Source organism: Scyliorhinus torazame, chromosome X (genome assembly GCF_047496885.1).
Source record: "Scyliorhinus torazame isolate Kashiwa2021f chromosome X, sScyTor2.1, whole genome shotgun sequence".
Classification (NCBI taxonomy): Eukaryota; Metazoa; Chordata; class Chondrichthyes; order Carcharhiniformes; family Scyliorhinidae; genus Scyliorhinus; species Scyliorhinus torazame.
Genome location: NC_092738.1, coordinates 41,971,119 through 42,248,504, shown reverse-complemented (window position 1 = coordinate 42,248,504; position 277,386 = coordinate 41,971,119).

The window sequence follows — 277,386 nt, the reverse complement described above, 5'->3', positions numbered from 1 at the left end:
GAGCGAAACGAGACGAAGGAGGGTGAAAGAGAGCGAAACGAGACGAAGGAGGGTGAAAGAGAGCGAAAGGAGTCGAAGGAGGGTGAAAGAGAGTGGAACGAGACGAAGGAGGATGAAAGAGACCGAAACGAGGCGAAGGAGGGTGAAAGAGAGCGAAACGAGATGAAGGTGGGTGAATGAGATCGAAACAAGACAAAGGAGGGTGAAAGAGACCGAAACGAGACGAAGGAGGGTGAAAGAGAGTGAAAAGAGACGAAGGAGGGTGAAAGAGAGCGAAACGAGAAGAAGAAGGGTGAAAGAGAGCGACACGAAATGAAGGAGGGTGAAAGAGAGCGAAAAGAGACAAAGGAGGGTGAAAGAGGGCGAAACGAGACGAAGGCAAGTGGAACAGAGTGAAACAAGATGAAGGAGGGTGAAAGAGAGCGAAACGAGACGAAGGAGGGTGAAAGAGAGCGAAACGAGACGAAGGAGGGTGAAAGAGAGCGAAACGAGATGAAGGAGGGTGAAAGAGAGCGAAACGAGACGAAGAAAGTGAAAGAGAGCGGAACGAGACGAAGGAGGGTGAAAGAGACCGAAGCGAGACGAAGACGTGTGAAAGAGAGCGAAACAAGATGAAGGAGGGTGAAAGAGAGCGAAAAGAGAAGAAGGAGGGTGAAAGAGAGTGAAACGAGACGAAGGAGTGTCAAAGAGAGCGACACGAGACGAAGGAGGGTGAAAGAGAGCGAAACGAGACGAAGGAGGGTGAAAGAGAGCGAAAGGAGTCGAAGGAGGGTGAAAGAGAGCGGAACGAGACGAAGGAGGATGAAAGAGACCGAAAGGAGGCGAAGGAGGGTGAAAGAGAGCGAAACAAGATGAAGGTGGGTGAAAGAGATCGAAACAAGACAAAGGAGGGTGAAAGAGACCGAAACGAGACGAAGGAGTGTGAAAGAGAGTGAAAAGAGACGAAGGAGGGTGAAAGAGAGCGAAATGAGAAGAAGAAGGGTGAAAGAGAGCGAAACGAGATGAAGGAGGGTGAAAGAGAGCGAAAAGAGACAAAGGAAGGTGAAAAAGAGCGAAACGAGACGAAGGCAGGTGGAACAGAGTGAAACAAGACGAAGAAGGGTGAAAGAGAGCGAAACGAGATGAAGGAGGGTTAAAGAGAGCGAAACGAAGCTAAGGAGGATGAAAGAGAGCGAAATGAGATGAAGGAGGGTGAAAGAGACTGAAAAGAGACAAGGAGGGTGAAAGAGGGCGAAACGAGACGAAGGCGAGTGAACAGAGCGAAACAAGACGAAGGAGGGTGAAAGAGAGTGAAAAGAGACGAAGGAGGGTGAAAGAGAGCGAAACGAGAAGATGAAGGGTGAAAGAGAGCGAAACGAGACGAAGGAGGGTGAAAGAGAGCGAAACGAGATGAAGGAGGGTGAAAGAGGGCGAAACGAGACGAAGGAGTGTGAAAGAGAGTGAAAAGAGACGAAGGAGGGTGAAAGAGAGCGAAGCGAGATGAAGCAGGGTGTAAGAGAGCGAAAAGAGACAAAGGAAGGTGAAAGAGGGCGAAACGAGACGAAGGCAGGTGGAACAGAGTGAAACAAGACGAAGAAGGGTGAAAGAGAGCGAAACGAGACGAAGGAGGGTGAAAGAGAGCAAAACGAGACGAAGGAGAGTGAAACAGAGCGAAACGAGACTAAGGAGGATGAAAGAGAGCGAAACGAGATGAAGGAGGGTGAAAGAGAGTGAAAAGAGACAAAGGAGGGTGAAAGAGGGCAAAACGAGACGAAGGCGAGCGGAACAGAGTGAAACAAAATGAAGGAGGGTGAAAGAGAGCGAAACAAGACGAAGGAGGGTGAAAGAGAGCAAAACGAGACGAAGGAGTGTGAAACAGAGCGAAACGAGATGAAGGAAGATGAAAGAGAGCTAAACGAGACGAAGGAGGGTGAAAGAGTGCGAAACGAGAAGAAGGAGGGTGAAAGAGAGCGAAACGAGACGAAGGAGGGTGAAAGAGAGCGAAACGAGATGAAGGAGGGTCAAAGAGAGCGAAACGAGACGAAGGAGGGTGAAAGAGAGCGAAGCGAGACGAAGGAGGGTGAAAGAGAGCGAAACAAGACGAACGAGGGTGAAAGAGAGCGAAACGAGAGGAAGGAGGGGAAAGAGAGCGAAACGAGACGAAGGAGGGTGAAAGAGAGCGAAACGAAACGAAGAAAGTGAAAGTGAGCGAAACGAGACGAAGGAGGGTGAAAGAGAGCGAAAGGAGACGAAGGAGGGTGAAAGAGAGCGAAACGAGACGAACGAGGGTGAAAGAGAGCGAAAGGAGTCGAAGGAGGGTGAAAGAGAGCGGAACGAGACGAAGGAGGGTGAAAGAGACCGAAACGAGACGAAGGCGGGTGAAAGAGAGCGAAACGAGATGAAGGAGGGTAAAAGAGAGCGAAACGAGATGAAGGAGTGTCAAAGAGAGCGAAACGAGACGAAGGAGGGTGAAAGAGAGCGAAACGAGATGAAGGAGAGTGAAAGAGAGCGAATAGAAACAAAGGAGGCTGAAAGAGGGCGAAACGAGACGAAGGCGGGTGGAACAGAGCGAAACAAGACGAAGGAGGGTGAAAGAGAGCTAAACGAGATGAAGGAGTGTCAAAGAGAGCGAAACGAGACGAAGGAGGGTGAAAGAGAGCGAAACGAGATGAAGGAGTGTCAAAGAGAGCGAAACGAGACGAAGGAGGGTGAAAGAGAGCGAAACAAGATGAAGGAGGGTGAAAGAGAGCGAAACGAGATAAAGGAGGGTGAAAGAGAGCGAAACGAGAAGAAGAAAGTGAAAGAGAGCGGAACGAGACGAAGGAGGGTGAAAGAGACCGAAACGAGACGAAGACGTGTGAAAGAGACCGAAACGAGATGAAGGAGGGTGAAAGAGAGCGAAACGAGAAGAAGGAGGGTGAAAGAGAGTGAAACGAGACGAAGGAGGGTGAAAGAGAGCGAAACGAGATGAAGGAGTGTCAAAGAGAGCGAAACGAGGCGAAGGAGGGTGAAAGAGAGCGCAACGAGACGAAGGAGGGCGAAAGAGATCGAAACAAGACAAAGGAGGGTGAAAGAGACCGAAACGAGACAAAGGAGGGTGAAAGAGGGCGAAACGAGACGAAGGCATTTGGAACAGAGTGAATCAAGACGAAGGAGGGTGAAAGAGAGCGAAACGAGACGAAGGAGGGTGAAAGAGAGCAAAACGAGACGAAGGAGAGTGAAACAGAGCGAAACGAGACTAAGGAGGATGAAAGAGAGCGAAATGAGATGAAGGAGGGTGAAAGAGACTGAAAAGAGACAAAGGAGAGTGAAAGAGGGCGAAACGAGACGAAGGCGAGAGGAACAGAGCGAAACAAGACGAAGGAGGGTGAAAGAGAGTGAAAAGAGACGAAGGAGGGTGAAAGAGAGCGAAACGAGAAGAAGAAGGGTGAAAGAGAGCGAAACGAGACGAAGGAGGGTGAAAGAGAGCGAAACGAGATGAAGGAGGGTGAAAGAGAGCGAAACGAGACGAAGGAGGGTGAAAGAGAGCGAAACGAGACGAAGGAGGGTGAAAGAGAGCGAAAGGAGTCGAAGGAGGGTGAAAGAGAGTGGAACGAGACGAAGGAGGATGAAAGAGACCGAAACGAGGCGAAGGAGGGTGAAAGAGAGCGAAACGAGATGAAGGTGGGTGAATGAGATCGAAACAAGACAAAGGAGGGTGAAAGAGACCGAAACGAGACGAAGGAGGGTGAAAGAGAGTGAAAAGAGACGAAGGAGGGTGAAAGAGAGCGAAACGAGAAGAAGAAGGGTGAAAGAGAGCGACACGAAATGAAGGAGGGTGAAAGAGAGCGAAAAGAGACAAAGGAGGGTGAAAGAGGGCGAAACGAGACGAAGGCAAGTGGAACAGAGTGAAACAAGATGAAGGAGGGTGAAAGAGAGCGAAACGAGACGAAGGAGGGTGAAAGAGAGCGAAACGAGACGAAGGAGGGTGAAAGAGAGCGAAACGAGATGAAGGAGGGTGAAAGAGAGCGAAACGAGACGAAGAAAGTGAAAGAGAGCGGAACGAGACGAAGGAGGGTGAAAGAGACCGAAGCGAGACGAAGACGTGTGAAAGAGAGCGAAACAAGATGAAGGAGGGTGAAAGAGAGCGAAAAGAGAAGAAGGAGGGTGAAAGAGAGTGAAACGAGACGAAGGAGTGTCAAAGAGAGCGACACGAGACGAAGGAGGGTGAAAGAGAGCGAAACGAGACGAAGGAGGGTGAAAGAGAGCGAAAGGAGTCGAAGGAGGGTGAAAGAGAGCGGAACGAGACGAAGGAGGATGAAAGAGACCGAAAGGAGGCGAAGGAGGGTGAAAGAGAGCGAAACAAGATGAAGGTGGGTGAAAGAGATCGAAACAAGACAAAGGAGGGTGAAAGAGACCGAAACGAGACGAAGGAGTGTGAAAGAGAGTGAAAAGAGACGAAGGAGGGTGAAAGAGAGCGAAATGAGAAGAAGAAGGGTGAAAGAGAGCGAAACGAGATGAAGGAGGGTGAAAGAGAGCGAAAAGAGACAAAGGAAGGTGAAAAAGAGCGAAACGAGACGAAGGCAGGTGGAACAGAGTGAAACAAGACGAAGAAGGGTGAAAGAGAGCGAAACGAGATGAAGGAGGGTGAAAGAGAGCGAAACGAAGCTAAGGAGGATGAAAGAGAGCGAAATGAGATGAAGGAGGGTGAAAGAGACTGAAAAGAGACAAGGAGGGTGAAAGAGGGCGAAACGAGACGAAGGCGAGTGAACAGAGCGAAACAAGACGAAGGAGGGTGAAAGAGAGTGAAAAGAGACGAAGGAGGGTGAAAGAGAGCGAAACGAGAAGATGAAGGGTGAAAGAGAGCGAAACGAGACGAAGGAGGGTGAAAGAGAGCGAAACGAGATGAAGGAGGGTGAAAGAGGGCGAAACGAGACGAAGGAGTGTGAAAGAGAGTGAAAAGAGACGAAGGAGGGTGAAAGAGAGCGAAGCGAGATGAAGCAGGGTGTAAGAGAGCGAAAAGAGACAAAGGAAGGTGAAAGAGGGCGAAACGAGACGAAGGCAGGTGGAACAGAGTGAAACAAGACGAAGAAGGGTGAAAGAGAGCGAAACGAGACGAAGGAGGGTGAAAGAGAGCAAAACGAGACGAAGGAGAGTGAAACAGAGCGAAACGAGACTAAGGAGGATGAAAGAGAGCGAAACGAGATGAAGGAGGGTGAAAGAGAGTGAAAAGAGACAAAGGAGGGTGAAAGAGGGCAAAACGAGACGAAGGCGAGCGGAACAGAGTGAAACAAAATGAAGGAGGGTGAAAGAGAGCGAAACAAGACGAAGGAGGGTGAAAGAGAGCAAAACGAGACGAAGGAGTGTGAAACAGAGCGAAACGAGATGAAGGAGGATGAAAGAGAGCTAAACGAGACGAAGGAGGGTGAAAGAGTGCGAAACGAGAAGAAGGAGGGTGAAAGAGAGCGAAACGAGACGAAGGAGGGTGAAAGAGAGCGAAACGAGATGAAGGAGGGTCAAAGAGAGCGAAACGAGACGAAGGAGGGTGAAAGAGAGCGAAGCGAGACGAAGGAGGGTGAAAGAGAGCGAAACAAGACGAACGAGGGTGAAAGAGAGCGAAACGAGAGGAAGGAGGGGAAAGAGAGCGAAACGAGACGAAGGAGGGTGAAAGAGAGCGAAACGAAACGAAGAAAGTGAAAGTGAGCGAAACGAGACGAAGGAGGGTGAAAGAGAGCGAAAGGAGACGAAGGAGGGTGAAAGAGAGCGAAACGAGACGAACGAGGGTGAAAGAGAGCGAAAGGAGTCGAAGGAGGGTGAAAGAGAGCGGAACGAGACGAAGGAGGGTGAAAGAGACCGAAACGAGACGAAGGCGGGTGAAAGAGAGCGAAACGAGATGAAGGAGGGTAAAAGAGAGCGAAACGAGATGAAGGAGTGTCAAAGAGAGCGAAACGAGACGAAGGAGGGTGAAAGAGAGCGAAACGAGATGAAGGAGAGTGAAAGAGAGCGAATAGAAACAAAGGAGGCTGAAAGAGGGCGAAACGAGACGAAGGCGGGTGGAACAGAGCGAAACAAGACGAAGGAGGGTGAAAGAGAGCTAAACGAGATGAAGGAGTGTCAAAGAGAGCGAAACGAGACGAAGGAGGGTGAAAGAGAGCGAAACGAGATGAAGGAGGGTGAAAGAGAGCGAAACGAGATGAAGGAGGGTGAAAGAGAGCGAAACGAGAAGAAGGAGGGTGAAAGAGAGTGAAACGAGACGAAGGAGGGTGAAAGAGAGCGAAACGAGATGAAGGAGTGTCAAAGAGAGCGAAACGAGGCGAAGGAGGGTGAAAGAGAGCGAAACGAGACGAAGGAGGGCGAAAGAGATCGAAACAAGACAAAGGAGGGTGAAAGAGACCGAAACGAGACAAAGGAGGGTGAAAGAGGGCGAAACGAGACGAAGGCATTTGGAACAGAGTGAATCAAGACGAAGGAGGGTGAAAGAGAGCGAAACGAGACGAAGGAGGGTGAAAGAGAGCAAAACGAGACGAAGGAGAGTGAAACAGAGCGAAACGAGACTAAGGAGGATGAAAGAGAGCGAAATGAGATGAAGGAGGGTGAAAGAGACTGAAAAGAGACAAAGGAGAGTGAAAGAGGGCGAAACGAGACGAAGGCGAGAGGAACAGAGCGAAACAAGACGAAGGAGGGTGAAAGAGAGTGAAAAGAGACGAAGGAGGGTGAAAGAGAGCGAAACGAGAAGAAGAAGGGTGAAAGAGAGCGAAACGAGACGAAGGAGGGTGAAAGAGAGCGAAACGAGATGAAGGAGGGTGAAAGAGAGCGAAACGAGACGAAGGAGGGTGAAAGAGAGCGAAACGAGACGAAGGAGGGTGAAAGAGAGCGAAAGGAGTCGAAGGAGGGTGAAAGAGAGTGGAACGAGACGAAGGAGGATGAAAGAGACCGAAACGAGGCGAAGGAGGGTGAAAGAGAGCGAAACGAGATGAAGGTGGGTGAATGAGATCGAAACAAGACAAAGGAGGGTGAAAGAGACCGAAACGAGTCGAAGGAGGGTGAAAGAGAGTGAAAAGAGACGAAGGAGGGTGAAAGAGAGCGAAACGAGAAGAAGAAGGGTGAAAGAGAGCGACACGAAATGAAGGAGGGTGAAAGAGAGCGAAAAGAGACAAAGGAGGGTGAAAGAGGGCGAAACGAGACGAAGGCAAGTGGAACAGAGTGAAACAAGATGAAGGAGGGTGAAAGAGAGCGAAACGAGACGAAGGAGGGTGAAAGAGAGCGAAACGAGACGAAGGAGGGTGAAAGAGAGCGAAACGAGATGAAGGAGGGTGAAAGAGAGCGAAACGAGACGAAGAAAGTGAAAGAGAGCGGAACGAGACGAAGGAGGGTGAAAGAGACCGAAGCGAGACGAAGACGTGTGAAAGAGAGCGAAACAAGATGAAGGAGGGTGAAAGAGAGCGAAAAGAGAAGAAGGAGGGTGAAAGAGAGTGAAACGAGACGAAGGAGTGTCAAAGAGAGCGACACGAGACGAAGGAGGGTGAAAGAGAGCGAAACGAGACGAAGGAGGGTGAAAGAGAGCGAAAGGAGTCGAAGGAGGGTGAAAGAGAGCGGAACGAGACGAAGGAGGATGAAAGAGACCGAAAGGAGGCGAAGGAGGGTGAAAGAGAGCGAAACAAGATGAAGGTGGGTGAAAGAGATCGAAACAAGACAAAGGAGGGTGAAAGAGACCGAAACGAGACGAAGGAGTGTGAAAGAGAGTGAAAAGAGACGAAGGAGGGTGAAAGAGAGCGAAATGAGAAGAAGAAGGGTGAAAGAGAGCGAAACGAGATGAAGGAGGGTGAAAGAGAGCGAAAAGAGACAAAGGAAGGTGAAAAAGAGCGAAACGAGACGAAGGCAGGTGGAACAGAGTGAAACAAGACGAAGAAGGGTGAAAGAGAGCGAAACGAGATGAAGGAGGGTGAAAGAGAGCGAAACGAAGCTAAGGAGGATGAAAGAGAGCGAAATGAGATGAAGGAGGGTGAAAGAGACTGAAAAGAGACAAGGAGGGTGAAAGAGGGCGAAACGAGACGAAGGCGAGTGAACAGAGCGAAACAAGACGAAGGAGGGTGAAAGAGAGTGAAAAGAGACGAAGGAGGGTGAAAGAGAGCGAAACGAGAAGACGAAGGGTGAAAGAGAGCGAAACGAGACGAAGGAGGGTGAAAGAGAGCGAAACGAGATGAAGGAGGGTGAAAGAGGGCGAAACGAGACGAAGGAGTGTGAAAGAGAGTGAAAAGAGACGAAGGAGGGTGAAAGAGAGCGAAGCGAGATGAAGCAGGGTGTAAGAGAGCGAAAAGAGACAAAGGAAGGTGAAAGAGGGCGAAACGAGACGAAGGCAGGTGGAACAGAGTGAAACAAGACGAAGAAGGGTGAAAGAGAGCGAAACGAGACGAAGGAGGGTGAAAGAGAGCAAAACGAGACGAAGGAGAGTGAAACAGAGCGAAACGAGACTAAGGAGGATGAAAGAGAGCGAAACGAGATGAAGGAGGGTGAAAGAGAGTGAAAAGAGACAAAGGAGGGTGAAAGAGGGCAAAACGAGACGAAGGCGAGCGGAACAGAGTGAAACAAGATGAAGGAGGGTGAAAGAGAGCGAAACAAGACGAAGGAGGGTGAAAGAGAGCAAAACGAGACGAAGGAGTGTGAAACAGAGCGAAACGAGATGAAGGAGGATGAAAGAGAGCTAAACGAGACGAAGGAGGGTGAAAGAGTGCGAAACGAGAAGAAGGAGGGTGAAAGAGAGCGAAACGAGACGAAGGAGGGTGAAAGAGAGCGAAACGAGATGAAGGAGGGTCAAAGAGAGCGAAACGAGACGAAGGAGGGTGAAAGAGAGCGAAGCGAGACGAAGGAGGGTGAAAGAGAGCGAAACAAGACGAACGAGGGTGAAAGAGAGCGAAACGAGAGGAAGGAGGGGAAAGAGAGCGAAACGAGACGAAGGAGGGTGAAAGAGAGCGAAACGAAACGAAGAAAGTGAAAGTGAGCGAAACGAGACGAAGGAGGGTGAAAGAGAGCGAAAGGAGACGAAGGAGGGTGAAAGAGAGCGAAACGAGACGAACGAGGGTGAAAGAGAGCGAAAGGAGTCGAAGGAGGGTGAAAGAGAGCGGAACGAGACGAAGGAGGGTGAAAGAGACCGAAACGAGACGAAGGCGGGTGAAAGAGAGCGAAACGAGATGAAGGAGGGTAAAAGAGAGCGAAATGAGATGAAGGAGTGTCAAAGAGAGCGAAACGAGACGAAGGAGGGTGAAAGAGAGCGAAACGAGATGAAGGAGAGTGAAAGAGAGCGAATAGAAACAAAGGAGGCTGAAAGAGGGCGAAACGAGACGAAGGCGGGTGGAACAGAGCGAAACAAGACGAAGGAGGGTGAAAGAGAGCTAAACGAGATGAAGGAGTGTCAAAGAGAGCGAAACGAGACGAAGGAGGGTGAAAGAGAGCGAAACGAGATGAAGGAGGGTGAAAGAGAGCAAAACGAGACAAAGGAGTGGGAAACAGAGCGAAACGAGACGAAGGAGGATGAAAGAGAGCGAAACGAGATGAAGGAGGGTGAAAGAGAGCAAAACGAGACGAAGGAGGGTGAAAGAGAGTGAAACGAGAAGAAGGAGGGTGAAAGAGAGCGAAACGAGACGAAGGAGGGTGAAAGAGAGCGAAACGAGATGAAAGAGGGTGAAAGAGAGCGAAAAGAGACAAAGGAAGGTGAAAAAGAGCGAAACGAGACGAAGGCAGGTGGAACAGAGTGAAACAAGACGAAGAAGGGTGAAAGAGAGCGAAACGAGATGAAGGAGGGTGAAAGAGAGCGAAACGAAGCTAAGGAGGATGAAAGAGAGCGAAATGAGATGAAGGAGGGTGAAAGAGACTGAAAAGAGACAAGGAGGGTGAAAGAGGGCGAAACGAGACGAAGGCGAGTGAACAGAGCGAAACAAGATGAAGGAGGGTGAAAGAGAGTGAAAAGAGACGAAGGAGGGTGAAAGAGAGCGAAACGAGAAGACGAAGGGTGAAAGAGAGCGAAACGAGACGAAGGAGGGTGAAAGAGAGCGAAACGAGATGAAGGAGGGTGAAAGAGGGCGAAACGAGACGAAGGAGTGTGAAAGAGAGTGAAAAGAGACGAAGGAGGGTGAAAGAGAGCGAAACGAGATGAAGCAGGGTGAAAGAGAGCGAAAAGAGACAAAGGAAGGTGAAAGAGGGCGAAACGAGACGAAGGCAGGTGGAACAGAGTGAAACAAGACGAAGAAGGGTGAAAGAGAGCGAAACGAGACGAAGGAGGGTGAAAGAGAGCAAAACGAGACGAAGGAGAGTGAAACAGAGCGAAACGAGACTAAGGAGGATGAAAGAGAGCGAAACGAGATGAAGGAGGGTGAAAGAGAGTGAAAAGAGACAAAGGAGGGTGAAAGAGGGCGAAACGAGACGAAGGCGAGTGGAACAGAGTGAAACAAGATGAAGGAGGGTGAAAGAGAGCGAAACGAGACGAAGGAGGGTGAAAGAGAGCAAAACGAGACGAAGGAGTGTGAAACAGAGCGAAACGAGATGAAGGAGGATGAAAGAGAGCTAAACGAGACGAAGGAGTGTGAAAGAGAGCGAAACGAGAAGAAGGAGGGTGAAAGAGAGTGAAACGAGACGAAGGAGGGTGAAAGAGAGCGAAACGAGATGAAGGAGGGTCAAAGAGAGCGAAACGAGACGAAGGAGGGTGAAAGAGAGCGAAGCGAGACGAAGGAGGGTGAAAGAGAGCGAAACGAGAGGAACGAGGGTGAAAGAGAGCGAAACGAGAGGAAGGAGGGGAAAGAGAGCGAAACGAGACGAAGGAGGGTGAAAGAGAGCGAAACGAAACGAAGAAAGTGAAAGTGAGCGAAACGAGACGAAGGAGGGTGAAAGAGAGCGAAAGGAGACGAAGGAGGGTGAAAGAGAGCGAAACGAGACGAACGAGGGTGAAAGAGAGCGAAAGGAGTCGAAGGAGGGTGAAAGAGAGCGGAACGAGACGAAGGAGGGTGAAAGAGACCGAAACGAGACGAAGGCGGGTGAAAGAGAGCGAAACGAGATGAAGGAGGGTAAAAGAGAGCGAAACGAGATGAAGGAGTGTCAAAGAGAGCGAAACGAGACGAAGGAGGGTGAAAGAGAGCGAAACGAGATGAAGGAGAGTGAAAGAGAGCGAATAGAAACAAAGGAGGGTGAAAGAGGGCGAAACGAGACGAAGGCGGGTGGAACAGAGCGAAACAAGACGAAGGAGGGTGAAAGAGAGCGAAACGAGATGAAGGAGTGTCAAAGAGAGCGAAACGAGACGAAGGAGGGTGAAAGAGAGCGAAACGAGATGAAGGAGAGTGAAAGAGAGCGAATAGAAACAAAGGAGGGTGAAAGAGGGCGAAACGAGACGAAGGCGGGTGGAACAGAGCGAAACAAGACGAAGGAGGGTGAAAGAGAGCGAAACGAGATGAAGGAGGGTGAAAGAGAGCAAAACGAGACGAAGGAGTGTGAAACAGAGCGAAACGAGACGAAGGAGGATGAAAGAGAGCGAAACGAGATGAAGGAGGGTGAAAGAGAGTGAAAAGAGACAAAGGAGGGTGAAAGAGGGCGAAACGAGATGAACGCGGGTGGAACAGAGCGAAACAAGACGAAGGAGGGTGAAAGAGAGCGAAACGAGATGAAAGAGGGTGAAAGAGAGCGAGACGAAGGAGGGTTAAAGACAGCGAAACAAGATGAAGGAGGGTGAAAGAGAGCGAAACGAGATAAAGGAGGGTGAAAGAGAGCGAAACGAGAAGAAGAAAGTGAAAGAGAGCGGAACGAGACGAAGGAGGGTGAAAGAGACCGAAACGAGACGAAGACGTGTGAAAGAGACCGAAACGAGATGAAGGAGGGTGAAAGAGAGCGAAACGAGAAGAAGGAGGGTGAAAGAGAGTGAAACGAGACGAAGGAGGGTGAAAGAGAGCGAAACGAGATGAAGGAGTGTCAAAGAGAGCGAAACGAGGCGAAGGAGGGTGAAAGAGAGCGAAACGAGACGAAGGAGGGTGAAAGAGATCGAAACAAGACAAAGGAGGGTGAAAGAGACCGAAACGAGACAAAGGAGGGTGAAAGAGGGCGAAACGAGACGAAGGCATTTGGAACAGAGTGAATCAAGACGAAGGAGGGTGAAAGAGAGCGAAACGAGACGAAGGAGGGTGAAAGAGAGCAAAACGAGACGAAGGAGAGTGAAACAGAGCGAAACGAGACTAAGGAGGATGAAAGAGAGCGAAATGAGATGAAGGAGGGTGAAAGAGACTGAAAAGAGACAAAGGAGAGTGAAAGAGGGCGAAACGAGACGAAGGCGAGTGGAACAGAGCGAAACAAGACCAAGGAGGGTGAAAGAGAGTGAAAAGAGACGAAGGAGGGTGAAAGAGAGCGAAACGAGAAGAAGAAGGGTGAAAGAGAGCGAAACGAGACGAAGGAGGGTGAAAGAGAGCGAAACGAGATGAAGGAGGGTGAAAGAGAGCGAAACGAGACGAAGAAGGGTGAAAGAGAGCGAAACGAGACGAAGGAGGGTGAAAGAGAGCGAAAGGAGTCGAAGGAGGGTGAAAGAGAGTGGAACGAGACGAAGGAGGGTGAAAGAGACCGAAACGAGACAAAGGAGGGTGAAAGAGGGCGAAACGAGACGAAGGCATTTGGAACAGAGTGAATCAAGACGAAGGAGGGTGAAAGAGAGCGAAACGAGACGAAGGAGGGTGAAAGAGAGCAAAACGAGACGAAGGAGAGTGAAACAGTGCGAAACGAGACTAAGGAGGATGAAAGAGAGCGAAATGAGATGAACGAGGGTGAAAGAGACTGAAAAGAGACAAAGGAGAGTGAAAGAGGGCGAAACGAGACGAAGGCGAGTGGAACAGAGCGAAACAAGACGAAGGAGGGTGAAAGAGAGTGAAAAGAGACGAAGGAGGGTGAAAGAGAGCGAAACGAGAAGAAGAAGGGTGAAAGAGAGCGAAACGAGACGAAGGAGGGTGAAAGAGAGCGAAACGAGATGAAGGAGGGTGAAAGAGAGCGAAACGAGACGAAGGAGGGTGAAAGAGAGCGAAACGAGACGAAGGAGGGTGAAAGAGAGCGAAAGGAGTCGAAGGAGGGTGAAAGAGAGTGGAACGAGACGAAGGAGGATGAAAGAGACCGAAACGAGTCGAAGGAGGGTGAAAGAGAGCGAAACGAGATGAAGGTGGGTGAATGAGATCGAAACAAGACAAAGGAGGGTGAAAGAGACCGAAACGAGACGAAGGAGGGTGAAAGAGAGTGAAAAGAGACGAAGGAGGGTGAAAGAGAGCGAAACGAGAAGAAGGAGGGTGAAAGAGAGCGAAAAGAGACAAAGGAGGGTGAAAGAGAGCGAAACGAGATGAAGGAGGGTGAAAGAGAGCGAAACGAGATGAAGAAAGTGAAAGAGAGCGGAACGAGACGAAGGAGGGTGAAAGAGACCGAAGCGAGATGAAGACGTGTGAAAGAGAGCGAAACAAGATGAAGGAGGGTGAAAGAGAGCGAAAAGAGAAGAAGGAGGGTGAAAGAGAGTGAAACGAGACGAAGGAGGGTGAAAGAGAGCGAAACGAGATGAAGGAGTGTGAAAGAGAGCGAAACGAGACGAAGGAGGGTGAAAGAGAGCGAAACGAGATGAAGGAGGGTGAAAGAGAGCGAAACGAGACGATGAAAGTGAAAGAGAGCGGAACGAGACGAAGGAGGGTGAAAGAGACCGAAACGAGACGAAGACGTGTGAAAGAGAGCGAAACGAGATGAAGGAGAGTGAAAGAGAGTGAAACGAGACGAAGGAGGGTGAAAGAGAGCGAAATGAGATGAAGGAGTGTCAAAGAGAGCGACACGAGACGAAGGAGGGTGAAAGAGAGCGAAACGAGACGAAGGAGGGTGAAAGAGAGCGAAAGGAGTCGAAGGAGGGTGAAAGAGAGCGGAACGAGACGAAGGAGGATGAAAGAGACCGAAACGAGGCGAAGGAGGGTGAAAGAGAGCGAAACGAGACGAAGGAGTGTGAATGAGAGTGAAAAGAGACGAAGGAGGGTGAAAGAGAGCGAAACGAGAAGAAGAAGGGTGAAAGAGAGCGAAACGAGATGAAGGAGGGTGAAAGAGAGCGAAAAGAGACAAAGGAGAGTGAAAGAGGGCGAAACGAGACGAAGGCGAGTGGAACAGAGCGAAACAAGACGAAGGAGGGTGAAAGAGAGTGAAAAGAGACGAAGGAGGGTGAAAGAGAGCGAAACGAGAAGAAGAAGGGTGAAAGAGAGCGAAACGAGACGAAGGAGGGTGAAAGAGAGCAAAACGAGATGAAGGAGGGTGAAAGAGAGCGAAACGAGACGAAGGAGGGTGAAAGAGAGCGAAACGAGACGAAGGAGGGTGAAAGAGAGCGAATGGAGTCGCACGAGGGTGAAAGAGAGTGGAACGAGACGAAGGAGGATGAAAGAGACCGAAACGAGGCGAAGGAGGGTGAAAGAGAGCGAAACGAGATGAAGGTGGGTGAATGAGATCGAAACAAGTCAAAGGAGGGTGAAAGAGAGCGAAAAGAGACGAAGGAGGGTGAAAGAGAGCGAAACGAGAAGAAGAAGGGTGAAAGAGAGCGAAACGAGATGAAGGAGGGTGAAAGAGAGCGAAAAGAGACAAAGGAAGGTGAAAGAGGGCGAAACGAGACGAAGGCAGGTGGAACAGAGTGAAACAAGACGAAGAAGGGTGAAAGAGAGCAAAACGAGATGAAGAAGGGTGAAAGAGAGCGAAACGAGACTAAGGAGGATGAAAGAGAGCGAAATGAGATGAAGGAGAGTGAAAGAGACTGAAAAGAGACAAAGGAGGGTGAAAGAGGGCGAAACGAGACGAAGGCGAGTGGAACAGAGCGAAACAAGACGAAGGAGGGTGAAAGAGAGTGAAAAGAGATGAAGGAGGGTGAAAGAGAGCGAAACGAGAAGAAGAAGGGTGAAAGAGAGTGAATGGAGTCGCACGAGGGTGAAAGAGAGTGGAACGAGACGAAGGAGGATGAAAGAGACCGAAACGAGGCGAAGGAGGGTGAAAGAGAGCGAAACGAGATGAAGGTGGGTGAATGAGATCGAAACAAGTCAAAGGAGGGTGAAAGAGAGCGAAAGGAGACGAAGGAGGGTGAAAGATAGCGGAACGAGACGAAGGAGTGTGAATGAGAGTGAAAAGAGACGAAGGAGGGTGAAAGAGAGCGAAAGGAGAAGAAGAAGGGTGAAAGAGAGCGAAACGAGATGAAGGAGGGTGAAAGAGAGCGAAAAGAGACAATGGAAGGTGAAAGAGGGCGAAACGAGACGAAGGCAGGTGGAACAGAGTGAAACAAGACGAAGAAGGGTGAAAGAGAGCGAAACGAGACGAAGGAGGGTGAAAGAGAGCAAAACGAGACGAAGGAGAGTGAAACAGAGCGAAACGAGACTAAGGAGGATGAAAGAGAGCGAAACGAGATGAAGGAGGGTGAAAGAGAGTGAAAAGAGACAAAGGAGGGTGAAAGAGGGCGAAACGAGACGAAGGCGAGTGGAACAGAGCGAAAGAAGACGAAGGAGGGTGAAAGAGAGCGAAACGAGACGAAGGAGGGTGAAAGAGAACAAAACGAGACGAAGGAGTGTGAAACAGAGCGAAACGAGATGAAGGAGGATGAAAGAGAGCTAAACGAGACGAAGGAGGGTGAAAGAGAGCGAAACGAGAAGAAGGAGGGTGAAAGAGAGCGAAACGAGACGAAGGAGGGTGAAAGAGAGCGAAACGAGATGAAGGAGGGTCAAAGAGAGCGAAACGAGACGAAGGAGGGTGAAAGAGAGCGAAGCGAGACGAAGGAGGGTGAAAGAGAGCGAAACGAGACGAACGAGGGTGAAAGAGAGCGAAACGAGACGAAGGAGGGGAAAGAGAGCGAAACGAGACGAAGGAGGGTGAAAGAGAGCGAAACGAGACGAAGAAAGTGAAAGTGAGCGAAACGAGACGAAGGAGGGTGAAAGAGAGCGAAAGGAGACGAAGGAGGGTGAAAGAGAGCGAAACGAGACGAAGGAGGGTGAAAGAGAGCGAAAGGAGTCGACGGAGGGTGAAAGAGAGCGAAACGAGAAGAAGAAGGGTGAAAGAGAGCGAAAAGAGACAAAGGAAGGTGAAAGAGGGCGAAACGAGATGAAGGAGGGTAAAAGAGAGCGAAACGAGATGAAGGAGAGTGAAAGAGAGCGAATAGAGACAAAGGAGGGTGAAAGAGGGTGAAACGAGACGAAGGCGGGTGGAACAGAGCGAAACAAGACGAAGGAGGGTGAAAGAGAGCGAAACGAGATGAAGGAGGGTGAAAGAGAGCAAAACGAGACGAAGGAGTGTGAAACAGAGCGAAACGAGACGAAGGAGGATGAAAGAGAGCGAAACGAGATGAAGTAGGGTGAAAGAGAGTGAAAAGAGACAAAGGAGGGTGAAAGAGGGCGAAACGAGACGAAGGCGGGTGGAACAGAGCGAAACAAGACGAAGGAGGGTGAAAGAGAGCGAAACAAGACGAAGGAGGGTGAAAGAGAGTGAAACGAGAAGAAGGAGTGTGAAAGAGAGCGAAACGAGACGAAGGAGTGTGAAAGAGAGCAAAACGAGATGAAGGAGGGTGAAAGAGAGCGAAACGAGACGAAGGAGGGTTAAAGAGAGCGAAACGAGACGAAGGAGGGTGAAAGAGAGCGAAACGAGATGAAGGAGGGTGAAAGAGAGCGAAACGAGACGAAGACGTGTGAAAGAGAGCGAAACGAGATGAAGGAGGGTGAAAGAGAGCGAAACGAGAAGAAGGAGGGTGAAAGAGAGTGAGACGAGACGAAGGAGGGTGAAAGAGAGCGAAACGAGATGAAGGAGTGTCAAAGAGAGCGAAACGAGGCGAAGGAGGGTGAAAGAGAGCGAAACGAGACGAAGGAGGGTGAAAGAGAGCGAAAGGAGTCGAAGGAGGGTGAAAGAGAGCGGAACGAGATGAAGGAGGATGAAAGAGACCGAAACGAGGCAAAGGAGGGTGAAAGAGATCGAAACGAGATGAAGGTGGGTGAAAGAGATCGAAACAAGACAAAGGAGGGTGAAAGAAAACCGAAACGAGACGAAGGAGGGTGAAAGAGAGTGAAAAGAGACGAAGGAGGGTGAAAGAGAGCGAAACGAGATGAAGGAGTGTCAAAGAGTGCGAAAAGAGACAAAGGAGGGTGAAAGAGGGCGAAACGAGATGAAGGCATTTGGAACAGAGTGAAACAAGACGAAGGAGGGTGAAAGAGAGCGAAACGAGACGAAGGAGGGTGAAAGAGAGCAAAACGAGACGAAGGAGAGTGAAACAGAGCGAAACGAGACTAAGGAGGATGAAAGAGAGCAAAATGAGATGAAGGAGGGTGAAAGAGACTGAAAAGAGACAAAGGAGGGTGAAAGAGAGCGAAACAAGAAGAAGAAGGGTGAAAGAGAGCGAAACGAGACGAAGGAGGGTGAAAGAGAGCGAAACGAGATGAAGGAGGGTGAAAGAGAGCGAAACGAGACGAAGGAGGGTGAAAGAGAGCGAAACGAGACGAAGGAGGGTGAAAGAGAGCGAAACGAGATGAAGGAGGGTGAAAGAGAGCGAAACGAGATGAAGAAAGTGAAAGAGAGCGGAACGAGACGAAGGAGGGTGAAAGAGACCGAAACGAGACGAAGGCGTGTGAAAGAGAGCGAAACGAGATGAAGGAGGGCGAAAGAGAGCGAAACGAGAAGAAGGAGGGTGAAAGAGGGTGAAACGAGACGAAGGAGGGTGAAAGAGAGCAAAACGAGATGAAGGAGTGTCAAAGAGAGCGAAACGAGACGAAGGAGGGTGAAAGAGAGCGAAACGAGACGAAGGAGGGTGAAAGAGAGCGAAAGGAGTCGAAGGAGGGTGAAAGAGAGCGGAACGAGACGAAGGAGGATGAAAGAGACCGAAACGAGGCGAAGGAGGGTGAAAGAGAGCGAAACGAGATGAAGGTGGGTGAATGAGATCGAAACAAGACAAAGGAGGGTGAAAGAGACCGAATCGAGACGAAGGAGGGTGAAAGAGAGTGAAAAGAGACGAAGGAGGGTGAAAGAGACCGAAACGAGAAGAAGAAGTGTGAAAGAGAGCGACACGAGATGAAGGAGGGTGAAAGAGAGCGAAAAGAGACAAAGGAGGGTGAAAGAGGGCGAAACGAGACGAAGGCAGGTGGAACAGAGTGAAACAAGACGAAGGAGGGTGAAAGAGAGCGAAATGAGACGAAGGAGGGTGAAAGAGAGCAAAACGAGACGAAGGAGAGTGAAACAGAGCGAAACGAGACTCAGGAGGATGAAAGAGAGCGAAATGAGATGAAGGAGGGTGAGAGACTGAAAAGAGACAAAGGAGTGTGAAAGAGGGCGAAACGAGACGAAGGCGAGTGGAACAGAGCAAAACAAGACGAAGGAGGGTGAAAGAGACCGAAACGAGACGAAGGCGGGTGAAAGAGAGCGAAACGAGATGATGGAGGGTAAAAGAGAGCGAAACGAGATGAAGGAGAGTCAAAGAGAGCGAAACGAGGCGAAGGAGGGTGAAAGAGAGCGAAACGAGACGAAGGAGGGTGAAAGAGAGCGAAACAAGAAGAAGAAGGGTGAAAGAGAGCGAAACGAGACGAAGGAGGGTGAAAAAGAGCGAAACGAGATGAAGGAGGGTGAAAGAGAGCGAAACGAGACGAAGGAGGGTGAAAGAGAGCGAAACGAGACGAAGGAGGGTGAAAGAGAGCGAAACGAGATGAAGGAGGGTGAAAGAGAGCGAAACGAGATGAAGAAAGTGAAAGAGAGCGGAACGAGACGAAGGAGGGTGAAAGAGACCGAAACGAGACGAAGGCGTGTGAAAGAGAGCGAAACGAGATGAAGGAGGGCGAAAGAGAGCGAAACGAGAAGAAGGAGGGTGAAAGAGGGTGAAACGAGACGAAGGAGGGTGAAAGAGAGCAAAACGAGATGAAGGAGTGTCAAAGAGAGCGAAACGGGACGAAGGAGGGTGAAAGAGAGCGAAACGAGACGAAGGAGGGTGAAAGAGAGCGAAAGGAGTCGAAGGAGGGTGAAAGAGAGCGGAACGAGACGAAGGAGGATGAAAGAGACCGAAACGAGGCGAAGGAGGGTGAAAGAGAGCGAAACGAGATGAAGGTGGGTGAATGAGATCGAAACAAGACAAAGGAGGGTGAAAGAGACCGAATCGAGACGAAGGAGGGTGAAAGAGAGTGAAAAGAGACGAAGGAGGGTGAAAGAGACCGAAACGAGAAGAAGAAGTGTGAAAGAGAGCGACACGAGATGAAGGAGGGTGAAAGAGAGCGAAAAGAGACAAAGGAGGGTGAAAGAGGGCGAAACGAGACGAAGGCAGGTGGAACAGAGTGAAACAAGACGAAGGAGGGTGAAAGAGAGCGAAATGAGACGAAGGAGGGTGAAAGAGAGCAAAACGAGACGAAGGAGAGTGAAACAGAGCGAAACGAGACTAAGGAGGATGAAAGAGAGCGAAATGAGATGAAGGAGGGTGAGAGACTGAAAAGAGACAAAGGAGTGTGAAAGAGGGCGAAACGAGACGAAGGCGAGTGGAACAGAGCGAAACAAGACGAAGGAGGGTGAAAGAGACCGAAACGAGACGAAGGCGGGTGAAAGAGAGCGAAACGAGATGATGGAGGGTAAAAGAGAGCGAAACGAGATGAAGGAGAGTCAAAGAGAGCGAAACGAGGCGAAGGAGGGTGAAAGAGAGCGAAACGAGACGAAGGAGGGTGAAAGAGAGCGAAAGGAGTCGAAGGAGGGTGAAAGAGAGCGGAACGAGACGAAGGAGGAGGAAAGAGACCGAAACGAGGCGAAGGAAGGTGAAAGAGAGCGAAACGAGATGAAGGTGGGTGAAAGAGATCGAAACAAGACAAAGGAGGGTGAAAGAGACCTAAACGAGACGAAGGAGGGTGAAAGAGAGTGAAAAGAGACGAAGGAGGGTGAAAGAGAGCGAAACGAGAAGAAGAAGGGTGAAAGAGAGCGACACGAGATGAAGGAGGGTGAAAGAGAGCGAAAAGAGACAAAGGAGGGTGAAAGAGGGCGAAACGAGACGAAGGCATTTGGAACAGAGTGAAACAAGACGAAGGAGGGTGAAAGAGAGCGAAATGAGACGAAGGAGGGTGAAAAAGTACAAAACGAGACGAAGGAGAGTGAAACAGAGCGAAACGAGACTAAGGAGGATGAAAGAGAGCGAAATGAGATGAAGGAGGGTGAGAGACTGAAAAGAGACAAAGGAGTGTGAAAGAGGGCGAAACGAGACGAAGGCGAGTGGAACAGAGCGAAACAAGACGAAGGAGGGTGAAAGAGACCGAAACGAGACGAATGCGGGTGAAAGAGAGCGAAACGAGATGATGGAGGGTAAAAGAGAGCGAAACGAGATGAAGGAGAGTCAAAGAGAGCGAAACGAGGCGAAGGAGGGTGAAAGAGAGCGAAACGAGACGAAGGAGGGTGAAAGAGAGCGAAAGGAGTCGAAGGAGGGTGAAAGAGAGCGGAACGAGACGAAGGAGGAGGAAAGAGACCGAAACGAGGCGAAGGAGGGTGAAAGAGAGCGAAACGAGATGAAGGTGGGTGAAAGAGATCGAAACAAGACAAAGGAGGGTGAAAGAGACCTAAACGAGACGAAGGAGGGTGAAAGAGAGTGAAAAGAGACGAAGGAGGGTGAAAGAGAGCGAAACGAGAAGAAGAAGGGTGAAAGAGAGCGACACGAGATGAAGGAGGGTGAAAGAGAGCGAAAAGAGACAAAGGAGGGTGAAAGAGGGCGAAACGAGACGAAGGCATTTGGAACAGAGTGAAACAAGACGAAGGAGGGTGAAAGAGAGCGAAACAAGACGAAGGTGGGTGAAAGAGAGCAAAACGAGACGTAGGAGAGTGAAACAGAGCGAAACGAGATGAAGAAAGTGAAAGTGAGCGAAACGAGACGAAGGAGGGTGAAAGAGAGCGAAAGGAGACGAAGGAGGGTGAAAGAGAGCGAAACGAGACGAAGGAGGGTGAAAGAGAGCGAAAGGAGTCGACGGAGGGTGAAAGAGAGCGGAACGAGACGAAGGAGGGTGAAAGAGACCGAAACGAGACGAAGGCGGGTGAAAGAGAGCGAAACGAGATGAAGGAGGGTAAAAGAGAGCGAAACGAGACGAAGGAGGGTGAAAGGGAGCGAAACGAGATGAAGGAGAGTGAAAGAGAGCGAATAGAGACAAAGGAGGGTGAAAGAGGGTGAAACGAGACGAAGGCGGGTGGAACAGAGCGAAACAAGACGAAGGAGGGTGAAAGAGAGCGAAACGAGATGAAGGAGGGTGAAAGAGAGCAAAACGAGACGAAGGAGTGTGAAACAGAGCGAAACGAGACGAAGGAGGATGAAAGAGAGGGAAACGAGATGAAGGAGGGTGAAAGAGAGTGAAAAGAGACAAAGGAGGGTGAAAGTGGGCGAAACGAGACGAAGGCGGGTGGAACAGAGCGAAACAAGACGAAGGAGGGTGAAAGAGAGCGAAACAAGACGAAGGAGGGTGAAAGAGAGCGAAACGAGAAGAAGGAGGGTGAAAGAGAGCGAAACGAGACGAAGGAGTGTGAAAGAGAGCGAAACGAGATGAAGGAGGGTGAAAGAGAGCGAAACGAGACGAAGGAGGGTTAAAGAGAGCGAAACGAGACGAAGGAGGGTGAAAGAGAGCGAAACGAGATGAAGGAGGGTGAAAGAGAGCGAAACGAGACGAAGAAAGTGAAAGAGAGCGGAACGAGGTGAAGGAGGGTGAAAGAGACCGAAACGAGACGAAGACGTGTGAAAGAGAGCGAAACGAGATGAAGGAGGGTGAAAGAGAGCGAAACGAGAAGAAGGAGGGTGAAAGAGAGTGAAACGAGACGAAGGAGGGTGAAAGAGAGCGAAACGAGATGAAGGAGTGTCAAAGAGAGCGAAACGAGACGAAGGAGGGTGAAAGAGAGCGAAACGAGACGAAGGAGGGTGAAAGAGAGCGAAAGGAGTCGAAGGAGGGTGAAAGAGAGCGGAACGAGACGAAGGAGGATGAAAGAGACCGAGACGAGGCGAAGGAGGGTGAAAGAGAGCGAAACGAGATGAAGGTGGGTGAATGAGATCGAAACAAGACAAAGGAGGGTGAAAGAGACCGAAACGAGACGAAGGAGGGTGAAAGAGAGTGAAAAGAGACGAAGGAGGGTGAAAGAGAGCGAAACGAGAAGAAGAAGGGTGAAAGAGAGCGACACGAGATGAAGGAGGGTGAAAGAGAGCGAAAAGAGACAAAGGAGGGTGAAAGAGGGCGAAACGAGACGAAGGCAGGTGGAACAGAGTGAAACAAGACGAAGGAGGGTGAAAGGGAGCGAAATGAGACGAAGGAGTGTGAAACAGAGCGAAACGAGATGAAGGAGGATGAAAGAGAGCTAAACGAGACGAAGGAGGGTGAAAGAGAGCGAAACGAGAAGAAGGAGGGTGAAAGAGAGCGAAACGAGACGAAGGAGGGTGAAAGAGAGCGAAACGAGATGAAGGAGGGTCAAAGAGAGCGAAACGAGACGAAGGAGGGTGAAAGAGAGCGAAGCGAGACGAAGGAGGGTGAAAGAGAGCGAAACGAGACGAACGAGGGTGAAAGAGAGCGAAACGAGACGAAGGAGGGGAAAGAGAGCGAAACGAGACGAAGGAGGGTGAAAGAGAGCGAAACGAGACGAAGAAAGTGAAAGTGAGCGAAACGAGACGAAGGAGGGTGAAAGAGAGCGAAAGGAGACGAAGGAGGGTGAAAGAGAGCGAAACGAGACGAAGGAGGGTGAAAGAGAGCGAAAGGAGTCGACGGAGGGTGAAAGAGAGCGAAACGAGAAGAAGAAGGGTGAAAGAGAGCGAAAAGAGACAAAGGAAGGTGAAAGAGGGCGAAACGAGATGAAGGAGGGTAAAAGAGAGCGAAACGAGATGAAGGAGAGTGAAAGAGAGCGAATAGAGACAAAGGAGGGTGAAAGAGGGTGAAACGAGACGAAGGCGGGTGGAACAGAGCGAAACAAGACGAAGGAGGGTGAAAGAGAGCGAAACGAGATGAAGGAGGGTGAAAGAGAGCAAAACGAGACGAAGGAGTGTGAAACAGAGCGAAACGAGACGAAGGAGGATGAAAGAGAGCGAAACGAGATGAAGTAGGGTGAAAGAGAGTGAAAAGAGACAAAGGAGGGTGAAAGAGGGCGAAACGAGACGAAGGCGGGTGGAACAGAGCGAAACAAGACGAAGGAGGGTGAAAGAGAGCGAAACAAGACGAAGGAGGGTGAAAGAGAGTGAAACGAGAAGAAGGAGTGTGAAAGAGAGCGAAACGAGACGAAGGAGTGTGAAAGAGAGCAAAACGAGATGAAGGAGGGTGAAAGAGAGCGAAACGAGACGAAGGAGGGTTAAAGAGAGCGAAACGAGACGAAGGAGGGTGAAAGAGAGCGAAACGAGATGAAGGAGGGTGAAAGAGAGCGAAACGAGACGAAGACGTGTGAAAGAGAGCGAAACGAGATGAAGGAGGGTGAAAGAGAGCGAAACGAGAAGAAGGAGGGTGAAAGAGAGTGAGACGAGACGAAGGAGGGTAAAAGAGAGCGAAACGAGATGAAGGAGTGTCAAAGAGAGCGAAACGAGGCGAAGGAGGGTGAAAGAGAGCGAAACGAGACGAAGGAGGGTGAAAGAGAGCGAAAGGAGTCGAAGGAGGGTGAAAGAGAGCGGAACGAGATGAAGGAGGATGAAAGAGACCGAAACGAGGCAAAGGAGGGTGAAAGAGATCGAAACGAGATGAAGGTGGGTGAAAGAGATCGAAACAAGACAAAGGAGGGTGAAAGAAAACCGAAACGAGACGAAGGAGGGTGAAAGAGAGTGAAAAGAGACGAAGGAGGGTGAAAGAGAGCGAAACGAGATGAAGGAGTGTCAAAGAGTGCGAAAAGAGACAAAGGAGGGTGAAAGAGGGCGAAACGAGATGAAGGAATTTGGAACAGAGTGAAACAAGACGAAGGAGGGTGAAAGAGAGCGAAACGAGACGAAGGAGGGTGAAAGAGAGCAAAACGAGACGAAGGAGAGTGAAACAGAGCGAAACGAGACTAAGGAGGATGAAAGAGAGCAAAATGAGATGAAGGAGGGTGAAAGAGACTGAAAAGAGACAAAGGAGGGTGAAAGAGAGCGAAACAAGAAGAAGAAGGGTGAAAGAGAGCGAAACGAGACGAAGGAGGGTGAAAGAGAGCGAAACGAGATGAAGGAGGGTGAAAGAGAGCGAAACGAGACGAAGGAGGGTGAAAGAGAGCGAAACGAGACGAAGGAGGGTGAAAGAGAGCGAAACGAGATGAAGGAGGGTGAAAGAGAGCGAAACGAGATGAAGAAAGTGAAAGAGAGCGGAACGAGACGAAGGAGGGTGAAAGAGACCGAAACGAGACGAAGGCGTGTGAAAGAGAGCGAAACGAGATGAAGGAGGGCGAAAGAGAGCGAAACGAGAAGAAGGAGGGTGAAAGAGGGTGAAACGAGACGAAGGAGGGTGAAAGAGAGCAAAACGAGATGAAGGAGTGTCAAAGAGAGCGAAACGAGACGAAGGAGGGTGAAAGAGAGCGAAACGAGACGAAGGAGGGTGAAAGAGAGCGAAAGGAGTCGAAGGAGGGTGAAAGAGAGCGGAACGAGACGAAGGAGGATGAAAGAGACCGAAACGAGGCGAAGGAGGGTGAAAGAGAGCGAAACGAGATGAAGGTGGGTGAATGAGATCGAAACAAGATAAAGGAGGGTGAAAGAGACCGAATCGAGACGAAGGAGGGTGAAAGAGAGTGAAAAGAGACGAAGGAGGGTGAAAGAGACCGAAACGAGAAGAAGAAGTGTGAAAGAGAGCGACACGAGATGAAGGAGGGTGAAAGAGAGCGAAAAGAGACAAAGGAGGGTGAAAGAGGGCGAAACGAGACGAAGGCAGGTGGAACAGAGTGAAACAAGACGAAGGAGGGTGAAAGAGAGCGAAATGAGACGAAGGAGGGTGAAAGAGAGCAAAACGAGACGAAGGAGAGTGAAACAGAGCGAAACGAGACTCAGGAGGATGAAAGAGAGCGAAATGAGATGAAGGAGGGTGAGAGACTGAAAAGAGACAAAGGAGTGTGAAAGAGGGCGAAACGAGACGAAGGCGAGTGGAACAGAGCAAAACAAGACGAAGGAGGGTGAAAGAGACCGAAACGAGACGAAGGCGGGTGAAAGAGAGCGAAACGAGATGATGGAGGGTAAAAGAGAGCGAAACGAGATGAAGGAGAGTCAAAGAGAGCGAAACGAGGCGAAGGAGGGTGAAAGAGAGCGAAACGAGACGAAGGAGGGTGAAAGAGAGCGAAACAAGAAGAAGAAGGGTGAAAGAGAGCGAAACGAGACGAAGGAGGGTGAAAAAGAGCGAAACGAGATGAAGGAGGGTGAAAGAGAGCGAAACGAGACGAAGGAGGGTGAAAGAGAGCGAAACGAGACGAAGGAGGGTGAAAGAGAGCGAAACGAGATGAAGGAGGGTGAAAGAGAGCGAAACGAGATGAAGAAAGTGAAAGAGAGCGGAACGAGACGAAGGAGGGTGAAAGAGACCGAAACGAGACGAAGGCGTGTGAAAGAGAGCGAAACGAGATGAAGGAGGGCGAAAGAGAGCGAAACGAGAAGAAGGAGGGTGAAAGAGGGTGAAACGAGACGAAGGAGGGTGAAAGAGAGCAAAACGAGATGAAGGAGTGTCAAAGAGAGCGAAACGAGACGAAGGAGGGTGAAAGAGAGCGAAACGAGACGAAGGAGGGTGAAAGAGAGCGAAAGGAGTCGAAGGAGGGTGAAAGAGAGCGGAACGAGACGAAGGAGGATGAAAGAGACCGAAACGAGGCGAAGGAGGGTGAAAGAGAGCGAAACGAGATGAAGGTGGGTGAATGAGATCGAAACAAGACAAAGGAGGGTGAAAGAGACCGAATCGAGACGAAGGAGGGTGAAAGAGAGTGAAAAGAGACGAAGGAGGGTGAAAGAGACCGAAACGAGAAGAAGAAGTGTGAAAGAGAGCGACACGAGATGAAGGAGGGTGAAAGAGAGCGAAAAGAGACAAAGGAGGGTGAAAGAGGGCGAAACGAGACGAAGGCAGGTGGAACAGAGTGAAACAAGACGAAGGAGGGTGAAAGAGAGCGAAATGAGACGAAGGAGGGTGAAAGAGAGCAAAACGAGACGAAGGAGAGTGAAACAGAGCGAAACGAGACTAAGGAGGATGAAAGAGAGCGAAATGAGATGAAGGAGGGTGAGAGACTGAAAAGAGACAAAGGAGTGTGAAAGAGGGCGAAACGAGACGAAGGCGAGTGGAACAGAGCGAAACAAGACGAAGGAGGGTGAAAGAGACCGAAACGAGACGAAGGCGGGTGAAAGAGAGCGAAACGAGATGATGGAGGGTAAAAGAGAGCGAAACGAGATGAAGGAGAGTCAAAGAGAGCGAAACGAGGCGAAGGAGGGTGAAAGAGAGCGAAACGAGACGAAGGAGGGTGAAAGAGAGCGAAAGGAGTCGAAGGAGGGTGAAAGAGAGCGGAACGAGACGAAGGAGGAGGAAAGAGACCGAAACGAGGCGAAGGAAGGTGAAAGAGAGCGAAACGAGATGAAGGTGGGTGAAAGAGATCGAAACAAGACAAAGGAGGGTGAAAGAGACCTAAACGAGACGAAGGAGGGTGAAAGAGAGTGAAAAGAGACGAAGGAGGGTGAAAGAGAGCGAAACGAGAAGAAGAAGGGTGAAAGAGAGCGACACGAGATGAAGGAGGGTGAAAGAGAGCGAAAAGAGACAAAGGAGGGTGAAAGAGGGCGAAACGAGACGAAGGCATTTGGAACAGAGTGAAACAAGACGAAGGAGGGTGAAAGAGAGCGAAATGAGACGAAGGAGGGTGAAAAAGTACAAAACGAGACGAAGGAGAGTGAAACAGAGCGAAACGAGACTAAGGAGGATGAAAGAGAGCGAAATGAGATGAAGGAGGGTGAGAGACTGAAAAGAGACAAAGGAGTGTGAAAGAGGGCGAAACGAGACGAAGGCGAGTGGAACAGAGCGAAACAAGACGAAGGAGGGTGAAAGAGACCGAAACGAGACGAATGCGGGTGAAAGAGAGCGAAACGAGATGATGGAGGGTAAAAGAGAGCGAAACGAGATGAAGGAGAGTCAAAGAGAGCGAAACGAGGCGAAGGAGGGTGAAAGAGAGCGAAACGAGACGAAGGAGGGTGAAAGAGAGCGAAAGGAGTCGAAGGAGGGTGAAAGAGAGCGGAACGAGACGAAGGAGGAGGAAAGAGACCGAAACGAGGCGAAGGAGGGTGAAAGAGAGCGAAACGAGATGAAGGTGGGTGAAAGAGATCGAAACAAGACAAAGGAGGGTGAAAGAGACCTAAACGAGACGAAGGAGGGTGAAAGAGAGTGAAAAGAGACGAAGGAGGGTGAAAGAGAGCGAAACGAGAAGAAGAAGGGTGAAAGAGAGCGACACGAGATGAAGGAGGGTGAAAGAGAGCGAAAAGAGACAAAGGAGGGTGAAAGAGGGCGAAACGAGACGAAGGCATTTGGAACAGAGTGAAACAAGACGAAGGAGGGTGAAAGAGAGCGAAACAAGACGAAGGTGGGTGAAAGAGAGCAAAACGAGACGTAGGAGAGTGAAACAGAGCGAAACGAGATGAAGAAAGTGAAAGTGAGCGAAACGAGACGAAGGAGGGTGAAAGAGAGCGAAAGGAGACGAAGGAGGGTGAAAGAGAGCGAAACGAGACGAAGGAGGGTGAAAGAGAGCGAAAGGAGTCGACGGAGGGTGAAAGAGAGCGGAACGAGACGAAGGAGGGTGAAAGAGACCGAAACGAGACGAAGGCGGGTGAAAGAGAGCGAAACGAGATGAAGGAGGGTAAAAGAGAGCGAAACGAGACGAAGGAGGGTGAAAGGGAGCGAAACGAGATGAAGGAGAGTGAAAGAGAGCGAATAGAGACAAAGGAGGGTGAAAGAGGGTGAAACGAGACGAAGGCGGGTGGAACAGAGCGAAACAAGACGAAGGAGGGTGAAAGAGAGCGAAACGAGATGAAGGAGGGTGAAAGAGAGCAAAACGAGACGAAGGAGTGTGAAACAGAGCGAAACGAGACGAAGGAGGATGAAAGAGAGGGAAACGAGATGAAGGAGGGTGAAAGAGAGTGAAAAGAGACAAAGGAGGGTGAAAGTGGGCGAAACGAGACGAAGGCGGGTGGAACAGAGCGAAACAAGACGAAGGAGGGTGAAAGAGAGCGAAACAAGACGAAGGAGGGTGAAAGAGAGCGAAACGAGAAGAAGGAGGGTGAAAGAGAGCGAAACGAGACGAAGGAGTGTGAAAGAGAGCGAAACGAGATGAAGGAGGGTGAAAGAGAGCGAAACGAGACGAAGGAGGGTTAAAGAGAGCGAAACGAGACGAAGGAGGGTGAAAGAGAGCGAAACGAGATGAAGGAGGGTGAAAGAGAGCGAAACGAGACGAAGAAAGTGAAAGAGAGCGGAACGAGGTGAAGGAGGGTGAAAGAGACCGAAACGAGACGAAGACGTGTGAAAGAGAGCGAAACGAGATGAAGGAGGGTGAAAGAGAGCGAAACGAGAAGAAGGAGGGTGAAAGAGAGTGAAACGAGACGAAGGAGGGTGAAAGAGAGCGAAACGAGATGAAGGAGTGTCAAAGAGAGCGAAACGAGACGAAGGAGGGTGAAAGAGAGCGAAACGAGACGAAGGAGGGTGAAAGAGAGCGAAAGGAGTCGAAGGAGGGTGAAAGAGAGCGGAACGAGACGAAGGAGGATGAAAGAGACCGAGACGAGGCGAAGGAGGGTGAAAGAGAGCGAAACGAGATGAAGGTGGGTGAATGAGATCGAAACAAGACAAAGGAGGGTGAAAGAGACCGAAACGAGACGAAGGAGGGTGAAAGAGAGTGAAAAGAGACGAAGGAGGGTGAAAGAGAGCGAAACGAGAAGAAGAAGGGTGAAAGAGAGCGACACGAGATGAAGGAGGGTGAAAGAGAGCGAAAAGAGACAAAGGAGGGTGAAAGAGGGCGAAACGAGACGAAGGCAGGTGGAACAGAGTGAAACAAGACGAAGGAGGGTGAAAGGGAGCGAAATGAGACGAAGGAGGGTGAAAGAGAGCAAAACGAGACGAAGGAGAGTGAAACAGAGCGAAACGAGACTAAGGAGGATGAAAGAGAGCGAAATGAGATGAAGGAGGGTGAGAGACTGAAAAGAGACAAAGGAGTGTGAAAGAGGGCGAAACGAGACGAAGGCGAGTGGAACAGAGCGAAACAAGACGAAGGACGGTGAAAGAGACCGAAACGAGACGAAGGCGGGTGAAAGAGAGCGAAACTAGATGATGGAGGGTAAAAGAGAGCGAAACGAGATGAAGGAGAGTCAAAGAGAGCGAAACGAGGCGAAGGAGGGTGAAAGAGAGCGAAACGAGACGAAGGAGGGTGAAAGAGAGCGAAAGGAGTCGAAGGAGGGTGAAAGAGAGCGGAACGAGACGAAGGAGGAGGAAAGAGACCGAAACGAGGTGAAGGAGGGTGAAAGAGAGCGAAACGAGATGAAGGTGGGTGAAAGAGATCGAAACAAGACAAAGGAGGGTGAAAGAGACCGAAACGAGACGAAGGAGGGTGAAAGAGAGTGAAAAGAGACGAAGGAGGGTGAAAGAGAGCGAAACGAGAAGAAGAAGGGTGAAAGAGAGCGACACGAGATGAAGGAGGGTGAAAGAGAGCGAAAAGAGACAAAGGAGGGTGAAAGAGGGCGAAACGAGACGAAGGCATTTGGAACAGAGTGAAACAAGACGAAGGAGGGTGAAAGAGAGCGAAACGAGATGAAGGAGGGTGAAAGAGAGCGAAACGAGACGAAGGAGGGTGAAAGAGAGCGAAACGAGACGAAGGAGGGTGAAAGAGAGCGAATCGAGATGAAGGAGGGTGAAAGAGAGCGAAACAAGACGAAGAAAGTGAAAGAGAGCGGAACGAGGCGAAGGAGGGTGAAAGAGACCGAAACGAGACGAAGACGTGTGAAAGAGAGCAAAATTAGATGAAGGAGGGCGAAAGAGAGCGAAACGAGAAGAAGGAGGGTGAAAGAGAGTGAAACGAGACAAAGGAGGGTGAAAGAGAGCAAAACGAGATGAAGGAGTGTCAAAGAGAGCGAAACGAGACGAAGGTGGGTGAATGAGAGCGAAACGAGACGAAGGAGGGTGAAAGAGAGCGAAAGGAGTCGAAGGAGGGTGAAAGAGAGCGGAACGAGACGAAGGAGGATGAAAGAGACCGAAACGAGGCGAAGGTGGGTGAAAGAGAGCGAAACGAGATGAAGTTGGGTGAATGAGATCGAAACAAGACAAAGGAGGGTGAAGGAGACCGAAACGAGACGAAGGAGGGTGAAAGAGAGTGAAAAGAGACGAAGGAGGGTGAAAGAGAGCGAAACGAGAAGAAGAAGGGTGAAAGAGAGCGACACGAGATGAAGGAGGGTGAAAGAGAGCGAACAGAGACAAAGGAGGGTGAAAGAGGGTGAAACGAGACGAAGGCAGGTGGAACAGAGTGAAACAAGACGAAGGAGGGTGAAAGAGAGCGAAATGAGACGAAGGAGGGTGAAAGAGAGCAAAACGAGACGAAGGAGAGTGAAACAGAGCGAAAGGAGACGAACGAGGATGAAAGAGAGCGTAACGAGATGAAGGAGGGTGAAAGAGAGCGAAACGAGACGAAGGAGGGTGAAAGAGAGCGAAACGAGACGAAGGAGGGTGAAAGAAAGCGAAACGAGATGAAGGAGGGTGAAAGAGAGCGAAACGAGACGAAGAAAGTGAAAGAGAGCGGAACGAGACGAAGGGGGGCGAAAGAGACCGAAACGAGACGAAGACGTGTGAAAGAGAGCGAAACGAGATGAAGGAGGGTGAAAGAGAGCGAAACGAGAAGAAGGAGGGTGAAAGAGAGTGAAACGAGATGAAGGAGGGTGAAAGAGACTGAAAAGAGACAAAGGAGGGTGAAAGAGGGCGAAACGAGACGAAGGCGAGTGGAACAGAACAAAACAAGACGAAGGAGGGTGAAAGAGACCGAAACGAGACGAAGGCGGGTGAAAGAGAGCGAAAGGAGATGATGGAGGGTGAAAGAGAGCGAAACGAGATGAAGGAGAGTCAAAGAGAGCGAAACGAGATGAAGGAGTGTGAAAGAGAGCGAAACGAGATGAAGGAGAGTGAAAGAGAGCGAATAGAGACAAAGGAGGGTGAAAGAGGGCGAAACGAGACGAAGGCGGGTGGAACAGAGCGAAACAAGACGAAGGAGGGTGAAAGAGAGCGAAACGAGACGAAGAAGGGTGAAAGAGAGCAAAACGAGACGAAGGAGTGTGAAACAGAGTGAAACGAGACGAACGAGGATGAAAGAGAGCGAAACGAGATGAAGGAGGGTGAAAGAGAGTGAAAAGAGACAAAGGAGGGTGAAAGAGGGCGAAACGAGACGAAGGCGGGTGGAACAGAGTGAAACAAGACGAAGGAGGGTGAAAGAGAGCGAAACGAGACGAAGGAGGGTGAAAGAGAGCGAAATGAGAAGAAGGAGGGTGAAAGAGAGCGAAACGAGACGAAGGAGGGTGAAAGAGAGCGAAACGAGATGAAGGAGGGTGAAAGAGAGCGAAACGAGACGAAGGAGGGTGAAAGAGAGCGAAACGAGACGAAGGAGGGTGAAAGAAAGCGAAATGAGATGAAGGAGGGTGAAAGAGAGCGAAACGAGATGAAGGAGGGTGAAAGAGAGCGAAACGAGAAGAAGGAGGGTGAAAGAGAGTGAAACGAGACGAAGGAGGGTGAAAGAGAGCGAAACGAGATGAAGGAGTGTCAAAGAGAGCGAAACGAGACGAAGGAGGGTGAAAGAGAGCGAAACGAGACAAAGGAGGGTGAAAGAGAGCGAAAGGAGTCGAAGGAGGGTGAAAGAGAGCGGAACGAGACGAAGGAGGATGAAAGAGACCGAAACGAGGCGAAGGAGGGTGAAAGAGAGCGAAACGAGATGAAGGTGGGTGAAAGAGATCGAAACAAGACAAAGGAGGGTGAAAGAGAGCGAAACGAGACGAAGGAGGGTGAAAGAGAGTGAAAAGAGACGAAGGAGGGTGAAAGAGAGCGAAACGAGAAGAAGAAGGGTGAAAGAGAGCGACACGAGATGAAGGAGGGTGAAAGAGAGCGAAAAGAGACAAAGGAGGGTGAAAGAGAGCGAAATGAGATGAAGGAGGGTGAAAGAGACTGAAAAGAGACAAAGGAGGTTGAAAGAGGGCGAAACGAGACGAAGGCGTGTGGAACAGAGCGAAACAAGACGAAGGAGGGTGAAAGAGACCGAAACGAGATGAAGGCGGGTGAAAGAGAGTGAAACGAGACGAAGGAGGGTGAAAGAGAGCGAAACGAGATGAAGGAGAGTGAACCAGAGCGAATAGAGACAAAGGAGGGTGAAAGAGGGCGAAACGAGACGAAGGTTGGTGGAACAGAGCGAAACAAGACGAAGGAGGGTGAAAGAGAGCAAAACGAGACGAAGGAGGGTGAAAGAGAGCAAAACGAGACGAAGGAGTGTGAAACAGAGCGAAACGAGACGAACGAGGATGAAAGAGAGCGAAACGAGATGAAGGAGTGTGAAAGAGAGTGAAAAGAGACAAAGGAGGGGGAAAGAGGGCGAAACGAGACGAAGGCGGGTGGAACAGAGCGGAACAAGACGAAGGAGGGTGAAAGAGAGCGAAATGAGACGAAGGAGGGTGAAAGAGAGCGAAACGAGAAGAAGGAGGGTGAAAGAGAGCGAAACAAGACGAAGGAGGGTGAAAGAGAGCGAAACGAGATGAAGGAGGGTGAAAGTGAGCGAAACGAGACGAAGGAGGGTGAAAGAGAGCGAAACGAGACGAAGGAGGGTGAAAGAGAGCGAAACGAGATGAAGGAGGGTGCAAGAGAGCGAAACGAGAGGAAGAAAGTGAAAGAGAGCGGAACGAGACGAAGGAGAGCGAAAGAGACCGAAAAGAGACGAAGACGTGTGAAAGAGAGCGAAACGAGATGAAGGAGGGTGAAAGAGAGCGATACGAGAAGAAGGAGGGTGAAAGAGAGTGAAACGAGACGAAGGAGGGTGAAAGAGAGCGAAACGAGATGAAGGAGTGTCAATGAGAGTGAAACGAGACGAAGGAGGGTGAAAGAGAGCGAAACGAGACGAAGGAGGATGAAAGAGAGCGAAAGGAGTCGAAGGAGGGTGAAAGAGAGCGGATCGAGACGAAGGAGGATGAAAGAGACCGAAACGAGGCGAAGGAGGGTGAAAGAGAGCGAAACGAGATGAAGGTGGGTGAAAGAGATCGAAACAAGACAAAGGAGGGTGAAAGAGAGCAAAACGAGACGAAGGAGGGTGAAAGAGAGCGAAACGAGATGAAGGAGGGTGAAAGAGAGCGAAACGAGACGAAGGAGGGTGAAAGAGAGCGAAACGAGACGAAGGAGGGTGAAAGAGAGCGAATCGAGATGAAGGAGGGTGTAAGAGAGCGAAACGAGACAAAGAAAGTGAAAGAGAGCGGAACGAGACGAAGGAGGGTGAAAGAGACCGAAACGAGACGAAGACGTGTGAAAGAGAGCGAAATGAGATGAAGGAGCGCGAAAGAGAGCGAAACGAGAAGGAGGGTGAAAGAGAGTGAAACGAGACAAAGGAGGGTGAAAGAGAGCAAAACGAGATGAAGGAGTGTCAAAGAGAGCGAAACGAGACGAAGGAGGGTGAAAGAGAGCGAAACGAGACGAAGGAGGGTGAAAGAGAGCGAAAGGAGTCGAAGGAGGGTGAAAGACAGCGGAACGAGACGAAGGAGGATGAAAGAGACCGAAACGAGGCGAAGGTGGGTGAAAGAGAGCGAAACGAGATGAAGTTGGGTGAATGAGATCGAAACAAGACAAAGGAGGGTGAAAGAGACCGTAACGAGACGAAGGAGGGTGAAAGAGAGTGAAAAGAGACGAAGGAGGGTGAAAGAGAGCGAAACGAGAAGAAGAAGGGTGAAAGAGAGCGACACGAGATGAAGGAGGGTGAAAGAGAGCGAACAGAGACAAAGGAGGGTGAAAGAGGGCGAAACGAGATGAAAGCGAGTGGAACAGAGCAAAACAAGACGAAGGAGGGTGAAAGAGACAGAAACGAGACGAAGGCGGGTGAAAGAGAGCGAAACGAGATGATGGAGGGTGAAAGAGAGCGAAACGAGATGAAGGAGAGTCAAAGAGAGCGAAACGAGATGAAGGAGGGTGAAAGAGAGCGAAACGAGATGAAGGAGAGGGAAAGAGAGCGAATAGAGACAAAGGAGGGTGAAAGAGGGCGAAACGAGACGTAGGCGGGTGGAACAGAGCGAAACAAGACGAAGGAGGGTGAAAGAGAGCGAAACGAGACGAAGGAGGGTGAAAGAGAGCAAAACGAGACGAAGGAGTGTGAAACAGAGCGAAACGAGACGTACGAGGATGAAAGAGAGCGAAACGAGATGAAGGAGGGTGAAAGAGAGTGAAAAGAGACAAAGGAGGGTGAAAGAGGGCGAAACGAGACGAAGGCGGGTGGAACAGAGTGAAACAAGATGAAGGAGGGTGAAAGAGAGCGAAACGAGACGAAGGAGGGTGAAAGAGAGCGAAACGAGAAGAAGGAGGGTGAAAGAGAGCGAAACGAGACGAAGGAATGTGAAAGAGAGCGAAACGAGATGAAGGAGGGTGAAAGAGAGCGAAACGAGACGAAGGAGGGTGAAAGAGAGTGAAACGAGACGAAGGAGGGTGAAAGAAAGCGAAACGAGATGAAGGAGGGTGAAAGAGAGCGAAACGAGACGAAGAAAGTGAAAGAGAGCGGAACGAGACGAAGGAGGGCGAAAGAGACCGAAACGAGACGAAGACGTGTGAAAGAGAGCGAAACGAGATGAAGGAGGGTGAAAGAGAGCGAAACGAGAAGAAGGAGGGCGAAAGAGAGTGAAACGAGACGAAGGAGGGTGAAAGAGAGCGAAACGAGATGAAGGAGTGTCAATGAGAGCGAAACGAGACGAAGGAGGGTGAAAGAGAGCGAAACGAGACGAAGGAGGGTGAAAGAGAGCGAAAGGAATCGAAGGAGGGTGAAAGAGAGCGGAACGAGACGAAGGAGGATGAAAGAGACTGAAACGAGGCGAAGGAGGGTGAAAGAGAGCGAAAGGAGATGAAGGTGGGTGAAAGAGATCGAAACAAGACAAAGGAGGGTGAAAGACACCGAAACGAGACGAAGGAGGGTGAAAGAGAGTGGAAAGAGACGAAGGAGGGTGAAAGAGAGCGAAACGAGAAGAAGAAGGGTGGAAGAGAGCGACACGAGATGAAGGAGGGTGAAAGGGAGCGAAAAGAGACAAAGGAGGGTGAAAGAGGGCGAAACGAGACGAAGGCGAGTGGAACAGAGCGAAACAAGACGAAGGAGGGTGAAAGAGACCGAAACGAGACGAAAGCGGGTGAAAGAGAGTGAAATGAGATGATGGAGGATAAAAGAGAGCGAAACGAGATGAAGGAGAGTCAAAGAGAGCGAAACGAGACGAAGGAGGGTGAAAGAGAGCTAAACGAGATGAAGGAGAGTGAAAGAGAGCGAATAGAGACAAAGGAGGGTGAAAGAGGGCGAAACGAGACGAAGGTTGGTGGAACAGAGCGAAACAAGACGAAGGAGGGTGAAAGAGAGCAAAACGAGACGAAGGAGGGTGAAAGAGAGCAAAACGAGACGAAGGAGTGTGAAACAGAGCGAAACGAGACGAACAAGGATGAAAGATAGCGAAACGAGATGAAGGAGTGTGAAAGAGAGTGAAAAGAGACAAAGGAGGGTGAAAGAGGGCGAAACGAGACGAAGGCGGGTGGAACAGAGCGGAACAAGACGAAGGAGGGTGAAAGAGAGCGAAATGAGACGAAGGAGCGTGAAAGAGAGCGAAACGAGAAGAAGGAGGGTGAAAGAGAGCGAAACGAGACGAAGGAGGGTGAAAGAGAGCGAAACGAGATGAAGGAGGGTGAAAGAGAGCGAAACGAGATGAAGGAGGGTGAAAGAGAGCGAAACGAGATGAAGGAGGGTGAAAGAGAGCGAAACGAGATGAAGGAGGGTGAAAGAGAGCGAAACGAGACGAAGAAAGTGAAAGAGAGCGGAACGAGACGAAGGAGAGCGAAAGAGACCGAAACGAGACGAAGACGTGTGAACGAGAGCGAAACGAGATGAAGGAGGGTGAAAGAGAGCGAAACGAGAAGAAGGAGGGTGAAAGAGAGTGAAACGAGACGAAGGAGGGTGAAAGAGAGCGAAACGAGACGAAGGAGGGTGAAAGAGAGCGAAAGGAGTCGAAGGAGGTTGAAAGAGAGCGGAACGAGACGAAGAAAGTGAAAGAGAGCGGAACGAGACGAAGGAGAGCGAAAGAGACCGAAACGAGACGAAGACGTGTGAAAGAGAGCGAAACGAGATGAAGGAGGGTGAAAGAGAGCGAAACGAGAAGAAGGAGGGTGAAAAAGAGTGAAACGAGACGAAGGAGGGTGAAAGAGAGCGAAACGAGATGAAGGAGTGTCAATGAGAGCGAAACGAGACGAAGGAGGGTGAAAGAGAGCGAAACGAGACGAAGGAGGGTGAAAGAGAGCGAAAGGAGTCGAAGGAGGGTGAAAGAGAGCGGAACGAGACAAAGATGGATGAAAGAGACCGAAACGAGATGAAGGAGAGTGAAAGAGAGCGAATAGAGACAAAGGAGGGTGAAAGAGGGCGAAACGAGACGAAGGTTGGTGGAACAGAGCGAAACAAGACGAAGGAGGGTGAAAGAGAGCAAAACGAGACGAAGGAGGGTGAAAGAGAGCAAAACGAGACGAAGGAGTGTGAAACAGAGCGAAACGAGACGAACGAGGATGAAAGAGAGCGAAACGAGATGAATGAGTGTGAAAGAGAGTGAAAAGAGACAAAGGAGGGTGAAAGAGGGCGAAACGAGACGAAGGCGGGTGGAACAGAGCGGAACAAGATGAAGGAGGGTGAAAGAGAGCGAAATGAGACGAAGGAGGGTGAAAGAGAGCGAAACGAGAAGAAGGAGGGTGAAAGAGAGCGAAACGAGACGAAGGAGGGTGAAAGAGAGCGAAACGAGATGAAGGAGGGTGAAAGAGAGCGAAACGAGACGAAGGAGGGTGAAAGAGAGCGAAACGAGACGAAGGAGGGTGAAAGAGAGCGAAACCAGATGAAGGGGGGTGAAAGAGAGCGAAACGAGACGAAGAAAGTGAAAGAGAGCGGAACGAGACGAAGGAGAGCGAAAGAGACCGAAACGAGACGAAGACGTGTGAAAGAGAGCGAAACGAGATGAAGGAGGGTGAAAGAGAGCGAAACGAGAAGAAGGAGGGTGAAAGAGAGTGAAACGAGACGAAGGAGGGTGAAAGAGAGCGAAACGAGATGAAGGAGTGTCAATGAGAGCGAAACGAGATGAAGGAGGGTGAAAGAGAGCGAAACGAGACGAAGGAGGGTGAAAGAGAGCGAAAGGAGTCGAAGGTGGGTGAAAGAGAGCGGAACGAGACGAAGGAGGATGAAAGAGACCGAAACGAGGCGAAGGAGGGTGAAAGAGAGCGAAACGAGATGAAGGTGGGTGAAAGAGATCGAAACAAGTCAAAGGAGGGTGAAAGAGACCGAAACGAGACGAAGGAGGGTGAAAGAGAGTGAAAAGAGACGAAGGAGGGTGAAAGAGAGCGAAACGAGAAGAAGAAGGGTGAAAGAGGGCGAAACGAGATGAAGGAGGGTGAAAGAGAGCGAAAAGAGACAAAGGAGGGTGAAAGAGGGCGAAACGAGACGAAGGCAGGTGGAACAGAGTGAAACAAGACGAAGGAGGGTGAAAGAGAGCGAAACGAGACGAAGGAGGGTGAAAGAGAGCAAAACGAGACGAAGGAGAGTGAAACAGAGCGAAACGAGACTAAGGAGGATGAAAGAGAGCGAAACGAGATGAAGGAGGGTGAAAGAGAGTGAAAAGAGACAAAGGAGGGTGAAAGAGGGCGAAACGAGACGAAGGCGAGTGGAACAGAGCGAAACAAGACGAAGGAGGGTGAAAGAGAGCGAAACGAGACAAAGGAGGGTGAAAGAGAGCGAAACGAGACAAAGGAGGGTGAAAGAGAGCAAAACGAGACGAAGGAGTGTGAAACAGAGCGAAACGAGACGAAGGAGGATGAAAGAGAGCTAAACGAGACGAAGGAGGGTGAAAGAAAGCAAAACGAGAAGAAGGAGGGTGAAAGAGAGCGAAACGAGACGAAGGAGGGTGAAAGAGAGCGAAACGAGATGAAGGAGGGTCAAAGAGAGCGAAACGAGACGAAGGAGGGTGAAAGAGAGCGAAGCGAGACGAAGGAGGGTGAAAGAGAGCGAAACAAGACGAACGAGGGTGAAAGAGAGCAAAACGAGACGAAGGAGGGGAAAGAGAGCGAAACGAGACGAAGGAGGGTGAAAGAGAGCGAAACGAGACGAAGAAAGTGAAAGTGAGCGAAACGAGACGAAGGAGGGTGAAAGAGAGTGAAACGAGACGAAGGAGGGTGAAAGAGAGCGAAAGGAGTCAAAGGAGGGTGAAAGAGAGCGGAACGAGATGAAGGAGTGTCAAAGAGAGCGAAACGAGACGAAGGAGGGTGAAAGACAGCGAAACGAGACGAAGGAGGGTGAAAGAGAGCGAAAGGAGTCGAAGGAGGGTGAAAGAGAGCGAAGCGAGATGAAGGTGGGTGAAAGAGATCGAAACAAGACAAAGGAGGGTGAAAGAGACCGAAACGAGACGAAGGAGGGTGAAAGAGAGTGAAAAGAGACGAAGGAGGGTGAAAGAGAGCGAAACGAGAAGAAGAAGGGTGAAAGAGAGCGAAACGAGATGATGGAGGGTGAAAGAGAGCGAAAAGAGACAAAGGAGGGTGAAAGAGGGCGAAACGAGACAAAGGCAGGTGGAACAGAGTGAAACAAGACGAAGGAGGGTGAAAGAGAGCGAAACGAGACGAAGGAGGGTGAAAGAGAGCAAAACGAGACGAAGGAGAGTGAAACAGAGCGAAACGAGACTAAGGAGGATGAAAGAGAGCGAAACGAGATGAAGGAGGGTGAAAGAGAGTGAAAAGAGTCAAAGGAGGGTGAAAGCGGCGCAACGAGACGAAGGCGAGTGGAACAGAGCGAAACAAGACGAAGGAGGGTGAAAGAGAGCGAAACGCGACGAAGGAGGGTGAAAGACAGCAAAACGAGACGAAGGAGGGTGAAAGAGAGTGAAAAGAGACGAAGGAGGGTGAAAGAGAGCGAAACGAGGAGAAGAAGGGTGAAAGAGAGCGAAAGGAGATGAAGGAGGGTGAAAGAGAGCGAAAAGAGACAAAGGAGGGTGAAAGAGGGCGAAACGAGACGAAGGCAGGTGGAACAGAGTGAAACAAGACGAAGGAGGGTGAAAGAGAGCGAAACGAGACGAAGGAGGGTGAAAGAGAGCAAAACGAGATGAAGGAGAGTGAAACACAGAGAAACGAGACTAAGGAGGATGAAAGAGAGCGAAACGAGATGAAGGAGGGTGAAAGAGAGTGAAAAGAGACAAAGGAGGGTGAAAGAGGGCGAAACGAGACGAAGGCGAGTGGAACAGAGTGAAACAAGACGAAGGAGGGTGAAAGAGAGCGAAACGAGACAAAGGAGGGTGAAAGAGAGCGAAACGAGACAAAGGAGGGTGAAAGAGAGCAAAACGAGACGAAGGAGTGTGAAACAGAGCGAAACGAGACGAAGGAGTGTGAAACAGAGCGAAACGAGACGAACGAGGATGAAAGAGAGCGAAACGAGATGAATGAGTGTGAAAGAGAGTGAAAAGAGACAAAGGAGGGTGAAAGAGGGCGAAACGAGACGAAGGCGGGTGGAACAGAGCGGAACAAGACGAAGGAGGGTGAAAGAGAGCGAAATGAGACGAAGGAGGGTGAAAGAGAGCGAAACGAGAAGAAGGAGGGTGAAAGAGAGCGAAACGAGATGAAGGAGGGTGAAAGAGAGCGAAACGAGATGAAGGAGGGTGAAAGAGAGCGAAACGAGACGAAGGAGGGTGAAAGAGAGCGAAACGAGACGAAGGAGGGTGAAAGAGAGCGAAACGAGATGAAGGGGGGTGAAAGAGAGCGAAACGAGACGAAGAAAGTGAAAGAGAGCGGAACGAGACGAAGGAGAGCGAAAGAGACCGAAACGAGACGAAGACGTGTGAAAGAGAGCGAAACGAGATGAAGGAGGGTGAAAGAGAGCGAAACGAGAAGAAGGAGGGTGAAAGAGAGTGAAACGAGATGAAGGAGGGTGAAAGAGAGCGAAACGAGATGAAGGAGTGTCAATGAGAGCGAAACGAGATGAAGGAGGGTGAAAGAGAGCGAAACGAGACGAAGGAGGGTGAAAGAGAGCGAAAGGAGTCGAAGGTGGGTGAAAGAGAGCGGAACGAGACGAAGGAGGATGAAAGAGACCGAAACGAGGCGAAGGAGGGTGAAAGAGAGCGAAACGAGATGAAGGTGGGTGAAAGAGATCGAAACAAGTCAAAGGAGGGTGAAAGAGACCGAAACGAGACGAAGGAGGGTGAAAGAGAGTGAAAAGAGACGAAGGAGGGTGAAAGAGAGCGAAACGAGAAGAAGAAGGGTGAAAGAGGGCGAAACGAGATGAAGGAGGGTGAAAGAGAGCGAAAAGAGACAAAGGAGGGTGAAAGAGGGCGAAACGAGACGAAGGCAGGTGGAACAGAGTGAAACAAGACGAAGGAGGGTGAAAGAGAGCGAAACGAGACGAAGGAGGGTGAAAGAGAGCAAAACGAGACGAAGGAGAGTGAAACAGAGCGAAACGAGACTAAGGAGGATGAAAGAGAGCGAAACGAGATGAAGGAGGGTGAAAGAGAGTGAAAAGAGACAAAGGAGGGTGAAAGAGGGCGAAACGAGACGAAGGCGAGTGGAACAGAGCGAAACAAGACGAAGGAGGGTGAAAGAGAGCGAAACGAGACAAAGGAGGGTGAAAGAGAGCGAAACGAGACAAAGGAGGGTGAAAGAGAGCAAAACGAGACGAAGGAGTGTGAAACAGAGCGAAACGAGACGAAGGAGGATGAAAGAGAGCTAAACGAGACGAAGGAGGGTGAAAGAAAGCAAAACGAGAAGAAGGAGGGTGAAAGAGAGCGAAACGAGACGAAGGAGGGTGAAAGAGAGCGAAACGAGATGAAGGAGGGTCAAAGAGAGCGAAACGAGACGAAGGAGGGTGAAAGAGAGCGAAGCGAGACGAAGGAGGGTGAAAGAGAGCGAAACAAGACGAACGAGGGTGAAAGAGAGCAAAACGAGACGAAGGAGGGGAAAGAGAGCGAAACGAGACGAAGGAGGGTGAAAGAGAGCGAAACGAGACGAAGAAAGTGAAAGTGAGCGAAACGAGACGAAGGAGGGTGAAAGAGAGTGAAACGAGACGAAGGAGGGTGAAAGAGAGCGAAAGGAGTCAAAGGAGGGTGAAAGAGAGCGGAACGAGATGAAGGAGTGTCAAAGAGAGCGAAACGAGACGAAGGAGGGTGAAAGACAGCGAAACGAGACGAAGGAGGGTGAAAGAGAGCGAAAGGAGTCGAAGGAGGGTGAAAGAGAGCGAAGCGAGATGAAGGTGGGTGAAAGAGATCGAAACAAGACAAAGGAGGGTGAAAGAGACCGAAACGAGACGAAGGAGGGTGAAAGAGAGTGAAAAGAGACGAAGGAGGGTGAAAGAGAGCGAAACGAGAAGAAGAAGGGTGAAAGAGAGCGAAACGAGATGATGGAGGGTGAAAGAGAGCGAAAAGAGACAAAGGAGGGTGAAAGAGGGCGAAACGAGACAAAGGCAGGTGGAACAGAGTGAAACAAGACGAAGGAGGGTGAAAGAGAGCGAAACGAGACGAAGGAGGGTGAAAGAGAGCAAAACGAGACGAAGGAGAGTGAAACAGAGCGAAACGAGACTAAGGAGGATGAAAGAGAGCGAAACGAGATGAAGGAGGGTGAAAGAGAGTGAAAAGAGTCAAAGGAGGGTGAAAGCGGCGCAACGAGACGAAGGCGAGTGGAACAGAGCGAAACAAGACGAAGGAGGGTGAAAGAGAGCGAAACGCGACGAAGGAGGGTGAAAGACAGCAAAACGAGACGAAGGAGGGTGAAAGAGAGTGAAAAGAGACGAAGGAGGGTGAAAGAGAGCGAAACGAGGAGAAGAAGGGTGAAAGAGAGCGAAAGGAGATGAAGGAGGGTGAAAGAGAGCGAAAAGAGACAAAGGAGGGTGAAAGAGGGCGAAACGAGACGAAGGCAGGTGGAACAGAGTGAAACAAGACGAAGGAGGGTGAAAGAGAGCGAAACGAGACGAAGGAGGGTGAAAGAGAGCAAAACGAGATGAAGGAGAGTGAAACACAGAGAAACGAGACTAAGGAGGATGAAAGAGAGCGAAACGAGATGAAGGAGGGTGAAAGAGAGTGAAAAGAGACAAAGGAGGGTGAAAGAGGGCGAAACGAGACGAAGGCGAGTGGAACAGAGTGAAACAAGACGAAGGAGGGTGAAAGAGAGCGAAACGAGACAAAGGAGGGTGAAAGAGAGCGAAACGAGACAAAGGAGGGTGAAAGAGAGCAAAACGAGACGAAGGAGTGTGAAACAGAGCGAAACGAGACGAAGGAGGATGAAAGAGAGCTAAACGAGACGAAGGAGGGTGAAAGAGAGCGAAACGAGAAGAAGGAGGGTGAAAGAGAGCGAAACGAGACGAAGGAGGGTGAAAGAGAGCGGAACGAGATGAAGGAGGGTCAAAGAGAGCGAAACGAGACGAAGGAGGGTGAAAGAGAGCGAAGCGAGACGAAGGAGGGTGAAAGAGAGCGAAACGAGACGAACGAGGGTGAAAGAGAGCAAAACGAGATGAAGGAGGGGAAAGAGAGCGAAACGAGACGAAGGAGGGTGAAAGTGAGCGAAACGAGACGAAGAAAGTGAAAGTGAGCGAAACGAGACGAAGGAGGGTGAAAGAGAGCGAAAGGAGACGATGGAGGGTGAAAGAGAGTGAAACGAGACGAAGGAGGGTGAAAGAGAGCGAAAGGAGTCGAAGGAGGGTGAAAGAGAGCGGAACGAGACGAAGGAGGGTGAAAGAGACCGAAACGAGACGAAGGCGGGTGAAAGAGAGCGAAACGAGATGAAGGAGGGTAAAAGAGAGCGAAACGAGATGAAGGAGTGTCAAAGAGAGCGAAACGAGATGAAGGAGGTTGAAAGACAGCGAAACGAGACGAAGGAGGGTGAAAGAGAGCGAAAGGAGTCGAAGGAGGGTGAAAGAGAGCGAAAGGAGTCGAAGGAGGGTGAAAGAGAGCAAAACGAGAGGAAAGAGGGTGAAAGAGAACGAAACGAGACGAAGGAGGGTGAAAGAGACCGAAACGAGACGAAGGAGGGTGAAAGAGAGTGAAAGGAGACGAAGGAGGGTGAAAGAGAGCGAAACGAGAAGAAGAAGGGTGAAAGAGAGCGAAACGAGATGATGGAGGGTGAAAGAGAGCGAAAAGAGACAAAGGAGGGTGAAAGAGGGCGAAACGAGACGCAGGCAGGTGGAACAGAGTGAAACAAGACGAAGGAGGGTGAAAGAGAGCGAAACGAGACGAAGGAGGGTGAAAGAGAGCAAAACGAGACGAAGGAGAGTGTAACAGAGCGAAACGAGACTAAGGAGGATGAAAGAGAGCGAAACGAGATGAAGGAGGGTGAAAGAGAGTGAAAAGAGTCAAAGGAGGGTGAAAGCGGCGAAACGAGACGAAGGCGAGTGGAACAGAGCGAAACAAGGCGAAGGAGGGTGAAAGAGAGCGAAACGCGACGAAGGAGGGTGAAAGACAGCAAAACGAGACGAAGGAGTGTGAAACAGAGCGAAACGAGACGAAGGAAGATGAAAGAGAGCTAAACGAGACAAAGGAGGGTGAAAGAGAGCGAAACGAGAAGCAGGAGGGTGAAAGAGAGCGAAACGAGAAGCAGGAGGGTGAAAGAGAGCGAAACGAGACGAAGGAGGGTGAAAGACAGCGAAACGAGACGAAGGAGGGTGAAAGAGAGCGAAAGGAGTCGAAGGAGGGTGAAAGAGAGCGAAAGGAGTCGAAGGAGGGTGAAAGAGAGCAAAACGAGAGGAAGGAGAGTGAAAGAGAACGAAACGAGACGAAGGAGGGTGAAAGGGAGCAAAACGAGATGAAGGAGGGTGAAAGAGAGCGAAGCGAGATGAAGGTGGGTGAAAGAGATCGAAACAAGACAAAGGAGGGTGAAAGAGACCGAAACGAGACGAAGGAGGGTGAAAGAGAGTGAAAAGAGACGAAGGAGGGTGAAAGAGAGCGAAACGAGAAGAAGAAGGGTGAAAGAGAGCGAAACGAGATGATGGAGGGTGAAAGAGAGCGAAAAGAGACAAACGAGGGTGAAAGAGGGCGAAACGAGACGAAGGCAGGTGGAACAGAGTGAAACAAGACGAAGGAGGGTGAAAGAGAGCGAAACGAGACGAAGGAGGGTGAAAGAGAGCAAAACGAGACGAAGGAGAGTGAAACAGAGCGAAACGAGACTAAGGAGGATGAAAGAGAGCGAAACGAGATGAAGGAGGGTGAAAGAGAGTGAAAAGAGACAAAGGAGGGTGAAAGAGGGCGAAACGAGACGAAGGCGAGTGGAACAGAGTGAAACAAGACGAAGGAGGGTGAAAGAGAGCGAAACGAGACAAAGGAGGGTGAAAGAGAGCGAAACGAGACAAAGGAGGGTGAAAGAGAGCAAAACGAGACGAAGGAGTGTGAAACAGAGCGAAACGAGACGAAGGAGGATGAAAGAGAGCTAAACGAGACGAAGGAGGGTGAAAGAGAGCGAAACGAGAAGAAGGAGGGTGAAAGAGAGCGAAACGAGACGAAGGAGGGTGAAAGAGAGCGGAACGAGATGAAGGAGGGTCAAAGAGAGCGAAACGAGACGAAGGAGGGTGAAAGAGAGCGAAGCGAGACGAAGGAGGGTGAAAGAGAGCGAAACGAGACGAACGAGGGTGAAAGAGAGCAAAACGAGATGAAGGAGGGGAAAGAGAGCGAAACGAGACGAAGGAGGGTGAAAGTGAGCGAAACGAGACGAAGAAAGTGAAAGTGAGCGAAACGAGACGAAGGAGGGTGAAAGAGAGCGAAAGGAGACGAAGGAGGGTGAAAGAGAGTGAAACGAGACGAAGGAGGGTGAAAGAGAGCGAAAGGAGTCGAAGGAGGGTGAAAGAGAGCGGAACGAGACGAAGGAGGGTGAAAGAGACCGAAACGAGACGAAGGCGGGTGAAAGAGAGCGAAACGAGATGAAGGAGGGTGAAAGAGAGCGAAAAGAGACAAACGAGGGTGAAAGAGGGCGAAACGAGACGAAGGCAGGTGGAACAGAGTGAAACAAGACGAAGGAGGGTGAAAGAGAGCGAAACGAGACGAAGGAGGGTGAAAGAGAGCGAAACGAGACAAAGGAGGGTGAAAGAGAGCAAAACGAGACGAAGGAGTGTGAAACAGAGCGAAACGAGACGAAGGAGGATGAAAGAGAGCTAAACGAGACGAAGGAGGGTGAAAGAGAGCGAAACGAGAAGAAGGAGGGTGAAAGAGAGCGAAACGAGACGAAGGAGGGTGAAAGAGAGCGGAACGAGATGAAGGAGGGTCAAAGAGAGCGAAACGAGACGAAGGAGGGTGAAAGAGAGCGAAGCGAGACGAAGGAGGGTGAAAGAGAGCGAAACGAGACGAACGAGGGTGAAAGAGAGCAAAACGAGATGAAGGAGGGGAAAGAGAGCGAAACGAGACGAAGGAGGGTGAAAGTGAGCGAAACGAGACGAAGAAAGTGAAAGTGAGCGAAACGAGACGAAGGAGGGTGAAAGAGAGCGAAAGGAGACGAAGGAGGGTGAAAGAGAGTGAAACGAGACGAAGGAGGGTGAAAGAGAGCGAAAGGAGTCGAAGGAGGGTGAAAGAGAGCGGAACGAGACGAAGGAGGGTGAAAGAGACCGAAACGAGACGAAGGCGGGTGAAAGAGAGCGAAACGAGATGAAGGAGGGTAAAAGAGAGCGAAACGAGATGAAGGAGTGTCAAAGAGAGCGAAACGAGATGAAGGAGGTTGAAAGACAGCGAAACGAGACGAAGGAGGGTGAAAGAGAGCGAAAGGAGTCGAAGGAGGGTGAAAGAGAGCGAAAGGAGTCGAAGGAGGGTGAAAGAGAGCAAAACGAGAGGAAAGAGGGTGAAAGAGAACGAAACGAGACGAAGGAGGGTGAAAGAGACCGAAACGAGACGAAGGAGGGTGAAACAGAGTGAAAGGAGACGAAGGAGGGTGAAAGAGAGCGAAACGAGAAGAAGAAGGGTGAAAGAGAGCGAAACGAGATGATGGAGGGTGAAAGAGAGCGAAAAGAGACAAAGGAGGGTGAAAGAGGGCGAAACGAGACGCAGGCAGGTGGAACAGAGTGAAACAAGACGAAGGATGGTGAAAGAGAGCGAAACGAGACGAAGGAGGGTGAAAGAGAGCAAAACGAGACGAAGGAGAGTGTAACAGAGCGAAACGAGACTAAGGAGGATGAAAGAGAGCGAAACGAGATGAAGGAGGGTGAAAGAGAGTGAAAAGAGTCAAAGGAGGGTGAAAGCGGCGAAACGAGACGAAGGCGAGTGGAACAGAGCGAAACAAGGCGAAGGAGGGTGAAAGAGAGCGAAACGCGACGAAGGAGGGTGAAAGACAGCAAAACGAGACGAAGGAGTGTGAAACAGAGCGAAACGAGACGAAGGAAGATGAAAGAGAGCTAAACGAGACAAAGGAGGGTGAAAGAGAGCGAAACGAGAAGCAGGAGGGTGAAAGAGAGCGAAACGAGAAGCAGGAGGGTGAAAGAGAGCGAAACGAGACGAAGGAGGGTGAAAGACAGCGAAACGAGACGAAGGAGGGTGAAAGAGAGCGAAAGGAGTCGAAGGAGGGTGAAAGAGAGCGAAAGGAGTCGAAGGAGGGTGAAAGAGAGCAAAACGAGAGGAAGGAGAGTGAAAGAGAACGAAACGAGACGAAGGAGGGTGAAAGGGAGCAAAACGAGATGAAGGAGGGTGAAAGAGAGCGAAGCGAGATGAAGGTGGGTGAAAGAGATCGAAACAAGACAAAGGAGGGTGAAAGAGACCGAAACGAGACGAAGGAGGGTGAAAGAGAGTGAAAAGAGACGAAGGAGGGTGAAAGAGAGCGAAACGAGAAGAAGAAGGGTGAAAGAGAGCGAAACGAGATGATGGAGGGTGAAAGAGAGCGAAAAGAGACAAACGAGGGTGAAAGAGGGCGAAACGAGACGAAGGCAGGTGGAACAGAGTGAAACAAGACGAAGGAGGGTGAAAGAGAGCGAAACGAGACGAAGGAGGGTGAAAGAGAGCAAAACGAGACGAAGGAGAGTGAAACAGAGCGAAACGAGACTAAGGAGGATGAAAGAGAGCGAAACGAGATGAAGGAGGGTGAAAGAGAGTGAAAAGAGACAAAGGAGGGTGAAAGAGGGCGAAACGAGATGAAGGCAGGTGGAACAGAGTGAAACAAGACGAAGGAGGGTGAAAGAGAGCGAAACGAGACGAAGGAGGGTGAAAGAGAGCAAAACGAGATGAAGGAGAGTGAAACACAGCGAAACGAGACTAAGGAGGATGAAAGAGAGCGAAACGAGATGAAGGAGGGTGAAAGAGAGTGAAAAGAGACAAAGGAGGGTGAAAGAGGGCGAAACGAGACGAAAGCGAGTGGAACAGAGTGAAACAAGACGAAGGAGGATGAAAGAGAGCGAAACGAGACAAAGGAGGGTGAAAGAGAGCGAAACGAGACAAAGGAGGGTGAAAGAGAGCAAAACGAGACGAAGGAGTGTGAAACAGAGCGAAACGAGACGAAGGAGGATGAAAGAGAGCTAAACGAGACGAAGGAGGGTGAAAGAGAGCGAAACGAGAAGAAGGAGGGTGAAAGAGAGCGAAACGAGACGAAGGAGGGTGAAAGAGAGCGAAACGAGATGAAGGAGGGTCAAAGAGAGCGAAACGAGACGAACGAGGGTGAAAGAGAGCGAAGCAAGACGAAGGAGGGTGAAAGAGAGCGAAACGAGACGAACGCGGGTGAAAGAGAGCAAAACGAGACGAAGGAGGGGAAAGAGAGCGAAACGAGACGAAGGAGGGTGAAAGTGAGCGAAACGAGACGAAGAAAGTGAAAGTGAGCGAAACGAGACGAAGGAGGGTGAAAGAGAGCGAAAGGAGACGAAGGAGGGTGAAAGAGAGTGAAACGAGATGAAGGAGGGTGAAAGAGAGCGAAAGGAGTCGAAGGAGGGTGAAAGAGAGCGGAACGAGACGAAGGAGGGTGAAAGAGACCGAAACGAGACGAAGGCGGGTGAAAGAGAGCGAAACGAGATGAAGGAGGGTAAAAGAGAGCGAAACGAGATGAAGGAGTGTCAAAGAGAGCGAAACGAGATGAAGGAGGTTGAAAGACAGCGAAACGAGATGAAGGAGGGTGAAAGAGAGCGAAAGGAGTCGAAGGAGGGTGAAAGAGAGCGGAAGGAGTCGAAGGAGGGTGAAAGAGAGCAAAACGAGAGGAAGGAGGGTGAAAGAGAACGAAACGAGACGAAGGAGGGTGAAAGAGACCGAAACGAGACGAAGGAGGGTGAAAGAGAGTGAAAAGAGACGAAGGAGGGTGAAAGAGAGCGAAACGAGAAGAAGAAGGGTGAAAGAGAGCGAAACGAGATGATGGAGGGTGAAAGAGAGCGAAAAGAGACAAAGGAGGGTGAAAGAGGGCGAAACGAGACGCAGGCAGGTGGAACAGTGTGAAACAAGAAGAAGGAGGGTGAAAGAGAGCGAAACGAGACGAAGGAGGGTGAAAGAGAGCAAAACGAGACGAAGGAGAGTGTAACAGAGCGAAACGAGACTAAGGAGGATGAAAGAGAGCGAAACGAGATGAAGGAGGGTGAAAGAGAGTGAAAAGAGTCAAAGGAGGGTGAAAGCGGCGAAACGAGACGAAGGCGAGTGGAACAGAGCGAAACAAGGCGAAGGAGGGTGAAAGAGAGCGAAACGCGACGAAGGAGGGTGAAAGACAGCAAAACGAGACGAAGGAGTGTGAAACAGAGCGAAACGAGACGAAGGAAGATGAAAGAGAGCTAAACGAGACAAAGGAGGGTGAAAGAGAGCGAAACGAGAAGCAGGAGGGTGAAAGAGAGCGAAACGAGAAGCAGGAGGGTGAAAGAGAGCGAAACGAGACGAAGGAGGGTGAAAGAGAGCGAAACGAGATGAAGGAGGGTCAAAGAGAGCGAAACGAGACGAAGGAGGGTGAAAGAGAGCGAAACGAGACGAAGGAGGGTGAAAGAGAGCGAAACGAGACGAACGAGGGTGAAAGAGAGCGAAACGAGACGAAGGAGGGTGAAAGAGAGCGAAACGAGACGAAGGAGGGTGAAAGAGAGCGAAACGAAGAAAGTGAAAGTGAGCGAAACGAGACGAAGGAGGGTGAAAGAGAGCGAAAGGAGACGAAGGAGTGTGAAAGAGAGCGAAACGAGGCGAAGGAGGGTGAAAGAGAGCGAAAGGAGTCGAAGGAGGGTGAAAGAGAGCGAAACGAGATGAAGGAGTGTCAAAGAGAGCGAAACGAGACGAAGGAGGGTGAAAGAGTGCGAGACGAGACGAAGGAGGGTGAAAGAGAGCGAGAGGAGTCGAAGGAGGGTGAAAGAGAGCGAAACGAGATGAAGGAGGGTGAAAGAGAGCGAAACGAGATGAAGGAGTGTCAAAGAGAGCGAAACGAGACGAAGGAGGGTGAAAGAGAGCGAAACGAGACGAAGGAGGGTGAAAGAGAGCGAAAGGAGTCGAAGGAGGGTGAAGGAGAGCGAAACGAAATGAAGGAGGGTGGAAGAGAGCGAAACGAGACCAAAGAGGGTGAAAGAGAGAGAAACGAGATGAAGGAAGGTGAAAAAGAGTGAAACGAGACAAAGGAGGGTGAATGGGAGCGAAACGAGATGAAGGAGGATGAAAGAGAGCTAAACGAGACGAAGGAGGGTGAAAGAAAGCAAAACGAGAAGAAGGAGGGTGAAAGAGAGCGAAACGAGACGAAGGAGGGTGAAAGAGAGCGAAACGAGATGAAGGAGGGTCAAAGAGAGCGAAACGAGACGAAGGAGGGTGAAAGAGAGCGAAGCGAGACGAAGGAGGGTGAAAGAGAGCGAAACGAGACGAAGGAGGGTGAAAGAGAGCGAAATGAGACGAAGAAAGTGAAAGAGAGCGGAACGAGACGAAGACGTGTGAAAGAGAGCGAAACGAGATGAAGGAGGGTGAAAGAGAGCAAAACGAGACGAAGGAGGGGAAAGAGAGCGAAACGAGACGAAGGAGGGTGAAAGAGAGCGAAACGAGACGAAGAAAGTGAAAGTGAGCGAAACGAGACGAAGGAGGGTGAAAGAGAGTGAAACGAGACGAAGGAGGGTGAAAGAGAGCTAAAGGAGTCAAAGGAGGGTGAAAGAGAGCGGAACGAGACGAAGGAGGGTGAAAGAGACCGAAACGAGACGAAGGCGGGTGAAAGAGAGCGAAACGAGATGAAGGAGGGTAAAAGAGAGCGAAACGAGATGAAAGAGTGTCAAAGAGAGCGAAACGAGACGAAGGAGGGTGAAAGACAGCGAAACGAGACGAAGGAGGGTGAAAGAGAGCGAAAGGAGTCGAAGGAGGGTGAAAGAGAGCGAAAGGAGTCGAAGGAGGGTGAAAGAGAGCAAAACGAGAGGAAGGAGAGTGAAAGAGAACGAAACGAGACGAAGGAGGGTGAAAGGGAGCAAAACGAGATGAAGGAGGGGGAAAGCGAGAGAAACGAGATGTAGGAGGGTGAAAGAGAGCGGAACGAGACGAAGGAGGATGAAAGAGACCGAAACGAGGCGAAGGAGGGTGAAAGAGAGCGAAGCGAGATGAAGGTGGGTGAAAGAGATCGAAACAAGACAAAGGAGGGTGAAAGAGACCGAAACGAGACGAAGGAGGGTGAAAGAGAGTGAAAAGAGACGAAGGAGGGTGAAAGAGAGCGAAACGAGAAGAAGAAGGGTGAAAGAGAGCGAAACGAGATGATGGAGGGTGAAAGAGAGCGACAAGAGACAAAGGAGGGTGAAAGAGGGCGAAACGAGACGAAGGCAGGTGGAACAGAGTGAAACAAGACGAAGGAGGGTGAAAGAGAGCGAAACGAGACGAAGGAGGGTGAAAGAGAGCAAAACGAGACGAAGGAGAGTGAAACAGAGCGAAACGAGACTAAGGAGGATGAAAGAGAGCGAAACGAGATGAAGGAGGGTGAAAGAGAGTGAAAAGAGTCAAAGGAGGGTGAAAGCGGCGAAACGAGACGAAGGCGAGTGGAACAGAGCGAAACAAGACGAAGGAGGGTGAAAGAGAGCGAAACGCGACGAAGGAGGGTGAAAGACAGCAAAACGAGACGAAGGAGGGTGAAAGAGAGTGAAAAGAGACGAAGGAGGGTGAAAGAGAGCGAAACAAGAAGAAGAAGGGTGAAAGAGAGCGAAACGAGATGAAGGAGGGTGAAAGAGAGTGAAAAGAGACAAAGGAGGGTGAAAGAGGGCGAAACGAGATGAAGGCAGGTGGAACAGAGTGAAACAAGACGAAGGAGGGTGAAAGAGAGCGAAACGAGACGAAGGAGGGTGAAAGAGAGCAAAACGAGACGAAGGAGAGTGAAACAGAGCGAAACGAGACTAAGGAGGATGAAAGAGAGCGAAACGAGATGAAGGAGGGTGAAAGAGAGTGAAAAGAGTCAAAGGAGGGTGAAAGCGGCGAAACGAGACGAAGGCGAGTGGAACAGAGCGAAACAAGACGAAGGAGGGTGAAAGAGAGCGAAACGCGACGAAGGAGGGTGAAAGACAGCAAAACGAGACGAAGGAGGGTGAAAGAGAGTGAAAAGAGACGAAGGAGGGTGAAAGAGAGCGAAACAAGAAGAAGAAGGGTGAAAGAGAGCGAAACGAGATGAAGGAGGGTGAAAGAGAGCGAAAAGAGACAAAGGAGGGTGAAAGAGGGCGAAACGAGACGAAGGCAGGTGGAACAGAGTGAAACAAGACGAAGGAGGGTGAAAGAGAGCGAAACGAGACGAAGGAGGGTGAAAGAGAGCAAAACGAGATGAAGGAGAGTGAAACACAGCGAAACGAGACTAAGGAGGATGAAAGAGAGCGAAACGAGATGAAGGAGGGTGAAAGAGAGTGAAAAGAGACAAAGGAGGGTGAAAGAGGGCGAAACGAGACGAAGGCGAGTGGAACAGAGTGAAACAAGATGAAGGAGGGTTAAAGAGAGCGAAACGAGACAAAGGAGGGTGAAAGAGAGCGAAACGAGACAAAGGAGGGTGAAAGAGAGCAAAACGAGACGAAGGAGTGTGAAACAGAGCGAAACGAGACGAAGGAGGATGAAAGAGAGCTAAACGAGACGAAGGAGGGTGAAAGAGAGCGAAACGAGAAGAAGGAGGGTGAAAGAGAGCGAAACGAGACGAAGGAGGGTGAAAGAGAGCGAAACGAGATGAAGGAGGGTCAAAGAGAGCGAAACGAGACGAAGGAGGGTGAAAGAGAGCGAAGCGAGACGAAGGAGGGTGAAAGAGAGCGAAACGAGACGACCGAGGGTGAAAGAGAGCAAAACGAGACGAAGGAGGGGAAAGAGAGCAAAACGAGACGAAGGAGGGTGAAAGTGAGCGAAACGAGACGAAGAAAGTGAAAGTGAGCGAAACGAGACGAAGGAGGGTGAAAGAGAGCGAAAGGAGACGAAGGAGGGTGAAAGAGAGTGAAACGAGACGAAGGAGGGTGAAAGAGACCGAAACGAGACGAAGGCGGGTGAAAGAGAGCGAAACGAGATGAAGGAGTGTCAAAGAGAGCGAAACGAGACGAAGGAGGTTGAAAGACAGCGAAACAAGACGAAGGAGGGTGAAAGAGAGCGAAAGGAGTCGAAGGAGGGTGAAAGAGAGCGAAAGGAGTCGAAGGAGGGTGAAAGAGAGCAAAACGAGAGGAAGGAGGGTGAAAGAGAACGAAACGAGACGAAGGAGGGTGAAAGAGATCGAAACAAGACAAAGGAGGGTGAAAGAGACCGAAACGAGACGAAGGAGGGTGAAAGAGAGTGAAAAGAGACGAAGGAGGGTGAAAGAGAGCGAAACGAGAAGAAGAAGGGTGAAAGAGAGCGAAACGAGATGATGGAGGGTGAAAGAGAGCGAAAAGAGACAAAGGAGGGTGAAAGAGGGCGAAACGAGACGCAGGCAGGTGGAACAGAGTGAAACAAGATGAAGGAGGGTGAAAGAGAGCGAAACGAGACGAAGGAGGGTGAAAGAGAGCAAAACGAGACGAAGGAGAGTGTAACAGAGCGAAACGAGACTAAGGAGGATGAAAGAGAGCGAAACGAGATGAAGGAGGGTGAAAGAGAATGAAAAGAGTGAAAGGAGGGTGAAAGCGGCGAAACGAGACGAAGGCGAGTGGAACAGAGCGAAACAAGGCGAAGGAGGGTGAAAGAGAGCGAAACGCGACGAAGGAGGGTGAAAGACAGCAAAACGAGACGAAGGAGTGTGAAACAGAGCGAAACGAGACGAAGGAAGATGAAAGAGAGCTAAACGAGACAAAGGAGGGTGAAAGAGAGCGAAACGAGAAGCAGGAGGGTGAAAGAGAGCGAAACGAGAAGCAGGAAGGTGAAAGAGAGCGAAACGAGACGAAGGAGGGTGAAAGAGAGCGAAACGAGATGAAGGAGGGTCAAAGAGAGCGAAACGAGACGAAGGAGGGTGAAAGATAGCGAAACGAGACGAAGGAGGGTGAAAGAGAGCGAAACGAAGAAAGTGAAAGTGAGCGAAACGAGACGAAGGAGGGTGAAAGAGAGCGAAAGGAGACGAAGGAGGGTGAAAGAGAGCGAAACGAGACGAAGGAGGGTGAAAGAGAGCGAAAGGAGTCGAAGGAGGGTGAAAGAGAGCGAAACGAGATGAAGGAGTCTCAAAGAGAGCGAAACGAGACGAAGGAGGGTGAAAGAGAGCGAGACGAGACGAAGGAGGGTGAAAGGGAGCGAGAGGAGTCGAAGGAGGGTGAAAGAGAGCGAAACGAGATGAAGGAGGGTGAAAGAGAGCGAAACGAGATGAAGGAGTGTCAAAGAGAGCGAAACGAGACGAAGGAGGGTGAAAGAGAGCGAAACGAGACGAAGGAGGGTGAAAGAGAGCGAAAGGAGTCGAAGGAGGGTGAAGGAGAGCGAAACGAAATGAAGGAGGGTGGAAGAGAGCGAAACGAGACCAAAGAGGGTGAAAGAGAGAGAAACGAGATGAAGGAAGGTGAAAAAGAGTGAAACGAGACAAAGGAGGGTGAATGGGAGCGAAACGAGATGAAGGAGGGTGAAAGAGTGCAAAACGAGACGAAGGAGGGTGAAAGAGAGCGAAAGGAGTCGAAGGAGGGTGAAAGAGAGCGGAACGAGACGAAGGAGGGTGAAACAGACCGAAACGAGACGAAGGAGGGTGAAAGAGAGCGAAACGAGATGAAGGAGGGTGAAAGAGAGCGAAACGAGAAGAAGGAGGGTGAAAGAGAGTGAAACGAGACGAAGGAGGGTGAAAGAGAGGAAAACGAGATGAAGGAGTGTCAAAGAGAGCGAAACGAGACGAAGGAGGGTGAAAGAGAGCGAAACGAGATGAAGGAGGATGAAAGAGAGCGAAAGGAGTCGTAGGAGGGTGAAAGAGAATGGAACGAGACGAAGGAGGATGAAAGAGACCGAAACGAGGCGAAGGTGGGTGAAAGAGAGCGAAACGAGATGAAGGTGGGTGAATGAGAGAGAAACAAGACAAAGGAGGGTGAAAGAGACCGAAACGAGACGAAGCAGGGTGAAAGAGAGTGAAACGAGACGAAGGAGGCTGAAAGAGAGCGAAACGAGAAGAAGGAGGGTGAAAGAGAGCAAAACGAGATGAAGGAAGGTGAAAGAGAGCGTAACGAAATGAAGGTGGGTGGAAGAGAGCGAAACGAAACGAACAAGGGTAAAAGAGAGTGAAACGAGACGAAGGAAGGTGAAAGAGAGCGAAACGAGACCAAAGAGGATGAAAGAGAGAGAAACGAGACGAAGGAAGGTGAAAGAGAGTGAAACGAGACAAAGGAGGGTGAAAAGGAGCGAAACAAGATGAAGGAGGGTGAAAGAGAGTGAAACGAGACGAAGGAGGGTGAAAGAGAGCGAAACGAGAAGAAGGAGGGTGAAAGAGGGCGAAACGAGACGAAGGCGGGTGGAACAGAGCGAAACAAGACGAAGGAGCGTGAAAGAGAGCGACACGAGACGATGGAGGGTGAAAGAGAGCAAAACGAGACAAAGGAGTGTGAAAGAGAGTGAAACGAGACGATGGAGGGTGAAAGAGAGCGAAACGAGAGGAAGGAGGGTGAAAGAGAGCGAAACGAGACGAAGGAGGCTGAAAGGCAGCAAAACGAGATGAAGGAGGGTGAAAGAGAGCGAAAAGAGACAAAGGAGGGTGAAAGAGGGCGAAACGAGACGCAGGAGTGTGAAACAGAGCGAAACGAGACGAAGGAGGATGAAAGAGAGCTAAACGAGACGAAGGAGGGTCAAAGAGAGCGAAACGAGATGAAGAAGGGTCAAAGAGGGCGAAACGAGATGAAGGAGGGTGAAAAAGGGCGAAGCGAGACGAAGGAGCATAAAAGAGAGCGAAACGAGATGAAGGAGGGTGAAGGAGGGCGAAACGAGACGAAGGATGGTGAAAGAAAGCGAAACGAGATGAAGGAGTGTGAAAGAGAGTGAAACGAGACGAAGGAGGGTGAAAGAGGGTGAAACGAGATGAAGGCGGGTGGAACAGAGCGAAACAAGACGAAGGAGGGCGAAAGTGAGCGAAACGAGACGAAGGAGGGTGAAAGAGAGCAAAACGAGACGAAGGTGTGTGAAAGAGAGCGGAACGAGATGATGGAGGGTGAAAGAGAGCGAAACGAGAGGAAGGAGGGTGAAAGAGAGTGAAACGAGACGAAGGAGGGTGAAAGGGAGCGAAACGAGATGAAGGAGGATGAAAGAGAGCGAAACGAGATGAAGGAGGGTGAAAGAGAGCGAAAAGAGACAAAGGAGGATGAAAGAGGGCGAAACGAGACAAAGGCGGCTGGAACAGAGCGAAACGAGACGAAGGAGGGTGAAAGTGAGCGAAACGAGACGCAGGAGGGTGAAAGAGAGCAAAACGAGGCGAAGGAGTGTGAAACAGAGCGAAACGAGACGAAGGAGGATGAAAGAGAGCGAAACGAGACGAAGGAGGGTGAAAGAGAGCGAAACGAGAAGAAGGAGGTTGAAAGAGAGCGAAACGAGACGAAGGAGGGTGAAAGAGAGCGAAACAAGATGAAGGAGGGTCAATGAGAGCGAAACGAGACGAAAGAGGGTGAAAGAGAGCGAAACGAGACGAAGGAGGGTGAAAGAGAGCGAAACGAGATGAAGGAGGGTGAAAGAGAGCGAAACGATACGATGGAGGGTGCAAGAGAGCGAAATGAGACAAAGGAGGGAGAAAGAGAGCGAAACGAGACAAAGAAAGTGAAAGTGAGCGAAACGAGATGAAGGAGGATGAAAGAGAGCGAAAGGAGATGAAGGAGGGTGAAAGAGAGCGAAACGAGACGAAGGAGGGTGAAAGAGAGCGAAAGGAGTCGAAGGAGGGTGAAAGAGAGCTGAACGAGACGAAGGAGGGTGAAAGAGACCGAAACGAGACGAAGGCTGGTGAAAGAGAGCAGAACGAGATGAAGGAGGGTGAAAGAGACCGAAACGAGACGAAGGAGGGTGAAAGAGAGTGAAACGAGACGAGGGAGGCTGAAAGAGAGCGAAACGAGAAGAAGGAGGGTGAAAGAGAGCAAAACGAGATGAAGGAGGGTGAAAGAGAGCGTAACGAAATGAAGGAGGGTGGAAGAGAGCGAAACGAGATGAATGAGGGTAAAAGATAGTGAAACGAGACGAAGGAAGGTGAAAGAGAGCGAAACGAGACCAAAGAGGATGAAAGAGAGAGAAAGGAGACGAAGGAAGGTGAAAGTGAGTGAAACGAGACAAAGGAGGGTGAAAGGGAGCGAAACAAGATGAAGGAGGGTGAAAGAGAGCGAAACGAGAGGAAGGAGGGTGAAAGAGAGCGAAACGAGAAGAAGGAGGGTGAAAGAGAGCGAAACGAGACGAAGGAGGCTGAAAGAGAGCGAAACGAGCGGAAGGAGGGTGAAAGGGAGCGAAACGAGACGAAGTAGGGTGAAAGGGAGCAAAACGAGATGAAGGAGGGTGAAAGAGAGCGAAAAGAGACAAAGGAGGGTGAAAGAGGGCGAAACGAGACGAAGGAGTGTGAAACAGAGCGAAACGAGACGAAGGAGGATGAAAGAGAGCTAAACGAGGCGAAGGAGTGTGAAACAGAGCGAAACGAGACGAAGGAGGATGAAAGAGAGCTAAACGAGACGAAGGAGGGTGAAAGAGAGCGAAACGAGAAGAAGGAGTTTGAAAGAGAGCGAAACGAGACGAAGGAGGGTGAAAGAGAGCGAAACAAGATGAAGGAGGGTCAATGAGAGCGAAACGAGACGAAAGAGGGTGAAAGAGAGCGAAACGAGACGAAGGAGGGTGAAAGAGAGCGAAACGAGATGAAGGAGGGTGAAAGAGAGCGAAACGAGAAGAAGGAGGGTGAAAGAGAGCGAAACGAGACGAAGGAGGGTGAAAAAGGGCGAAGCGAGACGAAGGAGCATAAATGAGCGCGAAACGAGACGAAGGAGGGTGAAAGAGGGCGAAACGAGACGAAGGCGGGTGGAACAGAGCGAAACAAGACGAAGGAGGGTGAAAGTGAGCGAAACGCGACGAAGGAGGGTGAAAGAGAGCAAAACAAGACGAAGGTGTGTGAAAGAGAGCGAAACGAGACGATGGAGGGTGAAAGAGAGCGAAACAAGACAAAGGAGGGTGAAAGAGACCGAAACGAGACGAAGGAGGGTGAAAGAGAGTGAAACGAGACGAAGGAGGCTGAAAGAGAGCGAAACGAGAAGAAGGAGGGTGAAAGAGAGCAAAACGAGATGAAGGAGGGTGAAAGAGAGCGTAACGAAATGAAGGAGGGTGGAAGAGAGCGAAACGAGGTGAATGAGGGTAAAAGATAGTGAAACGAGACGAAGGAAGGTGAAAGAGAGCGAAACGAGACCAAAGAGGATGAAAGAGAGAGAAACGAGACGAAGGAAGGTGAAAGTGAGTGAAACGAGACAAAGGAGGGTGAAAGGGAGCGAAACAAGATGAAGGAGGGTGAAAGAGAGCGAAACGAGACGAAGGAGGGTGAAAGAGAGCGAAACGAGAAGAAGGAGGGTGAAAGAGGGCGAAACGAGACGAAGGCGGGTGGAACTGAGCGAAACAAGACGAAGGAGCGTGAAAGAGAACGAAACGAGACGAAGGAGGGTGAAAGAGAGCAAAACGAGACGAAGGAGTGTGAAAGAGAGCGAAACGAGACGATGGAGGGTGAAAGAGAGCGAAACGAGAGGAAGGAGGGTGAAAGAGAGCGAAACGAGACGAAGGAGGCTGAAAGAGAGCGAAACGAGCGGAAGGAGGGTGAAAGAGAGCGAAACGAGACGAAGTAGGGTGAAAGGGAGCAAAACGAGATGAAGGGGGGTGAAAGAGAGCGAAAAGAGACAAAGGAGGGTGAAAGAGGGCGAAACGAGACGAAGGAGTGTGAAACAGAGCGAAACGAGACGAAGGAGGATGAAAGAGAGCTAAACGAGACGAAGGAGGGTCAAAGAGAGCGAAACGAGAGGAAGGAGGGTGAAAGAGAGCGAAACGAGACGAAGGAGGATGAAAGAGAGCTAAACGAGGCGAAGGAGTGTGAAACAGAGCGAAACGAGACGAAGGAGGATGAAAGAGAGCTAAACGAGACGAAGGAGGGTGAAAGAGAGCGAAACGAGAAGAAGGAGTTTGAAAGAGAGCGAAACGAGACGAAGGAGGGTGAAAGAGAGCGAAACAAGATGAAGGAGGGTCAATGAGAGCGAAACGAGACGAAAGAGGGTGAAAGAGAGCGAAACGAGACGAAGGAGGGTGAAAGAGAGCGAAACGAGATGAAGGAGGGTGAAAGAGAACGAAACGAGAAGAAGGAGGGTGAAAGAGAGCGAAACGAGACGAAGGAGGGTGAAAAAGGGCGAAGCGAGACGAAGGAGCATAAATGAGCGCGAAACGAGACGAAGGAGGGTGAAAGAGGGCGAAACGAGACGAAGGCGGGTGGAACAGAGCGAAACAAGACGAAGGAGGGTGAAAGTGAGCGAAACGCGACGAAGGAGGGTGAAAGAGAGCAAAACAAGACGAAGGTGTGTGAAAGAGAGCGAAACGAGACGATGGAGGGTGAAAGAGAGCGAAACAAGACAAAGGAGGGTGAAAGAGACCGAAACGAGACGAAGGAGGGTGAAAGAGAGTGAAACGAGACGAAGGAGGCTGAAAGAGAGCGAAACGAGAAGAAGGAGGGTGAAAGAGAGCAAAACGAGATGAAGGAGGGTGAAAGAGAGCGTAACGAAATGAAGGAGGGTGGAAGAGAGCGAAACGAGATGAATGAGGGTAAAAGATAGTGAAACGAGACGAAGGAAGGTGAAAGAGAGCGAAACGAGACCAAAGAGGATGAAAGAGAGAGAAACGAGACGAAGGAAGGTGAAAGTGAGTGAAACGAGACAAAGGAGGGTGAAAGGGAGCGAAACAAGATGAAGGAGGGTGAAAGAGAGCGAAACGAGACGAAGGAGGGTGAAAGAGAGCGAAACGAGAAGAAGGAGGGTGAAAGAGGGCGAAACGAGACGAAGGCGGGTGGAATTGAGCGAAACAAGACGAAGGAGCGTGAAAGAGAACGAAACGAGACGAAGGAGGGTGAAAGAGAGCAAAACGAGACGAAGGAGTGTGAAAGAGAGCGAAACGAGACGATGGAGGGTGAAAGAGAGCGAAACGAGAGGAAGGAGGGTGAAAGAGAGCGAAACGAGACGAAGGAGGCTGAAAGAGAGCGAAACGAGCGGAAGGAGGGTGAAAGAGAGCGAAACGAGACGAAGTAGGGTGAAAGGGAGCAAAACGAGATGAAGGGGGGTGAAAGAGAGCGAAAAGAGACAAAGGAGGGTGAAAGAGGGCGAAACGAGACGAAGGAGTGTGAAACAGAGCAAAACGAGACGAAGGAGGATGAAAGAGAGCTAAACGAGACGAAGGAGGGTCAAAGAGAGCGAAACGAGAGGAAGGAGGGTGAAAGAGAGCGAAACGAGACGAAGTAGGGTGAAAGGGAGCAAAACGAGATGAAGGAGGGTGAAAGAGAGCGAAAAGAGACAAAGGAGGGTGAAAGAGGGCGAAACGAGACGAAGGAGTGTGAAACAGAGCGAAACGAGACGAAGGAGGCTGAAAGAGAGCGAAACGAGAGGAAGCAGGGTGAAAGAGAGCGAAACGAGACGAAGTAGGGTGAAAGGGAGCAAAACGAGATGAAGGAGGGTGAAAGAGAGCGAAAAGAGACAAAGGAGGGTGAAAGAGGGCGAAACGAGACGAAGGAGTGTGAAACAGAGCGAAACGAGACGAAGGAGGATGAAAGAGAGCTAAACGAGGCGAAGGAGTGTGAAACAGAGCGAAACGAGACGAAGGAGGATGAAAGAGAGCTAAACGAGACGAAGGAGGGTGAAAGAGAGCGAAACGAGAAGAAGGAGTTTGAAAGAGAGCGAAACGAGACGAAGGAGGGTGAAAGAGAGCGAAACAAGATGAAGGAGGGTCAATGAGAGCGAAACGAGACGAAAGAGGGTGAAAGAGAGCGAAACGAGACGAAGGAGGGTGAAAGAGAGCGAAACGAGATGAAGGAGGGTGAAAGAGAGCGAAACGAGAAGAAGGAGGGTGAAAGAGAGCGAAACGAGACGAAGGAGGGTGAAAAAGGGCGAAGCGAGACGAAGGAGCATAAATGAGCGCGAAACGAGACGAAGGAGGGTGAAAGAGGGCGAAACGAGACGAAGGCGGGTGGAACAGAGCGAAACAAGACGAAGGAGGGTGAAAGTGAGCGAAACGCGACGAAGGAGGGTGAAAGAGAGCAAAACAAGACGAAGGTGTGTGAAAGAGAGCGAAACGAGACGATGGAGGGTGAAAGAGAGCGAAACAAGACAAAGGAGGGTGAAAGAGACCGAAACGAGACGAAGGAGGGTGAAAGAGAGTGAAACGAGACGAAGGAGGCTGAAAGAGAGCGAAACGAGAAGAAGGAGGGTGAAAGAGAGGAAAACGAGATGAAGGAGGGTGAAAGAGAGCGTAACGAAATGAAGGAGGGTGGAAGAGAGCGAAACGAGATGAATGAGGGTAAAAGATAGTGAAACGAGACGAAGGAAGGTGAAAGAGAGCGAAACGAGACCAAAGAGGATGAAAGAGAGAGAAACGAGACGAAGGAAGGTGAAAGTGAGTGAAACGAGACAAAGGAGGGTGAAAGGGAGCGAAACAAGATGAAGGAGGGTGAAAGAGAGCGAAACGAGACGAAGGAGGGTGAAAGAGAGCGAAACGAGAAGAAGGAGGGTGAAAGAGGGCGAAACGAGACGAAGGCGGGTGGAATTGAGCGAAACAAGACGAAGGAGCGTGAAAGAGAACGAAACGAGACGAAGGAGGGTGAAAGAGAGCAAAACGAGACGAAGGAGTGTGAAAGAGAGCGAAACGAGACGATGGAGGGTGAAAGAGAGCGAAACGAGAGGAAGGAGGGTGAAAGAGAGCGAAACGAGACGAAGGAGGCTGAAAGAGAGCGAAACGAGCGGAAGGAGGGTGAAAGAGAGCGAAACGAGACGAAGTAGGGTGAAAGGGAGCAAAACGAGATGAAGGGGGGTGAAAGAGAGCGAAAAGAGACAAAGGAGGGTGAAAGAGGGCGAAACGAGACGAAGGAGTGTGAAACAGAGCGAAACGAGACGAAGGAGGATGAAAGAGAGCTAAACGAGACGAAGGAGGGTCAAAGAGAGCGAAACGAGAGGAAGGAGGGTGAAAGAGAGCGAAACGAGACGAAGTAGGGTGAAAGGGAGCAAAACGAGATGAAGGAGGGTGAAAGAGAGCGAAAAGAGACAAAGGAGGGTGAAAGAGGGCGAAACGAGACGAAGGAGTGTGAAACAGAGCGAAACGAGACGAAGGAGGCTGAAAGAGAGCGAAACGAGAGGAAGCAGGGTGAAAGAGAGCGAAACGAGACGAAGTAGGGTGAAAGGGAGCAAAACGAGATGAAGGAGGGTGAAAGAGAGCGAAAAGAGACAAAGGAGGGTGAAAGAGGGCGAAACAAGATGAAGGAGGGTGAAAGAGAGCGAAACGAGACGAAGGAGGGTGAAAGAGAGCGAAACGAGAAGAAGGAGGGTGAAAGAGGTCGAAACGAGACGAAGGCGGGTGGAACTGAGCGAAACAAGACGAAGGAGCGTGAAAGAGAACGAAACGAGACGAAGGAGGGTGAAAGAGAGCAAAACGAGACGAAGGAGTGTGAAAGAGAGCGAAACGAGACGATGGAGGGTGAAAGAGAGCGAAACGAGAGGAAGGAGGGTGAAAGAGAGCGAAACGAGACGAAGGAGGCTGAAAGAGAGCGAAACGAGCGGAAGGAGGGTGAAAGAGAGCGAAACGAGACGAAGTAGGGTGAAAGGGAGCAAAACGAGATGAAGGGGGGTGAAAGAGAGCGAAAAGAGACAAAGGAGGGTGAAAGAGGGCGAAACGAGACGAAGGAGTGTGAAACAGAGCGAAACGAGACGAAGGAGGATGAAAGAGAGCTAAACGAGACGAAGGAGGGTCAAAGAGAGCGAAACGAGAGGAAGGAGGGTGAAAGAGAGCGAAACGAGACGAAGGAGGATGAAAGAGAGCTAAACGAGGCGAAGGAGTGTGAAACAGAGCGAAACGAGACGAAGGAGGATGAAAGAGAGCTAAACGAGACGAAGGAGGGTGAAAGAGAGCGAAACGAGAAGAAGGAGTTTGAAAGAGAGCGAAACGAGACGAAGGAGGGTGAAAGAGAGCGAAACAAGATGAAGGAGGGTCAATGAGAGCGAAACGAGACGAAAGAGGGTGAAAGAGAGCGAAACGAGACGAAGGAGGGTGAAAGAGAGCGAAACGAGATGAAGGAGGGTGAAAGAGAGCGAAACGAGAAGAAGGAGGGTGAAAGAGAGCGAAACGAGACGAAGGAGGGTGAAAAAGGGCGAAGCGAGACGAAGGAGCATAAATGAGCGCGAAACGAGACGAAGGAGGGTGAAAGAGGGCGAAACGAGACGAAGGCGGGTGGAACAGAGCGAAACAAGACGAAGGAGGGTGAAAGTGAGCGAAACGCGACGAAGGAGGGTGAAAGAGAGCAAAACAAGACGAAGGTGTGTGAAAGAGAGCGAAACGAGACGATGGAGGGTGAAAGAGAGCGAAACAAGACAAAGGAGGGTGAAAGAGACCGAAACGAGACGAAGGAGGGTGAAAGAGAGTGAAACGAGACGAAGGAGGCTGAAAGAGAGCGAAACGAGAAGAAGGAGGGTGAAAGAGAGCAAAACGAGATGAAGGAGGGTGAAAGAGAGCGTAACGAAATGAAGGAGGGTGGAAGAGAGCGAAACGAGATGAATGAGGGTAAAAGATAGTGAAACGAGACGAAGGAAGGTGAAAGAGAGCGAAACGAGACCAAAGAGGATGAAAGAGAGAGAAACGAGACGAAGGAAGGTGAAAGTGAGTGAAACGAGACAAAGGAGGGTGAAAGGGAGCGAAACAAGATGAAGGAGGGTGAAAGAGAGCGAAACGAGACGAAGGAGGGTGAAAGAGAGCGAAACGAGAAGAAGGAGGGTGAAAGAGGGCGAAACGAGACGAAGGCGGGTGGAATTGAGCGAAACAAGACGAAGGAGCGTGAAAGAGAACGAAACGAGACGAAGGAGGGTGAAAGAGAGCAAAACGAGACGAAGGAGTGTGAAAGAGAGCGAAACGAGACGATGGAGGGTGAAAGAGAGCGAAACGAGAGGAAGGAGGGTGAAAGAGAGCGAAACGAGACGAAGGAGGCTGAAAGAGAGCGAAACGAGCGTAAGGAAGGTGAAAGAGAGCGAAACGAGACGAAGTAGGGTGAAAGGGAGCAAAACGAGATGAAGGGGGGTGAAAGAGAGCGAAAAGAGACAAAGGAGGGTGAAAGAGGGCGAAACGAGACGAAGGAGTGTGAAACAGAGCGAAACGAGACGAAGGAGGATGAAAGAGAGCTAAACGAGACGAAGGAGGGTCAAAGAGAGCGAAACGAGAGGAAGGAGGGTGAAAGAGAGCGAAACGAGACGAAGTAGGGTGAAAGGGAGCAAAACGAGATGAAGGAGGGTGAAAGAGAGCGAAAAGAGACAAAGGAGGGTGAAAGAGGGCGAAACGAGACGAAGGAGTGTGAAACAGAGCGAAACGAGACGAAGGAGGCTGAAAGAGAGCGAAACGAGAGGAAGCAGGGTGAAAGAGAGCGAAACGAGACGAAGTAGGGTGAAAGGGAGCAAAACGAGATGAAGGAGGGTGAAAGAGAGCGAAAAGAGACAAAGGAGGGTGAAAGAGGGCGAAACGAGACGAAGGAGTGTGAAACAGAGCGAAACGAGACGAAGGAGGATGAAAGAGAGCTAAACGAGGCGAAGGAGTGTGAAACAGAGCGAAACGAGACGAAGGAGGATGAAAGAGAGCTAAACGAGACGAAGGAGGGTGAAAGAGAGCGAAACGAGAAGAAGGAGTTTGAAAGAGAGCGAAACGAGACGAAGGAGGGTGAAAGAGAGCGAAACAAGATGAAGGAGGGTCAATGAGAGCGAAACGAGACGAAAGAGGGTGAAAGAGAGCGAAACGAGACGAAGGAGGGTGAAAGAGAGCGAAACGAGATGAAGGAGGGTGAAAGAGAGCGAAACGAGAAGAAGGAGGGTGAAAGAGAGCGAAACGAGACGAAGGAGGGTGAAAAAGGGCGAAGCGAGACGAAGGAGCATAAATGAGCGCGAAACGAGACGAAGGAGGGTGAAAGAGGGCGAAACGAGACGAAGGCGGGTGGAACAGAGCGAAACAAGACGAAGGAGGGTGAAAGTGAGCGAAACGCGACGAAGGAGGGTGAAAGAGAGCAAAACAAGACGAAGGTGTGTGAAAGAGAGCGAAACGAGACGATGGAGGGTGAAAGAGAGCGAAACAAGACAAAGGAGGGTGAAAGAGACCGAAACGAGACGAAGGAGGGTGAAAGAGAGTGAAACGAGACGAAGGAGGCTGAAAGAGAGCGAAACGAGAAGAAGGAGGGTGAAAGAGAGCAAAACGAGATGAAGGAGGGTGAAAGAGAGCGTAACGAAATGAAGGAGGGTGGAAGAGAGCGAAACGAGATGAATGAGGGTAAAAGATAGTGAAACGAGACGAAGGAAGGTGAAAGAGAGCGAAACGAGACCAAAGAGGATGAAAGAGAGAGAAACGAGACGAAGGAAGGTGAAAGTGAGTGAAACGAGACAAAGGAGGGTGAAAGGGAGCGAAACAAGATGAAGGAGGGTGAAAGAGAGCGAAACGAGACGAAGGAGGGTGAAAGAGAGCGAAACGAGAAGAAGGAGGGTGAAAGAGGGCGAAACGAGACGAAGGCGGGTGGAATTGAGCGAAACAAGACGAAGGAGCGTGAAAGAGAACGAAACGAGACGAAGGAGGGTGAAAGAGAGCAAAACGAGACGAAGGAGTGTGAAAGAGAGCGAAACGAGACGATGGAGGGTGAAAGAGAGCGAAACGAGAGGAAGGAGGGTGAAAGAGAGCGAAACGAGACGAAGGAGGCTGAAAGAGAGCGAAACGAGCGGAAGGAGGGTGAAAGAGAGCGAAACGAGACGAAGTAGGGTGAAAGGGAGCAAAACGAGATGAAGGGGGGTGAAAGAGAGCGAAAAGAGACAAAGGAGGGTGAAAGAGGGCGAAACGAGACGAAGGAGTGTGAAACAGAGCGAAACGAGACGAAGGAGGATGAAAGAGAGCTAAACGAGACGAAGGAGGGTCAAAGAGAGCGAAACGAGAGGAAGGAGGGTGAAAGAGAGCGAAACGAGACGAAGTAGGGTGAAAGGGAGCAAAACGAGATGAAGGAGGGTGAAAGAGAGCGAAAAGAGACAAAGGAGGGTGAAAGAGGGCGAAACGAGACGAAGGAGTGTGAAACAGAGCGAAACGAGACGAAGGAGGCTGAAAGAGAGCGAAACGAGAGGAAGCAGGGTGAAAGAGAGCGAAACGAGACGAAGTAGGGTGAAAGGGAGCAAAACGAGATGAAGGAGGGTGAAAGAGAGCGAAAAGAGACAAAGGAGGGTGAAAGAGGGCGAAACGAGACGAAGGAGTGTGAAACAGAGCGAAACGAGACGAAGGAGGGTCAAAGAGAGCGAAACGAGATGAAGGAGGGTCAAAGAGAGCGAAACGAGATGAAGGAGGGTCAAAGAGGGCGAAACGAGATGAAGGAGGGTGAAAGAGGGCGAAACGAGACGAAGGATGGTGAAAGAAAGCGAAACGAGATGAAGGAGTGTGAAAGAGAGCAAAACGAGACGAAGGTGTGTGAAAGAGAGCGAAACGAGATGAAGGAAGGTGAAAGAGAGTGAAAAGAGACAAAGGAGGGTGAAAGAGGGCGAAACGAGACGAAGGCGAGTGGAACAGAGCAAAACAAGACGAAGGAGGGGAAAGAGAGCAAAGCGAGACGAAGCAGGGTGAAAGAGAGCGAAACGAGACGAACGAGGGTGAAAGAGAGCGAAACGAGACGAAGGAGGGGAAAGAGAGCGAAACGAGACGAAGGAGGGTGAAAGAGAGCGAAAGGAGACGAAGAAAGTGAAAGTGAGCGAAAGGAGACGAAGGAGGGTGAAAGAGAGCGAAAGGAGACGAAGGAGGGTGAAAGAGAGCGAAACGAGACGAAGGAGGGTGAAAGAGAGCGAAAGGAGTCGAAGGAGGGTGAAAGAGAGCGGAACGAGACGAAGGAGGGTGAAAGAGACCGAAACGAGACGAAGGCGGGAGAAAGGCAGCGAAACGTGATGAAGGAGGGTAAAAGAGAGCGAAACGAGATGAAGGAGTGTCAAAGAGAGCGAAACGAGACGAAGGAGGGTGAAAGAGAGCGAAAGGAGACGAAGGAGGGTGAAAGAGAGCGAAACGAGACGAAGGAGGGTGAAAGAGAGCGAAAGGAGTCGAAGGAGGGTGAATGAGAGCGGAACGAGACGAAGGAGAGTGAAAGAGAACGAAACGAGACGAAGGCGGGTGAAAGAGAGCGAAACGAGATGAAGGAGGGTAAAAGAGAGCGAAACGAGATGAAGGAGTGTCAAAGAGATCGAAACAAGATGAAGGAGGGTGAAAGAGAGCGAAACGAGATGAAGGAGGGTGAAAGAGAGCGAAAGGAGTCGAAGGAGGGTGAAAGAGAGCGAAACGAGAGGAAGGAGGGTGAAAGAGAGCGAAACGAGACGAAGGAGGGTGAAAGGGAGCAAAACGAGATGAAGGAGGGGAAAGCGAGAGAAACGAGATGTAGGAGGGTGAAAGAGAGCGAAAAGAGACAAAGGAGGGTGAAAGAGGGCGAAACGAGACGAAGGCGGGTGGAACAGAGCGAAACAAGACGAAGGAGGGTGAAAGAGAGCGAAACGAGACGAAGAAAGTGAAAGAGAGCGGAACGAGACGAAGGAGGGTGAAAGAGACCGAAACAAGACGAAGACGGGTGAAAGCGAGCGAAACGAGATGAAGGAGGGTGAAAGAGAGCGAAATGAGAAGAAGGAGGGTGAAAGAGAGCGAAACGAGACGAAGGAGGATGAAAGAGACCGAAACGAGGCGAAGGAGGGTGAAAGAGGGCGAAACGAGACGAAGGCTGGTGGAACAGAGTGAAACAAGACGAAGTAGGGTGAAAGAGAGCGAAACGAGACGAAGGAGGGTGAAAGAGAGCAAAACGAGACGAAGGAGTGTGAAACAGAGCGAAACGAGATGAAAGAGGATGAAAGAGAGCGAAACGAGACGAAGGAGGGTCAAAGAGAGCGAAACGAGATGAAGGAGGGTCAAAGAGAGCGAAACGAGACGAAGGAGGGTGAAAGAGAGCGAAGCGAGACGAAGGAGGGTGAAAGAGAGCGAAACGAGACGAACGAGGGTGAAAGAGAGCGAAACGAGACTAAGGAGGGGAAAGAGAGCCAAACGAGACGAAGGAGGGTGAAAGAGAGCGAAAGGAGACAAAGAAAGTGAAAGTGAGCGAAAGGAGACGAAGGAGGGTGAAAGAGAGCGAAAGGAGACGAAGGAGGGTGAAAGAGAGCGAAACGAGACGAAGGAGGGTGAAAGAGAGCGAAAGGAGTCGAAGGAGGGTGAAAGAGACCGAAACGAGACGAAGGCGGGTGAAAGACAGCAAAACGTGATGAAGAAGGGTAAAAGAGAGCGAAACGAGATGAAGGAGTGTCAAAGATAGCGAAACGAGACGAAGGAGGGTGAAAGAGAGCGAAAGGAGACGAAGGAGGGTGAAAGAGAGCGAAACGAGACGAAGGAGGGTGAAAGAGAGCGAAAGGAGTCGAAGGAGGGTGAAAGAGAGCGGAACGAGACGAAGGAGGGTGAAAGAGACCGAAACGAGACGAAGGCGGGTGAAAGAGAGCGAAACGAGATGAAGGAGGGTAAAAGAGAGCGAAACGAGATGAAGGAGTGTCAAAGAGATCGAAACAAGATGAAGGAGGGTGAAAGAGAGCGAAACGAGATGAAGGAGGGTGAAAGAGAGCGAAAGGAGTCGAAGGAGGGTGAAAGAGAGCGAAACGAGAGGAAGGAGGGTGAAAGAGAGCGAAACGGGACGAAGGAGGGTGAAAGGGAGCGAAACGAGATGAAGGAGGATGAAAGAGAGAGAAACGAGATGAATGAGGGTGAAAGAGAGCGAAAAGAGACAAAGGAGGATGAAAGAGGGCGAAACGAGACAAAGGCGGCTGGAACAGAGCGAAACGAGACAAAGGAGGGTGAAAGTGAGCGAAACGAGACGCAGGAGGGTGAAAGAGAGCAAAACGAGGCGAAGGAGTGTGAAACAGAGCGAAACGAGACGAAGGAGGATGAAAGAGAGCTAAACGAGACGAAGGAGGGTGAAACAGAGCGAAACGAGAAGAAGGAGGTTGAAAGAGAGCGAAACGAGACGAAGGAGGGTGAAATAGAGCGAAACAAGATGAAGGAGGGTCAATGAGAGCGAAACGAGACGAAAGAGGGTGAAAGAGAGCGAAACGAGACGAAGAAGGGTGAAAGAGAGCGAAACGAGATGAAGGAGGGTGAAAGAGAGCGAAACGATACGATGGAGGGTGCAAGAGAGCGAAAAGAGACAAAGGAGGGAGAAAGAGAGCGAAACGAGACAAAGAAAGTGAAAGTGAGCAAAACGAGATGAAGGAGGGTGAATGAGAGCGAAAGGAGACGAAGGAGGGTGAAAGAGAGCGAAATGAGACGAAGGAGGGTGAAAGAGAGCGAAAGGAGTCGAAGGAGGGTGAAAGAGAGCTGAACGAGACGAAGGAGGGTGAAAGAGACCGAAACGAGACGAAGGCTGGTGAGAGAGAGCAGAACGAGATGAAGGAGGGTGAAAGAGAGCGAAACGAGAATAAGGAGGGTGAAAGAGAGCGAAACGAGACGAAGGAGGGTGAAAAAGGGCGAAGCGAGACGAAGGAGCATAAATGAGCGCGAAACGAGACGAAGGAGGGTGAAAGAGGGCGAAACGAGACGAAGGCGGGTGGAACAGAGCGAAACAAGACGAAGGAGGGTGAAAGTGAGCGAAACGCGACGAAGGAGGGTGAAAGAGAGCGAAACAAGGCAAAGGAGGGTGAAAGAGAGCGAAACGAGAAGAAGGAGGGTGAAAGAGAGCAAAACGAGATGAAGGAGGGTGAAAGAGAGCGTAACGAAATGAAGGAGGGTGGAAGAGAGCGAAACGAGATGAATGAGGGTAAAAGATAGTGAAACGAGACGAAGGAAGGTGAAAGAGAGCGAAACGAGACCAAAGAGGATGAAAGAGAGAGAAACGAGACGAAGGAAGGTGAAAGTGAGTGAAACGAGACAAAGGAGGGTGAAAGGGAGCGAAACAAGATGAAGGAGGGTGAAAGAGAGCGAAACGAGACGAAGGAGGGTGAAAGAGAGCGAAACGAGAAGAAGGAGGGTGAAAGAGGGCGAAACGAGACGAAGGCGGGTGGAATTGAGCGAAACAAGACGAAGGAGCGTGAAAGAGAACGAAACGAGACGAAGGAGGGTGAAAGAGAGCAAAACGAGACGAAGGAGTGTGAAAGAGAGCGAAACGAGATGAAGGAGGGTAAAAGAGAGTGAAACGAGATGAAGGAGTGTCAAAGAGATCGAAACAAGATGAAGGAGGGTGAAAGAGAGCGAAACGAGATGAAGGAGGGTGAAAGAGAGCGAAAGGAGTCGAAGGAGGGTGAAAGAGAGCGAAACGAGAGGAAGGAGGGTGAAAGAGAGCGAAACGGGACGAAGGAGGGTGAAAGGGAGCGAAACGAGATGAAGGAGGATGAAAGAGAGAGAAACGAGATGAATGAGGGTGAAAGAGAGCGAAAAGAGACAAAGGAGGATGAAAGAGGGCGAAACGAGACAAAGGCGGCTGGAACAGAGCGAAACGAGACGAAGGAGGGTGAAAGTGAGCGAAACGAGACGCAGGAGGGTGAAAGAGAGCAAAACGAGGCGAAGGAGTGTGAAACAGAGCGAAACGAGACGAAGGAGGATGAAAGAGAGCTAAACGAGACGAAGGAGGGTGAAACAGAGCGAAACGAGAAGAAGGAGGTTGAAAGAGAGCGAAACGAGACGAAGGAGGGTGAAATAGAGCGAAACAAGATGAAGGAGGGTCAATGAGAGCGAAACGAGACGAAAGAGGGTGAAAGAGAGCGAAACGAGACGAAGAAGGGTGAAAGAGAGCGAAACGAGATGAAGGAGGGTGAAAGAGAGCGAAACGATACGATGGAGGGTGCAAGAGAGCGAAAAGAGACAAAGGAGGGAGAAAGAGAGCGAAACGAGACAAAGAAAGTGAAAGTGAGCGAAACGAGATGAAGGAGGGTGAATGAGAGCGAAAGGAGACGAAGGAGGGCGAAAGAGAGCGAAATGAGACGAAGGAGGGTGAAAGAGAGCGAAAGGAGTCGAAGGAGGGTGAAAGAGAGCTGAACGAGACGAAGGAGGGTGAAAGAGACCGAAACGAGACGAAGGCTGGTGAGAGAGAGCAGAACGAGATGAAGGAGGGTGAAAGAGAGCGAAACGAGAATAAGGAGGGTGAAAGAGAGCGAAACGAGACGAAGGAGGGTGAAAAAGGGCGAAGCGAGACGAAGGAGCATAAATGAGCGCGAAACGAGACGAAGGAGGGTGAAAGAGGGCGAAACGAGACGAAGGCGGGTGGAACAGAGCGAAACAAGACGAAGGAGGGTGAAAGTGAGCGAAACGCGACGAAGGAGGGTGAAAGAGAGCGAAACAAGGCAAAGGAGGGTGAAAGAGAGCGAAACGAGAAGAAGGAGGGTGAAAGAGAGCAAAACGAGATGAAGGAGGGTGAAAGAGAGCGTAACGAAATGAAGGAGGGTGGAAGAGAGCGAAACGAGATGAATGAGGGTAAAAGATAGTGAAACGAGACGAAGGAAGGTGAAAGAGAGCGAAACGAGACCAAAGAGGATGAAAGAGAGAGAAACGAGACGAAGGAAGGTGAAAGTGAGTGAAACGAGACAAAGGAGGGTGAAAGGGAGCGAAACAAGATGAAGGAGGGTGAAAGAGAGCGAAACGAGACGAAGGAGGGTGAAAGAGAGCGAAACGAGAAGAAGGAGGGTGAAAGAGGGCGAAACGAGACGAAGGCGGGTGGAATTGAGCGAAACAAGACGAAGGAGCGTGAAAGAGAACGAAACGAGACGAAGGAGGGTGAAAGAGAGCAAAACGAGACGAAGGAGTGTGAAAGAGAGCGAAACGAGACGATGGAGGGTGAAAGAGAGCGAAACGAGAGGAAGGAGGGTGAAAGAGAGCGAAACGAGACGAAGGAGGCTGAAAGAGAGCGAAACGAGAGGAAGGAGGGTGAAAGAGAGCGAAACGAGGCGAAGTAGGGTGAAAGGGAGCAAAACGAGATGAAGGAGGGTGAAAGAGAGCGAAAAGAGACAAAGGAGGGTGAAAGAGGGCGAAACGAGACGAAGGAGTGTGAAACAGAGCGAAACGAGACGAAGGAGGATGAAAGAGAGCTAAACGAGACGAAGGAGGGTCAAAGAGAGCGAAACGAGAGGAAGGAGGGTGAAAGAGAGCGAAACGAGACGAAGTAGGGTGAAAGGGAGCAAAACGAGATGATGGAGGGTGAAAGAGAGCGAAACGAGACGAAGGAGTGTGAAACAGAGCGAAACGAGACGAAGGAGGATGAAAGAGAGCTAAACGAGACGAAGGAGGGTCAAAGAGAGCGAAACGAGAGGAAGGAGGGTGAAAGAGAGCGAAACGAGACGAAGTAGGGTGAAAGGGAGCAAAACGAGATGAAGGAGGGTGAAAGAGAGCGAAAAGAGACAAAGGAGGGTGAAAGAGGGCGAAACGAGACGAAGGAGTGTGAAACAGAGCGAAACGAGACGAAGGAGGCTGAAAGAGAGCGAAACAAGAGGAAGGAGGGTGAAAGAGAGCGAAACGAGACGAAGTAGGGTGAAAGGGAGCAAAACGAGATGAAGGAGGGTGAAAGAGATATAAAGAGACAAAGGAGGGTGAAAGAGGGCGAAACGAGACGAAGCAGTGTGAAACAGAGCGAAACGAGACGATGGAGGATGAAAGAGAGCTAAACGAGACGAAGGAGGGTCAAAGAGAGCGAAACGAGATGAAGGAGGGTCAAAGAGGGCGAAACGAGATGAAGGAGGGTGAAAGAGGGCGAAACGAGACGAAGGATGGTGAAAGAAAGCGAAACGAGATGAAGGAGTGTGAAAGAGGGCGAAACGAGACGAAGCCGGGTGGAACAGAGCAAAACAAGACGAAGGAGGGTGATAGTGAGCGAAACGAGACGAAGGAGGGTGAAAGAGAGCAAAACGAGACGAAGGAGTGTGAAACAGAGCGAAACGAGACGAAAGAGGATGAAAGAGAGCGAAACGAGACGAAGGAGGGTCAAAGAGAGCGAAACGAGATGAAGGAGGGTCAAAGAGAGCGAAACGAGATGAAGGAGGGTGAAAGAGAGCGAAGCGAGACGAAGGAGGGTGAAAGAGAGCGAAACGAGACGAACGAGGGTGAAAGAGAGCGAAACGAGACTAAGGAGGGGAAAGAGAGCGAGACGAGACGAAGGAGGGTGAAAGAGAGCGAAAGGAGACGAAGAAAGTGAAAGTGAGCGAAAGGAGACGAAGGAAGGTGAAAGAGAGCGAAACGAGAACAAAGAGGATGAAAGAGAGAGAAACGAGACGAAGGAAGGTGAAAGAGAGCGAAAGGAGTCGAAGGAGGGTGAAAGAGAGCGGAACGAGACGAAGGAGGGTGAAAGAGACCGAAACGAGACGAAGGCGGGTGAAAGACAGCGAAACGTGATGAAGGAGGGTAAAAGAGAGCGAAACGAGATGAAGGAGTGTCAAAGAGAGCGAAACGAGACGAAGGAGGGTGAAAGAGAGCGAAAGGAGACGAAGGAGGGTGAAAGAGAGCGAAACGAGACGAAGGAGGGTGAAAGAGAGCGAAAGGAGTCGAAGGAGGGTGAAAGAGAGCGGAACGAGACGAAGGAGGGTGAAAGAGACCGAAACGAGACGAAGGCGGGTGAAAGAGAGCGAAACGAGATGAAGGAGGGTAAAAGAGAGCGAAACGTGATGAAGGAGTGTCAAAGAGATCAAAACAAGATGAAGGAGGGTGAAAGAGAGCGAAACGAGACGAAGGAGGGTGAAAGAGAGCGAAAGGAGTCGAAGGAGGGTGAAAGAGAGCGAAACGAGAGGAAGGAGGGTGAAAGAGAGCGAAACGAGACGAAGGAGGGTGAAAGGGAGCAAAACGAGATGAAGGAGGGGAAAGCGAGAGAAACGAGATGTAGGAGGGTGAAAGAGAGCGAAAAGAGACAAAGGAGGGTGAAAGAGGGCGAAACGAGACGAAGGCGGGTGGAACAGAGCGAAACAAGACGAAGGAGGGTGAAAGAGAGCGAAATAGATGAAGAAAGCGAAAGAGAGCGGAACGAGATGAAGGAGGGTGAAAGAGACCGAAACAAGACGAAGACGGGTGAAAGAGAGCGAAACGAGATGAAGGAGGGTGAAAGAGAGCGAAACGAGAAGAAGGAGGGTGAGAGAGAGTGAAATGAGACGAAGGAGGGTGAAAGAGAGCGAAACGAGATGAAGGAGTGTCAAAGAGAGCGAAACGATACGAAGGAGGGTGAAAGAGAGCGAAACGAGACGAAGGAGGATGAAAGAGACCGAAACGAGGCGAAGGAGGGTGAAAGAGGGCGAAACGAGACGAAGGCAGGTGGAACAGAGTGAAACAAGACGAAGGAGGGCGAAAGAGAGCGAAACGAGACGAAGGAGGGTGAAAGAGAGCAAAATGAGACGAAGGAGTGTGAAACAGAGCGAAACGAGGCTAAGGAGGATGAAAGAGAGCGAAACGAGATGAAGGAGGGTGAAAGAGAGTGAAAAGAGACAAAGGAGGGTGAAAGAGGGCGAAACGAGACGAAGGCGAGTGGAATAGAGCGAAACAAGACGAAGGAGGGTGAAAGAGAGCGAAACGAGACGAAGGAGGGTGAAAGAGAGCTAAACGAGACGAAGGAGGGTGAAAGAGAGCGAAACGAGAAGAAGGAGGGTGAAAGAGAGCGAAACGAGTTGAAGGAGGGTGAAAGAGAGCGAAACTAGACGAAGGAGGGTGAAACAGAGCGAAACTAGTGTAAAAGAGAGCGAAACGAGACGAAGGAGGGGAAAGAGAGCGAAACGAGACGAAGGAGGGTGAAAGAGAGCGAAACGAGACGAAGAAAGTGAAAGTGAGCGAAAGGAGACGCAGGAGGGTGAAAGAGAGCGAAAGGAGACGAAGGAGGGTGAAATAGAGGGAAACGAGACGAAGGAGGGTGAAAGAGAGCGAATGGAGTCGAAGGAGGGTGAAAGAGAGCGGAACGAGACGCAGGAGGGTGAAAGAGACCGAAACGAGACAAAGGCGGGTGAAAGAGAGCGAAACGAGATGAAGGAGGGTAAAAGGGAGCGAAACGAGATGAAGGAGTGTCAAAGAGAGCGAAACGAGACGAAGGAGGGTGAAAGAGAGCGAAACGAAATGAAGGAGGGTGGAAGAGAGTGAAACGAGACGAAGGAAGGTGAAAGAGAGTGAAACGAGACCAAAGAGGGTGAAAGAGAGAGAAACGAGACGAAGGAAGGTGAAAGAGAGTGAAACGAGACAAAGGAGGGTGAAAGGGAGCGAAACGAGATGAAGGAGGGTGAAAGAGTGCGGAACGAGACGAAGGAGGGTGAAAGAGAGCGAAAGGAGTCGAAGGAGGGTGAAAGAGAGCGGAACGAGACAAAGGAGGGTGAAAGAGACCGAAACGAAACGAAGGAGGGTGAAAGAGAGCGAAACGAGATGAAGGAGGGTGAAAGAGAGCGAAACGAGACGAAGGAGGGTGAAAGAGAGCGAAACGAGACGAAGGAAGGTGAAAGAGAGTGAAACGAGACCAAAGAGGGTGAAAGAGAGAGAAACGAGACGAAGGAAGGTGAAAGAGAGTGAAACGAGACAAAGGAGGGTGAAAGGGAGCGAAACGAGATGAAGGAGGGTGAAAGAGTGCGAAACGAGATGAAGGAGGGTGAAAGAGAGCGAAACGAAATGAAGGAGGGTGGAAGAGAGCGAAACGAGACGAAGGAGGGTGAAAGAGAGTGAAAGGAGTCGAAGGAGGGTGAAAGAGAGCGGAACGAGACGAAGGAGGGGGAAAGAGACCGAAACGAAACGAAGGAGGGTGAAAGAGAGCGAAACGAGATGAAGGAAGGTGAAAGAGAGCGAAACGAGACGAAGGAGGGTGAAAGAGAGCGAAACGAGATGAAGGAGGGTGAAAGCGAGCGGAACGAGACGAAGGAGGGTGAAAGAGAGCGAAACGAGATGAAGGAGGGTGAAAGAGAGCGAAACGAGAAGAAGGAGGGTGAAAGAGAGCAAAACGAGATGAAGGAGTGTCAAAGAGAGCGAAACGAGACGAAGGAGGGTGAAAGAGAGCGAAACGAGATGAAGGAGGATGAAAGAGAGCGAAAGGAGTCGAAGGAGGGTGAAAGAGAATGGAACGGGACGAAGGAGGATGAAGGACACCGAAACGAGGCGAAGGAGGGTGAAAGAGAGCGAAACGAGATGAAGGTGGGTGAAAGAGAGAGAAACAAGACAAAGGAGGGTGAAAGAGACCGAAACGAGACGATGGAGGGTGAAAGAGAGTGAAACGAGACGAAGGAGGGTGAAAGAGAGCGAAACGAGAAGAAGGAGGGTGAAAGAGAGCAAAACGAGATGAAGGAGGGTGAAAGAGAGCGTAACGAAATGAAGGAGGGTGGAAGAGAGCGAAACGAGACGAATGAGAATCAAAAAGAGAGTGAAACAAGACGAAGGAAGGTGAAAGAGAGCGAAACGAGAACAAAGAGGATGAAAGAGAGAGAAACGAGACGAAGGAAGGTGAAAGAGAGTGAAACGAGACAAAGGAGGGTGAAAGGGAGCGAAACAAGATGAAGGAGGGTGAAAGAGAGCGATACGAGACGAAGGAGGGTGAAAGAGAGTGAAACGAGAAGAAGGAGGGTGAAAGAGGGCGAAACGAGACGAAGGCGGGTGGAACAGAGCGAAACAAGACGAAGGAGCGTGAAAGAGAGCGAAACGAGACGAAGGAGGGTGAAAGAGAGCAAAACGAGACGAAGGAGTGTGAAAGAGAGCGAAACGAGACGATGGAGGGTGAAGGAGAGCGAAACGAGAGGAAGGAGGGTGAAAGAGAGCGAAACGAGACGAAGGAGGCTGAAAGAGAGCGAAACGAGAGAAAGGAGGGTGAAAGAGAGCGAAACGAGACGAAGGAGGGTGAAAGGGAGCAAAACGAGATGAAGGAGGGTGAAAGAGAGTGAAAAGAGACAAAGGAGGGTGAAAGAGGGCGAAACGAGACGAAGGAGTGTGAAACAGAGCGAAACGAGACGAAGGAGGATGAAAGAGAGCTAAACGAGACGTAGGAGGGTCAAAGAGAGCGAAACGAGATGAAGGAGGGTCAAAGAGGGCGAAACGAGATGAAGGAGGGTGAAAAAGGGCGAAGCGAGACGAAGGAGCATAAAAGAGAGCGAAACGAGATGAAGGAGGGTGAAAGAGGGCGAAACGAGACGAAGGACGGTGAAAGAAATCAAAACGAGACGAAGGAGTGTGAAAGAGAGTGAAACGGGACGAAGGAGGGTGAAAGAGGGCGAAACGAGACGAAGGCGGGTGGAACAGAGCAAAACAAGACGAAGGAGGGTGAAAGTGAGCGAAACGAGACGAAGGAGGGTGAAAGAGAGCAAAACGAGACGAAGGTGTGTGAAAGAGAGCGAAACGAGACGATGGAGGGTGAAAGAGAGCGAAACGAGAGGAAGGAGGGTGAAAGAGAGAGAAACGAGACAAAGGAGGGTGAAAGAGGGCGAAACGAGACAAAGGCGGCTGGAACAGAGCGAAACAAGATGAAGGAGGGTGAAAGTGAGCAAAACGAGACGAAGGAGGGTGAAAGAGAGCAAAACGAGACGAAGGAGTGTGAAACAGAGCGAAACGAGACGAAGGAGGATGAAAGAGAGCTAAACGCGACGAAGGAGGGTGAAAGAGAGCGAAGCGAGAAGAAGGAGGGTGAAAGAGAGCGAAACGAGATGAAGGAGGGTGAAAGAGAGCGAAACGAGATGAAGGTGGGTGAAAGAGAGCAAAACGAAATGAAGGAGGGTGGAAGAGAGCGAAACGAGACGAAGGAGGGTGAAAGAGAGTGAAACGAGATGAAGGAAGTTGAAAGAGAGCGAAACGAGACCAAAGAGGGTGAAAGAGAGAGAAACGAGACGAAGGAAGGTGAAAGAGAGTGAAACGCGACAAAGGAGGGTGAAAGGGAGCGAATAGAGATGAAGGAGGGTGAAAGAGTGCGAAACGAGACGAAGGAGGGTGAAAGAGAGCGAAACGAGACGAAGGAGGGTGAAAGAGGGCGAAACGAGACGAAGGTGGGTGGAACAGAGCGAAACAAGACGAAGGAGGATGAAAGAGAGCGAAACGAGATGAAGGGGGGTGAAAGAGAGCAAAACGAGACGAAGTTGTGTTAAAGAGAGCGAAACGAGACGATGGAGGGTGAAAGAGAGCGAAACGAGAGGAAGGAGGGTGAAAGAGAGCAAAACGAGACGAAGGAGGGTGAAAGACAGCGAAACGAGAGGAAGGAGTGTGAAAGAGAGTGAAACGAGACGAAGGAGGGTGAAAGGGAGCAAAACGAGAAGAAGGAGGGTGAAAGAGAGCGAAACGAGACGAAGGAGGGTGAAAGAGAGCGAAACGAGACGAAGGAGGGTGAAAGAGAGCGAAACGAGACGAAGACAGGTGAAAGAGAGCGAAACGAGACGAAGGAGGGTGAAAGAGAGCGAAACGAGAAGAAGGAGGGTGAAAGAGAGCGAAACGAGACGAAGGAGGGTGAAAGAGAGCGAAAGGAGTCGAAGGAGGGTGAAAGAGAGTGGACCGAGACGAAGGAGGGTGAAAGAGACCGAAACGAGACGAAGGAGGGTGAAAGAGACCGAAACGAGACGAAGGAGGGTGAAAGAGAGCGAAACGAGACGAAGGAGGGTGAAAGAGAGCGAAACGAGATGAATGTGGGTGAAAGAGATCGAAACAAGACAAAGGAAGGTGAAAGAGACCGAAACGAGACGAAGGAGGGTGAAAGAGAGTGAAACGAGACGAAGGAGGGTGAAAGAGAGCGAAACGAGAAGAAGGAGGGTGAAGGAGAGCGAAACGAGACGAAGGAGGGTGAAAGAGACCGAAGCGAGGTGAAGGAGGTTGAAAGAGAGCGAAACGAGATGAAGGTGGGTGAAAGAGATCGAAACAAGACGAAGGAGGGTAAAAGAGACCGAAACGAGACGAAGGAGGGTGGAAGAGAGTGAAACGAGACGAAGGAGGGTGAAAGAGAGAGAAATGAGAAGGAGGGTGAATGAGGGCGAAACGAGACGAAGGAGGGTGAAAGAGAGCGAAACGAGACGAAGGAGGGTGAAAGGGAGCAAAACGAGATGAAGCAGGGTGAAAGAGAGCGAGACGAGATGAAGGAGAGTGAAAGAGAGCGAAAAGAGACTAAGGAGGGTGAAAGAGGGCGAAACGAGACGAAGGCGGGTGGAACAGAGTGAAACAAGACGAAGGAGGATGAAAGAGAGCGAAACGAGACGAAGGAGGGTGTAAGAGACCGAAACGAGGCGAAGGAGGGTGAAAGAGAGCGAAACGAGATGAAGGTGGGTGAAAGAGATCGAAACAAGACAAAGGAGGGTAAAAGAGACCGAAACGAGACGAAGGAGGGTGGAAGAGAGCGAAATGAGGAGAAGGAGGGTGAATGAGAGCGAAACGAGACGAAGGAGGGTGGAAGAGAGCGAATCGAGACGAAGGAGGGTGAAAGAGAGTGTAAAACGAGACGAAGGTAGGTGAAAGAGAGCGAAACGAGACCAAAAAGGGTGAAAGAGAGAGAAACGAGACGAAGGAAGGTGAAAGAGAGTGAAACGAGACAAAGGAGGGTGAAAGGGAGCGAATAGAGATGAAGGAGGGTGAAAGAGTGCGAAACGAGACGAAGGAGGGTGAAAGAGAGCGAAACGAGACGCAGGAGGGTGAAAGAGGGCGAAACGAGACGGAGGTGGGTGGAACAGAGCGAAACAAGACGAAGGAGGATGAAAGAGAGCGAAACGAGATGAAGGGGGGTGAAAGAGAGCAAAACCAGACGAAGGAGTGTTAAAGAGAGCGAAACGAGACGATGGAGGGTAAAAGAGAGCGAAACGAGACGAAGGAGGGTGAAAGAGAGCGAAACGAGACTAAGGAGGGTGAAATACAGCGAAACGAGAGGAAGGAGGGTGAAAGAGAGCGAAACGAGACGAAGGAGGGTGAAAGGGAGCAAAACGAGATGAAGCAGGGTGAAAGAGAGCGAGACGAGATGAAGGAGGGTGAAAGAGAGCGAAAAGGGACTAAGGAGGGTGAAAGAGATCGAAACAAGACAAAGGAGGGTGAAACAGACCGAAACGAGACGAAGGAGGGTGAAAGAGAGTGAAACGAGACGAAGGAGGGTGAAAGAGAGCGAAACGAGAAGAAGGAGGGGGAAAGAGAGCGAACCGAGACGAAGGAGGGTGAAAGAGACCGAAACGAGGCGAAGGAGGGTGAAAGAGAGCGAAACGAGATGTAGGTGGGTGAAAGAGAGCAAAACGAAATGAAGGAGGGTGGAAGAGAGCGAAACGAGACGAAGGAGGGTGAAAGAGAGTGAAACGAGACGAAGGAAGTTGAAAGAGAGCGAAACGAGACCAAAGAGGGTGAAAGAGAGAGAAACGAGACGAAGGAATGTGAAAGAGAGTGAAACGAGACAAAGGAGGGTGAAAGGGAGCGAATAGAGATGAAGGAGGGTGAAAGAGTGCGAAACGAGACGAAGGAGGGTGAAAGAGAGCGAAACAAGACGAAGGAGGATGAAAGAGAGCGAAACGAGACGAAGGAGGGTGAAAGAGAGCAAAACGAGACGAAGGAGTGTGAAAGAGAGCGAAACGAGACGATGGAGGGTGAAGGAGAGCGAAACGAGAGGAAGGAGGGTGAAAGAGAGCGAAACGAGACGAAGGAGGCTGAAAGAGAGCGAAACGAGAGGAAGGAGGGTGAAAGAGAGCGAAACGAGACGAAGGAGGGTGAAAGGGAGCAAAACGAGATGAAGGAGGGTGAAAGAGAGTGAAAAGAGACAAAGGAGGGTGAAAGAGGGCGAAACGAGACGAAGGAGTGTGAAACAGAGCGAAACGAGACGAAGGAGGATGAAAGAGAGTTAAACGAGACGTAGGAGGGTCAAAGAGAGCGAAACGAGATGAAGGAGGGTCAAAGAGGGCGAAACGAGATGAAGGAGGGTGAAAAAGGGCGAAGCGAGACGAAGGAGCATAAAAGAGAGCGAAACGAGATGAAGGAGGGTGAAAGAGGGCGAAACGAGACGAAGGACGGTGAAAGAAAGCAAAACGAGACGAAGGAGTGTGAAAGAGAGTGAAACGGGACGAAGGAGGGTGAAAGAGGGCGAAACGAGACGAAGGCGGGTGGAACAGAGCAAAACAAGACGAAGGAGGGTGAAAGTGAGCGAAACGAGACGAAGGAGGGTGAAAGAGAGCAAAACGAGACGAAGGTGTGTGAAAGAGAGCGAAACGAGACGATGGAGGGTGAAAGAGAGCGAAACGAGAGGAAGGAGGGTGAAAGAGAGAGAAACGAGACAAAGGAGGGTGAAAGAGGGCGAAACGAGACAAAGGCGGCTGGAACAGAGCGAAACAAGATGAAGGAGGGTGAAAGTGAGCAAAACGAGACGAAGGAGGGTGAAAGAGAGCAAAACGAGACGAAGGAGTGTGAAACAGAGCGAAACGAGACGAAGGAGGATGAAAGAGAGCTAAACGCGACGAAGGAGGGTGAAAGAGAGCGAAGCGAGAAGAAGGAGGGTGAAAGAGAGCGAAACGAGATGAAAGAGGGTGAAAGAGAGCGAAACGAGATGAAGGTGGGTGAAAGAGAGCAAAACGAAATGAAGGAGGGTGGAAGAGAGCGAAACGAGACGAAGGAGGGTGAAAGAGAGTGAAACGAGATGAAGGAAGTTGAAAGAGAGCGAAACGAGACCAAAGAGGGTGAAAGAGAGAGAAACGAGACGAAGGAAGGTGAAAGAGAGTGAAACGCGACAAAGGAGGGTGAAAGGGAGCGAATAGAGATGAAGGAGGGTGAAAGAGTGCGAAACGAGACGAAGGAGGGTGAAAGAGAGCGAAACGAGACGAAGGAGGGTGAAAGAGGGCGAAACGAGACGAAGGTGGGTGGAACAGAGCGAAACAAGACGAAGGAGGATGAAAGAGAGCGAAACGAGATGAAGGGGGGTGAAAGAGAGCAAAACGAGACGAAGTTGTGTTAAAGAGAGCGAAACGAGACGATGGAGGGTGAAAGAGAGCGAAACGAGAGGAAGGAGGGTGAAAGAGAGCAAAACGAGACGAAGGAGGGTGAAAGACAGCGAAACGAGAGGAAGGAGTGTGAAAGAGCGTGAAACGAGACGAAGGAGGGTGAAAGGGAGCAAAACGAGAAGAAGGAGGGTGAAAGAGAGCGAAACGAGACGAAGGAGGGTGAAAGAGAGCGAAACGAGACGAAGGAGGGTGAAAGAGAGCGAAACGAGACGAAGACAGGTGAAAGAGAGCGAAACGAGACGAAGGAGGGTGAAAGAGAGCGAAACGAGAAGAAGGAGGGTGAAAGAGAGCGAAACGAGACGAAGGAGGGTGAAAGAGAGCGAAAGGAGTCGAAGGAGGGTGAAAGAGAGTGGACCGAGACGAAGGAGGGTGAAAGAGACCGAAACGAGACGAAGGAGGGTGAAAGAGACCGAAACGAGACGAAGGAGGGTGAAAGAGAGCGAAACGAGACGAAGGAGGGTGAAAGGGAGCGAAACGAGATGAATTGGGGTGAAAGAGAGCAAAACGAGACGAAGGAGTGTTAAAGAGCGCGAAACGAGACGATGGAGGGTGAAAGAGAGCGAAACGAGAGGAAGGAGGGTGAAAGAGAGCGAAACGAGAAGAAGGAGGGTGAAGGAGAGCGAAACATGACGAAGGAGGGTGGAAGAGACCGAAGCGAGGTGAAGGAGGTTGAAAGAGAGCGAAACGAGATGAAGGTGGGTGAAAGAGATCGAAACAAGACGAAGGAGGGTAAAAGAGACCGAAACGAGACGAAGGAGGGTGGAAGAGAGTGAAACGAGACGAAGGAGGGTGAAAGAGAGATAAATGAGAAGGAGGGTGAATGAGGGCGAAACGAGACGAAGGAGGGTGTAATAGAGCGAAACGAGACGAAGGAGGGTGAAAGGGAGCAAAACGAGATGAAGCAGGGTGAAAGAGAGCGAGACGAGATGAAGGAGGGTGAAAGAGAGCGAAAATAGACTAAGGAGGGTGAAAGAGGGCGAAACGAGACGAAGGCGGGTGGAACAGAGCGAAACAAGACGAAGGAGAATGAAAGAGAGCGAAACGAGACGAAGGAGGGTGAAAGAGACCGAAACGAGGCGAAGGAGGGTGAAAGAGAGCGAAACGAGATGAAGGTGGGTGAAAGAGATCGAAACAAGACAAAGGAGGGTAAAAGAGACCGAAACGAGACGAAGGAGGGTGGAAGAGAGTGAAACGAGACGAAGGAGGGGGAAAGAGAGCGAAATGAGGAGAAGGAGGGTGAATGAGAGCGAAACGAGACGAAGGAGGGTGGAAGAGAGCGAATCGAGACGAAGGAGGGTGAAAGAGAGTGTAAAACGAGACGAAGGAAGGTGAAAGAGAGCGAAACGAGACCAAAAAGGGTGAAAGAGAGAGAAACGAGACGAAGGAAGGTGAAAGAGAGTGAAACGAGACAAAGGAGGGTGAAAGGGAGCGAATAGAGATGAAGGAGGGTGAAAGAGTGCGAAACGAGACGAAGGAGGGTGAAAGAGAGCGAAACGAGACGCAGGAGGGTGAAAGAGGGCGAAACGAGACGGAGGTGGGTGGAACAGAGCGAAACAAGACGAAGGAGGCTGAAAGAGAGCGAAACGAGATGAAGGGGGGTGAAAGAGAGCAAAACCAGACGAAGGAGTGTTAAAGAGAGCGAAACGAGACGATGGAGGGTGAAAGAGAGCGAAACGAGACGAAGGAGGGTGAAAGAGAGCGAAACGAGACTAAGGAGGGTGAAATACAGCGAAACGAGAGGAAGGAGGGTGAAAGAGAGCGAAACGAGACGAAGGAGGGTGAAAGGGAGCAAAACGAGATGAAGCAGGGTGAAAGAGAGCGAGACGAGATGAAGGAGGGTGAAAGAGAGCGAAAAGGGACTAAGGAGGGTGAAAGAGATCGAAACAAGACAAAGGAGGGTGAAAGAGACCGAAACGAGACGAAGGAGGGTGAAAGAGAGTGAAACGAGACGAAGGAGGGTGAAAGAGAGCGAAACGAGAAGAAGGAGGGGGAAAGAGAGCGAACCGAGACGAAGGAGGGTGAAAGAGACCGAAACGAGGCGAAGGAGGGTGAAAGAGAGCGAAACGAGATGTAGGTGGGTGAAAGAGAGCAAAACGAAATGAAGGAGGGTGGAAGAGAGCGAAACGAGACGAAGGAGGGTGAAAGAGAGTGAAACGAGACGAAGGAAGTTGAAAGAGAGCGAAACGAGACCAAAGAGGGTGAAAGAGAGAGAAACGAGACGAAGGAATGTGAAAGAGAGTGAAACGAGACAAAGGAGGGTGAAAGGGAGCGAATAGAGATGAAGGAGGGTGAAAGAGTGCGAAACAAGACGACGGAGGGTGAAAGAGAGCGAAACGAGACGAAGGAGGGTGAAAGAGGGCGAAACGAGACGAAGGTGGGTGGAACAGAGCGAAACAAGTCGAAGGAGGATGAAAGAGAGTGAAACGAGATGAAGGGGGGTGAAAGAGAGCAAAACGAGACGAAGGAGTGTTAAAGAGCGCGAAACGAGACGATGGAGGGTGAAAGAGAGCGAAACGAGAGGAAGGAGGGTGAAAGAGAGCGAAACGAGACGAAGGAGGGTGAAATACAGCGAAACGAGAGGAAGGAGGGTGAAAGAGAGCGAAACGAGACGAAGGAGGGTGAAAGGGAGCAAAACGAGATGAAGCAGGGTGAAAGAGAGCGAGACGAGATGAAGGAGGGTGAAAGAGAGCGAAAAGGGACTAAGGAGGGTGAAAGAGATCGAAACAAGACAAAGGAGGGTGAAAGAGACCGAAACGAGACGAAGGACGGTGAAAGAGAGCAAAACGAGACGGAGGAGTGTGAAACAGAGCGAAACGAGAAGAAGGAGGGTGAAAGAGAGCGAAACGAGACGCAGGAGGGTGAAAGAGCGCGAAACGAGACGATGGAGGGTGAAAGAGAGCGAAACGAGAGGAAGGAGGGTGAAAGAGAGCGAAACGAGAAGAAGGAGGGTGAAGGAGAGCGAAACATGACGAAGGAGGGTGAAAGAGACCGAAGCGAGGTGAAGGAGGTTGAAAGAGAGCGAAACGAGATGAAGGTGGGTGAAAGAGATCGAAACAAGACGAAGGAGGGTAAAAGAGACCGAAACGAGACGAAGGAGGGTGGAAGAGAGTGAAACGAGACGAAGGAGGGTGAAAGAGAGATAAATGAGAAGGAGGGTGAATGAGGGCGAAACGAGACGAAGGAGGGTGAAAGAGAGCGAAACGAGACGAAGGAGGGTGAAAGGGAGCAAAACGAGATGAAGCAGGGTGAAAGAGAGCGAGACGAGATGAAGGAGGGTGAAAGAGAGCGAAAAGAGACTAAGGAGGGTGAAAGAGGGCGAAACGAGACGAAGGCGGGTGGAACAGAGCGAAACAAGACGAAGGAGGATGAAAGAGAGCGAAACGAGACGAAGGAGGGTGAAAGAGACCGAAACGAGGCGAAGGAGGGTGAAAGAGAGCGAAACGAGATGAAGGTGGGTGAAAGAGATCGAAACAAGACAAAGGAGGGTAAAAGAGACCGAAACGAGACGAAGGAGGGTGGAAGAGAGTGAAACGAGACGAAGGAGGGTGAAAGAGAGATAAATGAGAAGGAGGGTGAATGAGGGCGAAACGAGACGAAGGAGGGTGTAAGAGAGCGAAACGAGACGAAGGAGGGTGAAAGGGAGCAAAACGAGATGAAGCAGGGTGAAAGAGAGCGAGACGAGATGAAGGAGGGTGAAAGAGAGCGAAAAGAGACTAAGGAGGGTGAAAGAGGGCGAAACGAGACGAAGGCGGGTGGAACAGAGCGAAACAAGACGAAGGAGGATGAAAGAGAGCGAAACGAGACGAAGGAGGGTGAAAGAGACCGAAACGAGGCGAAGGAGGATGAAAGAGAGCGAAACGAGATGAAGGTGGGTGAAAGAGATCGAAACAAGACAAAGGAGGGTAAAAGAGACCGAAACGAGACGAAGGAGGGTGGAAGAGAGTGAAACGAGACGAAGTAGGGGGAAAGAGAGCGAAATGAGGAGAAGGAGGGTGAATGAGAGCGAAACGAGACGAAGGAGGGTGGAAGAGAGCGAATCGAGACGAAGGAGGGTGAAAGAGAGTGTAAAACGAGACGAAGGAAGGTGAAAGAGAGCGAAACGAGACCAAAAAGGGTGAAAGAGAGAGAAACGAGACGAAGGAAGGTGAAAGAGAGTGAAACGAGACAAAGGAGGGTGAAAGGGAGCGAATAGAGATGAAGGAGGGTGAAAGAGCGCGAAACGAGACGAAGGAGGGTGAAAGAGAGCGAAACGAGACGCAGGAGGGTGAAAGAGGGCGAAACGAGACGGAGGTGGGTGGAACAGAGCGAAACAAGACGAAGGAGGCTGAAAGAGAGCGAAACGAGATGAAGGGGGGTGAAAGAGAGCAAAACCAGACGAAGGAGTGTTAAAGAGAGCGAAACGAGACGATGGAGGGTGAAAGAGAGCGAAACGAGACGAAGGAGGGTGAAAGAGAGCGAAACGAGACTAAGGAGGGTGAAATACAGCGAAACGAGAGGAAGGAGGGTGAAAGAGAGCGAAACGAGACGAAGGAGGGTGAAAGGGAGCAAAACGAGATGAAGCAGGGTGAAAGAGAGCGAGACGAGATGAAGGAGGGTGAAAGAGAGCGAAAAGGGACTAAGGAGGGTGAAAGAGATCGAAACAAGACAAAGGAGGGTGAAAGAGACCGAAACGAGACGAAGGAGGGTGAAAGAGAGTGAAACGAGACGAAGGAGGGTGAAAGAGAGCGAAACGAGAAGAAGGAGGGGGAAAGAGAGCAAACCGAGACGAAGGAGGGTGAAAGAGACCGAAACGAGGCGAAGGAGGGTGAAAGAGAGCGAAACGAGACCAAAGAGGGTGAAAGAGAGAGAAACGAGACGAAGGAATGTGAAAGAGAGTGAAACGAGACAAAGGAGGGTGAAAGGGAGCGAATAGAGATGAAGGAGGGTGAAAGAGTGCGAAACGAGACGACGGAGGGTGAAAGAGAGCGAAACGAGACGAAGGAGGGTGAAAGAGGGCGAAACGAGACGAAGGTGGGTGGAACAGAGCGAAACAAGTCGAAGGAGGATGAAAGAGAGTGAAACGAGATGAAGGGGGGTGAAAGAGAGCAAAACGAGACGAAGGAGTGTTAAAGAGCGCGAAACGAGACGATGGAGGGTGAAAGAGAGGGAAACGAGAGGAAGGAGGGTGAAAGAGAGCGAAACGAGACGAAGGAGGGTGAAATACAGCGAAACGAGAGGAAGGAGGGTGAAAGAGAGCGAAACGAGACGAAGGAGGGTGAAAGGGAGCAAAACGAGATGAAGCAGGGTGAAAGAGAGCGAGACGAGATGAAGGAGGGTGAAAGAGAGCGAAAAGGGACTAAGGAGGGTGAAAGAGATCGAAACAAGACAAAGGAGGGTGAAAGAGACCGAAACGAGACGAAGGACGGTGAAAGAGAGCAAAACGAGACGAAGGAGTGTGAAACAGAGCGAAACGAGAAGAAGGAGGGTGAAAGAGAGCGAAACGAGACGCAGGAGGGTGAAAGAGCGCGAAACGAGACGATGGAGGGTGAAAGAGAGCGAAACGAGAGGAAGGAGGGTGAAAGAGAGCGAAACGAGAAGAAGGAGGGTGAAGGAGAGCGAAACATGACGAAGGAGGGTGAAAGAGACCAAAGCGAGGTGAAGGAGGTTGAAAGAGAGCGAAACGAGATGAAGGTGGGTGAAAGAGATCGAAACAAGACGAAGGAGGGTAAAAGAGACCGAAACGAGACGAAGGAGGGTGGAAGAGAGTGAAACGAGACGAAGGAGGGTGAAAGAGAGATAAATGAGAAGGAGGGTGAATGAGGGCGAAACGAGACGAAGGAGGGTGAAAGAGAGCGAAACGAGACGAAGGAGGGTGAAATGGAGCAAAACGAGATGAAGCAGGGTGAAAGAGAGCGAGACGAGATGAAGGAGGGTGAAAGAGAGCGAAAAGAGACTAAGGAGGGTGAAAGAGGGCGAAACGAGACGAAGGCGGGTGGAACAGAGCGAAACAAGACGAAGGAGGATGAAAGAGAGCGAAACGAGACGAAGGAGGGTGAAAGAGACCGAAACGAGGCGAAGGAGGGTGAAAGAGAGCGAAACGAGATGAAGGTGGGTGAAAGAGATCGAAACAAGACAAAGGAGGGTAAAAGAGACCGAAACGAGACGAAGGAGGGTGGAAGAGAGTGAAACGAGACGAAGGAGGGGGAAAGAGAGCGAAATGAGGAGAAGGAGGGTGAATGAGAGCGAAACGAGACGAAGGAGGGTGGAAGAGAGCGAATCGAGACGAAGGAGGGTGAAAGAGAGTGTAAAACGAGACGAAGGAAGGTGAAAGAGAGCGAAACGAGACCAAAAAGGGTGAAAGAGAGAGAAACGAGACGAAGGAAGGTGAAAGAGAGTGAAACGAGACAAAGGAGGGTGAAAGGGAGCGAATAGAGATGAAGGAGGGTGAAAGAGTGCGAAACGAGACGAAGGAGGGTGAAAGAGAGCGAAACGAGACGCAGGAGGGTGAAAGAGGGCGAAACGAGACGGAGGTGGGTGGAACAGAGCGAAACAAGACGAAGGAGGCTGAAAGAGAGCGAAACGAGATGAAGGGGGGTGAAAGAGAGCAAAACCAGACGAAGGAGTGTTAAAGAGAGCGAAACGAGACGATGGAGGGTGAAAGAGAGCGAAACGAGACGAAGGAGGGTGAAAGAGAGCGAAACGAGACTAAGGAGGGTGAAATACAGCGAAACGAGAGGAAGGAGGGTGAAAGAGAGCGAAACGAGACGAAGGAGGGTGAAAGGGAGCAAAACGAGATGAAGCAGCGTGAAAGAGAGCGAGACGAGATGAAGGAGGGTGAAAGAGAGCGAAAAGGGACTAAGGAGGGTGAAAGAGATCGAAACAAGACAAAGGAGGGTGAAAGAGACCGAAACGAGACGAAGGAGGGTGAAAGAGAGTGAAACGAGACGAAGGAGGGTGAAAGAGAGCGAAACGAGAAGAAGGAGGGGGAAAGAGAGCGAACCGAGACGAAGGAGGGTGAAAGAGACCGAAACGAGGCGAAGGAGGGTGAAAGAGAGCGAAACGAGATGTAGGTGGGTGAAAGAGAGCAAAACGAAATGAAGGAGGGTGGAAGAGAGCGAAACGAGACGAAGGAGGGTGAAAGAGAGTGAAACGAGACGAAGGAAGTTGAAAGAGAGCGAAACGAGACCAAAGAGGGTGAAAGAGAGACAAACGAGACGAAGGAATGTGAAAGAGAGTGAAACGAGACAAAGGAGGGTGAAAGGGAGCGAATAGAGATGAAGGAGGGTGAAAGAGTGCGAAACGAGACGAAGGAGGGTGAAAGAGAGCGAAACGAGACGAAGGAGGGTGAAAGAGGGCGAAACGAGACGAAGTTGGGTGGAACAGAGCGAAACAAGTCGAAGGAGGATGAAAGAGAGTGAAACGAGATGAAGGGGGGTGAAAGAGAGCAAAACGAGACGAAGGAGTGTTAAAGAGCGCGAAACGAGACGATGGAGGGTGAAAGAGAGCGAAACGAGAGGAAGGAGGGTGAAAGAGAGCGAAACGAGACGAAGGAGGGTGAAATACAGCGAAACGAGAGGAAGGAGGGTGAAAGAGAGCGAAACGAGACGAAGGAGGGTGAAAGGGAGCAAAACGAGATGAAGCAGGGTGAAAGAGAGCGAGACGAGATGAAGGAGGGTGAAAGAGAGCGAAAAGGGACTAAGGAGGGTGAAAGAGATCGAAACAAGACAAAGGAGGGTGAAAGAGACCGAAACGAGACGAAGGACGGTGAAAGAGAGCAAAACGAGACGAAGGAGTGTGAAACAGAGCGAAACGAGAAGAAGGAGGGTGAAAGAGAGCGAAACGAGACGCAGGAGGGTGAAAGAGCGCGAAACGAGACGATGGAGGGTGAAAGAGAGCGAAACGAGAGGAAGGAGGGTGAAAGAGAGCGAAACGAGAAGAAGGAGGGTGAAGGAGAGCGAAACATGACGAAGGAGGGTGAAAGAGACCGAAGCGAGGTGAAGGAGGTTGAAAGAGAGCGAAACGAGATGAAGGTGGGTGAAAGAGATCGAAACAAGACGAAGGAGGGTAAAAGAGACCGAAACGAGACGAAGGAGGGTGGAAGAGAGTGAAACGAGACGAAGGAGGGTGAAAGAGAGATAAATGAGAAGGAGGGTGAATGAGGGCGAAACGAGACGAAGGAGGGTGAAAGAGAGCGAAACGAGACGAAGGAGGGTGAAAGGGAGCAAAACGAGATGAAGCAGGGTGAAAGAGAGCGAGACGAGATGAAGGAGGGTGAAAGAGAGCGAAAAGAGACAAAGGAGGGTGAAAGAGGGCGAAACGAGACGAAGGCGGGTGGAACAGAGCGAAACAAGACGAAGGAGGATGAAAGAGAGCGAAATGAGACGAAGGAGGGTGAAAGAGACCGAAACGAGGCGAAGGATGGTGAAAGAGAGCGAAACGAGATGAAGGTGGGTGAAAGAGATCGAAACAAGACAAAGGAGGGTAAAAGAGACCGAAACGAGACGAAGGAGGGTGGAAGAGAGTGAAACGAGACGAAGGAGGGGGAAAGAGAGCGAAATTAGGAGAAGGAGGGTGAATGAGAGCGAAACGAGACGAAGGAGGGTGGAAGAGAGCGAATCGAGATGAAGGAGGGTGAAAGAGAGTGTAAAACGAGACGAAGGAAGGTGAAAGAGAGCGAAACGAGACCAAAAAGGGTGAAAGAGAGAGAAACGAGTCGAAGGAAGGTGAAAGAGAGTGAAACGAGACAAAGGAGGGTGAAAGGGAGCGAATAGAGATGAAGGAGGGTGAAAGAGTGCGAAACGAGACGAAGGAGGGTGAAAGAGAGCGAAACGAGACGCAGGAGGGTGAAAGAGGGCGAAACGAGACGGAGGTGGGTCGAACAGAGCGAAACAAGAGAAAGGAGGCTGAAAGAGAGCGAAACGAGATGAAGGGGGGTGAAAGAGAGCAAAACCAGACGAAGGAGTGTTAAAGAGAGCGAAACGAGACGATGGAGGGTGAAAGAGAGCGAAACGAGACGAAGGAGGGTGAAAGAGAGCGAAACGAGACTAAGGAGGGTGAAATACAGCGAAACGAGAGGAAGGAGGGTGAAAGAGAGCGAAACGAGACGAAGGAGGGTGAAAGGGAGCAAAACGAGATGAAGCAGGGTGAAAGAGAGCGAGACGAGATGAAGGAGGGTGAAAGAGAGCGAAAAGGGACTAAGGAGGGTGAAAGAGATCGAAACAAGACAAAGGAGGGTGAAAGAGACCGAAACGAGATGAAGGAGGGTGAAAGAGAGTGAAACGAGACGAAGGAGGGTGAAAGAGAGCGAAACGAGGTGAAGGAGGGGGAAAGAGAGCGAACCGAGACGAAGGAGGGTGAAAGAGACCGAAACGAGGCGAAGGAGGGTGAAAGAGAGCGAAACGAGATGTAGGTGGGTGAAAGAGAGCAAAACGAAATGAAGGAGGGTGGAAGAGAGCGAAACGAGACGCAGGAGGGTGAAAGAGAGTGAAACGAGACGAAGGAAGTTGAAAGAGAGCGAAACGAGACCAAAGAGGGTGAAAGAGAGAGAAACGAGACGAAGGAATGTGAAAGAGAGTGAAACGAGACAAAGGAGGGTGAAAGGGAGCGAATAGAGATGAAGGAGGGTGAAAGAGTGCGAAACGAGACGAAGGAGGGTGAAAGAGAGCGAAACGAGACGAAGGAGGGTGAAAGAGGGCGAAACGAGACGAAGGTGGGTGGAACAGAGCGAAACAAGTCGAAGGAGGATGAAAGAGAGTGAAACGAGATGAAGGGGGGTGAAAGAGAGCAAAACGAGACGAAGGAGTGTTAAAGAGCGCGAAACGAGACGATGGAGGGTGAAAGAGAGCGAAACGAGAGGAAGGAGGGTGAAAGAGAGCGAAACGAGACGAAGGAGGGTGAAATTCAGCGAAACGAGAGGAAGGAGGGTGAAAGAGAGCGAAACGAGACGAAGGAGGGTGAAAGGGAGCAAAACGAGATGAAGCAGGGTGAAAGAGAGCGAGACGAGATGAAGGAGGGTGAAAGAGAGCGAAAAGGGACTAAGGAGGGTGAAAGAGATCGAAACAAGACAAAGGAGGGTGAAAGAGACCGAAACGAGACGAAGGACGGTGAAAGAGAGCAAAACGAGACGAAGGAGTGTGAAACAGAGCGAAACGAGAAGAAGGAGGGTGAAAGAGAGCGAAACGAGACGAAGGAGGGTGAAAGAGACCGAAACGAGGCGAAGGAGGGTGAAAGAGAGCGAAACGAGATGAAGGTGGGTGAAAGAGAGCAAAACGAAATGAAGTAGGGTGGAAGAGAGCGAAACGAGACGAAGGAGGGTGAAAGAGAGTGAAACGAGACGAAGGAAGTTGAAAGAGAGCGAAACGAGACCAAAGAGGGTGAAAGAGAGAGAAACGAGACGAAGGAAGGTGAAAGAGAGTGAAACGAGACAAAGGAGGGTGAAAGGGAGCGAATAGAGATGAAGGAGGGTAAAAGAGTGCGAAACGAGATGAAGGAGGGTGAAAGAGAGCGAAACGAGACGAAGGAGGGTGAAAGAGGGCGAAACGAGACGAAGGTGGGTGGAACAGAGCGAAACAAGACGAAGGAGGATGAAAGAGAGCGAAACGAGATGAAGGGGGGTGAAAGCGAGCAAAACGAGACGAAGGAGTGTTAAAGAGCACGAAACGAGACGATGGAGGGTGAAAGAGAGCGAAACGAGAGGAAGGAGGGTGAAAGAGAGCGAAACGAGACGAAGGAGGGTGAAATACAGCGAAACAAGAGGAAGGAGGGTGAAAGAGAGCGAAACGAGACGAAGGAGGGTGAAAGGGAGCAAAACGAGATGAAGCAGGGTGAAAGAGAGCGAGACGAGATGAAGGAGGGTGAAAGAGAGCGAAAAGGGACTAAGGAGGGTGAAAGAGATCGAAACAAGACGAAGGAGGGTGAAAGAGACCGAAACGAGACGAAGGAGGGTGAAAGAGAGTGAAACGAGACGAAGGAGGGTGAAAGAGAGCGAAACGAGAAGAAGGAGGGTGAAAGAGAGCGAAACGAGACAAGGAGGGTGAAAGAGAGCGAAACGAGGCGAAGGAGGGTGAAAGAGAGCGAAACGAGATGAAGGTGGGTGAAAGAGAGCAAAACGAAATGAAGTAGGGTGGAAGAGAGCAAAACGAGACGAAGGAGGGTGAAAGAGAGTGAAACGAGACGAAGGAAGTTGAAAGAGAGCGAAACGAGACCAAAGAGGGTGAAAGAGAGAGAAACGAGACGAAGGATGGTGAAAGAGAGTGAAACGAGACAAAGGAGGGTGAAAGGGAGCGAATAGAGATGAAGGAGGGTAAAAGAGTGCGAAACGAGACGAAGGAGGGTGAAAGAGAGCGAAACGAGACGAAGGAGGGTGAAAGAGGGCGAAACGAGACGAAGGTGGGTGGAACAGAACGAAACAAGACGAAGGAGGATGAAAGAGAGCGAAACGAGATGAAGGGGGGTGAAAGAGAGCAAAACGAGATGAAGGAGTGTTAAAGAGAGCGAAACGAGACGATGGAGGGTGAAAGAGAGCGAAACGAGAGGAAGGAGGGTGAAAGAGAGCAAAACGAGACGAAGGAGGGTGAAAGACAGCGAAACGAGAGGAAGGAGGGTGAAAGAGAGCGAAAAGAGACTAAGGAGGGTGAAAGAGGGCGAAACGAGACGAAGGCGGGTGGAACAGAGCGAAACGAGAAGAAGGAGGGTGAAAGGGAGCGAAACGAGATGAAGGAGGGTGAAAGAGAGCGAAACGAGATGAAGGAGGGTGAAAGAGAGCGAAACGAGACGAAGGAGGGTGAAAGAGGGCGAAACGAGACGAAGGCGGGTGGAACAGAGCGAAACAAGACGAAGGAGGGTGAAAGAGAGCGAAACGAGACGAAGGAGGGTGAAAGAGAGTAAGACAAGACGAAGGAGTGTGAAACAGAGCACAACGGGACGAAGGAGGATGAAAGAGAGCTAAATGAGACGAAGGAGGGTCAAAGAGAGCGAAACGAGATGAAGGAGTGTCAAAGAGGGCGAAACGAGACGAAGGAGGGTGAAAGAGAGCGAAACGAGACGAAGGAGGGTGAAAGAGAGCGAAACAAGACGATGGAGGGTGAAAGAGAGCGAAACGAGAGGAAGGAGGGTGAAAGAGAGCGAAACGAGACGAAGGAGGGTGAAAGAGAGCGAAACGAGACGAAGGAGGGTGAAAGAGAGCGAAACGAGACGAAGGAGGGTGAAAGAGAGCGAAACGAGACGAAGACAGGTGAAACAGAGCGAAACGAGACGAAGGAGGGTGAAAGAGAGCGAAACGAGAAGAAGGAGGGTGAAAGAGAGCGAAACGAGACGAAGGAGGGTGAAAGAGAGCGAAAGGAGTCGAAGGAGGGTGAAAGAGAGTGGACCGAGACGAAGGAGGGTGAATGAGGCCGAAACGAGACGAAGGAGGGTGAAAGAGACCGAAACGAGACGAAGGAGGGTGAAAGAGAGCGAAACGAGACGAAGGAGGGTGAAAGAGACCGAAACGAGATGAATGTGGGTGAAAGCGAGCGAAACAAGACAAAGGAGGGTGAAAGAGACCGAAACGAGACGAAGGAGGGTGAAAGAGAGTGAAACGAGATGAAGGGGGGTGAAAGAGAGCAAAACGAGACGAAGGAGTGTTAAAGAGCGCGAAACGAGACGATGGAGGGTGAAAGAGAGCGAAACGAGAGGAAGGAGGGTGAAAGAGAGCGAAACGAGACGAAGGAGGGTGAAATTCAGCGAAACGAGAGGAAGGAGGGTGAAAGAGAGCGAAACGAGACGAAGGAGGGTGAAAGGGAGCAAAACGAGATGAAGCAGGGTGAAAGAGAGCGAGACGAGATGAAGGAGGGTGAAAGAGAGCGAAAAGGGACTAAGGAGGGTGAAAGAGATCGAAACAAGACAAAGGAGGGTGAAAGAGACCGAAACGAGACGAAGGACGGTGAAAGAGAGCAAAACGAGACGAAGGAGTGTGAAACAGAGCGAAACGAGAAGAAGGAGGGTGAAAGAGAGCGAAACGAGACGAAGGAGGGTGAAAGAGACCGAAACGAGGCGAAGGAGGGTGAAAGAGAGCGAAACGAGATGAAGGTGGGTGAAAGAGAGCAAAACGAAATGAAGTAGGGTGGAAGAGAGCGAAACGAGACGAAGGAGGGTGAAAGAGAGTGAAACGAGACGAAGGAAGTTGAAAGAGAGCGAAACGAGACCAAAGAGGGTGAAAGAGAGAGAAACGAGACGAAGGAAGGTGAAAGAGAGTGAAACGAGACAAAGGAGGGTGAAAGGGAGCGAATAGAGATGAAGGAGGGTAAAAGAGTGCGAAACGAGATGAAGGAGGGTGAAAGAGAGCGAAACGAGACGAAGGAGGGTGAAAGAGGGCGAAACGAGACGAAGGTGGGTGGAACAGAGCGAAACAAGACGAAGGAGGATGAAAGAGAGCGAAACGAGATGAAGGGGGGTGAAAGCGAGCAAAACGAGACGAAGGAGTGTTAAAGAGCACGAAACGAGACGATGGAGGGTGAAAGAGAGCGAAACGAGAGGAAGGAGGGTGAAAGAGAGCGAAACGAGACGAAGGAGGGTGAAATACAGCGAAACAAGAGGAAGGAGGGTGAAAGAGAGCGAAACGAGACGAAGGAGGGTGAAAGGGAGCAAAACGAGATGAAGCAGGGTGAAAGAGAGCGAGACGAGATGAAGGAGGGTGAAAGAGAGCGAAAAGGGACTAAGGAGGGTGAAAGAGATCGAAACAAGACGAAGGAGGGTGAAAGAGACCGAAACGAGACGAAGGAGGGTGAAAGAGAGTGAAACGAGACGAAGGAGGGTGAAAGAGAGCGAAACGAGAAGAAGGAGGGTGAAAGAGAGCGAAACGAGACAAGGAGGGTGAAAGAGAGCGAAACGAGGCGAAGGAGGGTGAAAGAGAGCGAAACGAGATGAAGGTGGGTGAAAGAGAGCAAAACGAAATGAAGTAGGGTGGAAGAGAGCAAAACGAGACGAAGGAGGGTGAAAGAGAGTGAAACGAGACGAAGGAAGTTGAAAGAGAGCGAAACGAGACCAAAGAGGGTGAAAGAGAGAGAAACGAGACGAAGGATGGTGAAAGAGAGTGAAACGAGACAAAGGAGGGTGAAAGGGAGCGAATAGAGATGAAGGAGGGTAAAAGAGTGCGAAACGAGACGAAGGAGGGTGAAAGAGAGCGAAACGAGACGAAGGAGGGTGAAAGAGGGCGAAACGAGACGAAGGTGGGTGGAACAGAACGAAACAAGACGAAGGAGGATGAAAGAGAGCGAAACGAGATGAAGGGGGGTGAAAGAGAGCAAAACGAGATGAAGGAGTGTTAAAGAGAGCGAAACGAGACGATGGAGGGTGAAAGAGAGCGAAACGAGAGGAAGGAGGGTGAAAGAGAGCAAAACGAGACGAAGGAGGGTGAAAGACAGCGAAACGAGAGGAAGGAGGGTGAAAGAGAGCGAAAAGAGACTAAGGAGGGTGAAAGAGGGCGAAACGAGACGAAGGCGGGTGGAACAGAGCGAAACGAGAAGAAGGAGGGTGAAAGGGAGCGAAACGAGATGAAGGAGGGTGAAAGAGAGCGAAACGAGATGAAGGAGGGTGAAAGAGAGCGAAACGAGACGAAGGAGGGTGAAAGAGGGCGAAACGAGACGAAGGCGGGTGGAACAGAGCGAAACAAGACGAAGGAGGGTGAAAGAGAGCGAAACGAGACGAAGGAGGGTGAAAGAGAGTAAGACAAGACGAAGGAGTGTGAAACAGAGCACAACGGGACGAAGGAGGATGAAAGAGAGCTAAATGAGACGAAGGAGGGTCAAAGAGAGCGAAACGAGATGAAGGAGTGTCAAAGAGGGCGAAACGAGACGAAGGAGGGTGAAAGAGAGCGAAACGAGACGAAGGAGGGTGAAAGAGAGCGAAACAAGACGATGGAGGGTGAAAGAGAGCGAAACGAGAGGAAGGAGGGTGAAAGAGAGCGAAACGAGACGAAGGAGGGTGAAAGAGAGCGAAACGAGACGAAGGAGGGTGAAAGAGAGCGAAACGAGACGAAGGAGGGTGAAAGAGAGCGAAACGAGACGAAGACAGGTGAAACAGAGCGAAACGAGACGAAGGAGGGTGAAAGAGAGCGAAACGAGAAGAAGGAGGGTGAAAGAGAGCGAAACGAGACGAAGGAGGGTGAAAGAGAGCGAAAGGAGTCGAAGGAGGGTGAAAGAGAGTGGACCGAGACGAAGGAGGGTGAATGAGGCCGAAACGAGACGAAGGAGGGTGAAAGAGACCGAAACGAGACGAAGGAGGGTGAAAGAGAGCGAAACGAGACGAAGGAGGGTGAAAGAGACCGAAACGAGATGAATGTGGGTGAAAGCGAGCGAAACAAGACAAAGGAGGGTGAAAGAGACCGAAACGAGACGAAGGAGGGTGAAAGAGAGTGAAACGAGACGAAGGAGGGTTAAAGAGAGCGAAACGAGAAGAAGGAGGGTGAAAGAGAGCGAAACGAGACGAAGGAGGGTGAAAGAGACCGAAGCGAGTTGAAGGAGGGTGAAAGAGAGCGAAACGAGATGAAGGTGGGTGAAAGAGATCGAAACAAGACAAAGGAGGGTAAAAGAGACCGAAACGAGACGAAGGAGGGTGGAAGAGAGTGAAACGAGACAAAGGAGGGTGAAAGAGAGCGAAATGCGGAGAAGGAGGGTGAATGAGAGCGAAACGAGACGAAGGAAGGTGAAAGAGAGCGAAACGAAATGAAGGAGGGTGGAAGAGAGCGAAACGAGACGAAGGAGGGTGAAAGAGAGTGAAACGAGACGAAGGAAGGTGAAAGAGAGCGAAACGAGACCAAAAAGGGTGAAAGAGAGAGAAACGAGACGAAGGAAGGTGAAAGAGAGTGAAACGAGACAAAGGAGTGTGAAAGGGAGCGAATAGAGATGAAGGAGGGTGAAAGAGTGGGAAACGAGACGAAGGAGGGTGAAAGAGAGCGAAACGAGACGAAGGAGGGTGAAAGAGGGCGAAACGAGACGGAGGTGGGTGGAACAGAGCGAAATAAGACGAAGGAGGATGAAAGAGAGCGAAACGAGATGAATGGGGGTGAAAGAGAGCAAAACCAGACGAAGGAGTGTTAAAGAGAGCGAAACGAGACGATGGAGGGTGAAAGAGAGCGAAACGAGAGGAAGGAGGGTGAAAGAGAGCGAAACGAGACGCAGGAGTGTGAAATACAGCGAAACGAGAGGAAGGAGGGTGAAAGAGAGCGAAACGAGACGAAGGAGGGTGAAAGAGAGCAAAACGAGATGAAGCAGGGTGAAAGAGAGCGAGACGAGATGAAAAAGAGTGAAAGAGAGCGAACAGGGACTAAGGAGGGTGAAAGAGGGCGAATACAGATGAAGGAGGGTGAAAGAGTGCGAAACGAGACGAAGGAGGGTGAAAGACAGCGAAACGAGACGAAGGAGGGTGAAAGAGGGCGAAACGAGACGGAGGTGGGTGGAACAGAGCGTAACGAGATGAATGTGGGTGAAAGAGATCTAAACAAGACAAAGGAGGGTGAAAGAGAGTGAAACGAGACGAAGGAGGGTGAAAGAGAGGGAAACGAGAAGAAGGAGGGTGAAAGAGAGCGAAACGAGACGAAGGAGGGTGAAAGAGAGCGAAACGAGACGAATGAGGGTGAAAGAGGGTGAAACGAGACGAAGGAGGGTGGAAGAGAGTGAAACGAGGCGAAGGAAGGTGAAAGACAGCGAAACGAGTCAAAGGAGGGTGAAAGAGAGCGAAACGAGACGAAGGAGGGTGAAAGAGAGCAAAACGAGACGAAGGGGGTGAAAGAGAGCTAATAGAGACGAAGGAGGGTGAAAGAGAGTGAAACGAGACGAAGGAGGGTGAAAGAGAGCGAAACGAGATGAAGGGGGGTGAAAGTGAGCGAAACGAGACGAAGGAGGGTGAAAGAGAGCGAAAGGAGTCGAAGGAGGGTGAAAGAGAGTGGAACGAGATGAAGGAAGGCGAAAGAGACCGAATCGAGACGAAGGAGGGTGAAAGAGAGCGAAACGAGACGAAGGAGGGTGAAAGAGAGCGAAACGAGACGAAGGAGGGTGAAAGAGGGTGAAACGAGACGAAGGAGTGTGGAAGAGAGTGAAACGAGGCGAAGGAAGGTGAAAGACAGCGAAACGAGTCAAAGGAGGGTGAAAGAGAGCTAAACGAGATGAAGGAGGCTCAAAGAGAGCGAAACGAGGCGAAGGAGGGTAAAAGAGAGCGAAACGAGACGAAGGAGGGTGAGAGAGAGCGAAACGAGACGAAGGAGGGTAAAAGAGGGCGAAACGAGACGCAGGAGGGTGAAAGAGAGCGAAACGAGACGAAGGAGGGTGAAAGAGAGCGAAACGAGACAAAGGAGGGTGAAAGATAGCGAAACGAGACGAAGGAAGGTGAAAGAGAGCGAAAAGAGTCGAAGGAGGGTGAAAGAGAGCGAAACGAGATGAAGGGGGTGAAAGAGAGCTAATAGAGACGAAGGAGGGTGAAAGAGAGCGAAACTAGACGAAGGAGGGTGAAAGAGAGCAAAACGAGATGAAGGAGGGTGAAAGTGAGCGAAACGAGACGAAGGAGGGTGAAAGAGAGCGAAACTAGACGAAGGAGGGTGAAAGAGAGCGAAACGAGACGAAGGAGGGTGAAAGAGAGCGAAACGAGACAAAGGATTGAGAAAGACGGTGAAACGAGACAAAGGAGGGTGAAAGAGTGCGAAACGAGATGAAGGAGGGTGGAAGAGAGCGAAACAAGATGAAGGAGGGTGAAAGAGAGAGAAACGAGACGAAGAAGGGTCAAAGAGGGCGAAACGAGACGAAGGAGGCTGAAAGAGGGCGAAACGAGACGAAGGAGGGTGGAAGAAAGCGAAACGAGACGAAGGAACGTGAAAGAGAGCGAAACGAGACGAAGGAGGGTCAAAGAGAGCTAAACGAGACGAAGGAGGGTGACAGAGCGAAAGGAGTCGAAGGAGGGTGAAAGAGAGTGGAACGAGATGAAGGAGGGTGAAAGAGAGTGAAACGAGGCAAAGGAAGGTGAAAGAGAGCGAAACGAGACGAAGGAGGGTGAAAGAGAGCGAAACGAGATGAAGGAGGGTGAAAGAGAACGAAACGAGACGAAGGAGGGTGAAAGAGAACAAAACGAGACGAAGGAGGGTGAAAGAGAGCGAAACGAGACAAAGGATTGAGAAAGACGGTGAAACGAGACAAAGGAGGGTGAAAGAGTGCGAAACGAGACGAAGGAGGGTGGAAGAGAGCGAAACAAGATGAAGGAGGGTGAAAGAGAGCGAAACGAGACGAAGGAGGGTCAAAGAGAGCGAAACGAGACGAAGGAGGGTGAAAGAGGGTGAAACGAGACGAAGGAGGGTGGAAAAAAGCGAAACGAGACGAAGGAGGGTTAAAGCGAGCGAAACGATATGAAGGCCGGTGAAAGAGAGGGAAACGAGACGAAGGAGGGTGAAAGAGAGCGAAACGAGACAATGGACGTTGAAAGAGGGCAAAACGAGACGAAGGAGGGTGGAAGAGAGTGAAACGAGACAAAGGAAGATGAAAGAGAGCGAAACAAGACGAAGGACGGTGGAAGAGAGCGAAACGAGACGAAGGAGGGTGAAAGAGAGCGAAACGAGACGAAGGAGGGTGAAAGAGAGCGAAAGGAGTCGAAGGAAGGTGAAAGAGAGTGGAACGAGATGAAGGAAGGCGAAAGAGACCGAATCGAGATGAAGGAGGGTGAAAGAGAGCGAAACGAGACGAAGAAGTGTGAAAGAGACGGAAACGAGAAGAATGAGGGTGAAAGAGAGCGAAACGAGAGGAAGGAGGGTGAAAGAGAGCGAAACGAGATGAAGGAGGGTGAAAGAGAGCGAAACGAGACGAAGGAGGGTGAAAGAGGGTGAAACGAGACGAAGGAGGGTGGAAGAGAGTGAAACGAGGCGAAGGAAGGTGAAAGACCGCGAAACGAGTCAAAGGAGGGTGAAAGAGAGCGAAACGAGACGAAGGAGGGTGAAAGAGAGGGAAACGAGACGAAGGGGGTGAAAGAGAGCTAATAGAGACGAAGGAGGGTGAAAGAGAGTGAAACGAGACGAAGGAGGGTGAAAGAGAGCGAAACGAGATGAAGGAGGGTGAAAGTGAGCGAAACGAGCCAAAGGATTGTGAAAGACGGCGAAACGAGACAAAGGAGGGTGAAAGAGTGCGAAACGAGATGAAGGAGGGTGGAAGAGAGCGAAACAAGATGAAGGAGGATGAAAGAGAGCGAAACGAGACGTAGGAGGGTCAAAGAGTGCGAAACGAGACGAAGGAGGGAGAAAGAGGGCGAAACGAGACGAAGGAGGGTGGAAGAAAGCGAAACGAGACGAAGGATTGTTAAAGCGAGCGAAACGATATGAAGGCTGGTGAAAGAGAGGGAAACGAGATGAAGGAGGGTGAAAGAGAGCGAAACGGGACAAAGGAGGTTGAAAGAGGGCGAAACGAGACGAAGGAGGGTGGAAGAGAGTGAAACGAGGCGAAGGAAGGTGAAAGACAGCGAAACGAGTCAGAGGAGGTTGAAAGAGAGCGAAACGAGACGAAGGAGGGTGAAAGAGAGCGAAACGAGACGAAGGGGGTGAAAGAGAGCTAAGAGAGACGAAGGAGGGTGAAAGAGCGAAACGTGACGAAGGAGGGTGAAAGTGAGCGAAACGAGACTAAGGAGGGTGAAAGAGAGCGAAACGAGACGAAGGAGGGTGAAAGAGAGGGAAACGAGTCGAAGGAGGGTGAAACAGAGCTAAACGAGACGAAGGAGGGTGAAAGAGAGCGAAACGAGACAAAGGATGGTGAAAGAGAGCGAAACGAGACGAAGGAGGCTCCAAGAGAGATAAACGAGAAGAAGGAGGGTGAAAGAGAGCGAAATGAGACAAAGGAGGGTGAAACAGAGCGAAACGAGACGAAGGAAGGTGAAAGAGTGCGAAACAAGACGAAGGAGGGTGGAAGAGAGCGAAACAAGATGAAGGAGGGTGAAAGAGAGCGAAACGAGACGTAGGAGGGTCAAAGAGTGCGAAACGAGACGAAGGAGGGAGAAAGAGGGCGAAACGAGACGAAGGAGGGTGGAAGAAAGCGAAACGAGACGAAGGAGGGTTAAAGCGAGCGAAACGATATGAAGGCGGGTGAAATAGAGGGAAACGAGATGAAGGAGGGTGAAAGAGAGCGAAACGGGACAAAGGAGGTTGAAAGAGGGCGAAACGAGACGAAGGAGGGTGGAAGAGAGTGAAACGAGACAAAGGAAGATGAAAGAGAGCGAAGCAAGACGAAGGAGGGTGGAAGAGAGTGAAACGAGGCGAAGGAAGGTGAAAGACAGCGAAACGAGTCAAAGGAGGTTGAAAGAGAGCGAAACGAGATGAAGGAGGGTGAAAGAGAGCGAAACGAGACGAAGGGGGTGAAAGAGAGCTAAGAGAGACGAAGGAGGGTGAAAGAGCGAAACGTGACGAAGGAGGGTGAAAGTGAGCGAAACGAGACGAAGGAGGCTCCAAGAGAGATAAACGAGAAGAAGGAGGGTGAAAGAGAGCGAAATGAGACAAAGGAAGGTGAAAGAGAGCGAAACGAGACGAAGGAAGGTGAAAGAGAGCTAAACGAGACGAAGGAGGGTGAAAGAGAGCGAAACGAGATGAAGGAGGGTGAAAGAGAGCGAAACAAGACGAAGGAGGGTGGAAGAGAGTGAAATGAGGCGAAGGAAGGTGAAAGACAGCGAAACGAGTCAAAGGAGGTTGAAAGAGAGCGAAACGAGGCGAAGGAGGGTGAAAGAGAGCGAAACGAGACGAAGGGGGTGAAAGAGAGCTAAGAGAGACGAAGGAGGGTGAAAGAGCGAAACGTGACGAAGGAGGGTGAAAGTGAGCGAAACGAGACGAAGGAGGGTGAAAGAGAGCGAAACGAGACGAAGGAGGGTGAAAGAGAGGGAAACGAGTCGAAGGAGGGTGAAACAGAGCTAAACGAGACGAAGGAGGGTGAAAGAGAGCGAAACGAGACAAAGGATGGTGAATGAGAGCGAAACGAGACGAAGGAGGCTCCAAGAGAGATAAACGAGAAGAAGGAGTGTGAAAGAGAGTGAAATGAGACAAAGGAGGGTGAAAGAGAGCGAAACGAGACGAAGGAAGGTGAAAGAGAGCTAAACGAGACGAAGGAGGGTGAAAGAGAGCGAAACGAAACGAAGGAGAGTGAAAGAGAGTGAAACGAGACGAAGGAGGGTGAAAGAGAGCTAAACGAGATGTAGGAGGGTCAAAGAGTGCGAAACGAGGCGAAGGACGGTAAAAGAGAGCGAAACGAGACGAAGGAGGGTGAGAGAGAGCGAAACGAGAAGAAGGAGGGTAAAAGAGAGTGAAACGAGACGAAGGAGGGTGAAAGAGAGCGAAACGAGTCGAAGGAGGGTGAAAGAGAGCGAAACGAGACAAAGGAGGGTGAAAGAGAGCCAAACGAGACGAAGGAGGGTCAAAGAGAGTGAAATGAGACGAAGGAGGGTAAAAGAGAGCGAAACGAGACGAAGGAGGGTGACAGAGCGAAAGGAGTCGAAGGAGGGTGAAAGAGAGTGGAACGAGATGAAGGAGGGTGAAAGAGAGCGAAACAAGATGAAGGAGGGGGAAAGAGAGTGAAACGAGACGAAGGAGGGTGAAAGAGAGTGAAACGAGGCAAAGGAAGGTGAAAGAGAGCGAAACGAGACGAAGGAGGGTGAAAGATAGCGAAACGAGACGAAGGAGGGTGAAAGAGAACGAAACGAGACGAAGGAGGGTGAAAGAGAACAAAACGAGACGAAGGAGGGTGAAAGAGAGCGAAACGAGACAAAGGATTGAGAAAGACGGTGAAACGAGACAAAGGAGGGTGAAAGAGTGCGAAACGAGACGAAGGAGGATGGAAGAGAGCGAAACAAGATGAAGGAGGGTGAAAGAGAGCGAAACGAGACGAATGAGGGTCAAAGAGAGCGAAACGAGACGAAGGAGGGTTAAAGCGAGCGAAACGATATGAAGGCGGGTGAAAGAGAGGGAAACGAGACGAAGGAGGGTGAAAGAGAGCGAAACGAGACAAAGGACGTTGAAAGAGGGCGAAACGAGACGAAGGAGGGTGGAAGTGAGTGAAACGAGACAAAGGAAGATGAAAGAGAGCGAAACAAGACGAAGGAGGGTGGAAGAGAGCGAAACGAGACGAAGGAGGGTGAAAGAGAGCGAAACGAGACGAAGGAGGGTGAAAGAGAGCGAAAGGAGTCGAAGGAAGGTGAAAGAGAGTGGAACGAGATGAAGGAAGGCGAAAGAGACCGAATCGAGATGAAGGAGGGTAAAAGAGAGCGAAACGAGACGAAGGAGTGTGAAAGAGACGGAAACGAGAAGAATAAGGGTGAAAGAGAGCGAAACGAGAGGAAGGAGGGTGAAAGAGAGCGAAACGAGAGGAAGGAGGGTGAAAGAGAGCGAAACGAGACGAAGGAGGGTGAAAGAGAGCGAAACGAGACGAAGGAGGGTGAAAGAGGGTGAAACGAGACAAGGAGGGTGGAAGAGAGTGAAACGAGGCGAAGAAAGGTGAAAGACAGCGAAACGAGTCAAAGGAGGGTGAAAGAGAGCGAAACGAGACGAAGGAGGGTGAAAGAGAGCGAAACGAGACGAATGGGGTGAAAGAGAGCTAATAGAGACGAAGGAGGGTGAAAGAGAGCGAAACGAGACGAAGGAGGGTGAAAGAGAGCGAAACGAGATGAAGGAGGGTGAAAGTGAGCGAAACGAGACAAAGGATTGTGAAAGACGGCGAAACGAGACAAAGGAGGGTGAAAGAGTGCGAAACGAGACGAAGGAGGGTGGAAGAGAGCGAAACAAGATGAAGGAGGGTGAAAGAGAGCGAAACGAGACGTAGGAGGGTCAAAGAGTGCGAAACAAGACGAAGGAGGGAGAAAGAGGGCGAAACGAGACGAAGGAGGGTGGAAGAAAGCGAAACGAGACGAAGGAGGGTTAAAGCGAGCGAAACGATATGATGGCGGGTGAAAGAGAGGGAAACGAGACGAAGGAGGGTGAAAGAGAGCGAAACGGGACAAAGGAGGTTGAAAGAGGGCGAACCGAGACGAAGGAGGGTGGAAGAGAGTGAAACGAGACAAAGGAAGATGAAAGAGAGCAAAACAAGACGAAGGAGGGTGGAAGAGAGCGAAACGAGACGAAGGGGGGTGAAAGAGAGCGAAACAAGACGAAGGAGGGTGAAAGAGAGCGAAAGGAGTCGAAGGAGGGTGAAAGAGAGAGGAACGAGATGAAGGAAGGCGAAAGAGACCGAATCGAGATGAAGGAAGCTGAAAGAGAGCGAAACGAGACGAAGGAGTGTGAAAGAGAGGGAAACGAGAAGAAGGAGGGTGAAAGAGAGCGAAACGAGAGGAAGGAGGGTGAAAGAGAGCGGAACGAGACGAATGAGGGTGAAAGAGGGTGAAACGAGACGAAGGAGGGTGGAAGAGAATGAAACGAGGCGAAGGAAGGTGAAAGACAGCGAAACGAGTCAAAGGAGGGTGAAAGAGAGCGAAACGAGACGAAGGAGGGTGAAAGAGAGCAAAACGAGACGAAGGGGGTGAAAGAGAGCTAATAGAGACGAAGGAGGGTGAAAGAGAGTGAAACGAGACAAAGGAGGGTGAAAGAGAGCGAAACGAGATGAAGGGGGGTGCAAGTGAGCGAAACGAGACGAAGGAGGGTGAAAGAGAGCGAAAGGAGTCGAAGGAGGGTGAAAGAGAGTGGAACGAGATGAAGGAAGGCGAAAGAGACCGAATCGAGACGAAGGAGGGTGAAAGAGAGCGAAACGAGACGAAGGAGGGTGAAAGAGAGCGAAACGAGACGAAGGAGGGTGAAAGAGGGTGAAACGAGACGAAGGAGGGTGGAAGAGAGTGAAACGAGGCGAAGGAAGGTGAAAGACAGCGAAACGAGTCAAAGGAGGGTGAAAGAGAGCTAAACGAGATGAAGGAGGCTCAAAGAGAGCGAAACGAGGCGAAGGAGGGTAAAAGAGAGCGAAACGAGACGAAGGAGGGTAAAAGAGAGCGAAACGAGACGCAGGAGGGTGAAAGAGAGCGAAACGAGACGACGGAGGGTGAAAGAGAGCGAAACGAGACAAAGGAGGGTGAAAGATAGCGAAACGAGACGAAGGAAGGTGAAAGAGAGCGAAAAGAGTCAAAGGAGGGTGAAAGAGAGCGAAACGAGATGAAGGAGGGTGAAAGTGAGCGAATCGAGACGAAGGAGGGTGAAAGAGAGCGAAACTAGACGAAGGAGGGTGAAAGAGAGCGAAACGAGACGAAGGAGGGTGAAAGAGACCAAAAGGAGACGAAGGAGGGTGAAAGAGAGCGAAACGAGACAAAGGATTGAGAAAGACGGTGAAACGAGACAAAGGAGGGTGAAAGAGTGCGAAACGAGATGAAGGAGGGTGGAAGAGAGCGAAACAAGATGAAGGAGGGTGAAAGAGAGAGAAACGAGACGAATGAGGGTCAAAGAGTGCGAAACGAGACGAAGGAGGGAGAAAGAGGGCGAAACGAGACGAAGGAGGGTGGAAGAAAGCGAAACGAGACGAAGGAGGGTTAAAGCGAGCAAAACGATATGATGGCGGGTGAAAGAGAGGGAAACGAGACGAAGGAGGGTGAAAGAGAGCGAAACGGGACAAAGGAGGTTGAAAGAGGGCGAACCGAGACGAAGGAGGGTGGAAGAGAGTGAAACGAGACAAAGGAAGATGAAAGAGAGCAAAACAAGACGAAGGAGGGTGGAAGAGAGCGAAACGAGACGAAGGGGGGTGAAAGAGAGCGAAACGAGACGAAGGAGGGTGAAAGAGAGAGGAACGAGATGAAGGAAGGCGAAAGAGACCGAATCGAGATGAAGGAGGCTGAAAGAGAGCGAAACGAGACGAAGGAGTGTGAAAGAGAGGGAAACGAGAAGAAGGAGGGTGAAAGAGAGCGAAACGAGAGGAAGGAGGGTGAAAGAGAGCGAAACGAGACGAATGAGGGTGAAAGAGGGTGAAACGAGACGAAGGAGGGTGGAAGAGAGTGAAACGAGGCGAAGGAAGGTGAAAGGCAGCGAAACGAGTCAAAGGAGGGTGAAAGAGAGCGAAACGAGACGAAGGAGGCTGAAAGAGAGCAAAACGAGATGAAGGGGGTGAAAGAGAGCTAATAGAGACGAAGGAGGGTGAAAGAGAGTGAAACGAGACGAAGGAGGGTGAAAGAGAGCGAAACGGGATGAAGAGGGGTGAAAGTGAGCGAAACGAGACTAAGGAGGGTGAAAGAGAGCGAAAGGAGTCGAAGGAGGGTGAAAGAGAGTGGAACGAGATGAAGGAAGGCGAAAGTGACCGAATCGAGACGAAGGAGGGTGAAAGAGAGCGAAACGAGACGAAGGAGGGTGAAAGAGAGCGAAACGAGACGAAGGAGGGTGAAAGAGGGTGAAACGAGACGAAGGAGGGTGGAAGAGAGTGAAACGAGGCGAAGGAAGGTGAAAGACAGCGAAACGAGTCAAAGGAGGGTGAAAGAGAGCTAAACGAGATGAAGGAGGCTCAAAGAGAGCGAAACGAGGCGAAGGAGGGTAAAAGAGAGCGAAACGAGACGAAGGAGGGTAAAAGAGAGCGAAACGAGACGCAGGAGGGTGAAAGAGAGCGAAACGAGACGAAGGAGGGTGAAAGAGAGCGAAACGAGACAAAGGAGGGTGAAAGATAGCGAAACGAGACGAAGGAAGGTGAAAGAGAGCGAAAAGAGTCGAAGGAGGGTGAAAGAGAGCGAAACGAGACGAAGGGGGTGAAAGAGAGCTAATAGAGACGAAGGAGGGTGAAAGAGAGCGAAACTAGACGAAGGAGGGTGAAAGAGAGCGAAACGAGACAAAGGATTGAGAAAGACGGTGAAACGAGACAAAGGAGGGTCAAAGAGTGCGAAACGAGATGAAGGAGGGTGGAAGAGAGCGAAACACGATGAAGGAGGGTGAAAGAGAGAGAAACGAGACGAATGAGGGTCAAAGAGAGCGAAACGAGACGAAGGAGGCTGAAAGAGGGCGAAACGAGACGAAGGAGGGTGGAAGAAAGCGAAACGAGACGAAGGAGGGTTAAAGCGAGCGAAACGATATGAAGGCGGGTGAAAGAGAGGGAAACGAGACGAAGGAGGGTGAAAGAGAGTGAAACGAGGCGAAGGAAGGTGAAAGACAGCGAAACGAGTCAAAGGAGGGTGAAAGAGAGCGAAACGAGACGAAGGAGGGTGCAAGAGAGCGAAACGAGACGAAGGGGGTGAAAGAGAGCTAATAGAGACGAAGAAGGGTGAAAGAGAGCGAAACGAGACGAAGGAGGGTGAAAGAGAGCTAAACGAGATGAAGGAGGGTGAAAGAGTGCGAAACGAGACGAAGGAGGGTGGAAGAGAGCGAAACAAGATGAAGGAGGGTGAAAGAGAGCGAAACGAGACGTAGGAGGGTCAAAGAGTGCGAAACGAGACGAAGGCGGGAGAAAGAGGGCGAAACGAGACGAAGGAGGGTGGAAGAAAGCGAAACGAGACGAAGGAGGGTTAAAGCGAGCGAAACGATATGAAGGCGGGTGAAAGAGAGGGAAACGAGACGAAGGAGGGTGAAAGAGAGCGAAACGGGACAAAGGAGGTTGAAAGAGGGCGAAACGAGACGAAGGAGGGTGGAAGAGAGTGAAACGAGACAAAGGAAGATGAAAGAGAGCGAAACAAGACGAAGGAGGGTGGAAGAGAGCGAAACGAGACGAAGGAGGGTGAAAGAGAGCGAAACGAGACGAAGGAGGGTGAAAGAGAGCGAAAGGAGTCGAAGGAGGGTGAAAGAGAGTGGAACGAGATGAAGGAAGGCGAAAGAGACTGAATCGATATGAAGGAGGCTGAAAGAGAGCGAAACGAGTCGAAGGAGTGTGAAAGAGAGGGAAACGAGAAGAAGGAGGGTGAAAGAGAGCGAAACGAGAGGAAGGAGGGTGAAAGAGAGCGAAACGAGACGAAGGAGGGTGAAAGAGAGCGAAACGAGACGAAGGAGGGTGAAAGAGGGTGAAACAAGGGGAAGGAAGGTGAAAGACAGCGAAACGAGTCAAAGGAGTGTGAAAGAGAGCAAAACGAGACGAAGGAGGGTGAAAGAGAGCGAAACGAGACGAAGGGGGTGAAAGAGAGCTAATAGAGACGAAGGAGCGTGAAAGAGAGCGAAACGAGACGAAGGAGGGTGAAAGAGAGCGAAACGAGATGAAGGAGGGTGAAAGTGAGCGAAACGAGACAAAGGATTGTGAAAGACGGCGAAACGAGACAAAGGAGGGTGAAAGAGTGCGAAACGAGACGAAGGAGGGTGGAAGAGAGCGAAACAAGATGAAGGAGGGTGAAAGAGAGCGAAACAAGACGAAGGAGGGTCAAAGAGAAAGAAACGATACGAAGGAGGGTGAAAGAGGGCGAAACGAGACGAAGGAATGTGGAAGAAAGCGAAACGAGACGAAGGAGGGTTAAAGCGAGCGAAACGATATGAAGGCGGGTGAAACAGAGGGAAACGAGATGAAGGAGGGTGAAAGAGAGCGAAACGAGACGAAGGAGGGTGGAAGAGAGCGAAACGAGACGAAGGAGGGTGGAAGAGAGCGAAACGAGACGAAGGAGGGTGAAAGAGAGCGAAACGAGACGAAGGAGGGTGAAAGAGAGCGAAAGGAGTCGAAGGAGGGTGAAAGAGAGTGGAACGAGATGAAGGAAGGCGAAAGAGACCGAATCGAGATGAAGGAGGGTGAAAGAGAGTGAAACGAGACGAAGGAGGGTGAAAGAGAGGGAAACGAGAAGAAGGAGGGTGAAAGAGAGCGAAACGAGACGAAGGAGGGTGAAAGAGAGCAAAACGAGACGAAGGAGGGTGAAAGAGAGCGAAACGAGACGAAGGAGGGTGAAAGAGGGTGAAACGAGACGAAGGAGGGTGGAAGAGAGTGAAACGAGGCGAAGGAAGGTGAAAGACAGCGAAACGAGTCAAAGGAGGGTGAAAGAGAGCGAAACGAGACGAAGGAGGGTGAAAGAGAGCGAAACGAGACGAAGGGGGTGAAAGAGAGCTAAGAGAGACGAAGGAGGGTGAAAGAGAGCGAAACGTGACGAAGGAGGGTGAAAGTGAGCGAAACGAGACGAAGGAGGGTGAAAGAGAGCGAAACGAGACGAAGGAGGGTGAAAGAGAGGGAAACGAGTCGAAGGAGGGTGAAACAGAGCTAAACGAGACGAAGGAGGGTGAAAGAGAGCGAAACGAGACAAAGGATGGTGAAAGAGAGCGAAACGAGACGAAGGAGGCTCCAAGAGAGATAAACGAGACGAAGGAGGGTGAAAGAGAGCGAAATGAGACAAAGGAGGGTGAAAGAGAGCGAAACGAGATGAAGGAGGGTGAAAGAGAGCGAAACGAGAGGAAGGAGGGTGAAAGAGAGTGAAACGAGACGACGGAGGGTGAAAGAGAGCGAAACGAGACGAAGAAGGGTGTAAGAGAGCGAAACGTGACGAAGGAGGATGAAAGAGAGTGAAAGGAGACGAAGGAAGGTGAAAGAGAGCGAAACGAGACGAAGGAGGGTGAAAGAGAGCTAAACGAGACGAAGGAGGGTCAAAGAGAGTGAAACGAGACGAAGGAGGGGAAAAGAGAGCGAAACGAGACGAAGGAGGGTGACAGAGCGAAAGGAGTCGAAGGAGGGTGAAAGAGAGTGGAACGAGATGAAGGAGGGTGAAAGAGGGCGAAACGAGACGAAGGAGGGTGAAAGTGAGCGAAACGAGACGAAGGAGGGTGAAAGAGAGCGAAACTAGACGAAGGAGGGTGAAAGAGAGCGAAACGAGACGAAGGAGGGTGAAAGAGAACAAAACGAGACGAAGGAGGGTGAAAGAGAGCGAAACGAGACAAAGGATTGAGAAAGACGGTGAAACGAGACAAAGGAGGGTGAAAGAGTGCGAAACGAGATGAAGGAGGGTGGAAGAGAGCAAAACAAGATGAAGGAGGGTGAAAGAGAGAGAAACGAGACGAAGGAGGGTCAAAGAGAGCGAAACGAGACGAAGGAGGCTGGAAGAGGGCGAAACGAGACGAAGGAGGGTGGAAGAAAGCGAAACGAGACGAAGGAGGGTTAAAGCGAGCGAAACAATATGAAGGCGGGTGAAAGAGAGGGAAACGAGACGAAGGAGGGTGAAAGAGAGTGAAACGAGGCGAAGGAAGGTGAAAGACAGCGAAACGAGTCAAAGGAGGGTGAAAGAGAGCGAAACGAGACGAAGGAGGGTGAAAGAGAGCGAAACGAGACGAAGGGGGTGAAAGAGAGCTAATAGAGACGAAGAAGGGTGAAAGAGAGCGAAACGAGACGAAGGAGGGTGAAAGAGAGCTAAACGAGATGAAGGAGGGTGAAAGAGTGCAAAACGAGACGAAGGAGGGTGGAAGAGAGCGAAACAAGATGAAGGAGGGTGAAAGAGAGCGAAACGAGACGTAGGAGGGTCAAAGAGTGCGAAACGAGACGAAGGCGGGAGAAAGAGGGCGAAACGAGACGAAGCAGGGTGGAAGAAAGCGAAACGAGATGAAGGAGGGTTAAAGCGAGCGAAACGATATGAAGGCGGGTGAAAGAGAGGGAAACGAGACGAAGGAGGGTGAAAGAGAGCGAAACGGGACTAAGGAGTTTGAAAGAGGGTGAAACGAGACGAAGGAGGGTGGAAGAGAGTGAAACGAGACAAAGGAAGATGAAAGAGAGCGAAACAAGACGAAGGAGGGTGGAAGAGAGCGAAACGAGACGAAGGAGGGTGAAAGAGAGCGAAACGAGACGAAGGAGGGTGAAAGAGAGCGAAAGGAGTCGAAGGAGGGTGAAAGAGAGTGGAACGAGATGAAGGAAGGCGAAAGAGACCGAATCGATATGAAGGAGGCTGAAAGAGAGCGAAACGAGTCGAAGGAGTGTGAAAGAGAGGGAAACGAGAAGAAGGAGGGTGAAAGAGAGCGAAACGAGAGGAAGGAGGGTGAAAGAGAGCGAAACGAGACGAAGGAGGGTGAAAGAGAGAGAAACGAGACGAAGGAGGGTGAAAGAGGGTGAATCGAGACAAAGGAGGGTGGAAGAGAGTGAAACGAGGCGAAGGAAGGTGAAAGACAGCGAAACGAGTCGAAGGAGGGTGAAAGAGAGCGAAACGAGACGAAGGAGGGTGAAAGAGAGCGAAACGAGACGAAGGGGTTGAAAGAGAGCTAATAGAGACGAAGGAGGGTGAAAGAGAGCGAAACGAGACGAAGGAGGGTGAAAGAGAGCGAAACGAGATGAAGGAGGGTGAAAGTGAGCGAAACGAGACAAAGGATTGTGAAAGACGGCGAAACGAGACAAAGGAGGGTGAATGAGTGCGAAACGAGACGAAGGAGGGTGGAAGAGAGCGAAACAAGATGAAGGAGGGTGAAAGAGAGCGAAACAAGACGAAGGAGGGTCAAAGAGAACGAAACGATACGAAGGAGGGTGAAAGAGGGCGAAACGAGACGAAGGAGGGTTAAAGCGAGCGAAACGATATGAAGGCGGGTGAAACAGAGGGAAACGAGACGAAGGAGGGTGAAAGAGAGCGAATCGAGACGAAGGAGGGTGGAAGAGAGCGAAACGAGACGAAGGAGGGTGGAAGAGAGCGAAACGAGACGAAGGAGGGTGAAAGAGAGCGAAACGAGACGAAGAAGGGTGAAAGAGAGCGAAAGGAGTCGAAGGAGGGTGAAAGAGAGTGGAACGAGATGAAGGAAGGCGAAAGAGACCGAATCGAGATGAAGGCGGGTGAAAGAGAGTGAAACGAGACGAAGGAGGGTGAAAGAGAGGGAAACGAGAAGAAGGAGGGTGAAAGAGAGCGAAACGAGACGAAGGAGGGTGAAAGAGAGCGAAACGAGACGAAGGAGGGTGAAAGAGAGCGAAACGAGACGAAGGAGGGTGAAAGAGGGTGAAACGAGACGAAGGAGGGTGGAAGAGAGTGAAACGAGGCGAAGGAAGGTGAAAGACAGCGAAACGAGTCAAAGGAGGGTGAAAGAGAGCGAAACGAGACGAAGGAGGGTGAAAGAGAGCGAAACGAGATGAAGGGGGTGAAAGAGAGCGAAACGTGATGAAGGAGGGTGAAAGTGAGCGAAACGAGACGAAGGAGGGTGAAAGAGAGCGAAACGAGACGAAGGAGGGTGAAAGAGAGGGAAACGAGTCGAAGGAGGGTGAAACAGAGCTAAACGAGACGAAGGAGGGTGAAAGAGAGCGAAATGAGACAAAGGATGGTGAAAGAGAGCGAAACGAGACGAAGGAGGCTCCAAGAGAGATAAACGAGACGAAGGAGGGTGAAAGAGAGCGAAATGAGACAAAGGAGGGTGAAAGAGAGCGAAACGAGACGAAGGAGGGTGAAAGAGAGCGAAACGAAACGAAGGAGAGTGAAAGAGAGTGAAACGAGACGAAGGAGGGTGAAAGAGAGCTAAACGAGATGAAGGAGCGTCAAAGAGTGCGAAACGAGGCGAAGGACGGTAAAAGAGAGTGAAACGAGACGAAGGAGGGTGAAAGAGAGCGAAACGAGTCGAAGGAGGGTGAAAGAGAGCGAAACGTGACAAAGGAGAGTGAAAGATAGTGAAACGAGACGAAGGAAGGTGAAAGAGAGCGAAACGAGACGAAGGAGGGTCAAAGAGAGTGAAACGAGACGAAGGAGGGTAAAAGAGAGCGAAACGAGACGAAGGAGGGTTAAAGCGAGCGAAACGATATGAAGGCGGGTGAAAGAGAGGGAAACGAGACGAAGGAGGGTGAAAGAGAGCGAAACGGGACAAAGGAGGTTGAAAGAGGGCGAAACGAGACGAAGGAGGGTGGAAGAGGGTGAAACGAGACAAAGGAAGATGAAAGAGAGCGAAACAAGACGAAGGAGGGTGGAAGAGAGCGAAACGAGACGAAGGAGGGTGAAAGAGAGCGAAACGAGACGAAGGAGGGTGAAAGAGAGCGAAAGGAGTCGAAGGAGGGTGAAAGAGAGTGGAACGAGATGAAGGAAGGCGAAAGAGACCGAATCGAGATGAAGGAGGCTGAAAGAGAGCGAAACGAGTCGAAGGAGTGTGAAAGAGAGGGAAACGAGAAGAAGGAGGGTGAAAGAGAGCGAAACGAGAGGAAGGAGGGTGAAAGAGAGCGAAACGAGACGAAGGAGGGTGAAAGAGAGCGAAACGAGACGAAGGAGGGTGAAAGAGGGTGAAACGAGACGAAGGAGGGTGGAAGAGAGTGAAACGAGGCGAAGGCAGGTGAAAGACAGCGAAACGAGTCGAAGGAGGGTGAAAGAGAGCGAAACGAGACGAAGGAGGGTGAAAGAGAGCGAAACGAGACGAAGGGGGTGAAAGAGAGCTAATAGAGACGAAGGAGGGTGAAAGAGAGCGAAACGAGACGAAGGAGGGTGAAAGAGAGCGAAACGAGATGAAGGAGGGTGAAAGTGAGCGAAACGAGACAAAGGATTGTGAAAGACGGCGAAACGAGACAAAGGAGGGTGAAAGAGTGCGAAACGAGACGAAGGAGGGTGGAAGAGAGCGAAACGAGACGAAGGAGGGTGGAAGAGAGCGAAACAAGATGAAGGAGTGTGAAAGAGAGCGAAACAAGACGAAGAAGTGTGAAAGAGAGCGAAACGAGACGAAGGAGGGTGAAAGAGAGCTAAACGAGATGAAGGAGGGTGAATGAGTGCGAAACGAGACGAAGGAGGGTGGAAGAGAGCGAAACAAGATGAAGGAGGGTGAAAGAGAGCGAAACGAGACGTAGGAGGGTCAAAGAGTGCGAAACGAGACGAAGGCGGGAGAAAGAGGGCAAAACGAGACGAAGGAGGGTGGAAGAAAGCGAAACGAGACGAAGGAGGGTTAAAGCGAGCAAAACGATATGAAGGCGGGTGAAAGAGAGGGAAACGAGACGAAGGAGGGTGAAAGAGAGCGAAACGGGACAAAGGAGGTTGAAAGAGGGCGAAACGAGACGAAGGAGGGTGGAAGAGAGTGAAACGAGACAAAGGAAGATGAAAGAGAGCGAAACAAGACGAAGGAGGGTGGAAGAGAGCGAAACGAGACGAAGGAGGGTGAAAGAGAGCGAAACGAGACGAAGGAGGGTGAAAGAGAGCGAAAGGAGTCGAAGGAGGGTGAAAGAGAGTGGAACGAGATGAAGGAAGGCGAAAGAGACCGAATCGATATGAAGGAGGCTGAAAGAGAGCGAAACGAGTCGAAGGAGTGTGAAAGAGAGGGAAACGAGAAGAAGGAGGGTGAAAGAGAGCGAAACGAGAGGAAGGAGGGTGAAAGAGAGCGAAACGTGACAAAGGAGAGTGAAAGATAGCGAAACGAGACGAAGGAAGGTGAAAGAGAGCGAAACGAGACGAAGGAGGGTGAAAGAGAGCTAAACGAGACGAAGGAGGGTCAAAGAGAGTGAAACGAGACGAAGGAGGGTAAAAGAGAGCGAAACAAGACGAAGGAGGGTAAAAGAGAGCGAAACGAGACGAAGGAGGGTGACAGAGCGAAAGGAGTCGAAGGAGGGTGAAAGAGAGTGGAACGAGATGAAGGAGGGTGAAAGAGGGCGAAACGAGACGAAGGAGGGTGGAAGAAAGCGAAACGAGACGAAGGAGGGTTAAAGCGAGCGAAACGATATGAAGGCGGGTGAAAGAGAGGGAAACGGGACGAAGGAGGGTGAAAGAGAGCGAAACGGGACAAAGGAGGTTGAAAGAGGGCGAAACGAGACGAAGGAGGGTGGAAGAGAGTGAAACGAGACAAAGGAAGATGAAAGAGAGCGAAACAAGACGAAGGAGGGTGGAAGAGAGCGAAACGAGACGAAGGAGGGTGAAAGAGAGCGAAACGAGACGAAGGAGGGTGAAAGAGAGCGAAAGGAGTCGAAGGAGGGTGAAAGAGAGTGGAACGAGATGAAGGAAGGCGAAAGAGACCGAATCGATATGAAGGAGGCTGAAAGAGAGCGAAACGAGTCGAAGGAGTGTGAAAGAGAGGGAAACGAGAAGAAGGAGGGTGAAAGAGAGCGAAACGAGAGGAAGGAGGGTGAAAGAGAGCGAAACGAGACGAAGGAGGGTGAAAGAGAGCGAAACGAGACGAAGGAGGGTGAAAGAGGGTGAAACGAGACGAAGGAGGGTGGAAGAGAGTGAAACGAGGCGAAGGAAGGTGAAAGACAGCGAAATGAGTCAAAGGAGGGTGAAAGAGAGTAAAACGAGACGAAGGAGGGAGAAAGAGAGCGAAACGAGACGAAGGGGGTGAAAGAGAGCTAATAGAGACGAAGGAGGGTGAAAGAGAGCGAAACGAGACGAAGGAGGGTGAAAGAGAGCGAAACGAGATGAAGGAGGGTGAAAGTGAGCGAAACGAGACAAAGGATTGTGAAAGACGGCGAAACGAGACAAAGGAGGGTGAAAGAGTGCGAAACGAGACGAAGGAGGGTGGAAGAGAGCGAAACAAGATGAAGGAGGGTGAAAGAGAGCGAAACAAGACGAAGGAGGGTCAAAGAGAACAAAACGATACGAAGGAGGGTGGAAGAAAGCGAAACGAGACGAAGGAGGGTTAAAGCGAGCGAAACGATATGAAGGCGGGTGAAACAGAGGGAAACGAGACGAAGGAGGGTGAAAGAGAGCGAAACGAGACGAAGGAGGGTGGAAGAGAGCGAAACGAGACGAAGGAGGGTGGAAGAGAGCGAAACGAGACGAAGGAGGGTGAAAGAGAGCGAAACGAGACGAAGGAGGGTGAAAGAGAGCGAAAGGAGTCGAAGGAGGGCGAAAGAGATTGGAACGAGATGAAGGAAGGCGAAAGAGACCGAATCGAGACGAAGGAGGGTGAAAGAGAGTGAAACGAGACGAAGGAGGGTGAAAGAGAGGGAAACGAGAAGAAGGAGGGTCAAAGAGAGCGAAACAAGACGAAGGAGGGTGAAAGAGAGCGAAACGAGACGAAGGGGGGTGAAAGAGAGCGAAACGAGACGAAGGAGGGTGAAAGAGGGTGAAACGAGACGAAGGAGGGTGGAAGAGAGTGAAACGAGGCGAAGGAAGGTGAAAGACAGCGAAACGAGTCAAAGGAGGGTGAAAGAGAGCGAAACGAGACGAAGGAGGGTGAAAGAGAGCGAAACGAGACGAAGGGGGTGAAAGAGAGCTAAGAGAGACGAAGGAGGGTGAAAGAGAGCGAAACGTGACGAAGGAGGGTAAAAGTGAGCGAAACGAGACGAAGGAGGGTGAAAGAGAGCGAAACGAGACGAAGGAGGGTGAAAGAGAGGGAAACGAGTCGAAGGAGGGTGAAACAGAGCTAAACGAGACGAAGGAGGGTGAAAGAGAGCGAAACGAGACAAAGGATGGTGAAAGAGAGCGAAACGAGATGAAGGAGGCTCCAAGAGAGATAAACGAGACGAAGGAGGGTGAAAGAGAGCGAAATGAGACAAAGGAGGGTGAAAGAGAGCGAAACGAGACGAAGGAGGGTGAAAGAGAGCGAAACGAAACGAAGGAGAGTGAAAGAGAGTGAAACGAGACGAAGGAGGGTGAAAGAGAGCTAAACGAGATGAAGGAGCGTCAAAGAGTGCGAAACGAGGCGAAGGACGGTAAAAGAGAGTGAAACGAGACGAAGGAGGGTGAAAGAGAGCGAAACGAGTCGAAGGAGGGTGAAAGAGAGCGAAACGTGACAAAGGAGAGTGAAAGATAGCGAAACGAGACGAAGGAAGGTGAAAGAGAGCGAAACGAGACGAAGGAGGGTGAAAGAGAGCTAAACGAGACGAAGGAGGGTCAAAGAGAGTGAAACGAGACGAAGGAGGGTAAAAGAGAGCGAAACGAGACGAAGGAGGGTAAAAGAGAGCGAAACGAGACGAAGGAGGGTGACAGAGCGAAAGGAGTCGAAGGAGGGTGAAAGAGAGTGGAACGAGATGAAGGAGGGTGAAAGAGGGCGAAACGAGACGAAGGAGGGTGGAAGAAAGCGAAACGAGACGAAGGAGGGTTAAAGCGAGCGAAACGATATGAAGGCGGGTGAAAGAGAGGGAAACGGGACGAAGGAGGGTGAAAGAGAGCGAAACGGGACAAAGGAGGTTGAAAGAGGGCGAAACGAGACGAAGGAGGGTGGAAGAGAGTGAAACGAGACAAAGGAAGATGAAAGAGAGCGAAACAAGACGAAGGAGGGTGGAAGAGAGCGAAACGAGACGAAGTAGGGTGAAAGAGAGCGAAACGAGACGAAGGAGGGTGAAAGAGAGCGAAAGGAGTCGAAGGAGGGTGAAAGAGAGTGGAACGAGATGAAGGAAGGCGAAAGAGACCGAATCGAGATGAAGGAGGCTGAAAGAGAGCGAAACGAGTCGAAGTAGTGTGAAAGAGAGGGAAACGAGAAGAAGGAGGGTGAAAGAGAGCGAAACGAGAGGAAGGAGGGTGAAAGAGAGCGAAAAGAGACGAAGGAGGGTGAAAGAGAGTGAAACGCGACGAAGGAGGGTGAAAGAGGGTGAAACGAGACGAAGGAGGGTGGAAGAGAGTGAAACGAGGCGAAGGCAGGTGAAAGACAGCGAAACGAGTCAAAGGAGGGTGAAAGAGAGCGAAACGAGACGAAGGAGGGTGAAAGAGAGCGAAACGAGACGAAGGGGGTGAAAGAGAGCTAATAGAGACGAAGGAGGGTGAAAGAGAGCGAAATGAGACGAAGGAGGGTGAAAGAGAGCGAAACGAGTTGAAGGAGGGTGAAAGTGAGCGAAACGAGACAAAGGATTGTGAAAGACGGCGAAACGAGACAAAGGAGGGTGAAAGAGTGCGAAACGAGACGAAGGAGGGTGGAAGAGAGCGAAACAAGATGAAGGAGTGTGAAAGAGAGCGAAACAAGACGAAGGAGGGTCAAAGAGAACGAAACGATACGAAGGAGGGTGAAAGAGGGCGAAACGAGACGAAGGAGGGTGGAAGAATGCGAAACGAGACGAAGGAGGGTTAAAGCGAGCGAAACGATATGAAGGCGGGTGAAACAGAGGGAAACGAGACGAAGGAGGGTGAAAGAGAGCGAAACGAGACGAAGGAGGGTGGAAGAGAGCGAAACGAGACGAAGGAGGTTGGAAGAGAGCGAAACGAGACGAAGGAGGGTGAAAGAGAGCGAAACGAGACAAAGGATGGTGAAAGAGAGCGAAACGAGATGAAGGAGGCTCCAAGAGAGATAAACGAGACGAAGGAGGGTGAAAGAGAGCGAAATGAGACAAAGGAGGGTGAAAGAGAGCGAAACGAGACGAAGGAGGGTGAAAGAGAGCGAAACGAAACGAAGGAGAGTGAAAGAGAGTGAAACGAGACGAAGGAGGGTGAAAGAGAGCTAAACGAGATGAAGGAGCGTCAAAGAGTGCGAAACGAGGCGAAGGACGGTAAAAGAGAGTGAAACGAGACGAAGGAGGGTGAAAGAGAGCGAAACGAGTCGAAGGAGGGTGAAAGAGAGCGAAACGTGACAAAGGAGAGTGAAAGATAGCGAAACGAGACGAAGGAAGGTGAAAGAGAGCGAAACGAGACGAAGGAGGGTGAAAGAGAGCTAAACGAGACGAAGGAGGGTCAAAGAGAGTGAAACGAGACGAAGGAGGGTAAAAGAGAGCGAAACGAGACGAAGGAGGGTAAAAGAGAGCGAAACGAGACGAAGGAGGGTGACAGAGCGAAAGGAGTCGAAGGAGGGTGAAAGAGAGTGGAACGAGATGAAGGAGGGTGAAAGAGGGCGAAACGAGACGAAGGAGGGTGGAAGAAAGCGAAACGAGACGAAGGAGGGTTAAAGCGAGCGAAACGATATGAAGGCGGGTGAAAGAGAGGGAAACGGGACGAAGGAGGGTGAAAGAGAGCGAAACGGGACAAAGGAGGTTGAAAGAGGGCGAAACGAGACGAAGGAGGGTGGAAGAGAGTGAAACGAGACAAAGGAAGATGAAAGAGAGCGAAACAAGACGAAGGAGGGTGGAAGAGAGCGAAACGAGACGAAGTAGGGTGAAAGAGAGCGAAACGAGACGAAGGAGGGTGAAAGAGAGCGAAAGGAGTCGAAGGAGGGTGAAAGAGAGTGGAACGAGATGAAGGAAGGCGAAAGAGACCGAATCGAGATGAAGGAGGCTGAAAGAGAGCGAAACGAGTCGAAGTAGTGTGAAAGAGAGGGAAACGAGAAGAAGGAGGGTGAAAGAGAGCGAAACGAGAGGAAGGAGGGTGAAAGAGAGCGAAAAGAGACGAAGGAGGGTGAAAGAGAGTGAAACGCGACGAAGGAGGGTGAAAGAGGGTGAAACGAGACGAAGGAGGGTGGAAGAGAGTGAAACGAGGCGAAGGCAGGTGAAAGACAGCGAAACGAGTCAAAGGAGGGTGAAAGAGAGCGAAACGAGACGAAGGAGGGTGAAAGAGAGCGAAACGAGACGAAGGGGGTGAAAGAGAGCTAATAGAGACGAAGGAGGGTGAAAGAGAGCGAAATGAGACGAAGGAGGGTGAAAGAGAGCGAAACGAGTTGAAGGAGGGTGAAAGTGAGCGAAACGAGACAAAGGATTGTGAAAGACGGCGAAACGAGACAAAGGAGGGTGAAAGAGTGCGAAACGAGACGAAGGAGGGTGGAAGAGAGCGAAACAAGATGAAGGAGTGTGAAAGAGAGCGAAACAAGACGAAGGAGGGTCAAAGAGAACGAAACGATACGAAGGAGGGTGAAAGAGGGCGAAACGAGACGAAGGAGGGTGGAAGAATGCGAAACGAGACGAAGGAGGGTTAAAGCGAGCGAAACGATATGAAGGCGGGTGAAACAGAGGGAAACGAGACGAAGGAGGGTGAAAGAGAGCGAAACGAGACGAAGGAGGGTGGAAGAGAGCGAAACGAGACGAAGGAGGTTGGAAGAGAGCGAAACGAGACGAAGGAGGGTGAAAGAGAGCGAAACGAGACGAAGGAGGGTGAAAGAGAGCGAAAGGAGTCGAAGGAGGGTGAAAGAGAGTGGAACGAGATGAAGGAAGGCGAAAGAGACCGAATCGATATGAAGGAGGCTGAAAGAGAGCGAAACGAGTCGAAGGAGTGTGAAAGAGAGGGAAACGAGAACAAGGAGGGTGAAAGAGAGCGAAACGAGAGGAAGGAGGGTGAAAGAGAGCGAAACGAGACGGAGGAGGGTGAAAGAGAGTGAAACGAGACGAAGGAGGGTGAAAGAGGGTGAAACGAGACGAAGGAGGGTGGAAGAGAGTGAAACGAGGCGAAGGAAGGTGAAAGACAGCGAAACGAGTCAAAGGAGGGTGAAAGAGAGCGAAACGAGACGAAGGAGGGTGAAAGAGAGCGAAACGAGACGAAGGGGGTGAAAGAGAGCTAAGAGTGACGAAGGAGGGTGAAAGAGAGCGAAACGTGACGAAGGAGGGTAAAAGTGAGCGAAACGAGACGAAGGAGGGTGAAAGAGAGCGAAACGAGACGAAGGAGGGTGAAAGAGAGGGAAACGAGTCGAAGGAGGGTGAAACAGAGCTAAACGAGACGAAGGAGGGTGAAAGAGAGCGAAACGAGACAAAGGATGGTGAAAGAGAGCGAAACGAGACAAAGGAGGCTCCAAGAGAGATAAACGAGACGAAGGAGGGTGAAAGAGAGCGAAATGAGACAAAGGAGGGTGAAAGAGAGCGAAACGAGACGAAGGAGGGTGAAAGAGAGCGAAACGAAACGAAGGAGAGTGAAAGAGAGTGAAACGAGACGAAGGAGGGTGAAAGAGAGCTAAATGAGATGAAGGAGCGTCAAAGAGTGCGAAACGAGGCGAAGGACGGTAAAAGAGAGTGAAACGAGACGAAGGAGGGTGAAAGAGAGCGAAACGAGTCGAAGGAGGGTGAAAGAGAGCGAAACGTGACAAAGGAGAGTGAAAGATAGCGAAACGAGACGAAGGAAGGTGAAAGAGAGCGAAACGAGACGAAGGAGGGTGAAAGAGAGCTAAACGAGACGAAGGAGGGTCAAAGAGAGTGAAACGAGACGAAGGAGGGTAAAAGAGAGCGAAACGAGACGAAGGAGGGTAAAAGAGAGCGAAACGAGACGAAGGAGGGTGACAGAGCGAAAGGAGTCGAAGGAGGGTGAAAGAGAGTGGAACGAGATGAAGGAGGGTGAAAGAGGGCGAAACGAGACGAAGGAGGGTGGAAGAAAGCGAAACGAGACGAAGGAGGGTAAAAGAGAGCGAAACGAGACGAAGGAGGGTAAAAGAGAGCGAAACGAGACGAAGGAGGGTGACAGAGCGAAAGGAGTCGAAGGAGGGTGAAAGAGAGTGGAACGAGATGAAGGAGGGTGAAAGAGGGCGAAACGAGACGAAGGAGGGTGGATGAAAGCGAAACGAGACGAAGGAGGGTTAAAGCGAGCGAAACGATATGAAGGCGGGTGAAAGAGAGGGAAACGGGACGAAGGAGGGTGAAAGAGAGCGAAACGGGACAAAGGAGGTTGAAAGAGGGCGAAACGAGACGAAGGAGGGTGGAAGAGAGTGAAACGAGACAAAGGAAGATGAAAGAGAGCGAAACACGACGAAGGAGGGTGGAAGAGAGCGAAACGAGACGAAGGAGGGTGAAAGAGAGCGAAACGAGACGAAGGAGGGTGAAAGAGAGCGAAAGGAGTCGAAGGAGGGTGAAAGAGAGTGGAACGAGATGAAGGAAGGCGAAAGAGACCGAATCGAGATGAAGGAGGCTGAAAGAGAGCGAAACGAGTCGAAGTAGTGTGAAAGAGAGGGAAACGAGAAGAAGGAGGGTGAAAGAGAGCGAAACGAGAGGAAGGAGGGTGAAAGAGAGCGAAAAGAGACGAAGGAGGGTGAAAGAGAGTGAAACGCGACGAAGGAGGGTGAAAGAGGGTGAAACGAGACGAAGGAGGGTGGAAGAGAGTGAAACGAGGCGAAGGCAGGTGAAAGACAGCGAAACGAGTCAAAGGAGGGTGAAAGAGAGCGAAACGAGACGAAGGAGGGTGAAAGAGAGCGAAACGAGACGAAGGGGGTGAAAGAGAGCTAATAGAGACGAAGGAGGGTGAAAGAGAGCGAAATGAGACGAAGGAGGGTGAAAGAGAGCGAAACGAGTTGAAGGAGGGTGAAAGTGAGCGAAACGAGACAAAGGATTGTGAAAGACGGCGAAACGAGACAAAGGAGGGTGAAAGAGTGCGAAACGAGACGAAGGAGGGTGGAAGAGAGCGAAACAAGATGAAGGAGTGTGAAAGAGAGCGAAACAAGACGAAGGAGGGTCAAAGAGAACGAAACGATACGAAGGAGGGTGAAAGAGGGCGAAACGAGACGAAGGAGGGTGGAAGAATGCGAAACGAGACGAAGGAGGGTTAAAGCGAGCGAAACGATATGAAGGCGGGTGAAACAGAGGGAAACGAGACGAAGGAGGGTGAAAGAGAGCGAAACGAGACGAAGGAGGGTGGAAGAGAGCGAAACGAGACGAAGGAGGTTGGAAGAGAGCGAAACGAGACGAAGGAGGGTGAAAGAGAGCGAAACGAGACGAAGGAGGGTGAAAGAGAGCGAAAGGAGTCGAAGGAGGGTGAAAGAGAGTGGAACGAGATGAAGGAAGGCGAAAGAGACCGAATCGATATGAAGGAGGCTGAAAGAGAGCGAAACGAGTCGAAGGAGTGTGAAAGAGAGGGAAACGAGAACAAGGAGGGTGAAAGAGAGCGAAACGAGAGGAAGGAGGGTGAAAGAGAGCGAAACGAGACGGAGGAGGGTGAAAGAGAGTGAAACGAGACGAAGGAGGGTGAAAGAAGGTGAAACGAGACGAAGGAGGGTGGAAGAGAGTGAAACGAGGCGAAGGAAGGTGAAAGACAGCGAAACGAGTCAAAGGAGGGTGAAAGAGAGCGAAACGAGACGAAGGAGGGTGAAAGAGAGCGAAACGAGACGAAGGGGGTGAAAGAGAGCTAAGAGAGACGAAGGAGGGTGAAAGAGAGCGAAACGTGACGAAGGAGGGTAAAAGTGAGCGAAACGAGACGAAGGAGGGTGAAAGAGAGCGAAACGAGACGAAGGAGGGTGAAAGAGAGGGAAACGAGTCGAAGGAGGGTGAAACAGAGCTAAACGAGACGAAGGAGGGTGAAAGAGAGCGAAACGAGACAAAGGATGGTGAAAGAGAGCGAAACGAGACAAAGGAGGCTCCAAGAGAGATAAACGAGACGAAGGAGGGTGAAAGAGAGCGAAATGAGACAAAGGAGGGTGAAAGAGAGCGAAACGAGACGAAGGAGGGTGAAAGAGAGCGAAACGAAACGAAGGAGAGTGAAAGAGAGTGAAACGAGACGAAGGAGGGTGAAAGAGAGCTAAATGAGATGAAGGAGCGTCAAAGAGTGCGAAACGAGGCGAAGGACGGTAAAAGAGAGTGAAACGAGACGAAGGAGGGTGAAAGAGAGCGAAACGAGTCGAAGGAGGGTGAAAGAGAGCGAAACGTGACAAAGGAGAGTGAAAGATAGCGAAACGAGACGAAGGAAGGTGAAAGAGAGCGAAACGAGACGAAGGAGGGTGAAAGAGAGCTAAACGAGACGAAGGAGGGTCAAAGAGAGTGAAACGAGACGAAGGAGGGTAAAAGAGAGCGAAACGAGACGAAGGAGGGTAAAAGAGAGCGAAACGAGACGAAGGAGGGTGACAGAGCGAAAGGAGTCGAAGGAGGGTGAAAGAGAGTGGAACGAGATGAAGGAGGGTGAAAGAGGGCGAAACGAGACGAAGGAGGGTGGAAGAAAGCGAAACGAGACGAAGGAGGGTAAAAGAGAGCGAAACGAGACGAAGGAGGGTAAAAGAGAGCGAAATGAGACGAAGGAGGGTGACAGAGCGAAAGGAGTCGAAGGAGGGTGAAAGAGAGTGGAACGAGATGAAGGAGGGTGAAAGAGGGCGAAACGAGACGAAGGAGGGTGGAAGAAAGCGAAACGAGACGAAGGAGGGTTAAAGCGAGCGAAACGATATGAAGGCGGGTGAAAGAGAGGGAAACGGGACGAAGGAGGGTGAAAGAGAGCGAAACGGGACAAAGGAGGTTGAAAGAGGGCGAAACGAGACGAAGGAGGGTGGAAGAGAGTGAAACGAGACAAAGGAAGATGAAAGAGAGCGAAACAAGACGAAGGAGGGTGGAAGAGAGCGAAACGAGACGAAGGAGGGTGAAAGAGAGCGAAACGAGACGAAGGAGGGTGAAAGAGAGCGAAAGGAGTCGAAGGAGGGTGAAAGAGAGTGGAACGTGATGAAGGAAGGCGAAAGAGACCGAATCGAGATGAAGGAGGCTGAAAGAGAGCGAAACGAGTCGAAGTAGTGTGAAAGAGAGGGAAACGAGAAGAAGGAGGGTGAAAGAGAGCGAAACGAGAGGAAGGAGGGTGAAAGAGAGCGAAAAGAGACGAAGGAGGGTGAAAGAGAGTGAAACGCGACGAAGGAGGGTGAAAGAGGGTGAAACGAGACGAAGGAGGGTGGAAGAGAGTGAAACGAGGCGAAGGCAGGTGAAAGACAGCGAAACGAGTCAAAGGAGGGTGAAAGAGAGCGAAACGAGACGAAGGAGGGTGAAAGAGAGCGAAACGAGACGAAGGGGGTGAAAGAGAGCTAATAGAGACGAAGGAGGGTGAAAGAGAGCGAAATGAGACGAAGGAGGGTGAAAGAGAGCGAAACGAGTTGAAGGAGGGTGAAAGTGAGCGAAACGAGACAAAGGATTGTGAAAGACGGCGAAACGAGACAAAGGAGGGTGAAAGAGTGCGAAACGAGACGAAGGAGGGTGGAAGAGAGCGAAACAAGATGAAGGAGTGTGAAAGAGAGCGAAACAAGACGAAGGAGGGTCAAAGAGAACGAAACGATACGAAGGAGGGTGAAAGAGGGCGAAACGAGACGAAGGAGGGTGGAAGAATGCGAAACGAGACGAAGGAGGGTTAAAGCGAGCGAAACGATATGAAGGCGGGTGAAACAGAGGGAAACGAGACGAAGGAGGGTGAAAGAGAGCGAAACGAGACGAAGGAGGGTGGAAGAGAGCGAAACGAGACGAAGGAGGTTGGAAGAGAGCGAAACGAGACGAAGGAGGGTGAAAGAGAGCGAAACGAGACGAAGGAGGGTGAAAGAGAGCGAAAGGAGTCGAAGGAGTGTGAAAGAGAGGGAAACGAGAACAAGGAGGGTGAAAGAGAGCGAAACGAGAGGAAGGAGGGTGAAAGAGAGCGAAACGAGACGGAGGAGGGTGAAAGAGAGTGAAACGAGACGAAGGAGGGTGAAAGAGGGTGAAACGAGACGAAGGAGGGTGGAAGAGAGTGAAACGAGGCGAAGGAAGGTGAAAGACAGCGAAACGAGTCAAAGGAGGGTGAAAGAGAGCGAAACGAGACGAAGGAGGGTGAAAGAGAGCGAAACGAGACGAAGGGGGTGAAAGAGAGCTAAGAGAGACGAAGGAGGGTGAAAGAGAGCGAAACGTGACGAAGGAGGGTAAAAGTGAGCGAAACGAGACGAAGGAGGGTGAAAGAGAGCGAAACGAGACGAAGGAGGGTGAAAGAGAGGGAAACGAGTCGAAGGAGGGTGAAACAGAGCTAAACGAGACGAAGGAGGGTGAAAGAGAGCGAAACGAGACAAAGGATGGTGAAAGAGAGCGAAACGAGACAAAGGAGGCTCCAAGAGAGATAAACGAGACGAAGGAGGGTGAAAGAGAGCGAAATGAGACAAAGGAGGGTGAAAGAGAGCGAAACGAGACGAAGGAGGGTGAAAGAGAGCGAAACGAAACGAAGGAGAGTGAAAGAGAGTGAAACGAGACGAAGGAGGGTGAAAGAGAGCTAAACGAGATGAAGGAGCGTCAAAGAGTGCGAAACGAGGCGAAGGACGGTAAAAGAGAGTGAAACGAGACGAAGGAGGGTGAAAGAGAGCGAAACGAGTCGAAGGAGGGTGAAAGAGAGCGAAACGTGACAAAGGAGAGTGAAAGATAGCGAAACGAGACGAAGGAAGGTGAAAGAGAGCGAAACGAGACGAAGGAGGGTGACAGAGCGAAAGGAGTCGAAGGAGGGTGAAAGAGAGTGGAACGAGATGAAGGAGGGTGAAAGAGGGCGAAACGAGACGAAGGAGGGTGGAAGAAAGCGAAACGAGACGAAGGAGGGTTAAAGCGAGCGAAACGATATGAAGGCGGGTGAAAGAGAGGGAAACGGGACGAAGGAGGGTGAAAGAGAGCGAAACGGGACAAAGGAGGTTGAAAGAGGGCGAAACGAGACGAAGGAGGGTGGAAGAGAGTGAAACGAGACAAAGGAAGATGAAAGAGAGCGAAACAAGACGAAGGAGGGTGGAAGAGACCGAAACGAGACGAAGGAGGGTGAAAGAGAGCGAAACGAGATGAAGGGGGTGAAAGAGAGCTAATAGAGACGAAGGAGGGTGAAAGAGAGCGAAACGAGACGAAGGAGGGTGAAAGAGAGCGAAACGAGATGAAGGAGGGTGAAAGTGAGCGAAACGAGACAAAGGATTGTGAAAGACGGCGAAACGAGACAAAGGAGGGTGAAAGAGTGCGAAACGAGACGAAGGAGGGTGGAAGAGAGCGAAACAAGATGAAGGAGGGTGAAAGAGAGCGAAACAAGACGAAGGAGGGTCAAAGAGAACGAAACGATACGAAGGAGGGTTAAAGCGAGCGAAACGATATGAAGGCGGGTGAAACAGAGGGAAACGAGACGAAGGAGGGTGAAAGAGAGCGAAACGAGACGAAGGAGGGTGGAAGAGAGCGAAACGAGACGAAGGAGGGTGGAAGAGAGCGAAACGAGATGAAGGAGGGTGAAAGAGAGCGAAACGAGACGAAGGAGGGTGAAAGAGAGCGAAAGGAGTCGAAGGAGGGCGAAAGAGAGTGGAACGAGATGAAGGAAGGCGAAAGAGACCGAATCGAGACGAAGGAGGGTGAAAGAGAGTGAAACGAGACGAAGGAGGGTGAAAGAGAGGGAAACGAGAAGAAGGAGGGTGGAAGAGAGCGAAACGAGACGAAGGGGGTGAAAGAGAGCTAAGAGAGACGAAGGAGGGTGAAAGAGAGCGAAACGTGACGAAGGAGGGTAAAAGTGAGCGAAACGAGACGAAGGAGGGTGAAAGAGAGCGAAACGAGACGAAGGAGGGTGAAAGAGAGGGAAACGAGTCGAAGGAGGGTGAAACAGAGCTAAACGAGACGAAGGAAGGTGAAAGAGAGCGAAACGAGACGAAGGAGGGTGAAAGAGAGCTAAACGAGACGAAGGAGGGTCAAAGAGAGTGAAACGAGACGAAGGAGGGTAAAAGAGAGCGAAACGAGACGAAGGAGGGTAAAAGAGAGCGAAACGAGACGAAGGAGGGTGACAGAGCGAAAGGAGTCGAAGGAGGGTGAAAGAGAGTGGAACGAGATGAAGGAGGGTGAAAGAGGGCGAAACGAGACGAAGGAGGGTGGAAGAAAGCGAAACGAGACGAAGGAGGGTTAAAGCGAGCGAAACGATATGAAGGCGGGTGAAAGAGAGGGAAACGGGACGAAGGAGGGTGAAAGAGAGCGAAACGGGACAAAGGAGGTTGAAAGAGGGCGAAACGAGACGAAGGAGGGTGGAAGAGAGTGAAACGAGACAAAGGAAGATGAAAGAGAGCGAAACAAGACGAAGGAGGGTGGAAGAGAGCGAAACGAGACGAAGGAGGGTGAAAGAGAGCGAAACGAGACGAAGGAGGGTGAAAGAGAGCGAAAGGAGTCGAAGGAGGGTGAAAGAGAGTGGAACGAGATGAAGGAAGGCGAAAGAGACCGAATCGAGATGAAGGAGGCTGAAAGAGAGCGAAACGAGTCGAAGTAGTGTGAAAGAGAGGGAAACGAGAAGAAGGAGGGTGAAAGAGAGCGAAACGAGAGGAAGGAGGGTGAAAGAGAGCGAAAAGAGACGAAGGAGGGTGAAAGAGAGTGAAACGCGACGAAGGAGGGTGAAAGAGGGTGAAACGAGACGAAGGAGGGTGGAAGAGAGTGAAACGAGGCGAAGGCAGGTGAAAGACAGCGAAACGAGTCAAAGGAGGGTGAAAGAGAGCGAAACGAGACGAAGGAGGGTGAAAGAGAGCGAAACGAGACGAAGGGGGTGAAAGAGAGCTAATAGAGACGAAGGAGGGTGAAAGAGAGCGAAATGAGACGAAGGAGGGTGAAAGAGAGCGAAACGAGTTGAAGGAGGGTGAAAGTGAGCGAAACGAGACAAAGGATTGTGAAAGACGGCGAAACGAGACAAAGGAGGGTGAAAGAGTGCGAAACGAGACGAAGGAGGGTGGAAGAGAGCGAAACAAGATGAAGGAGTGTGAAAGAGAGCGAAACAAGACGAAGGAGGGTCAAAGAGAACGAAACGATACGAAGGAGGGTGAAAGAGGGCGAAACGAGACGAAGGAGGGTGGAAGAATGCGAAACGAGACGAAGGAGGGTTAAAGCGAGCGAAACGATATGAAGGCGGGTGAAACAGAGGGAAACGAGACGAAGGAGGGTGAAAGAGAGCGAAACGAGACGAAGGAGGGTGGAAGAGAGCGAAACGAGACGAAGGAGGTTGGAAGAGAGCGAAACGAGACGAAGGAGGGTGAAAGAGAGCGAAACGAGACGAAGGAGGGTGAAAGAGAGCGAAAGGAGTCGAAGGAGGGTGAAAGAGAGTGGAACGAGATGAAGGAAGGCGAAAGAGACCGAATCGATATGAAGGAGGCTGAAAGAGAGCGAAACGAGTCGAAGGAGTGTGAAAGAGAGGGAAACGAGAACAAGGAGGGTGAAAGAGAGCGAAACGAGAGGAAGGAGGGTGAAAGAGAGCGAAACGAGACGGAGGAGGGTGAAAGAGAGTGAAACGAAACGAAGGAGGGTGAAAGAGGGTGAAACGAGACGAAGGAGGGTGGAAGAGAGTGAAACGAGGCGAAGGAAGGTGAAAGACAGCGAAACGAGTCAAAGGAGGGTGAAAGAGAGCGAAACGAGACGAAGGAGGGTGAAAGAGAGCGAAACGAGACGAAGGGGGTGAAAGAGAGCTAAGAGAGACGAAGGAGGGTGAAAGAGAGCGAAACGTGACGAAGGAGGGTAAAAGTGAGCGAAACGAGACGAAGGAGGGTGAAAGAGAGCGAAACGAGACGAAGGAGGGTGAAAGAGAGGGAAACGAGTCGAAGGAGGGTGAAACAGAGCTAAACGAGACGAAGGAGGGTGAAAGAGAGCGAAACGAGACAAAGGATGGTGAAAGAGAGCGAAACGAGACAAAGGAGGCTCCAAGAGAGATAAACGAGACGAAGGAGGGTGAAAGAGAGCGAAATGAGACAAAGGAGGGTGAAAGAGAGCGAAACGAGACGAAGGAGGGTGAAAGAGAGCGAAACGAAACGAAGGAGAGTGAAAGAGAGTGAAACGAGACGAAGGAGGGTGAAAGAGAGCTAAACGAGATGAAGGAGCGTCAAAGAGTGCGAAACGAGGCGAAGGACGGTAAAAGAGAGTGAAACGAGACGAAGGAGGGTGAAAGAGAGCGAAACGAGTCGAAGGAGGGTGAAAGAGAGCGAAACGTGACAAAGGAGAGTGAAAGATAGCGAAACGAGACGAAGGAAGGTGAAAGAGAGCGAAACGAGACGAAGGAGGGTGAAAGAGAGCTAAACGAGACGAAGGAGGGTCAAAGAGAGTGAAACGAGACGAAGGAGGGTAAAAGAGAGCGAAACGAGACGAAGGAGGGTAAAAGAGAGCGAAATGAGACGAAGGAGGGTGACAGAGCGAAAGGAGTCGAAGGAGGGTGAAAGAGAGTGGAACGAGATGAAGGAGGGTGAAAGAGGGCGAAACGAGACGAAGGAGGGTGGAAGAAAGCGAAACGAGACGAAGGAGGGTAAAAGAGAGCGAAACGAGACGAAGGAGGGTAAAAGAGAGCGAAACGAGACGAAGGAGGGTGACAGAGCGAAAGGAGTCGAAGGAGGGTGAAAGAGAGTGGAACGAGATGAAGGAGGGTGAAAGAGGGCGAAACGAGACGAAGGAGGGTGGAAGAAAGCGAAACGAGACGAAGGAGGGTTAAAGCGAGCGAAACGATATGAAGGCGGGTGAAAGAGAGGGAAACGGGACGAAGGAGGGTGAAAGAGAGCGAAACGGGACAAAGGAGGTTGAAAGAGGGCGAAACGAGACGAAGGAGGGTGGAAGAGAGTGAAACGAGACAAAGGAAGATGAAAGAGAGCGAAACAAGACGAAGGAGGGTGGAAGAGAGCGAAACGAGACGAAGGAGGGTGAAAGAGAGCGAAACGAGACGAAGGAGGGTGAAAGAGAGCGAAAGGAGTCGAAGGAGGGTGAAAGAGAGTGGAACGAGATGAAGGAAGGCGAAAGAGACCGAATCGAGATGAAGGAGGCTGAAAGAGAGCGAAACGAGTCGAAGTAGTGTGAAAGAGAGGGAAACGAGAAGAAGGAGGGTGAAAGAGAGCGAAACGAGAGGAAGGAGGGTGAAAGAGAGCGAAAAGAGACGAAGGAGGGTGAAAGAGAGTGAAACGCGACGAAGGAGGGTGAAAGAGGGTGAAACGAGACGAAGGAGGGTGGAAGAGAGTGAAACGAGGCGAAGGCAGGTGAAAGACAGCGAAACGAGTCAAAGGAGGGTGAAAGAGAGCGAAACGAGACGAAGGAGGGTGAAAGAGAGCGAAACGAGACGAAGGGGGTGAAAGAGAGCTAATAGAGACGAAGGAGGGTGAAAGAGAGCGAAATGAGACGAAGGAGGGTGAAAGAGAGCGAAACGAGTTGAAGGAGGGTGAAAGTGAGCGAAACGAGACAAAGGATTGTGAAAGACGGCGAAACGAGACAAAGGAGGGTGAAAGAGTGCGAAACGAGACGAAGGAGGGTGGAAGAGAGCGAAACAAGATGAAGGAGTGTGAAAGAGAGCGAAACAAGACGAAGGAGGGTCAAAGAGAACGAAACGATACGAAGGAGGGTGAAAGAGGGCGAAACGAGACGAAGGAGGGTGGAAGAATGCGAAACGAGACGAAGGAGGGTTAAAGCGAGCGAAACGATATGAAGGCGGGTGAAACAGAGGGAAACGAGACGAAGGAGGGTGAAAGAGAGCGAAACGAGACGAAGGAGGGTGGAAGAGAGCGAAACGAGACGAAGGAGGTTGGAAGAGAGCGAAACGAGACGAAGGAGGGTGAAAGAGAGCGAAACGAGACGAAGGAGGGTGAAAGAGAGCGAAAGGAGTCGAAGGAGGGTGAAAGAGAGTGGAACGAGATGAAGGAAGGCGAAAGAGACCGAATCGATATGAAGGAGGCTGAAAGAGAGCGAAACGAGTCGAAGGAGTGTGAAAGAGAGGGAAACGAGAACAAGGAGGGTGAAAGAGAGCGAAACGAGAGGAAGGAGGGTGAAAGAGAGCGAAACGAGACGGAGGAGGGTGAAAGAGAGTGAAACGAGACGAAGGAGGGTGAAAGAGGGTGAAACGAGACGAAGGAGGGTGGAAGAGAGTGAAACGAGGCGAAGGAAGGTGAAAGACAGCGAAACGAGTCAAAGGAGGGTGAAAGAGAGCGAAACGAGACGAAGGAGGGTGAAAGAGAGCGAAACGAGACGAAGGGGGTGAAAGAGAGCTAAGAGAGACGAAGGAGGGTGAAAGAGAGCGAAACGTGACGAAGGAGGGTAAAAGTGAGCGAAACGAGACGAAGGAGGGTGAAAGAGAGCGAAACGAGAAAAAGGAGGGTGAAAGAGAGGGAAACGAGTCGAAGGAGGGTGAAACAGAGCTAAACGAGACGAAGGAGGGTGAAAGAGAGCGAAACGAGACAAAGGATGGTGAAAGAGAGCGAAACGAGACAAAGGAGGCTCCAAGAGAGATAAACGAGACGAAGGAGGGTGAAAGAGAGCGAAATGAGACAAAGGAGGGTGAAAGAGAGCGAAACGAGACGAAGGAGGGTGAAAGAGAGCGAAACGAAACGAAGGAGAGTGAAAGAGAGTGAAACGAGACGAAGGAGGGTGAAAGAGAGCTAAACGAGATGAAGGAGCGTCAAAGAGTGCGAAACGAGGCGAAGGACGGTAAAAGAGAGTGAAACGAGACGAAGGAGGGTGAAAGAGAGCGAAACGAGTCGAAGGAGGGTGAAAGAGAGCGAAACGTGACAAAGGAGAGTGAAAGATAGCGAAACGAGACGAAGGAAGGTGAAAGAGAGCGAAACGAGACGAAGGAGGGTGAAAGAGAGCTAAACGAGACGAAGGAGGGTCAAAGAGAGTGAAACGAGACGAAGGAGGGTAAAAGAGAGCGAAACGAGACGAAGGAGGGTAAAAGAGAGCGAAACGAGACGAAGGAGGGTGACAGAGCGAAAGGAGTCGAAGGAGGGTGAAAGAGAGTGGAACGAGATGAAGGAGGGTGAAAGAGGGCGAAACGAGACGAAGGAGGGTGGAAGAAAGCGAAACGAGACGAAGGAGGGTTAAAGCGAGCGAAACGATATGAAGGCGGGTGAAAGAGAGGGAAACGGGACGAAGGAGGGTGAAAGAGAGCGAAACGGGACAAAGGAGGTTGAAAGAGGGCGAAACGAGACGAAGGAGGGTGGAAGAGAGTGAAACGAGACAAAGGAAGATGAAAGAGAGCGAAACAAGACGAAGGAGGGTGGAAGAGACCGAAACGAGACGAAGGAGGGTGAAAGAGAGCGAAACGAGACGAAGGGGGTGAAAGAGAGCTAATAGAGACGAAGGAGGGTGAAAGAGAGCGAAACGAGACGAAGGAGGGTGAAAGAGAGCGAAACGAGATGAAGGAGGGTGAAAGTGAGCGAAACGAGACAAAGGATTGTGAAAGACGGCGAAACGAGACAAAGGAGGGTGAAAGAGTGCGAAACGAGACGAAGGAGGGTGGAAGAGAGCGAAACAAGATGAAGGAGGGTGAAAGAGAGCGAAACAAGACGAAGGAGGGTCAAAGAGAACGAAACGATACGAAGGAGGGTTAAAGCGAGCGAAACGATATGAAGGCGGGTGAAACAGAGGGAAACGAGACGAAGGAGGGTGAAAGAGAGCGAAACGAGACGAAGGAGGGTGGAAGAGAGCGAAACGAGACGAAGGAGGGTGGAAGAGAGCGAAACGAGATGAAGGAGGGTGAAAGAGAGCGAAACGAGACGAAGGAGGGTGAAAGAGAGCGAAAGGAGTCGAAGGAGGGCGAAAGAGAGTGGAACGAGATGAAGGAAGGCGAAAGAGACCGAATCGAGACGAAGGAGGGTGAAAGAGAGTGAAACGAGACGAAGGAGGGTGAAAGAGAGGGAAACGAGAAGAAGGAGGGTGGAAGAGAGCGAAACGAGACGAAGGGGGTGAAAGAGAGCTAAGAGAGACGAAGGAGGGTGAAAGAGAGCGAAACGTGACGAAGGAGGGTAAAAGTGAGCGAAACGAGACGAAGGAGGGTGAAAGAGAGCGAAACGAGACGAAGGAGGGTGAAAGAGAGGGAAACGAGTCGAAGGAGGGTGAAACAGAGCTAAACGAGACGAAGGAGGGTGAAAGAGAGCGAAACGAGACAAAGGATGGTGAAAGAGAGCGAAACGAGACGAAGGAGGCTCCAAGAGAGATAAACGAGACGAAGGAGGGTGAAAGAGAGCGAAATGAGACAAAGGAGGGTGAAAGAGAGCGAAACGAGACGAAGGAGGGTGAAAGAGAGCGAAACGAAACGAAGGAGAGTGAAAGAGAGTGAAACGAGACGAAGGAGGGTGGAAGAGAGCGAAACGAGACGAAGGAGGGTGGAAGAGAGCGAAACGAGATGAAGGAGGGTGAAAGAGAGCGAAACGAGACGAAGGAGGGTGAAAGAGAGCGAAAGGAGTCGAAGGAGGGCGAAAGAGAGTGGAACGAGATGAAGGAAGGCGAAAGAGACCGAATCGAGACGAAGGAGGGTGAAAGAGAGTGAAACGAGACGAAGGAGGGTGAAAGAGAGGGAAACGAGAAGAAGGAGGGTGGAAGAGAGCGAAACGAGACGAAGGGGGTGAAAGAGAACTAAGAGAGACGAAGGAGGGTGAAAGAGAGCGAAACGTGACGAAGGAGGGTAAAAGTGAGCGAAACGAGACGAAGGAGGGTGAAAGAGAGCGAAACGAGACGAAGGAGGGTGAAAGAGAGGGAAACGAGTCGAAGGAGGGTGAAACAGAGCTAAACGAGACGAAGGAGGGTGAAAGAGAGCGAAACGAGACAAAGGATGGTGAAAGAGAGCGAAACGAGACGAAGGAGGCTCCAAGAGAGATAAACGAGACGAAGGAGGGTGAAAGAGAGCGAAATGAGACAAAGGAGGGTGAAAGAGAGCGAAACGAGACGAAGGAGGGTGAAAGAGAGCGAAACGAAACGAAGGAGAGTGAAAGAGAGTGAAACGAGACGAAGGAGGGTGAAAGAGAGCTAAACGAGATGAAGGAGCGTCAAAGAGTGCGAAACGAGGCGAACGACGGTAAAAGAGAGTGAAACGAGACGAAGGAGGGTGAAAGAGAGCGAAACGAGTCGAAGGAGGGTGAAAGAGAGCGAAACGTGACAAAGGAGAGTGAAAGATAGCGAAACGAGATGAAGGAAGGTGAAAGAGAGCGAAACGAGACGAAGGAGGGTGAAAGAGAGCTAAACGAGACGAAGGAGGGTCAAAGAGAGTGAAACGAGACGAAGGAGGGTAAAAGAGAGCGAAACGAGACGAAGCAGGGTAAAAGAGAGCGAAACGAGACGAAGGAGGGTGACAGAGCGAAAGGAGTCGAAGGAGGGTGAAAGAGAGTGGAACGAGATGAAGGAGGGTGAAAGAGGGCGAAACGAGATGAAGGAGGGTGGAAGAAAGCGAAACGAGACGAAGGAGGGTTAAAGCGAGCGAAACGATATGAAGGCGGGTGAAAGAGAGGGAAACGGGACGAAGGAGGGTGAAAGAGAGCGAAACGGGACAAAGGAGGTTGAAAGAGGGCGAAACGAGACGAAGGAGGGTGGAAGAGAGTGAAACGATACAAAGGAAGATGAAAGAGAGCGAAACAAGACGAAGGAGGGTGGAAGAGAGCGAAACGAGACGAAGGAGGGTGAAAGAGAGCGAAACGAGACGAAGGAGGGTGAAAGAGAGCGAAAGGAGTCGAAGGAGGGTGAAAGAGAGTGGAACGAGATGAAGGAAGGCGAAAGAGACCGAATCGAGATGAAGGAGGCTGAAAGAGAGCAAAACGAGTCGAAGTAGTGTGAAAGAGAGGGAAACGAGAAGAAGGAGGGTGAAAGAGAGCGAAACGAGAGGAAGGAGGGTGAAAGAGAGCGAAAAGAGACGAAGGAGGGTGAAAGAGAGCGAAACGCGACGAAGGAGGGTGAAAGAGGGTGAAACGAGACGAAGGAGGGTGGAAGAGAGTGAAACGAGGCGAAGGCAGGTGAAAGACAGCGAAACGAGTCAAAGGAGGGTGAAAGAGAGCGAAACGAGACGAAGGAGGGTGAAAGAGAGCGAAACGAGACGAAGGGGGTGAAAGAGAGCTTATAGAGACGAAGGAGGGTGAAAGAGAGCGAAATGAGACGAAGGAGGGTGAAAGAGAGCGAAACGAGTTGAAGGAGGGTGAAAGTGAGCGAAACGAGACAAAGGATTGTGAAAGACGGCGAAACGAGACAAAGGAGGGTGAAAGAGTGCGAAACGAGACGAAGGAGGGTGGAAGAGAGCGAAACAAGATGAAGGAGTGTGAAAGAGAGCGAAACAAGACGAAGGAGGGTCAAAGAGAACGAAACGATACGAAGGAGGGTGAAAGAGGGCGAAACGAGACGAAGGAGGGTGGAAGAATGCGAAACGAGACGAAGGAGGGTTAAAGCGAGCGAAACGATATGAAGGCGGGTGAAACAGAGGGAAACGAGACGAAGGAGGGTGAAAGAGAGCGAAACGAGACGAAGGAGGGTGGAAGAGAGCGAAACGAGACGAAGGAGGTTGGAAGAGAGCGAAACGAGACGAAGGAGGGTGAAAGAGAGCGAAATGAGACGAAGGAGGGTGAAAGAGAGCGAAAGGAGTCGAAGGAGGGTGAAAGAGAGTGGAACGAGATGAAGGAAGGCGAAAGAGACCGAATCGATATGAAGGAGGCTGAAAGAGAGCGAAACGAGTCGAAGGAGTGTGAAAGAGAGGGAAACGAGAACAAGGAGGGTGAAAGAGAGCGAAACGAGAGGAAGGAGGGTGAAAGAGAGCGAAACGAGACGGAGGAGGGTGAAAGAGAGTGAAACGAGACGAAGGAGGGTGAAAGAGGGTGAAACGAGACGAAGGAGGGTGGAAGAGAGTGAAACGAGGCGAAGGAAGGTGAAAGACAGCGAAACGAGTCAAAGGAGGGTGAAAGAGAGCGAAACGAGACGAAGGAGGGTGAAAGAGAGCGAAACGAGACGAAGGGGGTGAAAGAGAGCTAAGAGAGACGAAGGAGGGTGAAAGAGAGCAAAACGTGACGAAGGAGGGTAAAAGTGAGCGAAACGAGACGAAGGAGGGTGAAAGAGAGCGAAACGAGACGAAGGAGGGTGAAAGAGAGGGAAACGAGTCGAAGGAGGGTGAAACAGAGCTAAACGAGACGAAGGAGGGTGAAAGAGAGCGAAACGAGACAAAGGATGGTGAAAGAGAGCGAAACGAGACGAAGGAGGCTCCAAGAGAGATAAACGAGACGAAGGAGGGTGAAAGAGAGCGAAATGAGACAAAGGAGGGTGAAAGAGAGCAAAACGAGTCGAAGTAGTGTGAAAGAGAGGGAAACGAGAAGAAGGAGGGTGAAAGAGAGCGAAACGAGAGGAAGGAGGGTGAAAGAGAGCGAAAAGAGACGAAGGAGGGTGAAAGAGAGCGAAACGCGACGAAGGAGGGTGAAAGAGGGTGAAACGAGACGAAGGAGGGTGGAAGAGAGTGAAACGAGGCGAAGGCAGGTGAAAGACAGCGAAACGAGTCAAAGGAGGGTGAAAGAGAGCGAAACGAGACGAAGGAGGGTGAAAGAGAGCGAAACGAGACGAAGGGGGTGAAAGAGAGCTTATAGAGACGAAGGAGGGTGAAAGAGAGCGAAATGAGACGAAGGAGGGTGAAAGAGAGCGAAACGAGTTGAAGGAGGGTGAAAGTGAGCGAAACGAGACAAAGGATTGTGAAAGACGGCGAAACGAGACAAAGGAGGGTGAAAGAGTGCGAAACGAGACGAAGGAGGGTGGAAGAGAGCGAAACAAGATGAAGGAGTGTGAAAGAGAGCGAAACAAGACGAAGGAGGGTCAAAGAGAACGAAACGATACGAAGGAGGGTGAAAGAGGGCGAAACGAGACGAAGGAGGGTGGAAGAATGCGAAACGAGACGAAGGAGGGTTAAAGCGAGCGAAACGATATGAAGGCGGGTGAAACAGAGGGAAACGAGACGAAGGAGGGTGAAAGAGAGCGAAACGAGACGAAGGAGGGTGGAAGAGAGCGAAACGAGACGAAGGAGGTTGGAAGAGAGCGAAACGAGACGAAGGAGGGTGAAAGAGAGCGAAATGAGACGAAGGAGGGTGAAAGAGAGCGAAAGGAGTCGAAGGAGGGTGAAAGAGAGTGGAACGAGATGAAGGAAGGCGAAAGAGACCGAATCGATATGAAGGAGGCTGAAAGAGAGCGAAACGAGTCGAAGGAGTGTGAAAGAGAGGGAAACGAGAACAAGGAGGGTGAAAGAGAGCGAAACGAGAGGAAGGAGGGTGAAAGAGAGCGAAACGAGACGGAGGAGGGTGAAAGAGAGTGAAACGAGACGAAGGAGGGTGAAAGAGGGTGAAACGAGACGAAGGAGGGTGGAAGAGAGTGAAACGAGGCGAAGGAAGGTGAAAGACAGCGAAACGAGTCAAAGGAGGGTGAAAGAGAGCGAAACGAGACGAAGGAGGGTGAAAGAGAGCGAAACGAGACGAAGGGGGTGAAAGAGAGCTAAGAGAGACGAAGGAGGGTGAAAGAGAGCAAAACGTGACGAAGGAGGGTAAAAGTGAGCGAAACGAGACGAAGGAGGGTGAAAGAGAGCTAAACGAGACGAAGGAGGGTGAAAGAGAGGGAAACGAGTCGAAGGAGGGTGAAACAGAGCTAAACGAGACGAAGGAGGGTGAAAGAGAGCGAAACGAGACAAAGGATGGTGAAAGAGAGCGAAACGAGACGAAGGAGGCTCCAAGAGAGATAAACGAGACGAAGGAGGGTGAAAGAGAGCGAAATGAGACAAAGGAGGGTGAAAGAGAGCGAAACGAGACGAAGGAGGGTGAAAGAGAGCGAAACGAAACGAAGGAGAGTGAAAGAGAGTGAAACGAGACGAAGGAGGGTGAAAGAGAGCTAAACGAGATGAAAGAGCGTCAAAGAGTGCGAAACGAGGCGAAGGACGGTAAAAGAGAGTGAAACGAGACGAAGGTGGGTGAAAGAGAGCGAAACGAGTCGAAGGAGGGTGAAAGAGAGCGAAACGTGACAAAGGAGAGTGAAAGATAGCGAAACGAGATGAAGGAAGGTGAAAGAGAGCGAAACGAGACAAAGGAGGGTGAAAGAGAGCTAAACGAGACGAAGGAGGGTCAAAGAGAGTGAAACGAGACGAAGGAGGGTAAAAGAGAGCGAAACGAGACGAAGGAGGGTAAAAGAGAGCGAAACGAGACGAAGGAGGGTGACAGAGCGAAAGGAGTCGAAGGAGGGTGAAAGAGAGTGGAACGAGATGAAGCAGGGTGAAAGAGGGCGAAACGAGACGAAGGAGGGTGGAAGAAAGCGAAACGAGACGAAGGAGGGTTAAAGCGAGCGAAACGATATGAAGGCGGGTGAAAGAGAGGGAAACGGGACGAAGGAGGGTGAAAGAGAGCGAAACGGGACAAAGGAGGTTGAAAGAGGGCGAAACGAGACGAAGGAGGGTGGAAGAGAGTGAAACGAGACAAAGGAAGATGAAAGAGAGCGAAACAAGACGAAGGAGGGTGGAAGAGAGCGAAACGAGACGAAGGAGGGTGAAAGAGAGCGAAACGAGACGAAGGAGGGTGAAAGAGAGCGAAAGGAGTCGAAGGAGGGTGAAAGAGAGTGGAACGAGATGAAGGAAGGCGAAAGAGACCGAATCGAGATGAAGGAGGCTGAAAGAGAGCGAAATGAGTCGAAGTAGTGTGAAAGAGAGGGAAACGAGAAGAAGGAGGGTGAAAGAGAGCGAAACGAGAGGAAGGAGGGTGAAAGAGAGCGAAAAGAGACGAAGGAGGGTGAAAGAGAGTGAAACGCGACGAAGGAGGGTGAAAGAGGGTGAAACGAGACGAAGGAGGGTGGAAGAGAGTGAAACGAGGCGAAGGCAGGTGAAAGACAGCGAAACGAGTCAAAGGAGGGTGAAAGAGAGCGAAACGAGACGAAGGAGGGTGAAAGAGAGCGAAACGAGACGAAGGGGGTGAAAGAGAGCTAATAGAGACGAAGGAGGGTGAAAGAGAGCGAAATGAGACGAAGGAGGGTGAAAGAGAGCGAAACGAGTTGAAGGAGGGTGAAAGTGAGCGAAACGAGACAAAGGATTGTGAAAGACGGCGAAACGAGACAAAGGAGGGTGAAAGAGTGCGAAACGAGACGAAGGAGGGTGGAAGAGAGCGAAACAAGATGAAGGAGTGTGAAAGAGAGCGAAACAAGACGAAGGAGGGTCAAAGAGAACGAAACGATACGAAGGAGGGTGAAAGAGGGCGAAACGAGACGAAGGAGGGTGGAAGAATGCGAAACGAGACGAAGGAGGGTTAAAGCGAGCGAAACGATATGAAGGCGGGTGAAACAGAGGGAAACGAGACGAAGGAGGGTGAAAGAGAGCGAAACGAGACGAAGGAGGGTGGAAGAGAGCGAAACGAGACGAAGGAGGTTGGAAGAGAGCGAAACGAGACGAAGGAGGGTGAAAGAGAGCGAAACGAGACGAAGGAGGGTGAAAGAGAGCGAAAGGAGTCGAAGGAGGGTGAAAGAGAGTGGAACGAGATGAAGGAAGGCGAAAGAGACCGAATCGATATGAAGGAGGCTGAAAGAGAGCGAAACGAGTCGAAGGAGTGTGAAAGAGAGGGAAACGAGAACAAGGAGGGTGAAAGAGAGCGAAACGAGAGGAAGGAGGGTGAAAGAGAGCGAAACGAGACGGAGGAGGGTGAAAGAGAGTGAAACGAGACGAAGGAGGGTGAAAGAGGGTGAAACGAGACGAAGGAGGGTGGAAGAGAGTGAAACGAGGCGAAGGAAGGTGAAAGACAGCGAAACGAGTCAAAGGAGGGTGAAAGAGAGCGAAACGAGATGAAGGAGGGTGAAAGAGAGCGAAACGAGACGAAGGGGGTGAAAGAGAGCTAAGAGAGACGAAGGAGGGTGAAAGAGAGCGAAACGTGACGAAGGAGGGTAAAAGTGAGCGAAACGAGACGAAGGAGGTTGAAAGAGAGCTAAACGAGACGAAGGAGGGTGAAAGAGAGGGAAACGAGTCGAAGGAGGGTGAAACAGAGCTAAACGAGACGAAGGAGGGTGAAAGAGAGCGAAACGAGACAAAGGATGGTGAAAGAGAGCGAAACGAGACAAAGGAGGCTCCAAGAGAGATAAACGAGACGAAGGAGGGTGAAAGAGAGCGAAATGAGACAAAGGAGGGTGAAAGAGAGCGAAACGAGACGAAGGAGGGTGAAAGAGAGCGAAACGAAACGAAGGAGAGTGAAAGAGAGTGAAACGAGACGAAGGAGGGTGAAAGAGAGCTAAACGAGATGAAGGAGCGTCAAAGAGTGCGAAACGAGGCGAAGGACGGTAAAAGAGAGTGAAACGAGACGAAGGAGGGTGAAAGAGAGCGAAACGAGTCGAAGGAGGGTGAAAGAGAGCGAAACGTGACAAAGGAGAGTGAAAGATAGCGAAACGAGACGAAGGAAGGTGAAAGAGAGCGAAACGAGACGAAGGAGGGTGAAAGAGAGCTAAACGAGACGAAGGAGGGTCAAAGAGAGTGAAACGAGACGAAGGAGGGTAAAAGAGAGCGAAACGAGACGAAGGAGGGTAAAAGAGAGCGAAACGAGACGAAGGAGGGTGACAGAGCGAAAGGAGTCGAAGGAGGGTGAAAGAGAGTGGAACGAGATGAAGGAGGGTGAAAGAGGGCGAAACGAGACGAAGGAGGGTGGAAGAAAGCGAAACGAGACGAAGGAGGGTTAAAGCGAGCGAAACGATATGAAGGCGGGTGAAAGAGAGGGAAACGGGACGAAGGAGGGTGAAAGAGAGCGAAACGGGACAAAGGAGGTTGAAAGAGGGCGAAACGAGACGAAGGAGGGTGGAAGAGAGTGAAACGAGACAAAGGAAGATGAAAGAGAGCGAAACAAGACGAAGGAGGGTGGAAGACACCGAAACGAGACGAAGGAGGGTGAAAGAGAGCGAAACGAGACGAAGGGGGTGAAAGAGAGCTAATAGAGACGAAGGAGGGTGAAAGAGAGCGAAACGAGACGAAGGAGGGTGAAAGAGAGCGAAACGAGATGAAGGAGGGTGAAAGTGAGCGAAACGAGACAAAGGATTGTGAAAGACGGCGAAACGAGACAAAGGAGGGTGAAAGAGTGCGAAACGAGACGAAGGAGGGTGGAAGAGAGCGAAACAAGATGAAGGAGGGTGAAAGAGAGCGAAACAAGACGAAGGAGGGTCAAAGAGAACGAAACGATACGAAGGAGGGTGGAAGAAAGCGAAACGAGACGAAGGAGGGTTAAAGCGAGCGAAGCGATATGAAGGCGGGTGAAACAGAGGGAAACGAGACGAAGGAGGGTGAAAGAGAGCGAAACGAGACGAAGGAGGGTGGAAGAGAGCGAAACGAGACGAAGGAGGGTGGAAGAGAGCGAAACGAGATGAAGGAGGGTGAAAGAGAGCGAAACGAGACGAAGGAGGGTGAAAGAGAGCGAAAGGAGTCGAAGGAGGGCGAAAGAGAGTGGAACGAGATGAAGGAAGGCGAAAGAGACCGAATCGAGACGAAGGAGGGTGAAAGAGAGTGAAACGAGACGAAGGAGGGTGAAAGAGAGGGAAACGAGAAGAAGGAGGGTCAAAGAGAGCGAAACAAGACGAAGGAGGGTGAAAGAGAGCGAAACGAGACGAAGGGGGGTGAAAGAGAGCGAAACGAGACGAAGGAGGGTGAAAGAGGGTGAAACGAGACGAAGGAGGGTGGAAGAGAGTGAAACGAGGCGAAGGAAGTTGAAAGACAGCGAAACGAGTCAAAGGAGGGTGAAAGAGAGCGAAACGAGACGAAGGAGGGTGAAAGAGAGCGAAACGAGACGAAGGGGGTGAAAGAGAGCTAAGAGTGACGAAGGAGGGTGAAAGAGAGCGAAACGTGACGAAGGAGGGTAAAAGTGAGCGAAACGAGACGAAGGAGGGTGAAAGAGAGCGAAACGAGACGAAGGAGGGTGAAAGAGAGGGAAACGAGTCGAAGGAGGGTGAAACAGAGCTAAACGAGACGAAGGAGGGTGAAAGAGAGCGAAACGAGACAAAGGATGGTGAAAGAGAGCGAAACGAGACGAAGGAGGCTCCAAGAGAGATAAACGAGACGAAGGAGGGTGAAAGAGAGCGAAATGAGACAAAGGAGGGTGAAAGAGAGCGAAACGAGACGAAGGAGGGTGAAAGAGAGCGAAACGAAACGAAGGAGAGTGAAAGAGAGTGAAACGAGACGAAGGAGGGTGAAAGAGAGCTAAACGAGATGAAGGAGCGTCAAAGAGTGCGAAACGAGGCGAACGACGGTAAAAGAGAGTGAAACGAGACGAAGGAGGGTGAAAGAGAGCGAAACGAGTCGAAGGAGGGTGAAAGAGAGCGAAACGTGACAAAGGAGAGTGAAAGATAGCGAAACGAGATGAAGGAAGGTGAAAGAGAGCGAAACGAGACGAAGGAGGGTGAAAGAGAGCTAAACGAGACGAAGGAGGGTCAAAGAGAGTGAAACGAGACGAAGGAGGGTAAAAGAGAGCGAAACGAGACGAAGCAGGGTAAAAGAGAGCGAAACGAGACGAAGGAGGGTGACAGAGCGAAAGGAGTCGAAGGAGGGTGAAAGAGAGTGGAACGAGATGAAGGAGGGTGAAAGAGGGCGAAACGAGACGAAGGAGGGTGGAAGAAAGCGAAACGAGACGAAGGAGGGTTAAAGCGAGCGAAACGATATGAAGGCGGGTGAAAGAGAGGGAAACGGGACGAAGGAGAGTGAAAGAGAGCGAAACGGGACAAAGGAGGTTGAAAGAGGGCGAAACGAGACGAAGGAGGGTGGAAGAGAGTGAAACGAGACAAAGGAAGATGAAAGAGAGCGAAACAAGACGAAGGAGGGTGGAAGAGAGCGAAACGAGACGAAGGAGGGTGAAAGAGAGCGAAACGAGACGAAGGAGGGTGAAAGAGAGCGAAAGGAGTCGAAGGAGGGTGAAAGAGAGTGGAACGAGATGAAGGAAGGCGAAAGAGACCGAATCGAGATGAAGGAGGCTGAAAGAGAGCGAAACGAGTCGAAGTAGTGTGAAAGAGAGGGAAACGAGAAGAAGGAGGGTGAAAGAGAGCGAAACGAGAGGAAGGAGGGTGAAAGAGAGCGAAAAGAGACGAAGGAGGGTGAAAGAGAGCGAAACGCGACGAAGGAGGGTGAAAGAGGGTGAAACGAGACGAAGGAGGGTGGAAGAGAGTGAAACGAGGCGAAGGCAGGTGAAAGACAGCGAAACGAGTCAAAGGAGGGTGAAAGAGAGCGAAACGAGACGAAGGAGGGTGAAAGAGAGCGAAACGAGACGAAGGGGGTGAAAGAGAGCTTATAGAGACGAAGGAGGGTGAAAGAGAGCGAAATGAGACGAAGGAGGGTGAAAGAGAGCGAAACGAGTTGAAGGAGGGTGAAAGTGAGCGAAACGAGACAAAGGATTGTGAAAGACGGCGAAACGAGACAAAGGAGGGTGAAAGAGTGCGAAACGAGACGAAGGAGGGTGGAAGAGAGCGAAACAAGATGAAGGAGTGTGAAAGAGAGCGAAACAAGACGAAGGAGGGTCAAAGAGAACGAAACGATACGAAGGAGGGTGAAAGAGGGCGAAACGAGACGAAGGAGGGTGGAAGAATGCGAAACGAGACGAAGGAGGGTTAAAGCGAGCGAAACGATATGAAGGCGGGTGAAACAGAGGGAAACGAGATGAAGGAGGGTGAAAGAGAGCGAAACGAGACGAAGGAGGGTGGAAGAGAGCGAAACGAGACGAAGGAGGTTGGAAGAGAGCGAAACGAGACGAAGGAGGGTGAAAGAGAGCGAAACGAGACGAAGGAGGGTGAAAGAGAGCGAAAGGAGTCGAAGGAGGGTGAAAGAGAGTGGAACGAGATGAAGGAAGGCGAAAGAGACCGAATCGATATGAAGGAGGCTGAAAGAGAGCGAAACGAGTCGAAGGAGTGTGAAAGAGAGGGAAACGAGAACAAGGAGGGTGAAAGAGAGCGAAACGAGAGGAAGGAGGGTGAAAGAGAGCGAAACGAGACGGAGGAGGGTGAAAGAGAGTGAAACGAGACGAAGGAGGGTGAAAGAGGGTGAAACGAGACGAAGGAGGGTGGAAGAGAGTGAAACGAGGCGAAGGAAGGTGAAAGACAGCGAAACGAGTCAAAGGAGGGTGAAAGAGAGCGAAACGAGATGAAGGAGGGTGAAAGAGAGCGAAACGAGACGAAGGGGGTGAAAGAGAGCTAAGAGAGACGAAGGAGGGTGAAAGAGAGCGAAACGTGACGAAGGAGGGTAAAAGTGAGCGAAACGAGACGAAGGAGGGTGAAAGAGAGCGAAACGAGACGAAGGAGGGTGAAAGAGAGGGAAACGAGTCGAAGGAGGGTGAAACAGAGCTAAACGAGACGAAGGAGGGTGAAAGAGAGCGAAACGAGACAAAGGATGGTGAAAGAGAGCGAAACGAGACAAAGGAGGCTCCAAGAGAGATAAACGAGACGAAGGAGGGTGAAAGAGAGCGAAATGAGACAAAGGAGGGTGAAAGAGAGCGAAACGAGACGAAGGAGGGTGAAAGAGAGCGAAACGAAACGAAGGAGAGTGAAAGAGAGTGAAACGAGACGAAGGAGGGTGAAAGAGAGCTAAACGAGATGAAGGAGCGTCAAAGAGTGCGAAACGAGGCGAAGGACGGTAAAAGAGAGTGAAACGAGACGAAGGAGGGTGAAAGAGAGCGAAACGAGTCGAAGGAGGGTGAAAGAGAGCGAAACGTGACAAAGGAGAGTGAAAGATAGCGAAACGAGACGAAGGAAGGTGAAAGAGAGCGAAACGAGACGAAGGAGGGTGAAAGAGAGCTAAACGAGACGAAGGAGGGTCAAAGAGAGTGAAACGAGACGAAGGAGGGTAAAAGAGAGCGAAACGAGACGAAGGAGGGTAAAAGAGAGCGAAACGAGACGAAGGAGGGTGACAGAGCGAAAGGAGTCGAAGGAGGGTGAAAGAGAGTGGAACGAGATGAAGGAGGGTGAAAGAGGGCGAAACGAGACGAAGGAGGGTGGAAGAAAGCGAAACGAGACGAAGGAGGGTTAAAGCGAGCGAAACGATATGAAGGCGGGTGAAAGAGAGGGAAACGGGACGAAGGAGGGTGAAAGAGAGCGAAACGGGACAAAGGAGGTTGAAAGAGGGCGAAACGAGACGAAGGAGGGTGGAAGAGAGTGAAACGAGACAAAGGAAGATGAAAGAGAGCGAAACAAGACGAAGGAGGGTGGAAGACACCGAAACGAGACGAAGGAGGGTGAAAGAGAGCGAAACGAGACGAAGGGGGTGAAAGAGAGCTAATAGAGACGAAGGAGGGTGAAAGAGAGCGAAACGAGACGAAGGAGGGTGAAAGAGAGCGAAACGAGATGAAGGAGGGTGAAAGTGAGCGAAACGAGACAAAGGATTGTGAAAGACGGCGAAACGAGACAAAGGAGGGTGAAAGAGTGCGAAACGAGACGAAGGAGGGTGGAAGAGAGCGAAACAAGATGAAGGAGGGTGAAAGAGAGCGAAACAAGACGAAGGAGGGTCAAAGAGAACGAAACGATACGAAGGAGGGTGGAAGAAAGCGAAACGAGACGAAGGAGGGTTAAAGCGAGCGAAGCGATATGAAGGCGGGTGAAACAGAGGGAAACGAGACGAAGGAGGGTGAAAGAGAGCGAAACGAGACGAAGGAGGGTGGAAGAGAGCGAAACGAGACGAAGGAGGGTGGAAGAGAGCGAAACGAGATGAAGGAGGGTGAAAGAGAGCGAAACGAGACGAAGGAGGGTGAAAGAGAGCGAAAGGAGTCGAAGGAGGGCGAAAGAGAGTGGAACGAGATGAAGGAAGGCGAAAGAGACCGAATCGAGACGAAGGAGGGTGAAAGAGAGTGAAACGAGACGAAGGAGGGTGAAAGAGAGGGAAACGAGAAGAAGGAGGGTCAAAGAGAGCGAAACAAGACGAAGGAGGGTGAAAGAGAGCGAAACGAGACGAAGGGGGGTGAAAGAGAGCGAAACGAGACGAAGGAGGGTGAAAGAGGGTGAAACGAGACGAAGGAGGGTGGAAGAGAGTGAAACGAGGCGAAGGAAGTTGAAAGACAGCGAAACGAGTCAAAGGAGGGTGAAAGAGAGCGAAACGAGACGAAGGAGGGTGAAAGAGAGCGAAACGAGACGAAGGGGGTGAAAGAGAGCTAAGAGTGACGAAGGAGGGTGAAAGAGAGCGAAACGTGACGAAGGAGGGTAAAAGTGAGCGAAACGAGACGAAGGAGGGTGAAAGAGAGCGAAACGAGACGAAGGAGGGTGAAAGAGAGGGAAACGAGTCGAAGGAGGGTGAAACAGAGCTAAACGAGACGAAGGAGGGTGAAAGAGAGCGAAACGAGACAAAGGATGGTGAAAGAGAGCGAAACGAGACGAAGGAGGCTCCAAGAGAGATAAACGAGACGAAGGAGGGTGAAAGAGAGCGAAATGAGACAAAGGAGGGTGAAAGAGAGCGAAACGAGACGAAGGAGGGTGAAAGAGAGCGAAACGAAACGAAGGAGAGTGAAAGAGAGTGAAACGAGACGAAGGAGGGTGAAAGAGAGCTAAACGAGATGAAGGAGCGTCAAAGAGTGCGAAACGAGGCGAACGACGGTAAAAGAGAGTGAAACGAGACGAAGGAGGGTGAAAGAGAGCGAAACGAGTCGAAGGAGGGTGAAAGAGAGCGAAACGTGACAAAGGAGAGTGAAAGATAGCGAAACGAGATGAAGGAAGGTGAAAGAGAGCGAAACGAGACGAAGGAGGGTGAAAGAGAGCTAAACGAGACGAAGGAGGGTCAAAGAGAGTGAAACGAGACGAAGGAGGGTAAAAGAGAGCGAAACGAGACGAAGCAGGGTAAAAGAGAGCGAAACGAGACGAAGGAGGGTGACAGAGCGAAAGGAGTCGAAGGAGGGTGAAAGAGAGTGGAACGAGATGAAGGAGGGTGAAAGAGGGCGAAACGAGACGAAGGAGGGTGGAAGAAAGCGAAACGAGACGAAGGAGGGTTAAAGCGAGCGAAACGATATGAAGGCGGGTGAAAGAGAGGGAAACGGGACGAAGGAGAGTGAAAGAGAGCGAAACGGGACAAAGGAGGTTGAAAGAGGGCGAAACGAGACGAAGGAGGGTGGAAGAGAGTGAAACGAGACAAAGGAAGATGAAAGAGAGCGAAACAAGACGAAGGAGGGTGGAAGAGAGCGAAACGAGACGAAGGAGGGTGAAAGAGAGCGAAACGAGACGAAGGAGGGTGAAAGAGAGCGAAAGGAGTCGAAGGAGGGTGAAAGAGAGTGGAACGAGATGAAGGAAGGCGAAAGAGACCGAATCGAGATGAAGGAGGCTGAAAGAGAGCGAAACGAGTCGAAGTAGTGTGAAAGAGAGGGAAACGAGAAGAAGGAGGGTGAAAGAGAGCGAAACGAGAGGAAGGAGGGTGAAAGAGAGCGAAAAGAGACGAAGGAGGGTGAAAGAGAGCGAAACGCGACGAAGGAGGGTGAAAGAGGGTGAAACGAGACGAAGGAGGGTGGAAGAGAGTGAAACGAGGCGAAGGCAGGTGAAAGACAGCGAAACGAGTCAAAGGAGGGTGAAAGAGAGCGAAACGAGACGAAGGAGGGTGAAAGAGAGCGAAACGAGACGAAGGGGGTGAAAGAGAGCTTATGGAGACGAAGGAGGGTGAAAGAGAGCGAAATGAGACGAAGGAGGGTGAAAGAGAGCGAAACGAGTTGAAGGAGGGTGAAAGTGAGCGAAACGAGACAAAGGATTGTGAAAGACGGCGAAACGAGACAAAGGAGGGTGAAAGAGTGCGAAACGAGACGAAGGAGGGTGGAAGAGAGCGAAACAAGATGAAGGAGTGTGAAAGAGAGCGAAACAAGACGAAGGAGGGTCAAAGAGAACGAAACGATACGAAGGAGGGTGAAAGAGGGCGAAACGAGACGAAGGAGGGTGGAAGAATGCGAAACGAGACGAAGGAGGGTTAAAGCGAGCGAAACGATATGAAGGCGGGTGAAACAGAGGGAAACGAGATGAAGGAGGGTGAAAGAGAGCGAAACGAGACGAAGGAGGGTGGAAGAGAGCGAAACGAGACGAAGGAGGTTGTAAGAGAGCGAAACGAGACGAAGGAGGGTGAAAGAGAGCGAAACGAGACGAAGGAGGGTGAAAGAGAGCGAAAGGAGTCGAAGGAGGGTGAAAGAGAGTGGAACGAGATGAAGGAAGGCGAAAGAGACCGAATCGATATGAAGGAGGCTGAAAGAGAGCGAAACGAGTCGAAGGAGTGTGAAAGAGAGGGAAACGAGAACAAGGAGGGTGAAAGAGAGCGAAACGAGAGGAAGGAGGGTGAAAGAGAGCGAAACGAGACGGAGGAGGGTGAAAGAGAGTGAAACGAGACGAAGGAGGGTGAAAGAGGGTGAAACGAGACGAAGGAGGGTGGAAGAGAGTGAAACGAGGCGAAGGAAGGTGAAAGACAGCGAAACGAGTCAAAGGAGTGTGAAAGAGAGCGAAACGAGACGAAGGAGGGTGAAAGAGAGCGAAACGAGACGAAGGGGGTGAAAGAGAGCTAAGAGAGACGAAGGAGGGTGAAAGAGAGCAAAACGTGACGAAGGAGGGTAAAAGTGAGCGAAACGAGACGAAGGAGGGTGAAAGAGAGCGAAACGAGACGAAGGAGGGTGAAAGAGAGGGAAACGAGTCGAAGGAGGGTGAAACAGAGCTAAACGAGACGAAGGAGGGTGAAAGAGAGCGAAACGAGACAAAGGATGGTGAAAGAGAGCGAAACGAGACGAAGGAGGCTCCAAGAGAGATAAACGAGATGAAGGAGGGTGAAAGAGAGCGAAATGAGACAAAGGAGGGTGAAAGAGAGCGAAACGAGACGAAGGAGGGTGAAAGAGAGCGAAACGAAACGAAGGAGAGTGAAAGAGAGTGAAACGAGACGAAGGAGGGTGAAAGAGAGCTAAACGAGATGAAGGAGCGTCAAAGAGTGCGAAACGAGGCGAAGGACGGTAAAAGAGAGTGAAACGAGACGAAGGTGGGTGAAAGAGAGCGAAACGAGTCGAAGGAGGGTGAAAGAGAGCGAAACGTGACAAAGGAGAGTGAAAGATAGCGAAACGAGATGAAGGAAGGTGAAAGAGAGCGAAACGAGACGAAGGAGGGTGAAAGAGAGCTAAACGAGACGAAGGAGGGTCAAAGAGAGTGAAACGAGACGAAGGAGGGTAAAAGAGAGCGAAACGAGACGAAGGAGGGTAAAAGAGAGCGAAACGAGACGAAGGAGGGTGACAGAGCGAAAGGAGTCGAAGGAGGGTGAAAGAGAGTGGAACGAGATGAAGGAGGGTGAAAGAGGGTGAAACGAGACGAAGGAGGGTGGAAGAAAGCGAAACGAGACGAAGGAGGGTTAAAGCGAGCGAAACGATATGAAGGCGGGTGAAAGAGAGGGAAACGGGACGAAGGAGGGTGAAAGAGAGCGAAACGGGACAAAGGAGGTTGAAAGAGGGCGAAACGAGACGAAGGAGGGTGGAAGAGAGTGAAACGAGACAAAGGAGGGTGAAAGAGAGCGAAAAGAGACGAAGGAGGGTGAAAGAGAGCGAAACGCGACGAAGGGGGGTGAAAGAGAGCGAAACGAGTCGAAGTAGTGTGAAAGAGAGGGAAACGAGAAGAAGGAGGGTGAAAGAGAGCGAAACGAGAGGAAGGAGGGTGAAAGAGTGCGAAAAGAGACGAAGGAGGGTGAAAGAGAGCGAAACGCGACGAAGGAGGGTGAAAGAGGGTGAAACGAGACGAAGGAGCGTGGAAGAGAGTGAAACGAGGCGAAGGCAGGTGAAAGACAGCGAAACGAGTCAAAGGAGGGTGAAAGAGAGCGAAACGAGACGAAGGAGGGTGAAAGAGAGCGAAACGAGACGAAGGGGGTGAAAGAGAGCTAATAGAGACGAAGGAGGGTGAAAGAGAGCGAAATGAGACGAAGGAGGGTGAAAGAGAGCGAAACGAGTTGAAGGAGGGCGAAAGTGAGCGAAACGAGACAAAGGATTGTGAAAGACGGCGAAACGAGACAAAGGAGGGTGAAAGAGTGCGAAACGAGACGAAGGAGGGTGGAAGAGAGCGAAACAAGATGAAGGAGTGTGAAAGAGAGCGAAACAAGACGAAGGAGGGTCAAAGAGAACGAAACGATACGAAGGAGGGTGAAAGAGGGCGAAACGAGACGAAGGAGGGTGGAAGAATGCGAAACGAGACGAAGGAGGGTGGAAGAATGCGAAACGAGACGAAGGAGGGTTAAAGCGAGCGAAACGATATGAAGGCGGGTGAAACAGAGGGAAACGAGACGAAGGAGGGTGAAAGAGAGCGAAACGAGACGAAGGAGGGTGGAAGAGAGCGAAACGAGACGAAGGAGGTTGGAAGAGAGCGAAACGAGACGAAGGAGGGTGAAAGAGAGCGAAACGAGACGAAGGAGGGTGAAAGAGAGCGAAAGGAGTCGAAGGAGGGTGAAAGAGAGTGGAACGAGATGAAGGAAGGCGAAAGAGACCGAATCGATATGAAGGAGGCTGAAAGAGAGCGAAACGAGTCGAAGGAGTGTGAAAGAGAGGGAAACGAGAACAAGGAGGGTGAAAGAGAGCGAAACGAGAGGAAGGAGGGTGAAAGAGAGCGAAACGAGACGGAGGAGGGTGAAAGAGAGTGAAACGAGACGAAGGAGGGTGAAAGAGGGTGAAACGAGACGAAGGAGGGTGGAAGAGAGTGAAACGAGGCGAAGGAAGGTGAAAGACAGCGAAACGAGTCAAAGGAGGGTGAAAGAGAGCGAAACGAGACGAAGGAGGGTGAAAGAGAGCGAAACGAGACGAAGGGGGTGAAAGAGAGCTAATAGAGACGAAGGAGGGTGAAAGAGAGCGAAACGAGACGAAGGAGGGTGAAAGAGAGCGAAACGAGATGAAGGAGGGTGAAAGTGAGCGAAACGAGACAAAGGATTGTGAAAGACGGCGAAACGAGACAAAGGAGGGTGAAAGAGTGCGAAACGAGACGAAGGAGGGTGGAAGAGAGCGAAACAAGATGAAGGAGGGTGAAAGAGGGCGAAACAAGACGAAGGAGGGTCAAAGAGAACGAAACGATACGAAGGAGGGTGAAAGAGGGCGAAACAAGACGAAGGAGGGTGGAAGAAAGCGAAACGAGACGAAGGAGGGTTAAAGCGAGCGAAACGATATGAAGGCGGGTGAAACAGAGGGAAACGAGACGAAGGAGGGTGAAAGAGAGCAAAACGAGACGAAGGAGGGTGGAAGAGAGCGAAACGAGACGAAGGAGGCTGGAAGAGAGCGAAACGAGTCGAAGGAGGGTGAAAGAGAGCGAAACGAGACGAAGGAGGGTGAAAGACAGCGAAAGGAGACGAAGGAGGGTGAAAGAGAGTGGAACGAGATGAAGGAAGGCGAAAGAGACCGAATCGAGATGAAGGAGGGTTAAAGAGATTGAAACGAGACGAAGGAGGGTGAAAGAGAGGGAAACGAGAAGAAGGAGGGTCAAAGAGAGCGAAACAAGACGAAGGAGGGTGAAAGAGAGCGAAACGAGACGAAGGAGGGTGAAAGAGAGTGAAACGAGACGAAGGAGGGTGAAAGAGGGTGAAACGAGACGAAGGAGGGTGGAAGAGAGTGAAACGAGGCGAAGGAAGGTGAAAGACAGCGAAACGAGTCAAAGGAGGGTGAAAGAGAGCGAAACGAGACGAAGGAGGGTGAAAGAGAGCGAAACGAGACAAAGGGGGTGAAAGAGAGCTAAGAGAGACGAAGGAGGGTGAAACAGAGCGAAACGTGACGAAGGAGGGTGAAAGTGAGCGAAACGAGACGAAGGAGGGTGAAAGAGAGCGAAACGAGACGAAGGAGGGTGAAAGAGAGGGAAACGAGTCGAAGGAGGGTGAAACAGAGCTAAACGAGACGAAGGAGGGTGAAAGAGAGCGAAACGAGACAAAGGATGGTGAAGGAGAGCGAAACGAGACGAAGGAGGCTCCAAGAGAGATAAACGAGACGAAGGAGGGTGAAAGAGAGCGAAATGAGACAAAGGAGGGTGAAAGAGAGCGAAACGAGACGAAGGAGGGTGAAAGAGAGCGAAACGAAACGAAGGAGAGTGAAAGAGAGTGAAACGAGACGAAGGAGGGTGAAAGAGAGCTAAACGAGATGAAGGAGCGTCAAAGAGTGCGAAACGAGGCGAAGGACGGTAAAAGAGAGTGAAACGAGACGAAGGAGGGTGAAAGAGAGCGAAACGAGTCGAAGGAGGGTGAAAGAGAGCGAAACGTGACAAAGGAGAGTGAAAGATAGCGAAACGAGACGAAGGAAGGTGAAAGAGAGCGAAACGAGACGAAGGAGGGTGAAAGAGAGCTAAACGAGACGAAGGAGGGTCAAAGAGAGTGAAACGAGACGAAGGAGGGTAAAAGAGAGCGAAACGAGACGAAGGAGGGTGACAGAGCGAAAGGAGTCGAAGGAGGGTGAAAGAGAGTGGAACGAGATGAAGGAGGGTGAAAGAGGGCGAAACGAGACGAAGGAGGGTGGAAGAAAGCGAAACGAGACGAAGGAGGGTTAAAGCGAGCGAAACGATATGAAGGCGGGTGAAAGAGAGGGAAACGAGACGAAGGAGGGTGAAAGAGAGCGAAACGGGACAAAGGAGGTTGAAAGAGGGCGAAACGAGACGAAGGAGGGTGGAAGAGAGTGAAACGAGACAAAGGAAGATGAAAGAGAGCGAAACAAGACGAAGGAGGGTGGAAGAGAGCGAAACGAGACGAAGGAGGGTGAAAGAGAGCGAAACGAGACGAAGGAGGGTGAAAGAGAGCGAAAGGAGTCGAAGGAGGGTGAAAGAGAGTGGAACGAGATGAAGGAAGGCGAAAGAGACCGAATCGAGATGAAGGAGGCTGAAAGAGAGCGAAACGAGTCGAAGTAGTGTGAAAGAGAGGGAGACGAGAAGAAGGAGGGTGAAAGAGAGCGAAACGAGAGGAAGGAGGGTGAAAGAGAGCGAAAAGAGACGAAGGAGGGTGAAAGAGAGCGAAACGCGACGAAGGAGGGTGAAAGAGGGTGAAACGAGACGAAGGAGGGTGGAAGAGAGTGAAACGAGGCGAAGGCAGGTGAAAGACAGCGAATCGAGTTAAAGGAGGGTGAAAGAGAGCGAAACGAGACGAAGGAGGGTGAAAGAGAGCGAAACGAGACGAAGAGGGTGAAAGAGAGCTAATAGAGACGAAGGAGGGTGAAAGAGAGCGAAACGAGTCGAAGTAGTGTGAAAGAGAGGGAGACGAGAAGAAGGAGGGTGAAAGAGAGCGAAACGAGAGGAAGGAGGGTGAAAGAGAGCGAAAAGAGACGAAGGAGGGTGAAAGAGAGCGAAACGCGACGAAGGAGGGTGAGAGAGGGTGAAAAGAGACAAAGGAGGGTGAAAGAGTGCGAAACGAGACGAAGGAGGGTGGAAGAGAGCGAAACAATATGAAGGAGTGTGAAAGAGAGCGAAACAAGACGAAGGAGGGTCAAAGAGAACAAAACGATACGAAGGAGGGTGAAAGAGGGCGAAACGAGACGAAGGAGGGTGGAAGAATGCGAAACGAGACGAAGGAGGGTTAAAGCGAGCGAAACGATATGAAGGCGGGTGAAACAGAGGGAAACGAGACGAAGGAGGGTGAAAGAGAGCGAAACGAGACGAAGGAGGGTGGAAGAGAGCGAAACGAGACGAAGAAGGTTGGAAGAGAGCGAAACGAGACGAAGGAGGGTGAAAGAGAGCGAAACGAGACGAAGGAGGGTGAAAGAGAGCGAAAGGAGTCGAAGGAGGGTGAAAGAGAGTGGAACGAGATGAAGGAAGGCGAAAGAGACCGAATCGAGATGAAGGAGTGTGAAAGAGAGTGAAACGAGACGAAGGAGGGTGAAAGAGAGCGAAACGAGAAGAAGGAGGGTCAAAGAGAGCGAAACAAGACGAAGGAGGGTGAAAGAGAGCGAAACGAGACGAAGGACGGTGAAAGAGAGCGAAACGAGACGAAGGAGGGTGAAAGAGGGTGAAACGAGACGAAGGAGGGTGGAAGAGAGTGAAACGAGGCGAAGGAAGGTGAAAGACAGCGAAACGAGACGAAGGAGGGTGAAAGAGAGCGAAACGAGACAAAGGGGGTGAAAGAGAGCTAAGAGAGACGAAGGAGGGTGAAACAGAGCGAAACGTGACGAAGGAGGGTGAAAGTGAGCGAAACGAGACGAAGGAGGGTGAAAGAGAGCGAAACGAGACGAAGGAGGGTGAAAGAGAGGGAAACGAGTCGAAGGAGGGTGAAACAGAGCTAAACGAGACGAAGGAGGGTGAAAGAGAGCGAAACGAGACAAAGGATGGTGAAAGAGAGCGAAACGAGACGAAGGAGGCTCCAAGAGAGATAAACGAGACGAAGGAGGGTGAAAGAGAGCGAAATGAGACAAAGGAGGGTGAAAGAGAGCGAAACGAGACGAAGGAGGGTGAAAGAGAGCGAAACGAAACGAAGGAGAGTGAAAGAGAGTGAAACGAGACGAAGGAGGGTGAAAGAGAGCTAAACGAGATGAAGGAGCGTCAAAGAGTGCGAAACGAGGCGAAGGACGGTAAAAGAGAGTGAAACGAGACGAAGGAGGGTGAAAGAGAGCGAAACGAGTCGAAGGAGGGTGAAAGAGAGCGAAACGTGACAAAGGAGAGTGAAAGATAGCGAAACGAGACGAAGGAAGGTGAAAGAGAGCGAAACGAGACGAAGGAGGGTGAAAGAGAGCTAAACGAGACGAAGGAGGGTCAAAGAGAGTGAAACGAGACGAAGGAGGGTAAAAGAGAGCGAAACGAGACGAAGGAGGGTGACAGAGCGAAAGGAGTCGAAGGAGGGTGAAAGAGAGTGGAACGAGATGAAGGAGGGTGAAAGAGGGCGAAACGAGACAAAGGAGGGTGGAAGAAAGCAAAACGAGACGAAGGAGGGTTAAAGCGAGCGAAACGATATGAAGGCGGGTGAAAGAGAGGGAAACGAGACGAAGGAGGGTGAAAGAGAGCGAAACGGGACAAAGGAGGTTGAAAGAGGGCGAAACGAGACGAAGGAGGGTGGAAGAGAGTGAAACGAGACAAAGGAAGATGAAAGAGAGCGAAACAAGACGAAGGAGGGTGGAAGAGAGCGAAACGAGACGAAGGAGGGTGAAAGAGAGCGAAACGAGACGAAGGAGGGTGAAAGAGAGCGAAACGAGACGAAGGAGGGTGAAAGAGGGTGAAACGAGACGAAGGAGGGTGGAAGAGAGTGAAACGAGGCGAAGGCAGGTGAAAGACAGCGAAACGAGTCAAAGGAGGGTGAAAGAGAGCGAAACGAGACGAAGGAGGGTGAAAGAGAGCGAAACGAGACGAAGGGGGTGAAAGAGAGCTAATAGAGACGAAGGAGGGTGAAAGAGAGCGAAACGAGACGAAGGAGGGTGAAAGAGAGCGAAACGAGATGAAGGAGGGTGCAAGTGAGCGAAACGAGACAAAGGATTGTGAAAGACGGCGAAACGAGACAAAGGAGGGTGAAAGAGTGCGAAACGAGACGAAGGAGGGTGGAAGAGAGAGAAACAAGATGAAGGAGTGTGAAAGAGAGCGAAACAAGACGAAGGAGGGTCAAAGAGAACGAAACGATACGAAGGAGGGTGCAAGAGGGCGAAACGAGACAAAGGAGGGTGGAAGAAAGCGAAACGAGACGAAGGAGGGTTAAAGCGAGCGAAACGATATGAAGGCGGGTGAAACAGAGGGAAACGAGACGAAGGAGGGTGAAAGAGAGCGAAACGAGACGAAGGAGGGTGGAAGAGAGCGAAACGAGACGAAGGAGGGTGGAAGAGAGCGAAACGAGACGAAGGTGGGTGAAAGAGAGCGAAACGAGACGAAGGAGGGTGAAAGAGAGCGAAAGGAGTCGAAGGAGGGTGAAAGAGAGTGGAACGAGATGAAGGAAGGCGAAAGAGACCGAATCGAGATGAAGGAGGGTGAAAGAGAGTGAAACGAGACGAAGGAGGGTGAAAGAGAGGGAAACGAGAAGAAGGAGGGTGAAAGAGAGCGAAACGAGACGAAGGAGGGTGAAAGAGAGCGAAGCGAGATGAAGGAGGGTGAAAGAGAGCGAAACGAGACGAAGGAGGGTGAAAGAGGGTGAAACGAGACGAAGGAGTGTGGAAGAGAGTGAAACGAGGCGAAGGAAGGTGAAAGACAGCGAAACGAGTCAAAGGAGGGTGAAAGAGAGCGAAACGAGACGAAGGAGGGTGAAAGAGAACGAAACGAGACGAAGGGGGTGAAAGAGAGCTAAGAGAGACGAAGGAGGGTGAAAGAGAGCGAAACATGACGAAGGAGGGTGAAAGTGAGCGAAACGAGACGAAGGAGGGTGAAAGAGAGCGAAACGAGACGAAGGAGGGTGAAAGAGAGGGAAACGAGTCGAAGGAGGGTGAAACAGAGCTAAACGAGACGAAGGAGGGTGAAAGAGAGCGAAACGAGACAAAGGATGGTGAAAGAGAGCGAAACGAGACGAAGGAGGCTCCAAGAGAGATAAACGAGACGAAGGAGGGTGAAAGAGAGCGAAATGAGACAAAGGAGGGTGAAAGAGAGCGAAACGAGACGAAGGAGGGTGAAAGAGAGCGAAACGAAATGAAGGAGAGTGAAAGAGAGTGAAACGAGACGAAGGAGGGTGAAAGAGAGCTAAACGAGATGAAGGAGGGTCAAAGAGTGCGAAACGAGGCGAAGGACGGTAAAAGAGAGCGAAACGAGACGAAGGAGGGTGAGAGAGAGCGAAACGAGAAGAAGGAGGGTAAAAGAGAGTGAAACGAGACGAAGGAGGGTGAAAGAGAGCGAAACGAGTCGAAGGAGGGTGAAAGAGAGCGAAACGTGACAAAGGAGGGTGAAAGATAGCGAAACGAGACGAAGGAGGGTGACAGAGCGAAAGGAGTCGAAGGAGGGTGAAAGAGAGTGGAACGAGATGAAGGAGGGTGAAAGAGAGCGAAACAAGATGAAGGAGGGGGAAAGAGAGTGAAACGAGACGAAGGAGGGTGAAAGAGAGTGAAACGAGGCAAAGGAAGGTGAAAGAGAGCGAAACGAGACGAAGGAGGGTGAAAGAGAGCGAAACGAGACGAAGGAGGGTGGAAGAGAGTGAAACGAGGCAAAGGAAGGTGAAAGACAGCGAAACGAGTCAAAGGAGGGTGAAAGAGAGCGAAACGAGACGAAGGAGGGTGAAAGAGAGCGAAACGAGACGAAGGGGGTGAAAGAGAGCTAAGAGAGACGAAGGAGGGTGAAAGAGAGCGAAACGTGACGAAGGAGGGTGAAAGTGAGCGAAACGAGACGAAGGAGGGTGAAAGAGAGCGAAACGAGACGAAGGAGGGTGAAAGAGAGGGAAACGAGTCGAAGGAGGGTGAAACAGAGCTAAACGAGACGAAGGAGGGTGAAAGAGAGCGAAACAAGACAAAGGATGGTGAAACAGAGCGAAACGAGACGAAGGAGGCTCCAAGAGAGATAAACGAGACGAAGGAGGGTGGAAGAGAGCGAAATGAGACAAAGGAGGGTGAAAGAGAGCGAAACGAGACGAAGGAGGGTGAAAGAGAGCGAAACAAAACGAAGGAGAGTGAAAGAGAGTGAAACGAGACGAAGGAGGGTGAAAGAGAGCTAAACGAGATGAAGGAGCGTCAAAGAGTGCGAAACGAGATGAAGGACGGTAAAAGAGAGCGAAACGAGACGAAGGAGGGTGAGAGAGAGCGAAACGAGAAGAAGGAGGGTAAAAGAGAGTGAAACGAGACGAAGGAGGGTGAAAGAGAGCAAAACGAGTCTAAGGAGGGTGAAAGAGAGCGAAACGTGACAAAGGAGAGTGAAAGATAGCGAAATGAGACGAAGGAAGGTGAAAGAGAGCTAAACGAGACGAAGGAGGGTCAAAGAGAGTGAAACGAGACGAAGGAGGGTAAAAGAGAGCGAAACGAGACGAAGGAGGGTGACAGAGCGAAAGGAGTCGAAGGAGGGTGAAAGAGAGTGGAACGAGATGAAGGAGGGTGAAAGAGGGCGAAACGAGACGAAGGAGGGTGGAAGAAAGCGAAACGAGACGAAGGAGGGTGAAAGAGAGCGAAACATGACGAAGGAGGGTGAAAGTGAGCGAAACGAGACGAAGGAGGGTGAAAGAGAGCGAAACGAGACGAAGGAGGGTGAAAGAGAGGGAAACGAGTCGAAGGAGGGTGAAACAGAGCTAAACGAGACGAAGGAGGGTGAAAGAGAGCGAAACGAGACAAAGGATGGTGAAAGAGAGCGAAACGAGACGAAGGAGGCTCCAAGAGAGATAAACGAGACGAAGGAGGGTGAAAGAGAGCGAAATGAGACAAAGGAGGGTGAAAGAGAGCGAAACGAGACGAAGGAGGGTGAAAGAGAGCGAAACGAAATGAAGGAGAGTGAAAGAGAGTGAAACGAGACGAAGGAGGGTGAAAGAGAGCTAAACGAGATGAAGGAGGGTCAAAGAGTGCGAAACGAGGCGAAGGACGGTAAAAGAGAGCGAAACGAGACGAAGGAGGGTGAGAGAGAGCGAAACGAGAAGAAGGAGGGTAAAAGAGAGTGAAACGAGACGAAGGAGGGTGAAAGAGAGCGAAACGAGTCGAAGGAGGGTGAAAGAGAGCGAAACGTGACAAAGGAGGGTGAAAGATAGCGAAACGAGACGAAGGAGGGTGACAGAGCGAAAGGAGTCGAAGGAGGGTGAAAGAGAGTGGAACGAGATGAAGGAGGGTGAAAGAGAGCGAAACAAGATGAAGGAGGGGGAAAGAGAGTGAAACGAGACGAAGGAGGGTGAAAGAGAGTGAAACGAGGCAAAGGAAGGTGAAAGAGAGCGAAACGAGACGAAGGAGGGTGAAAGAGAGCGAAACGAGACGAAGGAGGGTGGAAGAGAGTGAAACGAGGCAAAGGAAGGTGAAAGACAGCGAAACGAGTCAAAGGAGGGTGAAAGAGAGCGAAACGAGACGAAGGAGGGTGAAAGAGAGCGAAACGAGACGAAGGGGGTGAAAGAGAGCTAAGAGAGACGAAGGAGGGTGAAAGAGAGCGAAACGTGACGAAGGAGGGTGAAAGTGAGCGAAACGAGACGAAGGAGGGTGAAAGAGAGCGAAACGAGACGAAGGAGGGTGAAAGAGAGGGAAACGAGTCGAAGGAGGGTGAAACAGAGCTAAACGAGACGAAGGAGGGTGAAAGAGAGCGAAACAAGACAAAGGATGGTGAAACAGAGCGAAACGAGACGAAGGAGGCTCCAAGAGAGATAAACGAGACGAAGGAGGGTGGAAGAGAGCGAAATGAGACAAAGGAGGGTGAAAGAGAGCGAAACGAGACGAAGGAGGGTGAAAGAGAGCGAAACAAAACGAAGGAGAGTGAAAGAGAGTGAAACGAGACGAAGGAGGGTGAAAGAGAGCTAAACGAGATGAAGGAGCGTCAAAGATTGCGAAACGAGATGAAGGACGGTAAAAGAGAGCGAAACGAGACGAAGGAGGGTGAGAGAGAGCGAAACGAGAAGAAGGAGGGTAAAAGAGAGTGAAACGAGACGAAGGAGGGTGAAAGAGAGCAAAACGAGTCTAAGGAGGGTGAAAGAGAGCGAAACGTGACAAAGGAGAGTGAAAGATAGCGAAATGAGACGAAGGAAGGTGAAAGAGAGCTAAACGAGACGAAGGAGGGTCAAAGAGAGTGAAACGAGACGAAGGAGGGTAAAAGAGAGCGAAACGAGACGAAGGAGGGTGACAGAGCGAAAGGAGTCGAAGGAGGGTGAAAGAGAGTGGAACGAGATGAAGGAGGGTGAAAGAGGGCGAAACGAGACGAAGGAGGGTGGAAGAAAGCGAAACGAGACGAAGGAGGGTTAAAGCGAGCGAAACGATATGAAGGCGTGTGAAAGAGAGGGAAACGAGACGAAGGAGGGTGAAAGAGAGCGAAACGGGACAAAGGAGGTTGAAAGAGGGCGAAACGAGACGAAGGAGGGTGGAAGAGAGTGAAACGAGATAAAGGAAGATGAAAGAGAGCGAAACAAGACGAAGGAGGGTGGAAGAGAGCGAAACGAGACGAACGAGGGTGAAAGAGAGCGAAACGAGACGAAGGAGGGTGAAAGAGAGCGAAAGGAGTCGAAGTAGGGTGAAAGAGAGTGGAACGAGATGAAGGAAGGCGAAAGAGACCGAATCGAGATGAAGGAGGCTGAAAGAGAGCGAAACGAGTCGAAGGAGTGTGAAAGAGAGGGAAACGAGAAGAAGGAGGGTGAAAGAGAGCGAAACGAGACGAAAGAGGGTGAAAGAGAGCGAAACGAGACGAAGGAGGGTGAAAGAGGGTGAAACGAGATGAAGGAGGGTGGAAGAGAGTGAAACAAGGCGAAGGCAGGTGAAAGACAGCGAAACGAGTCAAAGGAGGGTGAAAGAGAGCGAAACGAGATGAAGGAGGGTGAAAGAGAGCGAAACGAGACGAAGGGGGTGAAAGAGAGCTAAGAGAGACGAAGGAGGGTGAAAGAGAGCGAAACGAGACGAAGGAGGGTGAAAGAGAGCGAAACGAGTTGAAGGAGGGTGAAAGTGAGCGAAGCGAGACAAAGGATTGTGAAAGACGGCGAAACGAGACAAAGGAGGGTGAAAGAGTGCGAAACGAGACGAAGGAGGGTGGAAGAGAGCGAAACAAGATGAAGGAGGGTGAAAGAGAGCGAAACAAGACGAAGGAGGGTCAAAGAGAACGAAACGATACGAAGGAGGGTGAAAGAGGGCGAAACGAGACGAAGGAGGGTGGAAGAAAGAGAAACGAGACGAAGGAGGGTTAAAGCGAGCGAAACGATATGAAGGCGGGTGAAACAGAGGGAAACGAGACGAAGGAGGGTGAAAGAGAGCGAAACGAGACGAAGGAGGGTGGAAGAGAGCGAAACGAGACGAAGGAGGGTGGAAGAGAGCGAAACGAGACGAAGGAGGGTGAAAGAGAGCGAAACGAGACGAAGGAGGGTGAAAGAGAGCGAAACGAGAAGAAGGAGGGTGAAAGAGAGCGAAACGAGACGAAGGAGGGTGAAAGAGAGCGAAACGAGACGAAGGAGGGTGAAAGAGAGCGAAACGAGACGAAGGAGGGTGAAAGAGGGTGAAACGAGACGAAGGAGGGTGGAAGAGAGTGAAACGAGGCGAAGGAAGGTGAAAGACAGCGAAACGAGTCAAAGGAGGGTGAAAGAGAGCGAAACGAGACGAAGGAGGGTGAAAGAGAGGGAAACGTGACGAAGGAGGGTGAAAGTGAGCGAAACGAGACGAAGGAGGGTGAAAGAGAGCGAAACGAGACGAAGGTGGGTGAAAGAGAGGGAAACGAGTCGAATGAGGGTGAAACGGAGCTAAACGAGACGAAGGAGGGTGAAAGAGAGCGAAACGAGACAAAGGATGGTGAAAGAGAGCGAACCGAGACGAAGGAGGCTCCAAGAGAGATAAACGAGACGAAGGAGGGTGAAAGAGAGCGAAATGAGACAAAGGAGGGTGAAAGAGAGCGAAACGAGACGAAGGAGGGTGAAAGAGAGCGAAACGAAACGAAGGAGAGTGAAAGAGAGTGAAACGAGACGAAGGAGGGTGAAAGAGAGCTAAACGAGGCGAAGGACGGTAAAAGAGAGCGAAACGAGACGAAGGAGGGTGAGAGAGAGCGAAACGAGAAGAAGGAGGGTAAAAGAGAGTGAAACGAGACGAAGGAGGGTGAAAGAGAGCGAAACGAGTCGAAGGAGGGTGAAAGAGAGCGAAACGTGACAAAGGAGTGTGAAAGATAGCGAAACGAGACGAAGGAAGGTGAAAGAGAGCGAAACGAGATTGAAGGAGGGTGAAAGAGAGCTAAACGAGACGAAGGAGGGTCAAAGAGAGTGAAACGAGACGAAGGAGGGTAAAAGAGAGCGAAACGAGACGAAGGAGGGTGACAGCGCGAAAGGAGTCGAAGGAGGGTGAAAGAGAGTGGAACGAGATGAAGGAGGGTTAAAGAGAGCGAAACAAGATGAAGGAGGGGGAAAGACAGTGAAACGAGACGAAGGAGGGTGAAAGAGAGTGAAACGAGGCAAAGGAAGGTGAAAGAGAGCGAAACGAGACGAAGGAGGGTGAAAGAGAGCGAAACGAGACGAAGGAGTGTGAAAGAGAACGAAACGAGACGAAGGAGGGTGAAAGAGAGCGAAACGAAACGAAGGAGAGTGAAAGAGAGTGAAACGAGACGAAGGAGGGTGAAAGAGAGCTAAACGAGATGAAGGAGGGTCAAGGAGGGCGAAACGAGGCGAAGGACGGTAAAAGAGAGCGAAACGAGACGAAGGAGGGTGAGAGAGAGCGAAACGAGAAGAAGGAGGGTAAAAGAGAGTGAAACGAGACGAAGGAGGGTGAAAGAGAGCGAAACGAGTCGAAGGAGGGTGAAAGAGAGCGAAACGTGACAAAGGAGGGTGAAAGATAGCGAAACGAGACGAAGGAAGGTGAAACAGAGCGAAACGAGACGAAGGAGGGTGAAAGAGAGCTAAACGAGACGAAGGATGGTCAAAGAGAGTGAAACGAGACGAAGGAGGGTAAAAGAGAGCGAAACGAGGCGAAGGAGGGTGACAGAGCGAAAGGAGTCTAAGGAGGGTGAAAGAGAGTGGAACGAGATGAAGGAGGGTGAAAGAGAGCGAAACAAGATGAAGGAGGGGGATAGAGAGTGAAACGAGACGAAGGAGGGTGAAAGAGAGTGAAACGAGGCAAAGGAAGGTGAAAGAGAGCGAAACGAGACGAAGGAGGGTGAAAGAGAGCGAAACGAGACGAAGGAGGGTGAAAGAGAACGAAACGAGACGAAGGAGGGTGAAAGAGAACAAAACGAGACGAAGGAGGGTGAAAGAGAGCGAAACGAGACAAAGGATTGAGAAAGACGGTGAAACGAGATGAAGGAGGGTGAAAGAGAGCGAAACGAGTCGAAGGAGGGTGAAACAGAGCTAAACGAGACGAAGGAGGGTGAAAGAGAGCGAAACGAGAAGAATGAGGGTGAAAGAGAGCGAAACGAGAGGAAGGAGGGTGAAAGTGAGCGAAACGAGACGAAGGAGGGTGAAAGAGAGCGAAACGAGACGAAGGAGGGTGAATCAGGGTGAAACGAGACGAAGGAGGGTGGAAGAGAGTGAAAGGAGGCGAAGGAAGGTGAAAGAGAGCGAAACGAGATGAAGGGTAGAGGGGTCAATTACTAGGGGGCATAGGTTTAAGGTGAGAGGGGCAAGGTTTAGAGTAGATGTACGAGGCAAGTTTTTTACGCAGAGGGTAGTGGGTGCCTGGAACTCGCTACCGGAGGAGGTAGTGGAAGCAGGGACGATAGGGACATTTAAGGGGCATCTTGACAAATATATGAATAGGATGGGAATAGAAGGATACGGACCCAGGAAGTGTAGAAGATTGTAGTTTAGTCGGGCAGTATGGTCGGCGCGGGCTTGGAGGGCCGAAGGGCCTGTTCCTGTGCTGTACATTTCTTTGTTCTTTGTTCTTTGAAAGACAGCGAAACGAATCAAAGGAGGGTGAAAGAGAGCGAAACGTGACGAAGGAGGGAGAAAGAGAGCGAAACGAGACGAAGGGGGTGAAAGAGAGCTAATAGAGACGAAGGAGGGTGAAAGAGAGCGAAACGAGACGAAGGAGGGTGAAAGAGAGCGAAACGAGATGAAGGAGGGTGAAAGTGAGCGAAACGAGACAAAGGATTGTGAAAGACGGCGAAACGAGACAAAGGAGGGTGAAAGAGTGCGAAACGAGACGAAAGATGGTGGAAGAGAGCGAAACAAGATGAAGGAGGGTGAAAGAGAGCGAAACGAGACGTAGGAGGGTCAAAGAGTGCGAAACGAGACGAAGGTGGGAGAAAGAGGGCGAAACGAGACGAAGGAGGGTGGAAGAAAGCGAAACGAGACGAAGGAGGGTTAAAGCGAGCGAAACGATATGAAGGCGGGTGACAGAGAGGGAAACGAGACGAAGGAGGGTGAAAGAGAGCGAAACGGGACAAAGGAGGTTGAAAGAGGGCGAAACGAGACGAAGGAGGGTGGAAGAGAGTGAAACGAGACAAAGGAAGATGAAAGAGAGCGAAACAAGACGAAGGAGGGTGGAAGAGAGCGAAACGAGACGAAGGAGTGTGAAAGAGAGCGAAAGGAGACGAAGGAGGGTGAAAGAGAGCGAAACGGGTCAAAGGAGGTTGAAAGAGGGCGAAACGAGACGAAGGAGGGTGGAAGAGAGTGAAACGAGACAAAGGAAGATGAAAGAGAGCGAAAGGAGACGAAGGAGGGTGAAAGAGAGCGAAAGGAGTCGAAGGAGGGTGAAAGAGAGTGCAACGAGATGAAGGAAGGTGAAAGAGACCGAATCGAGATGAAGGAGGCTGAAAGAGAGCGAAACGAGACGAAGGAGTGTGAAAGAGAGGGAAACGATATGAAGGAGGGTGAAAGAGAGCGAAACGAGAGGAAGGAGGGTGAAAGAGAGCGAAACGAGACGAAGGAGGGTGAAAGAGAGCGAAACGAGACGAAGGAGGGTGAAAGAGGGTGAAACAAGACGAAGGAGGGTGGAAGAGAGTGAAACGAGGCGAAGGAAGGTGAAAGACAGCGAAACGAGTCAAAGGAGGGTGAAAGAGAGCGAAACGAGACGAAGGAGGGTGAAAGAGAGCGAAACGAGACGAAGGGGGTGAAAGAGAGCTAATAGAGACGAAGGAGGGTGAAAGAGAGCGAAATGAGACGAAGGAGGGTGAAAGAGAGCGAAACGAGATGAAGGAGGGTGAAAGTGAGCGAAACGAGACGAAGGAGGGTGAAAGAGAGCGAAAGGAGTCGAAGGAGGGTGAAAGAGAGTGGAACGAGATGAAGGAAGGCGAAAGAGACCGAATCGAGACGAAGGAGGGTGAAAGAGAGCGAAACGAGACGAAGGAGGGTGAATGAGAGCGAAACGAGACGAAGGAGGGTGAAAGAGGGTGAAACGAGATGAAGGAGTGTGGAAGAGAGTGAAACGAGGCGAAGGAAGGTGAAAGACAGCGAAACGAGTAAAAGGAGGGTGAAAGAGAGCTAAACTAGATGAAGGAGGGTCAAAGAGAGCGAAACGAGGCGAAGGAGGGTAAATGAGAGCGAAACGAGACGAAGGAGGGTGAGAGAGAGCGAAACGAGACGAAGGAGGGTGAAAGAGAGGGAAACGAGACGAAGGAGGGGGAAAGAGAGCGAAACGAGAAAAAGGAGGGTGAAAGATAGCGAAGCGAGACGAAGGAAGGTGAAAGAGAGCGAAAAGAGTCGAAGGAGGGTGAAAGAGAGAGAAACGAGACGAAGGGGGTGAAAGAGAGCTAATAGAGACGAAGGAGGGTGAAAGAGAGCGAAACTAGACGAAGGAGGGTGAAAGAGAGCGAAATGAGATGAAGGAGGGTGAAAGTGAGCGAAACGAGACGAAGGAGGGTGAAAGAGAGCGAAACGAGACGAAGGAGGGTGAAAGAGAGGGAAACGAGTCGAAGGAGGGTGAAACAGAGCTAAACGAGACGAAGGAGGGTGAAAGAGAGCGAAACGAGACAAAGGATGGTGGAAGAGAGCGAAACGAGACTAAGGAGGCTCAAAGAGAGATAAACGAGACGAAGGAGGGTGAAAGAGAGCGAAATGAGACAAAGGAGGGTGAAAGAGAGCGAAACGAGACGAAGGAAGGTGAAAGAGAGCAAAACGAGACGAAGGAGGGTGAAAGAGAGCGAAACGAAACGAAGGAGAGTGAAAGAGAGTGAAACGAGACGAAGGAGGGTGAAAGAGAGCTAAACGAGATGAAGGAGGGTCAAAGAGTGCGAAACGAGGCGAAGGACGGTAAAAGAGAGCGAAACGAGACGAAGGAGGGTGAAAGAGAACGAAACGAGACGAAGGAGGGTGAAAGAGAACAAAACGAGACGAAGGAGGGTGAAAGAGAGCGAAACGAGACAAAGGATTGAGAAAGACGGTGAAACGAGATGAAGGAGGGTGAAAGAGAGCGAAACGAGTCGAAGGAGGGTGAAACAGAGCTAAACGAGACGAAGGAGGGTGAAAGAGAGCGAAACGAGACAAAGGATGGTGAAAGAGAGCGAAACGAGACGAAGGAGGCTCCAAGAGAGATAAACGTGACGAAGGAGGGTGAAAGAGAGCGAAATGAGACAAAGGAGGGTGAAAGAGTGCGAAACGAGACGAAGGAAGGTGAAAGAGAGCTAAACAAGACGAAGGAGGGTGAAAGAGAGCGAAACGAAACGAAGGAGAGTGAAAGAGAGTGAAACGAGACGAAGGAGGGTGAAAGAGAGCTAAACGAGACGAAGGAGGGTCAAAGAGTGCGAAACGAGGCGAAGGACGGTAAAAGAGAGCGAAATGAGACGAAGGAGGGTGAGAGAGAGCGAAACGAGACGAAGGAGGGTAAAAGAGAGTGAAACGAGACGAAGGAGGGTGAAAGAGAGCGAAACGAGTCGAAGGAGGGTGAAAGAGAGCGAAACGTGACATAGGAGGGTGAAAGATAGCGAAACGAGACGAAGGAAGGTGAAAGAGAGCGAAACGAGTCGAAGGAGGGTGAAAGAGAGCTAAACGAGACGAAGGAGGGTCAAAGAGAGTGAAACGAGACGAAGGAGGGTAAAAGAGAGCGAAACGAGACGAAGGAGGGTGACAGAGCGAAAGGAGTCGAAGGAGGGTGAAAGAGAGTGGAACGAGATGAAGGAGGGTGAAAGAGAGCGAAACAAGATGAAGGAGGAGGAAAGAGAGTGAAACGAGACGAAGGAGGGTGAAAGAGAGTGAAACGAGGCAAAGGAAGGTGAAAGAGAGCGAAACGAGACGAAGGAGGGTGAAAGAGAGCGAAACGAGACGAAGGAGGGTGAAAGAGAACGAAACGAGACGAAGGAGGGTGAAAGAGAGCGAAAGGAGTCGAAGGAGGGTGAAAGAGAGTGGAACGAGATGAAGGAAGGCGAAAGAGACCGAATCGAGATGAAGGAGGCTGAAAGAGAGCGAAACGAGACGAAGGAGTGTGAAAGAGAGGGAAACGATAAGAAGGAGGGTGAAAGAGAGCGAAACGAGAGGAAGGAGGGTGAAAGAGAGCGAAACGAGACGAAGGAGGGTGAAAGAGCGAAACGAGACGAAGGAGGGTGAAAGAGGGTGAAACGAGACGAAGGAGGGTGGAAGAGAGTGAAACGAGGCGAAGGAGGGTGAAAGAGAGCGAAACGAGACAAAGGATTGAGAAAGACGGTGAAACGAGACAAAGGTGGGTGAAAGAGTGCGAAACGAGACGAAGGAGGGTCAAAGAGAGCGAAACGAGACGAAGGAGGGTGAAAGAGGGTGAAACGAGACGAAGGAGGGTGGAAGAAAGCGAAACGAGACGAAGGAGGGTTAAAGCGAGCGAAACGATATGAAGGCGGGTGAAAGAGAGGGAAACGAGACGAAGGAGGGTGAAAGAGAGCGAAACGAGACGAAGGAGGGTGAAAGAGGGCGAAACGAGACGAAGGAGGGTGGAAGAGAGTGAAACGAGACAAAGGAAGATGAAAGAGAGCGAAACAAGACGAAGGAGGGTGGAAGAGAGCGAAACGAGACGAAGGACGGTGAAAGAGAGCGAAACGAGACGAAGGAGGGTGAAAGAGAGCGAAAGGAGTCGAAGGAGGGTGAAAGAGAGTGGAACGAGATGAAGGAAGGCGAAAGAGACCGAATCGAGATGAAGGAGGGTGAAAGAGAGCGAAACGAGACGAAGGAGTGTGAAAGAGAGGGAAACGAGAAGAATGAGGGTGAAAGAGAGCGAAACGAGAGGAAGGAGGGTGAAAGTGAGCGAAACGAGACGAAGGAGGGTGAAAGAGAGCGAAACGAGACGAAGGAGGGTGAATCAGGGTGAAACGAGACGAAGGAGGGTGGAAGAGAGTGAAAGGAGGCGAAGGAAGGTGAAAGAGAGCGAAACGAGATGAAGGGTAGAGGGGTCAATTACTAGGGGGCATAGGTTTAAGGTGAGAGGGGCAAGGTTTAGAGTAGATGTACGAGGCAAGTTTTTTACGCAGAGGGTAGTGGGTGCCTGGAACTCGCTACCGGAGGAGGTAGTGGAAGCAGGGACGATAGGGACATTTAAGGGGCATCTTGACAAATATATGAATAGGATGGGAATAGAAGGATACGGACCCAGGAAGTGTAGAAGATTGTAGTTTAGTCGGGCAGTATGGTCGGCGCGGGCTTGGAGGGCCGAAGGGCCTGTTCCTGTGCTGTACATTTCTTTGTTCTTTGTTCTTTGAAAGACAGCGAAACGAATCAAAGGAGGGTGAAAGAGAGCGAAACGTGACGAAGGAGGGAGAAAGAGAGCGAAACGAGACGAAGGGGGTGAAAGAGAGCTAATAGAGACGAAGGAGGGTGAAAGAGAGCGAAACGAGACGAAGGAGGGTGAAAGAGAGCGAAACGAGATGAAGGAGGGTGAAAGTGAGCGAAACGAGACAAAGGATTGTGAAAGACGGCGAAACGAGACAAAGGAGGGTGAAAGAGTGCGAAACGAGACGAAAGATGGTGGAAGAGAGCGAAACAAGATGAAGGAGGGTGAAAGAGAGCGAAACGAGACGTAGGAGGGTCAAAGAGTGCGAAACGAGACGAAGGTGGGAGAAAGAGGGCGAAACGAGACGAAGGAGGGTGGAAGAAAGCGAAACGAGACGAAGGAGGGTTAAAGCGAGCGAAACGATATGAAGGCGGGTGACAGAGAGGGAAACGAGACGAAGGAGGGTGAAAGAGAGCGAAACGGGACAAAGGAGGTTGAAAGAGGGCGAAACGAGACGAAGGAGGGTGGAAGAGAGTGAAACGAGACAAAGGAAGATGAAAGAGAGCGAAACAAGACGAAGGAGGGTGGAAGAGAGCGAAACGAGACGAAGGAGTGTGAAAGAGAGCGAAAGGAGACGAAGGAGGGTGAAAGAGAGCGAAACGAGACGAAGGAGTGTGAAAGAGAGGGAAACGAGAAGAATGAGGGTGAAAGAGAGCGAAACGAGAGGAAGGAGGGTGAAAGTGAGCGAAACGAGACGAAGGAGGGTGAAAGAGAGCGAAACGAGACGAAGGAGGGTGAATCAGGGTGAAACGAGACGAAGGAGGGTGGAAGAGAGTGAAAGGAGGCGAAGGAAGGTGAAAGAGAGCGAAACGAGATGAAGGGTAGAGGGGTCAATTACTAGGGGGCATAGGTTTAAGGTGAGAGGGGCAAGGTTTAGAGTAGATGTACGAGGCAAGTTTTTTACGCAGAGGGTAGTGGGTGCCTGGAACTCGCTACCGGAGGAGGTAGTGGAAGCAGGGACGATAGGGACATTTAAGGGGCATCTTGACAAATATATGAATAGGATGGGAATAGAAGGATACGGACCCAGGAAGTGTAGAAGATTGTAGTTTAGTCGGGCAGTATGGTCGGCGCGGGCTTGGAGGGCCGAAGGGCCTGTTCCTGTGCTGTACATTTCTTTGTTCTTTGTTCTTTGAAAGACAGCGAAACGAATCAAAGGAGGGTGAAAGAGAGCGAAACGTGACGAAGGAGGGAGAAAGAGAGCGAAACGAGACGAAGGGGGTGAAAGAGAGCTAATAGAGACGAAGGAGGGTGAAAGAGAGCGAAACGAGACGAAGGAGGGTGAAAGAGAGCGAAACGAGATGAAGGAGGGTGAAAGTGAGCGAAACGAGACAAAGGATTGTGAAAGACGGCGAAACGAGACAAAGGAGGGTGAAAGAGTGCGAAACGAGACGAAAGATGGTGGAAGAGAGCGAAACAAGATGAAGGAGGGTGAAAGAGAGCGAAACGAGACGTAGGAGGGTCAAAGAGTGCGAAACGAGACGAAGGTGGGAGAAAGAGGGCGAAACGAGACGAAGGAGGGTGGAAGAAAGCGAAACGAGACGAAGGAGGGTTAAAGCGAGCGAAACGATATGAAGGCGGGTGACAGAGAGGGAAACGAGACGAAGGAGGGTGAAAGAGAGCGAAACGGGACAAAGGAGGTTGAAAGAGGGCGAAACGAGACGAAGGAGGGTGGAAGAGAGTGAAACGAGACAAAGGAAGATGAAAGAGAGCGAAACAAGACGAAGGAGGGTGGAAGAGAGCGAAACGAGACGAAGGAGTGTGAAAGAGAGCGAAAGGAGACGAAGGAGGGTGAAAGAGAGCGAAACGGGTCAAAGGAGGTTGAAAGAGGGCGAAACGAGACGAAGGAGGGTGGAAGAGAGTGAAACGAGACAAAGGAAGATGAAAGAGAGCGAAAGGAGACGAAGGAGGGTGAAAGAGAGCGAAAGGAGTCGAAGGAGGGTGAAAGAGAGTGCAACGAGATGAAGGAAGGTGAAAGAGACCGAATCGAGATGAAGGAGGCTGAAAGAGAGCGAAACGAGACGAAGGAGTGTGAAAGAGAGGGAAACGATAAGAAGGAGGGTGAAAGAGAGCGAAACGAGAGGAAGGAGGGTGAAAGAGAGCGAAACGAGACGAAGGAGGGTGAAAGAGAGCGAAACGAGACGAAGGAGGGTGAAAGAGGGTGAAACAAGACGAAGGAGGGTGGAAGAGAGTGAAACGAGGCGAAGGAAGGTGAAAGACAGCGAAACGAGTCAAAGGAGGGTGAAAGAGAGCGAAACGAGACGAAGGAGGGTGAAAGAGAGCGAAACGAGACGAAGGGGGTGAAAGAGAGCTAATAGAGACGAAGGAGGGTGAAAGAGAGCGAAATGAGACGAAGGAGGGTGAAAGAGAGCGAAACGAGATGAAGGAGGGTGAAAGTGAGCGAAACAAGACGAAGGAGGGTGAAAGAGAGCGAAAGGAGTCGAAGGAGGGTGAAAGAGAGTGGAACGAGATGAAGGAAGGCGAAAGAGACCGAATCGAGACGAAGGAGGGTGAAAGAGAGCGAAACGAGACGAAGGAGGGTGAATGAGAGCGAAACGAGACGAAGGAGGGTGAAAGAGGGTGAAACGAGATGAAGGAGTGTGGAAGAGAGTGAAACGAGGCGAAGGAAGGTGAAAGACAGCGAAACGAGTAAAAGGAGGGTGAAAGAGAGCTAAACTAGATGAAGGAGGGTCAAAGAGAGCGAAACGAGGCGAAGGAGGGTAAATGAGAGCGAAACGAGACGAAGGAGGGTGAGAGAGAGCGAAACGAGACGAAGGAGGGTGAAAGAGAGGGAAACGAGACGAAGGAGGGGGAAAGAGAGCGAAACGAGAAAAAGGAGGGTGAAAGATAGCGAAGCGAGACGAAGGAAGGTGAAAGAGAGCGAAAAGAGTCGAAGGAGGGTGAAAGAGAGAGAAACGAGACGAAGGGGGTGAAAGAGAGCTAATAGAGACGAAGGAGGGTGAAAGAGAGCGAAACTAGACGAAGGAGGGTGAAAGAGAGCGAAATGAGATGAAGGAGGGTGAAAGTGAGCGAAACGAGACGAAGGAGGGTGAAAGAGAGCGAAACGAGACGAAGGAGGGTGAAAGAGAGGGAAACGAGTCGAAGGAGGGTGAAACAGAGCTAAACGAGACGAAGGAGGGTGAAAGAGAGCGAAACGAGACAAAGGATGGTGGAAGAGAGCGAAACGAGACTAAGGAGGCTCAAAGAGAGATAAACGAGACGAAGGAGGGTGAAAGAGAGCGAAATGAGACAAAGGAGGGTGAAAGAGAGCGAAACGAGACGAAGGAAGGTGAAAGAGAGCAAAACGAGACGAAGGAGGGTGAAAGAGAGCGAAACGAAACGAAGGAGAGTGAAAGAGAGTGAAACGAGACGAAGGAGGGTGAAAGAGAGCTAAACGAGATGAAGGAGGGTCAAAGAGTGCGAAACGAGGCGAAGGACGGTAAAAGAGAGCGAAACGAGACGAAGCAGGGTGAGAGAGAGCGAAACAAGAAAAAGGAGGGTAAAAGAGAGTAAAACGAGACGAAGGAGGGTGAAAGAGAGCGAAACGAGTCGAAGGAGGGTGAAAGAGAGCGAAACGTGACAAAGGAGGGTGAAAGATAGCGAAACGAGATGAAGGAGGGTGACAGAGCGAAAGGAGTCGAAGGAGGGTGAAAGAGAGTGGAACGAGATGATGGAGGGTGAAAGAGAACGAAACAAGATGAAGGAGGGGGAAAGAGAGTGAAACGAAACGAAGGAGGGTTAAAGAGAGTGAAACGAGGCAAAGGAAGGTGAAAGAGAGCGAAACGAGACGAAGGAGTGTGAAAGAGAGCGAAACGAGACGAAGGAGGGTGAAAGAGAACAAAACGAGACGAAGGAGGGTGAAAGAGAGCGAAACGAGACAAAGGATTGTGAAAGACGGCGAAACGAGACAAAGGAGGGTGAAAGAGTGCGAAACGAGACGAAGGAGGGTGGAAGAGAGCGAAACAAGATGAAGGAGGGTGAAAGAGAGCGAAACGAGACGAAGGAGGGTCAAAGAGAGCGAAACGAGACGAAGGAGGGTGAAAGAGGGAGAAACGAGACGAAGGAGGGTGGAAGAAAGCAAAACGAGACGAAGGAGGGTTAAAGCGAGCGAAACGATATGAAGGCGGGTGAAAGAGAGGGAAACGAGACGAAGGAGGGTGAAAGAGAGCGAAACGTGACAAAGGAGGTTGAAAGAGGGCGAAACGAGACGAAGGAGGGTGGAAGAGAGTGAAACGAGACAAAGGAAGATGAAAGAGAGCGAAACAAGACGAAGGAGGGTGGAAGAGAGCGAAACGAGACGAAGGAGGGTGAAAGAGAGCGAAACGAGACGAAGGAGGGTGAAAGAGAGCGAAAGGAGTCGAAGGAGGGTGAAAGAGAGCGAAACGGGTCAAAGGAGGTTGAAAGAGGGCGAAACGAGACGAAGGAGGGTGGAAGAGAGTGAAACGAGACAAAGGAAGATGAAAGAGAGCGAAAGGAGACGAAGGAGGGTGAAAGAGAGCGAAAGGAGTCGAAGGAGGGTGAAAGAGAGTGCAACGAGATGAAGGAAGGTGAAAGAGACCGAATCGAGATGAAGGAGGCTGAAAGAGAGCGAAACGAGACGAAGGAGTGTGAAAGAGAGGGAAACGATAAGAAGGAGGGTGAAAGAGAGCGAAACGAGAGGAAGGAGGGTGAAAGAGAGCGAAACGAGACGAAGGAGGGTGAAAGAGAGCGAAACGAGACGAAGGAGGGTGAAAGAGGGTGAAACAAGACGAAGGAGGGTGGAAGAGAGTGAAACGAGGCGAAGGAAGGTGAAAGACAGCGAAACGAGTCAAAGGAGGGTGAAAGAGAGCGAAACGAGACGAAGGAGGGTGAAAGAGAGCGAAACGAGACGAAGGGGGTGAAAGAGAGCTAATAGAGACGAAGGAGGGTGAAAGAGAGCGAAATGAGACGAAGGAGGGTGAAAGAGAGCGAAACGAGATGAAGGAGGGTGAAAGTGAGCGAAACGAGACGAAGGAGGGTGAAAGAGAGCGAAAGGAGTCGAAGGAGGGTGAAAGAGAGTGGAACGAGATGAAGGAAGGCGAAAGAGACCGAATCGAGACGAAGGAGGGTGAAAGAGAGCGAAACGAGACGAAGGAGGGTGAATGAGAGCGAAACGAGACGAAGGAGGGTGAAAGAGGGTGAAACGAGATGAAGGAGTGTGGAAGAGAGTGAAACGAGGCGAAGGAAGGTGAAAGACAGCGAAACGAGTAAAAGGAGGGTGAAAGAGAGCTAAACTAGATGAAGGAGGGTCAAAGAGAGCGAAACGAGGCGAAGGAGGGTAAATGAGAGCGAAACGAGACGAAGGAGGGTGAGAGAGAGCGAAACGAGACGAAGGAGGGTGAAAGAGAGGGAAACGAGACGAAGGAGGGGGAAAGAGAGCGAAACGAGAAAAAGGAGGGTGAAAGATAGCGAAGCGAGACGAAGGAAGGTGAAAGAGAGCGAAAAGAGTCGAAGGAGGGTGAAAGAGAGAGAAACGAGACGAAGGGGGTGAAAGAGAGCTAATAGAGACGAAGGAGGGTGAAAGAGAGCGAAACTAGACGAAGGAGGGTGAAAGAGAGCGAAATGAGATGAAGGAGGGTGAAAGTGAGCGAAACGAGACGAAGGAGGGTGAAAGAGAGCGAAACGAGACGAAGGAGGGTGAAGGAGAGGGAAACGAGTCGAAGGAGGGTGAAACAGAGCTAAACGAGACGAAGGAGGGTGAAAGAGAGCGAAACGAGACAAAGGATGGTGGAAGAGAGCGAAACGAGACTAAGGAGGCTCAAAGAGAGATAAACGAGACGAAGGAGGGTGAAAGAGAGCGAAATGAGACAAAGGAGGGTGAAAGAGAGCGAAACGAGACGAAGGAAGGTGAAAGAGAGCAAAACGAGACGAAGGAGGGTGAAAGAGAGCGAAACGAAACGAAGGAGAGTGAAAGAGAGTGAAACGAGACGAAGGAGGGTGAAAGAGAGCTAAACGACATGAAGGAGGGTCAAAGAGTGCGAAACGAGGCGAAGGACGGTAAAAGAGAGCGAAACGAGACGAAGCAGGGTGAGAGAGAGCGAAACAAGAAGAAGGAGGGTAAAAGAGAGTAAAACGAGACGAAGGAGGGTGAAAGAGAGCGAAACGAGTCGAAGGAGGGTGAAAGAGAGCGAAACGTGACAAAGGAGGGTGAAAGATAGCGAAACGAGATGAAGGAGGGTGACAGAGCGAAAGGAGTCGAAGGAGGGTGAAAGAGAGTGGAACGAGATGAAGGAGGGTGAAAGAGAACGAAACAAGATGAAGGAGGGGGAAAGAGAGTGAAACGAAACGAAGGAGGGTTAAAGAGAGTGAAACGAGGCAAAGGAAGGTGAAAGAGAGCGAAACGAGACGAAGGAGGGTGAAAGAGAGCGAAACGAGACGAAGGAGGGTGAAAGAGAACAAAACGAGACGAAGGAGGGTGAAAGAGAGCGAAACGAGACAAAGGATTGTGAAAGACGGCGAAACGAGACAAAGGAGGGTGAAAGAGTGCGAAACGAGACGAAGGAGGGTGGAAGAGAGCGAAACAAGATGAAGGAGGGTGAAAGAGAGCGAAACGAGACGAAGGAGGGTCAAAGAGAGCGAAACGAGACGAAGGAGGGTGAAAGAGGGAGAAACGAGACGAAGGAGGGTGGAAGAAAGCAAAACGAGACGAAGGAGGGTTAAAGCGAGCGAAACGATATGAAGGCGGGTGAAAGAGAGGGAAACGAGACGAAGGAGGGTGAAAGAGAGCGAAACGTGACAAAGGAGGTTGAAAGAGGGCGAAACGAGACGAAGGAGGGTGGAAGAGAGTGAAACGAGACAAAGGAAGATGAAAGAGAGCGAAACAAGACGAAGGAGGGTGGAAGAGATCGAAACGAGACGAAGGAGGGTGAAAGAGAGCGAAATGAGACGAAGGAGGGTGAAAGAGAGCGAAAGGAGTCGAAGGAGGGTGAAAGAGAGTGGAATGAGATGAAGGAAGGCGAAAGAGACCGAATCGATATGAAGGAGGGTGAAAGAGAGCGAAACGAGACGAAGGAGTGTGAAAGAGAGGGAAACGAGAAGAAGGAGGGTGAAAGAGAGCGAAACGAGAGGAAGGAGGATGAAAGAGAGCGAAACGAGACGAAGGAGGGTGAAAAAGAGCGAAACGAGACGAAGGAGGGTGAAAGAGGGTGAAACGAGACGAAGGATTGGGAAGAGAGTGAAACGAGGCGAAGGAAGGTGAAAGACAGCGAAACGAGTCAAAGGAGGGTAAAAGAGAGCGAAACGAGACGAAGGAGGGTGAAAGAGAGCGAAACGAGACGAAGGAGGGTGAAAGAGAGCGAAACGAGATGAAGGAGGGTGAAAGTGAGCGAAACGAGACAAAGGATTGTGAAAGACGGCGAAACGAGACAAAGGAGGGTGAAAGAGTGCGAAACGAGACGAAGGAGGGTGGAAGAGAGCGAAACAAGATGAAGGAGGGTGAAAGAGAGCGAAACGAGACGAAGGAGGGTCAAAGAGTGCGAAACGAGACGAAGGAGGGTGAAAGAGGGCGAAACGAGACGAAGTAGGGTGGAAGAAAGCGAAACGAGACGAAGGAGGGTTAAAGCGAGCGAAACGATATGAAGGCGGGTGAGAGAGAGGGAAACGAGACAAAGGAGGGTGAAAGAGAGCGAAACGGGACAAAGGAGGTTGAAAGAGGGCGAAACGAGACGAAGGAGGGTGGAAGAGAGTGAAAGGAGTCGAAGGAGGGTGAAAGAGAGTGGAACGAGATGAAGGAAGGCGAAAGAGACCGAATCGAGATGAAGGAGGGTGGAAGAGAGCGAAACGAGACGAAGGAGTGTGAAAGGTAGCGAAACGAGTCAAAGGAGGGTGAAAGAGAGCGAAACAAGACGAAGGAGGGTGAAAGAGAGCGAAACGAGACGAAGGGGGTGAAAGAGAGCTAATAGAGACGAAGGAGGGTGAAAGAGAGCGAAACGAGACGAAGGAGGGTGAAAGAGAGCGAAACGAGACGAAGGAGGGTGAAAGAGGGTGAAACGAGATGAAGGAGGGTGAAAGAGAGCGAAACGAGGCGAAGGAAGGTGAAAGACAGCGAAACGAGACGAAGGAGGGTGGAAGAGAGTGAAACGAGGCGAAGGAAGGTGAAAGACAGCGAAACGAGTCAAAGGAGGGTGAAAGAGAGCGAGACGAAACGAAGAAGGGTGAAAGAGAGCGAAACGAGACGAAGGGGGTGAAAGAGAGCTAATAGAGACGAAGGAGGGTGAAAGAGTGCGAAACGAGACGAAGGAGGGTGGAAGAGAGCGAAACAAGATGAAGGAGGGTGCAAGAGAGCGAAAGGAGACGAAGGAGGGTCAAAGAGAGCGAAACCAGACGACGGAGGGTGAAAGAGGGCGAAACGAGACGACGGAGGGCGGAAGAAAGCAAAACGAGACGAAGGAGGGTTAAAGCGAGCGAAACGATATGAAGGCGGGTGAAAGAGAGGGAAACGAGACGAAGGAGGGTGAAAGAGAGCGAAACGTGACAAAGGAGGTTGAAAGAGGGCGAAACGAGACGAAGGAGGGTGGAAGAGAGTGAAACGAGACAAAGGAAGATGAAAGAGAGCGAAACAAGACGAAGGAGGGTGGAAGAGAGCGAAACGAGACGAAGGAGGGTGAAAGAGAGCGAAACGAGACGAAGGAGGGTGAAAGAGAGCGAAAGGAGTCGAAGGAGGGTGAAAGAGAGTGGAATGAGATGAAGGAAGGCGAAAGAGACCGAATCGATATGAAGGAGGGTGAAAGAGAGCGAAACGAGACGAAGGAGTGTGAAAGAGAGGGAAACGAGAAGAAGGAGGGTGAAAGAGAGCGAAACGAGAGGAAGAAGGATGAAAGAGAGCAAAACGAGACGAAGGAGGGTGAAAGAGAGCGAAACGAGACGAAGGAGGGTGAAAGAGGGTGAAACGAGACGAAGGATTGTGGAAGAGAGTGAAACGAGGCGAAGGAAGGTGAAAGACAGCGAAACGAGTCAAAGGAGGGTAAAAGAGAGCGAAACGAGACGAAGGAGGGTGAAAGAGAGCGAAACGAGATGAAGGAGGGTGAAAGTGAGCGAAACGAGACGAAGGAGGGTGAAAGAGAGCGAAACTAGACGAAGGAGGGTGAAAGAGAGCGAAACGAGACGAAGGAGGGTGGAAGAGAGCGAAACAAGATGAAGGAGGGTGAAAGAGAGCGAAACGAGACGAAGGAGGGTCAAAGAGTGCGAAACGAGACGAAGGAGGGTGAAAGAGGGCGAAACGAGACGAAGTAGGGTGGAAGAAAGCGAAACGAGACGAAGGAGGGTTAAAGCGAGCGAAACGATATGAAGGCGGGTGAAAGAGAGGGAAACGAGACAAAGGAGGGTGAAAGAGAGCGAAACGGGACAAAGGAGGTGGAAAGAGGGCGAAACGAGACGAAGGAGGGTGGAAGAGAGTGAAACGAGACAAAGGAAGATGAAAGAGAGCGAAACAAGACGAAGGAGGGTGGAAGAGAGCGAAACGAGACGAAGTAGGGTGAAAGAGAGCGAAACGAGACGAAGGAGGGTGAAAGAGAGCGAAAGGAGTCGAAGGAGGGTGAAAGAGAGTGGAACGAGATGAAGGAAGGCGAAAGAGACCGAATCGAGATGAAGGAGGGTGAAAGAGAGCGAAACGAGACGAAGGAGTGTGAAAGGCAGCGAAACGAGTCAAAGGAGGGTGAAAGAGAGCGAAACAAGACGAAGGAGGGTGAAAGAGAGCGAAACGAGACGAAGGGGGTGAAAGAGAGCTAATAGAGACGAAGGAGGGTGAAAGAGAGCGAAACGAGACGAAGGAGGGTGAAAGTGAGCGAAACGAGACGAAGGAGGGTGAAAGAGAGCGAAAGGAGTCGAAGGAGTGTGAAAGAGAGTGGAACGAGATGAAGGAAGGCGAAAGAGACCGAATCGAGACGAAGGAGGGTGAAAGAGAGCGAAACGAGACGAAGGAGGGTGAAAGAGAGCGAAACGAGACGAAGGAGGGTGAAAGAGGGTGAAACGAGACGAAGGAGGGTGAAAGAGAGCGAAACGAGGCGAAGGAAGGTGAAAGACAGCGAAACGAGACGAAGGAGGGTGGAAGAGAGCGAGACGAGACGAAGAAGGGTGAAAGAGAGCGAAACGAGACGAAGGGGGTGAAAGAGAGCTAATAGAGACGAAGGAGGGTGAAAGAGTGCGAAACGAGACGAAGGAGGGTGGAAGAGAGCGAAACAAGATGAAGGAGGGTGCAAGAGAGCGAAAGGAGACGAAGGAGGGTCAAAGAGAGCAAAACCAGACGAAGGAGGGTGAAAGAGGGCGAAACGAGACGACGGAGGGCGGAAGAAAGCGAAACAAGACGAAGGAGGGTTAAAGCGAGCGAAACGATATGAAGGCGGGTGAAAGAGAGGGAAACGAGACGAAGGAGGGTGAAAGAGAGCGAAACGTGACAAAGGAGGTTGAAAGAGGGCGAAAAGAGACGAAGGAGGGTGGAAGAGAGTGAAACGAGACAAAGGAAGATGAAAGAGAGCGAAACAAGACGAAGGAGGGTGGAAGAGAGCGAAACGAGACGAAGGAGGGTGAAAGAGAGCGAAACGAGACGAAGGAGGGTGAAAGAGAGCGAAAGGAGTCGAAGGAGGGTGAAAGAGAGTGGAATGAGATGAAGGAAGGCGAAAGAGACCGAATCGAGATGAAGGAGGGTGAAAGAGAGCGAAACGAGACGAAGGAGTGTGAAAGAGAGGGAAACGAGAAGAAGGAGGGTGAAAGAGAGCGAAACGAGAGGAAGGAGGATGAAAGAGAGCGAAACGAGACGAAGGAGGGTGAAAGAGAGCGAAACGAGACGAAGGAGGGTGAAAGAGGGTGAAACGAGACGAAGGATTGTGGAAGAGAGTGAAACGAGGCGAAGGAAGGTGAAAGACAGCGAAACGAGTCAAAGGAGGGTAAAAGAGAGCGAAACGAGACGAAGGAGGGTGAAAGAGATCGAAACGAGATGAAGGGGGTGAAAGAGAGCTAATAGAGATGAAGGAGGGTGAAAGAGAGCGAAACAAGACGAAGGAGGGTGAAAGAGAGCGAAACGAGATGAAGGAGGGTGAAAGTGAGCGAAACGAGACAAAGGATTGTGAAAGACGGTGAAACGAGACAAAGGAGGGTGAAAGAGTGCGAAACGAGACGAAGGAGGGTGGAAGAGAGCGAAACAAGATGAAGGAGGGTGAAAGAGAGCGAAACGAGACGAAGGAGGGTCAAAGAGTGCGAAACGAGACAAAGGAGGGTGAAAGAGGGCGAAACGAGACGAAGTAGGGTGGAAGAAAGCGAAACGAGACGAAGGAGGGTTAAAGCGAGCGAAACGATATGAAGGCGGGTGAAAGAGAGGGAAACGAGACAAAGGAGGGTGAAAGAGAGCGAAACGGGACAAAGGAGGTTGAAAGAGGGCGAAACGAGACGAAGGAGGGTGGAAGAGAGTGAAACGAGACAAAGGAAGATGAAAGAGAGCGAAACAAGACGAAGGAGGGTGGAAGAGAGCGAAACGAGACGAAGTAGGGTGAAAGAGAGCGAAACGAGACGAAGGAGGGTGAAAGAGAGCGAAAGGAGTCGAAGGAGGGTGAAAGAGAGTGGAACGAGATGAAGGAAGGCGAAAGAGACCGAATCGAGATGAAGGAGGGTGAAAGAGAGCGAAACGAGACGAAGGAGTGTGAAAGGCAGCGAAACGAGTCAAAGGAGGGTGAAAGAGAGCGAAACAAGATGAAGGAGGGTGAAAGAGAGCGAAACGAGACGAAGGGGGTGAAAGAGAGCTAATAGAGACGAAGGAGGGTGAAAGAGAGCGAAACGAGACGAAGGAGGGTGAAAGTGAGCGAAACGAGACGAAGGAGGGTGAAAGAGAGCGAAAGGAGTCGAAGGAGTGTGAAAGAGAGCGAAACGAGATGAAGGAGGGTGAAAGAGACCGAATCGAGACGAAGGAGGGTGAAAGAGAGCGAAACGAGACGAAGGAGGGTGAAAGAGAGCGAAACGAGACGAAGGAGGGTGAAAGAGGGTGAAACGAGACGAAGGAGGGTGAAAGAGAGCGAAACGAGGCGAAGGAAGGTGAAACACAGCAAAACGAGACGAAGGAGGGTGGAAGAGAGTGAAACGAGGCGAAGGAAGGTGAAAGACAGCGAAACGAGTCAAAGGAGGGTGAAAGAGAGCAAGGCGAGACGAAGAAGGGTGAAAGAGAGCGAAACGAGACGAAGGGGGCGAAAGAGAGCTAATAGAGACGAAGGAGGGTGAAAGAGTGCGAAACGAGACGAAGGAGGGTGGAAGAGAGCGAAACAAGATGAAGGAGGGTGCAAGAGAGCGAAAGGAGACGAAGGAGGGTCAAAGAGAGCGAAACCAGACGAAGGAGGGTGAAAGAGGGCGAAACGAGACGACGGAGGGCGGAAGAAAGCGAAACAAGACGAAGGAGGGTTAAAGCGAGCGAAACGATATGAAGGCGGGTGAAAGAGAGGGCAACGAGACGAAGGAGGGTGAAAGAGAGCGAAACGAGACAAAGGAGGTTGAAAGAGGGCGAAACGAGACGAAGCAGGGTGGAAGAGAGTGAAACGAGACAAAGGAAGATGAAAGAGAGCGAAACAAGACGAAGGAGGGTGGAAGAGAGCGAAATGAGACGAAGGAGGGTGAAAGAGAGCGAAACGAGACGAAGGAGGGTGAAAGAGAGCGAAAGGAGTCGAAGGAGGGTGAAAGAGAGTGGAATGAGATGAAGGAAGGCGAAAGAGACCGAATCGATATGAAGGAGGGTGAAAGAGAGCGAAACGAGAGGAAGGAGTGTGAAAGAGAGGGAAACGAGAAGAAGGAGGGTGAAAGAGAGCGAAACGAGAGGAAGGAGGGTGAAAGAGAGCGAAACGAGACGAAGGAGGGTGAAAGAGAGCGAAACGAGACGAAGGAGGGTGAAAGAGGGTGAAACGAGACGAAGGAGGGTGGAAGAGAGTGAAACGAGGCGAAGGAAGGTGAAAGACAGCGAAACAAGTCAAAGGAGGGTGAAAGAGAGCGAAACGAGACGAAGGAGGGTGAAAGAGAGCGAAACGAGACGAAGGAGGGTGAAAGAGAGCGAAACGAGACGAAGGGGGTGAAAGAGAGCTAATAGAGACGAAGGAGAGTGAAAGAGAGCGAAACGAGACGAAGGAGGGTGAAAGAGAGCAAAACGAGATGAAGGAGGGTGAAAGTGAGCGAAACGAGACAAAGGATTGTGAAAGACGGCGAAACGAGACAAAGGAGGGTGAAAGAGTGCGAAACGAGACGAAGGAGGGTGGAAGAGAGCGAAACAAGATGAAGGAGGGTGAAAGAGAGCGAAACGAGACGAAGGAGGGTCAAAGAGTGCGAAACGAGACGAAGGAGGGTGAAAGAGGGCGAAACGAGACGAAGGAGGGTGCAAGAAAGCGAAACGAGACGAAGGAGGGTTAAAGCAAGCGAAACGAGACGAAGGAGGGTGAAAGAGAGCGAAACGGGACAAAGGAGGTTGAAAGAGGGCGAAACGAGATGAAGGAGGGTGGAAGAGAGTGAAACGAGACAAAGGAAGATGAAAGAGAGCGAAACAAGACGAAGGAGGGTGGAAGAGAGCGAAACGAGACGAAGGAGGGTGAAAGAGAGCGAAACGAGACGAAGGAGGGTGAAAGAGAGCGAAAGGAGTCGAAGGAGGGTGAAAGAGAGTGGAACGAGATGAAGGAAGGCGAAAGAGACCGAATCGAGATGAAGGAGGGTGAAAGAGAGCGAAACGAGACGAAGGAGTGTGAAAGAGAGGGAAACGAGAAGAAGGAGGGTGAAAGAGAGCGAAACGAGAGGAAGGAGGGTGAAAGAGAGCGAAACGAGACGAAGGAGGGTGAAAGAGAGCGAAACGAGACGAAGGAGGGTGAAAGAGGGTGAAACGAGACGAAGGAGGGTGGAAGAGAGTGAAACGAGGCGAAGGAAGGTGAAAGACAGCAAAACGAGTGAAAGGAGGGTGAAAGAGATCGAAACGAGACGAAGGAGGGTGAAAGAGAGCGAAACAAGACGAAGGGGGTGAAAGAGAGCTAATAGAGACGAAGGAGGGTGAAAGAGAGCGAAACGAGACGAAGGAGGGTGAAAGTGAGCGAAACGAGACGAAGGAGGGTGAAAGAGAACGAAAGGAGTCGAAGGAGGGTGAAAGAGAGTGAAACGAGATGAAGGAAGGCGAAAGAGACCGAATCGAGACGAAGGAGGGTGAAAGAGAGCGAAACGAGACGAAGGAGGGTGAAAGAGAGCGAAACGAGACGAAGGAGGGTGAAAGAGGGTGAAACGAGACGAAGGAGGGTGAAAGAGAGCGAAACGAGGCGAAGGAAGGTGAAAGACAGCGAAACGAGACGAAGGAGGGTCAAAGAGTGCGAAACGAGGCGAAGGACGGTAAAAGAGAGCGAAACGAGACGAAGGAGCGTGAGAGAGAGCGAAACGAGAAGAAGGAGGGTAAAAGAGAGTGAAACGAGACAAAGGATGGTGAAAGAGAGCGAAACGAGACGAAGGAGGCTCAAAGAGAGATAAACGAGACGAAGGAGGGTGAAAGAGAGCGAAATGAGACAAAGGAGGGTGAAAGAGAGCGAAGCGAGACGAAGGAAGGTGAAAGAGAGCTAAACGAGACGAAGGAGGGTGAAAGAGAGCGAAACGAAACGAAGGAGAGTGAAAGAGAGTGAAACGAGACGAAGGAGGGTGAAAGAGAGCTAAACGAGATGAAGGAGGGTCAAAGAGTGCGCAACGAGGTGAAGGACGGTAAAAGAGAGCGAAACGAGACGAAGGAGTTTGAGAGAGAGCGAAACGAGAAGAAGAAGGGTAAAAGAGAGTGAAACGAGACTAAGGAGGGTGAAAGAGAGTGAAACGAGTCGAAGGAGGGTGAAAGAGAGCGAAACGTGACAAAGGAGGGTGAAAGATAGCGAAACGAGACGAAGGAAGGTGAAGGAGAGCGAAACGAGACGAAGGAGGGTGAAAGAGAGCTAAACGAGACGAAGGATGGTCAAAGAGAGTGAAACGAGACGTAGGAGGGCAAAAGAGAGCGAAACGAGACGAAGGAGGGTGACAGAGCGAAAGGGGTCGAAGGAGGGTGAAAGAGAGTGGAACGAGATGAAGGAGGGTGAAAGAGAGCGAAACAAGATGAAGGAGGGGGAAAGAGAGTGAAACGAGGCAAAGGAAGGTGAAAGAGAGCGAAACGAGACGCAGGAGGGTGGAAGAGAGCGAAACGAGACGAAGGAGGGTGAAAGAGAGCGAAACGAGACGAAGGAGGGTGAAAGAGAACGAAACGAGACGAAGGAGGGTGAAAGAGGGTGAAACGAGACGAAGGAGGGTGGAAGAGAGTGAAACGAGGCGAAGGAAGGTGAAAGACAGCGAAACGAGGCGAAGGAGGGTGAAAGAGAGCGAAACGAGACGAAGGGGGTGAAAGAGAGCTAATAGAGACGAAGGAGGGTGAAAGAGAGCGAAACGAGATGAAGGAGGGTGAAAGTGAGCGAAACGAGACAAAGGATTGTGAAAGACGGCGAAACGAGACAAAGGAGGGTGAAAGAGTGCGAAACGAGACGAAGGAGGGTGGAAGAGAGCGAAACAAGATGAAGGAGGGTGAAAGAGAGTGAAACGAGACGAAGGAGGGTCAAAGAGTACGAAACGAGACGAAGGAGGGTGAAAGAGGGCGAAACGAGACGAAGGAGGGTGGAAGAGAGCGAAACAAGATGAAGGAGGGTGAAAGAGAGTGAAACGAGACGAAGGAGGGTCAAAGAGTACGAAACGAGACGAAGGAGGGTGAAAGAGGGCGAAACGAGACGAAGGAGGGTGAAAGAGAGCGAAACGAGACGAAGGAGGGTGAAAAAGGGTGAAACGAGACGAAGGAGGGTGAAAGAGAGCGAAACGAGGCGAAGGAAGGTGAAAGACAGCGAAACGAGACGAAGGAGGGTGGAAGAGAGTGAAACGAGGCGAAGGTGAAAGACAGCGAAACGAGTCAAAGGAGGGTGAAAGAGAGCTAATAGAGACGAAGGAGGGTGAAAGAGAGTGAAACGAGACGAAGGAGGGTGTAAGTGAGCGAAACGAGACGAAGGAGGGAGAAAGAGAGCGAAAGGAGTCGAAGGAGGGGGAAAGAGAGTGGAACGAGATGAAGGAAGGCGAAAGAGACCGAATCGAGACGAAGGAGGGTGAAAGAGAGCGAAACGAGACGAAGGAGGGTGAAAGAGAGCGAAACGAGACGAAGGAGGGTGAAAAAGGGTGAAACGAGACGAAGGAGGGTGAAAGAGAGCGAAACGAGGCGAAGGAAGGTGAAAGACAGCGAAACGAGACGAAGGAGGGTGGAAGAGAGTGAAACGAGGCGAAGGTGAAAGACAGCGAAACGAGTCAAAGGAGGGTGAAAGAGAGCGAAACGAGACGAAGGAGGGTGAAAGAGAGCGAAACGAGACGAAGGGGGTGAAAGAGAGCTAATAGAGACGAAGGAGGGTGAAAGAGTGCGAAACGAGACGAAGGAGGGTGGAAGAGAGCGAAACAAGATGAAGGAGGGTGCAAGAGAGCGAAACGAGACGAAGGAGGGTCAAAGAGAGCGAAACCAGACGAAGGAGGGTGAAAGAGGGCGAAACGAGATGACGGAGGGCGGAAGAAAGCGAAACAAGACGAAGGAGGGTTAAAGCGAGCGAAACGATATGAAGGCGGGTGAAACAGAGGGCAACGAGACGAAGGAGGGTGAAAGAGAGCGAAACGAGACAAAGGAGGTTGAAAGAGGGCGAAACGAGACGAAGCAGGGTGGAAGAGAGTGAAACGAGACAAAGGAAGATGAAAGAGAGCGAAACAAGACGAAGGAGGGTGGAAGAGAGCGAAACGAGACGAAGGAGGGTGAAAGAGAGCGAAACGAGACGAAGGAGGGTGAAAGAGAGCGAAAGGAGTCGAAGGAGGGTGAAAGAGAGTGGAATGAGATGAAGGAAGGCGAAAGAGACCGAATCGATATGAAGGAGGGTGAAAGAGAGCGAAACGAGACGAAGGAGTGTGAAAGAGAGGGAAACGAAAAGAAGGAGGGTGAAAGAGAGCGAAACGAGAGGAAGGAGGGTGAAAGAGAGCGAAACGAGACGAAGGAGGGTGAAAGAGAGCGAAACGAGACGAAGGAGGGTGAAAGAGGGTGAAACGAGACGAAGGAGGGTGGAAGAGAGTGAAACGAGGCGAAGGAAGGTGAAAGACAGCAAAACGAGTGAAAGGAGGGTGAAAGAGATCGAAACGAGACGAAGGAGGGTGAAAGAGAGCGAAACAAGACGAAGGGGGTGAAAGAGAGCTAATAGAGACGAAGGAGGGTGAAAGAGAGCGAAACGAGACGAAGGAGGGTGAAAGTGAGCGAAACGAGACGAAGGAGGGTGAAAGAGAACGAAAGGAGTCGAAGGAGGGTGAAAGAGAGTGAAACGAGATGAAGGAAGGCGAAAGAGACCGAATCGAGACGAAGGAGGGTGAAAGAGAGCGAAACGAGACGAAGGAGGGTGAAAGAGAGCGAAACGAGACGAAGGAGGGTGAAAGAGGGTGAAACGAGACGAAGGAGGGTGAAAGAGAGCGAAACGAGGCGAAGGAAGGTGAAAGACAGCGAAACGAGACGAAGGAGGGTCAAAGAGTGCGAAACGAGGCGAAGGACGGTAAAAGAGAGCGAAACGAGACGAAGGAGCGTGAGAGAGAGCGAAACGAGAAGAAGGAGGGTAAAAGAGAGTGAAACGAGACAAAGGATGGTGAAAGAGAGCGAAACGAGACGAAGGAGGCTCAAAGAGAGATAAACGAGACGAAGGAGGGTGAAAGAGAGCGAAATGAGACAAAGGAGGGTGAAAGAGAGCGAAGCGAGACGAAGGAAGGTGAAAGAGAGCTAAACGAGACGAAGGAGGGTGAAAGAGAGCGAAACGAAACGAAGGAGAGTGAAAGAGAGTGAAACGAGACGAAGGAGGGTGAAAGAGAGCTAAACGAGATGAAGGAGGGTCAAAGAGTGCGCAACGAGGTGAAGGACGGTAAAAGAGAGCGAAACGAGACGAAGGAGTTTGAGAGAGAGCGAAACGAGAAGAAGAAGGGTAAAAGAGAGTGAAACGAGACTAAGGAGGGTGAAAGAGAGTGAAACGAGTCGAAGGAGGGTGAAAGAGAGCGAAACGTGACAAAGGAGGGTGAAAGATAGCGAAACGAGACGAAGGAAGGTGAAGGAGAGCGAAACGAGACGAAGGAGGGTGAAAGAGAGCTAAACGAGACGAAGGATGGTCAAAGAGAGTGAAACGAGACGTAGGAGGGCAAAAGAGAGCGAAACGAGACGAAGGAGGGTGACAGAGCGAAAGGGGTCGAAGGAGGGTGAAAGAGAGTGGAACGAGATGAAGGAGGGTGAAAGAGAGCGAAACAAGATGAAGGAGGGGGAAAGAGAGTGAAACGAGGCAAAGGAAGGTGAAAGAGAGCGAAACGAGACGCAGGAGGGTGGAAGAGAGCGAAACGAGACGAAGGAGGGTGAAAGAGAGCGAAACGAGACGAAGGAGGGTGAAAGAGAACGAAACGAGACGAAGGAGGGTGAAAGAGGGTGAAACGAGACGAAGGAGGGTGGAAGAGAGTGAAACGAGGCGAAGGAAGGTGAAAGACAGCGAAACGAGGCGAAGGAGGGTGAAAGAGAGCGAAACGAGACGAAGGGGGTGAAAGAGAGCTAATAGAGACGAAGGAGGGTGAAAGAGAGCGAAACGAGATGAAGGAGGGTGAAAGTGAGCGAAACGAGACAAAGGATTGTGAAAGACGGCGAAACGAGACAAAGGAGGGTGAAAGAGTGCGAAACGAGACGAAGGAGGGTGGAAGAGAGCGAAACAAGATGAAGGAGGGTGAAAGAGAGTGAAACGAGACGAAGGAGGGTCAAAGAGTACGAAACGAGACGAAGGAGGGTGAAAGAGGGCGAAACGAGACGAAGGAGGGTGGAAGAGAGCGAAACAAGATGAAGGAGGGTGAAAGAGAGTGAAACGAGACGAAGGAGGGTCAAAGAGTACGAAACGAGACGAAGGAGGGTGAAAGAGGGCGAAACGAGACGAAGGAGGGTGAAAGAGAGCGAAACGAGACGAAGGAGGGTGAAAAAGGGTGAAACGAGACGAAGGAGGGTGAAAGAGAGCGAAACGAGGCGAAGGAAGGTGAAAGACAGCGAAACGAGACGAAGGAGGGTGGAAGAGAGTGAAACGAGGCGAAGGTGAAAGACAGCGAAACGAGTCAAAGGAGGGTGAAAGAGAGCTAATAGAGACGAAGGAGGGTGAAAGAGAGTGAAACGAGACGAAGGAGGGTGTAAGTGAGCGAAACGAGACGAAGGAGGGAGAAAGAGAGCGAAAGGAGTCGAAGGAGGGGGAAAGAGAGTGGAACGAGATGAAGGAAGGCGAAAGAGACCGAATCGAGACGAAGGAGGGTGAAAGAGAGCGAAACGAGACGAAGGAGGGTGAAAGAGAGCGAAACGAGACGAAGGAGGGTGAAAAAGGGTGAAACGAGACGAAGGAGGGTGAAAGAGAGCGAAACGAGGCGAAGGAAGGTGAAAGACAGCGAAACGAGACGAAGGAGGGTGGAAGAGAGTGAAACGAGGCGAAGGTGAAAGACAGCGAAACGAGTCAAAGGAGGGTGAAAGAGAGCGAAACGAGACGAAGGAGGGTGAAAGAGAGCGAAACGAGACGAAGGGGGTGAAAGAGAGCTAATAGAGACGAAGGAGGGTGAAAGAGTGCGAAACGAGACGAAGGAGGGTGGAAGAGAGCGAAACAAGATGAAGGAGGGTGCAAGAGAGCGAAACGAGACGAAGGAGGGTCAAAGAGAGCGAAACCAGACGAAGGAGGGTGAAAGAGGGCGAAACGAGATGACGGAGGGCGGAAGAAAGCGAAACAAGACGAAGGAGGGTTAAAGCGAGCGAAACGATATGAAGGCGGGTGAAACAGAGGGCAACGAGACGAAGGAGGGTGAAAGAGAGCGAAACGAGACAAAGGAGGTTGAAAGAGGGCGAAACGAGACGAAGCAGGGTGGAAGAGAGTGAAACGAGACAAAGGAAGATGAAAGAGAGCGAAACAAGACGAAGGAGGGTGGAAGAGAGCGAAACGAGACGAAGGAGGGTGAAAGAGAGCGAAACGAGACGAAGGAGGGTGAAAGAGAGCGAAAGGAGTCGAAGGAGGGTGAAAGAGAGTGGAATGAGATGAAGGAAGGCGAAAGAGACCGAATCGATATGAAGGAGGGTGAAAGAGAGCGAAACGAGACGAAGGAGTGTGAAAGAGAGGGAAACGAAAAGAAGGAGGGTGAAAGAGAGCGAAACGAGAGGAAGGAGGGTGAAAGAGAGCGAAACGAGACGAAGGAGGGTGAAAGAGAGCGAAACGAGACGAAGGAGGGTGAAAAAGGGTGAAACGAGACGAAGGAGGGTGGAAGAGAGTGAAACGAGGCGAAGGAAGGTGAAAGACAGCGAAACGAGTCAAAGGAGGGTGAAAGAGAGCGAAACGAGACGAAGGAGGGTGAAAGAGAGCGAAACGAGACGAAGGGGGTGAAAGAGAGCTAATAGAGACGAAGGAGAGTGAAAGAGAGCGAAACGAGACGAAGGAGGGTGAAAGAGAGCGAAACGAGATGAAGGAGGGTGAAAGTGAGCGAAACGAGACAAAAGATTGTGAAAGACGGCGAAACGAGACAAAGGAGGGTGAAAGAGTGCGAAACGAGACGAAGGAGGGTGGAAGAGAGTGAAACAAGATGAAGGAGGGTGAAAGAGAGCGAAACGAGACGAAGGAGGGTCAAAGAGTGCGAAACGAGACGAAGGAGGGTGAAAGAGGGCGAATCGAGACGAAGGAGGGTGCAAGAAAGCGAAACGAGACGAAGGAGGGTTAAAGCGAGCGAAACGATATGAAGGCGGGTGAAAGAGAGGGAAACGAGACGAAGGAGGGTGAAAGAGAGCGAAACGGGACAAAGGAGGTTGAAAGAGGGCGAAACGAGATGAAGGAGGGTGGAAGAGAGTGAAACGAGACAAAGGAAGATGAAAGAGAGCGAAACAAGACGAAGGAGGGTGGAAGAGAGCGAAACGAGACGAAGGAGGGTGAAAGAGAGCGAAACGAGATGAAGGAGGGTGAAAGAGAGCGAAAGGAGTCGAAGGAGGGTGAAAGAGAGTGGAACGAGATGAAGGAAGGCGAAAGAGACCGAATCGAGATGAAGGAGGGTGAAAGAGAGCGAAACGAGACGAAGGAGTGTGAAAGAGAGGGAAACGAGAAGAAGGAGGGTGAAAGAGAGCGAGACGAGAGGAAGGAGGGTGAAAGAGAGCGAAACGAGACGAAGGAGGGTGAAAGAGAGCGAAACGAGACGAAGGAGGGTGAAAGAGGGTGAAACGAGACGAAGGAGGGTGGAAGAGAGTGAAACGAGGCGAAGGAAGGTGAAAGACAGCGAAACGAGTCAAAGGAGGGTGAAAGAGATCGAAACGAGACGAAGGAGGGTGAAAGAGAGCGAAACGAGACGAAGGGGGTGAAAGAGAGCTAATAGAGACGAAGGAGGGTGAAAGAGAGCGAAACGAGACGAAGGAGGGTGAAAGTGAGTGAAACGAGACGAAGGAGGGTGAAAGAGAGTGGAACGAGATGAAGGAAGGCGAAAGAGACCGAATCGAGACGAAGGAGGGTGAAAGAGAGCGAAACGAGACGAAGGAGGGTGAAAGAGAGCGAAACGAGACGAAGGAGGGTGAAAGAGGGTGAAACGAGATGAAGGAGGGTGAAAGAGAGCGAAACGAGGCGAAGGAAGGTGAAAGACAGCGAAACGAGATGAAGGAAGGCGAAAGAGACCGAATCGAGACGAAGGAGGGTGAAAGAGAGCGAAACGAGACGAAGGAGGGTGAAAGAGAGCGAAACGAGACGAAGGAGGGTGAAAGAGGGTGAAACGAGACGAAGGAGGGTGAAAGAGAGCGAAACGAGGCGAAGGAAGGTGAAAGACAGCGAAACGAGATGAAGGAGGGTGGAAGAGAGTGAAACGAGGCGAAGGAAGGTGAAAGACAGCGAAACGAGTCAAAGGAGGGTGAAAGAGAGCGAAACGAGACGAAGGAGGGTGAAAGAGAGCGAAACGAGACGAAGGAGGGTCAAAGAGTGCGAAACGAGGCGAAGGACGGTAAAAGAGAGCGAAACGAGATGAAGGAGCGTGAGAGAGAGCGAAACGAGAAGAAGGAGGGTAAAAGAGAGTGAAACGAGACAAAGGATGGTGAAAGAGAGCGAAACGAGACGAAGGAGGCTCAAAGAGAGATAAACGAGACGAAGGAGGGTGAAAGAGAGCGAAATGAGACAAAGGAGGGTGAAAGAGAGCGAAACGAGACGAAGGAAGGTGAAAGAGAGCTAAACGAGACGAAGGAGGGTGAAAGAGAGCGAAACGAGACGAAGGAGGGTCAAAGAGTGCGAAACGAGACGAAGGAGGGTGAAAGAGGGCGAATCGAGACGAAGGAGGGTGCAAGAAAGCGAAACGAGACGAAGGAGGGTTAAAGCTAGCGAAATGATATGAAGGCGGGTGAAAGAGAGGGAAACGAGACGAATGAGGGTGAAAGAGAGCGAAACGGGACAAAGGAGGTTGAAAGAGGGCGAAACGAGATGAAGGAGGGTGGAAGAGAGTGAAACGAGACAAAGGAAGATGAAAGAGAGCGAAACAAGACGAAGGAGGGTGAAAGAGAGTGGAACGAGATGAAGGAAGGCGAAAGAGACCGAATCGAGATGAAGGAGGGTGAAAGAGAGCGAAACGAGACGAAGGAGTGTGAAAGAGAGGGAAACGAGAAGAAGGAGGGTGAAAGAGAGCGAGACGAGAGGAAGGAGGGTGAAAGAGAGCGAAACGAGACGAAGGAGGGTGAAAGAGAGCGAAACGAGACGAAGGAGGGTGAAAGAGGGTGAAACGAGACGAAGGAGGGTGGAAGAGAGTGAAACGAGGCGAAGGAAGGTGAAAGACAGCGAAACGAGTCAAAGGAGGGTGAAAGAGATCGAAACGAGACGAAGGAGGGTGAAAGAGAGCAAAACGAGACGAAGGGGGTGAAAGAGAGCTAATAGAGACGAAGGAGGGTGAAAGAGAGCGAAACGAGACGAAGGAGGGTGAAAGTGAGTGAAACGAGACGAAGGAGGGTGAAAGAGAGTGGAACGAGATGAAGGAAGGCGAAAGAGACCGAATCGAGACGAAGGAGGGTGAAAGAGAGCGAAACGAGACGAAGGAGGGTGAAAGAGAGCGAAACGAGACGAAGGAGGGTGAAAGAGGGTGAAACGAGACGAAGGAGGGTGAAAGAGAGCGAAACGAGGCGAAGGAAGGTGAAAGACAGCGAAACGAGATGAAGGAAGGCGAAAGAGACCGAATCGAGACGAAGGAGGGTGAAAGAGAGCGAAACGAGACGAAGGAGGGTGAAAGAGAGCGAAACGAGACGAAGGAGGGTGAAAGAGGGTGAAACGAGACGAAGGAGGGTGAAAGAGAGCGAAACGAGGCGAAGGAAGGTGAAAGACAGCGAAACGAGATGAAGGAGGGTGGAAGAGAGTGAAACGAGGCGAAGGAAGGTGAAAGACAGCGAAACGAGTCAAAGGAGGGTGAAAGAGAGCGAAACGAGACGAAGGAGGGTGAAAGAGAGCGAAACGAGACGAAGGAGGGTCAAAGAGTGCGAAACGAGGCGAAGGACGGTAAAAGAGAGCGAAACGAGATGAAGGAGCGTGAGAGAGAGCGAAACGAGAAGAAGGAGGGTAAAAGAGAGTGAAACGAGACAAAGGATGGTGAAAGAGAGCGAAACGAGACGAAGGAGGCTCAAAGAGAGATAAACGAGACGAAGGAGGGTGAAAGAGAGCGAAATGAGACAAAGGAGGGTGAAAGAGAGTGAAACGAGGCAAAGGAAGGTGAAAGAGAGCGAAACGAGACGAAGGAGGGTGGAAGAGAGCGAAACGAGACGAAGGAGGGTGAAAGAGAGCGAAACGAGACGAAGGAGGGTGAAAGAGAACGAAACCAGACGAAGGAGGGTGAAAGAGGGCGAAACGAGACGACGGAGGGCGGAAGAAAGCGAAACAAGACGAAGGAGGGTTAAAGCGAGCGAAACGATATGAAGGCGGGTGAAAGAGAGGGCAACGAGACGAAGGAGGGTGAAAGAGAGCGAAACGAGACAAAGGAGGTTGAAAGAGGGCGAAACGAGACGAAGCAGGGTGGAAGAGAGTGAAACAAGACAAAGGAAGATGAAAGAGAGCGAAACAAGACGAAGGAGGGTGGAAGAGAGCGAAACGAGACGAAGGAGGGTGAAAGAGAGCGAAACGAGACGAAGGAGGGTGAAAGAGAGCGAAAGGAGTCGAAGGAGGGTGAAAGAGAGTGGAATGAGATGAAGGAAGGCGAAAGAGACCGAATCGATATGAAGGAGGGTGAAAGAGCGCGAAACGAGACGAAGGAGTGTGAAAGAGAGGGAAACGAGAAGAAGGAGGGTGAAAGAGAGCGAAACGAGAGGAAGGAGGGTGAAAGAGAGCGAAACGAGACGAAGGAGGGTGAAAGAGAGCGAAACGAGACGAAGGTGGGTGAAAGAGGGTGAAACAAGACGAAGGAGGGTGGAAGAGAGTGAAACGAGGCGAAGGAAGGTGAAAGACAGCGAAACGAGTCAAAGGAGGGTGAAAGAGAGCGAAACGAGACGAAGGAGGGTGGAAGAGAGCGATACAAGATGAAGGAGGGTGAAAGAGAGCGAAACGAGACGAAGGAGGGTCAAAGAGTGCGAAACGAGACGAAGGAGGGTGAAAGAGAGCGAAAGGAGTCGAAGGAGGGTGAAAGAGAGTGGAACGAGATGAAGGAAGGCGAAAGAGACCGAATCGAGATGAAGGAGGGTGCAAGAAAGCGAAACGAGACGAAGGAGGGTTAAAGCGAGCGAAACGATATGAAGGCGGGTGAAAGAGAGGGAAACGAGACGAAGGAGGGTGAAAGAGAGCGATACGGGACAAAGGAGGTTGAAAGAGGGCGAAACGAGATGAAGGAGGGTGGAAGAGAGTGAAACGAGACAAAGGAAGATGAAAGAGAGCGAAACAAGACGAAGGAGGGTGGAAGAGAGCGAAACGAGACGAAGGAGGGTGAAAGAGAGGGAAACGAGACGAAGGAGGGTGAAAGAGAGCGAAAGGAGTCGAAGGAGGGTGAAAGAGAGTGGAACGAGATGAAGGAAGGCGAAAGAGACCGAATCGAGATGAAGGAGGGTGAAAGAGAGCGAAACGAGACGAAGGAGTGTGAAAGAGAGGGAAACGAGAAGAAGGAGGGTGAAAGAGAGCGAAACGAGAGGAAGGAGGGTGAAAGAGAGCGAAACGAGACGAAGGAGGGTGAAAGAGAGCGAAACGAGACGAAGGTGGGTGAAAGAGGGTGAAACAAGACGAAGGAGGGTGGAAGAGAGTGAAACGAGGCGAAGGAAGGTGAAAGACAGCGAAACGAGTCAAAGGAGGGTGAAAGAGAGCGAAACGAGACGAAGGAGGGTGGAAGAGAGCGATACAAGATGAAGGAGGGTGAAAGAGAGCGAAACGAGACGAAGGAGGGTCAAAGAGTGCGAAACGAGACGAAGGAGGGTGAAAGAGGGTGAAACGAGACGAAGGAGGGTGGAAGAGAGTGAAACGAGGCGAAGGAAGGTGAAAGACAGCGAAACGAGTCAAAGGAGGGTGAAAGAGATCGAAACGAGACGAAGGAGGGTGAAAGAGAGCGAAACGAGACGAAGGAGGGTGAAAGAGGGCGAAACGAGACGAAGGAGGGTGAAAGAGGGTGAAACGAGACGAAGCAGGGTGAAAGAGAGCGAAACGAGGCGAAGGAAGTTGAAAGACAGCGAAACGAGATGAAGGAGGGTGGAAGAGAGTGAAACGAGGCGAAGGAAGGTGAAAGACAGCGAAACGAGTCAAAGGAGGGTGAAAGAGAGTGAAACGAGACGAAGGAGGGTGAAAGAGAGCGAAACGAGACGAAGGAGGGTCAAAGAGTGCGAAACGAGGCGAAGGACGGTAAAAGAGAGCGAAACGAGACGAAGGAGCGTGAGAGAGAGCGAAACGAGAAGAAGGAGGGTAAAAGAGAGTGAAACGAGACAAAGGATGGTGAAAGAGAGCGAAACGAGACGAAGGAGGCTCAAAGAGAGATAAACGAGACGAAGGAGGGTGAAAGAGAGCGAAATGAGACAAAGGAGGGTGAAAGAGAGCGAAACGAGACGAAGGAAGGTGAAAGAGAGCTAAACGAGATGAAGGAGGGTCAAAGAGTGCGCAACGAGGTGAAGGACGGTAAAAGAGAGCGAAACGAGACGAAGGAGGGTGAGAGATAGCGAAACGAGAAGAAGGAGGGTAAAAGAGAGTGAAACGAGACTAAGGAGGGTGAAAGAGAGTGAAACGAGTCGAAGGAGGGTGAAAGAGAGCGAAACGTGATAAAGGAGGGTGAAAGATAGCGAAACGAGACGAAGGAAGGTGAAGGAGAGCGAAACGAGACGAAGGAGGGTGAAAGAGAGCTAAACGAGACGAAGGAGGGTCAAAGAGAGTGAAACGAGACGAAGGAGGGCAAAAGAGAGCGAAACGAGACGAAGGAGGGTGACAGAGCGAAAGGGGTCGAAGGAGGGTGAAAGAGAGTGGAACGAGATGAAGGAGGGTGAAAGAGAGCGAAACAAGATGAAGGAGGGGGAAAGAGAGTGAAACGAGGCAAAGGATGGTGAAAGAGAGCGAAACGAGACGAAGGAGGGTGGAAGAGAGCCAAACGAGACGAAGGAGGGTGAAAGAGAGCGAAACGAGACGAAGGAGGGTGAAAGAGAACGAAACCAGACGAAGGAGGGTGAAAGAGGGCGAAACGAGACGACGGATGGCGGAAGAAAGCGAAACAAGACGAAGGAGGGTTAAAGCGAGCGAAACGATATGAAGGCGGGTGAAAGAGAGGGCAACGAGACGAAGGAGGGTGAAAGAGAGCGAAACGAGACAAAGGAGGTTGAAAGAGGGCGAAACGAGACGAAGCAGGGTGGAAGAGAGTGAAACGAGACAAAGGAAGATGAAAGAGAGCGAAACAAGACGAAGGAGGGTGGAAGAGAGCGAAACGAGACGAAGGAGGGTGAAAGAGAGCGAAACGAGACGAAGGAGGGTGAAAGAGAGCGAAAGGAGTCGAAGGAGGGTGAAAGAGAGTGGAATGAGATGAAGGAAGGCGAAAGAGACCGAATGGATATGAAGGAGGGTGAAAGAGAGCGAAACGAGACGAAGGAGTGTGAAAGAGAGGGAAACGAGAAGAAGGAGGGTGAAAGAGAGCGAAACGAGAGGAAGGAGGGTGAAAGAGAGCGAAAGGAGTCGAAGGAGGGTGAAAGAGAGTGGAACGAGATGAAGGAAGGCGAAAGAGACCGAATCGAGATGAAGGAGGGTGAAAGAGAGCGAAACGAGACGAAGGAGTGTGAAAGAGAGGGAAACGAGAAGAAGGAGGGTGAAAGAGAGCGAAACGAGAGGAAGGAGGGTGAAAGAGAGCGAAACGAGACGAAGGAGGGTGAAAGAGAGCGAAACGAGACGAAGGAGGGTGAAAGAGGGTGAAACGAGACGAAGGAGGGTGGAAGAGAGTGAAACGAGGCGAAGGAAGGTGAAAGACAGCGAAACGAGTCAAAGGAGGGTGAAAGAGATCGAAACGAGACGAAGGAGGGTGAAAGAGAGCTAAACGAGACGAAGGAGGGTCAAAGAGAGTGAAACGAGACGAAGGAGGGCAAATGAGAGCGAAACGAGACGAAGGTGGGTGAAAGAGGGTGAAACAAGACGAAGGAGGGTGGAAGAGAGTGAAACGAGGCGAAGGAAGGTGAAAGACAGCGAAACGAGTCAAAGGAGGGTGAAAGAGAGCGAAACGAGACGAAGGAGGGTGGAAGAGAGCGATACAAGATGAAGGAGGGTGAAAGAGAGCGAAACGAGACGAAGGAGGGTCAAAGAGTGCGAAACGAGACGAAGGAGGGTGAAAGAGGGCGAAACGAGACGAAGGAGGGTGCAAGAAAGCGAAACGAGACGAAGGAGGGTTAAAGCGAGCGAAACGATATGAAGGCGGGTGAAAGAGAGGGAAACGAGACGAAGGAGGGTGAAAGAGAGCGATACGGGACAAAGGAGGTTGAAAGAGGGCGAAACAAGATGAAGGAGGGTGGAAGAGAGTGAAACGAGACAAAGGAAGATGAAAGAGAGCGAAACAAGACGAAGGAGGGTGGAAGAGAGCGAAACGAGACGAAGGAGGGTGAAAGAGAGGGAAACGAGACGAAGGAGGGTGAAAGAGAGCGAAAGGAGTCGAAGGAGGGTGAAAGAGAGTGGAACGAGATGAAGGAAGGCGAAAGAGACCGAATCGAGATGAAGGAGGGTGAAAGAGAGCGAAACGAGACGAAGGAGTGTGAAAGAGAGGGAAACGAGAAGAAGGAGGGTGAAAGAGAGCGAAACGAGAGGAAGGAGGGTGAAAGAGAGCGAAACGAGATGAAGGAGGGTGAAAGAGAGCGAAACGAGACGAAGGTGGGTGAAAGAGGGTGAAACAAGACGAAGGAGGGTGGAAGAGAGTGAAACGAGGCGAAGGAAGGTGAAAGACAGCGAAACGAGTCAAAGGAGGGTGAAAGAGAGCGAAACGAGACGAAGGAGGGTGGAAGAGAGCGATACAAGATGAAGGAGGGTGAAAGAGAGCGAAACGAGACGAAGGAGGGTCAAAGAGTGCGAAACGAGACGAAGGAGGGTGAAAGAGGGTGAAACGAGACGAAGGAGGGTGGAAGAGAGTGAAACGAGGCGAAGGAAGGTGAAAGACAGCGAAACGAGTCAAAGGAGGATGAAAGAGATCGAAACGAGACGAAGGAGGGTGAAAGAGAGCGAAACGAGACGAAGGAGGGTGAAAGAGGGCGAAACGAGACGAAGGAGGGTGAAAGAGGGTGAAACGAGACGAAGCAGGGTGAAAGAGAGCGAAACGAGGCGAAGGAAGGTGAAAGACAGCGAAACGAGATGAAGGAGGGTGGAAGAGAGTGAAACGAGGCAAAGGAAGGTGAAAGACAGCGAAACGAGTCAAAGGAGGGTGAAAGAGAGTGAAACGAGACGAAGGAGGGTGAAAGAGAGCGAAACGAGACGAAGGAGGGTCAAAGAGTGCGAAACGAGGCGAAGGACGGTAAAAGAGAGCGAAACGAGACGAAGGAGCGTGAGAGAGAGCGAAACGAGAAGAAGGAGGGTAAAAGAGAGTGAAACGAGACAAAGGATGGTGAAAGAGAGCGAAACGAGACGAAGGAGGCTCAAAGAGAGATAAACGAGACGAAGGAGGGTGAAAGAGAGCGAAATGAGACAAAGGAGGGTGAAAGAGAGCGAAACGAGACGAAGGAAGGTGAAAGAGAGCTAAACGAGATGAAGGAGGGTCAAAGAGTGCGCAACGAGGTGAAGGACGGTAAAAGAGAGCGAAACGAGACGAAGGAGGGTGAGAGATAGCGAAACGAGAAGAAGGAGGGTAAAAGAGAGTGAAACGAGACTAAGGAGGGTGAAAGAGAGTGAAACGAGTCGAAGGAGGGAGAAAGAGAGCGAAACGTGATAAAGGAGGGTGAAAGATAGCGAAACGAGACGAAGGAAGGTGAAGGAGAGCGAAACGAGACGAAGGAGGGTGAAAGAGAGCTAAACGAGACGAAGGAGGGTCAAAGAGAGTGAAACGAGACGAAGGAGGGCAAAAGAGAGCGAAACGAGACGAAGGAGGGTGACAGAGCGAAAGGGGTCGAAGGAGGGTGAAAGAGAGTGGAACGAGATGAAGGAGGGTGAAAGAGAGCGAAACAAGATGAAGGAGGGGGAAAGAGAGTGAAACGAGGCAAAGGATGGTGAAAGAGAGCGAAACGAGACGAAGGAGGGTGGAAGAGAGCGAAACGAGACGAAGGAGGGTGAAAGAGAGCGAAACGAGACGAAGGAGGGTGAAAGAGAACGAAACCAGACGAAGGAGGGTGAAAGAGGGCGAAACGAGACGACGGATGGCGGAAGAAAGCGAAACAAGACGAAGGAGGGTTAAAGCGAGCGAAACGATATGAAGGCGGGTGAAAGAGAGGGCAACGAGACGAAGGAGGGTGAAAGAGAGCGAAACGAGACAAAGGAGGTTGAAAGAGGGCGAAACGAGACGAAGCAGGGTGGAAGAGAGTGAAACGAGACAAAGGAAGATGAAAGAGAGCGAAACAAGACGAAGGAGGGTGGAAGAGAGCGAAACGAGACGAAGGAGGGTGAAAGAGAGCGAAACGAGACGAAGGAGGGTGAAAGAGAGCGAAAGGAGTCGAAGGAGGGTGAAAGAGAGTGGAATGAGATGAAGGAAGGCGAAAGAGACCGAATGGATATGAAGGAGGGTGAAAGAGAGCGAAACGAGACGAAGGAGTGTGAAAGAGAGGGAAACGAGAAGAAGGAGGGTGAAAGAGAGCGAAACGAGAGGAAGGAGGGTGAAAGAGAGCGAAAGGAGTCGAAGGAGGGTGAAAGAGAGTGGAACGAGATGAAGGAAGGCGAAAGAGACCGAATCGAGATGAAGGAGGGTGAAAGAGAGCGAAACGAGACGAAGGAGTGTGAAAGAGAGGGAAACGAGAAGAAGGAGGGTGAAAGAGAGCGAAACGAGAGGAAGGAGGGTGAAAGAGAGCGAAACGAGACGAAGGAGGGTGAAAGAGAGCGAAACGAGACGAAGGAGGGTGAAAGAGGGTGAAACGAGACGAAGGAGGGTGGAAGAGAGTGAAACGAGGCGAAGGAAGGTGAAAGACAGCGAAACGAGTCAAAGGAGGGTGAAAGAGATCGAAACGAGACGAAGGAGGGTGAAAGAGAGCTAAACGAGACGAAGGAGGGTCAAAGAGAGTGAAACGAGACGAAGGAGGGCAAAAGAGAGCGAAACGAGACGAAGGAGGGTGACAGAGCGAAAGGGGTCGAAGGAGGGTGAAAGAGAGCGAAACGAGACGCAGGAGGGTGGAAGAGAGCGAAACGAGACGAAGGAGGGTGAAAGAGAGCGAAACGAGACGAAGGAGGGTGAAAGAGAACGAAACGAGACGAAGGAGGGTGAAAGAGGGTGAAACGAGACGAAGGAGGGTGGAAGAGAGTGAAACGAGGCGAAGGAAGGTGAAAGACAGCGAAACGAGGCGAAGGAGGGTGAAAGAGAGCGAAACGAGACGAAGGGGGTGAAAGAGAGCTAATAGAGACGAAGGAGGGTGAAAGAGAGCGAAACGAGATGAAGGAGGGTGAAAGTGAGCGAAACGAGACAAAGGATTGTGAAAGACGGCGAAACGAGACAAAGGAGGGTGAAAGAGTGCGAAACGAGACGAAGGAGGGTGGAAGAGAGCGAAACAAGATGAAGGAGGGTGAAAGAGAGTGAAACGAGACGAAGGAGGGTCAAAGAGGGCGAAACGAGACGAAGGAGGGTGGAAGAAAGCGAAACGAGACGAAGGAGGGTGAAAGAGAGCGAAACGGGACAAAGGAGGTTGAAAGAGGGCGAAACGAGACGAAGGAGGGTGGAAGAGAGTGAAACGAGACAAAGGAAAATGAAAGAGAGCGAAACAAGACGAAGGAGGGTGGAGGAGAGCGAAACGAGACGAAGGAGGGTGAAAGAGAGCTAATAGAGACGAAGGAGGGTGAAAGAGAGTGAAACGAGACGAAGGAGGGTGTAAGTGAGCGAAACGAGACGAAGGAGGGAGAAAGAGAGCGAAAGGAGTCGAAGGAGGGGGAAAGAGAGTGGAACGAGATGAAGGAAGGCGAAAGAGACCGAATCGAGACGAAGGAGGGTGAAAGAGAGCGAAACGAGACGAAGGAGGGTGAAAGAGAGCGAAACGAGACGAAGGAGGGTGAAAAAGGGTGAAACGAGACGAAGGAGGGTGAAAGAGAGCGAAACGAGGCGAAGGAAGGTGAAAGACAGCGAAACGAGACGAAGGAGGGTGGAAGAGAGTGAAACGAGGCGAAGGTGAAAGACAGCGAAACGAGTCAAAGGAGGGTGAAAGAGAGCGAAACGAGACGAAGGAGGGTGAAAGAGAGCGAAACGAGACGAAGGGGGTGAAAGAGAGCTAATAGAGACGAAGGAGGGTGAAAGAGTGCGAAACGAGACGAAGGAGGGTGGAAGAGAGCGAAACAAGATGAAGGAGGGTGCAAGAGAGCGAAACGAGACGAAGGAGGGTCAAAGAGAGCGAAACCAGACGAAGGAGGGTGAAAGAGGGCGAAACGAGATGACGGAGGGCGGAAGAAAGCGAAACAAGACGAAGGAGGGTTAAAGCGAGCGAAACGATATGAAGGCGGGTGAAACAGAGGGCAACGAGACGAAGGAGGGTGAAAGAGAGCGAAACGAGACAAAGGAGGTTGAAAGAGGGCGAAACGAGACGAAGCAGGGTGGAAGAGAGTGAAACGAGACAAAGGAAGATGAAAGAGAGCGAAACAAGACGAAGGAGGGTGGAAGAGAGCGAAACGAGACGAAGGAGGGTGAAAGAGAGCGAAACGAGACGAAGGAGGGTGAAAGAGAGCGAAACGAGATGAAGGAGGGTGAAAGTGAGCGAAACGAGACAAAGGATTGTGAAAGACGGCGAAACGAGACAAAGGAGGGTGAAAGAGTGCGAAACGAGACGAAGGAGGGTGGAAGAGAGCGAAACAAGATGAAGGAGGGTGAAAGAGAGTGAAACGAGACGAAGGAGGGTCAAAGAGGGCGAAACGAGACGAAGGAGGGTGGAAGAAAGCGAAACGAGATGAAGGAGGGTGAAAGAGAGCGAAACGGGACAAAGGAGGTTGAAAGAGGGCGAAACGAGACGAAGGAGGGTGGAAGAGAGTGAAACGAGACAAAGGAAAATGAAAGAGAGCGAAACAAGACGAAGGAGGGTGGAGGAGAGCGAAACGAGACGAAGGAGGGTGAAAGAGAGCTAATAGAGACGAAGGAGGGTGAAAGAGAGTGAAACGAGACGAAGGAGGGTGTAAGTGAGCGAAACGAGACGAAGGAGGGAGAAAGAGAGCGAAAGGAGTCGAAGGAGGGGGAAAGAGAGTGGAACGAGATGAAGGAAGGCGAAAGAGACCGAATCGAGACGAAGGAGGGTGAAAGAGAGCGAAACGAGACGAAGGAGGGTGAAAGAGAGCGAAACGAGACGAAGGAGGGTGAAAAAGGGTGAAACGAGACGAAGGAGGGTGAAAGAGAGCGAAACGAGGCGAAGGAAGGTGAAAGACAGCGAAACGAGACGAAGGAGGGTGGAAGAGAGTGAAACGAGGCGAAGGTGAAAGACAGCGAAACGAGTCAAAGGAGGGTGAAAGAGAGCGAAACGAGACGAAGGAGGGTGAAAGAGAGCGAAACGAGACGAAGGGGGTGAAAGAGAGCTAATAGAGACGAAGGAGGGTGAAAGAGTGCGAAACGAGACGAAGGAGGGTGGAAGAGAGCGAAACAAGATGAAGGAGGGTGCAAGAGAGCGAAACGAGACGAAGGAGGGTCAAAGAGAGCGAAACCAGACGAAGGAGGGTGAAAGAGGGCGAAACGAGATGACGGAGGGCGGAAGAAAGCGAAACAAGACGAAGGAGGGTTAAAGCGAGCGAAACGATATGAAGGCGGGTGAAACAGAGGGCAACGAGACGAAGGAGGGTGAAAGAGAGCGAAACGAGACAAAGGAGGTTGAAAGAGGGCGAAACGAGACGAAGCAGGGTGGAAGAGAGTGAAACGAGACAAAGGAAGATGAAAGAGAGCGAAACAAGACGAAGGAGGGTGGAAGAGAGCGAAACGAGACGAAGGAGGGTGAAAGAGAGCGAAACGAGACGAAGGAGGGTGAAAGAGAGCGAAAGGAGTCGAAGGAGGGTGAAAGAGAGTGGAATGAGATGAAGGAAGGCGAAAGAGACCGAATCGATATGAAGGAGGGTGAAAGAGAGCGAAACGAGACGAAGGAGTGTGAAAGAGAGGGAAACGAAAAGAAGGAGGGTGAAAGAGAGCGAAACGAGAGGAAGGAGGGTGAAAGAGAGCGAAACGAGACGAAGGAGGGTGAAAGAGAGCGAAACGAGACGAAGGAGGGTGAAAAAGGGTGAAACGAGACGAAGGAGGGTGGAAGAGAGTGAAACGAGGCGAAGGAAGGTGAAAGACAGCGAAACGAGTCAAAGGAGGGTGAAAGAGAGCGAAACGAGACGAAGGAGGGTGAAAGAGAGCGAAACGAGACGAAGGGGGTGAAAGAGAGCTAATAGAGACGAAGGAGAGTGAAAGAGAGCGAAACGAGACGAAGGAGGGTGAAAGAGAGCGAAACGAGATGAAGGAGGGTGAAAGTGAGCGAAACGAGACAAAAGATTGTGAAAGACGGCGAAACGAGACAAAGGAGGGTGAAAGAGTGCGAAACGAGACGAAGGAGGGTGGAAGAGAGTGAAACAAGATGAAGGAGGGTGAAAGAGAGCGAAACGAGACGAAGGAGGGTCAAAGAGTGCGAAACGAGACGAAGGAGGGTGAAAGAGGGCGAATCGAGACGAAGGAGGGTGCAAGAAAGCGAAACGAGACGAAGGAGGGTTAAAGCGAGCGAAACGATATGAAGGCGGGTGAAAGAGAGGGAAACGAGACGAAGGAGGGTGAAAGAGAGCGAAACGGGACAAAGGAGGTTGAAAGAGGGCGAAACGAGATGAAGGAGGGTGGAAGAGAGTGAAACGAGACAAAGGAAGATGAAAGAGAGCGAAACAAGACGAAGGAGGGTGGAAGAGAGCGAAACGAGACGAAGGAGGGTGAAAGAGAGCGAAACGAGACGAAGGAGGGTGAAAGAGAGCGAAAGGAGTCGAAGGAGGGTGAAAGAGAGTGGAACGAGGTGAAGGAAGGCGAAAGAGACCGAATCGAGATGAAGGAGGGTGAAAGAGAGCGAAACGAGACGAAGGAGTGTGAAAGAGAGGGAAACGAGAAGAAGGAGGGTGAAAGAGAGCGAGACGAGAGGAAGGAGGGTGAAAGAGAGCGAAACGAGACGAAGGAGGGTGAAAGAGAGCGAAACGAGACGAAGGAGGGTGAAAGAGGGTGAAACGAGACGAAGGAGGGTGGAAGAGAGTGAAACGAGGCGAAGGAAGGTGAAAGACAGCGAAACGAGTCAAAGGAGGGTGAAAGAGATCGAAACGAGACGAAGGAGGGTGAAAGAGAGCGAAACGAGACGAAGGGGGGTGAAAAAGGGTGAAACGAGACGAAGGAGGGTGGAAGAGAGTGAAACGAGGCGAAGGAAGGTGAAAGACAGCGAAACGAGTCAAAGGAGGGTGAAAGAGAGCGAAACGAGACGAAGGAGGGTGAAAGAGAGCGAAACGAGACGAAGGGGGTGAAAGAGAGCTAATAGAGACGAAGGAGAGTGAAAGAGAGCGAAACGAGACGAAGGAGGGTGAAAGAGAGCGAAACGAGATGAAGGAGGGTGAAAGTGAGCGAAACGAGACAAAAGATTGTGAAAGACGGCGAAACGAGACAAAGGAGGGTGAAAGAGTGCGAAACGAGACGAAGGAGGGTGGAAGAGAGTGAAACAAGATGAAGGAGGGTGAAAGAGAGCGAAACGAGACGAAGGAGGGTCAAAGAGTGCGAAACGAGACGAAGGAGGGTGAAAGAGGGCGAAACGAGGCGAAGGAAGGTGAAAGACAGCGAAACGAGATGAAGGAGGGTGGAAGAGAGTGAAACGAGGCGAAGGAAGGTGAAAGACAGCGAAACGAGTCAAAGGAGGGTGAAAGAGAGCGAAACGAGACGAAGGAGGGTGAAAGAGAGCGAAACGAGACGAAGGAGGGTCAAAGAGTGCGAAACGAGGCGAAGGACGGTAAAAGAGAGCGAAACGAGATGAAGGAGCGTGAGAGAGAGCGAAACGAGAGAAGGAGGGTAAAAGAGAGTGAAACGAGACAAAGGATGGTGAAAGAGAGCGAAACGAGACGAAGGAGGCTCAAAGAGAGATAAACGAGACGAAGGAGGGTGAAAGAGAGCGAAATGAGACAAAGGAGGGTGAAAGAGAGCGAAACGAGACGAAGGAAGGTGAAAGAGAGCTAAACGAGACGAAGGAGGGTGAAAGAGAGCGAAACGAAACGGAGGAGAGTGAAAGAGAGTGAAACGAGACGAAGGAGGGTGAAAGAGAGCTAAACGAGATGAAGGAGGGTCAAAGAGTGCGCAACGAGGTGAAGGACGGTAAAAGAGAGCGAAACGAGACGAAGGAGGGTGAGAGAGAGCGAAACGAGAAGAAGGAGGGTAAAAGAGAGTGAAACGAGACTAAGGAGGGTGAAAGAGAGTGAAACGAGTCGAAGGAGGGTGAAAGAGAGCGAAACGTGACAAAGGAGGGTGAAAGATAGCGAAACGAGACGAAGGAAGGTGAAGGAGAGCGAAACGAGACGAAGGAGGGTGAAAGAGAGCTAAACGAGACGAAGGAGGGTCAAAGAGAGTGAAACGAGACGAAGGAGGGCAAAAGAGAGCGAAACGAGACGAAGGAGGGTGACAGAGCGAAAGGGGTCGAAGGAGGGTGAAAGAGAGTGGAACGAGATGAAGGAGGGTGAAAGAGAGCGAAACAAGATGAAGGAGGGGGAAAGAGAGTGAAACGAGGCAAAGGAAGGTGAAAGAGAGCGAAACGAGACGAAGGAGGGTGGAAGAGAGCGAAACGAGACGAAGGAGGGTGAAAGAGAGCGAAACGAGACGAAGGAGGGTGAAAGAGAACGAAACCAGACGAAGGAGGGTGAAAGAGGGCGAAACGAGACGACGGAGGGCGGAAGAAAGCGAAACAAGACGAAGGAGGGTTAAAGCGAGCGAAACGATATGAAGGCGGGTGAAAGAGAGGGCAACGAGACGAAGGAGGGTGAAAGAGAGCGAAACGAGACAAAGGAGGTTGAAAGAGGGCGAAACGAGACGAAGCAGGGTGGAAGAGAGTGAAACAAGACAAAGGAAGATGAAAGAGAGCGAAACAAGACGAAGGAGGGTGGAAGAGAGCGAAACGAGACGAAGGAGGGTGAAAGAGAGCGAAACGAGACGAAAGAGGGTGAAAGAGAGCGAAAGGAGTCGAAGGAGGGTGAAAGAGAGTGGAATGAGATGAAGGAAGGCGAAAGAGACCGAATCGATATGAAGGAGGGTGAAAGAGCGCGAAACGAGACGAAGGAGTGTGAAAGAGAGGGAAACGAGAAGAAGGAGGGTGAAAGAGAGCGAAACGAGAGGAAGGAGGGTGAAAGAGAGCGAAACGAGACGAAGGAGGGTGAAAGAGAGCGAAACGAGACGAAGGTGGGTGAAAGAGGGTGAAACAAGACGAAGGAGGGTGGAAGAGAGTGAAACGAGGCGAAGGAAGGTGAAAGACAGCGAAACGAGTCAAAGGAGGGTGAAAGAGAGCGAAACGAGACGAAGGAGGGTGGAAGAGAGCGATACAAGATGAAGGAGGGTGAAAGAGAGCGAAACGAGACGAAGGAGGGTCAAAGAGTGCGAAACAAGACGAAGGAGGGTGAAAGAGGGCGAAACGAGACGAAGGAGGGTGCAAGAAAGCGAAACGAGACGAAGGAGGGATAAAGCGAGCGAAACGATATGAAGGCGGGTGAAAGAGAGGGAAACGAGACGAAGGAGGGTGAAAGAGAGCGATACGGGACAAAGGAGGTTGAAAGAGGGCGAAACGAGATGAAGGAGGGTGGAAGAGAGTGAAACGAGACAAAGGAAGATGAAAGAGAGCGAAACAAGACGAAGGAGGGTGGAAGAGAGCGAAACGAGACGAAGGAGGGTGAAAGAGAGCGAAACGAGACGAAGGAGGGTGAAAGAGAGCGAAAGGAGTCGAAGGAGGGTGAAAGAGAGTGGAACGAGATGAAGGAAGGCGAAAGAGACCGAATCGAGATGAAGGAGGGTGAAAGAGAGCGAAACGAGACGAAGGAGTGTGAAAGAGAGGGAAACGAGAAGAAGGAGGGTGAAAGAGAGCGAAACGAGAGGAAGGAGGGTGAAAGAGAGCGAAACGAGACGAAGGAGGGTGAAAGAGAGCGACACGAGACGAAGGAGGGTGAAAGAGGGTGAAACGAGACGAAGGAGGGTGGAAGAGAGTGAAACGAGGCGAAGGAAGGTGAAAGACAGCGAAACGAGTCAAAGGAGGGTGAAAGAGATCGAAACGAGACGAAGGAGGGTGAAAGAGAGCGAAACGAGACGAAGGAGGGTGAAAGAGGGCGAAACGAGACGAAGGAGGGTGAAAGAGGGTGAAACGAGACGAAGCAGGGTGAAAGAGAGCGAAACGAGGCGAAGGAAGGTGAAAGACAGCGAAACGAGATGAAGGAGGGTGGAAGAGAGTGAAACGAGGCGAAGGAAGGTGAAAGACAGCGAAACGAGTCAAAGGAGGGTGAAAGAGAGTGAAACGAGACGAAGGAGGGTGAAAGAGAGCGAAACGAGACGAAGGAGGGTCAAAGAGTGCGAAACGAGGCGAAGGACGGTAAAAGAGAGCAAAACGAGACGAAGGAGCGTGAGAGAGAGCGAAACGAGAAGAAGGAGGGTAAAAGAGAGTGAAACGAGACAAAGGATGATGAAAGAGAGCGAAACGAGACGAAGGAGGCTCAAAGAGAGATAAACGAGACGAAGGAGGGTGAAAGAGAGCGAAATGAGACAAAGGAGGGTGAAAGAGAGCGAAACGAGACGAAGGAAGGTGAAAGAGAGCTAAACGAGACGAAGGAGGGTGAAAGAGAGCGAAACGAAACGAAGGAGAGTGAAAGAGAGTGAAACGAGACGAAGGAGGGTGAAAGAGAGCTAAACGAGATGAAGGAGGGTCAAAGAGTGCGCAACGAGGTGAAGGACGGTAAAAGAGAGCGAAACGAGACGAAGGAGGGTGAGAGAGAGCGAAACGAGAAGAAGGAGGGTAAAAGAGAGTGAAACGAGACTAAGGAGGGTGAAAGAGAGTGAAACGAGTCGAAGGAGGGTGAAAGAGAGCGAAACGTGATAAAGGAGGGTGAAAGATAGCGAAACGAGACGAAGGAAGGTGAAGGAGAGCGAAACGAGACGAAGGAGGGTGAAAGAGAGCTAAACGAGACGAAGGAGGGTCAAAGAGAGTGAAACGAGACGAAGGAGGGCAAAAGAGAGCGAAACGAGACGAAGGAGGGTGACAGAGCGAAAGGGGTCGAAGGAGGGTGAAAGAGAGTGGAACGAGATGAAGGAGGGTGAAAGAGAGCGAAACAAGATGAAGGAGGGGGAAAGAGAGTGAAACGAGGCAAAGGAAGGTGAAAGAGAGCGAAACGAGACGAAGGAGGGTGGAAGAGAGCGAAACGAGACGAAGGAGGGTGAAAGAGAGCGAAACGAGACGAAGGAGGGTGAAAGAGAACGAAACCAGACGAAGGAGGGTGAAAGAGGGCGAAACGAGACGACGGATGGCGGAAGAAAGCGAAACAAGACGAAGGAGGGTTAAAGCGAGCGAAACGATATGAAGGCGGGTGAAAGAGAGGGCAACGAGACGAAGGAGGGTGAAAGAGAGCGAAACGAGACAAAGGAGGTTGAAAGAGGGCGAAACGAGACGAAGCAGGGTGGAAGAGAGTGAAACGAGACAAAGGAAGATGAAAGAGAGCGAAACAAGACGAAGGAGGGTGGAAGAGAGCGAAACGAGATGAAGGAGGGTGAAAGAGAGCGAAACGAGACGAAGGAGGGTGAAAGAGAGCGAAAGGAGTCGAAGGAGGGTGAAAGAGAGTGGAATGAGATGAAGGAAGGCGAAAGAGACCGAATCGATATGAAGGAGGGTGAAAGAGCGCGAAACGAGACGAAGGAGTGTGAAAGAGAGGGAAACGAGAAGAAGGAGGGTGAAAGAGAGCGAAACGAGAGGAAGGAGGGTGAAAGAGAGCGAAACGAGACGAAGGAGGGTGAAAGAGAGCGAAACGAGACGAAGGTGGGTGAAAGAGGGTGAAACAAGACGAAGGAGGGTGGAAGAGAGTGAAACGAGGCGAAGGAAGGTGAAAGACAGCGAAACGAGTCAAAGGAGGGTGAAAGAGAGCGAAACGAGACGAAGGAGGGTGGAAGAGAGCGATACAAGATGAAGGAGGGTGAAAGAGAGCGAAACGAGACGAAGGAGGGTCAAAGAGTGCGAAACGAGACGAAGGAGGGTGAAAGAGGGCGAAACGAGACGAAGGAGGGTGCAAGAAAGCGAAACGAGACGAAGGAGGGTTAAAGCGAGCGAAACGATATGAAGGCGGGTGAAAGAGAGGGAAACGAGACGAAGGAGGGTGAAAGAGAGCGATACGGGACAAAGGAGGTTGAAAGAGGGCGAAACGAGATGAAGGAGGGTGGAAGAGAGTGAAACGAGACAAAGGAAGATGAAAGAGAGCGAAACAAGACGAAGGAGGGTGGAAGAGAGCGAAACGAGACGAAGGAGGGTGAAAGAGAGCGAAACGAGACGAAGGAGGGTGAAAGAGAGCGAAAGGAGTCGAAGGAGGGTGAAAGAGAGTGGAACGAGATGAAGGAAGGCGAAAGAGACCGAATCGAGATGAAGGAGGGTGAAAGAGAGCGAAATGAGACGAAGGAGTGTGAAAGAGAGGGAAACGAGAAGAAGGAGGGTGAAAGAGAGCGAAACGAGAGGAAGGAGGGTGAAAGAGAGCGAAACGAGACGAAGGAGGGTGAAAGAGAGCGACACGAGACGAAGGAGGGTGAAAGAGGGTGAAACGAGACGAAGGAGGGTGGAAGAGAGTGAAACGAGGCGAAGGAAGGTGAAAGACAGCGAAACGAGTCAAAGGAGGGTGAAAGAGATCGAAACGAGACGAAGGAGGGTGAAAGAGAGCGAAACGAGACGAAGGAGGGTGAAAGAGGGCGAAACGAGACGAAGGAGGGTGAAAGAGGGTGAAACGAGACGAAGCAGGGTGAAAGAGAGCGAAACGAGGCGAAGGAAGGTGAAAGACAGCGAAACGAGATGAAGGAGGGTGGAAGAGAGTGAAACGAGGCGAAGGAAGGTGAAAGACAGCGAAACGAGTCAAAGGAGGGTGAAAGAGAGTGAAACGAGACGAAGGAGGGTGAAAGAGAGCGAAACGAGACGAAGGAGGGTCAAAGAGTGCGAAACGAGGCGAAGGACGGTAAAAGAGAGCGAAACGAGACGAAGGAGCGTGAGAGAGAGCGAAACGAGAAGAAGGAGGGTAAAAGAGAGTGAAACGAGACAAAGGATGGTGAAAGAGAGCGAAACGAGACGAAGGAGGCTCAAAGAGAGATAAACGAGACGAAGGAGTGTGAAAGAGAGCGAAATGAGACAAAGGAGGGTGAAAGAGAGCGAAACGAGACGAAGGAAGGTGAAAGAGAGCTAAACGAGACGAAGGAGGGTGAAAGAGAGCGAAACGAAACGAAGGAGAGTGAAAGAGAGTGAAACGAGACGAAGGAGGGTGAAAGAGAGCTAAACGAGATGAAGGAGGGTCAAAGAGTGCGCAACGAGGTGAAGGACGGTAAAAGAGAGCGAAACGAGACGAAGGAGGGTGAGAGAGAGCGAAACGAGAAGAAGGAGGGTAAAAGAGAGTGAAACGAGACTAAGGAGGGTGAAAGAGAGTGAAACGAGTCGAAGGAGGGTGAAAGAGAGCGAAACGTGATAAAGGAGGGTGAAAGATAGCGAAACGAGACGAAGGAAGGTGAAGGAGAGCGAAACGAGACGAAGGAGGGTGAAAGAGAGCTAAACGAGACGAAGGAGGGTCAAAGAGAGTGAAACGAGACGAAGGAGGGCAAAAGAGAGCGAAACGAGACGAAGGAGGGTGACAGAGCGAAAGGGGTCGAAGGAGGGTGAAAGAGAGTGGAACGAGATGAAGGAGGGTGAAAGAGAGCGAAACAAGATGAAGGAGGGGGAAAGAGAGTGAAACGAGGCAAAGGAAGGTGAAAGAGAGCGAAACGAGATGAAGGAGGGTGGAAGAGAGCGAAACGAGACGAAGGAGGGTGAAAGAGAGCGAAACGAGACGAAGGAGGGTGAAAGAGAACGAAACCAGACGAAGGAGGGTGAAAGAGGGCGAAACGAGACGACGGATGGCGGAAGAAAGCGAAACAAGACGAAGGAGGGTTAAAGCGAGCGAAACGATATGAAGGCGGGTGAAAGAGAGGGCAACGAGACGAAGGAGGGTGAAAGAGAGCGAAACGAGACAAAGGAGGTTGAAAGAGGGCGAAACGAGACGAAGCAGGGTGGAAGAGAGTGAAACGAGACAAAGGAAGATGAAAGAGAGCGAAACAAGACGAAGGAGGGTGGAAGAGAGCGAAACGAGACGAAGGAGGGTGAAAGAGAGCGAAACGAGACGAAGGAGGGTGAAAGAGAGCGAAAGGAGTCGAAGGAGGGTGAAAGAGAGTGGAATGAGATGAAGGAAGGCGAAAGAGACCGAATGGATATGAAGGAGGGTGAAAGAGAGCGAAACGAGACGAAGGAGTGTGAAAGAGAGGGAAACGAGAAGAAGGAGGGTGAAAGAGAGCGAAACGAGAGGAAGGAGGGTGAAAGAGAGCGAAAGGAGTCGAAGGAGGGTGAAAGAGAGTGGAACGAGATGAAGGAAGGCGAAAGAGACCGAATCGAGATGAAGGAGGGTGAAAGAGAGCGAAACGAGACGAAGGAGTGTGAAAGAGAGGGAAACGAGAAGAAGGAGGGTGAAAGAGAGCGAAACGAGAGGAAGGAGGGTGAAAGAGAGCGAAACGAGACGAAGGAGGGTGAAAGAGAGCGAAACGAGACGAAGGAGGGTGAAAGAGGGTGAAACGAGACGAAGGAGGGTGGAAGAGAGTGAAACGAGGCGAAGGAAGGTGAAAGACAGCGAAACGAGTCAAAGGAGGGTGAAAGAGATCGAAACGAGACGAAGGAGGGTGAAAGAGAGCGAAACGAGACGAAGGGGGTGAAAGAGAGCTAATAGAGACGAAGGAGAGTGAAAGAGAGCGAAACGAGACGAAGGAGGGTGAAAGAGAGCGAAACGAGATGAAGGAGGGTGAAAGTGAGCGAAACGAGACAAAGGATTGTGAAAGACGGCGAAACGAGACAAAGGAGGGTGAAAGAGTGCGAAACGAGACGAAGGAGGGTGGAAGAGAGCGAAACAAGATGAAAGAGGGTGAAAGAGAGCGAAACGAGACGAAGGAGGGTCAAAGAGTGCGAAACGAGACGAAGGAGGGTGAAAGAGGGCGAATCGAGACGAAGGAGGGTGCAAGAAAGCGAAACGAGACGAAGGAGGGTTAAAGCGAGCGAAACGATATGAAGGCGGGTGAAAGAGAGGGAAACGAGACGAAGGAGGGTGAAAGAGAGCGAAACGGGACAAAGGAGGTTGAAAGAGGGCGAAACGAGATGAAGGAGGGTGGAAGAGAGTGAAACGAGACAAAGGAAGATGAAAGAGAGCGAAACAAGACGAAGGAGGGTGGAAGAGAGCGAAACGAGACGAAGGAGGGGGAAAGAGAGCGAAACGAGACGAAGGAGGGTGAAAGAGAGCGAAAGGAGTCGAAGGAGGGTGAAAGAGAGTGGAACGAGATGAAGGAAGGCGAAAGAGACCGAATCGAGATGAAGGAGGGTGAAAGAGAGCGAAACGAGACGAAGGAGTGTGAAAGAGAGGGAAACGAGAAGAAGGAGGGTGAAAGAGAGCGAAACGAGAGGAAGGAGGGTGAAAGAGAGCGAAACGAGACGAAGGAGGGTGAAAGAGAGCGAAACGAGACGAAGGAGGGTGAAAGAGGGTGAAACGAGACGAAGGAGGGTGGAAGAGAGTGAAACGAGGCGAAGGAAGGTGAAAGACAGCGAAACGAGTCAAAGGAGGGTGAAAGAGATCGAAACGAGACGAAGGATGGTGAAAGAGAGCGAAACGAGACGAAGGGGGTGAAAGAGAGCTAATAGAGACGAAGGAGGGTGAAAGAGAGCGAAACGAGACGAAGGAGGGTGAAAGTGAGCGAAACGAGACGAAGGAGGGTGAAAGAGAGCGAAAGGAGTCGAACGAGGGTGAAAGAGAGTGGAACGAGATGAAGGAAGGCGAAAGAGACCGAATCGAGACGAAGGAGGGTGAAAGAGAGCGAAACGAGACGAAGGAGGGTGAAAGAGAGCGAAACGAGACGAAGGAGGGTGAAAGAGGGTGAAACGAGACGAAGGAGGGTGAAAGAGAGCGAAACGAGGCGAAGGAAGGTGAAAGACAGCGAAACGAGATGAAGAAGGGTGGAAGAGAGTGAAACGAGGCGAAGGAAGGTGAAAGACAGCGAAATGAGTCAAAGGAGGGTGAAAGAGAGTGAAACGAGACGAAGGAGGGTGAAAGAGAGCGAAACGAGACGAAGGAGGGTCAAAGAGTGCGAAACGAGGCGAAGGACGGTAAAAGAGAGCGAAACGAGACGAAGGAGCGTGAGAGAGAGCGAAACGAGAAGAAGGAGGGTAAAAGAGAGTGAAACGAGACAAAGGATGGTGAAAGAGAGCGAAACGAGACGAAGGAGGCTCAAAGAGAGATAAACGAGACGAAGGAGGGTGAAAGAGAGCGAAATGAGACAAAGGGGGGTGAAAGAGAGCGAAACGAGACGAAGGAAGGTGAAAGAGAGCTAAACGAGACGAAGGAGGGTGAAAGAGAGCGAAACGAAACGAAGGAGAGTGAAAGAGAGTGAAACGAGACGAAGGAGGGTGAAAGAGAGCTAAACGAGATGAAGGAGGGTCAAAGAGTGCGCAACGAGGTGAAGGACGGTAAAAGAGAGCGAAACGAGACGAAGGAGGGTGAGAGAGAGCGAAACGAGAAGAAGGAGGGTAAAAGAGAGTGAAACGAGACTAAGGAGGGTGAAAGAGAGTGAAACGAGTCGAAGGAGGGTGAAAGAGAGCGAAACGTGACAAAGGAGGGTGAAAGATAGCGAAACGAGACGAAGGAAGGTGAAGGAGAGCGAAACGAGACGAAGGAGGGTGAAAGAGAGCTAAACGAGACGAAGGAGGGTCAAAGAGAGTGAAACGAGACGAAGGAGGGCAAAAGAGAGCGAAACGAGACGAAGAAGGGTGACAGAGCGAAAGGGGTCGAAGGAGGGTGAAAGAGAGTGGAACGAGATGAAGGAGGGTGAAAGAGAGCGAAACAAGATGAAGGAGGGTGGAAGAGAGCGAAACGAGACGAAGGAGGGTGAAAGAGAGCGAAACGAGACGAAGGAGGGTGAAAGAGAACGAAACCAGACGAAGGAGGGTGAAAGAGGGCGAAACGAGACGACGGAGGGCGGAAGAAAGCGAAACAAGACGAAGGAGGGTTAAAGCGAGCGAAACGATATGAAGGCGGGTGAAAGAGAGGGCAACGAGACGAAGGAGGGTTAAAGAGAGCGAAACGAGACAAAGGAGGTTGAAAGAGGGCGAAACGAGACGAAGCAGGGTGGAAGAGAGTGAAACGAGACAAAGGAAGATGAAAGAGAGCGAAACAAGACGAAGGAGGGTGGAAGAGAGCGAAACGAGACGAAGGAGGGTGAAAGAGAGCGAAACGAGACGAAGGAGGGTGAATGAGAGCGAAAGGAGTCGAAGGAGGGTGAAAGAGAGTGGAATGAGATGAAGGAAGGCGAAAGAGACCGAATCGATATGAAGGAGGGTGAAAGAGAGCGAAACGAGACGAAGGAGTGTGAAAGAGAGGGAAACGAGAAGAAGGAGGGTGAAAGAGAGCGAAACGAGAGGAAGGAGGGTGAAAGAGAGCGAAACGAGACGAAGGAGGGTGAAAGAGAGCGAAACGAGACGAAGGAGGGTGAAAGAGGGTGAAACGAGACGAAGGAGGGTGGAAGAGAGTGAAACGAGGCGAAGGAAGGTGAAAGACAGCGAAACGAGTCAAAGGAGGGTGAAAGAGAGCGAAACGAGACGAAGGAGGGTGAAAGAGAGCGAAACGAGACGAAGGGGGTGAAAGAGAGCTAATAGAGACGAAGGAGAGTGAAAGAGAGCGAAACGAGACGAAGGAGGTTGAAAGAGAGCGAAACGAGATGAAGGAGGGTGAAAGTGAGCGAAACGAGACAAAGGATTGTGAAAGATGGCGAAACGAGACAAAGGAGGGTGAAAGAGTGCGAAACGAGACGAAGGAGGGTGGAAGAGAGCGAAACAAGATGAAGGAGGGTGAAAGAGAGCGAAACGAGACGAAGGAGGGTCAAAGAGTGCGAAACGAGACGAAAGAGGGTGAAAGAGGGCGAAACGAGACGAAGGAGGGTGCAAGAAAGCGAAACGAGACGAAGGAGGGTTAAAGCGAGCGAAACGATATGAAGGCGGGTGAAAGAGAGGGAAACGAGAGGAAGGAGGGTGAAAGAGAGCGAAACGAGACGAAGGAGGGTGAAAGAGAGCGAAACGAGACGAAGGAGGGTGAAAGAGGGTGAAACGAGACGAAGGAGGGTGGAAGAGAGTGAAACGAGGCGAAGGAAGGTGAAAGACAGCGAAACGAGTCAAAGGAGGGTGAAAGAGATCGAAACGAGACGAAGGGGGTGAAAGAGAGCTAATAGAGTCGAAGGAGGGTGAAAGAGAGTGGAACGAGATGAAGGAAGGCGAAAGAGACACAATCGAGATGAAGGAGGGTGAAAGAGAGCGAAACGAGACGAAGGAGTGTGAAAGAGAGGGAAACGAGAAGAAGGAGGGTGAAAGAGAGCGAAACGAGAGGAAGGAGGCTGAAAGAGAGCGAAACGAGACGAAGGAGGGTGAAAGAGAGCGAAACGAGACGAAGGAGGGTGAAAGAGGGTGAAACGAGACGAAGGAGGGTGGAAGAGAGTGAAACGAGGCGAAGGAAGGTGAAAGACAGCGAAACGAGTCAAAGGAGGGTGAAAGAGATCGAAACGAGACGAAGGGGGTGAAAGAGAGCTAATAGAGACGAAGGAGGGTGAAAGAGAGCGAAACGAGACGAAGGAGGGTGAAAGTGAGCGAAACGAGACGAAGGAGGGTGAAAGAGAGCGAAAGGAGTCGAAGGAGGGTGAAAGAGAGTGGAACGAGATGAAGGACGGCGAAAGAGACCGAATCGAGACGAAGGAGGGTGAAAGAGAGCGAAACGAGACGAAGGAGGGTGAAAGAGAGCGAAACGAGACGAAGGAGGGTGAAAGAGGGTGAAACGAGACGAAGGAGGGTGAAAGAGAGCGAAACGAGGCGAAGGAAGGTGAAAGACAGCGAAACGAGATGAAGGAGGGTGGAAGAGAGTGAAACGAGGCGAAGGAAGGTGAAAGACAGCGAAACGAGTCAAAGGAGGGTGAAAGAGAGCGAAACGAGACGAAGGAGGGTGAAAGAGAGCGAAACGAGACGAAGGAGGGTCAAAGAGTGCGAAACGAGGCGAAGGACGGTAAAAGAGAGCGAAACGAGACGAAGGAGCGTGAGAGAGAGCGAAACGAGAAGAAGGAGGGTAAAAGAGAGTGAAACGAGACAAAGGATGGTGAAAGAGAGCGAAACGAGACGAAGGAGGCTCAAAGAGAGATAAACGAGATGATGGAGGGTGAAAGAGAGCGAAATGAGACAAAGGAGGGTGAAAGAGAGCGAAACGAGACGAAGGAAGGTGAAAGAGAGCTAAACGAGATGAAGGAGGGTGAAAGAGAGCGAAACGAAACGAAGGAGAGTGAAAGAGAGTGAAACGAGACGAAGGAGGGTGAAAGAGAGCTAAACGAGATGAAGGAGGGTCAAAGAGTGCGCAACGAGGTGAAGGACGGTAAAAGAGAGCGAAACGAGACGAAGGAGGGTGAGAGAGAGCGAAACAAGAAGAAGGAGGGTAAAAGAGAGTGAAACGAGACTAAGGAGGGTGAAAGAGAGTGAAACGAGTCGAAGGAGGGTGAAAGAGAGCGAAACGTGACAAAGGAGGGTGAAAGATAGCGAAACGAGACGAAGGAAGGTGAAGGAGAGCGAAACGAGACGTAGGAGGGTGAAAGAGAGCTAAACGAGACGAAGGAGGGTCAAAGAGAGTGAAACGAGACGAAGGAGGGCAAAAGAGAGCGAAACGAGACGAAGGAGGGTGACAGAGCGAAAGGGGTCGAAGGAGGGTGAAAGAGAGTGGAACGAGATGAAGGAGGGTGAAAGAGAGCGAAACAAGTTGAAGGAGGGGGAAAGAGAGTGAAACGAGGCAAAGGAAGGTGAAAGAGAGCGAAACGAGACGAAGGAGGGTGGAAGAGAGCGAAACGAGACGAAGGAGGGTGAAAGAGAGCGAAACGAGACGAAGGAGGGTGAAAGAGGGTGAAAAGAGACGAAGGAGGGTGGAAGAGAGTGAAACGAGGCGAAGGAAGGTAAAAGACAGCGAAACGAGACGAAGGAGGGTGAAAGAGAGCGAAACGAGACGAAGGGGGTGAAAGAGAGCTAATAGAGACGAAGGAGGGTGAAAGAGAGCGAAACGAGATGAAGGAGGGTGAAAGTGAGCGAAACGAGACAAAGGATTGTGAAAGACGGCGAAACGAGACAAAGGAGGGTGAAAGAGTGCGAAACGAGACGAAGGAGGGTGGAAGAGAGCGAAACAAGATGAAGGAGGGTGAAAGAGAGTGAAACAGACGAAGGAGGGTCAAAGAGTGCGAAAAGAGACGAAGGAGGGTGAAAGAGGGCGAAACGAGACGAAGGAGGGTGGAAGAAAGCGAAACGAGACGAAGGAGGGTGAAAGAGAGCGAAACGGGACAAAGGAGGTTGAAAGAGGGCGAAACGAGACGAAGGAGGGTGGAAGAGAGTGAAACGAGACAAAGGAAAATGACAGAGAGCGAAACAAGACGAAGGAGGGTGGAAGAGAGCGAAACGAAACGAAGGAGGGTGAAAGAGAGCTAATAGAGACGAAGGAGGGTGAAAGAGAGCGAAACGAGACGAAGGAGGGTGTAAGTGAGCGAAACGAGACGAAGGAGGGAGAAAGAGAGCGAAAGTAGTCGAAGGAGGGGGAAAGAGATTGGAACGAGATGAAGGAAGGCGAAAGAGACCGAATCGAGACGAAGGAGGGTGAAAGAGAGCGAAACGAGACAAAGTAGGGTGAAAGAGAGCGAAACGAGACGAAGGAGGGTGAAAGAGGGTGAAACGAGACGAAGGAGGGTGAAAGAGAGCGAAACGAGGCGAAGGAAGGTGAAAGACAGCGAAACGAGACGAAGGAGGGTGGAATAGAGTGAAACGAGGCGAAGGTGAAAGACAGCGAAACGAGTCAAAGGAGGGTGAAAGAGAGCGAAACGAGACGAAGGAGGGTGAAAGAGAGCGAAACGAGACGAAGGGGGTGAAAGAGAGCTAATAGAGACGAAGGAGGGTGAAAGAGTGCGAAACGAGACGAAGGAGGGTGGAAGAGAGCGAAACAAGATGAAGGAGGGTGCAAGAGAGCGAAACGAGACGAAGGAGGGTCAAAGAGAGCGAAACCAGACGAAGGAGGGTGAAAGAGGGCGAAACGAGATGACGGAGGGCGGAAGAAAGCGAAACAAGACGAAGGAGGGTTAAAGCGAGCGAAACGATATGAAGGCGGGTGAAAGAGAGGGCAACGAGACGAAGGAGGGTGAAAGAGAGCGAAACGAGACAAAGGAGGTTGAAAGAGGGCGAAACGAGACGAAGCAGGGTGGAAGAGAGTGAAACGAGGCAAAGGAAGATGAAAGAGAGCGAAACAAGACGAAGGAGGGTGGAAGAGAGCGAGACGAAACCAAGGAGAGTGAAAGAGAGCGAAACGAGACGAAGGAGGGTGAAAGAGAGCTAAACGAGATGAAGGAGGGTGAAAGAGAGCGAAACGAGAAGAAGGAGGGTGAAAGAGAGCGAAACGAGAGGAAGGAGGGTGAAAGAGAGCGAAAGGAGTCGAAGGAGGGTGAAAGAGAGTGGAACGAGATGAAGGAAGGCGAAAGAGACCGAATCGAGATGAAGGAGGGTGAAAGAGAGCGAAACGAGACGAAGGAGTGTGAAAGAGAGGGAAACGAGAAGAAGGAGGGTGAAAGAGAGCGAAACGAGAGGAAGGAGGGTGAAAGAGAGCGAAACGAGACGAAGGAGGGTGAAAGAGAGCGAAACGAGACGAAGGAGGGTGAAAGAGATCGAAACGAGACGAAGGAGGGTGAAAGAGAGCAAAACGAGACGAAGGGGGTGAAAGAGAGCTAATAGAGACGAAGGAGAGTGAAAGAGAGCGAAACGAGACGAAGGAGGGTGAAAGAGAGCGAAACGAGATGAAGGAGGGTGAAAGTGAGCGAAACGAGACAAAGGATTGTGAAAGACGGCGAAACGAGACGAAGGAGGGTGGAAGAGAGCGAAACAAGATGAAAGAGGGTGAAAGAGAGCGAAACGAGACGAAGGAGGGTCAAAGAGTGCGAAACGAGACGAAGGAGGGTGAAAGAGGGCGAATCGAGACGAAGGAGGGTGCAAGAAAGCGAAACGAGACGATGGAGGGTTAAAGCGAGCGAAACGATACGAAGGCGGGTGAAAGAGAGGGAAACGAGACGAAGGAGGGTGAAAGAGAGCGAAACGGGACAAAGGAGGTTGAAAGAGGGCGAAACGAGATGAAGGAGGGTGGAAGAGAGTGAAACGAGACAAAGGAAGATGAAAGAGAGCGAAACAAGACGAAGGAGGGTGGAAGAGAGCGAAACGAGACGAAGGAGGGTGAAAGAGAGCGAAACGAGACGAAGGAGGGTGAAAGAGAGCGAAAGGAGTCGAAGGAGGGTGAAAGAGAGTGGAACGAGATGAAGGAAGGCGAAAGAGACCGAATCGAGATGAAGGAGGGTGAAAGAGAGCGAAACGAGACGAAGGAGTGTGAAAGAGAGGGAAACGAGAAGAAGGAGGGTGAAAGAGAGCGAAACGAGAGGAAGGAGGGTGAAAGAGAGCGAAACGAGACGAAGGAGGGTGAAAGAGAGCGAAACGAGACGAAGGAGGGTGAAAGAGGGTGAAACGAGACGAAGGAGGGTGGAAGAGAGTGAAACGAGGCGAAGGAAGGTGAAAGACAGCGAAACGAGTCAAAGGAGGGTGAAAGAGATCGAAACGAGACGAAGGAGGGTGAAAGAGAGCGAAACGAGACGAAGGGGGTGAAAGAGAGCTAATAGAGACGACGGAGGGTGAAAGAGAGCGAAACGAGACGAAGGAGGGTGAAAGTGAGCGAAACGAGACGAAGGAGGGTGAAAGAGAGCGAAAGGAGTCGAAGGAGGGTGAAAGAGAGTGGAACGAGATGAAGGAAGGCGAAAGAGACCGAATCGAGACGAAGGAGGGTGAAAGAGAGCGAAACGAGACGAAGGAGGGTGAAAGAGAGCGAAACGAGACGAAGGAGGGTGAAAGAGGGTGAAACGAGACGAAGGAGGGTGAAAGAGAGTGAAACGAGGCGAAGGAAGGTGAAAGACAGCGAAACGAGATGAAGGAGGGTGGAAGAGAGTGAAACGAGGCGAAGGAAGGTGAAAGACAGCGAAACGAGTCAAAGGAGGGTGAAAGAGAGTGAAACGAGACGAAGGAGGGTGAAAGAGAGCGAAACGAGACGAAGGAGGGTCAAAGAGTGCGAAACGAGGCGAAGGACGGTAAAAGAGAGCGAAACGAGACGAAGGAGCGTGAGAGAGAGCGAAACGAGAAGAAGGAGGGTAAAAGAGAGTGAAACGAGACAAAGGATGGTGAAAGAGAGCGAAACGAGACGAAGGAGGCTCAAAGAGAGATAAACGAGATGAAGGAGGGTGAAAGAGAGCGAAATGAGACAAAGGAGGGTGAAAGAGAGCGAAACGAGACGAAGGAAGGTGAAAGAGAGCTAAACGAGACGAAGGAGGGTGAAAGAGAGCGAAACGAAACGAAGGAGAGTGAAAGAGAGTGAAACGAGACGAAGGAGGGTGAAAGAGAGCTAAACGAGATGAAGGAGGGTCAAAGAGTGCGCAACGAGGTGAAGGACGGTAAAAGAGAGCGAAACGAGACGAAGGAGGGTGAGAGAGAGCGAAACGAGAAGAAGGAGGGTAAAAGAGAGTGAAACGAGACTAAGGAGGGTGAAAGAGAGTGAAACGAGTCGAAGGAGGGTGAAAGAGAGCGAAATGTGACAAAGGAGGGTGAAAGATAGCGAAACGAGACGAAGGAAGGTGAAGGAGAGCGAAACGAGACGAAGGAGGGTGAAAGAGAGCTAAACGAGACGAAGGAGGGTCAAAGAGAGTGAAACGAGACGAAGGAGGGCAAAAGAGAGCGAAACGAGACGAAGGAGGGTGACAGAGCGAAAGGGGTCGAAGGAGGGTGAAAGAGAGTGGAACGAGATGAAGGAGGGTGAAAGAGAGCGAAACAAGATGAAGGAGGGGGAAAGAGAGTGAAACGAGGCAAAGGAAGGTGAAAGAGAGCGAAACGAGACGAAGGAGGGTGGAAGAGAGCGAAACGAGACGAAGGAGGGTGAAAGAGAGCGAAACGAGACGAAGGAGGGTGAAAGAGAACGAAACCAGACGAAGGAGGGTGAAAGAGGGCGAAACGAGACGACGGAGGGCGGAAGAAAGCGAAACAAGACGAAGGAGGGTTAAAGCGAGCGAAACGATATGAAGGCGGGTGAAAGAGAGGGCAACGAGACGAAGGAGGGTGAAAGAGAGCGAAACGAGACAAAGGAGGTTGAAAGAGGGCGAAACGAGACGAAGCAGGGTGGAAGAGAGTGAAACGAGACAAAGGAAGATGAAAGAGAGCGAAACAAGACGAAGGAGGGTGAAAGAGAGCGAAACGAGACGAAGGAGTGTGAAAGAGAGGGAAACGAGAAGAAGGAGGGTGAAAGAGAGCGAAACGAGAGGAAGGAGGGTGAAAGAGAGCGAAACGAGACGAAGGAGGGTGAAAGAGAGCGAAACGAGACGAAGGAGGGTGAAAGAGGGTGAAACGAGACGAAGGAGGGTGGAAGAGAGTGAAACGAGGCGAAGGAAGGTGAAAGACAGCGAAACGAGTCAAAGGAGGGTGAATGAGAGCGAAACGAGACGAAGGAGGGTGAAAGAGAGCGAAACGAGACGAAGGGGGTGAAAGAGAGCTAATAGAGACGAAGGAGAGTGAAAGAGAGCGAAACGAGACGAAGGAGGTTGAAAGAGAGCGAAACGAGATGAAGGAGGGTGAAAGTGAGCGAAACGAGACAAAGGATTGTGAAAGATGGCGAAACGAGACAAAGGAGGGTGAAAGAGTGCGAAACGAGACGAAGGAGGGTGGAAGAGAGCGAAACAAGATGAAGGAGGGTGAAAGAGAGCGAAACGAGACGAAGGAGGGTCAAAGAGTGCGAAACGAGATGAAAGAGGGTGAAAGAGGGCGAAACGAGACGAAGGAGGGTGCAAGAAAGCGAAACGAGACGAAGGAGGGTTAAAGCGAGCGAAACGATATGAAGGCGGGTGAAAGAGAGGGAAACGAGACGAAGGAGGGTGAAAGAGAGCGAAACGGGACAAAGGAGGTTGAAAGAGGGCGAAACGAGATGAAGGAGGGTGGAAGAGAGTGAAACGAGACAAAGGAAGATGAAAGAGAGCGAAACAAGACGAAGGAGGGTGGAAGAGAGCGAAACGAGACGAAGGAGGGTGAATGAGAGCGAAACGAGACGATGGAGGGTGAAAGAGAGCGAAAGGAGTCGAAGGAGGGTGAAAGAGAGTGGAACGAGATGAAGGAAGGCGAAAGAGACCGAATCGAGATGAAGGAGGGTGAAAGAGAGCGAAACGAGACGAAGGAGTGTGAAAGAGAGGGAAACGAGAAGAAGGAGGGTGAAAGAGAGCGAAACGAGAGGAAGGAGGGTGAAAGAGAGCGAAACGAGACGAAGGAGGGTGAAAGAGAGCGAAACGAGACGAAGGAGGGTGAAAGAGGGTGAAACGAGACGAAGGAGGGTGGCAGAGAGTGAAACGAGGCGAAGGAAGGTGAAAGACAGCGAAACGAGTCAAAGGAGGGTGAAAGAGATCGAAACGAGACGAAGGGGGTGAAAGAGAGCTAATAGAGACGAAGGAGGGTGAAAGAGAGCGAAACGAGACGAAGGAGGGTGAAAGTGAGCGAAACGAGACGAAGGAGGGTGAAAGAGAGCGAAAGGAGTCGAAGGAGGCTGAAAGAGAGTGGAACGAGATGAAGGACGGCGAAAGAGACCGAATCGAGACGAAGGAGGGTGAAAGAGAGCGAAACGAGACGAAGGAGGGTGAAAGAGAGCGAAACGAGACGAAGGAGGGTGAAAGAGGGTGAAACGAGACGAAGGAGGGTGAAAGAGAGCGAAACGAGGCGAAGGAAGGTGAAAGACAGCGAAACGAGATGAAGGAGGGTGGAAGAGAGTGAAACGAGGCGAAGGAAGGTGAAAGACAGCGAAACGAGTCAAAGGAGGGTGAAAGAGAGCGAAACGAGACGAAGGAGGGTGAAAGAGAGCGAAACGAGACGAAGGAGGGTCAAAGAGTGCGAAACGAGGCGAAGGACGGTAAAAGAGAGCGAAACGAGACGAAGGAGCGTGAGAGAGAGCGAGACGAGAAGAAGGAGGGTAAAAGAGAGTGAAACGAGACAAAGGATGGTGAAAGAGAGCGAAATGTGACAAAGGAGGGTGAAAGATAGCGAAACGAGACGAAGGAAGGTGAAGGAGAGCGAAACGAGACGAAGGAGGGTGAAAGAGAGCTAAACGAGACGAAGGAGGGTCAAAGAGAGTGAAACGAGACGAAGGAGGGCAAAAGAGAGCGAAACGAGACGAAGGAGGGTGACAGAGCGAAAGGGGTCGAAGGAGGGTGAAAGAGAGTGGAACGAGATGAAGGAGGGTGAAAGAGAGCGAAACAAGATGAAGGAGGGGGAAAGAGAGTGAAACGAGGCAAAGGAAGGTGAAAGAGAGCGAAACGAGACGAAGGAGGGTGGAAGAGAGCGAAACGAGACGAAGGAGGGTGAAAGAGAGCGAAACGAGACGAAGGAGGGTGAAAGAGAACGAAACCAGACGAAGGAGGGTGAAAGAGGGCGAAACGAGACGACGGAGGGCGGAAGAAAGCGAAACAAGACGAAGGAGGGTTAAAGCGAGCGAAACGATATGAAGGCGGGTGAAAGAGAGGGCAACGAGACGAAGGAGGGTGAAAGAGAGCGAAACGAGACAATGGAGGTTGAAAGAGGGCGAAACGAGACGAAGCAGGGTGGAAGAGAGTGAAACGAGACAAAGGAAGATGAAAGAGAGCGAAACAAGACGAAGGAGGGTGGAAGAGAGCGAAACGAGACGACGGAAGGTGAAAGAGAGCTAAACGAGACGAAGGAGGGTGAAAGAGAGCGAAACGAAACGAAGGAGAGTGAAAGAGAGTGAAACGAGACGAAGGAGGGTGAAAGAGAGCTAAACGAGATGAAGGAGGGTCAAAGAGTGCGCAACGAGGTGAAGGACGGTAAAAGAGAGCGAAACGAGACGAAGGAGGGTGAGAGAGAGCGAAACAAGAAGAAGGAGGGTAAAAGAGAGTGAAACGAGACTAAGGAGGGTGAAAGAGAGTGAAACGAGTCGAAGGAGGGTGAAAGAGAGCGAAACGTGACAAAGGAGGGTGAAAGATAGCGAAACGAGACGAAGGAAGGTGAAGGAGAGCGAAACGAGACGAAGGAGGGTGAAAGAGAGCTAAACGAGACGAAGGAGGGTGAAAGAGAGTGAAACGAGACGAAGGAGGGCAAAAGAGAGCGAAACGAGACGAAGGAGGGTGACAGAGCGAAAGGGGTCGAAGGAGGGTGAAAGAGAGTGGAACGAGATGAAGGAGGGTGAAAGAGAGCGAAACAAGATGAAGGAGGGGGAAAGAGAGTGAAACGAGGCAAAGGAAGGTGAAAGAGAGCGAAACGAGACGAAGGAGGGTGGAAGAGAGCGAAACGAGACGAAGGAGGGTGAAAGAGAGCGAAACGAGACGAAGGAGGGTGATGGAGGGTGAAAAGAGACGAAGGAGGGTGGAAGAGAGTGAAACGAGGCGAAGGAAGGTGAAAGACAGCGAAACGAGACGAAGGAGGGTGAAAGAGAGCGAAACGAGACGAAGGGGGTGAAAGAGAGCTAATAGAGACGAAGGAGGGTGAAAGAGAGCGAAACGAGATGAAGGAGGGTGAAAGTGAGCGAAACGAGACAAAGGATTGTGAAAGACGGCGAAACGAGACAAAGGAGGGTGAAAGAGTGCGAAACGAGACGAAGGAGGGTGGAAGAGAGCGAAACAAGATGAAGGAGGGTGAAAGAGAGTGAAACAGACGAAGGAGGGTCAAAGAGTGCGAAAAGAGACGAAGGAGGGTGAAAGAGGGCGAAACGAGACGAAGGAGGGTGGAAGAAAGCGAAACGAGACGAAGGAGGGTGAAAGAGAGCGAAACGGGACAAAGGAGGTTGAAAGAGGGCGAAACGAGACGAAGCAGGGTGGAAGAGAGTGAAACGAGACAAAGGAAGATGAAAGAGAGCGAAACAAGACGAAGGAGGGTGAAAGAGAGCGAAACGAGACGAAGGAGTGTGAAAGAGAGGGAAACGAGAAGAAGGAGGGTGAAAGAGAGCGAAACGAGAGGAAGGAGGGTGAAAGAGAGCGAAACGAGACGAAGGAGGGTGAAAGAGAGCGAAACGAGACGAAGGAGGGTGAAAGAGGGTGAAACGAGACGAAGGAGGGTGGAAGAGAGTGAAACGAGGCGAAGGAAGGTGAAAGACAGCGAAACGAGTCAAAGGAGGGTGAATGAGAGCGAAACGAGACGAAGGAGGGTGAAAGAGAGCGAAACGAGACGAAGGGGGTGAAAGAGAGCTAATAGAGACGAAGGAGAGTGAAAGAGAGCGAAACGAGACGAAGGAGGTTGAAAGAGAGCGAAACGAGATGAAGGAGGGTGAAAGTGAGCGAAACGAGACAAAGGATTGTGAAAGATGGCGAAACGAGACAAAGGAGGGTGAAAGAGTGCGAAACGAGACGAAGGAGGGTGGAAGAGAGCGAAACAAGATGAAGGAGGGTGAAAGAGAGCGAAACGAGACGAAGGAGGGTCAAAGAGTGCGAAACGAGATGAAAGAGGGTGAAAGAGGGCGAAACGAGACGAAGGAGGGTGCAAGAAAGCGAAACGAGACGAAGGAGGGTTAAAGCGAGCGAAACGATATGAAGGCGGGTGAAAGAGAGGGAAACGAGACGAAGGAGGGTGAAAGAGAGCGAAACAAGATGAAGGAGGGTGAAAGAGAGTGAAACAGACGAAGGAGGGTCAAAGAGTGCGAAAAGAGACGAAGGAGGGTGAAAGAGGGCGAAACGAGACGAAGGAGGGTGGAAGAAAGCGAAACGAGACGAAGGAGGGTGAAAGAGAGCGAAACGGGACAAAGGAGGTTGAAAGAGGGCGAAACGAGACGAAGCAGGGTGGAAGAGAGTGAAACGAGACAAAGGAAGATGAAAGAGAGCGAAACAAGACGAAGGAGGGTGAAAGAGAGCGAAACGAGACGAAGGAGTGTGAAAGAGAGGGAAACGAGAAGAAGGAGGGTGAAAGAGAGCGAAACGAGAGGAAGGAGGGTGAAAGAGAGCGAAACGAGACGAAGGAGGGTGAAAGAGAGCGAAACGAGACGAAGGAGGGTGAAAGAGGGTGAAACGAGACGAAGGAGGGTGGAAGAGAGTGAAACGAGGCGAAGGAAGGTGAAAGACAGCGAAACGAGTCAAAGGAGGGTGAATGAGAGCGAAACGAGACGAAGGAGGGTGAAAGAGAGCGAAACGAGACGAAGGGGGTGAAAGAGAGCTAATAGAGACGAAGGAGAGTGAAAGAGAGCGAAACGAGACGAAGGAGGTTGAAAGAGAGCGAAACGAGATGAAGGAGGGTGAAAGTGAGCGAAACGAGACAAAGGATTGTGAAAGATGGCGAAACGAGACAAAGGAGGGTGAAAGAGTGCGAAACGAGACGAAGGAGGGTGGAAGAGAGCGAAACAAGATGAAGGAGGGTGAAAGAGAGCGAAACGAGACGAAGGAGGGTCAAAGAGTGCGAAACGAGATGAAAGAGGGTGAAAGAGGGCGAAACGAGACGAAGGAGGGTGCAAGAAAGCGAAACGAGACGAAGGAGGGTTAAAGCGAGCGAAACGATATGAAGGCGGGTGAAAGAGAGGGAAACGAGACGAAGGAGGGTGAAAGAGAGCGAAACGGGACAAAGGAGGTTGAAAGAGGGCGAAACGAGATGAAGGAGGGTGGAAGAGAGTGAAACGAGACAAAGGAAGATGAAAGAGAGCGAAACAAGACGAAGGAGGGTGGAAGAGAGCGAAACGAGACGAAGGAGGGTGAATGAGAGCGAAACGAGACGATGGAGGGTGAAAGAGAGCGAAAGGAGTCGAAGGAGGGTGAAAGAGAGTGGAACGAGATGAAGGAAGGCGAAAGAGACCGAATCGAGATGAAGGAGGGTGAAAGAGAGCGAAACGAGACGAAGGAGTGTGAAAGAGAGGGAAACGAGAAGAAGGAGGGTGAAAGAGAGCGAAACGAGAGGAAGGAGGGTGAAAGAGAGCGAAACGAGACGAAGGAGGGTGAAAGAGAGCGAAACGAGACGAAGGAGGGTGAAAGAGGGTGAAACGAGACGAAGGAGGGTGGCAGAGAGTGAAACGAGGCGAAGGAAGGTGAAAGACAGCGAAACGAGTCAAAGGAGGGTGAAAGAGATCGAAACGAGACGAAGGGGGTGAAAGAGAGCTAATAGAGACGAAGGAGGGTGAAAGAGAGCGAAACGAGACGAAGGAGGGTGAAAGTGAGCGAAACGAGACGAAGGAGGGTGAAAGAGAGCGAAAGGAGTCGAAGGAGGCTGAAAGAGAGTGGAACGAGATGAAGGACGGCGAAAGAGACCGAATCGAGACGAAGGAGGGTGAAAGAGAGCGAAACGAGACGAAGGAGGGTGAAAGAGAGCGAAACGAGACGAAGGAGGGTGAAAGAGGGTGAAACGAGACGAAGGAGGGTGAAAGAGAGCGAAACGAGGCGAAGGAAGGTGAAAGACAGCGAAACGAGATGAAGGAGGGTGGAAGAGAGTGAAACGAGGCGAAGGAAGGTGAAAGACAGCGAAACGAGTCAAAGGAGGGTGAAAGAGAGCGAAACGAGACGAAGGAGGGTGAAAGAGAGCGAAACGAGACGAAGGAGGGTCAAAGAGTGCGAAACGAGGCGAAGGACGGTAAAAGAGAGCGAAACGAGACGAAGGAGCGTGAGAGACAGCGAGACGAGAAGAAGGAGGGTAAAAGAGAGTGAAACGAGACAAAGGATGGTGAAAGAGAGCGAAATGTGACAAAGGAGGGTGAAAGATAGCGAAACGAGACGAAGGAAGGTGAAGGAGAGCGAAACGAGACGAAGGAGGGTGAAAGAGAGCTAAACGAGACGAAGGAGGGTCAAAGAGAGTGAAACGAGACGAAGGAGGGCAAAAGAGAGCGAAACGAGACGAAGGAGGGTGACAGAGCGAAAGGGGTCGAAGGAGGGTGAAAGAGAGTGGAACGAGATGAAGGAGGGTGAAAGAGAGCGAAACAAGATGAAGGAGGGGGAAAGAGAGTGAAACGAGGCAAAGGAAGGTGAAAGAGAGCGAAACGAGACGAAGGAGGGTGGAAGAGAGCGAAACGAGACGAAGGAGGGTGAAAGAGAGCGAAACGAGACGAAGGAGGGTGAAAGAGAACGAAACCAGACGAAGGAGGGTGAAAGAGGGCGAAACGAGACGACGGAGGGCGGAAGAAAGCGAAACAAGACGAAGGAGGGTTAAAGCGAGCGAAACGATATGAAGGCGGGTGAAAGAGAGGGCAACGAGACGAAGGAGGGTGAAAGAGAGCGAAACGAGACAATGGAGGTTGAAAGAGGGCGAAACGAGACGAAGCAGGGTGGAAGAGAGTGAAACGAGACAAAGGAAGATGAAAGAGAGCGAAACAAGACGAAGGAGGGTGGAAGAGAGCGAAACGAGACGACGGAAGGTGAAAGAGAGCTAAACGAGACGAAGGAGGGTGAAAGAGAGCGAAACGAAACGAAGGAGAGTGAAAGAGAGTGAAACGAGACGAAGGAGGGTGAAAGAGAGCTAAACGAGATGAAGGAGGGTCAAAGAGTGCGCAACGAGGTGAAGGACGGTAAAAGAGAGCGAAACGAGACGAAGGAGGGTGAGAGAGAGCGAAACAAGAAGAAGGAGGGTAAAAGAGAGTGAAACGAGACTAAGGAGGGTGAAAGAGAGTGAAACGAGTCGAAGGAGGGTGAAAGAGAGCGAAACGTGACAAAGGAGGGTGAAAGATAGCGAAACGAGACGAAGGAAGGTGAAGGAGAGCGAAACGAGACGAAGGAGGGTGAAAGAGAGCTAAACGAGACGAAGGAGGGTGAAAGAGAGTGAAACGAGACGAAGGAGGGCAAAAGAGAGCGAAACGAGACGAAGGAGGGTGACAGAGCGAAAGGGGTCGAAGGAGGGTGAAAGAGAGTGGAACGAGATGAAGGAGGGTGAAAGAGAGCGAAACAAGATGAAGGAGGGGGAAAGAGAGTGAAACGAGGCAAAGGAAGGTGAAAGAGAGCGAAACGAGACGAAGGAGGGTGGAAGAGAGCGAAACGAGACGAAGGAGGGTGAAAGAGAGCGAAACGAGACGAAGGAGGGTGATGGAGGGTGAAAAGAGACGAAGGAGGGTGGAAGAGAGTGAAACGAGGCGAAGGAAGGTGAAAGACAGCGAAACGAGACGAAGGAGGGTGAAAGAGAGCGAAACGAGACGAAGGGGGTGAAAGAGAGCTAATAGAGACGAAGGAGGGTGAAAGAGAGCGAAACGAGATGAAGGAGGGTGAAAGTGAGCGAAACGAGACAAAGGATTGTGAAAGACGGCGAAACGAGACAAAGGAGGGTGAAAGAGTGCGAAACGAGACGAAGGAGGGTGGAAGAGAGCGAAACAAGATGAAGGAGGGTGAAAGAGAGTGAAACAGACGAAGGAGGGTCAAAGAGTGCGAAAAGAGACGAAGGAGGGTGAAAGAGGGCGAAACGAGACGAAGGAGGGTGGAAGAAAGCGAAACGAGACGAAGGAGGGTGAAAGAGAGCGAAACGGGACAAAGGAGGTTGAAAGAGGGCGAAACGAGACGAAGGAGGGTGGAAGAGAGTGAAACGAGACAAAGGAAAATGAAAGAGAGCGAAACAAGACGAAGGAGGGTGGAAGAGAGCGAAACGAGACGAAGGAGGGTGAAAGAGAGCTAATAGAGACGAAGGAGGGTGAAAGAGAGCGAAACGAGACGAAGGAGGGTGTAAGTGAGCGAAACGAGACGAAGGAGGGAGAAAGAGAGCGAAAGTAGTCGAAGGAGGGGGAAAGAGATTGGAACGAGATGAAGGAAGGCGAAAGAGACCGAATCGAGACGAAGGAGGGTGAAAGAGAGCGAAACGAGACGAAGGAGGGTGAAAGAGAGTGAAACGAGACGAAGGAGGGTGAAACAGAGCGAAACGAGGCGAAGGAAGGTGAAAGACAGCGAAACGAGACGAAGGAGGGTGGAAGAGAGTGAAACGAGGCGAAGGTGAAAGACAGCGAAACGAGTCAAAGGAGGGTGAAAGAGAGCGAAACGAGACGAAGGAGGGTGAAAGAGAGCGAAACGAGACGAAGGGGGTGAAAGAGAGCTAATAGAGACGAAGGAGGGTGAAAGAGTGCGAAACGAGACGAAGGAGGGTGGAAGAGAGCGAAACAAGATGAAGGAGGGTGCAAGAGAGCGAAACGAGACGAAGGAGGGTCAAAGAGAGCGAAACCAGACGAAGGAGGGTGAAAGAGGGCGAAACGAGATGACGGAGGGCGGAAGAAAGCGAAACAAGACGAAGGAGGGTTAAAGCGAGCGAAACGATATGAAGGCGGGTGAAAGAGAGGGCAACGAGACGAAGGAGGGTGAAAGAGAGCGAAACGAGACAAAGGAGGGTGAAAGAGGGCGAAACGAGACGAAGCAGGGTGGAAGAGAGTGAAACGAGACGAAGGAAGATGAAAGAGAGCGAAACAAGACGAAGGAGGGTGGAAGAGAGCGAAACGAAACCAAGGAGAGTGAAAGAGAGCGAAACGAGACGAAGGAGGGTGAAAGAGAGCTAAACGAGATGAAGGAGGGTCAAAGAGTGCGCAACGAGGTGAAGGACGGTAAAAGAGAGCGAAACGAGACGAAGGAGGGTGAGAGAGAGCGAAACGAGAAGAAGGAGGGTAAAAGAGAGTGAAACGAGACTAAGGAGGGTGAAAGAGAGTGAAACGAGTCGAAGGAGGGTGAAAGAGAGCGAAACGTGACAAAGGAGGGTGAAAGATAGCGAAACGAGACAAAGGAAGGTGAAGGAGAGCGAAACGAGACGAAGGAGGGTGATGGAGGGTGAAAAGAGACGAAGGAGGGTGGAAGAGAGTGAAACGAGGCGAAGGAAGGTGAAAGACAGCGAAACGAGACGAAGGAGGGTGAAAGAGAGCGAAACGAGACGAAGGGGGTGAAAGAGAGCTAATAGAGACGAAGGAGGGTGAAAGAGAGCGAAACGAGATGAAGGAGGGTGAAAGTGAGCGAAACGAGACAAAGGATTGTGAAAGACGGCGAAACGAGACAAAGGAGGGTGAAAGAGTGCGAAACGAGACGAAGGAGGGTGGAAGAGAGCGAAACAAGATGAAGGAGGGTGAAAGAGAGTGAAACAGACGAAGGAGGGTCAAAGAGTGCGAAAAGAGACGAAGGAGGGTGAAAGAGGGCGAAACGAGACGAAGGAGGGTGGAAGAAAGCGAAACGAGACGAAGGAGGGTGAAAGAGAGCGAAACGGGACAAAGGAGGTTGAAAGAGGGCGAAACGAGACGAAGGAGGGTGGAAGAGAGTGAAACGAGACAAAGGAAAATGAAAGAGAGCGAAACAAGACGAAGGAGGGTGGAAGAGAGCGAAACGAGACGAAGGAGGGTGAAAGAGAGCTAATAGAGACGAAGGAGGGTGAAAGAGAGCGAAACGAGACGAAGGAGGGTGTAAGTGAGCGAAACGAGACGAAGGAGGGAGAAAGAGAGCGAAAGTAGTCGAAGGAGGGGGAAAGAGATTGGAACGAGATGAAGGAAGGCGAAAGAGACCGAATCGAGACGAAGGAGGGTGAAAGAGAGCGAAACGAGACGAAGGAGGGTGAAAGAGAGTGAAACGAGACGAAGGAGGGTGAAACAGAGCGAAACGAGGCGAAGGAAGGTGAAAGACAGCGAAACGAGACGAAGGAGGGTGGAAGAGAGTGAAACGAGGCGAAGGTGAAAGACAGCGAAACGAGTCAAAGGAGGGTGAAAGAGAGCGAAACGAGACGAAGGAGGGTGAAAGAGAGCGAAACGAGACGAAGGGGGTGAAAGAGAGCTAATAGAGACGAAGGAGGGTGAAAGAGTGCGAAACGAGACGAAGGAGGGTGGAAGAGAGCGAAACAAGATGAAGGAGGGTGCAAGAGAGCGAAACGAGACGAAGGAGGGTCAAAGAGAGCGAAACCAGACGAAGGAGGGTGAAAGAGGGCGAAACGAGATGACGGAGGGCGGAAGAAAGCGAAACAAGACGAAGGAGGGTTAAAGCGAGCGAAACGATATGAAGGCGGGTGAAAGAGAGGGCAACGAGACGAAGGAGGGTGAAAGAGAGCGAAACGAGACAAAGGAGGGTGAAAGAGGGCGAAACGAGACGAAGCAGGGTGGAAGAGAGTGAAACGAGGCAAAGGAAGATGAAAGAGAGCGAAACAAGACGAAGGAGGGTGGAAGAGAGCGAAACGAAACCAAGGAGAGTGAAAGAGAGCGAAACGAGACGAAGGAGGGTGAAAGAGAGCTAAACGAGATGAAGGAGGGTCAAAGAGTGCGCAACGAGGTGAAGGACGGTAAAAGAGAGCGAAACGAGACGAAGGAGGGTGAGAGAGAGCGAAACGAGAAGAAGGAGGGTAAAAGAGAGTGAAACGAGACTAAGGAGGGTGAAAGAGAGTGAAACGAGTCGAAGGAGGGTGAAAGAGAGCGAATCGTGACAAAGGAGGGTGAAAGATAGCGAAACGAGACAAAGGAAGGTGAAGGAGAGCGAAACGAGACGAAGGAGGGTGAAAGAGAGCTAAACGAGACGAAGGAGGGTCAAAGAGAGTGAAACGAGACGAAGGAGGGCAAAAGAGAGCGAAACGAGACGAAGGAGGGTGACAGAGCGAAAGGGGTCGAAGGAGGGTGAAAGAGAGTTGAACGAGATGAAGGAGGGTGAAAGAGAGAGAAACAAGATGAAGGAGGGGGAAAGAGAGTGAAACGAGGCAAAGGAAGGTGAAAGAGAGCGAAACGAGACGAAGGAGGGTGGAAGAGAGCGAAACGAGACGAAGGAGGGTGAAAGAGAGCGAAACGAGACGAAGGAGGGTGAAAGAGAACGAAACGAGACGAAGGAGGGTGAAAGAGGGTGAAACGAGACGAAGGAGGGTGGAAGAGAGTGAAACGAGGCGAAGGAAGGTGAAAGACAGCGAAACGAGACGAAGGAGGGTGAAAGAGAGCGAAACGAGACGAAGGGGGTGAAAGAGAGCTAATAGAGACGAAGGAGGGTGAAAGAGAGCGAAACGAGATGAAGGAGGGTGAAAGTGAGCGAAACGAGACAAAGGATTGTGAAAGACGGCGAAACGAGACAAAGGAGGGTGAAAGAGTGCGAAACGAGACGAAGGAGGGTGCAAGAGAACGAAACAAGATGAAGGAGGGTGAAAGAGAGTGAAACGAGACGAAGGAGGGTCAAAGAGTGCGAAACGAGACGAAGGAGGGTGAAAGAGGGCGAAACGAGACGAAGGAGGGTGGAAGAAAGCGAAACGAGACGAAGGAGGGTGAAAGAGAGCGAAACGGGACAAAGGAGGTTGAAAGAGGGCGAAACGAGACGAAGGAGGGTGGAAGAGAGTGAAACGAGACAAATGAAAATGAAAGAGAGCGAAACAAGACGAAGGAGGGTGGAAGAGAGCGAAACGAGACGAAGGAGGGTGAAAGAGAGCTAATAGAGACGAAGGAGGGTGAAAGAGAGCGAAACGAGACGAAGGAGGGTGTAAGTGAGCGAAACGAGACGAAGGAGGGAGAAAGAGAGCGAAAGGAGTCGAAGGAGGGGGAAAGAGAGTGGAACGAGATGAAGGAAGGCGAAAGAGACCGAATCGAGACGAAGGAGGGTGAAAGAGAGCGAAACGAGACGAAGTAGGGTGAAAGAGAGCGAAACGAGACGAAGGAGGGTGAAAGAGGGTGAAACGAGACGAAGGAGGGTGAAAGAGAGCGAAACGAGGCGAAGGAAGGTGAAAGACAGCGAAACGAGACGAAGGAGGGTGGAAGAGAGTGAAACGAGATGAAGGGGGTGAAAGAGAGCTAATAGAGACGAAGGAGGGTGAAAGAGTGCGAAACGAGACGAAGGAGGGTGGAAGAGAGCGAAACAAGGTGAAGGAGGGTGCAAGAGAGCGAAACGAGACGAAGGAGGGTCAAAGAGAGCGAAACCAGACGAAGGAAGGTGAAAGAGGGCGAAACGAGATGACGGAGGGCTGAAGAAAGCGAAACAAGACGAAGGAAGGTTAAAGCGAGCGAAACGATATAAAGGCGGGTGAAAGAGAGGGCAACGAGACGAAGGAGGGTGAAAGATAGCGAAACGAGACAAAGGAGGTTGAAAGAGGGCGAAACGAGACGAAGCAGGGTGGAAGAGAGTGAAAGGAGACAAAGGAAGATGAAAGAGAGCGAAACAAGACGAAGGAGGGTGGAAGAGAGCGAAACGTGACGAAGGAGGGTGAAAGAGAGCGAAAGGAGTTGAAGGAGGGTGAAAGAGAGTGGAATGAGATGAAGGAGTGTGAAAGAGAGGGAAACGAGAAGAAGGAGGGTGAAAGAGAGCGAAACGAGAGGAAGGAGGGTGAAAGAGAGCGAAACGAGACGAAGGAGGGTGAAAGAGACCGAATCGATATGAAGGAGGGTGAAAGAGAGCGAAACGAGACGAAGGAGTGTGAAAGAGAGGGAAACGAGAAGAAGGAGGGTGAAAGAGAGCAAAACGAGAGGAAGGAGGGTGAAAGAGAGCGAAACGAGACGAAGGAGGGTGAAAGAGAGCGAAACGAGACGAAGGAGGGTGAAAGAGGGTGAAACGAGACGAAGGAGGGTGGAAGAGAGTGAAACGAGGCGAAGGAAGGTGAAAGACAGCGAAACGAGTCAAAGGAGGGTGAAAGAGAGCGAAACGAGACGAAGGAGGGTGAAAGAGAGCGAAACGAGACAAAGGGGGTGAAAGAGAGCTAATAGAGACGAAGGAGAGTGAAAGAGAGCGAAACGAGACGAAGGAGGGTGAAAGAGAGCGAAACGAGATGAAGGAGGGTGAAAGTGAGCGAAACGAGACAAAGGATTGTGAAAGACGGCGAAACGAGACAAAGGAGGGTGAAAGAGTGCGAAACGAGACGAAGGAGGGTGGAAGAGAGCGAAACAAGATGAAGGAGGGTGAAAGAGAGCGAAACGAGACGAAGGAGGGTCAAAGAGTGCGAAACGAGACGAAGGAGGGTGAAAGAGGGCGAAACGAGACGAAGGAGGGTGCAAGAAAGCGAAACGAGACGAAGGAGGGTTAAAGCGAGCGAAACGATATGAAGGCGGGTGAAAGAGAGGGAAACGAGACGAAGGAGGGTGAAAGAGAGCGAAAAGGGACAAAGGAGGTTGAAAGAGGGCGAAACGAGATGAAGGAGGGTGGAAGAGAGTGAAACGAGACAAAGGAAGATGAAAGAGAGCGAAACAAGACGAAGGAGGGTGGAAGAGAGCGAAACGAGACGAAGGAGGGTGAAAGAGAGCGAAACGAGACGAAGGAGGGTGAAAGAGAGCGAAAGGAGTCGAAGGAGGGTGAAAGAGAGTGGAACGAGATGAAGGAAGGCAAAAGAGACCGAATCGAGATGAAGGAGGGTGAAAGAGAGCGAAACGAGACGAAGGAGTGTGAATGAGAGGGAAACGAGAAGAAGGAGGGTGAAAGAGAGAGAAACGAGAGGAAGGAGGGTGAAAGAGAGCGAAACGAGACGAAGGAGGGTGAAAGAGAGCGAAACGAGACGAAGGACGGTGAAAGAGGGTGAAACGAGACGAAGGAGGGTGGAAGAGAGTGAAACGAGGCGAAGGAAGGTGAAAGACAGCAAAACGAGTCAAAGGAGGGTGAAAGAGATCGAAACGAGACGAAGGAGGGTGAAAGAGAGCGAAACGAGACGAAGGGGGTGAAAGAGAGCTAATAGAGACGAAGGAGGGTGAAAGAGAGCGAAACGAGACGAAGGAGGGTGAAAGTGAGCGAAACGAGACGAAGGAGGGTGAAAGAGAGCGAAAGGAGTCGAAGGAGGGTGAAAGAGAGTGGAACGAGATGAAGGATGGCGAAAGAGACCGAATCGAGACGAAGGAGGGTGAAAGAGAGCGAAACGAGACGAAGGAGGGTGAAAGAGAGCGAAACGAGACGAAGGAGGGTGAAACAGGGTGAAACGAGACGAAGGAGGGTGAAAGAGAGCGAAACGAGGCGAAGGAAGGTGAAAGACAGCGAAACGAGATGAAGGAGGGTGGAAGAGAGTGAAACGAGGCGAAGGAAGGTGAAAGACAGCGAAACGAGTCAAAGGAGGGTGAAAGAGAGCGAAACGAGACGAAGGAGGGTGAAAGAGAGCGAAACGAGACGAAGGAGGGTCAAAGAGTGCGAAACGAGGCGAAGGACGGTAAAAGAGAGCGAAACGAGACGAAGGAGCGTGAGAGAGAGCGAAACGAGAAGAAGGAGGGTAAAAGAGAGTGAAACGAGACAAAGGATGGTGAAAGAGAGCGAAACGAGACGAAGGAGGCTCAAAGAGAGATAAACGAGACGAAGGAGGGTGAAAGAGAGCGAAATGAGACAAAGAAGGGTGAAAGAGAGCGAAATGAGACGAAGGAAGGTGAAAGAGATCTAAACGAGACGAAGGAGGGTGAAAGAGAGCGAAATGAGACAAACGAGGGTGAAAGAGAGCGAAACGAAACGAAGGAGAGTGAAAGAGAGTGAAACGAGACGAAGGAGGGTGAAAGAGAGCTAAACGAGATGAAGGAGGGTCAAAGAGTGCGCAACGAGGTGAAGGACGGTAAAAGAGAGCGAAACGAGACGAAGGAGGGTGAGAGAGAGCGAAACGAGAAGAAGGAGGGTAAAAGAGAGTGAAACGAGACTAAGGAGGGTGAAAGAGAGTGAAACGAGTCGAAGGAGGGTGAAAGAGAGCGAAACGTGACAAAGGAGGGTGAAAGATAGCGAAACGAGACGAAGGAAGGTGAAGGAGAGCGAAACGAGACGAAGGAGGGTGAAAGAGAGCTAAACGAGACGAAGGAGGGTCAAAGAGAGTGAAACGAGACGAAGGAGGGCAAAAGAGAGCGAAACGAGACGAAGGAGGGTGACAGAGCGAAAGGGGTCGAAGGAGGGTGAAAGAGAGTGGAACGAGATCAAGGAGGGTGAAAGAGAGCGAAACAAGATGAAGGAGGGGGAAAGAGAGTGAAACGAGGCAAAGGAAGGTGAAAGAGAGCGAAACGAGACGAAGGAGGGTGGAAGAGAGCGAAACGAGACGAAGGAGGGTGAAAGAGAGCGAAACGAGATGAAGGAGGGTGAAAGAGAGCGAAACGAGACGAAGGAGGGTGGAAGAGAGCGAAACGAGACGAAGGAGGGTGAAAGAGAGCGAAACGAGACGAAGGAGGCAGAAAGAGAGCGAAACGAGTCGAAGGAGTGTGAAAGAGAGGGAAACGAGAAGAAGGAGGGTGAAAGAGAGCGAAACGAGACGAAGGAGGGTGAAAGTGAGCGAAACGAGACGAAGGAGGGTGAAAGAGAGCGAAAGGAGTCGAAGGAGGGTGAAAGAGAGTGGAACGAGATGAAGGAAGGCGAAAGAGACCGAATCGAGACGAAGGAGGGTGAAAGAGAGCAAAACGAGACGAAGGAGGGTGAAAGAGAGCGAAACGAGACGAAGGAGGGTGAAAGAGGGTGAAACGAGACGAAGGAGGGTGAAAGAGAGCGAAACGAGGCGAAGGAAGGTGAAAGACAGCGAAACGAGATGAAGGAGGGTGGAAGAGAGTGAAACGAGGCGAAGGAAGGTGAAAGACAGCGAAACGAGTCAAAGGAGGGTGAAAGAGAGCTAAACGAGACGAAGGAGGGTGAAAGAGAGCGAAACGAGACGAAGGAGGGTCAAAGAGTGCGAAACGAGGCGAAGGACGGTAAAAGAGAGCGAAACGAGAAGAAGGAGGGTAAAAGAGAGTGAAACGAGACAAAGGATGGTGAAAGAGAGCGAAACGAGACGAAGGAGGCTCAAAGAGAGATAAACGAGACGAAGGAGGGTGAAAGAGAGCGAAACGAGACGAAGGAGGGTCAAAGAGTGCGAAACGAGGCGAAGGACGGTAAAAGAGAGCGAAACGAGACGAAGGAGCGTGAGAGAGAGCGAAACGAGAAGAAGGAGGGTAAAAGAGAGTGAAACGAGACAAAGGATGGTGAAAGAGAGCGAAACGAGACGAAGGAGGCTCAAAGAGAGATAAACGAGACGAAGGAGGGTGAAAGAGAGCGAAATGAGACAAAGAAGGGTGAAAGAGAGCGAAACGAGACGAAGGAAGGTGAAAGAGATCTAAACGAGACGAAGGAGGGTGAAAGAGAGCGAAATGAGACAAACGAGGGTGAAAGAGAGCGAAACGAAACGAAGGAGAGTGAAAGAGAGTGAAACGAGACGAAGGAGGGTGAAAGAGAGCTAAACGAGATGAAGGAGGGTCAAAGAGTGCGCAACGAGGTGAAGGACGGTAAAAGAGAGCGAAACGAGACGAAGGAGGGTGAGAGAGAGCGAAACGAGAAGAAGGAGGGTAAAAGAGAGTGAAACGAGACTAAGGAGGGTGAAAGAGAGTGAAACGAGTCGAAGGAGGGTGAAAGAGAGCGAAACGTGACAAAGGAGGGTGAAAGATAGCGAAACGAGACGAAGGAAGGTGAAGGAGAGCGAAACGAGACGAAGGAGGGTGAAAGAGAGCTAAACGAGACGAAGGAGGGTCAAAGAGAGTGAAACGAGACGAAGGAGGGCAAAAGAGAGCGAAACGAGACGAAGGAGGGTGACAGAGCGAAAGGGGTCGAAGGAGGGTGAAAGAGAGTGGAACGAGATCAAGGAGGGTGAAAGAGAGCGAAACAAGATGAAGGAGGGGGAAAGAGAGTGAAACGAGGCAAAGGAAGGTGAAAGAGAGCGAAACGAGACGAAGGAGGGTGGAAGAGAGCGAAACGAGACGAAGGAGGGTGAAAGAGAGCGAAACGAGATGAAGGAGGGTGAAAGAGAGCGAAACGAGACGAAGGAGGGTGGAAGAGAGCGAAACGAGACGAAGGAGGGTGAAAGAGAGCGAAACGAGACGAAGGAGGCTGAAAGAGAGCGAAACGAGTCGAAGGAGTGTGAAAGAGAGGGAAACGAGAAGAAGGAGGGTGAAAGAGAGCGAAACGAGACGAAGGAGGGTGAAAGTGAGCGAAACGAGACGAAGGAGGGTGAAAGAGAGCGAAAGGAGTCGAAGGAGGGTGAAAGAGAGTGGAACGAGATGAAGGAAGGCGAAAGAGACCGAATCGAGACGAAGGAGGGTGAAAGAGAGCGAAACGAGACGAAGGAGGGTGAAAGAGAGCGAAACGAGACGAAGGAGGGTGAAAGAGGGTGAAACGAGACGAAGGAGGGTGAAAGAGAGCGAAACGAGGCGAAGGAAGGTGAAAGACAGCGAAACGAGATGAAGGAGGGTGGAAGAGAGTGAAACGAGGCGAAGGAAGGTGAAAGACAGCGAAACGAGTCAAAGGAGGGTGAAAGAGAGCTAAACGAGACGAAGGAGGGTGAAAGAGAGCGAAACGAGACGAAGGAGGGTCAAAGAGTGCGAAACGAGGCGAAGGACGGTAAAAGAGAGCGAAACGAGAAGAAGGAGGGTAAAAGAGAGTAAAACGAGACAAAGGATGGTGAAAGAGAGCGAAACGAGACGAAGGAGGCTCAAAGAGAGATAAACGAGACGAAGGAGGGTGAAAGAGAGCGAAATGAGACAAAGGAGGGCGAAAGAGAGCGAAACGAGACGAAGGAAGGTGAAAGAGACCTAAACGAGACGAAGGAGGGTGAAAGAGAGCGAAACGAAACGAAGGAGAGTGAAAGAGGGTGAAACGAGACGAAGGAGGGTGAAAGAGAGCTAAACGAGATGAAGGAGGGTCAAAGAGTGCGCAACGAGGTGAAGGACGGTAAAAGAGAGCGAAACGAGACGAAGGAGGGTGAGAGAGAGCGAAACGAGAAGAAGGAGGGTAAAAGAGAGTGAAACGAGACTAAGGAGGGTGAAAGAGAGTGAAACGAGTCGAAGGAGGGTGAAAGAGAGCGAAACGTGACAAAGGAGGGTGAAAGATAGCGAAACGAGACGAAGGAAGGTGAAGGAGAGCGAAACGAGATGAAGGAGGGTGAAAGAGAGCTAAACGAGATGAAGGAGGGTCAAAGAGAGTGAAACGAGACGAAAGAGGGCAAAAGAGAGCGAAACGAGACGAAGGAGGGTGACAGAGCGAAAGGGGTCGAAGGAGGGTGAAAGAGAGTGGAACGAGATGAAGGAGGGTGAAAGAGAGCGAAACAAGATGAAGGAGGGGGAAAGAGAGTGAAACGAGGCAAAGGAAGGTGAAAGAGAGCGAAACGAGACGAAGGAGGGTGAAAGAGAACGAAACGAGACGAAGGAGGGTGAAAGAGGGTGAAACGAGACGAAGGAGGGTGGAAGAGAGTGAAACGAGGCGAAGGAAGGTGAAAGACAGCGAAGCGAGACGAAGGAGGGTGAAAGAGAGCGAAACGAGACGAAGGGGGTGAAAGAGAGCTAATAGAGACGAAGGAGGGTGAAAGAGAGCGAAACGAGATGAAGGAGGGTGAAAGTGAGCGAAACGAGACAAAGGATTGTGAAAGACGGCGAAACGAGACAAAGGAGGGTGAAAGAGTGCGAAACGAGACGAAGGAGGGTGGAAGAGAGCGAAACAAGAGGAAGGAGGGTGAAAGAGAGTGAAACGAGACGAAGGAGGGTCAAAGAGTGCGAAACGAGACGAAGGAGGGTGAAAGAGGGCGAAACGAGACGAAGGAGGGTGGAAGAAAGCGAAACGAGACGAAGGAGGGTGAAAGAGAGCGAAACGGGACAAAGGAGGTTGAAAGAGGGCGAAACGAGACGAAGGAGGGTGGAAGAGAGTGAAACGAGACAAAGGAAAATGAAGGAGAGCGAAACAAGACGAAGGAGGGTGGAAGAGTGCGAAACGAGACGAAGGAGGGTGAAAGAGAGCTAATAGAGACGAAGGAGGGTGAAAGAGAGCGAAACGAGACGAAGGAGGGTGTAAGTGAGCGAAACGAGACGAAGGAGGGAGAAAGAGAGCGAAAGGAGTCGAAGGAGGGGGAAAGAGAGTGGAACGAGATGAAGGAAGGCGAAAGAGACCGAATCGAGACGAAGGAGGGTGAAAGAGAGCGAAACGAGACGAAGTAGGGTGAAAGAGAGCGAAACGAGACGAAGGAGGGTGAAAGAGGGTGAAACGAGACGAAGGAGGGTGAAAGAGAGCGAAACGAGGCGAAGGAAGGTGAAAGACAGCGAAACGAGACGAAGGAGGGTGGAAGAGAGTGAAACGAGGCGAAGGTGAAAGACAGCGAAACGAGTCAAAGGAGGGTGAAAGAGAGCGAAACGAAACCAAGGAGAGTGAAAGAGAGCGAAACGAGACGAAGGAGGGTGAAAGAGAGCTAAACGAGATGAAGGAGGGTCAAAGAGTGCGCAACGAGGTGAAGGACGGTAAAAGAGAGCGAAACGAGACGAAGGAGGGTGAGAGAGAGCGAAACGAGAAGAAGGAGGGTAAAAGAGAGTGAAACGAGACTAAGGAGGGTGAAAGAGAGTGAAACGAGTCGAAGGAGGGTGAAAGAGAGCGAAACGTGACAAAGGAGGGTGAAAGATAGCGAAACGAGACAAAGGAAGGTGAAGGAGAGCGAAACGAGACGAAGGAGGGTGATGGAGGGTGAAAAGAGACGAAGGAGGGTGGAAGAGAGTGAAACGAGGCGAAGGAAGGTGAAAGACAGCGAAACGAGACGAAGGAGGGTGAAAGAGAGCGAAACGAGACGAAGGGGGTGAAAGAGAGCTAATAGAGACGAAGGAGGGTGAAAGAGAGCGAAACGAGATGAAGGAGGGTGAAAGTGAGCGAAACGAGACAAAGGATTGTGAAAGACGGCGAAACGAGACAAAGGAGGGTGAAAGAGTGCGAAACGAGACGAAGGAGGGTGGAAGAGAGCGAAACAAGATGAAGGAGGGTGAAAGAGAGTGAAACAGACGAAGGAGGGTCAAAGAGTGCGAAAAGAGACGAAGGAGGGTGAAAGAGGGCGAAACGAGACGAAGGAGGGTGGAAGAAAGCGAAACGAGACGAAGGAGGGTGAAAGAGAGCGAAACGGGACAAAGGAGGTTGAAAGAGGGCGAAACGAGACGAAGGAGGGTGGAAGAGAGTGAAACGAGACAAAGGAAAATGAAAGAGAGCGAAACAAGACGAAGGAGGGTGGAAGAGAGCGAAACGAGACGAAGGAGGGTGAAAGAGAGCTAATAGAGACGAAGGAGGGTGAAAGAGAGCGAAACGAGACGAAGGAGGGTGTAAGTGAGCGAAACGAGACGAAGGAGGGAGAAAGAGAGCGAAAGTAGTCGAAGGAGGGGGAAAGAGATTGGAACGAGATGAAGGAAGGCGAAAGAGACCGAATCGAGACGAAGGAGGGTGAAAGAGAGCGAAACGAGACGAAGGAGGGTGAAAGAGAGTGAAACGAGACGAAGGAGGGTGAAACAGAGCGAAACGAGGCGAAGGAAGGTGAAAGACAGCGAAACGAGACGAAGGAGGGTGGAAGAGAGTGAAACGAGGCGAAGGTGAAAGACAGCGAAACGAGTCAAAGGAGGGTGAAAGAGAGCGAAACGAGACGAAGGAGGGTGAAAGAGAGCGAAACGAGACGAAGGGGGTGAAAGAGAGCTAATAGAGACGAAGGAGGGTGAAAGAGTGCGAAACGAGACGAAGGAGGGTGGAAGAGAGCGAAACAAGATGAAGGAGGGTGCAAGAGAGCGAAACGAGACGAAGGAGGGTCAAAGAGAGCGAAACCAGACGAAGGAGGGTGAAAGAGGGCGAAACGAGATGACGGAGGGCGGAAGAAAGCGAAACAAGACGAAGGAGGGTTAAAGCGAGCGAAACGATATGAAGGCGGGTGAAAGAGAGGGCAACGAGACGAAGGAGGGTGAAAGAGAGCGAAACGAGACAAAGGAGGGTGAAAGAGGGCGAAACGAGACGAAGCAGGGTGGAAGAGAGTGAAACGAGGCAAAGGAAGATGAAAGAGAGCGAAACAAGACGAAGGAGGGTGGAAGAGAGCGAAACGAAACCAAGGAGAGTGAAAGAGAGCGAAACGAGACGAAGGAGGGTGAAAGAGAGCTAAACGAGATGAAGGAGGGTCAAAGAGTGCGCAACGAGGTGAAGGACGGTAAAAGAGAGCGAAACGAGACGAAGGAGGGTGAGAGAGAGCGAAACGAGAAGAAGGAGGGTAAAAGAGAGTGAAACGAGACTAAGGAGGGTGAAAGAGAGTGAAACGAGTCGAAGGAGGGTGAAAGAGAGCGAAACGTGACAAAGGAGGGTGAAAGATAGCGAAACGAGACAAAGGAAGGTGAAGGAGAGCGAAACGAGACGAAGGAGGGTGAAAGAGAGCTAAACGAGACGAAGGAGGGTCAAAGAGAGTGAAACGAGACGAAGGAGGGCAAAAGAGAGCGAAACGAGACGAAGGAGGGTGACAGAGCGAAAGGGGTCGAAGGAGGGTGAAAGAGAGTTGAACGAGATGAAGGAGGGTGAAAGAGAGAGAAACAAGATGAAGGAGGGGGAAAGAGAGTGAAACGAGGCAAAGGAAGGTGAAAGAGAGCGAAACGAGACGAAGGAGGGTGGAAGAGAGCGAAACGAGACGAAGGAGGGTGAAAGAGAGCGAAACGAGACGAAGGAGGGTGAAAGAGAACGAAACGAGACGAAGGAGGGTGAAAGAGGGTGAAACGAGACGAAGGAGGGTGGAAGAGAGTGAAACGAGGCGAAGGAAGGTGAAAGACAGCGAAACGAGACGAAGGAGGGTGAAAGAGAGCGAAACGAGACGAAGGGGGTGAAAGAGAGCTAATAGAGACGAAGGAGGGTGAAAGAGAGCGAAACGAGATGAAGGAGGGTGAAAGTGAGCGAAACGAGACAAAGGATTGTGAAAGACGGCGAAACGAGACAAAGGAGGGTGAAAGAGTGCGAAACGAGACGAAGGAGGGTGGAAGAGAACGAAACAAGATGAAGGAGGGTGAAAGAGAGTGAAACGAGACGAAGGAGGGTCAAAGAGTGCGAAACGAGACGAAGGAGGGTGAAAGAGGGCGAAACGAGACGAAGGAGGGTGGAAGAAAGCGAAACGAGACGAAGGAGGGTGAAAGAGAGCGAAACGGGACAAAGGAGGTTGAAAGAGGGCGAAACGAGACGAAGGAGGGTGGAAGAGAGTGAAACGAGACAAATGAAAATGAAAGAGAGCGAAACAAGACGAAGGAGGGTGGAAGAGAGCGAAACGAGACGAAGGAGGGTGAAAGAGAGCTAATAGAGACGAAGGAGGGTGAAAGAGAGCGAAACGAGACGAAGGAGGGTGTAAGTGAGCGAAACGAGACGAAGGAGGGAGAAAGAGAGCGAAAGGAGTCGAAGGAGGGGGAAAGAGAGTGGAACGAGATGAAGGAAGGCGAAAGAGACCGAATCGAGACGAAGGAGGGTGAAAGAGAGCGAAACGAGACGAAGTAGGGTGAAAGAGAGCGAAACGAGACGAAGGAGGGTGAAAGAGGGTGAAACGAGACGAAGGAGGGTGAAAGAGAGCGAAACGAGGCGAAGGAAGGTGAAAGACAGCGAAACGAGACGAAGGAGGGTGGAAGAGAGTGAAACGAGGCGAAGGTGAAAGACAGCGAAACGAGTCAAAGGAGGGTGAAAGAGAGCGAAACGAGACGAAGGAGGGTGAAAGAGAGCGAAACGAGATGAAGGGGGTGAAAGAGAGCTAATAGAGACGAAGGAGGGTGAAAGAGTGCGAAACGAGACGAAGGAGGGTGGAAGAGAGCGAAACAAGGTGAAGGAGGGTGCAAGAGAGCGAAACGAGACGAAGGAGGGTCAAAGAGAGCGAAACCAGACGAAGGAAGGTGAAAGAGGGCGAAACGAGATGACGGAGGGCTGAAGAAAGCGAAACAAGACGAAGGAGGGTTAAAGCGAGCGAAACGATATAAAGGCGGGTGAAAGAGAGGGCAACGAGACGAAGGAGGGTGAAAGATAGCGAAACGAGACAAAGGAGGTTGAAAGAGGGCGAAACGAGACGAAGCAGGGTGGAAGAGAGTGAAAGGAGACAAAGGAAGATGAAAGAGAGCGAAACAAGACGAAGGAGGGTGGAAGAGAGCGAAACGTGACGAAGGAGGGTGAAAGAGAGCGAAAGGAGTTGAAGGAGGGTGAAAGAGAGTGGAATGAGATGAAGGAGTGTGAAAGAGAGGGAAACGAGAAGAAGGAGGGTGAAAGAGAGCGAAACGAGAGGAAGGAGGGTGAAAGAGAGCGAAACGAGACGAAGGAGGGTGAAAGAGACCGAATCGATATGAAGGAGGGTGAAAGAGAGCGAAACGAGACGAAGGAGTGTGAAAGAGAGGGAAACGAGAAGAAGGAGGGTGAAAGAGAGCAAAACGAGAGGAAGGAGGGTGAAAGAGAGCGAAACGAGACGAAGGAGGGTGAAAGAGAGCGAAACGAGACGAAGGAGGGTGAAAGAGGGTGAAACGAGACGAAGGAGGGTGGAAGAGAGTGAAACGAGGCGAAGGAAGGTGAAAGACAGCGAAACGAGTCAAAGGAGGGTGAAAGAGAGCGAAACGAGACGAAGGAGGGTGAAAGAGAGCGAAACGAGACAAAGGGGGTGAAAGAGAGCTAATAGAGACGAAGGAGAGTGAAAGAGAGCGAAACGAGACGAAGGAGGGTGAAAGAGAGCGAAACGAGATGAAGGAGGGTGAAAGTGAGCGAAACGAGACAAAGGATTGTGAAAGACGGCGAAACGAGACAAAGGAGGGTGAAAGAGTGCGAAACGAGACGAAGGAGGGTGGAAGAGAGCGAAACAAGATGAAGGAGGGTGAAAGAGAGCGAAACGAGACGAAGGAGGGTCAAAGAGTGCGAAACGAGACGAAGGAGGGTGAAAGAGGGCGAAACGAGACGAAGGAGGGTGCAAGAAAGCGAAACGAGACGAAGGAGGGTTAAAGCGAGCGAAACGATATGAAGGCGGGTGAAAGAGAGGGAAACGAGACGAAGGAGGGTGAAAGAGAGCGAAAAGGGACAAAGGAGGTTGAAAGAGGGCGAAACGAGATGAAGGAGGGTGGAAGAGAGTGAAACGAAACAAAGGAAGATGAAAGAGAGCGAAACAAGACGAAGGAGGGTGGAAGAGAGCGAAACGAGACGAAGGAGGGTGAAAGAGAGCGAAACGAGACGAAGGAGGGTGAAAGAGAGCGAAAGGAGTCGAAGGAGGGTGAAAGAGAGTGGAACGAGATGAAGGAAGGCAAAAGAGACCGAATCGAGATGAAGGAGGGTGAAAGAGAGCGAAACGAGACGAAGGAGTGTGAATGAGAGGGAAACGAGAAGAAGGAGGGTGAAAGAGAGAGAAACGAGAGGAAGGAGGGTGAAAGAGAGCGAAACGAGACGAAGGAGGGTGAAAGAGAGCGAAACGAGACGAAGGACGGTGAAAGAGGGTGAAACGAGACGAAGGAGGGTGGAAGAGAGTGAAACGAGGCGAAGGAAGGTGAAAGACAGCAAAACGAGTCAAAGGAGGGTGAAAGAGATCGAAACGAGACGAAGGAGGGTGAAAGAGAGCGAAACGAGACGAAGGGGGTGAAAGAGAGCTAATAGAGACGAAGGAGGGTGAAAGAGAGCGAAACGAGACGAAGGAGGGTGAAAGTGAGCGAAACGAGACGAAGGAGGGTGAAAGAGAGCGAAAGGAGTCGAAGGAGGGTGAAAGAGAGTGGAACGAGATGAAGGATGGCGAAAGAGACCGAATCGAGACGAAGGAGGGTGAAAGAGAGCGAAACGAGACGAAGGAGGGTGAAAGAGAGCGAAACGAGACGAAGGAGGGTGAAACAGGGTGAAACAAGACGAAGGAGGGTGAAAGAGAGCGAAACGAGGCGAAGGAAGGTGAAAGACAGCGAAACGAGATGAAGGAGGGTGGAAGAGAGTGAAACGAGGCGAAGGAAGGTGAAAGACAGCGAAACGAGTCAAAGGAGGGTGAAAGAGAGCGAAACGAGACGAAGGAGGGTGAAAGAGAGCGAAACGAGACGAAGGAGGGTCAAAGAGTGCGAAACGAGGCGAAGGACGGTAAAAGAGAGCGAAACGAGACGAAGGAGCGTGAGAGAGAGCGAAACGAGAAGAAGGAGGGTAAAAGAGAGTGAAACGAGACAAAGGATGGTGAAAGAGAGCGAAACGAGACGAAGGAGGCTCAAAGAGAGATAAACGAGACGAAGGAGGGTGAAAGAGAGCGAAATGAGACAAAGAAGGGTGAAAGAGAGCGAAATGAGACGAAGGAAGGTGAAAGAGATCTAAACGAGACGAAGGAGGGTGAAAGAGAGCGAAATGAGACAAACGAGGGTGAAAGAGAGCGAAACGAAACGAAGGAGAGTGAAAGAGAGTGAAACGAGACGAAGGAGGGTGAAAGAGAGCTAAACGAGATGAAGGAGGGTCAAAGAGTGCGCAACGAGGTGAAGGACGGTAAAAGAGAGCGAAACGAGACGAAGGAGGGTGAGAGAGAGCGAAACGAGAAGAAGGAGGGTAAAAGAGAGTGAAACGAGACTAAGGAGGGTGAAAGAGAGTGAAACGAGTCGAAGGAGGGTGAAAGAGAGCGAAACGTGACAAAGGAGGGTGAAAGATAGCGAAACGAGACGAAGGAAGGTGAAGGAGAGCGAAACGAGACGAAGGAGGGTGAAAGAGAGCTAAACGAGACGAAGGAGGGTCAAAGAGAGTGAAACGAGACGAAGGAGGGCAAAAGAGAGCGAAACGAGACGAAGGAGGGTGACAGAGCGAAAGGGGTCGAAGGAGGGTGAAAGAGAGTGGAACGAGATCAAGGAGGGTGAAAGAGAGCGAAACAAGATGAAGGAGGGGGAAAGAGAGTGAAACGAGGCAAAGGAAGGTGAAAGAGAGCGAAACGAGACGAAGGAGGGTGGAAGAGAGCGAAACGAGACGAAGGAGGGTGAAAGAGAGCGAAACGAGATGAAGGAGGGTGAAAGAGAGCGAAACGAGACGAAGGAGGGTGGAAGAGAGCGAAACGAGACGAAGGAGGGTGAAAGAGAGCGAAACGAGACGAAGGAGGCTGAAAGAGAGCGAAACGAGTCGAAGGAGTGTGAAAGAGAGGGAAACGAGAAGAAGGAGGGTGAAAGAGAGCGAAACGAGACGAAGGAGGGTGAAAGTGAGCGAAACGAGACGAAGGAGGGTGAAAGAGAGCGAAAGGAGTCGAAGGAGGGTGAAAGAGAGTGGAACGAGATGAAGGAAGGCGAAAGAGACCGAATCGAGACGAAGGAGGGTGAAAGAGAGCAAAACGAGACGAAGGAGGGTGAAAGAGAGCGAAACGAGACGAAGGAGGGTGAAAGAGGGTGAAACGAGACGAAGGAGGGTGAAAGAGAGCGAAACGAGGCGAAGGAAGGTGAAAGACAGCGAAACGAGATGAAGGAGGGTGGAAGAGAGTGAAACGAGGCGAAGGAAGGTGAAAGACAGCGAAACGAGTCAAAGGAGGGTGAAAGAGAGCTAAACGAGACGAAGGAGGGTGAAAGAGAGCGAAACGAGACGAAGGAGGGTCAAAGAGTGCGAAACGAGGCGAAGGACGGTAAAAGAGAGCGAAACGAGAAGAAGGAGGGTAAAAGAGAGTGAAACGAGACAAAGGATGGTGAAAGAGAGCGAAACGAGACGAAGGAGGCTCAAAGAGAGATAAACGAGACGAAGGAGGGTGAAAGAGAGCGAAACGAGACGAAGGAGGGTCAAAGAGTGCGAAACGAGGCGAAGGACGGTAAAAGAGAGCGAAACGAGACGAAGGAGCGTGAGAGAGAGCGAAACGAGAAGAAGGAGGGTAAAAGAGAGTGAAACGAGACAAAGGATGGTGAAAGAGAGCGAAACGAGACGAAGGAGGCTCAAAGAGAGATAAACGAGACGAAGGAGGGTGAAAGAGAGCGAAATGAGACAAAGAAGGGTGAAAGAGAGCGAAACGAGACGAAGGAAGGTGAAAGAGATCTAAACGAGACGAAGGAGGGTGAAAGAGAGCGAAATGAGACAAACGAGGGTGAAAGAGAGCGAAACGAAACGAAGGAGAGTGAAAGAGAGTGAAACGAGACGAAGGAGGGTGAAAGAGAGCGAAACGAGACGAAGGAGGGTCAAAGAGTGCGAAACGAGACGAAGGAGGGTGAAAGAGGGCGAAACGAGACGAAGGAGGGTGCAAGAAAGCGAAACGAGACGAAGGAGGGTTAAAGCGAGCGAAACGATATGAAGGCGGGTGAAAGAGAGGGAAACGAGACGAAGGAGGGTGAAAGAGAGCGAAAAGGGACAAAGGAGGTTGAAAGAGGGCGAAACGAGATGAAGGAGGGTGGAAGAGAGTGAAACGAGACAAAGGAAGATGAAAGAGAGCGAAACAAGACGAAGGAGGGTGGAAGAGAGCGAAACGAGACGAAGGAGGGTGAAAGAGAGCGAAACGAGACGAAGGAGGGTGAAAGAGAGCGAAAGGAGTCGAAGGAGGGTGAAAGAGAGTGGAACGAGATGAAGGAAGGCAAAAGAGACCGAATCGAGATGAAGGAGGGTGAAAGAGAGCGAAACGAGACGAAGGAGTGTGAATGAGAGGGAAACGAGAAGAAGGAGGGTGAAAGAGAGAGAAACGAGAGGAAGGAGGGTGAAAGAGAGCGAAACGAGACGAAGGAGGGTGAAAGAGAGCGAAACGAGACGAAGGACGGTGAAAGAGGGTGAAACGAGACGAAGGAGGGTGGAAGAGAGTGAAACGAGGCGAAGGAAGGTGAAAGACAGCAAAACGAGTCAAAGGAGGGTGAAAGAGATCGAAACGAGACGAAGGAGGGTGAAAGAGAGCGAAACGAGACGAAGGGGGTGAAAGAGAGCTAATAGAGACGAAGGAGGGTGAAAGAGAGCGAAACGAGACGAAGGAGGGTGAAAGTGAGCGAAACGAGACGAAGGAGGGTGAAAGAGAGCGAAAGGAGTCGAAGGAGGGTGAAAGAGAGTGGAACGAGATGAAGGATGGCGAAAGAGACCGAATCGAGACGAAGGAGGGTGAAAGAGAGCGAAACGAGACGAAGGAGGGTGAAAGAGAGCGAAACGAGACGAAGGAGGGTGAAACAGGGTGAAACGAGACGAAGGAGGGTGAAAGAGAGCGAAACGAGGCGAAGGAAGGTGAAAGACAGCGAAACGAGATGAAGGAGGGTGGAAGAGAGTGAAACGAGGCGAAGGAAGGTGAAAGACAGCGAAACGAGTCAAAGGAGTGTGAAAGAGAGCGAAACGAGATGAAGGAGGGTGAAAGAGAGCGAAACGAGACGAAGGAGGGTCAAAGAGTGCGAAACGAGGCGAAGGACGGTAAAAGAGAGCGAAACGAGACGAAGGAGCGTGAGAGAGAGCGAAACGAGAAGAAGGAGGGTAAAAGAGAGTGAAACGAGACAAAGGATGGTGAAAGAGAGCGAAACGAGACGAAGGAGGCTCAAAGAGAGATAAACGAGACGAAGGAGGGTGAAAGAGAGCGAAATGAGACAAAGAAGGGTGAAAGAGAGCGAAATGAGACGAAGGAAGGTGAAAGAGATCTAAACGAGACGAAGGAGGGTGAAAGAGAGCGAAATGAGACAAACGAGGGTGAAAGAGAGCGAAACGAAACGAAGGAGAGTGAAAGAGAGTGAAACGAGACGAAGGAGGGTGAAAGAGAGCTAAACGAGATGAAGGAGGGTCAAAGAGTGCGCAACGAGGTGAAGGACGGTAAAAGAGAGCGAAACGAGACGAAGGAGGGTGAGAGAGAGCGAAACGAGAAGAAGGAGGGTAAAAGAGAGTGAAACGAGACTAAGGAGGGTGAAAGAGAGTGAAACGAGTCGAAGGAGGGTGAAAGAGAGCGAAACGTGACAAAGGAGGGTGAAAGATAGCGAAACGAGACGAAGGAAGGTGAAGGAGAGCGAAACGAGACGAAGGAGGGTGAAAGAGAGCTAAACGAGACGAAGGAGGGTCAAAGAGAGTGAAACGAGACGAAGGAGGGCAAAAGAGAGCGAAACGAGACGAAGGAGGGTGACAGAGCGAAAGGGGTCGAAGGAGGGTGAAAGAGAGTGGAACGAGATCAAGGAGGGTGAAAGAGAGCGAAACAAGATGAAGGAGGGGGAAAGAGAGTGAAACGAGGCAAAGGAAGGTGAAAGAGAGCGAAACGAGACGAAGGAGGGTGGAAGAGAGCGAAACGAGACGAAGGAGGGTGAAAGAGAGCGAAACGAGATGAAGGAGGGTGAAAGAGAGCGAAACGAGACGAAGGAGGGTGGAAGAGAGCGAAACGAGACGAAGGAGGGTGAAAGAGAGCGAAACGAGACGAAGGAGGCTGAAAGAGAGCGAAACGAGTCGAAGGAGTGTGAAAGAGAGGGAAACGAGAAGAAGGAGGGTGAAAGAGAGCGAAACGAGACGAAGGAGGGTGAAAGTGAGCGAAACGAGACGAAGGAGGGTGAAAGAGAGCGAAAGGAGTCGAAGGAGGGTGAAAGAGAGTGGAACGAGATGAAGGAAGGCGAAAGAGACCGAATCGAGACGAAGGAGGGTGAAAGAGAGCAAAACGAGACGAAGGAGGGTGAAAGAGAGCGAAACGAGACGAAGGAGGGTGAAAGAGGGTGAAACGAGACGAAGGAGGGTGAAAGAGAGCGAAACGAGGCGAAGGAAGGTGAAAGACAGCGAAACGAGATGAAGGAGGGTGGAAGAGAGTGAAACGAGGCGAAGGAAGGTGAAAGACAGCGAAACGAGTCAAAGGAGGGTGAAAGAGAGCTAAACGAGACGAAGGAGGGTGAAAGAGAGCGAAACGAGACGAAGGAGGGTCAAAGAGTGCGAAACGAGGCGAAGGACGGTAAAAGAGAGCGAAACGAGAAGAAGGAGGGTAAAAGAGAGTGAAACGAGACAAAGGATGGTGAAAGAGAGCGAAACGAGACGAAGGAGGCTCAAAGAGAGATAAACGAGACGAAGGAGGGTGAAAGAGAGCGAAACGAGACGAAGGAGGGTCAAAGAGTGCGAAACGAGGCGAAGGACGGTAAAAGAGAGCGAAACGAGACGAAGGAGCGTGAGAGAGAGCGAAACGAGAAGAAGGAGGGTAAAAGAGAGTGAAACGAGACAAAGGATGGTGAAAGAGAGCGAAACGAGACGAAGGAGGCTCAAAGAGAGATAAACGAGACGAAGGAGGGTGAAAGAGAGCGAAATGAGACAAAGAAGGGTGAAAGAGAGCGAAACGAGACGAAGGAAGGTGAAAGAGATCTAAACGAGACGAAGGAGGGTGAAAGAGAGCGAAATGAGACAAACGAGGGTGAAAGAGAGCGAAACGAAACGAAGGAGAGTGAAAGAGAGTGAAACGAGACGAAGGAGGGTGAAAGAGAGCTAAACGAGATGAAGGAGGGTCAAAGAGTGCGCAACGAGGTGAAGGACGGTAAAAGAGAGCGAAACGAGACGAAGGAGGGTGAGAGAGAGCGAAACGAGAAGAAGGAGGGTAAAAGAGAGTGAAACGAGACTAAGGAGGGTGAAAGAGAGTGAAACGAGTCGAAGGAGGGTGAAAGAGAGCGAAACGTGACAAAGGAGGGTGAAAGATAGCGAAACGAGACGAAGGAAGGTGAAGGAGAGCGAAACGAGACGAAGGAGGGTGAAAGAGAGCTAAACGAGACGAAGGAGGGTCAAAGAGAGTGAAACGAGACGAAGGAGGGCAAAAGAGAGCGAAACGAGACGAAGGAGGGTGACAGAGCGAAAGGGGTCGAAGGAGGGTGAAAGAGAGTGGAACGAGATCAAGGAGGGTGAAAGAGAGCGAAACAAGATGAAGGAGGGGGAAAGAGAGTGAAACGAGGCAAAGGAAGGTGAAAGAGAGCGAAACGAGACGAAGGAGGGTGGAAGAGAGCGAAACGAGACGAAGGAGGGTGAAAGAGAGCGAAACGAGATGAAGGAGGGTGAAAGAGAGCGAAACGAGACGAAGGAGGGTGGAAGAGAGCGAAACGAGACGAAGGAGGGTGAAAGAGAGCGAAACGAGACGAAGGAGGCTGAAAGAGAGCGAAACGAGTCGAAGGAGTGTGAAAGAGAGGGAAACGAGAAGAAGGAGGGTGAAAGAGAGCGAAACGAGACGAAGGAGGGTGAAAGTGAGCGAAACGAGACGAAGGAGGGTGAAAGAGAGCGAAAGGAGTCGAAGGAGGGTGAAAGAGAGTGGAACGAGATGAAGGAAGGCGAAAGAGACCGAATCGAGACGAAGGAGGGTGAAAGAGAGCGAAACGAGACGAAGGAGGGTGAAAGAGAGCGAAACGAGACGAAGGAGGGTGAAAGAGGGTGAAACGAGACGAAGGAGGGTGAAAGAGAGCGAAACGAGGCGAAGGAAGGTGAAAGACAGCGAAACGAGATGAAGGAGGGTGGAAGAGAGTGAAACGAGGCGAAGGAAGGTGAAAGACAGCGAAACGAGTCAAAGGAGGGTGAAAGAGAGCTAAACGAGACGAAGGAGGGTGAAAGAGAGCGAAACGAGACGAAGGAGGGTCAAAGAGTGCGAAACGAGGCGAAGGACGGTAAAAGAGAGCGAAACGAGAAGAAGGAGGGTAAAAGAGAGTGAAACGAGACAAAGGATGGTGAAAGAGAGCGAAACGAGACGAAGGAGGCTCAAAGAGAGATAAACGAGACGAAGGAGGGTGAAAGAGAGCGAAACGAGACGAAGGAGGGTCAAAGAGTGCGAAACGAGGCGAAGGACGGTAAAAGAGAGCGAAACGAGACGAAGGAGCGTGAGAGAGAGCGAAACGAGAAGAAGGAGGGTAAAAGAGAGTGAAACGAGACAAAGGATGGTGAAAGAGAGCGAAACGAGACGAAGGAGGCTCAAAGAGAGATAAACGAGACGAAGGAGGGTGAAAGAGAGCGAAATGAGACAAAGAAGGGTGAAAGAGAGCGAAACGAGACGAAGGAAGGTGAAAGAGATCTAAACGAGACGAAGGAGGGTGAAAGAGAGCGAAATGAGACAAACGAGGGTGAAAGAGAGCGAAACGAAACGAAGGAGAGTGAAAGAGAGTGAAACGAGACGAAGGAGGGTGAAAGAGAGCTAAACGAGATGAAGGAGGGTCAAAGAGTGCGCAACGAGGTGAAGGACGGTAAAAGAGAGCGAAACGAGACGAAGGAGGGTGAGAGAGAGCGAAACGAGAAGAAGGAGGGTAAAAGAGAGTGAAACGAGACTAAGGAGGGTGAAAGAGAGTGAAACGAGTCGAAGGAGGGTGAAAGAGAGCGAAACGTGACAAAGGAGGGTGAAAGATAGCGAAACGAGACGAAGGAAGGTGAAGGAGAGCGAAACGAGACGAAGGAGGGTGAAAGAGAGCTAAACGAGACGAAGGAGGGTCAAAGAGAGTGAAACGAGACGAAGGAGGGCAAAAGAGAGCGAAACGAGACGAAGGAGGGTGACAGAGCGAAAGGGGTCGAAGGAGGGTGAAAGAGAGTGGAACGAGATCAAGGAGGGTGAAAGAGAGCGAAACAAGATGAAGGAGGGGGAAAGAGAGTGAAACGAGGCAAAGGAAGGTGAAAGAGAGCGAAACGAGACGAAGGAGGGTGGAAGAGAGCGAAACGAGACGAAGGAGGGTGAAAGAGAGCGAAACGAGATGAAGGAGGGTGAAAGAGAGCGAAACGAGACGAAGGAGGGTGGAAGAGAGCGAAACGAGACGAAGGAGGGTGAAAGAGAGCGAAACGAGACGAAGGAGGCTGAAAGAGAGCGAAACGAGTCGAAGGAGTGTGAAAGAGAGGGAAACGAGAAGAAGGAGGGTGAAAGAGAGCGAAACGAGACGAAGGAGGGTGAAAGTGAGCGAAACGAGACGAAGGAGGGTGAAAGAGAGCGAAAGGAGTCGAAGGAGGGTGAAAGAGAGTGGAACGAGATGAAGGAAGGCGAAAGAGACCGAATCGAGACGAAGGAGGGTGAAAGAGAGCGAAACGAGACGAAGGAGGGTGAAAGAGAGCGAAACGAGACGAAGGAGGGTGAAAGAGGGTGAAACGAGACGAAGGAGGGTGAAAGAGAGCGAAACGAGGCGAAGGAAGGTGAAAGACAGCGAAACGAGATGAAGGAGGGTGAAAGAGAGCTAAACGAGACGAAGGAGGGTGAAAGAGAGCGAAACGAGACGAAGGAGGGTCAAAGAGTGCGAAACGAGGCGAAGGACGGTAAAAGAGAGCGAAACGAGAAGAAGGAGGGTAAAAGAGAGTGAAACGAGACAAAGGATGGTGAAAGAGAGCGAAACGAGACGAAGGAGGCTCAAAGAGAGATAAACGAGACGAAGGAGGGTGAAAGAGAGCGAAATGAGACAAAGGAGGGCGAAAGAGAGCGAAACGAGACGAAGGAAGGTGAAAGAGACCTAAACGAGACGAAGGAGGGTGAAAGAGAGCGAAACGAAACGAAGGAGAGTGAAAGAGGGTGAAACGAGACGAAGGAGGGTGAAAGAGAGCTAAACGAGATGAAGGAGGGTCAAAGAGTGCGCAACGAGGTGAAGGACGGTAAAAGAGAGCGAAACGAGACGAAGGAGGGTGAGAGAGAGCGAAACGAGAAGAAGGAGGGTAAAAGAGAGTGAAACGAGACTAAGGAGGGTGAAAGAGAGTGAAACGAGTCGAAGGAGGGTGAAAGAGAGCGAAACGTGACAAAGGAGGGTGAAAGATAGCGAAACGAGACGAAGGAAGGTGAAGGAGAGCGAAACGAGACGAAGGAGGGTGAAAGAGAGCTAAACGAGATGAAGGAGGGTCAAAGAGAGTGAAACGAGACGAAAGAGGGCAAAAGAGAGCGAAACGAGACGAAGGAGGGTGACAGAGCGAAAGGGGTCGAAGGAGGGTGAAAGAGAGTGGAACGAGATGAAGGAGGGTGAAAGAGAGCGAAACAAGATGAAGGAGGGGGAAAGAGAGTGAAACGAGGCAAAGGAAGGTGAAAGAGAGCGAAACGAGACGAAGGAGGGTGAAAGAGAACGAAACGAGACGAAGGAGGGTGAAAGAGGGTGAAACGAGACGAAGGAGGGTGGAAGAGAGTGAAACGAGGCGAAGGAAGGTGAAAGACAGCGAAGCGAGACGAAGGAGGGTGAAAGAGAGCGAAACGAGACGAAGGGGGTGAAAGAGAGCTAATAGAGACGAAGGAGGGTGAAAGAGAGCGAAACGAGATGAAGGAGGGTGAAAGTGAGCGAAACGAGACAAAGGATTGTGAAAGACGGCGAAACGAGACAAAGGAGGGTGAAAGAGTGCGAAACGAGACGAAGGAGGGTGGAAGAGAGCGAAACAAGAGGAAGGAGGGTGAAAGAGAGTGAAACGAGACGAAGGAGGGTCAAAGAGTGCGAAACGAGACGAAGGAGGGTGAAAGAGGGCGAAACGAGACGAAGGAGGGTGGAAGAAAGCGAAACGAGACGAAGGAGGGTGAAAGAGAGCGAAACGGGACAAAGGAGGTTGAAAGAGGGCGAAACGAGACGAAGGAGGGTGGAAGAGAGTGAAACGAGACAAAGGAAAATGAAGGAGAGCGAAACAAGACGAAGGAGGGTGGAAGAGTGCGAAACGAGACGAAGGAGGGTGAAAGAGAGCTAATAGAGACGAAGGAGGGTGAAAGAGAGCGAAACGAGACGAAGGAGGGTGTAAGTGAGCGAAACGAGACGAAGGAGGGAGAAAGAGAGCGAAAGGAGTCGAAGGAGGGGGAAAGAGAGTGGAACGAGATGAAGGAAGGCGAAAGAGACCGAATCGAGACGAAGGAGGGTGAAAGAGAGCGAAACGAGACGAAGTAGGGTGAAAGAGAGCGAAACGAGACGAAGGAGGGTGAAAGAGGGTGAAACGAGACGAAGGAGGGTGAAAGAGAGCGAAACGAGGCGAAGGAAGGTGAAAGACAGCGAAACGAGACGAAGGAGGGTGGAAGAGAGTGAAACGAGGCGAAGGTGAAAGACAGCGAAACGAGTCAAAGGAGGGTGAAAGAGAGCGAAACGAGACGAAGGAGGGTGAAAGAGAGCGAAACGAGACGAAGGGGGTGAAAGAGAGCTAATAGAGACGAAGGAGGGTGAAAGAGTGCGAAACGAGACGAAGGAGGGTGGAAGAGTGCGAAACAAGATGAAGGAGGGTGCAAGAGAGCGAAACGAGACGAAGGAGGGTCAAAGAGAGCGAAACCAGACGAAGGAGGGTGAAAGAGGGCGAAACGAGATGACGGAGGGCGGAAGAAAGCGAAACAAGACGAAGGAGGGTTAAAGCGAGCGAAACGATATGAAGGCGGGTGAAAGAGAGGGCAACGAGACGAAGGACCGTGAAAGAGAGCGAAACGAGACAAAGGAGGTTGAAAGAGGGCGAAACGAGATGAAGCAGGGTGGAAGAGAGTGAAACGAGACAAAGGAAGATGAAAGAGAGCGAAACAAGACGAAGGAGGGTGGAAGAGAGCGAAACGAAACGAAGGAGAGTGAAAGAGAGTGAAACGAGACGAAGGAGGGTGAAAGAGAGCTAAACGAGATGAAGGAGGGTCAAAGAGTGCGCAACGAGGTGAAGGACGGTAAAAGAGAGCGAAACGAGATGAAGGAGGGTGAGAGAGAGCGAAACGAGAAGAAGGAGGGTAAAAGAGAGTGAAACGAGACTAAGGAGGGTGAAAGAGAGTGAAACGAGTCGAAGGAGGGTGAAAGAGAGCGAAACGTGACAAAGGAGGGTGAAAGATAGCGAAACGAGACGAAGGAAGGTGAAGGAGAGCGAAACGAGACGAAGGAGGGTGAAAGAGAGCTAAACGAGACGAAGGAGGGTCAAAGAGAGTGAAACGAGACGAAGGAGGGCAAAAGAGAGCGAAACGAGACGAAGGAGGGTGACAGAGCGAAAGGGGTCGAAGGAGGGTGAAAGAGAGTGGAACGAGATGAAGGAGGGTGAAAGAGAGCGAAACAAGATGAAGGAGGGGGAAAGAGAGTGAAACGAGGCAAAGGAAGGTGAAAGAGAGCGAAACGAGACGAAGGAGGGTGGAAGAGAGCGAAACGAGACGAAGGAGGGTGAAAGAGAGCGAAACGAGACGAAGGAGGGTGAAAGAGAACGAAACGAGACGAAGGAGGGTGAAAGAGGGTGAAACGAGACGAAGGAGGGTGGAAGAGAGTGAAACGAGGCGAAGGAAGGTGAAAGACAGCGAAACGAGACGAAGGAGGGTGAAAGAGAGCGAAACGAGACGAAGGGGGTGAAAGAGAGCTAATAGAGACGAAGGAGGGTGAAAGAGAGCGAAACGAGATGAAGGAGGGTGAAAGTGAGCGAAACGAGACAAAGGATTGTGAAAGACGGCAAAACGAGACAAAGGAGGGTGAAAGAGTGCGAAACGAGACGAAGGAGGGTGGAAGAGAGCGAAACAAGATGAAGGAGGGTGAAAGAGAGTGAAACGAGACGAAGGAGGGTCAAAGAGTGCGAAACGAGACGAAGGAGGGTGAAAGAGGGCGAAACGAGACGAAGGAGGGTGGAAGAAAGCGAAACGAGACGAAGGAGGGTGAAAGAGAGCGAAACGGGACAAAGGAGGTTGAAAGAGGGCGAAACGAGACGAAGGAGGGTGGAAGAGAGTGAAACGAGACAAAGGAAAATGAAAGAGAGTGAAACAAGACGAAGGAGGGTGGAAGAGAGCGAAACGAGACGAAGGAGGGTGTAAGTGAGCGAAACGAGACGAAGGAGGGAGAAAGAGAGCGAAAGGAGTCGAAGGAGGGGGAAAGAGAGTGGAACGAGATGAAGGAAGGCGAAAGAGACCGAATCGAGACGAAGGAGGGTGAAAGAGAGCGAAACGAGACGAAGTAGGGTGAAAGAGAGCGAAACGGGATGAAGGAGGGTGAAAGAGGGTGAAACGAGACGAAGGAGGGTGAAAGAGAGCGAAACGAGGCGAAGGAAGGTGAAAGACAGCGAAACGAGACGAAGGAGGGTGGAAGAGAGTGAAACGAGGCGAAGGTGAAAGACAGCGAAACGAGTCAAAGGAGGGTGAAAGAGAGCGAAACGAGACGAAGGAGGGTGAAAGAGAGCGAAACGAGACGAAGGGGGTGAAAGAGAGCTAATAGAGACGAAGGAGGGTGAAAGAGTGCGAAACGAGACGAAGGAGGGTGGAAGAGAGCGAAACAAGATGAAGGAGGGTGCAAGAGAGCGAAACGAGACGAAGGAGGGTCAAAGAGAGCGAAACCAGACGAAGGAGGGTGAAAGAGGGCGAAACGAAATGACGGAGGGCGGAAGAAAGCGAAACAAGACGAAGGAGGGTTAAAGCGAGCGAAACGATATGAAGGCGGGTGAAAGAGAGGGCAACGAGACGAAGGAGGGTGAAAGAGAGCGAAACGAGAAAAGGAGGTTGAAAGAGGGCGAAACGAGACGAAGCAGGGTGGAAGAGAGTGAAACGAGACAAAGGAAGATGAAAGAGAGCGAAACAAGACGAAGGAGGGTGGAAGAGAGCGAAACGAGACGAAGGCGGGTGAAAGAGAGCGAAACGAGACGAAGGAGGGTGAAAGAGAGCGAAAGGAGTCGAAGGAGGGTGAAAGAGAGTGGAATGAGATGAAGGAGTGTGAAAGAGAGAGAAACGAGAAGAAGGAGGGTGAAAGAGAGCGAAACGAGAGGAAGGAGGGTGAAAGAGAGCGAAACGAGACGAAGGAGGGTGAAAGAGACCGAATCGATATGAAGGAGGGTGAAAGAGAGCGAAACGAGACGAAGGAGTGTGAAAGAGAGGGAAACGAGAAGAAGGAGGGTGAAAGAGAGCGAAACGAGGCGAAGGAAGGTGAAAGACAGCGAAACGAGAAGAAGGAGGGTAAAAGAGAGTGAAACGAGACTAAGGAGGGTGAAAGAGAGTGAAACGAGTCGAAGGAGGGTGAAAGAGAGCGAAACGTGACAAAGGAGAGTGAAAGAGAGCTAAACGAGACGAAGGAGGGTCAAAGAGAGTGAAACGAGACGAAGGAGGGCAAAAGAGAGCGATACGAGACGAAGGAGGGTGACAGAGCGAAAGGGGTCGAAGGAGGGTGAAAGAGAGTGGAACGAGATGAAGGAGGGTGAAAGAGAGCGAAACAAGATGAAGGAGGGGGAAAGAGAGTGAAACGAGGCAAAGGAAGGTGAAAGAGAGCGAAACGAGACGAAGGAGGGTGGAAGAGAGCGAAACGAGACGAAGGAGGGTGAAAGAGAGCGAAACGAGACGAAGGAGAGTGAAAGAGAACGAAACGAGACGAAGGAGGGTGAAAGAGGGTGAAACGAGACGAAGGAGGGTGGAAGAGAGTGAAACGAGGCGAAGGAAGGTGAAAGACAGCGAAACGAGACGAAGGAGGGTGAAAGAGAGCGAAACGAGACGAAGGGGGTGAAAGAGAGCTAATAGAGACGAAGGAGGGTGAAAGAGAGCGAAACGAGATGAAGGAGGGTGAAAGTGAGCGAAACGAGACAAAGGATTGTGAAAGACGGCGAAACGAGACAAAGGAGGGTGAAAGAGTGCGAAACGAGACGAAGGAGGGTGGAAGAGAGCGAAACAAGATGAAGGAGGGTGAAAGAGAGTGAAACGAGACGAAGGAGGGTCAAAGAGTGCGAAACGAGACGAAGGAGGGTGAAAGAGGGCGAAACGAGACGAAGGAGGGTGGAAGAAAGCGAAACGAGACGAAGGAGGGTGAAAGAGAGCGAAACGGGACAAAGGAGGTTGAAAGAGGGCGAAACGAGACGAAGGAGGGTGGAAGAGAGTGAAACGAGACAAAGGAAAATGAAAGAGAGCGAAACAAGACGAAGGAGGGTGGAAGAGAGCGAAACGAGACGAAGGAGGGTGAAAGAGAGCTAATAGAGACGAAGGAGGGTGAAAGAGAGCGAAACGAGACGAAGGAGGGTGTAAGTGAGCGAAACGAGACGATGGAGGGAGAAAGAGAGCGAAAGGAGTCGAAGGAGGGGGAAAGAGAGTGGAACGAGATGAAGGAAGGCGAAAGAGACCGAATCGAGACGAAGGAGGGTGAAAGAGAGCGAAACGAGACGAAGTAGGGTGAAAGAGAGCGAAACGAGACGAAGGATGGTGAAAGAGGGTGAAACGAGACGAAGGAGGGTGAAAGAGAGCGAAACGAGGCGAAGGAAGGTGAAAGACAGCGAAACGAGACGAAGGAGGGTGGAAGAGAGTGAAACGAGGCGAAGGTGAAAGGCAGCGAAACGAGTCAAAGGAGGGTGAAAGAGAGCGAAACGAGACGAAGGAGGGTGAAAGAGAGCGAAACGAGACGAAGGGGGTGAAAGAGAGCTAATAGAGACGAAGGAGGGTGAAAGAGTGCGAAACGAGACGAAGGAGGGTGGAAGAGTGCGAAACAAGATGAAGGAGGGTGCAAGAGAGCGAAACGAGACGAAGGAGGGTCAAAGAGAGCGAAACCAGACGAAGGAGGGTGAAAGAGGGCGAAACGAGACGAAGGAGGGTGGAAGAAAGCGAAACGAGACGAAGGAGGGTGAAAGAGAGCGAAACGAGACGAAGGGGGTGAAAGAGAGCTAATAGAGACGAAGGAGGGTGAAAGAGAGCGAAACGAGATGAAGGAGGGTGAAAGTGAGCGAAACGAGACAAAGGATTGTGAAAGACGGCGAAACGAGACAAAGGAGGGTGAAAGAGTGCGAAACGAGACGAAGGAGGGTGGAAGAGAGCGAAACAAGATGAAGGAGGGTGAAAGAGAGTGAAACGAGACGAAGGAGGGTCAAAAGAGTGCGAAACGAGACGAAGGAGGGTGAAAGAGGGCGAAACGAGACGAAGGAGGGTGGAAGAAAGCGAAACGAGACGAAGGAGGGTGAAAGAGAGCGAAACGGGACAAAGGAGGTTGAAAGAGGGCGAAACGAGACGAAGGAGGGTGGAAGAGAGTGAAACGAGACAAAGGAAAATGAAAGAGAGCGAAACAAGACGAAGGAGGGTGGAAGAGAGCGAAACGAGACGAAGGAGGGTGAAAGAGAGCTAATAGAGACGAAGGAGGGTGAAAGAGAGCGAAACGAGACGAAGGAGGGTGTAAGTGAGCGAAACGAGACGAAGGAGGGAGAAAGAGAGCGAAAGGAGTCGAAGGAGGGGGAAAGAGAGTGGAACGAGATGAAGGAAGGCGAAAGAGACCGAATCGAGACGAAGGAGGGTGAAAGAGAGCGAAACGAGACGAAGTAGGGTGAAAGAGAGCGAAACGAGACGAAGGAGGGTGAAAGAGGGTGAAACAAGACGAAGGAGGGTGAAAGAGAGCGAAACGAGGCGAAGGAAGGTGAAAGACAGCGAAACGAGACGAAGGAGGGTGGAAGAGAGTGAAACGAGGCGAAGGTGAAAGACAGCGAAACGAGTCAAAGGAGGGTGAAAGAGAGCGAAACGAGACGAAGGAGGGTGAAAGAGAGCGAAACGAGACGAAGGGGGTGAAAGAGAGCTAATAGAGACGAAGGAGGGTGAAAGAGTGCGAAACGAGACGAAGGAGGGTGGAAGAGTGCGAAACAAGATGAAGGAGGGTGCAAGAGAGCGAAACGAGACGAAGTAGGGTCAAAGAGAGCGAAACCAGACGAAGGAGGGTGAAAGAGGGCGAAACGAGATGACGGAGGGCGGAAGAAAGCGAAACAAGACGAAGGAGGGTTAAAGCGAGCGAAACGATATGAAGGCGGGTGAAAGAGAGGGCAACGAGACGAAGGAGGGTGAAAGAGAGCGAAACGAGACAAAGGAGGTTGAAAGAGGGCGAAACGAGACGAAGCAGGGTGGAAGAGAGTGAAACGAGACAAAGGAAGATGAAAGAGAGCGAAACAAGACGAAGGAGGGTGGAAGAGAGCGAAACGAAACGAAGGAGAGTGAAAGTGAGTGAAACGAGACGAAGGAGGGTGAAAGAGAGCTAAACGAGATGAAGGAGGGTCAAAGAGTGCGCAACGAGGTGAAGGACGGTAAAAGAGAGCGAAACGAGATGAAGGAGGGTGAGAGAGAGCGAAACGAGAAGAAGGAGGCTAAAAGAGAGTGAAACGAGACTAAGGAGGGTGAAAGAGAGTGAAACGAGTCGAAGGAGGGTGAAAGAGAGCGAAACGTGACAAAGGAGGGTGAAAGATAGCGAAACGAGACGAAGGAAGGTGAAGGGTGGGAAACGAGACGAAGGAGGGTGAAAGAGAGCTAAACGAGACGAAGGAGGGTCAAAGAGAGTGAAACGAGACGAAGGAGGGCAAAAGAGAGCGAAACGAGACGAAGGAGGGTGACAGAGCGAAAGGGGTCGAAGGAGGGTGAAAGAGAGTGGAACGAGATGAAGGAGGGTGAAAGAGAGCGAAACAAGATGAAGGAGGGGGAAAGAGAGTGAAACGAGGCAAAGGAAGGTGAAAGAGAGCGAAACGAGACGAAGGAGGGTGGAAGAGAGCGAAACGAGACGAAGGAGGGTGAAAGAGAGCGAAACGAGACGAAGGAGGGTGAAAGAGAACGAAACGAGACGAAGGAGGGTGAAAGAGGGTGAAACGAGACGAAGGAGGGTGGAAGAGAGTGAAACGAGGCGAAGGAAGGTGAAAGACAGCGAAACGAGACGAAGGAGGGTGAAAGAGAGCGAAACGAGACGAAGGGGGTGAAAGAGAGCTAATAGAGACGAAGGAGGGTGAAAGAGAGCGAAACGAGATGAAGGAGGGTGAAAGTGAGCGAAACGAGACAAAGGATTGTGAAAGACGGCGAAACGAGACAAAGGAGGGTGAAAGAGTGCGAAACGAGACGAAGGAGGGTGGAAGAGAGCGAAACAAGATGAAGGAGGGTGAAAGAGAGTGAAACGAGACGAAGGAGGGTCAAAGAGTGCGAAACGAGACGAAGGAGGGTGAAAGAGGGCGAAACGAGACGAAGGAGGGTGGAAGAAAGCGAAACGAGACGAAGGAGGGTGAAAGAGAGCGAAACGGGACAAAGGAGGTTGAAAGAGGTCGAAACGAGACGAAGGAGGGTGGAAGAGAGTGAAACGAGACAAAGGAAAATGAAAGAGAGCGAAACAAGACGAAGGAGGGTGGAAGAGTGCGAAACGAGACGAAGGAGGGTGTAAGTGAGCGAATCGAGACGAAGGAGGGAGAAAGAGAGCGAAAGGAGTCGAAGGAGGGGGAAAGAGAGTGGAACGAGATGAAGGAAGGCGAAAGAGACCGAATCGAGACGAAGGAGGGTGAAAGAGAGCGAAACGAGACGAAGTAGGGTGAAATAGAGCGAAACGAGACGAAGGAGGGTGAAAGAGGGTGAAACGAGACGAAGGAGGGTGAAAGAGAGCGAAACGAGGCGAAGGAAGGTGAAAGACAGCGAAACGAGACGAAGGAGGGTGGAAGAGAGTGAAACGAGGCGAAGGTGAACGACAGCGAAACGAGTCAAAGGAGGGTGAAAGAGAGCGAAACGAGACGAAGGAGGGTGAAAGAGAGCGAAACGAGACGAAGGGGGTGAAAGAGAGCTAATAGAGACGAAGGAGGGTGAAAGAGTGCGAAACGAGACGAAGGAGGGTGGAAGAGAGCGAAACAAGATGAAGGAGGGTGCAAGAGAGCGAAACGAGACGAAGGAGGGTCAAAGAGAGTGAAACCAGACGAAGGAGGGTGAAAGAGGGCGAAACGAGATGACGGAGGGCGGAAGAAAGCGAAACAAGACGAAGGAGGGTTAAAGCGAGCGAAACGATATGAAGGCGGGTGAAAGAGAGGGCAACGAGACGAAGGAGGGTGAAAGAGAGCGAAACGAGACAAAGGAGGTTGAAAGAGGGCGAAACGAGACGAAGCAGGGTGGAAGAGAGTGAAACGAGACAAAGGAAGATGAAAGAGAGCGAAACAAGACGAAGGAGGGTGGAAGAGAGCGAAACGAGACGAAGGCGGGTGAAAGAGAGCAAAACGAGACGAAGGAGGGTGAAAGAGAGCGAAAGGAGTCGAAGGAGGGTGAAAGAGAGTGGAATGAGATGAAGGAGTGTGAAAGAGAGGGAAACGAGAGGAAGGAGGGTGAAAGAGAGCGAAACGAGACGAAGGAGGGTGAAAGAGACCGAATCGATATGAAGGAGGGTGAAAGAGAGCGAAACGAGACGAAGGAGGGTGAAAGAGGGTGAAACGAGACGAAGGAGGGTGGAAGAGAGTGAAACGAGGCGAAGGAAGGTGAAAGGCAGCGAAACGAGTCAAAGGAGGGTGAAAGAGAGCGAAACGAGACGAAGGAGGGTGAAAGAGAGCGAAACGAGACAAAGGGGGTGAAAGAGAGCTAATAGAGACGAAGGAGAGTGAAAGAGAGCGAAACGAGACGAAGGAGGGTGAAAGAGAGCGAAACGAGATAAAGGAGGGTGAAAGTGAGCGAAACGAGACAAAGGATTGTGAAAGACGGCGAAACGAGACAAAGGAGGGTGAAAGAGTGCGAAACGAGACGAAGGAGGGTGGAAGAGAGCGAAACGAGACGAAGGAGGGTGTAAGTGAGCGAAACGAGACGAAGGAGGGAGAAAGTGAGCGAAAGGAGTCGAAGGAGGGGGAAAGAGAGTGGAACGAGATGAAGGAAGGCGAAAGAGACCGAATCGAGACGAAGGAGGGTGAAAGAGAGCGAAACGAGACGAAGTAGGGTGAAAAGAGCGAAACGAGACGAAGGAGGGTGAAAGAGGGTGAAACGAGACGAAGGAGGGTGAAAGAGAGCGAAACGAGGCGAAGGAAGGTGAAAGACAGCGAAACGAGACGAAGGAGGGTGGAAGAGAGTGAAACGAGGCGAAGGTGAAAGACAGCGAAACGAGTCAAAGGAGGGTGAAAGAGAGCGAAACGAGACGAAGGAGGGTGAAAGAGAGCGAAACGAGACGAAAGGGGTGAAAGAGAGCTAATAGAGACGAAGGAGGGTGAAAGAGTGCGAAACGAGACGAAGGAGGGTGGAAGAGAGCGAAACAAGATGAAGGAGGGTGCAAGAGAGCGAAACGAGACGAAGGAGGGTGAAAGAGGGCGAAACGAGACGAAGGAGGGTGCAAGAAAGCGAAACGAGACGAAGGAGGGTTAAAGCGAGCGAAACGATATGAAGGCTGGTGAAAGAGAGCAAAACGGGACAAAGGAGGTTGAAAGAGGGCGAAACGAGATGAAGGAGGGTGGAAGAGAGTGAAACGAGACAAAGGAAGATGAAAGAGAGCGAAACAAGACGAAGGAGGGTGGAAGAGAGCGAAACGAGACGAAGGAGGGTGAAAGAGAGCGAAACGAGACGAAGGAGGGTGAAAGAGAGCGAAAGGAGTCGAAGGAGGGTGAAAGAGAGTGGAACGAGATGAAGGAAGGCGAAAGAGACCGAATCGAGATGAAGGAGGGTGAAAGAGAGCGAAACGAGACGAAGGAGTGTGAAAGAGAGGGAAACGAGAAGAAGGAGGGTGAAAGAGAGCGAAACGAGAGGAAGGAGGGTGAAAGAGAGCGAAACGAGACGAAGGAGGGTGAAAGAGAGCGAAACGAGACGAAGGAGGGTGAAAGAGGGTGAAACGAGACGAAGGAGGGTGGAAGAGAGTGAAACGAGGCGAAGGAAGGTGAAAGACAGCGAATCGAGTCAAAGGAGGGTGAAAGAGATCGAAACGAGACGAAGGAGGGTGAAAGAGAGCGAAACGAGACGAAGGGGGTGAAAGAGAGCTAATAGAGACGAAGGAGGGTGAAAGAGAGCGAAACGAGACGAAGGAGGGTGAAAGTGAGCGAAACGAGACGAAGGAGGGTGAAAGAGAGCGAAAGGAGTCGAAGGAGGGTGAAAGAGAGTGGAACGAGATGAAGGAAGGCGAAAGAGACCGAATCGAGACGAAGGAGGGTGAAAGAGAGCGAAACGAGACGAAGGAGGGTGAAAGAGAGCGAAACGAGACGAAGGAGGGTGAAAGAGGGTGAAACGAGACGAAGGAGGGTGAAAGAGAGCGAAACGAGGCGAAGGAAGGTGAATGACAGCGAAACGAGTCAAAGGAGGGTGAAAGAGGGTGAAACGAGATGAAGGAGGGTGGAAGAGAGTGAAACGAGGCGAAGGAAGGTGAATGACAGCGAAACGAGTCAAAGGAGGGTGAAAGAGAGCGAAACGAGACGAAGGAGGGTGAAAGAGAGCGAAACGAGACGAAGGAGGGTCAAAGAGTGCGAAACGAGGCGAAGGACGGTAAAAGAGAGCGAAACGAGACGAAGGAGCGTGAGAGAGAGCGAAACGAGAAGAAGGAGGGTAAAAGAGAGTGAAACGAGACAAAGGATGGTGAAAGAGAGCGAAACGAGACGAAGGAGGCTCAAAGAGAGATAAACGAGACGAAGGAGGGTGAAAGAGAGCGAAACGAAACGAAGGAGAGTGAAAGAGAGTGAAACGAGACGAAGGAGGGTGAAAGAGAGCTAAACGAGATGAAGGAGGGTCAAAGAGTGCGCAACGAGGTGAAGGACGGTAAAAGAGAGCGAAACGAGACGAAGGAGGGTGAGAGAGAGCGAAACTAGAAGAAGGAGGGTAAAAGAGAGTGAAACAAGACTAAGGAGGGTGAAAGAGAGTGAAACGAGTCGAAGGAGGGTGAAAGAGAGCGAAACGTGACAAAGGAGGGTGAAAGATAGCGAAACGAGACGAAGGAAGGTGAAGGAGAGCGAAACGAGACGAAGGAGGGTGAAAGAGAGCTAAACGAGACGAAGGAGGGTCAAAGAGAGTGAAACGAGACGAAGGAGGGCAAAAGAGAGCGAAACGAGACGAAGGAGGGTGACAGAGCGAAAGGGGTCGAAGGAGGGTGAAAGAGAGTGGAACGAGATGAAGGAGGGTGAAAGAGAGCGAAACAAGATGAAGGAGGGGGAAAGAGAGTGAAACGAGGCAAAGGAAGGTGAAAGAGAGCGAAACGAGACGAAGGAGGGTGGAAGAGAGCGAAACGAGACGAAGGAGGGTGAAAGAGAGCGAAACGAGACGAAGGAGGGTGAAAGAGAACGAAACGAGACGAAGGAGGGTGAAAGAGGGTGAAACGAGACGAAGGAGGGTGGAAGAGAGTGAAACGAGACGAAGGAAGGTGAAAGACAGCGAAACGAGACGAAGGAGGGTGAAAGAGAGCGAAACGAGACGAAGGGGGTGAAAGAGAGCTAATAGAGACGAAGGAGGGTGAAAGAGAGCGAAACGAGATGAAGGAGGGTGAAAGTGAGCGAAACGAGACAAAGGATTGTGAAAGACGGCGAAACGAGACAAAGGAGGGTGAAAGAGTGCGAAACGAGACGAAGGAGGGTGGAAGAGAGCGAAACAAGATGAAGGAGGGTGAAAGAGAGTGAAACGAGACGAAGGAGGGTCAAAGAGTGCGAAACGAGACGAAGGAGGGTGAAAGAGGGCGAAACGAGACGAAAGAGGGTGGAAGAAAGCGAAACGAGACGAAGGAGGGTGAAAGAGAGCGAAACGGGACAAAGGTGGTTGAAAGAGGGCGAAACGAGACGAAGGAGGGTGGAAGAGAGTGAAATGAGACAAAGGAAAATGAAAGAGAGCGAAACAAGACGAAGGAGGGTGGAAGAGAGCGAAACGAGACGAAGGAGGGTGAAAGAGAGCTAATAGAGATGAAGGAGGGTGAAAGAGAGCGAAACGAGACGAAGGAGGGTGTAAGTGAGCGAAACGAGATGAAGGAGGGAGAAAGAGAGCGAAAGGAGTCGAAGGAGGGGGAAAGAGAGTGGAACAAGATGAAGGAAGGCGAAAGAGACCGAATGGAGATGAAGGAGGGTGAAAGAGAGCGAAACGAGACGAAGGAGGGTGAAAGAGAGCGAAACGAGACGAAGGAGGGTGAAAGAGGGTGAAACAAGACGAAGGAGGGTGAAAGAGAGCGAAACGAGGCGAAGGAAGGTGAAAGACAGCGAAACGAGACGAAGGAGGGTGGAAGAGAGTGAAACGAGGCGAAGGAAGGTGAAAGACAGCGAAACGAGTCAAAGGAGGGTGAAAGAGAGCGAAACGAGACGAAGGAGGGTGAAAGAGAGTGAAACGAGACGAAGGGGGTGAAAGAGAGCTAATAGAGACGAAGGAGGGTGAAAGAGAGCGACACGTGACGAAGGAGGGTGAAAGTGAGCGAAACGAGACGAAGGAGGGTGAAAGTGAGCGAAACGAGACGAAGGAGGGTGAAAGAGAGGGAAACGAGTCGAAGGAGGCTCAAAGAGAGATAAACGAGACGAAGGAGGGTGAAAGAGAGCGAAATGAGACAAAGGAGGGTGAAAGAGAGCGAAACGAGACGAAGGAAGGTGAAAGAGAGCTAAACGAGACGAAGGAGGGTGAAAGAGAGCGAAACGAAACGAAGGATAGTGAAAGAGAGTGAAACGAGACGAAGGAGGGTGAAAGAGAGCTAAACGAGATGAAGGAGTGTCAAAGAGTGCGAAACGAGGCGAAGGACGGTAAAAGAGAGCGAGACGAGACGAAGGAGGGTGAGAGAGAGCGAAACGAGAAGAAGGAGGGTAAAAGAGAGTGAAACGAGACAACGGATGGTGAAAGGGAGCGAAACGAGACGAAGGAGGCTCAAAGAGAGATAAACGAGACGAAGGATGGTGAAAGAGAGCGAAATGAGACAAAGGAGGGTGAAAGAGAGCGAAACGAGACGAAGGAAGGTGAAAGAGAGCTAAACGAGACGAAGGAGGGTGAAAGAGAGCGAAACGAAACGAAGGAGAGTGAAAGAGAGTGAAACGAGACGAAGGAGGGTGACAGAGCGAAAGGGGTCGAAGGAGGGTGAAAGAGAGTGGAACGAGATGAAGGAGGGTGAAAGAGAGCGAAACAAGATGAAGGAGGGGGAAAGAGAGTGAAACGAGGCAAAGGAAGGTGAAAGAGAGCGAAACGAGACGAAGGAGGGTGGAAGAGAGCGAAACGAGACGAAGGAGGGTGAAAGAGAGCGAAACGAGACGAAGGAGGGTGAAAGAGAACGAAACGAGACGAAGGAGGGTGAAAGAGGGTGAAACGAGACGAAGGAGGGTGGAAGAGAGTGAAACGAGGCGAAGGAAGGTGAAAGACAGCGAAACGAGACGAAGGAGGGTGAAAGAGAGCGAAACGAGACGAAGGGGGTGAAAGAGAGCTAATAGAGACGAAGGAGGGTGAAAGAGAGCGAAACGAGATGAAGGAGGGTGAAAGTGAGCGAAACGAGACAAAGGATTGTGAAAGACGGCGAAACGAGACAAAGGAGGGTGAAAGAGTGCGAAACGAGACGAAGGAGGGTGGAAGAGAGCGAAACAAGATGAAGGAGGGTGAAAGAGAGTGAAACGAGACGAAGGAGGGTCAAAGAGTGCGAAACGAGACGAAGGAGGGTGAAAGAGGGCGAAACGAGACGAAGGAGGGTGGAAGAAAGCGAAACGAGACGAAGGAGGGTGAAAGAGAGCGAAACGGGACAAAGGAGGTTGAAAGAGGGCGAAACGAGACGAAGGAGGGTGGAAGAGAGTGAAACGAGACAAAGGAAAATGAAAGAGAGCGAAACAAGACGAAGGAGGGTGGAAGAGAGCGAAACGAGACGAAGGAGTGTGTAAGTGAGCGAATCGAGACGAAGGAGGGAGAAAGAGAGCGAAAGGAGTCGAAGGAGGGGGAAAGAGAGTGGAACGAGATGAAGGAAGGCGAAAGAGACCGAATCGAGACGAAGGAGGGTGAAAGAGAGCGAAACGAGACGAAGTAGGGTGAAAGAGAGCGAAACGAGACGAAGGAGGGTGAAAGAGGGTGAAACGAGACGAAGGAGGGTGAAAGAGAGCGAAACGAGGCGAAGGAAGGTGAAAGACAGCGAAACGAGACGAAGGAGGGTGGAAGAGAGTGAAACGAGGCGAAGGTGAACGACAGCGAAACGAGTCAAAGGAGGGTGAAAGAGAGCGAAACGAGACGAAGGAGGGTGAAAGAGAGCGAAACGAGACGAAGGGGGTGAAAGAGAGCTAATAGAGACGAAGGAGGGTGAAAGAGTGCGAAACGAGACGAAGGAGGGTGGAAGAGAGCGAAACAAGATGAAGGAGGGTGCAAGAGAGCGAAACGAGACGAAGGAGGGTCAAAGAGAGCGAAACCAGACGAAGGAGGGTGAAAGAGGGCGAAACGAGATGACGGAGGGCGGAAGAAAGCGAAACAAGACGAAGGAGGGTTAAAGCGAGCGAAACGATATGAAGGCGGGTGAAAGAGAGGGCAACGAGACGAAGGAGGGTGAAAGAGAGCGAAACGAGACAAAGGAGGTTGAAAGAGGGCGAAACGAGACGAAGCAGGGTGGAAGAGAGTGAAACGAGACAAAGGAAGATGAAAGAGAGCGAAACAAGACGAAGGAGGGTGGAAGAGAGCGAAACGAGACGAAGGCGGGTGAAAGAGAGCAAAACGAGACGAAGGAGGGTGAAAGAGAGCGAAAGGAGTCGAAGGAGGGTGAAAGAGAGTGGAATGAGATGAAGGAGTGTGAAAGAGAGGGAAACGAGAAGAAGGAGGGTGAAAGAGAGCGAAACGAGAGGAAGGAGGGTGAAAGAGAGCGAAACGAGACGAAGGAGGGTGAAAGAGACCGAATCGATATGAAGGAGGGTGAAAGAGAGCGAAACGAGACGAAGGAGTGTGAAAGAGAGGGAAACGAGAAGAAGGAGGGTGAAAGAGAGCGAAACGAGAGGAAGGAGGGTGAAAGAGAGCGAAACGAGACGAAGGAGGGTGAAAGAGAGCGAAACGAGACGAAGGAGGGTGAAAGAGGGTGAAACGAGACGAAGGAGGGTGGAAGAGAGTGAAACGAGGCGAAGGAAGGTGAAAGGCAGCGAAACGAGTCAAAGGAGGGTGAAAGAGAGCGAAACGAGACGAAGGAGGGTGAAAGAGAGCGAAACGAGACAAAGGGGGTGAAAGAGAGCTAATAGAGACGAAGGAGAGTGAAAGAGAGCGAAACGAGACGAAGGAGGGTGAAAGAGAGCGAAACGAGATGAAGGAGGGTGAAAGTGAGCGAAACGAGACAAAGGATTGTGAAAGACGGCGAAACGAGACAAAGGAGGGTGAAAGAGTGCGAAACGAGACGAAGGAGGGTGGAAGAGAGCGAAACGAGACGAAGGAGGGTGTAAGTGAGCGAAACGAGACGAAGGAGGGAGAAAGTGAGCGAAAGGAGTCGAAGGAGGGGGAAAGAGAGTGGAACGAGATGAAGGAAGGCGAAAGAGACCGAATCGAGACGAAGGAGGGTGAAAGAGAGCGAAACGAGACGAAGTAGGGTGAAAGAGAGCGAAACGAGACGAAGGAGGGTGAAAGAGGGTGAAACGAGACGAAGGAGGGTGAAAGAGAGCGAAACGAGGCGAAGGAAGGTGAAAGACAGCGAAACGAGACGAAGGAGGGTGGAAGAGAGTGAAACGAGGCGAAGGTGAAAGACAGCGAAACGAGTCAAAGGAGGGTGAAAGAGAGCGAAACGAGACGAAGGAGGGTGAAAGAGAGCGAAACGAGACGAAAGGGGTGAAAGAGAGCTAATAGAGACGAAGGAGGGTGAAACAGTGCGAAACGAGACGAAGGAGGGTGGAAGAGAGCGAAACAAGATGAAGGAGGGTGCAAGAGAGCGAAACGAGGCGAAGGAGGGTGAAAGAGGGCGAAACGAGACGAAGGAGGGTGCAAGAAAGCGAAACGAGACGAAGGAGGGTTAAAGCGAGCGAAACGATATGAAGGCTGGTGAAAGAGAGGGAAACGAGACGAAGGAGGGTGAAAGAGAGCGAAACGGGACAAAGGAGGTTGAAAGAGGGCGAAACGAGATGAAGGAGGGTGGAAGAGAGTGAAACGAGACAAAGGAAGATGAAAGAGAGCGAAACAAGACGAAGGAGTGTGAAAGAGAGGGAAACGAGAAGAAGGAGGGTGAAAGAGAGCGAAACGAGAGGAAAGAGGGTGAAAGAGAGCGAAACGAGACGAAGGAGGGTGAAAGAGAGCGAAACGAGACGAAGGAGGGTGAAAGAGGGTGAAACGAGACGAAGGAGGGTGGAAGAGAGTGAAACGAGGCGAAGGAAGGTGAAAGACAGCGAATCGAGTCAAAGGAGGGTGAAAGAGATCGAAACGAGACGAAGGAGGGTGAAAGAGAGCGAAACGAGACGAAGGGGGTGAAAGAGAGCTAATAGAGACGAAGGAGGGTGAAAGAGAGCGAAACGAGACGAAGGAGGGTGAAAGTGAGCGAAACGAGACGAAGGAGGGTGAAAGAGAGCGAAAGGAGTCGAAGGAGGGTGAAAGAGAGTGGAACGAGATGAAGGAAGGCGAAAGAGACCGAATCGAGACGAAGGAGGGTGAAAGAGAGCGAAACGAGACGAAGGAGGGTGAAAGAGAGCGAAACGAGACGAAGGAGGGTGAAAGAGGGTGAAACGAGACGAAGGAGGGTGAAAGAGAGCGAAACGAGGCGAAGGAAGGTGAATGACAGCGAAACGAGTCAAAGGAGGGTGAAAGAGGGTGAAACGAGATGAAGGAGGGTGGAAGAGAGTGAAACGAGGCGAAGGAAGGTGAATGACAGCAAAACGAGTCAAAGGAGGGTGAAAGAGAGCGAAACGAGACGAAGGAGGGTGAAAGAGAGCGAAACGAGACGAAGGAGGGTCAAAGAGTGCGAAACGAGGCGAAGGACGGTAAAAGAGAGCGAAACGAGACGAAGGAGCGTGAGAGAGAGCGAAACGAGAAGAAGGAGGGTAAAAGAGAGTGAAACGAGACAAAGGATGGTGAAAGAGAGCGAAACGAGACGAAGGAGGCTCAAAGAGAGATAAACGAGACGAAGGAGGGTGAAAGAGAGCGAAATGAGACAAAGGAGGGTGAAAGAGAGCGAAACGAGACGAAGGAAGGTGAAAGAGATCTAAACGAGACGAAGGAGGGTGAAAGAGAGCGAAACGAAACGAAGGAGAGTGAAAGAGAGTGAAACGAGACGAAGGAGGGTGAAAGAGAGCTAAACGAGATGAAGGAGGGTCAAAGAGTGCGCAACGAGGTGAAGGACGGTAAAAGAGAGCGAAACGAGACGAAGGAGGGTGAGAGAGAGCGAAACTAGAAGAAGGAGGGTAAAAGAGAGTGAAACAAGACTAAGGAGGGTGAAAGAGAGTGAAACGAGTCGAAGGAGGGTGAAAGAGAGCGAAACGTGACAAAGGAGGGTGAAAGATAGCGAAACGAGACGAAGGAAGGTGAAGGAGAGCGAAACGAGACGAAGGAGGGTGAAAGAGAGCTAAACGAGACGAAGGAGGGTCAAAGAGAGTGAAACGAGACGAAGGAGGGCAAAAGAGAGCGAAACGAGACGAAGGAGGGTGACAGAGCGAAAGGGGTCGAAGGAGGGTGAAAGAGAGTGGAACGAGATGAAGGAGGGTGAAAGAGAGCGAAACAAGATGAAGGAGGGGGAAAGAGAGTGAAACGAGGCAAAGGAAGGTGAAAGAGAGCGAAACGAGACGAAGGAGGGTGGAAGAGAGCGAAACGAGACGAAGGAGGGTGAAAGAGAGCGAAACGAGACGAAGGAGGGTGAAAGAGAACGAAACGAGACGAAGGAGGGTGAAAGAGGGTGAAACGAGACGAAGGAGGGTGGAAGAGAGTGAAACGAGACGAAGGAAGGTGAAAGACAGCGAAACGAGACGAAGGAGGGTGAAAGAGAGCGAAACGAGACGAAGGGGGTGAAAGAGAGCTAATAGAGACGAAGGAGGGTGAAAGAGAGCGAAACGAGATGAAGGAGGGTGAAAGTGAGCGAAACGAGACAAAGGATTGTGAAAGACGGCGAAACGAGACAAAGGAGGGTGAAAGAGTGCGAAACGAGACGAAGGAGGGTGGAAGAGAGCGAAACAAGATGAAGGAGGGTGAAAGAGAGTGAAACGAGACGAAGGAGGGTCAAAGAGTGCGAAACGAGACGAAGGAGGGTGAAAGAGGGCGAAACGAGACGAAAGAGGGTGGAAGAAAGCGAAACGAGACGAAGGAGGGTGAAAGAGAGCGAAACGGGACAAAGGTGGTTGAAAGAGGGCGAAACGAGACGAAGGAGGGTGGAAGAGAGTGAAATGAGACAAAGGAAAATGAAAGAGAGCGAAACAAGACGAAGGAGGGTGGAAGAGAGCGAAACGAGACGAAGGAGGGTGAAAGAGAGCTAATAGAGATGAAGGAGGGTGAAAGAGAGCGAAACGAGACGAAGGAGGGTGTAAGTGAGCGAAACGAGATGAAGGAGGGAGAAAGAGAGCGAAAGGAGTCGAAGGAGGGGGAAAGAAAGTGGAACAAGATGAAGGAAGGCGAAAGAGACCGAATGGAGATGAAGGAGGGTGAAAGAGAGCGAAACGAGACGAAGGAGGGTGAAAGAGAGCGAAACGAGACGAAGGAGGGTGAAAGAGGGTGAAACAAGACGAAGGAGGGTGAAAGAGAGCGAAACGAGGCGAAGGAAGGTGAAAGACAGCGAAACGAGACGAAGGAGGGTGGAAGAGAGTGAAACGAGGCGAAGGAAGGTGAAAGACAGCGAAACGAGTCAAAGGAGGGTGAAAGAGAGCGAAACGAGACGAAGGAGGGTGAAAGAGAGTGAAACGAGACGAAGGGGGTGAAAGAGAGCTAATAGAGACGAAGGAGGGTGAAAGAGAGCGAAACGTGACGAAGGAGGGTGAAAGTGAGCGAAACGAGACGAAGGAGGGTGAAAGAGAGGGAAACGAGTCGAAGGAGGCTCAAAGAGAGATAAACGAGACGAAGGAGGGTGAAAGAGAGCGAAATGAGACAAAGGAGGGTGAAAGAGAGCGAAACGAGACGAAGGAAGGTGAAAGAGAGCTAAACGAGACGAAGGAGGGTGAAAGAGAGCGAAACGAAACGAAGGATAGTGAAAGAGAGTGAAACGAGACGAAGGAGGGTGAAAGAGAGCTAAACGAGATGAAGGAGTGTCAAAGAGTGCGAAACGAGGCGAAGGACGGTAAAAGAGAGCGAGACGAGACGAAGGAGGGTGAGAGAGAGCGAAACGAGAAGAAGGAGGGTAAAAGAGAGTGAAACGAGACAAAGGATGGTGAAAGAGAGCGAAACGAGACGAAGGAGGCTCAAAGAGAGATAAACGAGACGAAGGATGGTGAAACAGAGCGAAATGAGACAAAGGAGGGTGAAAGAGAGCGAAACGAGACGAAGGAAGGTGAAAGAGAGCTAAACGAGACGAAGGAGGGTGAAAGAGAGCGAAACGAAACGAAGGAGAGTGAAAGAGAGTGAAACGAGACGAAGGATGGTGAAAGAGAGCTAAACGAGATGAAGGAGGGTCAAAGAGTGCGCAACGAGGCGAAGGACGGTAAAAGAGAGCGAAACGAGACGAAGGAGGGTGAGAGAGAGCGAAACGAGAAGAAGGAGGGTAAAAGAGAGTGAAACGAGACGAAGGAGGGTGAAAGAGAGCGAAACGAGTCGAAGGAGGGTGAAAGAGAGCGAAACGTGACAAAGGAGGGTGAAAGATAGCGAAACGAGACGAAGGAAGGTGAAGGAGAGCGAAACGAGACGAAGGAGGGTGAAAGAGAGCTAAACGAGACGAAGGAGGGTGAAAGAGGGTGAAACGAGACGAAGGAGGGTGAAAGAGAGCGAAACGAGGCGAAGGAAGGTGAAAGACAGCGAAACGAGATGAAGGAGGGTGGAAGAGAGTGAAACGAGGCGAAGGAAGGTGAAAGACAGCGAAACGAGTCAAAGGAGGGTGAAAGAGAGCGAAACGAGACGAAGGAGGGTGAAAGAGAGCGAAACGAGACGAAGGAGGGTCAAAGAGTGCGAAACGAGGCGAAGGACGGTAAAAGAGAGCGAAACGAGACGAAGGAGCGTGAGAGAGAGCGAAACGAGAAGAAGGAGGGTAAAAGAGAGTGAAACGAGACAAAGGATGGTGAAAGAGAGCGAAACGAGACGAAGGAGGCTCAAAGAGAGCTAAACGAGACGAAGGAGGGTGAAAGAGGGTGAAACAAGACGAAGGAGGGTGAAAGAGAGCGAAACGAGGCGAAGGAAGGTGAAAGACAGCGAAACGAGTCAAAGGAGGGTGAAAGAGAGCGAAACGAGACGAAGGAGGGTGAAAGAGAGTGAAACGAGACGAAGGGGGTGAAAGAGAGCTAATAGAGACGAAGGAGGGTGAAAGAGAGCGAAACGTGACGAAGGAGGGTGAAAGTGAGCGAAACGAGACGAAGGAGGGTGAAAGTGAGCGAAACGAGACGAAGGAGGGTGAAAGAGAGGGAAACGAGTCGAAGGAGGCTCAAAGAGAGATAAACGAGACGAAGGAGGGTGAAAGAGAGCGAAATGAGACAAAGGAGGGTGAAAGAGAGCGAAACGAGACGAAGGAAGGTGAAAGAGAGCTAAACGAGACGAAGGAGGGTGAAAGAGAGCGAAACGAAACGAAGGATAGTGAAAGAGAGTGAAACGAGACGAAGGAGGGTGAAAGAGAGCTAAACGAGATGAAGGAGGGTCAAAGAGTGCGAAACGAGGCGAAGGACGGTAAAAGAGAGCGAGACGAGACGAAGTAGGGTGAGAGAGTGCGAAACGAGAAGAAGGAGGGTAAAAGAGAGTGAAACGAGACAAAGGATGGTGAAAGAGAGCGAAACGAGACGAAGGAGGCTCAAAGAGAGATAAACGAGACGAAGGATGGTGAAAGAGAGCGAAATGAGACAAAGGAGGGTGAAAGAGAGCGAAACGAGACGAAGGAAGGTGAAAGAGAGCTAAACGAGACGAAGGAGGGTGAAAGAGAGCGAAACGAAACGAAGGAGAGTGAAAGAGAGTGAAACGAGACGAAGGATGGTGAAAGAGAGCTAAACGAGATGAAGGAGGGTCAAAGAGTGCGCAACGAGGCGAAGGACGGTAAAAGAGAGCGAAACGAGACGAAGGAGGGTGAGAGAGAGCGAAACGAGAAGAAGGAGGGTAAAAGAGAGTGAAACGAGACGAAGGAGGGTGAAAGAGAGCGAAACGAGTCGAAGGAGGGTGAAAGAGAGCGAAACGTGACAAAGGAGGGTGAAAGATAGCGAAACGAGACGAAGGAAGGTGAAGGAGAGCGAAACGAGACGAAGGAGGGTGAAAGAGAGCTAAACGAGACGAAGGAGGGTGAAAGAGGGTGAAACGAGACGAAGGAGGGTGAAAGAGAGCGAAACGAGGCGAAGGAAGGTGAAAGACAGCGAAACGAGATGAAGGAGGGTGGAAGAGAGTGAAACGAGGCGAAGGAAGGTGAAAGACAGCGAAACGAGTCAAAGGAGGGTGAAAGAGAGCGAAACGAGACGAAGGAGGGTGAAAGAGAGCGAAACGAGACGAAGGAGGGTCAAAGAGTGCGAAACGAGGCGAAGGACGGTAAAAGAGAGCGAAACGAGACGAAGGAGCGTGAGAGAGAGCGAAACGAGAAGAAGGAGGGTAAAAGAGAGTGAAACGAGACAAAGGATGGTGAAAGAGAGCGAAACGAGACGAAGGAGGCTCAAAGAGAGATAAACGAGACGAAGGAGGGTGAAAGAGAGCGAAATGAGACAAAGAAGAGTGAAAGAGAGCGAAACGAGACGAAGGAAGGTGAAAGAGAGCTACACGAGACGAAGGAGGGTGAAAGAGAGCGAAACAAAACGAAGGAGAGTGAAAGAGAGTGAAACGAGACGAAGGAGGGTGAAAGAGAGCTAAACGAGATGAAGGAGGGTCAAAGAGTGCGCAACGAGAAGAAGGAGGGTGAAAGAGAGCGAAACGAGACGAAGTAGGGTGAAAGAGAGCGAAACGAGACGAAGGAGGGTGAAAGAGGGTGAAA